Genomic DNA, 288,358 nt, shown 5'->3' with positions numbered 1-288,358 from the left:
TAGATCTACCGTCCAACATGCGTATTCATCCAGTTTTTCATGCATCACTTTTGAAGCCAGTACAACCAGGAACCCGATTGTCCAAGCCTCCAGATCCAGTTCAAATTAAAGGGGAATTAGAATTCAAGTTAAAGACATTTTAGACTCCAAGGTGGTAAAGTCGAAACTCTTCTATCTTGTTGACTGGAAGGGATATGGACCTCAGGAGAGATCGTGGGAGCCTAGTAACCATGTCCACGCACCTCGATTAGTACAAAGGTTTCACCGGAGATTTCCGAACAAGCCCAAACCCCCAGAGGGAAGAACCTTGGGAGGGGCCTTGAGGGGGGGTACTGTCATGATGCCTACCTCCAAGGAGCCAGGTCCGACCCAGCAACCCCAGAGGCAGGCATCATTTCCCCCAGGGGAGTGCCAGCGAGCCCAAGCTGGGGCCCTTTGGACTCAGTCCTGGCGCCTTAGGCGCCAGGCTCATGTTGAACCATTGTCCTGGCGCCTTAGGCGCCAGGCTCATAAAGCTCAACATGTGTTCAAGTGTTTAATGTGCACTTACCTGATGCAGACCATGCTGCCACATCCAGGCCCTCTTGAGGCCTGAATAGGAACTACTTTACCTGTGGGACTACTTTCCACCCGGGTGTGGTCGGGGAAGGATACATACCTGATCGGAGGAAGGATACACACTTGGAACTTCTTCCAAAGCTATTTAAACCACACCCAATCAGCAACTCACACTTCGCGTTGTTCTGCTCGTCGCAGCTGGACGCTCACCATGTCAGCTCCTTCATCTGGACTTCAGCCACGCCTGTCAGCATCCTGGGTCACCTGCAAAGGGAGACAAGAGACCTACTAGCTAATCTGCACCACGGAGACATCACCGACGATCCTGAAAGGGAAGACATAATTTTTAAAAGCATTTCGTTACGATCGCTGCAGCGCTGCATTTCACTCACCTTTCCTGGGTTCCTCCATCTTCAGCAGCGATCTTCCGGATACACAGCCACTTTCCAGAGCCTAGAGAAAAAGACAAGAATAAGAGGTGAGAGAAGGAAGGGAATAGGAAAAGCTCAGTTTCCTTCTAAGACTTACCTGTTGGGTCATTCCCATTTCATTTCGGGTCTTGCTGCTTCCAAGCAGGACCCCGGCCCCTATGGGGAAAAAAGACAAAGACATTAGATGAGCGAATGCAAAAACATTACCTGAGCGCTCATCTAGGACTTACCAGATCTTTACTGGAACTGCACGTTTCACTTCTGGTAGGCACCGTATCTCCAGCATTCAGCACCCCGCCCCTTATTGGGAAAAGACATCAACATCAGCGCTTTGTTGCAAGAAGTCTCCAAAGGAATCTTCATTCATCACCTGAAAAAAGACAATGAACATTATTATTTAAAGCTTGAACTTTTGAACTTGCAACAGAACTTTTACAGCGCCTTACCAGTATAATCAAGCTTACCTGAACTTCCATCCAACCTCAATCCAGTGAAGTAACTGGGTTCAACGCGCCCCTGCGTCAGAAGCAGGATGGAGAGCTTGTCCTTTCAGACCCTAAGGTGAGACTTCACGGGGAATCGTGGAAGGGTATCGTGGAGGGTTGGAAGAGAGTGGGAGGCTTGAGCATAACCCAGTCAGTAGGTAATACTCCCTTTTCACGCACAGGGGAATATTCCTGCGAGCCAGAGAAGCCAGAGTAGAGGGCCCTTCCTGTCCATCTTCAGAGTCCTGCGCTTCACCATTGAAGAAGCATCAGCACTCGAAGCCAGACCTGCGCCTCCGTGGGAATCAGGTGAGCGTTACAGCCATCTTGTTTCCATCAGGAATCTACTGATTCCAATGACAGGGCCTGGTCATCCCAAAATGGAGGACGCTCAGGGCACCTGTCAATTCATCACAGAGCTGTCACCAGCCCATATCCTGCTCTGTGGGCCACACACAGGTGCCCAAAAACATACACTAGGGTCACATGATTGTACCCCCACCCATGGGTGCCATAAGGGTATCCCATGGGCCTGTACACCAAACCAAAGGGGAGAGCTGTACCACCAGGATTCCCACATGAACTCCTGTGTGGAGCACACGACAGAACACACGATAAAAACAGTAAAGGACAAGGATAGAGGCCCTGTCCCTCTGATGAATTTCCAGCATCACAGACATCCACACATTACCACAACCTTACCCGTATGTACATCATCACACACACAACAGGAGCTTCCACACCAACCACACTGACACACTGATGCCAAACACGCAGTGATACTGCACACAGAATGGAATATGAGAAACATCCAGTGCTGCCTCAAATCACCTGATGGCCTCATCCCTACATCCCAGGTCCATGTGCACCCATCCACCCACAAACATCACATCATCAACATGACACTCACAGCCACGCCACAATACACATGACCTGCAATGAACAGATGCACCGGGCTAAATTCAAACAATCAAATGCGTAGACAGACGAATGAACTGCATAAAGCATGGAATTCACTCATTAAAACCATGAACTAAACATAACTATATACGTGAACAACAAGGAAGGTGTGTCTTTGAAGTCCGGCGGAAAAGAAGATATCAGAAATTAAACCTATTCCTAAAGAACCATATACAAAGGTAGTGGGCTAGGCCTCTCCAATTTCTGACAACATGTCCCCTAGGGCTGAGTCACAGAACAGGTCCTCCTCCCTGAAGCGGGCCTCCATTTTTGCCTGGAGGGCTTGCAGCGTAGCCACCTACTGATGCTCTGCCTCCTGTGCTGACCTTCTTGTCACCTGCAGGGTGGCAGCCTGCCTCTGGGCCTGCCACAGTGCCACCTCAGCCCTGGCCACCATCACCTGTGCCTCCCAGGCCCACTGCCTCTCTGTATGCAGCTGCCTCTGATATTGCCGGAACATGCAAACCATGGCCTACAAGGCCCTCCTTTCTCCCTCCTGCCTCATTAGTGCCTCCTCGGGGTGGTTTGCTCTGTTACAGTCTGCCTCCTCATAGTTGCCATCTGCTGCCGCCATACCCAGTGCACGCTGTGTTAGTACGCCCTCTGACTTGATGACATTTGTCAGGGGCATACGTCACCTGCACTACTCTGAGGTGCCTGATTACCTTCCATTGCCTGTGGCTGTATCGGTGCCTGGGTAGGCACAGTGACCACTTCTTCCGATATTGATGGGACTCCCACCTCACTCAGGGATGTTAGCTCCACCAGATGGGGCCCCAGTGGTAGAACTGGTGCACAGGATGCCATGCTGGAATGTGGCCTGGAAGGCACCCTGGAGGATGACTGTTGCACAGAGGAGGAAGCAGAGGACAGGGGTGGGGGCGGGGGGTTGCAACTTGAAACAGCCCACAGAATCCACCAGAGAACATAGCAGTTGCCAGCAAGGACATGAGGCAACCCAGATCATTGTGATGATAAGCCTGTGCATCATCACGTATGAATGTGGTGCGCCTCATCAGACCAGCCATCAGGGCAGCACATGATCTCTGATGGACACATCAGCTGGCAAGGGGATGCTGGTCTGGGTGGAGGCATACCAGAAGGTGAGCATTGCTGCTTTTGATGGCCCAGGGACAGGATTTTGTTCAGGCACCACCACGGTGGCCTGCACAGCCTTGTTCCCCTAGGACAGGGTTGGAACATGAACACCCTCTTCGACACCCTCACCTGACCCCATGGGCTGGGCTGCAACAGCCATCTCCTCCGCCTCCACATCCATCAGCCTGGTTGAAGCAAGACTGTCTTCCACTGTGGATGGCCCTTGTGTGCCATCACTCTGCCCCACCGCTGCTGAGGAGTTCCTTGCCCCTTCACGTCGTGGGACTTACCCCCAGCAACTATGCCCAATCATCCTTGCTCTGAGGAATTTAACCATCCGCACAGTGGGTGTGCGCTCACTTGGGCTTTTTCAAATTTTAAATGAAATTGAAAGATGGTAGAGCAACCTCAGGAAAATGTGTGGGGCTAATCTGCACACATCTTCCTATGCTCACAGACCTGTATACGGGCGCAGTCCTCCCTGTCATAATTAGTTGGGATTTGACAGGTGGAGTACATGATGCATCTTAGAAGGGTGGGGGGCAAAACCTTCCTCCTGCAATGGCCAGCCTAATTAACTATCAAAATCTCCATGGATCTGCCCTGTCCAGTTGTTTATCCTCTGCAGATGGTGGCAGCAATAATCATAATTAACATACTAACAGGATTCAAACAGACTCACATGGGGCCTGGCTGCTAGAGGTAACAAAGGAGACAAGAAACCCATACAACATTTCATATGCACTGTGTCAACCTGAAGCCAGCTTCCGCCTCTCAGTATCAAGGTCAATGACCAGTCATGTGTGGGACTATGTATCTACAGTGGTCATCCCCGCAGGGGGACGCCATTCAGAAGGTACGAGTATGTGATTTGGCGGCGACCAAAAGTCTGGTCTCGCCACAGCTTCAAGGGAGACTTGCCGCTTTAACCAGGAACCTCAGAGAGCACAATTAACAAGAGAGACCCTTTTATCCACAACAGACAGGAAGATGGGTGGAAATTAGTATTACATGTTTTTACCCCTTTACCTTTTGTGTTTCAAATCACTCTGGTTATGATCTCATGGATACAGGAGATCATTGGTGGGGACCCAGGATTGGTTCATTAACATAGGCTTAGCCAATCCCTGTGGCCCATTTGGCTTTAATAGAGGTTTGAGCTCCTCTTTTGGACAAATAACAAGAAAAACTCAGCATTGGACCCTGACTGGAGGTACAGTCTGCCTTGTAGCTTCCGCCAGTGTTGGAAGACCAGGATTTCCAAAGAGGGAAGCAAGATCCCTCCCTAAACATCTCCCATGGGGCAGAGGGAGATACTGAATCCAGAGGACACGCCAGCAGCTCCAGAACCAGTACCCAGCCAGCACATACACCGTGCCCTACTAGGCTCTGCAACAAACTTCCTAGGTGGGAAGTACCACAGAGTTCCTGAACCAAACCACGGACAAAGCATTTGCCTGCAACACTCTCCTCAGCTTTGGTCTGTCCACCTTAAGGGACGACACAAGCCAGGTGAAGAAGCAATGATGAGTGCATCAACAAGCATCCACTGACGTCCACCGTAAAGGACATTTTTGAGCCAATCGAGCCCATTGAGCTGCAGCCATCCCAGATGTCTTGACCAGTGCTCCAGATCCACCGACCAGCACTGAGACAATTCCTGAGCCATTGTGTAGGCCAGCCTTCAGGCATCCGTCCAGCCTTGCTCGACGAACTGCCTGCCACCTGATACCCGCAGCTGTCTCCTGTCTTGAAATCTGTCGCAGAAGCTTCAAGGTGCCCTGAAACCAACTCGCCCCTGTCAAGCACCAAGAACCTCTAGAAGCACAAGGTACATTGTGGTTCTGTCCCCCTGGTCCTTCCCCAAAGGTCCCTAGTGACATTTTACAACCCTTTGTGCTAAATCAAAGTATCCTTGAACTACTGTGATTAAATACTTTACTGACTACCCTCCTGTCAATATCCAAAGTGCATCCGGTTTCCTTCTTGAAACGGTCTGTTTTCTGCATTTCTTTACAGGGTGTGTTGTATTTTGTAGTGTGCTAGAACTGTCTGTAGTGATAATAATAAAGTAGATATGTGTATACAACCTTGACTGGACAGTCCCTTTTATCATTGGGTAATAATTGTATTTGTGCTGTGTTGCAACTAAGCAGCGATCCACGACCTTGAGGAGATAAGCCGGCCATTCTGTCCACATTACCAAAATTGGACAAGGAGATTTATAATTTGCTTGTGTTTCCAATCTGTTCAGATCCCTTCTGGTGTACTAGAGGCATGGGGCTGAATGATGGTTTAGAAACCGATATTCATCGCTGGACCACTAGTGCTCTGGAAGATGATTCGTCACACTAGCGTCCCCTCAGCCACATCGCTCCCTGAAGATAAGCTGTCACAGGGGAGTGGCTAGGGTCTGTGCCTTGGTCTGGTAGATTTGTCCCTGTGTCCATGCTCCACAGCACAGCTTCTGGCCTCATCTCCAGCTGCAGCAACTGTGGGAAAGAAGACAGCAGGTAGGAATACCCTCTGGTGTTGAGTCTGTCGGTAAGATCATTGCTGTGTTTATTGAATTCTTCATTAATGAAGCAATTCCGTCTAACTCTTAAAAATTCTCCAAAGGGAAAATTTTGTTTGAGGGCCAGTGGATGGAAACTACAGCAGTTTCACTAAACAACACCAAGTTGTGAACACAGACACAATTGCATGCGTCACCAAATACAGCCCCATTAGTAACGGCCTCAGACGAGTGGGAACTAAAGGAATTTACAAATTGAAAAACCATGTTGGCCATTTATGGCATAAAATGGCCGTTCAATTTGATCTACAAAGGGAAGACTAAGAGACAGACAAGACAAAAAATACTTGAACACCTCTATTGTTTCAAAACAGAGTACCTGACAAACCCATGATAGAACACTTCACACAAAAACATCATAAATATACAGACTTTACCTGGTTTATCATACAAATGGTGAAAGCACACCAAAGACGATGTGACAGAGACAAGTGTCTAAGGCAGATGGAACAGAAATGGATCCAAAAATTGGACACAGTTCAAAATGGCCTTAACACAAGCATTGCCTGGTTGCTGTTCCTATAACTTTGTTCCTCAACCACCAACATATCCATCACCAACTGCCATTTTAGACACATGGTAACTATTACCGTAGCAAGTGACAGCCGATGCCTTCGGCAAACGGACTGCAGTCACTCGTCCAAAGCAGAGGAGCGGGAGCATACTGTAAACACTTTGGAAAGCAGGGCTGGAAAATGGGCTGGCTTTCGCAAGATCCGAGATCTGGCTTCAGATGTGTAGCCGGATCTCGGGATCCGGCCAGCCTCAGCCAAAACAACCCATTTTCTTTTTGGACACAAAAAATGTCGCTCTACAGCTGCAATGGAGAAACGTCATATCTTTTTTAGGAATCAACTGAATATATATCGCGATTTGTCTGAAAATGAAATATGGCAGCTAATATTTACCAGTGTGAGAATCGCTTTAAAGATTGCAATAGTTCACTTTTTGGATGCCATCCTATCTCCAATTTCCGAATAGAATGAAGAGTTCATCTTGGCAACATTTTTAACATCATGGCTAATGTAATGAAAAATTTATTGTGTATATACATAGAATGATGAGCTAAATTTGGTAACATGAAAACAACATTTCTAATGGGAAGAAAAACTCGGGGAATTTTTTTTTTTTAAGTGCCCTTTAATAAATATATTGTTATTTATTATTGTGTGAGAAATGCGACCCATATACAAAAGTCACATATATTTTACTGCATTGTATTATATGCAAAGACTTTATGGTTTGTAATTTATATATTTTACTTTTATTTAAAAGTTGTAATTGTAATAAGATTTGAAAGGTTGATATATTCAGCCAACCAAATGAAAACAAAATAAAGAAAAAAAACAACAAATTAAAAAAACCAAAGCACACGATTGTTAAAAAAGAAAAAAACAACATCACGCTCGCTATGCTACGGTATGCAGCTAATCTGCTCTGTGTGAGCACAGTGGGCGCACACAGAGCAGATTACATTACTGAGCTTGCGACCGACGGTGGTGGCTCGGCTTGGAGATCATCTGTATGTGTGCGCCATATTATCGTCAAACAAAGTGCACATTTTACTTCCTGCAGGTGAATTCCCTTGATTCTGTCCCTTCCAGCAATTTTGATTTTGGCGTAAATGTGAAGTTAACGTTTTGTGAAGTGAAAGTATTGTGAATTTCACCCGTTTACGGTTGTGGAATTTAAACTTTACATAGTCTGATGAGGAGGATAATATGTAGTACAACTGACAACTCAGTTGATCTGTGCAGTCATATCTATCTGGGGGCTAAAAATGACCCTTACGTTTTTTTATTTTGTCGGGAATATTGACTACTAGATTGTCATTAGTTAAAGAATGTTGTTTTAACTTTTTGGGGTGGGGGGGAATTGGTACTAATAATGCACTGGTCAGATTTAGAGGTATGTATGCTCAATCAACTTGATTCCATCTAAGATTCATTTGAAGATAAAATAGAGCTTAGTTCAATATTGTTTTAAGTGTTATCGCTCGAGAGCTTGACATAGAGATGGGTGTTGTCTGCATAGAAAACTCAGGTGTAAGATAAGTAGGAGATCATGAAGGGCTTTACAGAAACATTAACCACAATTGTAGAAAGAGACAATCCCTGGAGTACGCCATAGTGAGCTGAAATCTGTACTGATGACATGTTATTTAAGAGAATGACGAGAACCACTTGAGGGCTTCATCCAACATTGTTGCCACAGAGACCAAGCAATCCAAAATGATTTGGTGGTCAAATGCAGCTTACAGTTCCAGCATGATCCAGAGGTTACCTTGATGATCATCTTTGTTCCATAAGAGGATCTCTCAAATATCAAGTAAGGCAGTTTCAATGCCACATCTAGATTTAAAAAACAGATTGGCCTGATTCACAGAAGCGTTTTATAATGGTGCAATCCCATGGGAAAACGTTCTGCGAATCAGGCCCACTGTCTGTCTCCCAGAAGATGACATTATTTGAGATGGTCTTGTATTTGGAGTGTGGCACACTTTTCAAATATCTCATCCAGAAAAGGAGTTTTTGGAAACAGTGACAACTAGAGAAAGTGTTTGATTCAAGAGAGGATTTATTTCAGGAGATGGAAAATTGCTGATGAATGCAAAATATCTGGAACTTAACTTCTACGAAAAGAAATATGAACAAAATACATGAGAAACGGCAGAAGTTCTTCCAGCCGGCACAACGTAAGGAAAGTGGGACAGGGATTGTCAGGACCAGAGAAGGGTTTCATAGTATGAACAGTATTGCCAATTTCATTTATCGAAACTGGTTTAAAATTAAAAGCTGACGATTGCTGAAGTATTCTTGGATGAAGGATGAGTAGAGCACAGGGGGAAATTACATTTCTGAAGGTTAATACTGTTTTCAATTTGTAGATAGATATTAATAATTGAAGAATAGAAAAAACTATGCAAAGATTAAAGTCTTCTTGGTGTTATCGTAAATGAAGGGAGGGACAAGATATATTTTAAAGAATATGAAGCGTGGAAAAAAATCTGTTTTGATGAGTTTGGCACAGACTCGATAGTAGAAGTGAATAAATGTTTGCTTGAGTGTTTTATTTGCAGTCCTTTCTTATTAAATTAAGGTGTTATTTAGTACTGGGGTGGGGGTTATTTTTAGAACAAGCTCATTGAACTTTCTTCAGGAGCTGTGAAATGGTCATAAGAGCAGGTTTATTTGGATTTTTTCAACTATTTGGATACATTTTAGAAGCTAGAACATCAGTAACTTTAATCACGAATCTATTGTATTCCACAGCTATTACTGGAAGGATTTGACAGAATGCCAACTGTATGGTGGGATAGCCTGATCTTATGTGATTTTTATTGGAAAAATATACTGGTATTTCAGACTCTCAAAGTGAGATCTGCTAGTCAGAGCCTACTTTCACAATCCCCCTGCTAAATAATATAGTACATTCATCTATATCTACAAAGACCATCCACCGAAAACCTACCGCAGCTGCCTGTCAAGTGCTTGTTACCTCTCCATTATTGGGAATAAGAATTAACAGGTCTCCTTTTCAGGGAGACTTATCTCCTGAGAGCGCAGTCCGTGGTGTTGACAATAGAGCCACCAGGCTAGCGTCTCAGGCAAAAAGGCAGGGGGAATGGGTGCCCAGCTAAAAGGGAAGAAGATATGATATGATATGGCATTTGTAACGCGCCTATACACAAGTGTTTCAAGGCATGACGAGGCAGAGAGGGGGGAACAAGGGGAGACAGACAACGATCCTACTAGGCCAGGTGTCATTCAGATTGTGCAAGTGCAAGGGTAGGGGGGACTGGAAAAGTGCAAGGGGGAAAGGGAGAGGGGAAAGTGCAGTACAGGGTTAGTAATGAACAAGATAAATAATAAGGGCCAGCTGGTGGCAAGTGCAAGATAAGTGCAGACAAGTGCTGGGAAGGGGTGCTGTAGGGATACAGAGACAGTCCCGTAGTGCAGGGGTTGCCAGGAAGGCAGTGCAGGGGAGAGTGGCTGGGCCAAGGACCGAGATTGGTGAGTGGCCCAGTTGCTGATTCAGTACAGTTTCAGTGATTTAGCAGGGGAGAGGGAGAGAGAAAGCAGAAGCAAAGAGGAAGGTTTTGAGGTGCTTCCGGAACCGGAGATGGTTCTCCTCAAGAGAAAGGTAGATACTGTTAACTATATATAAAGGAAACACTCACCTCCCCTCCTTCCCAAGTCCCCTTCCTACCTGTGATACTCTGCTTTGATGTTTCACCTAGATGAAATAAACAACCTCCTACCAAGGTACTGGCCAGGGACACTGCACTACACTAGTAGCTTTCAGACACAGAAAGTCAAGGGATGTAGGGTCCTGTATCCGGGGGACAAGTGGACGCAAACTGAGGAAAAAGTACTAAAGTTAGAATACAACAGATCCAATCAGCAACAGGAGAAACAAAAATAAGTTCAAAAGAAAGTATCGAGGTGTAATCCAGCAGCAATCCAAAGAGGCAAAAAAGGTCAAAAACACCAGGAAATTCCAGTCATCCAAGACGACCAAGCTGGCAAGGGTAAATCCAGAGGCAGTCCAAAAGCACAGGTGAAAACAGCAAAACAAGATCCAACAATCACGCCAGCACAGCTACTCACTACAGGTTAGAATGCAGTTGAGGAAAGCCGCACCAATCTTTCCTGCTTCATTTATGGCATGGGGAAGTGGTGGTTCCAGGTCGCGTTCTGGTCGCGTTGACATGATGATGTCATTACATGCTGTACGCCAATGCGTGGCACTCCAGAAATTGTAGTTCTTCCAGAGACCTGTCGCGCTAGCCACAAGGGGATGCGCCAGTCCCTGTTTGTTGTGGCACTTCGATGGAGAGTACAGATCAGGGAACGGACCCAGGGCCTGACACTGCCATGTAGTTGGAAACATATGAGTTACAGAGTAAACTTTTAATTCCTGTAGACAGCCTGCTGGGACCCAAAATTCCAACAGCCAGGGATTGCCCTTTTTAACCGTGGGAACCCTTTAAATTATACATAATTGTGTACTCGCAGGGCCTGGTCGCTGTAGATTAGTAATTAAATAAGACACATTTCGTTTGACATGGTGGCTCCTGGACAAATTCTATTGTACTGGTTAAAATCTATTGATGTCATATTATTGTCATCTTGGTTGCTTGTGACTGATTCATTGGCAGGGGCTTGTGTGATTTAGTATCTGGGAAAGGGGTTCCACCCAAACAACCATTTGGAAACTATCTTTTGATCTCTCTGAGTAGGTCTGGCACCTTCAGCCGAGGACAGGAAGTCTCCCCAGGGGGTTAGCTAGGAACCACTGCTTCAAAGGCAAGCACTGCCACTACAATGAACAGCTCACACCAGGCTGGTAATTAACATAGACTTTTTATTTTTATTCATTCATTCATTTATATTGCGCCAAAGCCCGTAGGCATCAGAGCGCATATATTTAGATATGGACGACTTACTAATAGACGGGACAACGGAGTGCTATTTATTATCCTAAGGATCTACTATAGCTATCTAAAAATAGCTGCCTTCACAGCCTTCACAGCTTTCCTAAAGACTAGGTAATTTCTCTCTAGTATGATTGCCTTTGGTAATCCATTCCATATATGGGCAGCTTTTACTGGAGATGATCTGCCTAGCCCGTTTGAGCGCTTGAAGGATGGGCAGACAATATGTCCCAGCGATTCAGATCTTAACGAGCGGCCAGGTGTGTAGTGGGATATCTGTTCCCTCAGGTAGGCAGGGGGCCGACCATAGAGGCATCGATGGACTATGCTCATGACTTTGAACGTGATCCGTTCATTGAGCAGCCAGTGTAGGGCTTTTCTGTCTGAGGTAACATGGTCCCTTCTAGTTTTCTTCTTGACAGTTCTTACTGCACTGTTTTGAATAGCCTGACATCTAGCAATGCACCCCTTATTTGCTCTCAACATTAGAGCGTTCTGTAGTGCAGCCTAGATAGAATCATGGCCTGGCTATAGTAGCACTGTTATTTTCATTAAAAAAGGTCTAATGTGGTTTATCAATCGTAAGTAGTATTGGCAGCTTCTGTTCATGTTACTTACATGGGCTTCTGCGCTCAGTGATGCCCCCAGAAAGACGCCCAGGGTCTTAACCTTTTCTAAGACCCATGTGGGAGAATTTCTGATCTGAAAAGTCTCATATTCCTTGCCTATTTTGGCATGTGCCTGTCATGATCCAAATATCACTAACTCTGTCTTACTCCCATTTAGACACATCCAATTGGCTGTCATCCAGGCCTCTATGATGTTATAAACTGTCTCGATTTTATGGGCACCTGTCTCGTAGTTAACACTCAGCTCCATCACCAGCTGAGTGTCATCAGCAGAGTTCGTAAAGAATGCTCCGGTGTTATCAAGCACTGTGCAGAGAAATCTAAGGTATAGATTGAAAAGCAAGGGGGACAAGCTAGCCCCCTGAGGGACTTTGCAGTTAATGGTTGCCAGAGGTGAAAACATTTCCCCCAGTGTATTATTGATCTTCAGTTGGCCAAGAAAGAGAGTACCCATCTAGTTGCCTTTGCCGAACAACCACCCATGTGTTCCAGGGACCAAAGGATTTGATCATTATCTAATAAATCAAAGGGCTCCCAAACGTGCTCTACCCCTCGCCACTTGCTTCAAACAAAGCACTCTGAGTATGTCATGATGTCACCAGACAGAAGACTAAAACAGAAGTTGGGTTTGGATCCCTTACAGAAGGCTAATAGGGAACCAATCTGCTGTGCAAGGTTGCTCTTTTTAGGGGGTAAGACCACCCCCCTGTTGAATCATCTTTGGACATCTGAAGAAGCAGGAGCTTTTTTGGGGTGCAGTCTGTTCAAAGTCTTCTTCCACAGAGATGAACATGAAGACAAGTAACCATTTTTCCCTCAACCAACCCAGAGGAACATTTGGGGTGATCTGCTGGCTTGACAAGGCCTACATGAAGCTGCGAGCACTACTACCCAATAACCTGCTCTCTGCAGGTCACCAATCCTACAAGTGCTCTCTTGAAGGCTTCCACGCTGGGAAGTGCAGAACAAGCCTTGCCCCTGGACTGTGGGCAGGGTCCCCAAGCAACCAAGGAACCAAGGTAGTAACCCCTGGATCTCCATACAGGCTCTTCCTGCATTTCCAAATTGCTTTAACAGTGGTTTGGACACCTTCGTTGCGATCCAAACTGCTTCAGTGCAACCGCATGATCACTTTAAACCTCGACTTTCAACCTCTTCACACATCTTGGAGAATTGCTTAATGCTGATGCTCTACTGTCTCTGCATCTGAAGCCAACTGACCTCCCCAACTCTTCACTGTCAGCCTAGTTACACACTTCTTTGAGCCCCAAGCAATTACAGTTGCATTACCTCAACACCATATTAAGTCAGCTGAATCTGCTCACTGCCAAAAGCAAATCTTCACTTATCTGCATCAAAGGCCACCAAGTCTTCCAGTGCCACTGATCTGATACTGGATGACATTTACCAGCATCTTCAACCCATACACCGTTGCTGGTACCAACGGAACTGTGTCTTTGGATTCTGTCGATGCCACTCCCGTCCACCAACTTGATCCCAGCTTGGCTCTGAAAGCATCCTGACTTATGTTTTGATGCAGAAAAGCAAGAATAAAGGCACTGATAGGGTTTCTGTATCCCTGGGGGGGCATAGTGATATTTAAGACACAATTTATTACCTTTGTAAGCTAATACGTGCTTCCTCACTGACCGTCCCTACCAGGTTACCATGGGTTCTTTCTCCTCACCCAGCTCTATCTCCACCTGTGGCATTCTCCAGGGCTCTGTTCTCTTACCCTGTTTTTTTAACATCTATCTCGCTCCCCTTGCTCACCTTATCTCAACTTTTTCTCCACTCGTCCACTGTCACGCAGACAACACCCAACTCTTCTTCAGACTACCCTCTGCATCTCTTCTGACCTCCTCTGTCATTTCTGACTGCCTGTCCGCTATTCAGTCCAGGTGTACCTCCAATCAACTCTGTCTCAATGCCAGCAAGACTGAGATTATTCCTATCGTGACTCCTGTGTCTTCTTTTCTACCTTCTCTCTGGCCGTCCTTTATGAGCTCTCCCGCTATCCTCCCTCTGTGGCCAGAAACCTGGGAGTAATCTTCGACTCCTCTCTCTCTTTCATTCCTCACTTCTTGGAATTTGCTAAGAAGGTGCTTTTCCAACTGTACCTACTCAGGGGCATCCTCCCCTTCCCCCAGAAGCTCATTGTCACCAGAGCTCTGGTACTCTCCAGGCTGGACTACTGCAACAGGGTATTTCTTAATTTACCTTCTTCTATCCCCCCCTCCAGCTAATCCAGAAGAAGGCTGCAAGACTTATCTTTGGCCTAAGCCCAGGGAATGTATCTCTCCACTGGCTCCTGGTTGCTGCAAGGATCAAATTTAAATCCCTCTGCATAATCCATAAGGCCGTCTGGGGCCAGGATCAGGCTATCCTCAACTTGCTCACCAAGTACTCTCCTTCCAGATCCCCCTGATCCTTAGGCTCCATCTCTCTGCTTGTCAAGTGTTTCTCTAAGCAGAGAGCTGGCGGGCGTTCCCTCTCTTCAGCTGGCTCCCTCTTCTGGAGAAGCCTCCTCCTCTCTCTCCATCTTGAGCCAGATCTCCTCAAGTTCCACAAACACCTCAAGACTATTTTTTCTCTGCCTTTTCTCTCTCTGTCCCATGTTAACCCATACAGTAGCTGTTAATTGGTGGCCAGGGTCGTTATGTGTTTATGTGTCCTTCTGGGCCCTGGCCCTCTGTGAGATCGCCTGCAGCACCTACTCTACGCCTGCACTTGTCTTGGGCACCACTTGGCCTGTTGCCTCACAGGTCTCGACTTATTGTGGGGCTGGTGACCCCTCCTACATCTTGTGGTCACTACTTGGCACTTACTTGTTGCCTTTGCAACCGACTCTTGCCCTTACCTCTCGCCTATCCCCCTGGCACTGATCCCCTTCTCCTGCACTTCTCTCTCCCGCCACTTGCACGATCCAAATGTTCACATGGCCTAGTAGGACCGCTTCCTGTATTTTGCATTTTGTGCTGTCTGCTGTCTCCTTTGTTCCCTTCTCTTGCCCTGTGGGCGCTTTGAGACACACTTTTCTTGATGTGTAAGTGCCTTACAAATGCCCATTAAATAAATAAATACCTGGAACTAGAATATGGCTTGGTTTTTTTATTAGTTGTGTATGTGTGTGTGTGAACTGTGGATGGATTTCCCTTTTAGTTTGATACCAATGTGATATGGTTGCTTGATCTGTTTCTCTGCTACCTCACTGATATAAATAAAATGCCATTTTCATCTCAGTAATGATTTCTTTATTTAGGTTCTCTTGCATGATGTCCGCCCACATTCACCTTAATCCCTCTCAACCATCTCCCTCCCCATTCCTCATTCTATCCTTCTCACCCCTCAAGGGGTTCTATTCCTTCATACACTGTCATAGCATCAATCCTAACACCTCCCTTCCTTCCACTACACACTCTAACCTCCCTTCTTCACCAGAGTCACCCTCTCCTTGCTCCAAACTCCACCTGCTTTGACCATAATGGGGACTCCCATATCCATTATTTGGAAAACCTCAACTCACCTTTCTTCACTCTCCGCGGCAACTTTAGCTTAACCATATAATCAGGAGAATCTTCTCTCTTACCCCATCCACCACCTTGGTACTTTTATCACTTAATTTACCCATCCATCCCAGACACAGATGTGTATTAGGCTTCCTACCCCCACCAATGTGAAGGGTGACACCTGAGTTACTGAGTGCAGAGCGAATCTATATTGGAATACACTTTCCATGAGGGCCCTGATCCAATCACCTCTTGTGACTACCATAATTCTTATGATATCCATGAGTATGCGGTTGAACCTTTCCACACACCCATTTCCTTGTGAGTGGTATAATGTTGTGGTTACCTGTTCTATACCATAGCCTTCCAAAAACTCTATAAACTCTCTGGACACCAACTGCGGCCCACTGTTTGTTAAACATGTCAGCCCGAATCTTCCCTCCAAAACAATGGTTCGAGGAATTTGCGTTACTGCTAGAACTCATATCCTTTAACACACAAAAAACCTGCCTTTTCGACGACATATCCATCACAACCAGCGCATAGACATCTTTCTACCCCTGATGTTGAACGGACCGAGTAGATCCAAAGCTATCTCGTCCCAAGGAACTTTGGGTATATCACAGACCTTCATCGGTGGAGTGCATGTCGTAGACTTTTGTCACTCTCTACGCACTCCTTGCACTCCTTGATTTTCTTCTCCACTTCTCCATTGAGCCCGACCTCCTGAAATACGCCCTAATCAATGCTTTAGTTCTACCAATCCCCAAATATCTGTTGTGCCCCAAACTCATGACTTTGTTCTTCATTTCCTCAAGAGCTGACAACTGTCGTCCTCAGCACAAATATCCTCCACTCTCACACAACTCTTTACAAACTCTTCTAAATGCCATTACCTCTTCATTCTCCACCTCTCCAACCCATTTGGATCGCACTAGTCCTATTACCATTTGCTAAACGTCATAATCCGCAAATGCCTCATCCCATTCTCCACGCTTCACAATTTCATGAACTTGGACTATGCCTTAAACTGCCCGATGTTCCACATCTGCATCATCGGCTTCCACCACCATCGTAACAGCTGCTTTGGACAAAGCATTGGCAATCACATTGGCCTTCCCTTGTACATGTTCTACCATAGCTTGCAACATCATGTGTTACTACTGAATTCTGCAATTGTATTCGCTCTCCCCTCTTACTTCTCCACTCTTTTTGACTGCTTACTCTCTGTTCTCTCCTCCCCTCTCACTTTTCCTATCTCCTCCCCTCCTCCCCTTACTTACTTCTATAAACTTACTCATCAGAATTGTCCCTGGACCTAGTATGATGGCAACCTCGTCTGTCGTTCCCCCATCCCCTTACTGTCCACACCTCCTCCCTCCAGCAATATCTGAAACGTTGTCATGCCTAGTACGATAGTCACTTGTTTTGTTCCTCCCCTCCCTTTCTGCACCCCTCTCCCTCACCTTTTGTTTTCCTCGGGCTCTACCAGAAATGTTGTCAGGCCTAGTATGGTAGTCACCTGTCTGTTTCCATTTCCTTCCCACTCCCTCCTCCCCCTCCCTTCCTTATCTATGTCTTAGCACTTGCACTATCTGAAAGGTCACCTAGGCCGAGTATGATAGTTAATTTCACATCATTAATGTTCATGGCCTGTAAGAATGTCGTTATATTTTCCCTTGTTCCCTCCCTTGCCTTGAAGTGCTTTGAAACACATTGTGTATAGGCGCTATATAAATAAGCTATCATATCATATCAAATGAAAACCTTGCATGCTGATCACCCACTTCATAATTCTCCTGGACACAGCTTCCAGACCTCCTTTGTTAAAAATGCTCAACAGCAGTTTATGATCTGTCCTTACCACAAAACATCTTCCCCACAAATAAGTTGTAAACTTGGTGATTGCCCACACACACGCAAGTGCCTCATGCTCCATCGCTGAGTATCCCCTCTCTACATCCCTAATTGTCCTGGAGGAAAACGCATCTGCATGTATTTCACATGCCTCCTGTTGCATTAGCATAGCCCCCAAACCTGAATGACTTGCATCCGTATACACCACAGTCTTCTGCCCGCTCCTGAAATTCTGTGCACAATGTTGCTTGCAACACACAATGCTTCACCTCTATAAACCTATCTGCATACATGTCAGACCACTAAAACATGACTCCCTTCCTTGTAAGCCATCTCATGTTCTTGGTCTTGTTTGCTAAACCTCTCATGAACTTGCTATAAAACTCTAACAAACCAAGAAAAGTTGCCACTTCCATCTTATTCTTTGGTCCAGGCATCTACTTGATTTCCACCACAGTTTCATGCTTCAGTTTGATACCATCTCTGGTGATCTCATGGCCCAGGTAGATAACCTTGTTCTTCCTGAAACCACATTTCTCTAAGGCTATGGTAAGGGCTGCCACTTTCAAAATATCGAGCCCTCTTCTCAATCTCACATCATGCGCACTCACGGACACCCCCTATGTTAGCACAACATCCTGATAAAATATCACGCCAGACACATCCCCCAACAATGTATAGATGACTTTTTGAAAAACACTAGCTGCAGACACTATGCCAAACAGAACCTTTTGTTTGTTTGTTTGTTTGTTTGTTTATTATTTGTAATGCGCATCATACCCAGGAGTAACAGTGCGCAGCAGATACAAGAATATGCAAGACTTGGTTACACACAGGATTATACAATGGTATACACCAAAAATTATACATAGAGTAATACAAGACTTATATACACAACAATATACATAATGCAGGCAAGGGGGGTTAATTACAAGGAGACAAGTTTTCAGCATAATATACAGAGGACCAAAGCAAGGGATACAGAGTAAAGGCTAGTGGCAGGCTAGCATGGTCATATAGGTAGGTCTCATTGCTAGGTTAGGAGAGTTGGTTGTTAGTTTTTAGCCATATAGTAGTGTTAGCTCTGAATTTGTGGTAAGTTTGGTTCAGTCTTTAGCTATGAGGCAGGTTATTCCATAGTTTAGAGGCTTTCACCGGGAAGCTGTTGCCTCCGATTGTGGCCCGTTTGAAGTTGGGTACGACAAGACAGGCTTTGTTGGCTGATATGGTAGGTCTGGAGGATGTGTACTTGTGGAATCTCTCTATTAGATAAATGGGAGCAGCATTGCTGAGGGATTTATAGGTCAGAGATAGAGTCTTTAGGAGTACTTTCCCGTGAGTTGAGAGCCAGTTATGTTGTCGACTGATCTGGGAGATGTGATCTTTTCGGGACATTCCTAGGGCCGCTCTCAGGGCATTGTTTTGAAGGATTTGGATACGTTTGATAATGGCTTTGGGTGATCCTAGGTAGAGTGCATTACAGTAGTCCAGGCATGAGAGGATGAGAGCTCTGGCCAAAGTAGTGCAGCTGTTATCTGAGAGGAATGGTTTACCTGTGCGTATCAATTTGCATGTGTAGGCTGTAGACGATGCAAGGGAGTTAACCTGTTTTGTGAATGATAATTGAGAGTCAAGGTAGAAGCCGAGTGTTTTAACCTCATGCTCTACTTTTATGATGTTGCCATCAATTATGAAAGATGAGTAATTGGGTCCTAGTTTTGTAGGTTGGATTGGTTGCCAAGGATGATGAGTTCAGTTTTATCATCATTCAGGCATAGGCCATTAGTGGCCATCCATGCCTGAATGATGATATACACTCTATTCACCAAGGCCAATCCCCAGAAAGCGGGAGGAGGATCTGGGTATCATCTGCATAGTTAGTGTAGGTGGCACCAAGATGATCCAGATCATCGAAAAGGGGCTTAGTGAAAGATGTTATAGAGTGTTGGCGAGACACAGGATCCCTGAGGCACACCGCAGGTAATAGGTAAGGGGTCAGCGGCCGCTAACGGCGAGAAGACCCTCATTGTTCTGCGATTTAAGAAGGATCTAATCCAGGTGATGGCTTGGTCGGAGAAGTGTGCTGCTGTGTTAAGGTGGATACATAAGATGGAATGGTCGACAAGATTGAAGGCAGCTGAGAGATCTAGGAGGAGGAGTAGTGCTGCTTTCCCCTTGTCTCTAAGCTCGTCAATTTGTGTCTTTAGATCAATGAGGGCAGTTTCCGTGCCATGCTGGGGGCGGAATCTGGATTGTCTAGCTCCTAACAGGTGATGTTGTTCCAGGTGTTTTTGAATTTGAGTATAAGCTACCTCGTCCAAAATTTTTAGGAGAAAAGGCCCCGTGGTGATGGGCCTATAGTTGGTGGGTATGGATGGGTCGAGAGTTGGTTTTTTTATCAAGGGGAGTACCCATGACTGTTTCAGGTTGGTAGGAACAATGCCGATGGTGAAGGATGCGTTAATGAGTTTGGTAATGAAAGGCGATAAGTCGCGGGCTGCATCCTTGATAAGTAGGGCCGGACATAGATCCCCTTGACAGTTTGACGGTTTGATGGATAGAATTATTCTTTCCACTTCAATAATGGAGACCTTGGTGAAGTTGAATAGCGTGGCATCGCCTCTACTGGCTTTGCCTATGGAATTGGAGGCAGAGGGATCAGGTAGGCTGATTCGTTTGCGGGAGATTTTATTTTGAAGAGTGGCTATTTTGTTAGAAAGGGTGAATTGGACGTCCTCGCACCATTTTTTGTCTTTTATGCAAGTATCAGGTGGTGCTATTGGGGTCTCTACTTCTTTAAGAATGGTGAACAATTCCTTTATGTTGGACTTGGCATTAGATATGCGTGTGTCAAAGGAAGTGCGTTTTGCAAGGTAAATTTCTTTTTTGTATAGAGAGGACAGTTTAGCAAATTTGCGTTTATTGGCTTCAGATGGATGTTTGCTCCATATGGCATCGAATTTTCTTTTTTGTTGTCGTAGGCCTTTTAGGAATGGTGTGAACCAATTATTCAAATGAGTTTTTTGTTTGCTTGGTCTTAGTTTCGCTGGGGCAGTCTGGTTCAGGGAGGTCGTCATGATTTTATTAAATTCTTCTACTAAGCTCTCAGGGTCTGAGTTATCATGAAGAGAGTTAAGAGTAAGGAGTAGTATTGGTAGGAGCCTGTCCGCAGTAATGTTTTTTTTGTTTCTGGTTAGAGTGGGAGGCGCCCTGATGGCCACAGGGGGTGGAGGCTTGTTGGTCGAAAGCAGGAAGGACACTAGATGGTGGTCTGTCCAAGCTAGAGGCAAGATGGAGAGGATGTTAGCCTGACAGTTATAGTCTGCGACCCAATCAAGGATCCTGCCTTTCTCATGGGTAGCAGTGTTACTTCTTTGGGTGAATTCCAGGACTGACAAGGTGTTAGCTACAGTTGTGGCAAGCTGGTCTGAGTGGTCATTAAAACCCATGTTCAAGTCTCCAAGAAGAAGTACTTGTGAGGTACTTTTAAGGTTATTAGTTAAAATGGAGTTAATATCATCCATGAATGTTCCAGGAGGGCCAGGTGGGCGGTATATTAGGTGGATATTTAAGGTCTGGTCATTGGAGAGGGGAACTTCAATTGAGAGTGATTCACAGGAATGGAGGTTAGACTGGGTAGCCAGTCTCATGTTAAGGCTGCATCTATAGATAAAAGCGATACCTCCGCCTCTTGCATTTTGTCTGTCCTGTCTTAGGATGGAGAATCCCTATGGGACTGCTAGCATGATCATAGGGCCAGCCGCGGGGTGTAGCCATGTTTCGGTGATGGCGAGAAAGTCTAGATCCTCATTCACGATCAGATCGGCTACATCAGTGGCATGTGCTACCAATGATCTGGCGTTGATTAAGGCGCCTTTTATTTGTGGACTCTTAGAATTAAGAGTAGTGGGCAGAGGAGTATGTGAGGTTTTAGGTTTACTATGTTTTATTAACCTTTTTTTGGAGGGATTGGGGCTGCGCAGAGGTGCCGAGGGCATGCTCTGGGTCCTGGAGGCATATGATATGCTAAGCGACCGAGTAGGAGGCTCATATATCTTAGCTAGTCTGGCTCTGAGGCGTAGATTTCTGTCAGTAGTTGGACATGGCTTGCAAGGTAGGAGATTTAAGGCATCTGTTGGGCAAGAGAAGGGCGTGGTAATTGCGTGGGGTGAGGTGGTAGGTGTTGTAGATGGCATTGTCTTATTGGTGGTGGTGAGTACCATAGTGTAGAGTGTGATGGTTAGGGCAAGGGGTGTCGAGAAGAGTGTCTGGTTGATAGTAGATGTGGGCATGCTGATACTGATACCGTCAGGTAAGGTGGTCTGTATGAGACAAGGTGATAGTATGGTTAGGTGATCTAGGCAGGTGTAGTACGTTATCTCAGTGTTGAGGTCAAGAGCTTTCAGGTTCAGTATACAATAGTCATAATCAATGTAACACTTGGTATTGAACGAGTAGCGATATATGTACCAATATGCAATAGGCACAGTTGGCAAGCTCCTAGGAACAGGGGTAACAGTGCAGGCTACTAGGCAAGGCAACTAAGGTAAGATACAGTATAAGTATGCAGTGATGCCTCTAAAATTGAGAGTTTGCCATCCGCCCTACGGGATAGTCATTAAGCATGTTCTATGCAGTGAAGAAATATGCACCATAGATAGAGGCAAGTTGTGCCGTGCATGCAGCAGTGGGCATTTAAACTAAGGTCGTCCCCGGTGCCTGCGTCACAGGTGTGCATTACAATCTTGACGAACTGTAGGATCAGGTCAGGCAAAGGGTACACAGTTAATGCTGAGCAGCTAGTGTAAGAGTAGCTACTGGACACAAAGGCAAGGAGAGTACCGTGGACAATCCTAACAAGATAGACTACTCGGAGGATACAGTACTGAGAATGCAGTGCTAGTCCAGTTGAGATGGGGACATGAACTAGTGTGGGCATTCGGTAAGCCTAAACCTGAAAAGACCAAACAGCGTGATGCCGTCCATTCTATCCATAGAGTCTTCATGGAGTTCCACCCGATGGTTGGCAGATCTTAGATCCAGAAGCGAAAACACTTGTTCTCCCAACACATTCATTAATAGATCATTAATATTTGACAGCAGAAACCTCTCAGCTGCCACATTCCTGTTGAGATTCCTGAGATATGTACACAGTCTCACTGCCCCTTTGGTATTTCAGATTACCATAATTGGGCTCACCCTCTTTGAGCCCTCAATACTCTCAATGACTCCTTCATCTTCCACACTCTTCAGCTCCAATTCCAATTCATTCCTCAGGGCTTAAGGACCAGTCCACGGCTGGCAATGGAACAGCGCCAGACTTGAGTTTTATCCGATGAACAAAACCCTTCGGACACGCTATCTCTTTGACATAAACCTCAGGAAACCATGATGATACATCATCACTTCTGCTGAATCCTCTGTCACTTTCTATTAAGGCATCTTCGACCATAGGCTTTATCTGGACGACTTGGATCCAACCTGATGGCCAGTACAGCTCGGTCATCCTATGAGAGTAATTCACCACCGTTCCTTGCAACATATACACTGTATGCATTTGCTTTTATTCTTGGTTCCTCCAATGTACAACATCCAATTTTGTCTCTCCACACTTGTAGATTTATTAGTGTGTAGTCTGATCTGCTGTCACCCAACATGGAAATCTGCACGTTATTTACTCATCTGAACTGTCATCATAAACCCCCCTTATAATTGCCAGGGGGTTCCTGAAGATCCTGCAACACCTTGCTGTTAGGAAAGTTTCCCATGTATGTGTAGTTTCCCCTCCACTTGTGTACCCCCAACTTGTTCCTGTTGTCTGACAAGTCTAGCCTGACTTTTGCCAGTGGAGCACATCCTTCTGCTGCACTTTGCTGGGGTTCCGCTTACTTTGTTATGGGGAAACTGAGATGCCTTTAAAGACAGTCAGTACTGGGAGACTTTTACCCCTGTGCCGTTAACCCCCTCCTGCCACATTCCGAGGTCCCTTAGCGGGTCCCACCAGGAACAGCTGGTCTGACCAGCCGTTCTTAGCAGGACCCATTAAGGGACCTTGGAGCTAATAACGGGCCCGCAATTTGCAGGCCCGTTATTAGCTTCTTCCCCATTCTCTTCTTCCCCTATGTGGGCTCAAATGAGAATGGGGAATGGTTTTCTGAATGGGGATTTACCGGGTCCTCCAAGGTTGGAATGACCCGGTAAGACCCCATTCAGAGACACCGGACCCGGGTTTGGAGGCCGCCATGGTGCTAATAGCAGCATGGCTACCACCAAACTCGGAATGACCCCCTTTGTTTCCCTTAGTCCTTTCCAATGTTGCAACTTTTCAGCAACATGTTACCAGTGCACAATGTACCTTACAGTACAGTGCACAGGGGTCTTTTTTTCGTTTCCGAAAGCCCTAGACTCCCTCAAAGGATTTTTTGGTAGAATTATAGATGTGCCTTGGACAGGGCTGGTAGTAGCTTATCTTTTCTTATATTTTTAACCCTTTCTTGCCATGTAAACCGCGTTTACTGTGGTTGGCAAGGATCTTTGTCCTGTCCTTTGGTCATCGTGTCCCTTTGCCTTTCCCAGGTCGAGCAGACCCGGGTCAGTACTTATTTGGCCAGGCATTCTCCTGCGAAATGCCAAGCTTTTGCAGACTTCTGCATGCCTTGTGTGTTTGCCTCCAGGATGTAGGGTGGACTGTCTAACTCCAATACACATCCTGGGTGCCAGAGAGTCTGGTGTGCTGGGAATGACTGGGACCACCGTGGACTGTGATTGGTCCACGTCTGGTGTGCCTGTATGTGAACAGATCTCCTATTGGTTCCTCTTTGTTTTGGTGCGAAGAAGATTCTGGATAAGAGAAGGCTCCTAACACCCATACGAGGTCGATCTCTTGAGTTCTCACTGAACCTAGGATAGGCTCCAAGCATCCTGAATCTAAGAAGCCGAGTCGAGGAACCGCTGGTGACCCCCTGGAAGGTTTGGCACCCTGAGCCCGCTGTTGTCCTGCAGGACCCCTCTGCATCTGATCGAACTAGAAGGTCTGCAAAGGTGCTTTGACCCATTTGAATAGTGGTAACAACTACTCACGGAACCTTCATCTTAACCTGCAAGCAAGCCTCTTTGGAAGTTTTCCTGGACTAACCAGTGAACTGACGAGCACTGTGTCCATTGCACTATCCTGCCAAGTTTTGTACACCTAGGCACCCTAGGTCTGGAATAAGGAGAGTACACCTGAACCCGAGTGCACACAGTCACTGTGTTGCCCAGCCGTGGTGACGAACTTTGCAGGTGCCTTGCTGCAGTTCCCCTCTGTGCCCTGAATCCTGCTGCAGTGCAATTTGCATGATCCCTTCATCAGGAGCTGATAAATTGCCACTGTTCTGAATCATCGCTGTAACTCAGTCTCTGAAAGCCACAGAACTGCATAATTGTCACATTTGAACCTATAACCGAAGTGGACTCGACTGCCGAAGTTTGGTCCAGAGTGCGCCTGGGGTCAGTGAGTACTTGCAACCCTTACCGGTGGGCCCTAGCGCATCCATCCATTTTTACACACAAGTCTCTTGAGGGCCACTCACCTTTCCACAGGTAGCCTGTGCTACCGTCCTATTCCCAACTCCTGGAACTTGTTCTGCCCTCCTGGGGAGACCCTCCTTGAATAGTGGGAATATATTCTTCATCACCTCACTCACCTTTTGAGTCGCTACAGCCCCTGCAAGAGACCTCATTTTTGCTCTACCACACCATTGCGTGCACCTGCATCCAAAAGTACTTTTGAGGGATAGGCTCCACTCTTCGTAGGGACTGGACCGCCTCTTAGTTAGGGATTGGTTGATGAAGAACTGCTTTAAGTCTATTTGCAGTTTGCTCCCTTTCTTCATAGGTTGTGGACCCATTCTGTGCACTACTCCTTTAGGCCACTTAGTAACTGTATATATGTTTCATAGTAGTGTTGTGTTGGTTTGATGTTTACTGTTTTGCTTTGTGCTTGATTTCAAAGCCCTTGAATAAATGTATATGAATTTTTGCTATATCCACATGACTGGGAGTGATTTGTAGTGTCCTTTACTGTGTGTGCTCATTGTGGGCTTTCAGTCAACCTCACGCATCCTGAAACCTAGTCTTGACAGCCACCAATGCTACCTTGATTCTGGCTTGTATAGAAGGTTACCCTGTTCCAAGAAACTAGGCTGGCCTTCTGAACCTCTGCCCACCAGGTCGTAGTTCAGAAATCCATCTTAACACTTGCAAGATATTTCTGCACTCTCAACTTATGATATGTATCGCCACACACTCTGTCATTTGAATAATGATCACCACTTCCACACCGATAGCGTCTCTTCCAACCCAGATTCCTACTACCAGTCCTGGGCGATGCACTCCATCATCATGTCTCTCCTTTGGTTTTGTGATTAAATCCTACCCCTTCTTTGGCACTACTTTCAGTTTTTTGGTCACCTCTTTCACTGCTTACAGTGATCTGCTTGTTCTCAGTGTGCTTATCTATCTCGTTGAATGAGCATTCCTATACCACCTATTTGTGCACCTGATCACTCTCATCTGTATGATGTTTCTTAATGCAGGACTCCATATGTGCAATATATTTAGCAATTTCATTGGCTCTATCAAGATGTGTGTCTCTTTCTCTCCATAGGATCCCTCAAACCTTATTGTTGATACATTTGATCATCAGATGATCTCTTATGTGCTCCTCCTGACAATAATCAAAACAACATTTTATGGCCAGACCTCTAGGGGCTGTAGCAAACTCCTCAATAGATTTGCCACTTCTCTGTTCCCTGGTGGTGAAATGATAGCAAGACAATATTGTATTTTCCTTTACCTCGTGGTGTCTATCCAACTTGGCTATGCTCACATCAATGTGTCCAATATCACCAATGCCAACTGATTCTGGCCATCTTTTGAGTACCTCCTGTCCAGCTGCACCTAGACAGTGAAAAAACAAAGACTCCTTCCTTTAATCGGAATACTTTGCTCCAAAAACTGCTAACAAGTATTTCATAAACCCCTCCTTCCAATCAGCCCATTCAACACTTGGTCCTCCAGGAGACGGCAAGAACAGCAAAGGACCAGATATATTTGGCATGGTCCTTTTGTCAACTTTAACCAGTGATGCAATCACATTTTATTATCAGTTTGTCACCAAGATGTTAATATGATACTTAATTGTACATTTAATAATTGTACACAGTCCCTTCACAACCTAAGTTGCACAGTTTGTTCATTCAAAGTTGCACAGTCTCACAGGTGCTTTCCTCGTAATATTAGCCTGGCCTTACAGTGGCCTCCCATGGACCCAGGATCACCGTGTGCCAGACGTTCCTGACCTTAAAATGGCCACCTCAGATCTTGGAGCATCCAATTAGCATAATGGGGTGTGCCTCACTTAAAGATGGCTGCCACCACGAAAGGACATAGCTCATGCCCTCACAGAGCCTCCCTGATCACCTCTTCCAAGGCCCTCCATGCCCTACAACCTCCACTCCCTACCAATCGTGAGTCTCCTGTGGCACTCACCGGTTCCTCAGAGGTACAGTGCACCGCGCTTCACAACGGCAGTGAGGAGCTCGTACGTCCACCCACGCGCGATCCAGAGGTTGTTGTTCCTGTAAAGCCCATCGCCAGTATATATAAGTAAGACACCATTGTCATCTCAGTATTGATTTCTTTATTTAGGTTCTCTTGGATGACGACCTCCCATGTTCAACTTCATCCCTCTCAACCGTCCTTCTCCCCCTCAAGGTCCCGAGGTTCCATTCCTTCATACACTCTCACAGCATCAATCCTAACACCGACATCCCCCCTGAAGAGTATAGCCTGCCTTCTGCCCATGCTACCTTAAAGAGATGATTACATTTTAAAAGTGCAGATGAGTTCTACAAGAGGTCTATTAATAGCCATGTTGTATTATAGAAGAATTAAAATTTCACGTCAAATTACATGTACATGGAAATGATCAGGAATATGGGACAGCTTATTTGTCTCAATCAGCATTAAAGTGCAAAAGGCCTCCATAATAGCCCGTCAAACTGGGTTAAACATGCTTTGGGTCAGCGCTGATGCAGCCTGTTTAAGCCATGCTAGCTATGCGTGTATGAGAGGCGCATGAAGGGAGGTCTGTGAAATGTAGTACATAAAGTAAATGAACGTCAACTTTAAAACTCAAATATGCGCCAATATACTAAAAGTGGCAGCTAACCAACCACAAGTACGACTTTCAGCGCAACCCTAGAAAGTGTTTAAGCATAAATGCACCGACCTCTAAAACATGATGTCAGAGGAGTCATAGCTTACAAATGGAAGACATATACGTTAAGACAGTGCAAGGTGATGAGATTGAACCATGCCTTCTACCTATGACAAAACAACCCCCAACCCTAGCAAGTGGCATTAGAGATACCTCAGAACGTAGGCATGACTTTATCACCTGCAAACACGACGTCAGGCTCTATCACGGTCTCATGTCTACGAACTAGGAGACATGACTGAGGCAGGTGAAGACAACCAAGAAAATTTACTCTGAAGTGCTCTTTAATATCTAATTTGGGGAGGGATGTGATGGTTAAGTTTGACACTAGAGACCAACACTACCTGGTGTCACTGCAATCCAGTCTAAATTGGTCTCAGAGGTATTCTTCCTTTCCTTCCCCCAGAAGCTCAATGTCTCCAGAGCTCTGGTTCTCTCTAGGCTAGACTATTGTAACAGCCTCTATCTAAATCTGCCTGCTTCTACTCTACGCCTGCTGCAACTTATCCAAAACAGAACTTCGAGACTTGTCCTTGGCCTCAAGCCCAGGGATCTATCTCTCCAGGACTGAAATCTCTGCACTGGCTCCCAGTGGCTGCGAGGATTAAGTTCAAAACCCTCTGCATCGTTCACAAGGCCTTCTAGGTCCTGGGGCCTCAATACCTTCAACTCTCTTCCTAAATACCTTCTTACTCGAGCTCTTTGCTCATCCGCCTCCAACTCCCTCACGGTCAGTCGCTTCTCCAAGCAACAAGTTGGTGGTAGATCTCTTTGTTGGGCTGCTGGCGCCTCCCTCTGGAACAGCCTCCCTGCCTCCCTTAAACTTGAGGAGAACCATCTCTGGTCCCTGAAGCACCTCAAAACCTTTCTCTTTGCTTCTGCTTTTTCTCCTCCTCCCCTCTGCTGACCTCCTGGCTGTAACCGGAAATGCACTGGCTACCTGGACACCCTCTGATTCTCGGGCCCAGGTCCTTCCCCCGCCAGCGTCGCACACCTGCACTGCCCACCTGTCAACCCCTGCACTTGGCGACTGCTTCTGTATCCCTACAGTCCCCCTACCAGCCCTTGACTCCTGATGCCTGCACTTACCCATGCACTTGCCACATGCTGGCCGTTTACTTATGTATTATCATGTTTTCCCCTTGTACTGCACTGTCCCTGCGCCCTTCCCATGCACTTGTGCGAACTGAATGACACCTGGCCTAGTAGGAATGTTGTCCGTCCTCCCTGTTTGTGTATAGGCGCATTATAAATGCCATATCATATCATATCATATTATCAATTCCCCCTTAATAACATTTAAACTGACTGAGGTAATTAATCGCACTCTACATCTGGCAGGACCTAGACTCTATTTTCATTGGTTGCACTCTACCTCATAGTTTCTCTGCTAGGACCTAGACTCTGTTTTCATTGGTTGCACTCTGCCTCATAGTTTCTCTGCCAGGACCTTGACTCCATGTTGTGGTTGCTAAACTAAAGACCCAGAAGTTGTCTTTGGAATATAGCACCAATAAGGGGACAATGCAAAATTCTGGGCATGTCCCATACACTTGCTTTTCCAAGCCGGAATGCGGCCCTGGCTGCGATGTGAGCGTTGTATCCTTTAGAGACTGGGACAAGGTTCTTGCGTGTACCTGACCAGCAGTACCCTATGTTGGGACTAACATCTGCGTCACTATGCGTTTAAGGAGCAAGCACCAGATGCGTTCAACCCACTTTTCGCAGGCTAAACCCCGGAAGAGTCACTTCCCCAAATTGGACAGCTGTCTATGGGAAAAGGGTGCACTCCTTTTGAAAAAGAATTTAACAAACCTTTATTCTGATCAATATGTCTACAGCCACAGTGGGCAAACACAGTTTGTTCCACCGTCCTTTATAATAATAATAAATAATTTCCCTTATAAATAATTTACCAAATGTTTTATTGTTTTGTTTTTAATGCATATCTACAAATGTTATGATGTCCATAAAATCCTCTAGGTTAGAGTGACTGTGTTTGGCCTCACTGACCGTTAGCAGCACGTCTTCAACCTACGCCTCTCCGGATGATATGAATTACAACTCCTAGCAGCCCATCCAAGACAGCCAATGCGAGGGATCATGGGAATTGGAGTACAAAACACCTGGAGATATGCAGGTTATATAGCCCTTCTCTTGATTAACAGCAAAGTTGTTGGGTTGTCAGGGAACAAAAGTAAGCCCCTGATTCCGAGTGCACTGACAGTTCATGATCACAACAGGCATGTTCCAGTTTTACATCCTCGTTTGTTGAGTGCACCGGGGAATTTGTATTAGCCCCCTGGAAGAAACAGTAGCACCCTTGCCTAGCACCCCATATCTATCAAATTTGTCAGAACCCTGCCTTACAGAGAAGAACACATTCAAAATGAGTGACACTAGAGTTTATTGAGCAGCACCCTGGCACATTAAGTAACACCACTGGCATATTGAACTGCAACATGGATTAGTAAACAGCGCTCGGGTGGCACCCCAAATATATTGAGAATAGCCAAATATATAGAGAGCAGCTCTCAAGGCATCTTGGCAAAATGGCAGCAATTGTACACATTGGACACAGCCTATGGTATATTGAAAGGTATTCCGACTAAGGGGGGTGTACCCAGCTTATTAATCACCACCCCTTCCATTTGGAGTAGAAAGAAGCATGACATATTTAGTAGGACAAGGGCAGACGAAGAAGCACCGCAAAATAAATGGTATTGCCATGGCATATTAACTAGCTTGCTGATATTGAACAGTGTCCGATTACATCACCAGCATTCTCGAATATCAAAGTCGCAGCCCAATATTGCTAGCAGTAGCCAATAACATTACAATAGGAATAATATTATCACTATTCTAGTATACGAGAGTAGTGCCCCAAAATGTGCAGTCCAAGACTATTAAAATGCTCTACATTCGGACTCAGCAATTCCGGTGGTGCATTCCTAGATGGAGGAAAAGTGATGGACATTGTGATGCTGGAAATGCCTTATGGAGGGACAGGGACTCCCGCCCTGTCCTACCACTTCTCTGTGTGTGTTTTCTATATGTTTTTTGCCACTGAGGTCCAGCCTGGACCTCTGGGAGCACAGCTCGTTGTTTTATCTTTTGGTGAGAAACACCCATGGGATACCCTTATGGCACTCAAGGGTAGGGGTACACCCTTGTACCCCTTATGTGTGTTTTAGGCACCTATGTGTTGCCCACAGAGCAGGTTATGGGCTAGTAGCAGCTACTTGCTGACTTGGCAGAGCTTTCAGTGTCCTCCATTTTTGGGACACCCAGGCCCTGCCATAAGAATACATGGATTCCTACACAAAGGCAAGATGGCCACTGTGGCCTCTTGGTTTCTATTGCCCTTAACATTGTTTCCCAAAGGCCTGGGAAGCCCTGACTCTCTCCCTTCTCCTGAGTGAATGTTGGGTGGACACACCATATAGGTCCCTGTTCCCTTTCCTATTGACTGGCTGTTGGGTGGAAAGACCAAATATGGCTCTTGGGCTGCCTCCTGTCAGATTGACCTGAGCCTCACCAGGGGCTGTGTGTTGTGGGTACAATTTAGGGGTGGTACCTGTGTGAATGGATTTGGGAGTCAACTCACATTCTCTGTTGTGGGTGTCTGGTTTCTGTGTGTGTGTGAGAGACACAATGATTGAGACAGCCTTGACTGAAACTGCCATGAATGCAGTGTAGTGTGCTGAAAGGCTTGGTGCTTAGCCCAATCCACATTCTTTGTTATGGGGGTCTGGGTGGAGTGAATGGCCTGAATGCCTGAGCCTGATTGGCTGCCTGCCTGCATGAATGCCCTTCTGCTTGATTGGCCGACTGATCCTGGCTCAGCCAGAGTGAATGAGGAACAAATGTGTACATCTGGTGACCTCTCACTTACCAATTTGTTCAGAAGCTGAAGTTGAAGCTGAAGCAAGAAGAAGCTGTTCCTTGAAGCCCAGCTGAAGGAGAAGTCTGCTGCTGCATTTTCTTCATGTAATCCAAAAGCTGCTGTATTCTTCCAAGGACTGATCCAGAGAGGACCTGCGTAGGAGACCTCTCCCCGAGCTACTAGGGACCACTGTGCAACCTGCTACTCTTCATCAAAGTATCCTGGAAGCCAGTCCTGTGTGCCTGCCGTCCCAAGAAGAGGTATCTGTGTGTCCTGAAGAGAAGTGTCCGGATATCTTGAGTCAAATAAGTCCATTGGTGTCCCCCAGAGTCTGCAGGTGCATTTTATGACCACTGGAAGCCGTTGAATTCTACCACCCAGAAGAGGGGGTACACTGGCATATTGGCATAGTGCTGCTGAACACCTGTAGCTGCGAAAATTCTAAACTGCCTAAGAACATTTCAAAAGACATCCTTGCCATCATCACTGACCACATTTTCCCGGTGGAGAGAGTCCAGATTCGTTGAGTACAGAGGAAGATCTGTTGGTGGGTTTACTACCACCAGAGGCTAACAAAGATATCCTGAGGGACCAGACATGGTGAGGACCCGAGGTACAGTCCAGTGGTCGAGTCGAGGTCACCAGAAGCTGTCCAGACATCTGAGCTGCGACTGCAGCACCGAAGAGCCAAAAGTTGGAAAACCGCGTAAATCCGAAACCAAAAGTGAGCTATGCACCCGTCGCCATCAGAAGTCATCGAAGGTGTCTTACTCTCATCTACCACGCCTTTAAGGAGCCCATAGCAAGTTTCATCTTCCCAAGACTTTGACAGAGAAATCATAGATCAAAGGAGAGCCACGCGATGAGCCAAATTGCTTCACTTCAGAAAGACGTTGATTCCATTCTTCTCGCAGACTCAACATCCCAGTGGCTCCATCTAGCAAGGGAGGTCCATCCTCAGAGGGAATTGCTGAGTGAAATCGAGAAACTCTGCCACTTCGCCTGCCAAGGTACAAAAGGTACTGTGATGAGGAAGAGCATCTTCTCGCCTCAGGAGTTATCCAGGGTCACAGATTCTTCTTGGAGCCTGTTCACCTGTGGCCTCTCAGGTACTTTGGGGTAGTAGAACCTTTTAAATGAAAGCAGAAGGCTATTGAACTGTATTGGAGTGGTCTGTAAAAGACAAGATATGATACTCCCTAACCTTTCCATTACAGGTTACCCAAGGGGGGGGTCTTGACACAGAATTGTATATCTAGTCTAAAGAAAGCATTCTGCAACTGTTCACAACTAACATGACTTTCTTCCCTATGCTATGCTGATACACCTCACTTAAGAATTCACATGCCTATGTAAAACTGTCTGCAGTTAGTGCATTGATTACTGAATTTAAGTATTGTGTGGTACTACATAGAGTGTATATATTTGCCTTTCTTTAAATAAGTATTTCCAAGTACAAAGTATTATTATTTAAATGTATATATATCACTAAATCTTATTTTATACAAAGAAGCTGTGTTATCACCTAACATAGTGTGTGGAGATTCCTTTGTGGGCGCTTTGGAGATTCACTGTACTTAAGATCCAGCCTGCATCACCTCCTGAAAGCTTAAGCCTTGCTGCTCATTCATTGCTACCAAACAGTATTCTGTGCCTTTACCCCACCATATAGAGGGCAGAAGTACAGATATCCCCCTCCAGTCTTTACAGAGATTAGATGTCCCGGGCATGACTCATCATGGGCTATTTTTCCCCTGGAGGATATTGTGTCATAGATGTGCTAATTCCCCCAGCGGCACAAGTGCCTGTCATACCTGGCAGGGAAACCCAGCATATATAAATTCATTCCTTTTGTGACAGACTCTTTGCGTAGCACCCAATGGGTGCTTTTTGTGCATTTTAAATCATATTTGTTCAGTACTAAGTGCATAGTGAAGTAACTCATCATACTGGCCCACTTTTGCCAAATAACTGTCCCACTTTGACCAACATATATCGTCCATACTAGCATGCCGGTCCTCCACTTCGGGCATAGCTCTATTGCCCGATAGACCAGTCCGACCCTGCACCAATGTAACTTCCTAAACCAATGTGGGGGGACAAAAAAGAAAGGCCAGAAACTACATGCACAGGAAGAGACAAAATACAAGTGTGAGAAGTGGGAGCAGTGACACTTAATATATAAGCAGAACTCCTCAAACAGCCCACTGTAGCACTGTGTCCCTTTTATCTTTCCATCTTCCTTGTGCCCTAAGTGCCCTGTCCCGTTCCAGGGGCTTGGCATGAGTGAGAGTGCACATGCAAGGAAGGTGGGATAAGGGGCACAGCTTTCCGCCATCCCCAGATTGAACTGAGTATCCCTACCCCTGCGTGCAGGGCCCTGCTGATGTTCGTTGCTCCTTCACATCTTAAGAGAAATAAAGCAGAGTAAGAAGCAAAGGTTGTTGCTGTGATTTCAATATACCAACACGGAACACATAAGAGCAGAGCCAGGCACAGATTCTTCTGCAGACTTTGTGCAGGGAGCACCGGGATCATGCCAATGTGACATCCTACTGTGGTGCTACCACTACACACGGCACCAGAGGTGTTGCTAGGGGGGATGAGGGGGCTATAGCCCCGGGTTATTTGGATGTAGCCCCGGATGGATGCTCAGGGGCCACAACTAAAAGGCTAGCTAGCCCTGAGTCCAGACATTAGTTTAGACCCAGATCTTTTCCAGACCTAGCAACACCCCTGCATAGCACCTACAACCATGCAAGGTGTTAAGCCACTGCCAGGATTTCTTCATACACTTGGAAAACTTACAGATCCATAGAGACAATTGAGCCATACATACCTTATAATCCCTTGTCCCACCAGCCAGAATAAATGGTAGGTTACTATACTGACTGGGAGTGTACGGACAACAGATATTTACCAGTCTCCCACGATGGTAACGCCAGACCCCAATGAAGAGAAAATATACTTAGGAAAATGATTTCCCTCAAAGGAGAATTTGCTAATGGTTAGACACACATTTCATATAATTTTACTTTACATCTTTTTGTTATTCCATAGACTACCATTTCTTCTTTTATATCAGAGTGAAGAAGAAATCCTACATAGGTGTGGTAAGACGAGGTGAAACACAATGCAGCTGGAGCAAATGCAGAACGTGGCCCCATAGAAACTCGGCTAGTATTGAAACAAAACACATTAAGCGAGATACCACAGAAAAATAGCAAACCAAATTGAACACCTAAAACCAAAGGGCACACTATAGATGTGGAGTAGGACGTAACCAACCAGCCACAGCAAATAGCCCAATAAAAGTTAGAAAGCACAGCATGCAACAAAATAGGCCACTTTACCTAACAGTGTAAATCATGAGAGCAGAACTGCGGTCAAAGAGCCCAGCAAAGAATGAGAAGGTATTGTACAAAGGAAACAACAATGAAACAAGCAAAGCTACTGTAAAGGTAACATAGGTGGCTATCCAACCGAAATTCTGGCAGAATGAGGACAAAATATACAATAAGTGCTGAAGTTTTGACAAAACCCTGGGATACCCAGGAAGTGCTGTAGTGCCTAAATGTCCACCCTACCATGGCATCAACATTAGCTGGACTGGCTGCATGGAAGTTGACCTGGGATTCAGGAAATGATGTGCAGCAGCTTCAATGACTTTAGGGAGTTCCCATAGTAGAGTGCACAGACTAGAGAGGAGTGCCCTTAAATCTAGAGCACAGCCAAGAAGAACCCAGTTCTGTGAGTGAAGACACCCCGTTGCAATGACATCAGTGAATGCCATGCTGCCATGATGCACTGAGAGTTGGGTTGTGCAAATGGGAATGTCATGTCCACAAACCTCATGGTAATAGTAAAGAAAGAGATTGCCTGGTTCTGCTCAGAGCTGCCAAGGCCTAAAAGATTTGCAAGAGGACTCACCAGAGAACAGGTGGGAGCCACAGATTGGCTCATCAAAATAGTTATTATGCGCAAGCAAAAACTAAGCTTCTGCTTCAGCATTAACACAGGAGTCCTAATTGACAGCCATCCATTACACAGCATAAAAGAACACATCCTAATGCTAAGTAAAGCAAGATTTTAGAAATGTCTATCATCAGATCAGGATTCCTGAAAAATCATGCAAAAAAGAAAAACGTCATCATGCCCTTTGACGCAGTGCAGCATCTCCTAGGCAGCATTAGAGTTCCAGAGGCCGATTAACAATTTGTGGCAGGACCTACAAAAGGTCATTTGTTTCCAAGATGTCATTGCAGTCAACATAGGCGCAGAAGAAGGAGCAGATGGCACTTAATAATATATGCAGAACTCACACTGGAACAAGGGAAATGCAAGTTCCTCCAGAACCAGGTGAATTGCCTAGGAGGCATTGATTTGGAAGAAGGTGTCCAACCAAAACAAGGTCTGTTGAGTGCCATGGCAGAAGCACCACTTTGTCCACAATGAAAGACAATCTCTGGTCATTTATAGGTCAGATGGAACATCACACCACGGTTATGCATAACTTCTTAACCCATAGAGAAACCTTGCAAAGGTCTTCTCTACAAGTAGGTAGTGTGTCCATGGCTGTCTATTGTAGTGAAGCATTCCAGGACTTTAGTGCAGACGTAGGGATCCACCTTGTCTACCTCTGTTTGACACAGAACTGAACTCATCCAAAACCATAAACACCAGTGTATATGGGCTCTGTGCTACACAGATACAAGAAGAATCTGGAGAAGAGCACATGGCAGCATTTGGGTCAAAGACATTGACAGAATCAGAACAAAACTACTCTGTCATAGATAAAGGAATGCAGGCATATGCTTGCCTACATTGTTTTATTTATGATAGAATTGTGTTGTGCATATTCATGGGTCACTGCTTTTTTCCAGACTCACATATGAGGATGAACCTTCAAAATGAGGACTGGCCTCCAACATTGGCTCCACATACGGTTAGCACTATGTCCAGGACAGGAGATCAGTAGCAATGCTTCAAGAGTTCTGGTATGAAGATCATCCTGTACCTGGGATAACAAACTGTGTGACTGCCTGTCCGGATTGCCTGCAAAAACCTGCTTGTAATACAAACCTGTGAGCAACATCCAAATATTCAGCTAGCGGCATCAAGAAATAAGTGGAAGAAGTGGAAAAGATATGCAAAAAAAGGGTACAATCAAAGGATAGCCACGAAGATTACTCAGTGTTGCCAAGGGCTTTTTATGTGATGTTACCTGATATTTGTAGAGCGCCTTGCTGCCATTGTTGGCGACGGTCCTGTAACTGAGAACAAGAGGGATCATAGAATCCAAGGAAAAAGAAGAAGGAGATCTGAACTTAACTCCAGCGACCGCCAGTGATTGCTGAGTGACCACTGCTGCTCCAACCTCTTCTTCTGATCGATAGGAAAAATCCAGACTGGATGACTTTCTCTCCTGGACTGGTAAGTCTAACTGGTCTTGAGAATACCTGCATTTTGAGCCATCCCTCGAAGGGCTGCGACTGTTGTGGACTGTAATTCCCCAATAACCTGGGACCTGGACCAATCTACTGTGAATCATCTTCTGAAGTGTGATTTTGTCTAGAACTTTGTGGGCATCCAGCTGGACCTACAGTGACTCTTTCCGGTCTGAGGCATCTCCCCTTTCAAGTCAGGGACCAAAAATAGAGAGACGTCTGCCGTATGATAACCATCGCTGAACCAAATCCTGTGTCGACTCCCAATGAACCAGTATCGTGAAGATTGTCTGCTGGGTATCCCATCAAAAGAAAATGACCATCTGCTCCTGCCAAAAGTTCCTTCTTCAGCCTCCAGGCCAAGGATTCAGACAGGAGCTGTTGTCGCCTCACCTAGGGAACCACCAGTGACACATCTTCTTTCCTCATGAGAAGGTACTGCCCCACTCCTAGGTATTCACCTGGGTGCTTGCTGTGTTAAATTAGACTCCTTCTGAGCTTTCTGGGACACATTGAGGTGGACAACCCAACTGTGTTCTCCCAGGTGTACGGACACTGGTCCTTTGGTCTACAATCCTCCAGGAGGTCTGGCTGACCTTCCTGAACCATTGAAAAACAATTAGTTACACAAAGGAAGGAGACATGCCTCCACTGTTGCTGAACCTGGAGGATTTGGACAGACCCCTCCCCTAAGGAACAGAGGAATAGGCGATAGAGAAGGTAGGGAAGAACTCACAATGGCAGGAACATGGAAGCACCCAGGTGGACAATGGGTGGCACACACGTAAAATGAATGCGAAGAGTGGGGTGTGAGCTATTAAGGGGAGGTACGGTTAATGGAAGAAGAAAGGGGAGGGCAGTCATCACAATGCCAGAAACTCTAATGTACCGAGGTGCATACAACAACTATCACACAAACTGATAAACAGGTGATCATGAGCAATCTTAATATCACAGAAAGTGTAACACAAGCAACTAAATAAAACAAATCGAGAAACAGCCAATCACACAAACGAAATCACAGGCAAACACAGCCATTCAAAGGAAAATAGACAGAGCCTCAATAAGCCACATTGAGACACGTGTAACTATGAGACACACTGAGTCATTGCCAAACACAAGCAGACATGCAGAGGCAAAAGCAACTAGAGTCACACAGACACAAATAAAGGCAAATAAAGTGAGGGAAGAATAGCAACAATTAGATAGAGACACCAAAACTCTGTCACAGAATAAAGATGCAATCTACTAAAACTGAACAAATTAATACAGAAAATGACTGACAGGTATTAAAAATCATGTAAGAGATGCCTGGTAGCAAGTACTTACAAGCATACAAACTAAGCGAAAAGACATGTAATAACCCAAATGGACATCTGTGACCATAATTGCACAAATGGAAACACAGACAGACAGAAATAACACAAAATGAGCCACAGGAATAGACAATATAGCAAACAGCAACACATGCAGTCAGATTTACCAAATGCAGTTATAACAAGGCAAAGCATAGGCAACTGCAGTCATACAAATTGAGACACAAGCAATCACAGTTGCACCAAATGAGAAATGGACAACCACAGTTGCACAAACCTGGAGACAGGCAATCTGTAACATGATCAAACACTGTTGCGTGAAGTGAAGATAGACACTCCAAAATAGACAAACTGAGATATAAACAAGCACAATTTCACAGAGGCAGACACAAAAATAGTTTCCAAATGCTGGCATAGATAAGTGAAAATACACTATGAAATCCAAAGGCAATCAAACACAGTCACCAAACAATGGACCTCATTACAGTTTCCCTGGTACAGTAAAAATGCTGGTAAAATTACTGGTGGGGCCCATGGATCTGCCTCTAGTCCTGACCTGCCGGTAAATCAGGGTCCCATTGGCAAAATAAAAGCCACAATTACCGGCACTGGTATTGCTGGTGCTGGTAATTGCAGCAATCCCCTCCACGGAGTCCTATGGGAATCCATGGAATGGGGATTTCCCACCATTCCCATCATCTGGAATATCCCTGTAATACCAGGATATCCGGCGCCGGTAACGGTAGGGGCTCTTTGTGGGTATCCTGCCAGAATGAATGACGGGATACCCGCAAACTCGTCTAAGGGCTATTGACTAGATTTAAGCTCACATCAACAAACATCAAACTGAGAAACAAACATCCAATATCAGATAAACTGAAACAAACACAATAATGGAAACAGAGAGACAGAAAATTACAAATATACATTGAGACAGAGACAACCATAATTACACAAACAGAATCACAAACAACCCCCCCCCCGAAAAAGAAGTGCTATATTTATGAACAATTGCACAAATATAAATAGGTAACCAAGGACACAGAAATTGTTGACCTTCTGTACAATTGACTGGATCTAAAAGGTCAATTAGGTTATATATGGTTGGGGGAAACCCAAACCCCCCGCAACCCCTCACCAGATCCAACCCCTCCCGCAACACCCCATCCAATCCCCTTAAATTATTATAAACCCGAACAAACCCACTATTTATATAATAATAACTAAACAGTCAATTGTACACAAGGTCAATTAGGACCACTGAAATGCTGTCAATTGTGTCAAAAGGTCAATTGTGATCGGTCAATTTGGGTAATACCCAGAAATTGAGTAACAAGCAATCACAATTGAAAAAAAAAATCGAAAAAGCCAACGATAAATAGTTACAGAGACAAAGTTATCGACAATCACAAAAAATGAAACTCAGTCAATCAGATTTACATAACCAGAGAACCACAACCATCATAGGCTAATACAATGGCACAACGAGAAAGATCATTCCATCAACCAACTGTGACATATGTTGCTTTTATAAAGAGAACAGAAACATAAGAAACACTGTCTGCCAAACAAGTACACAGACAATATGAATCCCCAAAACAATGCACGAGTCTGTCAAAGTAACCAGGATCCAGGCTTAAATCACCACATTTTACAGCAGGCAGCCACAAAGATACAAACTGAAACCAAACAAAGGCAACCACATTCATACAGCATATACATAAGTAATTACAACCACACAGAGACATGGAAAACACAATTGCACAAACTGAGATTCAAACATTGTCAATCATAATAACCAAGACACAGGGCCTCATCATGAGTTGGGCGGGAGTCCCGACTGGGATACCGGCCAACTTTATTTGTGTTAGCGGCCACCCATCCGGTGGTATTACTGCCGGATAACAGGTTGGGTGCTAAACATTACTCCCCATTGCTAAACATTACTCCCCATTCTCCAATCCCCATTGGGTCCATTGGACCCAATGGGGAATTTCTGGTGCAATTACTGCACAGTATTACCGCAGGCGGTAATTGCACCAAAAATTGGCATTTTCTGGCGTGTTTACCTCCAGCTCAGAGCCCGGGGTAAATACGCCAAACTCGATATTGGGAAGAGTGCTAAATGCGGCGGTAACACTATTAGCACCACATTTAAGGGATACCTTGTGATGAAGGCCACAGATTCCGGAAACAACAGTTCCAAACTGTTCATCACAAGCAAATGAACTCTGTTTTTTGCTATATCACTTACTGGTTCACCTATCCATTTCCCTGAGTACTAATCTGACGCTTAACAAGACATAAAGCGTCCTCATTCCCGTCCCCTGCACAACCTCTAAACTGAGCACAGGGCCAATCAAAACCTATGAATTTAATGAGTGATACCTGATGATGGATCTATTTTTCTAAGGAAGAATATATTTTCTCAGTAATGAGATTTCATTCAGTGCATTCAAAACAGTACACTTTAATGCAACATTGATTATATACAAAGTGTATAGTTTAAACAACAAGAAAAGTATAATTCTCACAACATAAAGTTTACAAATTCAGATCTAAAAGAGCTTAAGGGTTTCAAAACTCCTCATGTGAAATGTGCTTTGGCTGTACTATCACTGCAACATTAGCACAGTCTGATGGGAGCTGAGGCTTCATTAGTTTGAGAGCAGACTTCCCTGGGTGCTGAACACAGTGCAGGAGAGGGTCTCCCCAACACAGACAACTATAGTCAGGCGAAATGAGACACAGGCAGGCACAGCTACGCATAAACTGAGACACAGAGTCTACCACAAGCAGACAAAGAGAGAGATGGGAAGCAGCCATCAGCAAACTCTCAATCAGGTAACCACAGTGAGATGAACTGGGAAACAGGAAATGGCGACATAAGAAACTAATATTCGAAAAACCATGTTCACCAAAATCTAACACAGATAATCACAAAGACATAAAGAGACATAGCGTCACAAGTGCAACACAGATCAGAACCAGACCAAGACTCATTCTTTGGGAACTAAACCGTTTATTTAGGCTTTATGCAAAGGAGGGGCTAAAATAACAAAATGGGGTATGATTTAGAGATTACACTTATTCCGAACAATCACTGCATTCAGCTTAAAAGGGGTTTGGTCATTTTACTATGTTGTCATTAAAACATCTTTTTGACTATCTGAGCTCAGGCTTAAGCAATTCCCAAACCCTTTGTCAGTCTTCCAATCTCTCGGCTTAAGGGTTTCCTGCACATTTTCTTATTGCACATGTCCCTTTTAGGCTTACTGCACAAAAATTCCCAGACTCGTTTCAAGGGGAAAAGGTTGCTTTAATGTGGCAGGCCACAGCTAGCAAAACACGCTAACCTGGCTCCCTGCCTTACAGATTAAGAGATCAATTAAACAATTGCCAACATAAATAAACAATTTAAATTCATTACTTCGTGTCCTTTGCTCCCTCCCCTCCCCTTCAATTCCCCTCAACCTTCATTCCTGCTTTCTCCCATCTTCTCGCTGAGGCCATGCCCCCCCTTCTTCAATACCTCTTTCACCTTTTTGTTCCCCTGGGGTAGCCCATTCGTGCAAACAGCACCACCCCCCTCCGTTACCACGCTAGTACCCCTTCATGCTTCCCCCAACCCTCATTCAAAGAGCCATGTCCCCAGTAATTCTGTAACCCCCTTTTCCTCCACCAAGCTCCCCTCCACACCAATCTCCTCCAAACCTATTTTATGACCTGAAGCCAGGCTGACCTGTCAGATCAGCAACAAATGAACTCCTTAACAATATATTGTCCCACTCTACTGCCTCAGCCTGTCACACAAAACCACCATCCTCCTCTAATAGACCACACCTCACCCATTTCAAGACCGAAAAAATTAAAATAGGCTGAGCCAAAACAAAACCAAGCCCCCTAAAATTAAACCCCATTGTGCTTCCCCCAACCCTCCTCCAAAGGGCCAGGTCCCTGGCACCAGAAAAACCTTCCCCTGAGGTGTTCTTTCTTCCCCGCCCCTTCCCCACCCTACATCTCATCTACCTCCAACTCTTTATGATATCCTCTACTGCCAACCTAACATCCATAAGTAGTACATGTTTCCCATGATTGACAACTGCACCTCACCCTCCCGAAATAATGCAAAATCCTCATAAATTATCTGGTGCGCCAGCGTTCGCACCCCCCAAGACCTGCAAAACTTCACCATCTCCCTATTGATCTTTTTCCTCATCCTTTCTACCGCACCTTCATTCACAGCCCCCCTCCATACTCTTCTCGGCAACAACTTGGTCCAAACCAACCCCACCACACCATAGGCCATATCTCGCTCAACCAACTCAGATTGCTCTTCATCTTTTTCAACAGTGCCACTTCTTTATCCCTAACCAGATCGTTCTCCCTTGCATGTAAAATATGTGCCGCCGGACCATCTCAACAAAGCAATATTATAACTACATCCCAACTGGCTCCCAAAAACTCTTTTTGCCTCATCTTTCCCTGCCCATTTCACTATGGAATGTCCACAAATCCAGATCTGCGGCAACTCACCACTCCTCCGTGCCACATCTGAAAAAGAAAAGATTTCATGAGCCTTATTTCCACCAACCGCATCGCCCCCCACGCCTTTCTTCTTTCTTTACTAACAGACCTCATTTCCACAGCTCTCTAATGTATTCCTTGTATTTTGTCGATTTCCATCGCCCCAAACTGTTAACATTTTCTTCAGATAGATCCATCCTACTACCTTCAGATGCCACCCCATCCTAAAAGAATAAGTACCCAACTCTTCAGCCTTATCCCCCAAAGCTAACCGTGCTCTCCTCATAGCCCCCAAAACCTGCGCTGCAGTCACCACAGCCCCATTTTTATGCTGGAAAACCAAAACCTCTCTTCCTTTATATCTTTCCTGCCACAATACTCCTGCCCTGACTGGATACAAATCTTTATTACCTCTATCCAGAGGCACTCAAAAGCCCTTTCCTTTCTGATCCATTTTTGATCTGCAAATCTTTAAATCTACGCTGTTTTCTCATAAATGGACACCCCTCCACAGTAGACCTCCTTCACCTCTCCTCCCCGCTACCAGTTCTGACACCTGAAATGACAAACCAAATAAAATAGGTCGAAAACATGTCACTCTCCCATGATGATCTGCACACTCCCTCCAAAACCTTGGACAACCTCAATAACAGGGTCGCTGAAACTGGTCTCCAGCTATCCTTACCCTTCCTTTTTTCCCTTGCCCATCCTTCCAACATCCTACGTGCCATTTCACCCCCACTGGGCTAAACACCCCAAAACCATTTTCCATAAAAGGCAATGACCGCCAATGTCCCTGCTTTCGAGCAACCCTTTTCCATACACCCCAATATAAATTCAACCACTTCATCCCTTCTTTTCTCCTCCGCATCCTCCATACCCTTCCAACTGCGCGCTGCCTCTTTTAGAAAGTCCAATCATGCCCTTTTGTATGCAGCCTTAGATGCAGGGGCTAGAGAACACTCTACTAAACGCAGTGCTCTCAGTTTCCTAGCCGCCACAGCTCCTCCGGGATCCGATGCCCGCTCACGTCCTCTTCTGGTGCCATTACACAGAATTTCTGCCACTGAAAACAAGATAATACATCAGTGATGCCATTATCCTTCCATGGCACGCGAGTTGCTTTAAACACCACATTCAACGTCAGACATCGCAGTACAAATTCTCCCATTAGCCTGGCTACCCTCTGGTCTCTAGGTGACTTCCTGTTCACAATATTGAGCATGCCTCATTGTCGATGTTAAAATTCACTTTTTTACTCTGCAACTCTTCACCCCACAACTCCAGTGCCACTAGCAACGTGAAAAACTCCAAAAATGCTATTCGCCTCCCTCCCCTCTGCCACTGCTCAGGCCAGTTCTCGGCACACCACTTACCCCTCCAGTACACTCCCAAACCTCCTGAACCTGCCGTATCCAAAGCAACTTGAACTTCCCATGCAACTTGGTCCCACTGCAGCCACATTGACACTCTATTGAATTCTTTCAGAAATCGTAGCCAAATCTTGCAAACCTGCCTGACCACTCCTGAAACCCACACCCTGTGATGTGGATACTTAGCCCCGCCATAGAACGTGCCATGTTCCTACAAAAAGTGTGAAACAGGCCACCACCCGACACACAAAATTGAGATGCCTCACTAACCTTGGCACATCCACCAGCTTCATTTTTTGTGCCACTTTCGCCTTCTCCAGCAACCTTACAAGCCTCTTCATCTTGTCGTACTGCAAGTGTGGGGTCATGGCCACAGAATCCAGCTCTATAACTAAAAGGTCAACGCCACTGCCGGCCCTTCCATTTTATCCTCTGCTAATGGCACTCCCAAATCTCACATCAATGTCTGTAAAACCTCTAGCATCCGCCGACATTCTTGTTCTTTGCCCGCCCCACTGATGAAAAGAATATCATCCAAGTAATGCAAAACTCCCTCACAACCAGAACTGTAAGTAAAAACCCACTGCAAAAAAAAGAGCTAAAATGCTCAAACAATGGACATGAAATTGCATAGCCCATTGGCAATGCTTTGGCAACATAAACATGGCCTTTGAATTGCATCCCCAGCAGCTAAAAATCTTCTGGATGCACCAGTAACAAACACAACGCCACCTTGATATTGCACTTGGCCATGAACGCACCACACCATTCCTTCCTCACAAAGCCTACTGCCTGATCTACACTGGCATAGGACACCCTGCAGTCATCCAGTGCAATGAAGTCATTCACTGACATGCCCTCCGGCTATGATAAATGATGAATTAATCACCTACCACTCTCCCCGCTGCCACATCCTTGTGCAGCTTTACTCTCACCACTTGCAAATTCTCCTGAGCAGACTTCAAATTTTCCACCCACCGCTGCATCCTCGTACCCCGATAACCCAACTTCAAACCTTCGCAAAACCTTCCCCCAAAATCCTGGCTCCTTCCTTATCTAGGTGAAAACAGAGCCATTCCTCCTAAACCTCAACCTTAACTGGAGTATAGGCCTTTCCCTACATCTCCTTGCCCCGCCCCATGCCCCCTCCATCTGTCACTTGTTTGAAAACATTGTGTAACAGGATGCCCACTTTCACTCTGGCCAGCCTCCCTTGGCCCCGCACCCACCCCCACCCCCACCTGCGATGCCAAAAACATTGGCGCCATCTTCAGCTCCACTCTCTCCTTCTCCTCTCACATTTCTGACATCTCAAAAAAGTCTATCAGCTACATCTCCTCAGAGGCACTCTACCTTTTCTCATTTTCCCCGAGCGTCTCACTGTCACCAGAGCCCTGGTTCTCTCTAGGCTGGACTACTGCAACATCGTCTTCCTCAACCTCAATGCTTCTGCCTTGCGCCCTCTGCAACTCATCCAGAAAAAGAACTGTGAGAGTTATCCTTGGCCTCAAGGCCAGGGACCACAATTCTCCGGTGCTTAAATCCCTTCACTGCCTCCCCGTGGCTGCAAGGATCATGTTCAAGACCCTCTGCATTGTCCACAAGGTTTTCTGTGGCATGGGACCTACTTACCTCAGCTGCTGCCAACCTAAATACTGTCCCTCTCAAGCCTTCCACTCATCAACCTCCAACCTTCTGTGAGTGAGCCTGTTCTCCAAGCAGAGATTTGGAGGGAGATCCTTATCCTCAGCAGGTGTCTCCCTCTGGAATAGCCTCCCTGCCACCCGACGTCTTGAGCCTGATCTCCTTAAGTTCTGGAAACTTCTCAAGACCTGCCTCTCCTCCTCCTCCTTCTCCCTCCCCCTAACCTGCTAACCTAGCTCTCTGTTCTTTCCATCTCTCCTTCCTCTCCCAAACAGCTTGCTGACTGGATGCCTGGTGTTCCTCAGAGTCTCATAGGTCCCAGGCATTCTCGCCAGTCCTCACTGTACTTGCCTCTTGGCCCTGCGCCCCACCCCGATTGCACTTGAGAATTAACCCAAGAGAGCTGCTCTCTCTGCACTTGCCCCAGCCTCCACCGACTGGGTGCACTTGGACTCCCCCACCCCTTCCCTTGACCGTTCTGTGCACTTGCACGATCCGAATGCACCTTGGCTAATGTTCACTTGTAAAAAAACGCAGATTCGCTGTCAGGCCTATTTGCTGTATCTCACATGTTAAATGTATCTTTTCAACTGACTCTGCCTGTGCAGACTATTATCGCCTCAGAATTCCAAGGGCTCTGAGAGACTGTTGTTTCTCCCCATGTTCCCACCATCCTTCAGTGCTTTGAAACACTTGTCTGTGTATAGGCACTTTATAAATAAACATTACCATACCATGCCGTACCGCACATAGGCTACACTCGTGCCTACATTTGCACACTGTTCTAGTGCAGCTTTCCTTATTGAAAGCCCAGCATGCTGCTGATGGCTGACCCCTGCCTCCTCCCCCAACCCCATCTGAGGCGGGGTGACCATGAACGGGCCGGTAAGGCACTGGTAAACTACTTGCTGTATGCAGCGTCGGTGCTGGACGCGTAGGTGCCATCCACTGTAACTATAGGTCCATGCCGATCTCTCTCGATACCGCTTAATGGTCCTGACCCACCCTTGCACTAAATTCTTCATCATATCTCACCCATGCAAATCCCTCAAAACTCGTAAAGGCTTTCCTGATTACGTACATATTTTTAGCATCGCAACACACCTCTCAGGGAACTTTTCGCAATAAACACTAGCATATATTATAAATGCTGATGTCCAATTTTTAACTGTAACCGGTATCCCTGGTCTTTTCGCCAACTCCTGCTCTTCTTCCTTGGAACCTTATTTTGCTCTCACCTCCCTGTGTAAGAGTTTAAAACTATCCACAAACACCCCCATATTCCTTCTTTTGTCACCACCATCAGATGCGCGCGCAGTGGCTTTGTAATGCCCATATAAGGCATCTTCTTGGTCTTCTGTGAACTTTCACCTGTCCTCTCCGTAAGAATCTCTACCAACCCTTGGGCCACTGGCTCTGCGACCTTGTCCGTCCGTACTTCAACTGAGGATATACTTCTCCTATTCGCCCTCACCAATGCCCTTGCAGACTCTCGCTCCATCTCCCCCCAACGCCTTCACACCAACCCCTCCACTGTGTGTCCCCCACCTAGTACCCAGCCTGACCCATGCCGCTGACCACTTCCTTTCTTCCTCACCTATTTCTGCCTCGCCGTCACCTAGACATGTCACCCTGGTCCCCACACTGACACTCTTCCTCTCTTTCCTCAACGGGCTCCTGCTGCAGGGACAAAAAACATCAACAGAGTCTCCAGGCCAATTTCCCTGCCATCTTCTTGCACTCCTGCTACTCCCAGCGAGGGGCCATACTGTGCCCTCTAGGCTTTCCTCTTCCATCTGCCAGAGGGGCTGCTTTGAAACACTCTCCATCCACCTCCTCTGAAACTATGGGGGCATGCAATTCCCTCTGCATACCACCGTACTTTGCGGGGAGGTTATTCCATGCATTCCCCTTTCTTCGTTATCTACCGGGAATAGTGTCCACCTCCTCCCACCTGCACTCTTCGGCAGACATTTCCCTCCTCGGCCGCTCTGCACCGCCACACCTCTTGGGTCCAAACCGATCCTATTATCATCACTAACTTGTCCTGTGCTCCTCTGCACCCCAGCTCCTCCTCCGCTAGCAGCCTCGCATGGTCCATGAGCTCCCGGCCCGCTACATACCCCCCACCATCTGCTCCCACACTCCTGGTTACCCTACTGGATATATCCCTTCTACTCTTTCTGGCCATTTTGTCCCATACCTCCCCCTCCCTGCTGATGGGCTGCAAACAACCACCGCTGCGATGGCCCCATCCGAAGCCGCTGTGAACTGTGGCCAACCTTCCCCCAGGCACCCTGTCCCCTGTAACTTCTTGTACTGCCCCTTCCAGCTGGGCATTTGATGCCGTGTTAATAATGCAAAGCACCTCCCGCAAACACTGGGAATCCACCAAACCCCTTGACCCAGCCCCCTGTCTCGCTATCTTGCCCCCGCCAAGAAATTGAGCCCTACTGATCCTGACACACCGACCCTCAGGACGAACCTCAAACTTGTCTTCTTAGGCACCGTTTCTGTTAAAACTCCTTACTCTGGGCTTATTACCTGTATATTTTCTTGATTTGCCAGTATCCCCAATATTATTCCCAATCTACATCTCCTTTATCTCTAACTACCCCTGCCGGGATCCCTAAGCCCCTTGACATTCCTGAATACTAGCCACCTAACCATGGACCAAGTGTGATAACCCCCTAACCCCACTGGTAACACCCGCCATCCCAGGACCCTAAATAGCCCACTGGGTAAAAAATTATCCACCCATCTTTTCTTCTTTTTGTTTTTGTTTTTTAATAACCCTTCACCAAGCCTGCACCAAAATATCCTAAGGTAAAATAAATTTGATTCCTCCTTGTTTGTTATCTGTTATTCTTAACTTATATTTAGGCCCCCACCGCAGCTCACACCTCTTCCTTAACTATAAAGAATGCTACAACCGACTTCCCGCACTGCCACCTGGAGGCCAAACTGCAAACCACACTCCCTTCCTACTGTTGGTTCAGACGTGAGGATCCTGCCCCAATTGGTGAACCTTTGCCCTATTTATATCTTAATTCCTAAAACCAAATATTTCTAAATCTTGTCCTTCCTCCCTACACCAGCCTAGCTCTGCTAAAATGCTCCTACACAGCAAAAGGAAAATGTAGCAATGACTCCAGTGTTTGTGAAGCAATATCGTTTGCCTCTCGTATCCATGGAGTCCCTTACTGAAATAATTAAGAACCTTGAGTCCCGGGGGATAATCCGTCCAGTACACAGCACCTTCAATAATCCGGTGCTGGGAATATTGAAGCCAAACGGCCAGTGGAGACTCTGCGCCGACCTTAGGGAGCTCAACAAACGGGTCCATACTTCCCGATGGCCTCTGCCCTACATTGACCAAGGGCTAGCCCAGATTCAGGGGTCACAGGTATTCACTGCAATAGACCTGACCAATGGATACTGGACCGTACCTGTCAGTAGGGAGGACCAATACAAACTGGCTTTTACCTTTGGGGGCCAGCAGTACACATGGACCCGAACTCCCTTCGGATACCTCAACTCCGGCAATGAATTCAACATTTTCCTACATAAGGCCATGCCCGACCTGGGTGCGAGGGGTAACCTGGTTTATGTAGATGATGTCCTCATCAAAAGTTCTTCTGTGGAAGAACACATAGCGGAGATCCGTTATGTTCTGACCCAGTTGAGGGCCGCCGGAGCAAAACTTTCCTTTCAGAAAGCACAGTGGTGTAGAACCCATGTTAATTTCTTGGGGCATGAGATTACTCCTCAGGGTCTCTGTCCTCAAGAAAAGAAAGTGAAAGCACTTCAGAAACTGAAGGATCCCACAACTCTGCGGGAACTAAGGAGCCTCCTTGGACTGACTAATTACAGCAGAAAGTTCATTGAGGGCTACGCAGAGATCACTAGACTCCTGATTCATCTTTTGAAGGGGGGGGTCAAGTGGGAATGGGGTCCAGAACAATCCGAGGCAGTAAGACAACTCAAAAGAAGCCTCTCACAAGCGCCTTGCCTAGCTTACCCTGTCAGAAACAAGGAGGTCTTCCTGGAGACAGGGTTCTCTAATACGTGCTTGACTGCAGTATTATACCAAAAGCATGACAAGGTCAATAAAGTAATCTCCTATGCGAGCAAAACTTTATCCTCTGTGAAGGAAAAATTCAACGATTGTGAGAAGGCACTCCAGGCAACGGTGTGGGCATTGAAGAATTACCGCCCGTTCATCCAGGGGGAACACATCATAGTGGAGACTCCAAACCAGCCTCTGCAATATCTCCAAAGTGACAGAATCCGGGCCGGAAATGTGAGTAATTCCCAAATTACTTCCTGGATTCTGTCAATGCAAGGCTTTCCTGTGGAGGTCAGATAGGGCCAAAACAAGAAGAGTCCCCTCGCGCAAGGTCTGACTGACTTGCATGATTGTGCCAGAGAAAACTGTCTCGAGGACGAAAGTCTAAAAATCAAGGACAACATGGAGGCATACCTTAATTCCCCACACAAAGTCTTTGAAGAAGACAAGTGTGAGGGGATGCCCACTGTCTATGTGGATGGATGCTCCTACCATGTTGACAACAATGGGGAGAGAGAACTGGTGGCCGGCGTAGGGAATGCATGGGTGAATGAGTCCCCAGAACCCTCCGCTGGGTACAAAATTGGTCCCCGAAGTAGTCAGGTGGCAGAATTGATGGGTGTACATCAAGCCATCCTCACTGCTGTCCAACATCAACTCCACAAACTGGTCATAATCACAGATTCAGATTATGTACGGAACGGGTTCGTGGAGCACCTGGTTAATTGGAAAACCAGAGGCATGTTATGGGCTAATAACAAACCCCTGAAACATGTGAAGTTAATCCAAAATATTGATGATCTTGTCACATCGAATGGGATGACCATCTACTGGAAAAAGATCAAGGGTCATTCCAAAGTAGAGGGACCAGACAAAACTGGAAATGACTTAGCTGATCAGCTGGCTAAAACTGGGGCCATCCAAGGGGATCTAATAGAAATAGAGTCCCTGTTGGGGGAAATCCAGGTCACTGCTATCACTAGGTCCCAGACAAATGTTCACAACGATCTTTCAACTGCACAATGGAGTAAGGAGACCCCTGATGCGGATTTAATTACGGCTCAGAAGGCTATCCAATAATTGGCAAGTTTTACCAACACATTGAGGACCCTGAGAACTTTCCCCTGATGGATACCGATTACATTGGGAAGGAGGACCTTAGAGTGTTGATAAAATATCCAAAAATGTTCCGAATCCAAGACGGTTTGTTGGTAAGGAAACCCAAGCTGGCCATGATCAGTGGGTGGTCCCTACCTCATTCCGAAGCCTGATGTTAAGTCACGCCCATGATGCAGTCACCGCCGGTCATAGGGGGTTTCATACAACACTTGAGATCTCAAGAGAGGTTGCTTACTGGCCACACATGGGGCAGGATCTCGCCCAATACTTGAAGGGGTGTCTGGTGTGTGCACAATTTCAGCCATCATCCCTCACACACCGTGCGCCTCTCCAGAAGAGGGGGATGACACTGCCATGGTCAGATTTGCAAATCAACTTCGTAGGCCCTGTGATTCGCTCGTCTAGGGGAAACAAGTACATGTTGACGGTCACATGCTTGTTTACCAAGTGGGTGGAATGTCTCCCTGCCCCAAACTGCAAGGCAGAAACAGCAGCTGCCCTGATGATCAACCACATCTTTTCGCGTTTTGGTCTACCCCAAAGGATTGAGTCAGACAGAGGTAGCCATTTTACCAGCGAAGTAATGACTAAGATGTGGGAGATACTGGGGGTCAAAATGAAGCTACACATTGCTTACCAACCAGCTTCTTCTGGGGCAGTAGAACGCTATAACCAAACCATTGTGAGCATCTTAAAAAAGTTTGTGGCAGATTCTGGACCAAGTTGGGATGTCCGATTACCTCTGGTCCTAATGGCCATCAGATCTACCCCTTCATCTGCAACCAAAATGTCACCATTTGACTTGATGACTGGACCCAAGATGGTGCTTCCCCAGCATTTGCTCTACAGGACCCAAGAGCAGATGTTGATCAATGCCTCCACAACTCATGAGTATGTGGAGAATTTGAGGAAACACCTCCAACATGCTTTTGCCTATGCTCAGCGGAATCTAGAAAGATCAGCTGATAGCATGAAAACTCACTATGATTTGAAAACCACCAGGAAGGAATATAAGGTGGGGGACCGGGTCTATCTATACAATTTCCAAGGGAACCAGGCCAAACAGCGAAAAATGTTGCCTACAGGGAAGGTACCCTTTGAAATTATAGACAAGATCTCCCCAGTTGCATACAAGATCCGCATCCCCAAAGGTAGTTTGGCGGAAGTGGAAGACAAGTGGGTTCATATAAATCAGTTAAAGTGTTGCCATCCCAGGCACACCCTGCAGCAATTGGAGGAGTCCTCTGCAATACCAGAGGGGGCCACTCCAGAGTAATTCAGTTCCAACCCTAAACTATTCCACATATCAAAAATAAAGTAACATGATGTAAATGTCTCCTAATTATATCCTGTTCTTAAAATAAGACTGCCAAATGTATCATGATGTATAAAATGTACCTGTTCGCCACACCATTAATAGTGGTGGAAAAATGTCTAGGAATGTGTATTGCCGCTTTGCTTTGTCATCCTAGGAGAAAGAAAACCCGGAGACTGACCACGGAAAACGACCTGGAGACCGGGAGCAAAGATCAGAGGGGCCCGGGGTACCGCCCAATACTCCCATCAGGACCGGCAAGGAGAACCGATCGATCCATCCTGATAGAGGAAAAGATGCTGAACTTTGTCATCTGTGGAATCGAAAGAAGATGAGGCGGACATCCCAGATCTTGCGAGTTCCATCAGTGAAAGATCAGAATGGCCATCGCAAGAGGGGGGGCTTGTGGTATGTTTTTACCCATGCATCCAAGCCCTACCACAAAACTATGCATTACTGGCATTGAAAACACCATGATGGCCAGAACTCCCCAGAAAGTGCACAGGGAAACATGAAGAATAGCCTGCCACCCATTTTTGCCTATGTTTGTGAACACAGGAGGGCACTGCCTAAAACCACCATTGGGCTACACACACAGTAGCCTGAAACCATTGGGAATGGCAATGCTGATTGCCAAAAGCAACCCAGAGCTGTTGGGAATTCATTTTCTTGATGTCAAAAATTTGCTAAAATCATGGCTCACAAGACCACTCTAAAGATTCAACCTTCTTGTGGGGTAAGGATTCCCATCAAAATAATGTTAAGCAAGGATCATATACTATCAAGTAAAATCCCCTTTTTGAAATGGAATTAATTCAAGACAGATCCCAAAAATGGGTGCAATACCGGCACTGGACACAAACCGGCGCTAGCGGTCTAAACTCTGACTGGGGACCTGTATTGCAGAAGCTAAACAGCATCTTGAGCTAGCTGGGACTTCAAAGGTTTGTTCCCAGGAGGCAGTTTGATTCAATTAAAACAGTTCAAAGGGCCTCTGTCCATGGGAAGCATTCACACCAGCCCTTACCAGCAACAGCCCAGGAGATTACATGGTCATGCTAACTAAATGCAGAGTGGCCCCCTGGTCTGCTGACCTCAGTCAACACATTAGACTCTTTCCATTGAATAGGGTATGCAGATTTTAGGTGTTTACTGTCAACACACTGCTCTGGGAGAAGCCAGACATGTGATCTCTGACTCACCAAGCTTCTGGGGGCAGACCCAAACACTGAAGTGAAGTGAATTGAAGGCAAATATATCTTTTATAAGAATACTGATAACTAATTGTAACCAGATGACAGAAATGTACAACTTTGGGATCTTTAAAATGACACATTCACTCCCAGTTCAAGACTAGGCTGGTCGCTCTGTGATGTTCTGAGGCAAAACCCCGGGAATTATGAATGCTGCAAACACTGTATTTATGCTAGAGACACGATAACTTAGATTAATATGCTCAGGAAGAGGGTACAGGTCTGGGTAAAGATTTGATGAAAAACCAATGTTGCAAAAGCTACCGAAAACGAAAATAAGTTGTCATTTTTTAATGCAAGCTCTTAGAAACATCAGAGTTGGGCCAGAATGTACCATAAGTAATCTGTAATACTTACATGTAATGTCAACCACTTGGGTATCTGGGAAATATGTTTAGTTATGTAAATGATTTTCTAAAGCAAAAGCAAAAGGGCGTTTCTTCAATAGACTGTAAGACTCTGACTCACTCTGACACACTATCCCTTCTCAAATCAGGTCACAGAGAATCTTTGACCTATCAGATCACGAGAGGGATGGGCATGCAGAATGAGCCGACCCACCCACTTTCTAAAGACATAAAAAGAGCCACTGGAAGCTAGACAGGGACATTCATTTTCCAACCTTCAACTGAATTCCTGCGCAGCACGCTGACGGAGAACTCCAGATCCAGAACTCCAGAGATCCAGACTGACTCCAGAACAAAAACTCCAAAGAGCTGAACTCTTCAGCAGGCCTCAAAATCTTTTGCAAACTATTAAACCGCCGGGCTGTGCGGTTTGCTGCTTGCTAAGAGTCCTGTGTATCCAGAACAGAACCAGTACCCAGAAAGCAGTGCGGTATCCAGAATCCACTTGATCCAGACCAGCAGAACCAGAGACCCAGACCAGATCGCTGTGAACAGAACCGGTGCCTGAGCAGAGCGAACCACAGCTAAACTTGTTGACCAGATCCGTGACAAGGCCATTCCTTTCAAATTTATAGTGTGAGTACCCAGCTAGAACTGTGCAGAACCCATCCCTTAGCTTAAAATAATCTGATTCAAAACATTTGAACCTGTCCAGAACTGCATCATAGAAATCGGGTGTTCCTTCTCCGATTTAAACCTGTAAAGTGTAATTTTGCCATTTTGAATCATTATTTCATTTCTGAAAAACTACCTTCACGAAACCATCCGTATCTCTTGAACCGTTTGTGCTAGGAGCGAGTTTTAACTTTCATCTTAAAGCTGAGATTCTAGGCTTTCCAACGAACCCAGAACCGACTTTCTACTCATTATACTTTTTCCGTAATTGCACTCGACGCACTCGGAAAAAGTGCTACGATTTGCGATTTGGCTCAAATTTCTTCACTTGTCAAAATAGCAGCGTCTTGCTTTCCTTTGCTGAAATTCGTTTGCAACCTGACAATTATTCATAGAGCATTGCTAAAGTGATCCTGAACTAATTTAAAGTAGCTATCACCCACTCTGAATCCCTTATAGGGAATTAAAAACCATTTTTAGCATATTTTTCCCTTCTTTGCAAACCACATTTAAAGTATTTTGCCTGTGTTTCAAAATCATCCCTGGTGCTATAAGCTTGCTAGGGGGAACTGAATTCGTATTGTACTGTGATTGTATTCCTGAAGACTGTGTGCGTTACTTCCATCTCCTTACATTGCATGGGGGGGGTGAACTGTCAGAGAAAAAGTGATCATATTATCTTTTGCTATAATCATATCAAGTTTATTTCTGTACTGACTTTTATTCATCTTTGCATCTCCTTGAAACCATAAACCATTCTCAGCTACCTTATCCTCTATACTACTCCTAAGTAATTAAACCGGTGCACTAGTATAACATCATCCATTGTTGATCACTGTCATATGTCTAAGTGTGATGTCAAATATTAATTTATTATAAAAGTGTGATATATATCTATTATTAAACTTTTCGATTAAACCTTTTTAATTTGCAAAACAAACCTACTTCTTGGCTCAGTGGGGTCAGGGGGATTCTAAGAGAGGGGCGTTATACAAGGGTTCATCATCCAGATTATAACTTGTCAAAAAAATATATAAATAAGGGCTTCCCTTGAGCAATCCCAGACAAGGCACTGACTTAGTGGGAATGCTTGATTGGAGTCAGTAACAATTCAAATATTCATGTAGGTGGCAGTGCTGCCTTCAACCTTAGTAGAATCTCAAAGACCTTCTCCAGGCGCTATAGGTAGAGCCGCACAGCATGGAGTCCTCCTTGGCTCTATGCAGAGCCAGGTGGCATCTTTAACGCTCCTAAAAAGGCGAGGACCATTGTGACCATTAATGTTACTGTCCTCTGCCCAATGGACGAGGCTCAGTGGGGGTGACCAGAGTATCCTCCCCATACCACTGCCAAGCCCATCATTCTCTAGCTTGAGGAGGTAACAGGCCCCCTTGGCCATCACACTACAAGTCCCCATAATCAAGCAGGGAACTGCATTAAAATACGAAACCACTATTGGAAAATAGAGGCCCAGTTAACCACAATCATGCAATGCAAAGATAACCAGAAACAGTAAAACAGAGACAGGGACATACAAAATCACCATAATTGAGACAACCACAGTTACACATACAAAGACACCGGCCATCAAACTCACCAAATTGTGACACATGTAACACAATCACACAAATTGAGACAAGATAAACACGTTCACAAAATATGAGACATGTGCAACTGCAACAATACAAACTGAGAAAAAGCCTAAACAAATTAAATAATGCGACAATCTCAGTTGCACAAAGTGAAACAAAGGCAACTGCGATTGCTGAAACAGACAAAAAGATTTATAGACAACTGCAATCAAAACAAATGGAAAAACAGGGAACTTCAATTAAGAAAACAGAGAAAGAAACTGCCACGATTATATATACTGGTAAACCGACAACTACAATTACACAAAGTGTGGTCGGGATAACACCAATTAAAAAATGGACACACTTGAAATCACAATAAACCAACCTGGGCAATAGTCAACCTTAATTACACATGTAGAGAAAAAGATGAACTGCGCCTCCTCCTACAGTGAGTTTTTCCTTAAGTACACATTCTGGCACAAGTGCGTGGACACAGGGAGAGACCACAATAAAATAAGGATCCACCTTTGAAAGATGGAAAGGGTGGAATGGGTAAGGGAGACAGGAAGATACCTGTGTTTCAGCAAAGCAAAGCATAGCAACATATTCAAACAATGTGTGAGTGTCCACCCATAGCAGGTCTCCCAGCAGGAGCTGTGATAAATATCTAAGTGACTTGAAGATGCAGACCTATGACTTCCACTAAATGCAGGAGTGTTGCAGATCATTTGCATATGCAGAGGTTTTGTTGCTTTTAGCCTGCAATGCTCTGTAAAGATGAACATGGCTGCTTCACTGCGGGGCATTGCTCCAGATGCATCCATCGATGGAGCAATCTATCTTATTGAGTGGACGCAGCTCATCCAGGTGCACTCTATTCAGGATCCGTAGGGATCCCAGGACCAACTTCCTTCTGAAGTCACAATATTGCTTCATCTTTTGGGTCATGCCTCCATTCACTGCTTCTTCCTTCTGAAGTCACAATATTGCTTCACCTTTTGGGTCATGCCTCCATTCACTGCTTCTTCCTTCTGAAGTCACAATATTGCTTCACCTTTTGGGTCATGCCTCCATTCACTGCTTCTTCCTTCTGAAGTCACAATATTGCTTCACCTTTTGGGTCATGCCTCCATTCACTGCTTCTTCCTTCTGAAGTCACCATATTGCTTCATCTTTTGGGTCATGCCTCCATTCACTGCTTCTTCCTTCTGAAGTCACAATATTGCTTCATCTTTTGGGTCATGACTCCATTCACTGCTTCTTCCTTCTGAAGCCACAATATTGCTTCATCTTTTGGGTCATGCCTCTATTCACTGCTTCTTCCTTCTGAAGTCACAATATTGCTTCACCTTTTGGGTCATGCCTCCATTCACTGCTTCTTCCTTCTGAAGTCACAATATTGCTTCACCTTTTGGGTCATGCCTCCATTCACTGCTTCTTCATTCTGAAGTCACAATATTGCTTCACCTTTTGGGTCATGCCTCCTCCATTCACTGCTGAATGTATTTTGAGCATTATCTATAGCAAGGTTCCTTTCGTCCTGTGATATGGTGCATAATGTATTGCCTTTGTAGAGGCTGGGAAGGGGCTTTTGCGTATAAGGATTCTGCCTGCCGAAATGTTTGCTCTTTTGCTCATCCGTTACTGGCATTGTTTATGGAAGCGTCTAGGAGGATTCTTCTCATGATATCTTTACCCCCTATAAATTCTCATGTTTACTACCTATAATTGTGTGCAGTCAGACTATACAAGCATTACATTTTATAGTTTTTCTTTTATCTAATTTTGTACATGATCCCATCCCCTCTAATTGGTCTACTCAGTCTGTGCAGTTGGCTCTTCCTAGGATCTGTCCTTATCATAGTTGATTGGGATCTGGTGGAAGCCAGGGGTTCCGTCCACTGATCCGGTCAGTCTGATTGGTGCAGGGTTTCTCTGATTGCTCCATCTAGAAGATTATCCAGGACGGATAGCTGCTCTTGAGCAAAGGATGTATCATGTACAGAGTGTAAAGATAGCGTCGTATTGTGGGACTCGCACTGGTCACATGGTATGGTATTTCTTTGGGGTAATGATTTTGTATTTGTTCTACCCGATGCAAGCTAGGGACACTCTTAATAGGCATGCTTTATTTCTGAATGCTGACTTTGCAAAGTAAACACTGATCTTGACAAAGGTTTACTGCTACTGTGGTACTTTGCAAACACCCTCAAAGCACCTAATGTTTCAAGTTAGGCAAGTGACGGAACTGATGCTGGGTTTTCCACAGGAGGTTTTAGAGATGGAATGGCAACCTTCCACAGCACCGCAATCACACCCACGGACGTGGCGGAGTCCATGCTGCGCTATTGAGCACACAGACATTAAGAGACGAGCGCCAACGAGTATACAGTCTCCACTCTGGCAAGCACGACACTGGTCCTTTTAAGCCAGCTACTCACAAAATAGTGGCACGAAGGTCACGGGATGGCTGCCAGATCTTGAATCATGGATCACAGTGAATAACACCTCTGCCTAACCTACTGGTCCTGAAGATGATGATCTAAATAACCCTAGTCATCGCAACCGGCCGACCCTTTTCTGTCTCGATATCCTTTGAGCAGTAGAGATAGCTTTTTTTTTAAATTAGTACCTTGGCCCCTGCCTGGTACAGGGAGCACTTTAGCAAAACGAAAAGGTGATGGCTGGAAGGTTTTGAATAAATCATAACCACGAACAAAGCTCTGGGCAACCCTCCAGACCATCGTTTTTCAGTCTGCCAAGCCATTACAGAAGGGGAAAAACCATATGCAAATCAGGCTTGGTCCTACCCCAAAAGGGGCAGTCCAGCCCGAACTGCTTGGTCACATCCCTTCTGCACAAGACCACAAGCATCCCCAGACATGTTTCAGCCTTGTTGGACGTCATCAGTGAGGAGTAGCTTGGGTCTCTAGGCCCGGCAGACTCCGCACCCATGTCTGGGCATACCCGTCCCACTCGGGGCGACTTTAGCAAAACGAAAAGGTGATGGCTGGAAGGTTTTGAATAAATCATAACCACGGGCAAAGCTCTGGGCAACCCTCCAGACCATTGTTTTTCAGTCTGCCAAGCCATTACAGAAGGGGAAAAACCATATGCAAATCAGGCATGGTCCTACCCCAAAAGGGGCAGTCCAGCCCGAACTGCTAGGACCCATCCCTTCTGCATGAGACCACAAGCATCCCCAGACATGTTTCAGCCTTGTTGGACGTCATCAGTGAGGAGTAGCTTGGGTCTCTAGGCCCGGTAGACTCGGGACCCACGTCTCGGCATACCTGCCCTCATTCTCCCCTGAGCACCCAGGTTTCACACCCATTCCACTGAGCCCCCAAGACTCTCACCAACCTCTACTCCCACAGGCTCAGGGAGCCCCCCATATTCAAGCGAGCCCACCCCTTATGCGATATGAAAAGCATGCAAATAGCCGAATGTATGCAGGGACTATCTTGTGTTAGAGGGATAGCAGTTCCCATTTTGTATTCTCATATAGCACCCAACACAATGCCCCCCTCACCCAAGTGCTACAGTTGTCATGAGAATGTCTACTAGAAGGTCCTCTCTTCGTTTCATAGCAGTGTTAATGTGTGTTCTCAAACAGCGTCCCACACAGAGGTCTCCGCGATTCCACATGCTGCAACAACAAATGTCAGCCAACACACTGTCTAGTCGTTTTTTGGTAGTAGCAGCAGATCAGTGTTCTGTTTCCTTGTGGTTTCCAGAAAGAATGATGCACTTGTGCATGTTGAATTAGACCTTCATACAGAGTTTTATGACAGATAACTCCCTCTACAAAGCAATATTTTGATATTTATTTATTTAACATATGTACTGCGCGCCAAATCATGAGGCATCAGGGCGCTGGTTGCATGAATAGTACACAGAGATAGAAGATTACAGAGAAACATTGTTGCAGCGATACAGGTACAGAGATACAGAGATATAGGAGCTGGGAGAGAAACAGATACATAGAAATAGGTGCTGGAAGAGAGAGGGTGGTGGTGGAGAGAATGGGAGGCCAGGGCGGGAGCTAGTGTCTAGGTTTCACTCAGCTATGGTGTCCTGAGAGAACAGGACACCATAGCCGGGAAGTAGTAGCCACACCAAGTTAGTAGTATAGGAGAGTCCAAATAAATATGCATATGGATGGTCTAGTCATCAAGTGTTTAAGGCTGTGACAATATTTAAATTAGATGTAAAGACAGGACAAGATGGGGTTCCTTTGCCATTGTTTAAAGCAATTCTTTATCTGTGTACGGTGAACATACAACGCAAAACACGGGAGATAATGATGGCCGTTACAGACTTGGTCTGAGAGCATTTCATTCGCCATGTCCCTGCCTCCTTCATAAAGAGGTTGTGCATGTTGGCATTTGCCAGGACCTCTTTGAATTCCCACCTGGATTTGGCATGCTTGTGCATGTTGGCATTCGCCAGGACCTCTTTGAATTCCCACCTGGATTTGGCACGCTTATTGCCCCCTTCATAAAGAGGTCGTGCATGTTGGCTTTCGCCAGGACCTCTTTGAGTTCCCATCTGGATTTGGCACGCTTATTGCCCCCTTCATAAAGAGGTCGTGCATGTTGGCTTTCGCCAGGACCTCTTTGAGTTCCCACCTGGATTTGGCACGCTTATTGCCCCCTTCATAAAGAGGTCGTGCATGTTGGCTTTCACCAGGACCTCTTTGAGTTCCCACCTGGATTTGGCATGCTTATTGCCCCCTTCATAAAGAGGTCGTGCATGTTGGCTTTCGCCAGGACCTCTTTGAGTTCCCACCTGGATTTGGCATGCTTATTGCCCCCTTCATAAAGAGGTCGTGCATGTTGGCTTTCGCCAGGACCTCTTTGAGTTCCCACCTGGATTTGGCATGCTTATTGCCCCCTTCGAATCGTCAGCGAAGCATCAGAGTCACTGCAATGACATTTCACGTGCAAGAGCAAGCAGACAATTAACACATGTCAGTATGCTTTTATAAATACTTCATTTCATGTCAGATATGGCACTTACTTCTCAGTGCAGTAATAAACAATTTGATTTTCCAATATAATGAACGAATGAAAGATTGAGTTACCCCAGCCAAGACCTGGACCTACCTGCTGTGACCAGAAATCTGCCTAAGCACTCAACTTGCCGCGCTATTACGCCAAGGACGACCGCTCCCCAGTGACCCTCTGGGTGCATAACTGAGGGGCGGCCCTATTCTGAACAACAGATAAACGCAGGGTCTGCCAGGCTTCAGCTTCGGAACGACTGGTGGTGGGGACTCACTGTCCTCGTCTCTCTGCAATTAAAAAGGAGGGCGAGGTGGGTGGGTTGTGGTGGAAGCCAGCAGTCAAAAATTAACATTATCTTCGTCCTGGGTGTTTAGTTAACTCTCCCCCTCCCCCACCAAAATGACAGTTTTGAAAAGAAAACAACTTATGGAGTAGCGGCAATCACAAGGCACAGGGAACTTGCAACATTTCACTGTCCTGAAGCTACCTGCTGAATGAGGCACACGGTCCCAAAAACATGACATTTAAATGCACTCAAATCTCGGTCGTCACTTATTCAGTCTCACATCTTGCAGTTATGCAGTCTCACTCGCACACAGCCTCTGTTGTTTATTACACACACACACACACACATTTTAGCTCACATGGATCACTTAAATGGATCACCCTCCTTTTTGCGACGAGATCACTGTGGGATCGGCCTTGCCTTGGAAGATCCGAAGCTCCTCCATGTCCTCCTTCCAGTTGTTTGCTTCTCTGATGGTGAAGTCCTCTCCTTCCTGTTGTTCAAAGATGAGCAGGTGCTCTTGTTAGTTGGGGCTCCCAGCACTGCTGTATTCAGCGCCCCAGAAGTCCATTCAGGGGCGTGGGAGAGACTAAAGATCCGGGGGGATAAGGGACACTTTCGGGACTTTGCTACAGATGTAAGCCACACTGCCCTAGGGCTAAGGGCTGAAGGGTAAAAACCCCTATAAACATAAGTGTTGTTAGAGGAAAGAAGACCAAACAATGGCAGTTTTAAAAACACAGATACACTTCAAATAAGTTCTAGATTTCTCATTTAAGGCACAACATGTGAAGATGATTGTAATTTTTATCAAAACAGAAGTAAAGTATGTGTGCATTGCTAAAACAAATATTAAAACATTTGAAATCTAATAACAGGGATTTTAAGGAAACACAGTTTTCTAAATCTCTTTGAAGATCTCAATGCAGTTGTCGTGAGGGGGATTTGATATTGTTATATTGTTCACCTGATGTGTTGGGCTTGAGGAATTCCTTATCGAGGGTCACAATAAGTGGTTGTCTTTTATGAAAAAAGATAACCATCAATATTTGAACGAGGTTCCTCCAAATGAGGAAAAAAAGTTCAAAGATATGTTTCTGCACGGCTAGACTCCTGTGAAATTGGACACAGGAGGAAGAAGCTTAAATCAATTTTAGATTCGACAATCAAATAATCCAGACACGCTCTTTTAAAATGTACCTTCGGAGCTATTGCTACCCAAACTACTTTGGAGCCTTATAGCACTGTCGATACATTGGAGAAGAAAGCCACACTGCCTGTGTCCTATAGCACTAAGGAGGCCTACTTTGCAAGGAACCCACATAGTTTCATTTCTGCTGCATGTGGTGCAACCTCTGGGGGGCGCTCAGAGTCCTAGGGCCCCAGAGCACTAACAGGACACTACTGATGGATGCTCACTCAGAATGGTGGCAATAACACATGGTGAGAGGAGATCAAGGCAGACCCACCCTCACACCATTCACATGTATACACCATTGACGTTGTCACCAACATTCACAGGCAGCATTAAGTGTGTGGTGATCTGCTTACTGATAAAACATCTCACCTATCCATAAGCAACAACCTGAGCCACAAAATAGGTTACATTCTACAATCTATGCACTACATAACACACACTGGTTCATTTAAAATGGTATAAAGAAACATAAGTCAGAAGTGCAATTACATAAAATACATTAAATCTGACAAATGGGATAAACATGAAATTCCATCTAGACTGATCAGCCCCTTCTCCTTGACTGCTGTTTGCCTTCTCCTTCACCATCTCTCTTTGGAAGAATAGCCACATAGTAAACAGGACCCATTATTTCATAGTCAGGGAGGATCATGAACATTTATTACTTTTTGTGGCATTCAGTGTTCATGACAAAGTCTTTTGCTATTGCTTAGATTTCTTCCAGATCCCTGCTATCTTTATGTATATTGCACGCAGCAGCATGAGACCATCTTTTCTGAGATATTGCTGAATGTAGCAACAGTTTCAGTCATTACAAAGCACTGAAGCTTTTATAAGCCTTGCAGGAAAAAGCTGGAACAGTTAATAAAATCCGCAGTGGCTTCACCTCTGTAAAGAAAGCTCTTTCAATGGGAAGGATCCTTCCAGAAAATGTCTACCAGTTCTGAGACTGAAGAATACTTGTTGGTGCTGATAAGCTTGTTAATTGTCCAGAGAGAAGGAAATATATTATTTCTGGGTATTTAACAATAATTTCAGAGCCTCTCACTGGTTGGCAGAGGATGGAAGAGAATGGAAGGTGAGCAGAGTGAAAGAAGGGGGTAAACAGGAGGAGAGTTGTTAACAAATTAGAGTGAGAGCGGTGGTAAAAGAAGAGGATCTGGGTGGAGGAGCATTTGAGAGAGGGAGAGGAGTCGCAGATACGAGCGTTGGGAGATAGCTCAGGGGCAGCGCGCTGTTTTGGACGGAAGACAACGCTGAGCAACACAGGTTCAAAACCCAGTCCCTTGCTCAGAGACTGGAGTCCGACATGAAGCATGATAAAATAACACATTTTTTTTATAATGAGCATAATAAAGGTCGGCAAATCCAAGTAATCATTTGCATATGACCATGCCTGCTGTAACACTTTAGACACCACTTAGAGCAAGTATTGATGAAGACAAGGGTTTTGGCTCATCTTTCAGCATTTAATATGCATTGTCATCATAACTCTAGGCACTAATGCTAATTAACTGCTATTTCCATCAGGAGCCCAGAGAGTACAACTATTTGTCAGGTATTGTCATGACGTATTTATATTTTGTATTTGTATTTTCTTTATTTATCTTTATTTATATAGCGCGCCGGGCCCGTGGGCATCTCGGTGCATATCATAGGAAGCAAAGTTACGATTACATACATGGAATAGAAGACTACCAGCTTACAGTGAACATGCGGGTAGAACTCAGATATGACACAAATATATACAAAGTAAAGAATAGTATGCAGAAAGTACAGGCACGAGGGGCATGCAAACTATTCCTCGGTGGAACATAAGAATATAGGCAGTTCAAACAAGAAAATATGCACCGGAAGGTGAATTATTTACATGCAAGAGATATGTGCAGAGATGAATACACGCTTTATATATGTGTGGATTGTACAGCAACCAGACCTTGTTACCCTATACCAGGTAATGACATCAAAAGCCCTGGCACTCGCCATTGCAAGGTTTTCTTATCAAAATTAAAACTATGCATACCATTACCAGGTACTGCCTTCAATTAATAAGGTTCTTATACCATTGCCATTCAATACCCAGGTACCCACACCATTGTCAAGGCTGTGCACAATTATTGTAACAATGCCAATCACCATGATTCAAATTAGGAGGCAGTGCCAAGTTCCCAAATATCTATATAGGAAAGCAGTGAAAGATTCCATTGCACCCAACTTGGACATCAATGGCAGCTTCCATTATGCCCACTTTGCACAGAAAGGCCAGATACCAACATGGCAAGTTATCAAAAGCGTTGGCGGATTTAAATATACCACGTTAACACAGTGAGGCCAAATTCCAATATTTGCATGTATCACAATAAAGCAAGATACCCTTATGACCACCTGCTCAGTAAGCCCAGACCTCAGTATGTCAGTTAGCCCCCAAAGACATATCATGTAGATGTGCAAGTGGTGCAGTGGGATGAAAATGTGCTGTGCTGGGGCAGAGTGTGCTGCAGGGAGATATGGGTGGAATGCACTTCTGGAATGTTTTGTGTGTGCACAATGCTGTTCTGAGGGTGGTGTGTGCACAGATCCTTGGGGGGTGAGTGGTGTTAGTGCGTGTGTGTGAGTGCTGGGCTGGTGGTATTTGCATGCTGGTTTGTGCTGAGGCCATGTTTGAAGCAGTTCTGTGTGTGCAATCAGTGCTGGGGCAGTTTGTGTGTACAGTGTTGGGGCAGTTTGTGTGCAGTGGTGGGGAAGTATGTGTGCGCTGTGCTGGGACAGTATATCTTTGTACACTACAATGAAGTGCTGGGGACAATGTGTGTGGTGGCATGGTTGATTTGTGTTTACAGTACAATACTGTGGGCAGTGTGTGAACATGTGTGCAGTGACAGAGCCTGTATGTGAGTGCTGGAGACAGTGTGTCAATGTGTGCAGAGCAGGTTTGGGGCTGTAAAACAGCATGCAGTTTGGGGATGGTGTGGGTGCAGGGCAGGAGGAAGTGTGTGAAGAGCAGGGTGTGAAGGTGTACATTCATTCATTGTGTGGATGATGCAAATGTAGAGCAGTGTTGGGGCTGTGTGCAGTGCAGTGGATGGTGTGAGTGTAGAACAGTGTGGGTGTGCAGTGCAGTGGGGTGGTGTGTATGAACTGTGCCTGGCAGTGAAGTGTGCAGTGCAGTTGAGAGGTGTGTATGCACAGTGCTAGGTGGTGCTGGTGTACCATGGAGTTGGGTGTATGTGGAGGGCGATGTTGGTGTGCAGTGCATTGGTGTATACACAATGCTGGGGAGGTGTGTGTGTGTATGTGGCTAGGGGCTTGTGTTGTTGTTAGCGAATGTGCAGTGCTATGATCTCCCTGGTCAGTTCTGGCATGTTTATTGCAAAAGCACACTTGGGCAAAGGTTGTACCTGCTTCATGCTTTATAATTAAAGGAGGTCCTTAATCGTGAACACATCTCAGAACACATTTCCTTTCAATGTACCTAATAAATCGAAAAGAAAAGCCTTTCTCACACTTTTTAAAGAAGTTTCGATTTGCCAACTTTTTGCCAAAATTAAAAATAAATGTATGTATATTCAAACAGTTACATTGTTTTTATCACTTCCTGACACAATCATGCAGCTTCTTAGCACTCTTGATCAAAATTATGAGTTGGTTCTGATGCATCAAACCACTAAGCTTATTTTAACACCTACATCATGTCAATGTTGTAAATGTCCAGCACAATTGCACAATCACACATTTGCTGAGTGTATTTACATGCGTTTATCAGCAAAGTAGCAAATCTGGGTTCTTTAGAAGTTGGTTCAATCTGGCAGTTGGCTCTGGGGTAGTGGCAGCTGAAGATGTATCAAGGCTGGTGGCGATTTTTAGCATGATGTTTGGTTGCCCCCTTTGTCTTACAACTGGTAGAAACAGTCAGAGGCACAAGTGGGGAGTTTAAATGATAAAACATGTAAAGGAATGCAGTGACGTGGTTAACTGCTGCATATTATAACGGGTAAGGCAGCCAGCAGGGAGCTGAAACACTAAATGTCACCTGAAAGGCTATTGATTGCTCTTTGGCAGCAGGATGTGAATGATAGGAAATAAAAAGGCAACGCGGTGGTAAGAATATTCCTAGAGACTGTCAGAAGAGGTAGTGGTCTGTAAGGTGCACGCTGCACAAGTTTAATTTAATGTCCCAAATTAAAGGGTTTTGCTTCTGTTTCATAAGACCAACCCTGGGCACCTACTCCCGGCCCCCAAAGATCCATGGCACATTTCAACTGTAAAAGATGTAAAGACTCTGATGCCATCCCTGCTGTGGGGTGAGTAGCGAAGTAAGCAGACAGCAGCTGCTCTGCTCCAGGGCCAAGCAAGTAGGTCCAGTAGGAAATGGGACCAAGAAGAAGCGTTTCCAGGGCTGGGGCTGAAAAGCTCCTTCAGGCCAGGTTGGTTCTTTCATTCTGTCCTGGGTTGTGAGTTGCAGAGGAAGTGTTGCCCTCCCAACCAAAATGGTTAGGAAATGTGAACCCTCTTATAAAAAATGTGTCTTCCGGTAACAATTGTCACATCTTCTCTCTGTGGCAAACTGTGAAATATCGGTTTTGCAACAGATTTCAGGTCCTCGGCTTGAACTGTTAATAAAGCACCCTCTTTCTTACAGTGTACGTTTTAGTATCCTGCTGGTACAAAAGCACAGGTCTCCTCTCAAACCCATCACATACAAAAAATAACCAGTATGCATGTGTTCATCAGGAGAGCAATTCTCACCTTGCTAAATCTAAATAAAGCAATTTAATAGTAAATGGGGGCAGGCCAGTCTGAAATTACTTGGCACTCCAAAGTTGCCCCCACATGTGCTTTTGTCACAGACCAGAGGAGCTTGTATTTGCTTTTAATACATTACAAAATTATAGTCATTCTATTTGAATTTTAATATCGTTTAAACTGTGAATCATACACAAAGTATATTACTTAGTGGCTTTGTGGGCTTGACATTAAAATCTTTTCACTAGTTTGAATAGATGATCTGAAGAATGCCTTTGATTTCTCGGATTTGCCCTCCATCCTCTGACAGGAAGGTTGTTGGGGGTTCAACAGCATCCGGCTATGTGCCCACTCAACCCCTAATCCACAGAATAGTGACCTTGATGGGCAATTCAAAGGAAGGAAAGCATGGTCTGTTTAAATGTTTAGCCCTTGGGAAAAGAAAGGCAGGTTTCTGAACAGAAGGCCATGCTTCCCAATTGGAAAATTAAACAGCCTTTCCTTTCACTTGCTCCAGATTCTGAGGGGGGGGGGATAAATCATATTGTATCCCCCCTGCTTAAAATTGTGGAGGGGATTTATCCCCCCCTGACCTTTCCATTTCCTACGCCCAGGAGTCCATTTATATCCTGGGCTGTTTCACTAAACTCAGACGACACTGTTCACTCAGCACATGTGTTCTAGGGGCGCACTGACTGTGTGCCCCTGCACATGTGCATAGTACACTCTGCCATACAAAACAGTATACATTTCACTAAAGGGGGGGCGTGACCCCAATGCCCTAAATGAACGAGCTGCAAATGGATTGCACTGCGTCGACCTGGGGGTGCTATGTTTGTTGCCCATTAACATACCTAGGTTCTTGATCATTTTAGATGGTTTAGGTCAGTTACCCATTTCGAAAGGCCATGGTATCAGGTGAAGCGTGAGGTGAGACTCGCTTGATTTCCTTTTCGTCTGGGTTTTAGATAGTTACACATCATTCATTTGCTTATTCACGTGAAGCAGTTGCTGAGGGTGGTGCAGGAGTGCCCGTCATCAGTCATTTTGTATATGATTTGTGTGTCATCCGCATAGTTGTAACAGATAAGCCAATAGGATTTTATGTTGTTCATCAAAGGTGTCACATAGATGTTGAAGAGGAGTGGTGAGAAGTTAGAAGCCTCGTGAGCTCCACAGGTAATGGGCTGTGGGTTCAAACTGGTGGTTTCTGCGATGTCCATTATAGAGTTGTTTTATGGAGTACAATTGTTTCAAGATTTCACAGTTAGTGTACTGTGGTTAACAGGGTGGAGCACCACTGGGATGTCGAGGAGTATGAGTGCGCAGGTGCTATTGTCACCCACCAAGACTTTGAGGTAGTTCGAAATGGAAAATAATTTCGAATTCGGTGCCTCTCGTAGGTCTGAGTGATCCAGTAAATTATTATACCTAACATGCTTTCTTGGAAGTGGTTGGATGTGAGCTGCCTTAAAAGCTTTTGGAACTATGAGTGCTGTGAGTGAGCATTTAATTAATGTGCGTAAGTAGAACCTTGGTGTTTCCTGGTTAACAATCTCTTTGTAGATGTTCAGGTGTCAGGGTTTAATCGGAAAGCTGACTTTTGTGCCAATTTCTTTTTAAGGCTGATTCTGACATTGATTTAAAACTGTTCATCGATGGGATTGTAAACTGTCGTTGCCTGGGGTTTGAATGTTGTTTCCAATTCCATCCCTTATTGCAGCGTTAATGCCTTGCTCCATGGTTAGTACCTTGCTTCAGAACTGGTTATGGATATCCGCACATAGTTTTGGGGTAGGCGAGGGTTCTTTGATGCAGGAAGCAGGGTTTCTCATCTCATTAATGATTTGTGTTATGGTGGCAAATCTGTCTTTGGTGGGCAACCTTGTCTTGTGGGATGTAGTGTTTCCTCCACGTTTTATCAAGCATTTGTTTTTTTTTTCCAGTGTGAACGACCTTGTGGAAGTTGCTTATTTGGCATGTTAGGGTGAAATGACTTATGCGGTGATGGTGTCCAGGGCTTTGGTCATCAGGTTTTTGTAGTGTCGGCAACATTTCCTTTAGGTAGTAAGAATTCAGGTTCATTGGTGTTTGTTGGGCTTGGTCTCTTCCATAATATTTCTAAACTCCTCCAGGTTTAGAGTGTGTCATCTTCTCCTGGCAGTGGTTATTTGTCCTTTTTGAGTCAGGAGTTGACGTATTGTCATGTTGATGGTAAAATGAATCATTAGATGCTCTCTCCATAGTGCCTGAAGGGGATGGAAGGTCGTAATTCCGTTTTCTTCACAAAAGATAGTGTTGAGGTTGTGGCCTGCGATGTGTCTTGCACCTTTCAATATTCATTTATTTGAGCTGTAAACTGACTGTGTAGAAGCTTAAGCCTTTAGGTGCTGAATAAGTCGTTGAGGATCATTAGACGTTTGAGTTGTAGCGTTAGGATAGAAAACACATCTGTAAAATGTTTTGTGAAGGTTGAGTTGTATGATGGTGGTCTGTAAGTATGTAGGAAATGGGGATTGGTGTTAAGTGTCAGGTAAGTGCATGCCTTGTGAAGTTGAGATTTTAAGGTGTGGCTTGTGTGTCATGGTGATACCCCCACCTATTTTGATGATCCAGTTTACTTGAATGGGTTTTGCGTTGGTGGGGATGGATTTGTGTGCTATCACCTTGTAGTAATCTGACAACCAGGTTTCAGTCGTAAAGAGCAAGTCAATTCCTCCTTTGTTAAGAATTTAGTCAACATTTGCTCTGTGTTTTGGGATGGAGCGGACATGGATCAGGCTGCAATGACTCCTGTCTCTGGATTATGTATCAGTGTCATTAAATATCATCTGTTGGTTCTATGTTTTGTGTGTGAGCTAGGGTCCAAGTTGCCATAATGTTGATTTGTTGTGGGGGTGGGAGTCTGATGGTTCTTTGTTTTACTGATCCAGTAGGTTATAGGTTGGGTTGTTTATTCAATCTGATTCTGGCAAGAATGTGGCTGTTGGGCGATCTGTGGCGAGGAAAGGATTCTGTAAATTGAGGGTTCTTCTTAAGATCATGTCGTCTCGGGCATCTGTGCCATGATGAGTGGGCCAAGATTCCAAAGCTGGAGCCCTACGATTGCATTCATGAGTTGGCTGCATGTAACTTTGACTGTGAGGGGCAATCCAAGGTTATGGTTCTTGTCCTCTTGTATCCATTTACCAGAGTTGTTTCTCGTGGTGTGGTCTGTGGAGGGCATGGAGCGTGCTGGTAGCTGGAGAGGTAGTGGGAAACAAAGCAGGTTTTGGATCTGGCCTGCTGTCTTTCCCCCACAGGGGCCAGAGGGTTACTGTTTCTCTGTGTCGTATATGCGAGCCACGATGGTTGGGCGGTGTTTGTAATATTGGTTGTGCATCTGTAGGTCAGTTCCCTGCTGACTCAGCTGTACTTCCTTGGGCATACCATTGTCATGGCACAATATTGTATGCGTAGGTCTTGAAACGTAACAATGCTGATAATATGTGCTTCTATTTTGGGGAACCTCTTACCTGCGATCCCCTGGATGCATGGAACGAGATAATATACAACAGCATGCTTTTACTGTAAGGAAGTCTCAATGTTGAATGTGGAATTGTGGTGTAGTCTGATTTACTCTGGGTATTTAGCGATACCTAGATGTGACACACAAGAGGGCACAATATACACCAGGGCAATGGTGCTTTTTAGTGATGCCTGTAGGTCCCAAACAAAAAGCAACATGCCTACTCAGAGGCATTTTGATGTAGAACACAGGTTAAACAATGCAAGGCCTTCAGCTAGATATACCTAGGTGTGGGCAAGGCATACTGCAGCATGTGGCAAAGTACTCTCAAAGTGGCACCCAGTTATGAACCGCAACAAGATGCAAAATGGAACAACTCAATGTGCCATCTAAAGGGCACCTAGTAGAGAGTACAGGGCATGTAACCACGATTACTCCGCCAACAATATTCTCTAAAACTGAGACACAATCTTCCAAACACAGACAAGGCACACTCAGACAGAGACAACAACAATCAAACTAGTAAATCACAGATGAGCAGCCCATGCATGTTCATCCAAGGGAACCACCGTTAGGCACACACACAGACATTGTGATGCTAGCAACCACCATCAGAACAACTGAGAGACAGGTCAAAATCCGAGAGATTGGGACCAACACAATTACAAAACCGAGAGACAGGCTAAAGTAATCAGAAAAATTAAGACAAAGGCAAGCAAAAATATGTGAATTCAAACACAGAAAACCTCAACCGCACACACGAAAACAGTCAGAAAAACAGAGAAAACACTTTCAGGTAAATTGCAACAAGCAAAATCGCAATCTGCTGAACAGACAACTAGAATCCAACAAAAATAAAACACCGAGGACATGGGCACCAACAATCCCTCAAACTGCATCAAAGGCAAACCAAATCTTAAACAACGAGACACACACACACTCACAAACACACTAGATATAGGAAACAACATTTACAGAAACGAGAATTGAATTCGTTTTTTTTGCTAGCCTCAGCCTTTATATGCATCCATTTCAAACAAATAAAATGCAAACTGAATTTTACTCTGATACATAATAAAAAAACGGAAAGAGCATTTCAATACAATCAATCTAAATTATGTAGCCATTTCGTCTCATCTTCAAAATGAGTTTACTACCTCCAATTATGTTTTTACCAAGCACGGAGTTTACTCTGTTTGGCTGCTGTTAGACAGAGTGCCAGAGCCGTGAAAGCGTCTGAGAGAAAAAAGAAAGCCTCATTAACTGTTCATGTGCTTGCGTGCGATAATAGCAATTTTGTTCCCAAGAACTGCGTCACCGGCTACTTCCGCGCCTTAAAGAAGGCGCCAGACCCTGGCTGCATCGTATTGTGTGTATAATGTAAGCATTAGTTGAAAATACAGAATGGCTTTAATGTAATTCTGATTCCTATCTTTGTCGCATATGAAAGAGTAATAGAAAATATTGGCAAATTATAATGGGGCGATGGTAATAGAGAGTGCAAGGAGAGAATCCAAGGCCAACACTTTGCAATTGCAACCTCTTTGCAGGTAAAACATATTTATCCTTTCTCCTGTTCACAGGTTTTGACCTGAGATGGACTTCAATAGCTGGTGGAGATGGCAGATTAGCCAAGCAGCATTCCTGCTCTGGGGTGAATCTGATCTCAGAATATATTTCCATTCACCAACCCTTCATCTTGTATCCAACTAAAGTCGATTACCTTCTTGAAGAGGCCAGATCAGTGTCCCAATGCTGTTCTACACATGAACCCACAATGAGAGCACATGCCTTGAACCATAAAGGTCTCATGCAATCATAGCTGCCTTTGAGGTCACAAAATATGTTTGTGTTTCATCTGCATATGTGCTAAATCACTGTGCCTCAAAATGAGGGTCAGGATTACTTGGAGGCCCGTAGCAAACTGTGTTCCCCATGTTGTCCCAATCTGTCACGATATCAAAGCAACAGTCAATGCAAAGTACTCACCATGCAGAGTAATAGGTATGCAGAGTACTCACCAAGGTAATTGCGAGGCTCAAGGGCTGCTAGGGTTGTGCAGAGAGCCTGAGCTCCTATGAGCCCAGGTCTCCTCTATCAGAGAAGACCTTCGCTATGATACACCTCACTAGTTGTATGAACAGAACAAACTAGAGGAGTAAATCATTTGAATGGGTGATGGTGAAAGACCACAGGTACACCAGGCTGAAAGCAAGTAAGGAGCTACAGATCAGTACGGTCCTAGGAGAGGGTATTGCAGTCCCCGTAAAGAGAATACACTGACCTGGGTGTGGTTGAATCTGCTATGTTGGTAAAACGTTCAAAACGTAGTGTGAGGGGTCTTCCCTGATGAGACAAGGTAGATGTTAGAAAGGATTTGGACAGGGAAATACCCTTACCCTTCCCACACCCCTAATTCCTAAATAATAGAACCAAGACTGGTGGGTATTTTACCACGACAACAGCTAGTAGTTCCGATGAGGAGTCCAGGATGAAAAGTGGAAATGGAAAGGAGGGAAGGTTAGTGAGGAACTACACCCGGACGGCATGGGGGACGCACTAGAGGGTTGGTGCACACTGGTGTTTACTGCCGAGCATCCGAAAAGTCAACGGCTTGGTAACGGTAAACACGATCAAGAGTCAATGAACGTAACTCTAATTAGGAGCCCCCGATCGCGGTATGCGCAGTGCTTAATGGGTGACAGCGCAGCGATGCTGGATAGGCGACGCTGCATTCCATGACATGTGACCACAAGAAGCGCTGGAACGCAGCGTCATCACAGAGCTCTCACGGATGCAGGACGCTGCCATGGCAACATGCCAAACAGCTTCCACCATGCATAGAAGGGGCTAGCAGTGACCCGATCGAACAATGAACGGTGCAATGACCGCAACGGACATGGAACACTGGTTCTGGGAGGGGCTGAGGCGAGATATGACACATGTGGGAGGTTTACAGCTGGTTGGAGAGAGAAGGTGCACAGCAGTTCATCACCAGACAGGACAGATCCAGGAGGTTTTCAGAGGGAAGGGACCATATACAACTCCTGATAGGGGGCCTCCATTTTAAGGAGTGTCCTGGTGCCCCCCTCTGCTATGCAAAGGGGTGGGAGGTTCCCTCGCCATGCTTCGACACCAAGGAGGAAGCTCTGCATCAGGGGAGTCTGGTGACTAAATGACTTGACTAGAGAATGTTTGCAAGAAATCGCTCCTGTTCAGGAAGACGGTTCTTGATGAGGCAAACCAAAAAAACAAGAGGGTATGCCTCATCTTTCCTTTGGCAATGTGGGCAAAGGTCAAGACTTTCTCATCACAGGTGTGGGAGGTGCAACCAGTTCACAAGCTCAAGAAGAAACTGCAGTCAAAGGCATCACTGTATAAACACGTTTATAAAACATTTCCAAACATCTAATTACCATAACAAATAAGAGGGGAAAACAATACAAATGTGACCCGGGTGAAATAGACTCGACTGTTTCCAGTGAAGTTAACAGGATTGCAGTTAATACGCGTTCTTATGTGTCATAATGTCATTGATGGTGAACATGTCACGGCAGAGGAAAAACAACCATGTCTCTGGCATGCAGCAGAAATCTTGCCAGAAGGGCAAATCCACAGTCTGCGTCCATTCTGGGTGCCAGTAAGTATGGCTGCCCTGCAGATTTCTAAGGCATTAGCACCATTGAAGGGGGCGCCATCCAACAAGGAAGTTCAGAACATGGACTGTTTTCACTCGTGGTTTCAGCCAACGTCCCAAGAAGGCTCCCTCCTTCCACTCTCCTTCCACTCTCCTTCCACTCTCCTTTTTCAAACCTTAGCACACGCGGGTGTCAAGGGTGTGTTTCAATCAAAAAGAAGAACACATAAATCTGACCTTGCTGCCCGATGCAGCGCTGTATTTTCAACATCTCTTTCCTTGTTGATAACCTCACTGTGATCAACAATGAAAACGGACTTCAGAAATACTTTGCTGCACCCGCCAGCAAGATCAGATTTCTTTTTTTTTTTTTTAATTGAAACCGACCCATTGAACAAGCGTATGAGCTATGTGGGTGCTAATGGCGATATAAACCTCATCAGGGTATATATCACCTCATTAGTTCATTCATTGGTGATGAAGCTCTCAACAGTCCCAAGCTGGGTCGGCATCCAGTGAGCACTCCCCTTCACTGGGTAGGCAACACAAGGGCTGAGCTTTCATCGTGTTGCTTGCTCTAGATTGCCTTGGCTTTCTACAAAGGTTCATGTGCATCTGGAATCCCTTCCTGACCAGAGGAACATCTTGACAAGATACGAAGCATCCTTCAAGTTGCAACCTATGCCTTTCAACCATTAAGCATGTTGGAAGCTAACATGATCTCCCTCAGAAATCCGAAATATAGTGCAGTGTCTAAAGAGGAGAAAGAGCAGCCTGTATTAGAGTGGTGGGTAGTTATATGCCCACAGAATAAACTAAAGGTGGATGAAATAAATTCCAACCCAGGCATTAAGGGTTTAACGGCGCCGTCGGCGCCGTTAACCCTCAACGCCTGATTTCCATCTTAACGCCTGCTTTTAGCAATCGTTAAGTACCAAGGCGCTAAGCGTCCTTGGCGCTAATTACGGCACCGTAAAATGGGAATGGGGAAGGGTAAATGGGGATTGGGGATTTACCGCCCCACTCACCTTGGAATGGGGCGGTAAATCCGCCATCCACCATGGTGTAAACGGAGTTTTCACCATGGTGGTAAAGTAGGGAACTTACCACCTGGGTTGAAATGAGGGCCTTTGTGTGATACAGTTAGTGCGTGAGAATTTCTTTGGTCCATTGCTGAGTTTTATGTAGTTGGTGTAGTTAACACAAGTGTCCTTTATAATGCAGGAAAGCCAGCACACCTAGGCATGTCTATAACGGTGCATGTACACCACGTAGGACAGATGGTGGTAGTATAGCACATAGAGGGTTGTCCAACTGTAGGCCTCGAGGGCCGGATCAATGTTGGATTTCCAAGATACCCCTCAGGAATATTAATGAATAACATTTGCATACAATGATTCTAAATATATGCAAATTTTTTCGGGAGTTGGACAGCCCTGACATAGACGATTGAGCAAGGTACACTTCAGGTATAGCCAAACTGGGCTGTTCAAGATGGACAAAGACAACAGGGTAAATTATGGCTCAAAGAGCCAGGTTAGCAACTGCCTTCCCAAACCGTAGGGAATAGCTGATACACAGGAAACAGTATGCTGGGGAAAAATTCATCAACTTGCCGGTAAGGGCAAGACCAAACAATTAATGATATTTCTGTGGACCGTGGTCCTGTCCTCTTGGACACAGGGTGTGAAGCTGGTCTGGTGCGGGGATGAAAGTGAGGGCAACCAGCACAAATATGCAAAAGTGCGAGAGGGGAATTCAATCTCGCATTTTTAAATCTAGGCAGCTGGCAATCAAAACTGCGAAGATTGAGACATTGGATTTGTCATGTAACTTTATTTTAACAATAATGACTAGAGAGTTCCTTGCAAAAAGGGTGGTTGTCCAAGGGGGTGATTACCAAAGTACCGAATAATCACTAAAAAAAGCACTGTCCCACTTGGTGTGGGATGGGAAAACCAATACTTTTTGGGTTTTCTCTCAATTTTATGCAGTAACCCCTATTGGTCTTGGGGGTATCATAAAATGTTGTGGTGGAGCCACAACAGGTAAGGTCGACCGGTTTCGATGGTTCATGACTGATTAACGACCATCTTCTTCAGGACAAGATCAATCTTCATGTTCTATTGAATAGTGTCTGTCCTCTTACTAGGGCAGCGATAACAGGCTGCAAAGTGGATCCTGGAGGGGATAGCTGTGCTATCCAGGAGGTCAGTTGAGAGCCGAAAATGATCTCTCTCCAATGGCGTACCTGAGGAAAACCGAGGCGAGCACTGAAGAGCTGCAGCCTGCTCGGTCCCAAGGCTGTGAGTGTGCTGTGGAACAGTAAGTTGCACGCAGAAACTCAGGAGGGTATTAACCTGAAACACATGTCCTGCTTAACCACGCAGGTATTGCCTAGGACACCTGAAGCAGGTGCACCACCCATTGTGGGCTTGAGTTAATATAATGGAGTGGAAAGTGGGCGAAAGTGATCTGCAGTACCTGCGAGCTAGATTCTACCTACAGACGTGCTGAAGTCTGTTTTCTATTGTAAGCATTGGAGGCAGGCTTTTGATTGCTGGCTGTTGCAAAAACATTCAAGAAGCCCATTCCGCCGCGGAATGCGGAGCGGAAAGTGGGCAAAAGTGATCTGCAGTGATCTCGGGAGTCGAGGAAGTCGGGTAGTCGCAGGCTTCTTAACCTCTGACGGGCGGTGACTGCAGGAAGTATTTCCTTTGAACTGCCAGAACTGCCCTACGCCTCCTCCTGACACCTTAAGTGTCCAGCAGACCGGCTTGACTAATTTCCCCTCGAATTAAAGAAGGATGTAAGCGGAGAGGATAACCGAGGCAAAGGAGCCCATTACAGTCGGCGCTCCCATGTAGCCGGCTGTAGCCTACAAACAGCGAAAATGGAAGCAGCCAGCACAGACTTTCCCCGTAGCCCGAGTAATCAGCAGCAGAACAACATTGCAGGAGCCGACCTCAGCGGCCCGAAGTGGAAAGACGGAGAGGTAAGAACAATAACCACTGAGCTGGACTATCCGAATCAAAAGGAATTAGATGTTGAGCCAGAATTACAAATTGATGATTTTCCAGAAATTGTGGATGTTAGCAGTAATGCTAAATTAAGTGCTATACCACATAACTCTCGTACTAAAGTGTCCATTCCTCCACATTTATAGCGTCAGCTTCTCCCGCTACCCCCTTTCAATGTGGAAGTGGAGATTGCAGCATGTACAGACTCACACATAACACCCTGTAAGAAGTCCAGCTGACAATAATATGTGAAGGATTTCCAGCGCCTAATAGTGGGCAAACAGGAAGAAATGGAGAGTCAAATCATAGCATTGGAGATATTGATGAAATAGAACATCAAAGGGGAATGGAAATGACAAAAAGTGCTAACGATCAGCCAAGTGACTGGAAACAAGTTAATACGGACTCCCCTATGCAAATGGTGCTGCGTTTGGAACACCATAGTGGCCTGGTAGGTGCAGCCCCAGGCCAGCTTCCAGATCAAGACATGAGGGAAGAAACAATGCTAGCAAATATAAATCCAACGAAAAATAAACCAAGTTGTGCCCACCACATGGCAACTGGAGGGTAACCTCCAGTCGGCAACGAAATGATAGAATAATCACAACAGGACAACTGTTGTCCACTGTTACAATCAAAGCTGTTAGAAACACCAACCTTTGACACGAACATCAGAGAGGTGCAACATACGTTTCTGCACCATAAAAGAAAATACGAATTAACACAACATGATCAACGGATTGGAAACTTACAAATAAAGGGACCAAACATATGGAGACCATTAAGCCCAAGACCACAATGTATGACACACGTAGGAATGTGTGACCCTCACCCAACAAGGAGACGAGACTCTGTACAATGATAATAAAGCAGAAGTGGGACAGATCTACAGAAAACAACAACCCACTATGAAAAGGATCACGTTACCCAATCAGAAATACCAGATGAACTACTACTTGAAACATCGTTGACAATGGAGTCGGCGGGAAATACACATCAGATTGAATCAAATGAAAGTAGGACTAAAATCAACAAGAGACCTGCAGAATCTGCAGTAAAATGGAATAGGACAATTCTGCTGCATTTGAGAAAGACCCCAAATAAATACTTCAGGATCCAGAATGATGCAATGGCAAATGCAAAAACACCAATGGCAGATCTCCAAGAACGAGCAAATGTAAAAATCCCATCTCCAAGTGAGAGTGACAGGTTTGCTGTGGAAATCCTAAAAAGGTATGAGACATCGGAAACACAAACCGACAAACAAAACCAAATAGAACAGACTGTTGGAAGCCATGAAAAATAACTAACAAGGAAACCGACATTGCACTAATTTCAATGTTGACAGCCATTTTAGCACCCTTCATGAAGCTCTCTGAGCATATTGAACACCAGATAAAGGATGAGACAACAGTGCTGGCAATGCTACACACAAATATATTGTAGGTGGAAGGTATTGTTTCGGGAGTGCAAAAGAAGATGGATAATAGCTCTGCTAAAGAAGCCGCCCTTCTGCATAACATATTGGATCCGATAATAAAAGAGAAGGCAACGCAAGGACAATCGCAAACATTTGAGCCAGTAGAAGTAAACCCATATATCCCCAATATGGCAGAAAAGGTTTATGCCTAATCAACATCCCAAACAGAAATGATGGGACAAAATTCAAAAATCACAAAAGTAAGTTGCGGCTCGATGATAACAGAAAGCTACCTATGTGACTTGGAACAACAATCTGACTTGATAACGATGACTAGAAGCCTCAATGACCAATCAACTATTAAAGGAATACCTGTAGTAGACCTAGCCAAAGGTAGAAAAGTAAGTAGGGAACAGGACAAAGACACCTCCGACAATAACCAAGAAAGGGATAAACAACAGATGCTAGGGTCCAGGAAAAACGGAATAAATCAAAGTGACCCAATGGTCAAGATGTGCTCGATCTTCCACCAGTCTTCAAAAACGAACTCAGAAAAGACACATCATCCACAGGTGGATCAGGGCAATAGAACTATCAGACAATCAACGATCAAATGTGGAACTAAAAAGAAACCAAATCAAGAATTTGGCAGTGGCCGGGAAACCTAGATGGAGTGGAAGTAAGACTTTCATTAAAAGCATAACCCTGCCACCACAAACTCAAACTGAAGTAACCAAAGAAAGAAGAACGAGAACAGTGGAGAAAGTAAAGGAAATAATAGCATGCAAAGACAATACATCAATCATAGATTCTTTGTGAAATTACATAATGGATCTATCAACATAGACAGTCTCATTGTCAGAACAATCTAATGTTCCAGCGGTGGTGGAGGAAGATTCTTTGTGCAAGCCCGCCTCGTCACAAAGTGAAGGTACACAAAAGCCTGGTGTGGGCCGGACGGCCGTAGGGTCCAATGGTCCTAAAGCAAAAACGACAGGACTACATAACTAAAAACCCAGAGCAAAGACACCCAAGAAGTAAAAAAAGAATGGAAGCAGGGATTCAACTATCACAAAGAGTGAAGACAAAAGAGCTGATTAACGACAACCCGAGACTAATGATTAAAATTGTAGAGCATGATGAAAATATAAGAAACCAAAAGAGCAACAAGGATGTACATAAGAAGGAGAATAGTAATCCCATAATGATATCACCAAAAATACAAGATAAATGAAACACAAGACATCTACATCATATCAGCGTTAAGGATCACTAAAAGGAAAAAAACTATATAATCACCCCGAGAGATAGCTAGAGGAGAGCACAGAAGAACTGGGCAAAACTGATCACCAGCTATTGCTAGAAAGATTGATTCCTACAGACGACGGATTAATTTTAAATAGAGCAAATGTCCTGAGACTGTTTCACCACCTACCAGCCTTGAGATTATTAACTAATGACATAAGAACTATAGAATTTCCAAAGGATGAAAGAGTGGATAGAGTGATCATCCATATATCAAGTTAATTAATAAAACATCTTTTGCTGGGGGAAGCCCGAAACGTGAGCCCAATGGGCTTTGACCTGGCACAATTGAAAAAAGAAGAACTCAAGACCAAACACTGAAGACAAAAGTATATCCTGAAAAACAGAGATCTAGAAAAAGGAGCCATGATGACTGAAAAGAAATGGAACAGCAGTGTAGCCACGGATCACATGCTAAAAAGGAGCAGGAGCCAGTTAAGAAGAGTGTAATTCCAGCAACTACAATGAAGATTGCTGAAGAAGGGACGGAAGACAATTGGAGAAGGTTGGCCGGGGCCCTAGCCACAAAAATGATGAAGTCATGGAGCCAACACAACTGATAAGGTCCCCATAACGCTGGAAAGTTGGAATACAAGGGGGTTTTTACACCTCTTCCCGAGACAAGATCAAGCAGAAATGAAACATGACTTCATATGTATGCAAGAGACCTGGTTAAGAGCCCCCCCCACATATGGAGGGTACACGCTACACCTCAATCCAGCTGTTAAGGGGCAGAAAGGAAGGCCTATGTCCGGACTACTCACAGCGATTAAAAACACCACGCAGTTTGTGATAGTTGAAACAACTAATCCAAATTCCTTCATACAACAGGTGGTAGGAAAATTAACTAGCATTTCAAATAAAGAATCAATTAAATTAATAATATTAAATGTACATTGGAATCTTTCCAAAAAGAAATTAGCCAACTTCCCAGACCAAGTAGCGGGACAGATAGATAAACAGAGACGACTTGAACACCGACTGTTGGACCTCTGATGGATATGATACCGACGATGACCCTGTTGAGTCAACTACATTAAAACAACGTAAAATGACATGGAAAAGAGCCATGAACTCAAGAAATGTGTACCTCCTGACGGATAACATCCTAGAAAATAAACCGGGAATGATAACAAGAAGAGGAAAAAAGAAAGGCAGAATTTTAGATTACATCTATGTGTCAGAAAATATCTCGAGACACCAAATTACGATGTCTGTAGAAGAAAAATTGCAAAAGGACCATCTCTTAAAAATGAGTTGGTTTTGTGAAACTGAACAGATAACACAGACATACAAGACAGATCCGCAAGTAATCCCAAGGCGAAACAGACTAAGAATAAGCACAGCACAGATACAAAATATACAAATAAATCTGGAATCCTTAATAAATCAGAATGTAAATATGAAAATCCCACGAACAGTAGACTATACAGCACTGCTAACAACATTTGAGACTAAAAAAGGAAGATTAAAAAACCACGATTTAGTCACAAACACTGCTTGGACTATGTAACATGGGAACAGAAGAGGAAAAAAGGCAAGGAATTTACGAGCCTTAAAAAATGTAACAGGTGATCAACAAATACGAGAAGCCAGGAACATAAAACAATAGTATAGAAATTGGCAGAAAAATCATAAAAAGGTGATATTACAAGGAGATGCAGAAACCATGTTGTATAACATCAAAATGAAAAACACTGCAGAAATGTGGACACTTATGAATAACATGGACACAACACAAGAGGCTCTGTTAGCAAAGCAAATAACAGCTGAAATGTGGATTGCACGCATTGCAAACATTTGTGATCCAAACGCACAGGAACTGCAAAAAGTACAAACAAGAAAGGTAACTGGAATTCGCTAAAACCTAAGTATCAGACCCTATACGAAGCAATAATGAAATTAAATAAGTGAAGAGCGCCAGGGCCTGATGGCCTGACAAATGCCCAATTAAAAGAAAATCCAGAACAATGGGCTAAGATTCTATTGACATTATTTACACATATCATCCAAAAAAAAGAAATACAGAGAAGTTGGAGGTCTGCAAATGTTATCGCAATTTTCAAAAAAGGTCGAAGAACAGACTTCAGTAATTACCGACCCATAATATTATCGGATGTGGTGGGTTAGGTATTTGCAACACTAGTGCTGAAAATATTTAACATGTGGAGCAAAGACCAGCGGGATAAGTGGCAGAGCGAGTTTATTAGTGAGTTGGAACCTCCCTTAAAATGTTTATAATCAACATTCTGAAAGCACAAACAGAAAGTGAAAAAGGGAAACAAATATACATGGCTTTCTTCGACCTTACTGAAGCGTTCGATAGTATAGACCGACCCAAACTGTGGAATACGCTGAAACAATGGAGCTGTCCAACTCCAATTCTAAAGGTGATGAAAGACCTATACTCTGAAACAACTGTGCAGATCAGAATGGATAGAGCTGGCACACTAACACAAACCATCAAAACAAATAAGGGATTAAAACAAGGCTGCCCCCTCGCAGAAAGCCTATTTAATATGTTTATTTCAGACATAGAACAAGCATTCAACAACATCAGGTGTTTCCCACCTAACATCGGAGGAACACAAATTTGACGCTTACTTTACGCCGATGATGTGCTCCTACTGGACCAAACGCCAGTAGGATGGCAACGGCAACTTGAAACCCTACAAAAATATACACACGCAAATGGCCTAAAGATCAACCTGCAGAAGTCAAGGGTAAGAGCGTTTGGAGAAAACATCAAGACCACCCAGAAAAAAAACTATACCTAGCAGTTAGATGGAAAAAAAGATCCCACAAGTGGCGGCATTTACATACCTGGGAGTCCACTTCAATACTTCTAAAACAGATAAACCAAAAATAATAACATTGAATGGAAAAACAGAGAACCTGGCAAGCCAGGGTAGAAACTTGATGAAAAAATACTGAGGATTTACAATAAGACCCTTGATCCAGTTCTACAGTCTAAAGTTGTTGCCGTCCTAACATATGGGGCAGAAACTGTATTTTTTACATTTCAACAAGAACAGTGGACGGTTATTGAAGGGGCATTCTGGAAAAGAGTAATGAGAGTCCCACTAAGCACACCGATGCAAGCATTGTGCATGGAACTCGGCTTGACAGCCCTTAAGACAATAGTGACATGGAAATCACTAACCCTCTACCGCAAATGTCTAGATCCTCTGGAAAAAGGAGGCTTTGTAGCACTCAAATAAGCAATAAGGCAACAATCAGATATATAACTCTTACAGATTGGAAGATGATCTGCTATGCGATAATCAGTGATCTAGGAGAAACAGTTCAAACACTAATGAAAAACCTGGAGAAAATCTAAGTCAAACTGTACAGAGCAGGCTGGATTAAAACACTAGAAGAAAGGCAGGAGCTAAAATACTATGGAAAACTATTTGTAGAATGTTGAAAACTAAACACCTTACCAAGGTATCTGGACCAGTTTCCAAATTGTTTTTTCAGAGATCAGTACTTACGATTCAGATTGAACTTATTTCCCACAGGAGAGATTTTAAACGTAAGGACAAGCCGAAAACAAAGAATCGCCTGCAGACTGTGCAATAACCCACGCAAGGTGGAAACTTTAAAACATTTAGTCATGTTCTGTCCAGGGATAGAAAACAAGCTTATTCGACACATGGCTGAAATGACTAAGAAATTTTGTTAAGAGGTCAAAGAATCACTATGACCCTAGCACTAGTGCATCTGCTACATGAAGTATTTGGCAAACTGAATGGTGCAAATTAAAATACATGTGACGTTACTCCAGTTGGAAAGAAAAGCGTTATGAATGGTTGTATGTTGCTTCGTAATCTGAATGTTATCGATGGAAAAATAATTGTAGCAAGTGGCAAAAGGTTTTTGCTTTAAATAAAAAATAATAATAATAATAAAGTTAAAAAAATTATTAAAACAAATATACAATTGGGTGCTATTTGGGCAGCTGAGTCAATGTTGCAGCACTGCATTGTCAGTGCACATGTCGGAAATGCATGCACAGATTTATGTTTTGAGGCCATCATGTTTGAATTCCTTTGGCGAGATTAACAAGACCTGATCTACTTTTCCAAATTAAGCAATATCATCCAGTGCAACCAATGACCAAACGGTTGGGTCAGATGGACATATGTGTGGATATATGACATATGCAGAGAGAGACGCATTATGCTGACCGGGGCAGGGCCTACTTGAGTCGTCCTTGAGTCTGTGGCTAAATTGGTTAATATATCAAGCACAGGGATCTGTGTCAATGTCGTGAAGTAACAATGGAAACTGAGCTTCCAATCTTTGAACCCCCGGGAAAGATAAGCCGGAGAAAAGGAATGATCACTTTATGCCACCCCAGTTCTCTGCCCTGCGGGGTCATCGCCACTAGGTTTGCACCCTCTCTCCAGTTGTAAATTGCAACAACACTCATTTAAAAAAGTTTTTTTGAAAAGATGTTCACAGAGGATCCTGGCAGAGAATAAAATCTAAATGACCTTCATGACAGTGATGGTATTTGCTAAATGACATTTCGCCACCTGGGTTCCATTTTTAAAAATGGTTACCACAGTAGTAACAATCCATGTCTCTGGAGCCATTATTTCTAAAATTGTTGTTGACAATATTGAAAACAAAACTTTTTTCACCATAGAGGGATGTGCCTGATAGCAATATTTGAAATGCCCTCTGGGGCGCGGGCCTTTTGAGAGCTGACGTCCTATTATTTGTGTGAAGTAGCAATATAGAGCTAGTCATTAGATTCATGAGGCCTCAGGCCTGCAAATATGCAGTCTGCCACTTATCAGAAAAGATCCAAATGGACTTCTTGTACAAATTGTGTCATGCATTCCAATGATCCTCCATCAAACACAGAATTATGTCTGCAATGTTGAGTCCCTAATTCCCATCAAATCAAATATCCAGCTCTTGTTTATGGTTCCAGAATCCATTTAACCATCCACTTAGTAGGTATGAAAGCTTTATATTTTTTACCAAGGGCTTCATTGTAATCTTTGTGATTTGAAGCATAGTTCCCTACAAGTGTTTTTTGTGAAGACATGGTTCCTCAGTTTGTTGTCCTGTGTGCTGCTTTGAAAATGAATATACTAATACACCTGCCTCTGTCCCCTATGTGCCTTCCTTTGCCTCGCTGGACACCCTCATTCACTGCACAATTAATTTGAGCTCTTATCTTGCCCCATGCCAGTCAACTTTGAGTCCATTTAGGTCTTTTTTGAACAATTGCATATTTTTAAGTGTAGTTTTGCTTTTCCTTACACATTCAGGACTACACGTCCTAGAATGCAAAACGGTAGCAAGGGTTGAATCTGCATATTCAGTTAGGTTTTTTGTTGCTTCCAAAGAATAATGCATAAGATAAAAGCAGCACTAAAATATATGTTTTTGTCTACACTGGAAAAGCAGAGTTGTCAGGGATTTGTTGAGGGAAACAATGGGTAAGCACAGATAAACACAGACTTTGTAAAAATTATGATAATCCTGGAAAAACACCACACGACTTGGAAAAAACATTAACACTGAAAACAAGAAACTCTAAATACACTTGCCATGCTATTAATACCTATGATACTAATATTTTAAAAAGTGCTTTTGATGGAATCAATCATAAGAAGAATTATTTTGGAATGATCCTGTCTGTCTCAACAGATTTATATTGGCTATTGGCTAGAATTCGCCCTTGTTTGAACGATGGAAGCCATTTTAGTTTTGCTTGTTTGGCAATATTCACCCTAACTATAGATCAACAACTGTTGTCATGGGTTACAATAAATACGTCATTTATGTGTATATTTTGTAGTAGTTTGCACTCTTGCCATCAAGTGCATTTGTGCCCAAGCGTGAAGGCATTCCACCTGGTTTCTCTATGTGGCAATTATTTCTTCTTCTGGAATTTTTTCCACATCAGTGGTGCTTGGAACTTTGGTTGTCACAGAGAGAAAAAAAGTATTACATCTTATAGGGAAGTGATGCCTTCCCCCAGTGTAGAGAATGCACAATGCCAATGTGAAGAGCCCGAGAGTTGCCATAGCCAGCAGTTGCACTACTCTCCGTGCATTGCAGACCCTCACCAGAGCCACCTGAGATAATATGAGGAGATGTGGTAGCGCCTCATAACATCTCTGCATTCTGTGTACAATGCCCAAAGCATGCACACGTCAGGGAGGTCAAGTATGATATGATATGATATGATATGATATGATGGTTTATTTATATAGCGCCTATACACAATGTGTTTCAAAGCGCTTCATGACAAGGGAGGGAACAAGGGAAAATACAAAACATTCTAACAGGCCATGAACAACAAGAATGTGAAAAAAAAAGCTAATATACTCGACCTAGCGACATTTCAGATAGTGCAAGAGCTAAGACACAGATAGGAAGGAATTGGGAAACAGACAGGCGACTACCGTACTAGGCCTGAATACATTTCTGGTACAGCGGGAGAATTACACAAGGTGAGGGAGAAGGGGGAGAGGAACAAAACAAGCAACCACCGTACTAGGCCTGATAACATTTCAGATAGTGCTAGGGGCGGGGGGGTTAAAGAAGTAATGGGGGGTAGACGAACAAAGTTACTATCATACTAGATCCAGTGACCATTCAGATAGAGTAAGTGCATAGAAAAAAGTAAGAGGGGGAGGAGAGCGACAGGAGGGGGGAAGGGAGAGGGGAAGAGAACAGAGAATAAAACAGTGAAAAGAGCAGAAGCATAGGGGAGAGCGAAAACAGTTGCAGAGGTCAGTCAGGCACATAATGATGCAAGGGAACAAAAAAAAAGGTAGCATACACCAGTGTAACACCTCCTTGGTCAATGTGAATTGTCAAGTTACACCATGACTGAGATAATGGCGGTACTGGCCAACAGATTAGAGATTGCAATGCACTCAGAAACTGCATGAATAACCAGAGGTGAATCAGCAGAGGATGGGCAAGCCCATTTGAACATTATTCTTTGGGACCCGTTTGCATGGGTCTAGGAAAACGTGCCTGCATTTTTTAATAACAGTAATTCATTCATCTTGTATAGATTATGGTTTATCAAATGCAAAATGGGACTGGAAAATAGTAAATGCATTTGTTTTTGGGGCACAGGAAGATACAGTTGGTTCGGTTTTGTATTCCTGGAGTAAATACATGACCACACAAGCAATATACACAGATTCAGAGGAGTATATTCAGTGCAACCTAGGTGAAGGACTTTGGTGTGGGGAAGCTGTGTGCACATCTATCTATGTATATATATTTGTGAAAGTCTGTTTGTATGTTTGGGGTTAGCTCCAGCCCCATAACAGTTGGGCTGAAATGTTGGCCCAAGGTCGGAATACCAGTCTGGGGTGTACTGGCAATGTTAAAATCTGACCAACCCTACCCATTCGCCCTGCACAGGGCGGGGCTGGCCCTGTGCAATCAGTATAGGCGATTTTGGGAGATTGACAATTTTTGCGACTTTTGCAAGAATAGGAAGTTAGGACACAAGGTTGGCATAACAGTATGGGGTGTACTGGCAATAGTGAAATATGACCAAACTCACCCATTCGCCCTGCACAGGGGTGGAGCGCGTTCCCGCCCTGTGCCATCAGTATAGGCGGTTTCAGGAGATTGCCGATATAGCGACTTTTCCAAAAATAGCAAGTTATGTCACAGTGAAACATACACAAGGCTATAGCAGAACCCCACGTGCATGGCCGCTACAGACCCGTGCGACGCTGGATGGTACCGCTAGTAGATAATGACAGTGAAAAATTGTCCTGGTTTGCATAACATGAGCCACACCCTGTACTCCATTAATCTTCAAGAATATCCAGAGCCCCCCACCCAAAGATCTACAATCAGGGAAAGAAATGTCTGTGATAATTGAACACCTCTTGAAGGGCCTGTTTTGGCCAGCAAATGCACATTTAAAGTGGCACAGTGCTTAGTTTGTGACGGCTGGTGCTTCCTTGGGGAATATGTGCATGCCAGGAGTGCCACTGTGTGGCTCCCTTCTGTGGCCAAATCCTTGATATATTAATATTGCTGCACACCAGAACAAGTAAAGGCAGCCTGTGGAGGAGCTAGGACCCTAAATGAGAACTTGAGAGAAGATTTTAAAACTATTAAGCTTTTCTCTGATAGTCACATAAGCCCCACTGTTGTATTGTGCCTGTCTGTGGTGATGTAGCTGGTGATGTCATCTGGAATGTTTGTGTGTGGATGATAGAATCTTCTCAGAGAGTGTTCTATTCAGTGACAGTTACAGCTGCCTGGCCCTGGGTGATGGGAGCCGGTGTTTGTCTATGCTGATGTCCTTTATGTCCTTAATGTCTTCATGTGGAACTGTGATCAGCAAGATGGAAATAAACTTACATGAGGTTAATCTGAAGTGCCTGGAATTTGCTTTTTAACAATGGCGACGAGGCGGTCTCTGGTAACACGCATGCCACAAGCTGGAGGACTGAAGACCCTGCTACGGGGGGTGCAGGAAGGACAAGCTGCCGGAGAAGGACAACACCGTCCCCAGAAACTGTAAGTCTCATCACCCAAGGCAGGGCACAGGGGGAGCCGAAGGGAGAAGGTCCCATTGTCGTGGGACCAGCGCTTTTGAACTGTGGGCATGCTGGGCCCCCCAGGGTGTCTTCAGGGAGAAGCCCAGGCATCCCTCCCCAGTGTGCCTGGAAAGGAACAGGGACGGTGCCCCATAGCAAGTGGGATTACCAGCTCTACAGGTGCTGTTAGAGCTAGGTCCCGGGGGATGGGGTCGCAGCTGGGAAAGGAACAGATAAAGAAACCTCCCGTGAAAGTGCCCCAGTGGAGTGAGGGGCCAGCTGCTCATTTAAATTGGAGGCCCTTGCTGTGTTAAAAAGAAGGGTGAAGCTGCGCTCTCTAGAAACGAAATGGATGAACGTGATGTGCGGACTCGCCTGATGGTGTCTTTACGAGTGTCAGTTGGTTGCCGGAGATATGACACTTATGGCGTTCTGCAGCGGCCAACGATCGCCGAACATTAAGAGTGTAATGGCCTCGTAGTGTGTGAGGCCACAGCCCCGGGGTTCGCTGTATGGAATTTGCCAAAGTTAGCCAGTGAATGCCAGTGAACATTTAACCTGTTAGGGAATTAACATGTTTAGCGAGTATTGGCAAGTATAGATGTAAGGTGTTAGGGAAATGACACTTTGAGCATTTTTAGGATTATGGACATATTAGTTTCTATGGCACATGGACTTTAGATTGCAGAAGTTATTTTTAAGTTAAGAGTGCGCTGATGGATGAGTGTGCATGAGTGGATAAAAACTAATGTCTTAAAGTAACATTGACACTGCACTGTTCTAACAATGTTTGTACATGAGCTTATTGCTGCAAATATGTGCTAGATTAATTGTTTGAGGATTTTTAGGAAGTGTTTTGTGTTTAAAACACAACACTTTTAGGTCTTTTAGACTTTTAGGTTTCTTTTACAGCCTTCAAATGGCTATGGACTTTTAGATCGCAGAAGTTTTTTTTGAGTGCAGAAAAATATGTGCTATTGGCATTTAATGCATAGGTTTTCAATCTGATGATGATTGTATATAATATGAAATTATTTACACAGAGATGGTTAATGTCAGTGAGAGCTTGCTAATGGTCAAGATTCACTGTGAGCATGGAAAGTGCGTGAATGTCATTTTGGATATGCCTATGTCAGTATGGTGTGATGACTATTATGCGATGTGCGATGTGGAAGGATGGTGCGCCCTGCATGGTCGATGTGGTTTTTGGGAGGTAGTGTTTTTCTGCTGTGTTTTTAGTCTGGTTTTCCACATAGTTTATGTGGTGGTGAAAGCTTATCAGCCATGTTGTTGTTTTAGAGCGAGGTAGCGCCTCGGCTCGTCTTTAGCAATTGGAGCCTTGGTTTGGTTTGGTTTGCTTAAGTATAAGCATTGGTTTGGTTATGAAGCTAATTGGATTTAGTAAAAGTTTGGTACCCTGTATAGGTTAGAGCGAGGTAGCGCCTTGGCTCATGTAGTGGTTGAGTTCGGTTTGTCCAAGCTGTATTTGGGTATTGGTCAGGTTAAGAAGTTTGCTCTTTTACGGGTGAAATTTGTAACTGCAAGGGCATTGTTCTTAAGGGAGGTAGCGCCTCTTCTAGGGTCTGTTAGCCCTCTCATCATAGGGGACAGTGGGTAGTTGGTGGTCAAGGGGTAGCTGGGGACGCCTGGTAATGACCCATTAGTATGGAGAGTAGTATGTCCCAAGTTGATGAGTAAATTGTTATTCTATGTTATTTGTTGCTTTCATTGTTGATTTTGTTGTATCCATGGCTTCCACAGCCCGTTTTGGTTTAGGATGTTTTCTTTCCTAATAAAATCATCCAGTTTTTCTCCAGTCATTGAGGTTGGCATTGAGAGTGTGTGGCCACCGCTCCCATGTGTTTGGAAGGAGTGTACATCCTGGTCTGGTGTGATGGTATGGTATTGAGACCAAGGGTATATTGTGATCTCTGTGATGTCGTATGTTTCCACTCTGTTAATCCCTGTTTTGGTGTGTGTCTGTGGTTGTTTTTCTGGGAGACTTTGAGGTCTCAGTTCTCTAGAGTGGCAGTCTAGAGGCCTGCTGGAGATTCCAGGGTGGCAGCCTGGGCACCCGCGTTATTGTAGGCGGGGGCAGGTGGTAGGAGTTGAAGCAGTTCTATGGTGAGTTACGAATGTAGGCGAAGCTGCCCTAGTTTAGGTTTGGTCGGTCCTGGGGTGAGAGCCCAGTTGCTTGTTTGTGGCAGGAACAGGCAGATGGATGATAGTATTTTTGTGAGGGTATTTGGTTTGCGGTTTGTCAGGGTGTGATGTTTTTGTTGGTTGGGTTTCGGTCGTGGAAGTGTCCGTTTGTTAGTTGAGTGTCATGTGTGTGGTTGTCTTGGGAGGAGGTAGTTGGTGTTCTGGTATGTGACTTGTGTTGTGGGTTAGGTTTTGTAACGGAGGGAGGTGTGTTGTATTGTGCCTGTCTGTGGTGATGTAGCTGGTGATGTCGTCTGGAATGTGTGTGTGTGGATGATTGCATCTTCTCAGTGAGTGTTCTATTCAGTGACAGTTACAGCTGCCTGGGCCTGGGTGATGGGAGCCGGTGTTTGTCTATGCTGATGTCCTTTATGTCCTTGATGTCTTCATGTGGAACTGTGATCAGCAAGATGGAAATAAACTTACATGAGGTTAATCTGAAGTGTCTGGAATTTGCTTTTTAACACCCACCCCCAAACTTTGGAGAACCGTTTCAATTGAAAAAGATGAAATGCCCTGGGTCAACGGGCCTGCCAAATGCAGAGTATGTGTCCACCCTCACGTGCACAGTGATGACGTGTACACCAGGGTTAGAAACTGAGGGGAGATGGGAGCTATTTAGCTCCTGCTTACAGCCTAGAAGAGCCTGGTTAGCTTAAGACTAACTATTACCTGGAACTACTTTTGACTCCCCATGCCGACTGATGCCAAACAAGCAGAATTGAACTTGAGTTGTTGTGCCCATCAAAGGCTCTGCAGCATCAATTCCATCAGTGTCGTGTCTGGGCCTGCAGATTCTGGAAAGAATGGGAGTTCACCTTGCAAAGTCATATCAGCTCTGCAGAATAAATGAGGGCGCATTCAGGTGCTGATGTCCCCAGACCCTCGAACAAAGCAGTGATGCTCTCTAAAGTGCAAGAAAGACCCTAATCCTGGCCAGCCTAGCCTCTCGGTCGGCCCACCCTTTCTATAGGAAAAGTAAGGTAAGGTGAGTATTCTCATATAGTCTGCTTCTGCCGATAATGCTGGCCTTGCAGAACGTGGCACTGTAACGCAGGTGGGTGGGGTAAGGGTTGTTAGTCCTACAGTAGGGAAGGCAGATGCTGGGGAATCAGTGGTGTTGATTAGTGCAGGTCAGAAGTACCCATCACCCGTGTGCCAGCATAGCTGTTGCAATAATGCATGGGGGGGGCAGGGTATTGGGAATACACTGGTATAGATTAGCCATAAAGGTGGTCGACCCAGGGTTGAGAGAGTAGCAACGAGGCGTTGGATATTCCTAGTAACTGCACATGGTAGGAGTTTGTCTTTAGTATGTTTAGTATGCTAGACGAGGAACGAATGTGGTGCTGGGTTGAAAGATTTTAGTATTTGACATTTAAACATTCGAATACACATTGATGTGCACATTCATTACAAATAACCTATATGGGGTGCACTGCTCTGCGGGAATAATCCCAATGTCTGTGGCCAAGATCTGTCACTGACTGGGACGTCAAGATACGTTAGTACTTTAATACTGCAATCCAGGCAGGGCATGCTTTTAAGAAGATTGCTAGACTTCTAAGAAGCCTTCGTTTTACAGCCGGAGCTGCGGTTTGGGCGGGCGTCCGTGTGTTGGAACAGTACCAGGTTGTATTACATTATTAAATGTTTTCGGTCCCTCGTGAGGTACACATACTGCGCCTGAGCAGTGTCATCACGTTCGTGCTGCTGTAAAATGACAGGCCTGCTGCAAAGTGATGTGTAAGGATAGCTGTTCCGCTGCCAACAGATACACAATGAAAGAGGGCCATAAACCTGCACATAAGACTTCATGCAAGAAATGCTTCTCTTTTTATATATTTAAGAGACAGAAGGAGAGTGAGAGAGTCAAAGATAGAGAGAGGGAGAGAGAGAGGGATAGAGAGAGACAGAGAGAGAGAGACAGAGAGAGAGAGAGGGATAGAGAGAGAGGGAGAGAGAGAGAGAGAGAGAGAGAGAGAGAGAGAGGGATAGAGAGAGAGAGCAAGAGATAGAGGGATAGAGAGAGAGAGAGAGAGAGAGAGAGAGGGAGAGAGAGAGATAGAGGGATAGAGAGAGAGAGAGAGAGCAAGAGATAGAGGGAGAGAGAGAGAGAGAGAGAGAGGGATAGAGAGAGAGAGAGAGAGAGAGAGAGAGCAAGAGATAGAGGGATAGAGAGAGAGAGAGAGAGAGAGAGGGATAGAGAGAGAGAGGGGGATAGAGAGAGAGTGATAGAGAGAGACAGAGAGAGAGAGAGAGAGAGGGATAGAGAGAGAGGGAGAGAGAGAGAGAGAGAGAGGGATAGAGAGAGAGAGCAAGAGATAGAGGGATAGAGAGAGAGTGAGAGAGAGAGAGAGAGAGAGAGAGAGAGGGAGAGAGAGAGATAGAGGGATAGAGAGAGAGAGAGCAAGAGATAGAGGGAGAGAGAGAGAGAGAGGGATAGAGAGAGAGAGAGAGAGAGAGAGAGAGAGAGCAAGAGATAGAGGGATCGAGAGAGAGAGAGAGAGGGATAGAGAGAGAGAGGGGGATAGAGAGAGAGAGAGAGAGATAGGGGATAGAGAGAGAGAGAGAGAGAGAGCAAGAGATAGAGGGATAGAGAGTGAGAGATAGAGGGAGAGAGAGAGAGAGAGAGAGAGGGATAGAGAGAGAGAGAGCAAGAGATAGAGGGAGAGACAGAGAGAGAGAGAGAGAGAGAGAGAGAGAGAGAGAGAGAGAGAGAGAGAGAGAGAGGTTTGTGTACTTGTGCCTGAATCCCCACATGTTTACTCTGCTTATTACCTACATCGCCTGGTGACGTTCACTGCCCATCGCGCCCAGAACCTTTCGCTTTGCTCATGCACTACATAGTCTATTCCTAACTCCCACAATTGTGGATCTTCCAAATGTTTTGAAAGTCCTGCCTTGTCCCAAAATTAATACAAGTATCATTAGGGGGTTCCAGACTTGGAAACTTGCCCTGCTACACACCCAGAACCCATCACTGTGCGTTTAGTGATCTTGCAGTCAACACCTTTTATGGATGGGGCATGCTCATGGTTCAGGAGCTCGTGTGGTATTGTACTGTCCTCTGGTCATCACACGTTTTCTGGGATCCCAAGCACCTAATCCCAGAACCCTCTCAAAGGAACGACCTGGGACAGAACCATTTCAGACCCTTAGCATGAGTCCTTGGCCACATGCACAGCACAGCAGCTAGATGAAATACCTGGATGTCATTGAAAGGTTGGGAGAATGAAAGCTTTAAAAAGCTCTTCCTTGTAAAGATTGCAATTTTACACAGTGAATTCAGTGTCATCACGTGGTCTCATGTTTGATGGGGCCACCATGATTGAGTAGGGAAACTCTGTGTAGATAAGTATTACGAAGCTAAGTTGGGTCAATGCGAGACAGACACAGAGATGCATTGTGAGAAAGGCGTGTTAAGGACATTCACAGGGCTGAGCCGAAGTAAGGAGGAATATTGAAAAAACAACAAGCAGATGGCTTCTCATTCTGATCCGTTTAATATTCAAGTCTCTCAAATCTGTGTCCACGTTTGCTCCTCGGAACGGTTTAACGCTTCTCGGTCACTCACAGTCTTGTGGCTATAAAGTGTACCCACACTTCCTTCTGGTCTCCTTAGTCTATAGATCCAGGTCCCCTACGTTTCAGCCTCCAATTTGGGAAAGGCCTCTTCTCCAGGGTCCCTGGGCACATCCTGACCTCGCAAGCTAGGCCACACCATCGCAGAAGCTGGGGTTGGGTGGATAAAATCCCAGAGCTTCTACCAAAAGGCGGCCCACGTGAGCTTTTTTACAGGCTGGGCTATTCTATTCTGACCACATATTCTCGGGGGCCTGGCCTTACTCCCCAATAGCTCGTCCTCACTTCCCTCCTCAAGGGGTCACGGTGGGCTCGTACTTAAGGGAATGTGTCCTGCACCTCTTCTCCTCTGCGGTCTGACTCTTCTCTCTTGCACCTCCTGGATGCCTCTCCACATGATTATACCTCCACGCTTCGGAGTCTCACTATTCTCATGCTTTGTAGATGCACACTAGTTTATAAAATGCAAACATCTCGCTGCTAATGGGGATTTATAGCACTGAAAACACCTCACAGGTCCCAGCAGACAGACACAATCTTGCTATTACCTCGGATCAAATAAAGATTTCAATCCTTTGCTAAATTCAGCATGTTCTTCCAGGAGGTAGAGTTAAGTTGGCAAAGTATTCCATAAAGATTGTAGAACAAAAGGCTCAGAGAGGAGCCATGATGATCTCCACAGAAAATGGGTCTCTATGAGGAGAAGAAATGGGTGACAGAGTTTGGTCACTTACATCTTTCTTCTCCTTCACCTACATCTACATCTACACTTTCTCTGACCTCGTAACGCTCTCTTCCATCTTCCCTTAATTTCCTTCTCAACCTCCCCCTTGAAGTTGTACCCAGCCGTCCTGTCAATGTCCCCTCCAGCCTCCATCGTGATGTCTTTCTCAATCTCCTCCTGCATGGGCTTTCCTCTTCCTTTTCTACTTGCTCCTCCATCTCCTTCCACCCAACCTTCTTCAGATGTTACTGCCTACCACCTTCACAATGTTCCTTCCTTCCTGCCCGCTCCTGATCCACCCATCTCCCCCGTGTCACTCGCCAGTTCCTTCACCTGCTCCACCCCAATCACCAGTCTCTCTGTCTCCAAGAACTTTCACTACTCACTCACCAACCCTTTGCTCACACAACTTAGCCAAACTGCCCGCTCCTTTTATAGAGAGTGAACCTCTCCCCTTTGTTTGTCTTGTTCGTCAGCATGTACACCTGTGTATGCTGATTAGCCTAGTAACATGATTGGAGCTGCAATTTAGCTTTGTCAGTCACACCTGAATGTAATGAGGTCTGAATGTGAGACGAAGTAACAGAAGCCAAACTCATTTCAAGCTGGGCCTTAATTTGGAATTGTATCTGCAAGCTACAGACACCACTAAGCAGTTGCTCATGCGTTCTCCATTCATCCTCATTAAGAGTGAAGGCCACGCTGCCTTCAACGCTGTTGGCGATGTTGGGGCAGCATTCATTCTCTACTGGTAGTGTGTCTCTTACTTCTGTCACTGTGGGTCAGTCCTGAATCCGTTTACCATACCAAGGGCTCCTGACTCTAGGGCGAGGGTTGCAAATATAAGGATCACTTTAAAGAGCTGCAGTGCCAACACTATGCCACCAATCACAATCCAATGCCTTAGACACAGGGCAAGGACGGGTTGTCCAGGGGTTCACCGATGGCGTCACCTGGTCCCGTGATCACCTCAAACTCTACCCCAAGGCACAGGCGGGGTACTTCATTACACAAGATAGTCATCTATTGCTGACTCCGCAGAGTGTCCTAAGTGAAGAATGCGCTGGGCATCACCTGCATACATACCACCCGCATACATACATAAAGTTAATCCTGCGCCGCAGATTAGCTCAGCCAATGGTTTCATGAAGGGATTGAAGAGCAGGCCCCATTTTGGATTTCACACTATAAGACAAGCACAGAACTACACTTACAAAACACTCAAGCCACTATCACACCAGCAAATTCCAGTCATCAAATTGTGGCAGGGGTAACCACAACAACACTAATATGATATGATATGATGTGGCATTTATTACACGCCTATACACATCATATCACATCATATCCTTTAGTGTCATTGTGGTTACCTGTGCTACTGTTTGCTGACTGCAATGCGCTGGTGTGATAGGGGCTTGAGACACAAGAAACTAACACAGAGAAAGCCACTAAAACCAAACTAGCAAACATGTAACATTAGTTAGACAGATTAAACGTTGATCACACCAATTGAGAAACAAGAACCTAAGTAACACAAATGTAAATGCAGGCGACCCCAATTACACAACTAGAGACATAGGCAGCCACAATCAGGCACTGAACCGACAGCCAAACAACCACATTCACATTAATGAACTGGGGAACAGAAAAAAAAAATCATATTCACCAAGAAACATACGAACAAAAGAACACCAAAAAATACTATTAGGCAGACAGTCACAGTCATACAACCTCAGTCACAAGAACCTCAAAAGCACACTTTGAGACAAGCAAAGACAATCAGACAACAGCTACAGGCTACCAGAGTCACTCGAAAACTGAGAAACAAGGAGCCACAGGCATTACAACTAAGAACTGTGAAACCATGATCAGATAAACTGAGGCACAGACCAAACAAAACAGACAAAGTGGCACAATGCAACTACAATCCGGCAACTAGACACAGCACTCAAACAGACGGACATAGACCAGCACAATCAAAAACAGAGACGACCAGAATGGCTGAAACTGAAATATCGACAAACACAATCACAGAAACTGGAGCATGTGGCTCAGACAAACGCCACCCCAAGGTGTTAATGGGGAAGTGGCATTACACACAGGCCTTCTGGCAGCTTCGAGGGGAAGCCTTAACACTGACTGAAATCGCATTGCGTTGACAACACAGCTTACATGTGTGGCAATAAAGGCTGTTCCAGTAAACGGGGCCCTTAGGAAACAGAGGACCCAGGGCAACAGAAACCTTTGATGGAAACTATAATGAAGAGAGCATCGGGGGCGGGGGCGGGGGATACTAAGGAAAATAAACAGATCCCTTCAAAGACTTTCACACCCTCCTTAAAATCTCATTTTGAAATGTGACGTATTTGGAAATGCATACTGTTAGGCAGAATCCTGTGCAGTGCCCTTAGGGACCACTACACACAATTAAGACCACAGGTGGCAATACAAGTTTTACCTTTGGTACAAGCCTGTACTACACTGTTAAAGTGGTAGCAGTAGCGGAGCAGCCAGACTTATCTCAAGAGCAAATGAGCAGTAGTAGAGATTACACAAAGGAACCACAATTACTGTAACTCAAGCAAACACTGACTCAAGGTTTTTGGTTCAAAAGTAAAAGTACATTTATTTTTGACCATCTGTTTGCAAGACACTTCACCTCTATTAAAATTAAATGTTACCGGGGTAAAACCACACTTAGCACCTAAGTTACCAAAAGAGAGTTGGGGGCAAAAATCATCAGCAATACTTTTGTCAAGGCAGACCGAATCAGAGAACACTTTCTAACCCAAAGATAAAAGTCAATAGGCCTGCGCCAGTGTTAGGTGGAACAGGGTTCCTGTTGTCGAGGATCACACAGTCAGATAGTTCAAGATTCAAGGATGTCAGGAGTACTTGGATATTGTCAAAAGAGGAAGCAAAAGTTATAAGAAGGAGAAAAGACAAGGACGAGCCTTGGATGAGGAGAAAAGGGGTTCACACTAGTTCCTCGAAGTCGGACACAGTACCTTATTCTCGGATGAAGCTGGTGCCACGGCAGTTGTTGCTGGTAGTTTCCTGCAGACTCACAGTTCCTGGCTCTTCAGTCATGGGGAGAAGAAAGAGGACGTCTGGAGTGAGCTGCACTACCCAGGGATGAGGCCAGCAGCAGCGACGGTGAATAAAAGGTGCGCTCCTTTAAAACAGGAGAGGTTCTTCAGATGGCTATCCGGACCACTACAGCGGTGTGCAGCGATTTCGACCATGAAGAGGACCTCTGGCTGTGGAAGATGAGCTGGTTGACCCCACCAGGCTCAAGGGAAGAAGACTCCGGACTGGATCTTCTCTGGTGGTCGAAGGGTAGATAGCTCAGGACTGCAGCAGGGCTTCACGGGACTTGGTAGTTGCAGCAGCCATCTTCTTCTCCGCTTCTCTTCGGTTCCTTGTAATTCCACGGGCGACTCTGACTTCCAGCCCAAGAGCCCTGCCTTTTATGCGAAAATCCCCCATTCACACAGCCTGGCTGTCAATCACGCAGCAGGGGGGTTGTCAGGCCCGGACAACCACCCCAGCCAATCATGGCAAAGTGCGATTTGGGTTTCCTAGGATACCCTGTGCAGAGGGTGACTACATCCCTCCCTCACATTCAGACCACTTAGACACCCAGGCGCGAAGAGGAGGGCGTCTCTGCTGAAGCCCGCCAAAGACAGTGAACAAAGAAGGCAAACCTGGTTTGCCGCGCAAAGTAAAACACAAGAAGGACTTTAACAAAAAGAAATGGCGAATAAACCCGACCGGAGCCAAAAGAAAGAGTATTTGGTCAAGCGGGTTTATGTTCAAGGCTAATATAATAGCCTGGCACAATACCACGTTTATATAGTATAATCGCGGTAGAAATGTTAGGATAGATACCACTGCCACCAGCCAAGTCTAAATGTTAAAAGAGCAAAACAAAGCTCTGAGAGGCATAGACGAAAAGGGATAGGAATTAACCCTTTCCAGTACTCCATGTAAAATGGGGTGTACTGGGTCTGTAGTTTTAAATGTGACTATGTAAAATTAATGGCAACTTTACCTATTTCTGGGGAACGGTAGTAAGCCCCAGAAAATCGAGTCAGAGGGAAGTCTCAAAGACAACCCTGTGTTACTGCACTGAAGGTGTTGTGTAACACACACAAAACTGGGGCTCATGAAGTGGTGTGCTCCAGAGCCCAAGAACACACAAGCAGTAGAAATACACATGGTAAAACACTGGTAAGAGTGGGCAAAAGGCTCACTTCACACTCTTACCAAGTGGAAAAAAAAAAACTCCAGAAATCCAGCAAAGCTGCTGAGGAACGTCACTAGGTGAGGGAAATTAGCCATAGAATGAGAATTCTCCCTAACACATACCCATATGTAATGGTGGTTTTTGCGATGGGTCTGCGGGTGATTGATTGATGGCGCTAATGCATAGGTGTTTCAGTGCACTTTTTGGTGCAGTAGAAACGTGAAATGTATTTTCAGATGTAATCATTTGATATTGATTTCTTATTTATATAACGCTTGCGTGTAGAGCGTATTTACATACATCAATCATCCCAATCGAGGTTGGTACTCATTTATCAAACACGGAAGGATGAACGGCTGAGTTGACCTTGCCGGAATTCAAACCTGCGACCTGCACATCACACCTAGATCGCAGCAGCGAGCGCTCAACCGGCTTAGTTATCTCACCGCCATTTCCCCATGAATACATACAGTGCATACACTCCTCATAATAATACACTAACCATGTATCCCATATACTCCGAAACCATCATTAGAGCCAACAGGCAGTTCAAATACATTCTATAAATCCCAGCACATCCACGGCAAAGACTCCAAAGTGACCACATCTATGGCGAGATCCCATTCACGACACCATTAGAGGGGTTCATTGTGACCTCTTGGCCCTAAAATAACACCGGCATTAGAAGTATCCATTGGTGTCAGTGCAAGGTTGCGAGTAGATAAATACATATTTTTTAACCATACTGTAGTTGTGTGTACCCTCAGCAAGTTTCGCGCTCAGGCTAGATTGGTCATGCCCACTAGATTATCCTGGCGATATTTCTCTTTTTTAATTGATGATGAAGCTGAAGGTGTGCTTCCAAATCTATTCTCTGTAGAGCCCCTGAACTGCTCAAGTAGCCATCTGTATTTGTAGTTGTGATTTATATAGCACACACTTAGATCATGAGCAACAGAACCCCGTGCAAGGGTTCAAGGGACAGGCAGGAAGTTTACAATGGGACTGGAGATGTGGTGGAACCTGGGACAGAGTTACCTATGTCACACCTAGGAATTCCCAGAAGAGCAGGGTGTTTAGGTCTTTTCTGAACTCCAGAAGCAATGGTGCGGTCTTCATTGCTACTGGGATGGTGTTCCAGTATGCCGGGGCACAGCAGGAGAAAGACTGGTTCCTGAACTTTTACCTGTGGGCTCGTTCAGTTTCCAGCCTAAGAATAGTCTGGCTCCTAGAAGAGCTTATACTGCCCGAGCTGTCATGTTTGTCCGTGACGTAGGCAGGTATTTGGGTGATGGTTGCCTTCGAGGTCATACAGGCAAAAAAGAATCCCGGCAGGAGTCGGGAGCCAGTGAGGATTGTGCAGAATGGGGATGATGTAGCCAATGGGTGTGATCGGAGTTGAATTGTTTAGAACCAGTGATCTGGCAAGCTGCAGCGTGATGGACTGCTGGCAGGGCTCCAGGTGTACTGCGTAGAACCTGATGAGGAGGGCCTTGTCCCCATTAGCATGTGCAGTCACGAGAGCCTGTGCCACGGTCTGGAAGGACTAGGTTGGTAGGAAGGGCTCCATATTGCACAGCTGAGTGATCCTGTACCCCATGAGCTGGGAGTTTTTTTTTTTTTGATGTGCTGCATAAAGTCGATGGTGGCGGATGAGGCAAGTTAGCGCATGAATCCATCCAGGTGCATCTTGGGGACAGGACCGAGGAACACACATTCCATATTGGTTGGGTAGCATTTTAGGTAAGCGCTTGTTATGCACATCTGAATGGTGGCAAGGCATTTCCGTAGGCGAGTGATACCATGGGAGCAGTTTGCCACCGCTGGGTGTCTTCTGCGTACTAGTGTAGTGATGTGTCTGATTCTTAGAGGAGTGATTCCAGTGGTTTCAATTAAAGATTAAAGATCACTGAGGGGAGGCTTGAGCCCTGTGCTACTCCGCAGGTAACTGGGCGGCAGTAAGATCTGAAGGCGCTCATCTGGACAGCCTGGTATTTGTCTGAGGGGTAGGAGGAGGAACCAGTTAAAACTGTTCTCACAAAGGCCATTCCTTATGCCAGGAGGGTGATCCTATTCAGGGAGTCCACCATATCAGGCAGGAGGTGCTGGAGCAGTGATCACGTGATCAAAGCAACCTGGACTCAAGCACAACCTGGTGGAGCTGGTCTTTGAATGCCAGAGCGGTGTGGGCAAAAAGCCTGAAGCCATAACGAGCCAATAGGTTTGCGATCTAGATCCACTTGCACTTTGGCATACAGTGAGCAGCAATGCCAGCCCTTTTCAGGCCCTCTTCAGGCCCTAACAGGACCAAGCAGAAATGGTCCCTTACATGCTGCAGTGCACTGGGGTCGCATATGTCATGCATCATACTGGAGTGCCTTACTTGCTGTAGCACACTGGGGTCCATGACTTGCTACAGTACATTATGGCCCCTAAATACTGTTGCAAGCTGGAATTCCTGACTTGGGGCAATACACTGGGGTCTAATACTTGCTCTTGAACACTGGGCTCCCTAACCTGCTGCAGGACACTGGGGTCCCTCATGTGCTAAAGTACACTGAGGTCCATTACTCACTACAGCTCTCTTGTGTCCCTTATCTGCAGCAGTGCACTGGGGTTTCTGACCCGCTACTGTAGTCTGGGGTTCCACACTTGCTATTGAACACTGGGGTCCCTGACCTGCTGCAGTATATTGGGGTCCCAGACGTGCTGAGATCCCAGATCTGCTGTAATACGCTTGGGTCCCTTACTTCCTTTTGTACGCTGCGGCACCTTACTTTCTGCGGTACCGTGGGATTCCTCACATGCTTTAGCACACTGGGGTCCCTTACTTGCTGCTGAACACTGGGGTCCATGACATTCTGTAGCACACAGGGGTACCTGACTTGCTACAGTGCACTGGGATCCGTTGCTTTCTATTGCACTCTGGAATCCCTGACTTCCAGTTGAACGCTTGGATCCTTGACTTGCAGTACTACCCTGGAGTCCCTAAATTGGTGCAGTACACTGGGGACCCACACCTGCAGCTGCACACTGGGGTCCCTGACCTGCTGTGGTAGAATGGGACCCCTTAATTGCTGTCGCACATGGGAGTCCCTAACATTCTCTCGCATAATGGGGTACCTGACTTGCTACAGTCCACTGGGATCCTTTGCTTTCTATTGCACTCTGGTATTCCTGACTTCCTGTTGCACACTGGGGTCCTTGGCTTGCAGTTCCACCCTGGAGTCCCTGAATAATTGCAGTAAACTGGGGACCCACACCTGTAGCTGCACACCTTGGGTCCCTGACTTGCTGTGGTAGAATGGGATCCCTTATTTGCTGTTGCACACTGGAGTCCCTGGCATTATGTAGCATAATGGGGTACCTGACTTGCTACAGTGCACTGGGATCCCTGTTTTATTTTACCATACAGGGGTACAGTAAAATGGAATCCTTTGCTTGCTATTGCACTCTGGTATCCCTGACTTCCTGTTGCACACTGGGGTTCTTGACTTGCTGTGCTACCCCAGAGTCCCTGAATTGTTGCAGTACACTGGCGACCCTTACTTGCTGCTGTAAACTGGGGCTCCTGATTTGCTGTGGCATAATGGGGTACCTGACTTCCTGCAGAAAACTGCAATCCTTTGCTTTCTATTGCACTCTGGTATCCCTGACTTCCTGTTGCACACTGGGGTCATTGACTTGTAGTACTACTCCAGAGTCCCTGAATTGTTGCAGTACACTGGCGTCCCTTACTTGATGTAGCATATTGGAATCCCTGACTTGCTGGGGTACACTAGGGTACCTGACTCGTTGTAGCACACTGGGACCCTAATGTGCTGCAGTGGGCTGGTGGTCCAGAGTCAGAAATAACTCACACTCCATTACACGAGTGTCCTAGCTTCCATTGTTCTGATATAACATATCATTTATTTATTTAGTTATGTATTCATATTTGTAGAGCGCGCAACAGCTCGGAGGCATCGTGGTGCTTGTTACAGTGAGTGATCGAAGCTTAGTTACAAATAACAATAGACATTCATATCATATGATACTGATAGAACCCCATCTCAATTTAATCCAGTGTAAGGGGACCCCATTCACTCTTACTTCCAATGTGAGAGGGGGTAAAACCTGCCCTGTTTAGTAGGATGTCATTGCTATCTCGCACTCATGTGAGAGGATAATATTCCAGCTCAACCCCTTCACCAAGTGATTTCATCTCGTCCTGTTACAGTCCCATCATGAGGGCTCCATCTCCATTCGTAACAATGTACCTCCACTTCTGCACTCTTCCTCCCACTGTGAAAGGACCTCATCTCTTGTTGTCTTCCAGTGTGAGAGGCTTCATATCTACAGGTCCCTACAAAGTCAAAGAACCTCATCACCTTGCACTGAAAGAGGATCTAGTCTCTATTTGAGACCCTGTATCCTCTGATCTCCATGGCGAGGAGAAAGCATCCTGATTCCTCTGGACCAGTATGAAAGGCCAGGAGCATCTATGAGCAAGAGTACCAACAGCCACCCCAGACCCTTGTCTCCGCCGTGTGGCAGATCAACACTGAGGCACAACTGAGAATTGCCTCTGGAGACACAGAGATCAAGCTGTCAATATCTGGACTCCCATTCTCACTTAAGGTCAAAGTAAATGGGCCAACATAGTGAAACATTTGATCACAGTGAAAGTAATCAAAAGCTGAATAGCTTGATCTCTGGGTGATAACCCACCTCAGAGAATCCCAAACATGTCTCTCTGCCCAAGCATGTGAGACATATCAATGTGCACATCATTATGCCACCCCTAAGGTCAGTCCAAACTGAAATGCCAGCCAAGTCTCCTCTGAGCAAGAGTAGAAACAGCAACCCCTGACATGGGCGCCTGCCATTCTGGCAGCAAAGAGTTCCTAATGGGCTCATCACCCTTTGGGAAAGGACCCCATCTCTGCTCATAATCAAGTGAAGGAGGACCCCATAATGTCTGCTCATTGTGTATTCAGTGTGGACAGCATGTCCCCTTGTACCCTTTGAAAGTGGACACCATCTCTTCTCTTAGCTCAGGGATAGTGTGCGCCATTTCAGAACAGTTAAAGTCCCTTATAGTCTAGTTTGAGAGAGTCCCATCTCTGCTCTTAGCCCGGTGTGAGTGTGCAACATACCCAATTAGAGCCCAGTGTTAGTGCACTCCATCTCCACATATAGTCCCATTTGAGTGGGACCGTTGTCCAACGCCAGGACTCGAGGGCCGGGCCCTCATTATTATTCATGAGCACAAATGTGCATACATTTAGAATCGCTGTATGCAAATTCATCACATGAATATTAATGAGGGGTATCCTGAAAATCCAACATGGATCCGGCCCTCTAGGCCTGGAGTTGGACAACCCACAGCCCCAGGGCCCGGTTTGAGTGGACTCAATGTTCACTTATAATCAATTTGAGTGGTAACCATCTCTATTCGTATCCCAGTGAGCAAGGGCCCCATAATATACACTCTTCATGCATTGGGTGTTGACGCATGTCCACTCATACCCAGAAAACATGGACCCCCCCATCTCTACTCTTAGCCAAATCAGAGAGTGCACCATAACTGTATAGAGCCCTGTGTGAGTAGACTCCATGTCACTTATAGTCCAGTTCGAGTGGACTAAACCTCTGTTCCTAGCCCAATGAGATAGAGCTCTTTCACCCACTCTTTGCACATTGAGTGTGGACAACATGTCCACTCATATACTCAGTAAAAGTGGACCCATCTCTGCTACTAGCCTAAGGAGAGAATGCATCATAGGCTCTGAAAGCTCAGTGTAGGTGGACTCCTTGTCTATTTATAGTGCAGAGTGAGTGGACCCCCTTTCTGTTCCTATCCCGAACCCACAGTACCTGCTCAACAGACATTAAGTGTGGACTGCTTTTCCACTCATTAACAGTGAAAGCTGACCCATCTCGGCTATTAGCCAGTGAAAAAGTGCACCACAAATGCTCAGAGCCTTGTGATTGGACTCCATGTCCACTTGTGACGAATCAACTTCCGGGGCACCAGTGGTCCAGGAATGGATATTGTTTTCTAAACCATCAATCAGCCTCACACCTCTAGTACACCAGAAGGGATCCAAAACTGATTGGAAACAAAAGTCAATTATAAACCTCAATGTCCAATTTTGGTAATGTGGATGCAATGGCAGGCTTATCTCCGAAAGGTTGCGGATCGTTGGTTAGTTTCAACACAGCGAAATATAATTATTACCCAATGATAAAAGGGACTGTCCAGACAGTTTCAAAGAAGAATAAGGGGTGGACTGTGGATACTGACAGAAGGGTAGTCGATATAATAAATAATCGCAATAGTTCAAGGATACTTGGTTTCAATACAAAGGGAGCAATGGGTCGCAAAATGTCACTAGGGGCCTTCGGAAAAGGACCAGGGGGCAAAACAAAATGTACAATGTGCTGTAGGAGTTATTGGTGCTCGACAGGGTTGAGACGGTTTCAGGGTGCTTTGCTGCTTCTGCAATAGAGTTCAAGACAGGAGACAGCTGTGGGTAGCAGGCAAAGGCAGTTCAGCGAGCAGAGCTGGAAGGACAACTACAGGCTGGCCTACATGGCGGCTCGGATTCAGGAATCCTTGTCACAGTGCTGCCTGCGATTCTGAAGCACTGGACGGGGCGTCTCGAACGGCTTTAGTGACTGCAGCGTAACAGCAGTCAGTGGTGCAGTCGGTTGCAGATCAAGGGGCTTCACTGGGCTTATGTCATACTTTAAGGTGGATGGCCCAATGCTGAGGAGAGTGTTGCAGGCCTTGGTTTGGTTCAGAGACTCTCTGGCGTCTCCCACCTAGGAAGCTTGCTGCAGATCCTAGCAGGGCTCGCTGTGTGCTGACTAGGTACCTGTTCTGGAGCTGCTGGAGGGTCCTCTAGATTCCGTATCTCCCTCTGTTCCCCAGGAGATGTTTAGAGGAGGGATCCTGCTTCCCTCTTGGAGGTCCTGGCCTTACTTCACTGGAGGAAGATGTAAGGCAGAATGTACCTTCAACCAGGGTCCAATGATGAGTTCTTCCTTCTGCTTCTGATGAAACCTTCAGAAGATCTTCCAAAAGCTCAGCCCTCTTTTAAAGCCAAATGGACAACAGGGATTGGTATAGGCTAAGTGTACCTTAATGAAAGAATCTGAGGTCCAAACTAACAATCTCCTATATGCATGAGGTCATAGCCAGAGTGCTTTGCAAAACAAAACCTAAAGGGGTGAAAACATATAATACTAAGTCCCACCCATCCTCCTGTATGTTGTGGATCAAAGGGTCCCTTTGATTAATGGAGCTCTCCAGTGGTTCCTGATTAAAGCGGCCCGTCTCCCTTGTAGCTGCTGCGAGATCAGATTTTCTGGCTCTGTCATTCCACATACTCATACCTTCTGAACAGGGTTCCCCAGCAGGGATGACTACTGTAAACACGCAGTCCCAGACATGACATTTCACTGTCAATCGATACTGAGGGTGGGTGCTGGCATCAGGTTGACACAGTGCACACGAAAGGCTGTTGTGGGGTTTCCTGTCTCCTTTGTAAGCCTCTGCAGCAAGGCCCCATGTGTAATCAGAGCCAGGCACTCTGATTAGTATGTGAATGCTGCCACCAGCTAGCATGACCACACACCCACCATCAGAATGTTCGAATTACTCACATGCCCCTCAGCCTCAACATGTGCACCACCAGCCTACTGAGTGTCTGGTTCATCATCAAGGCGAAAGTACCGGCTGAGGCCATCTGCATTTCAATGCTGGGAGCCTAGCTTCTGCTGGATGTGCATATCTAATCCCTGTAGGGATATGACTCAACGCAAAAGCTTAGGGTTCTCCCCTTGCATGGCCTTTAACCATATAAGAGGCCAATGGTCTGTCTGGATCGTAAAGTACGACTCAAAGATGTAGCGTGTCAGCTTCTGTACCGTCCACACGACCATGTAAGCCTCTTTTTTAATGATGGCGCAGTTCCTTTCCCTTTTTGTCAATCGCCTGCTAATGTAGGTGACAGGTTGCTCTACCCCTTGAGAGTTCAGCTGAGCTAACACTGCTCCAATCCCAAAATCGCAGGCGTCTGACTGGATAATGAACTCCTGAGCATAGTGTGGCACTTTCAGAACGGGGGCACTGCACAATTCCTCCATTAAATCCTGAAAGTAGGTTTGGCGGGTGGGGTTACATTCTTTGGAATTTTCTTGTAACGTACATCATTCAGGGGCACTGTAATTGTTCCACACCCCTTGATGAACGACCGGTAGTACCCGGTGAGACCTAGAAAGACTCTCACCTGCATCTGTGCAGTGGGGATGTCTGAATCCTTCACAGCCTGTAACTTTGCTTCAAGAGTTTTTTTTTTACTTCCAACGACCAAGTGGCTTAGGTAAGTCACCGTGCCCTCCGCTATCTGAAACTTTGTGGCCTTGATAGTCGGACCTGCATTCTGCAGTGCATAGAGCACTTGTATCAGGTGGGATAAGTAATACTCCCCGGTGTGGCTGTACACAGTATTGTCATCTAAATAGGCAACACTAATCCGATAGGCATCACAGTGAACTGATAATGTCCTTCTAGGGTTGAGAATTCTGACCTCTCTCTCGCTCCATCTGTCAAACCGACCTGCCAGTACCTTGCCGTGAGGTCAAAGATACTCATGTATTTGGCAACGCCGAACTTGTCAATGAGATCATCTCACCGCGGAACGGGGGGAGCATCTGTCTTCATGACAGAATTGAGCCCCCTGTTGTCCACACAAAAGCAAACTTCACTCTTCCCAACACTGGTCTTTTTAGAGACCAGTACCGCTGGGCTAGCCCAGGGGCTCTGGGATGGCTCTATCACTCCTATGGACAAAATCTTGGAAACTTCCTCCTTGATGGTGTCCCTTAACTAATCGGACATCCAATGAATCCTACTCTTCCCCGGCTTACTGTCACTAGTGTCCACATCATGGGTGCATCAATCTGTGCAACCTGGAGTCAGGGAAAACAGACCATCAAACTGTCCCAGGAAACGGTGACAGTCTGTCAGTTACTGTTCTGACAGGTCTGTTGCAAGGTTGACATCTTCAACTGACCCATCTGTGGCTTCAGTGTGCAGGAGGTCTGGAAGGGGATCAGTCTCCTCCTCAGTCTCTCGGTCAGTCACTAATGCCACGACCAAGTCGTCCCAGCTATAATGGGGATTTAGCCAGTTGACGTGAAAGACCCTGCACATCAGCTTAGGTCCTTTCGCATCAATGAGATAATTTACCTCACTGACTTTTTCCAGCATACAGTAAGACCGAGTCAACTTGCCCTGATGGGCACTGGGTTTGACAGGCCGCACCCACTGGCCTGTAGAATAGACTGTCACTGTGGTCTTCTGGTCATGCCAGTGCTTCATCAGCTCCTGACTGGCCTTTAGGTTTTTCGTCGACTGTTCCATGTACTTTGCCATTGTATACTGAAGGCCAAGGACATAGTAGACCACATCTCACGTAGGGGATGAAGAGTTGCCCTCACATCCCTCTTTCACTAGACTGAGGGGACCCTGTACAGAGTGTTCAAACAGAAGCTCAGAGGGGCTAAACCCTATACTGTTCTGTGGCACCTCCCTGTAGGCGAACAGAAGGCATGGCAGGAGACTATCCCATTCTGTCCTCAGGTGCTCTTCCAAGCCATATATCATGCCTTTCAGGGTCTTGTTGAACTGCTCAACAAGCCCATTTGTTTATAGATGGAAGGCTGTAAAGAACAGGTAGGTGACTCCACACTCTTCCCATATAGCCTTCATATACGCGGATATGAATTTTGATCCCCTGTCAGAAACAACATCTTTGGGGAATCCAACATGGGAGAATAACCAAATTAGAACCTTCACAACCACGGGGGCTTTGATGCTCCTCAGTAGGGACAGCCTCAGGGTACCTTGTGGCATGGTCTACCACAACCAAAAGGTATCTGTTCCCTGAGCTGGTTTGAGGATCCAGAGGACCCACAATATCCATGCCTATTCTCTCAAAAGGCAGCCCAACCACGAGTAGTGGAATTAAGGGGTCTTTTGTGGCACCAGCTGACTTGACAGAAGCTTGAAAAGTCGGGCAGGACTGGACAAATTCATTAACTTTTACGCTAGTAAAAGTGCGTTGACAACCGGTCCAATGTCATAGTCATTCCCAATTTCAACAGGAACTTTCTTTGGCATTGGGGAAGCACCAACCATCTGGTGCTCTCACCCTCAAAGTCTTCTGGCTCTGTGAGAACCCTGAGGTCGTCCTCACTTCTTTTCCCCATGTATCCTCCTCTCGTGTGCTCAGGCAAAAGGCCATCGCTCTTGGATCCTGACCCTGGGGTTAATATGCGAGGGAGGATCACCCTGGTTGAGGAGACTTGGGAAGTGGGGAGAGGACGTCCTTAGATGAGACCTGAGTGCAAGCAGACCTCTCTGGAACAGGTGTGTAGCAAGCGGACATTCCAGGGATGTCATTTGTGGGTTGCTAGGGGTCGCAACTGCGACCTCTGCATTCCCAGGTGCTATTCTTGTGGTCTCACTTGCGTCCCCTATAAAAACGTTTTATTTTTCTTTTTTTTAAAGGAAGCCCCCGGGGTGCGACTGGTATAGCGGAGGTCCCTGCAGCCCCCGCGGTTCAGGGTGGGCCCTACTACACCAGGTCTGTGGGAGCCTGGCGCAGTCCTCAGTTCATCAGGTGATGTGTCGGACTGGGCTGGGGGGGCAAAGGGGCTTTTGCCTCCCAGGTTGGCTGAGCTTTTGGTCCCTGGGACGGCAGGGCTGAATAATGTTGGAAAATAACAAAAAAAACAATCTTCGCTCAGCCCGAGCCTGGAACTGAAAGGAATGGAAATGGGGGCGTTTTGCAAGGTTTACCTGGCTTCTGTGAAGTACATCACGACAATGTAACGACTTTACCCTGGCAAAGCCGTGCTCATTCATGCATCCGCCTTGATATCAGAGAGAAGAGCAGCCCAGATGGCAGGAAGGCTCCCTCCCGGTCAACACCCTTTGCTCCACGCATCAAAGAGAATGAAATCAGAGGCTGCAGGGTTCAGATGACTTTCAGGTGCCCTCCACCCCACATGACAAAACTAAAGATTTCCATTCAGCTGTCAACAAGGTGCCTGTTGCTATTTCATTAAACGTAAATACTTGCCCTACCCTTATTGCATGTCTGCTGATATCCAAATTACATGCATGTATATCACTCCATGATATTACCCGTCCAAAAGGTAAATGTGCACATTTCAGCATGGAATGAATGCACCAAGCCCGAATTTCGCAAATAGGAACAATGCATATTTATTGTTTCATGAAGTAACATTTGTGTATTTCCTTTGTGTGAAAACATAATCACTTGGAACTCATTTGTAGACAGATTCTACCACAAAATGTGTTTTGTGGATAATTTACCTCACAAAATAGGCTTCACCGTAATGTGCTGTTTTCTGTAACTGAAAAAAAAAAAAAATTTCCACAAAGAAGTAAGACAGCAACATAGCACTATTTTGTGTGCTCAACTAAAATTGTGCACACCATTAATGAAAAACGGGGTAGTCAAGTTGCAGCCAATGAGGACTAATGCTGTTTGTACTCTTCAGTGAGTTATGTTGATATGTTATGTTACTTGGCATTTATATAGTGCTTTATATATCATTGGTATGACCTCAAAGCGCTGGTAGGTTGAACGCCCTAGGGAATCGCGTAGTTCAGGTCAGTAGAGAGAGAGAGATAGTGTTGTATGGTGTGTGGGTGCACCGGATATGTGTGCAGCTGGTGTAGTTGGCGGATGATAGCTGCTTCCTAGCCATAGGTGCAGGGCTAAAGATATCCGTTGGATTTGTGCAGTCTGGTGGGTGGACACCCAGACTGGGTTCTGGTTGTGTTAGGCCTGAGGAACGCTTATGTAAGCAGCTAGGCCGGAGTGAGGGGTGGACCAAGTAATGTAAGGAAGTGCCATACTAATGATAACAATTTAATATCATTTTAATTAGTTACTTTTCTCTTAAGGAAGCCATCATGGGTATACACGTGGCAGGCAGTTCATCGAGTGAAAAAAAGACTGTCAATAACTTGTTCCTTTTAACAGAGGCATTTGATGCGTGTCTAAAATTGTAATTTGCACACTAGTAAGAGTTGCCACACTAGACCTGCGAACAGGGGCGTTGCTAGGGGGGGGCTAAGGGGGCTGTAGCCCCTGATCTTTTGGTTGTAGCCCCGGATAGAATCTCAGGAGCTACAGCCAAAAGACTAGCTAGCCCCCAGACCCGACAGTCCTGACATTAGCGTAGCCCCGGGTCTTTTCCAGACCTAGCAACTCCCCTGCCTGTGAATCGTGACTCTAGAAGTATTGGCAGTATTGAAGTTCGCAATTTTATATTACGGTTGCAAATAAATCAGTTGCCATTATTGGACACTCAGGGGTCTTAGACCAAAATGCTTATAGAGAGCAGAACCTGTCGTATATGTAGGCTGCAGGATAGGTTGGAAACATCTCGATGCATCTTTACTGAATGTAGAGAGCTGGTCCCAATTTATATGTGTTTGCGGAGCAGATTTGTGAGTCGAAGTAATTCTATTAAGGCAACCGAGTTTTGGAATGACTGCTTGAATACAGACTCCGAGTCTATGCACCTAGCATTTTATTGCTTGTGGAAACACATTTCCAAATGTCTTAGAGAATGAAATGTATGGATAAGTGTGTGTGTGTCTGTTTTTTTCTAAATATTAATGCTGCTATATTGTATGGGTGATATTATTTTAAATATAAATATCTGATTGATTGTTTTGATTGTGGATCATTGAAAGGATATGAATTGGCTGGTAGCTTTCTGGTAATATGTGTTTCAGAGGTTTAGATAAGGTTTTAGAGGTGTTGATGTCCTGATTATGTATTGGATTGTTTAATTGTGATAAACTGTCAAAATTGTTTGTAAAAGTTCTTATGAACTATTTGCAAATAAATAATAAAAAAAACAGGCAACGAAGTTACATAGAGGCAGCAAGTTGGATATGCGAGCCCAGGTTCAGCATTCCAGCAGCCTTCATGCTTCTTCAAAAAGTCATCTGTCGGTGGCTGTAATTGCAGGCTCTGCTGCACATCCCCCTGAACTTTGTCACATGAAATATCATCCCACTGGACATGGCCACCAATGACTCCCTTAGCAAAATGGAGGGCCAGTCTTTAACAGCTCGAAAAGATGAGGCATTTTGACTGGGTTATCGTTAATGGCATATATGGTTGCTCTTTGTAACAGTGTGAGCTCACATAGCGTTTTGCCTGCACCCAGGATGGAGCAGCCTGAAGTATCGTCAATAGTGTGTTAAGATGTCGAAGTGTATTGTAAATCCTTGGTACATCTTATAAATATTAGTTTATTTTCTCCAAATTTGCACCAATTTATTTATTTATTTATTTATGTTGTTGCTTATAATACGTCAAAAATGCGTAGGCCTCAGGGCGCACTAAAAGGACATACACACTCCAAATACAACACGAAGAAGGAGAAGGCCTTATCAGTGAATAGCCGACTTAGACAAGCAGCAGTTTAGTCTGGAGTTTAGTTTGTTTATATTCTACTAAAAACGTCCCCCTTTCATCTTTTATCTGCATAGTGCGAACTTCCCAGTGCTGGACTGGGAACCAAAAGAGGCCCTAGATATAATTTTCAAAGTAGGTCCATAATGCACGTTTTGAGCAAGCTCAACCCCTTTCCCATAAGAAAATGAGGAAATAAAATAGGTAACCACACAAAAGAGGATCATGATTCAGAGGTCCTCTGGAAAATCTCCAGACTGTAGGCCAGTCCATCCCTGGACTTGCTGGGAGTAAACTTTGCCAATGCAGAGCATCTGGCATGCACCTCAGCCTTAACCACTGTTAGGTATCCTCACAACTCTGAGCTACGGCTGGGCAATTCCTTTCTTATCTAGGATGCAATCTCAATCAGGCCTGTCCTATCACAAGTATTGCACTGAGAGGGGGAAATTGGAGGTACCTACTAACTTCTGCAATGTTCCAAAAATTAAATCTGTGGTCACCTGTCAAGCATGCAAAGAGATGTAACTCTGTATAGATAACAGAGCCTCTACTGTTTATTCTGAACTGAGGTGCAGGCACAACATGGAAAATAAAAGTCTTTGAAATAATCAATGAATGCAGCAGTCAAAGAGGCAATAAAATGCAGTTAAACACACGTGGTTAATAATGTAGTTATTACTGAAAAGCACACAATTAGGTAGGTATTGTGCTCTTATGATGCTGCTCGCATAAGGAGTTAAAGGAGAGTTCCGGGACTTTTTTTTTATTGTCCCTACGGTTCGGCCATGTGTTTTTAAGCATAACTCGGTAGATCGTGGAAAACTTTCCTATGGACCTTACCCGACTTTTCGTCCATTAACGCACTCGAAATCAGCCGCCATTTTATGATAATCCTATCACTTGCCGCATCGCCCTGGCTCACCTGCTTTTGCGGCACTAAATCAAATCCCCCGCCCCCGAGGCTGACATCAGCAGACGCGTACCGCCCATTTCCCAACGCCAAAGCACGTTTCGTGTCAACAATCGCTGCGCCTCAGCTAATGAAGTGTCGCCATGGAAACGGCAGGACGCCTCTTTCCTCAATAAGTATAAACACACCGTTTCACAACACACAGCAGCAGATTTTCGATTCCATTACTCTCGCTGTGTTACTTTGAGTATTCTGTGACTCGTTTCTGTGCTCTGGTCAGCTACCTTCGTTGATTGTAGCCCGTGTGAACAGATACCAGTACCACCGCTATAAATTATTTTACTTTCTTTACCACACAATGGCTACAATAATGCCGTATATGTACGAGCCCGAGTACACCGAGGAAGAACTACTGGAAAGGCAAGCACGCGAAAACGATGGGGATTCGGACGGCAGTTGGGAGGACCAGTCAACGGATGAAGAGCCTGGACCATGTCGCATGGACGGCGTCTCCACCTGGTGCACGTGCAATCGGTGCGAGCTAATGCCAACTGAGGAGGAGAACTGCTGCTGCCGTGAAAATTCCGGGTGCTTGGCCTACATTTCGGAAGGCGAGCCAAGTCCGCAATGCATCACCGAGCTGCCAGAGTTCAGGGAAGCCTGCCTCTCACGGACCGTGTTGAGGATGATGATGGTGCTTATGCACGAACTTTGCGGCACTGTTCGGCCGCGTAATCCGAGTAACGAGTAAGTATACTCTGGTTGTGATGTCAGTGATGCCACTACTATTTCATGGTCGTCTCCCACATATAAAACTACATCTACATATCATTCGAATGCATGTAAATTGGTTCCATGTTGTGCATTTTTTTCAAAGCAGAATGACATTTTTTACCTGAATCGACAGTGATAAGAAAGTTGTCATTTTAATACAGTTTGCATCTTTCATTTTCACAGGTGGAACAGGCTGGTGGCCTATCGTTGCTTCACTTGGTGGCTTCACGGGCGGCTCGGACACCGCGTTCGGAGAGTAATACCTGCCTGTGCGGTACTTGCCATTAGACAACATTTCCCCAGCGACAGTGGACAATACCGCGGCTTTTCCCGGGATGTGCTGCAACCGCAACTTTACAATGTGTAATGTTTATTATTTATGTTCAATTGAAATTAAGATCTAAAATAAAACCCAACATATATTTTAACAAGGGTTGTTTTGATTTTTTAAATGAATCTAGTGTGTCTCCATTGAATAGTCTTCCTGTGCCTTGTCTTGTCACACCACATGTCTCCGGCCAGCATCCTCCCTCACGCTGGCCGCCCACCTTCAATCCACATAACCGTTGAACCCATATGCAGCAGACATACATATGTTATTTTGCGGGTTGGCATCAAGCCTCCCGGCCTTGCCTCCTCCCCCAAAAATACTTACCACACCACTTTGTTCAGGGTCTCCAGGGTGAACTGCACCCATATATTCTCCTGGGAGGCTGAGGTATTTATAAACTCACCCCCCTGCCTTCCATGTACTAGATCCTGCAGCCTGCCTCTTACATGCAGTTAGATGGCCTCTCCTTGGTGAGGCCCTACGGCAAACGAGTCTTGTCTGCACGACCACCGCCCCAATCCACCCCCCGCCCTATCAAAGGCAGTTCGCACCGGGGTACTTGCGCTGGCAAGTGGAGCTGTCAGGGAGCGATAAAGGCCAAGAGGTGCCAAAGACCATGTACACTTCAAAGTGGTCTATAGAGCATGGGTTGTTGTTCCCATGTCTACCGCCAGACCCCGTGTCTCCTGCCAAGCATCTCCCCTCACGCTGGACGGCCCCCTGCAATCCACATAAGTGTGTCTCCATTCACGAGTCTTCCTGTGTCTTGTCTGCACGACCACCGCCCCAATCCACCCCCCGCCCTATCAAAGGCAGTTCGCACCGGGGTACTTGCGCTGGCAAGTGGAGCTGTCAGGGAGCGATAAAGGCCAAGAGGTGCCAAAGACCATGTACACTTCAAAGTGGTCTATAGAGCATGGGTTGTTGTTCCCATGTCTACCGCCAGACCCCGTGTCTCCTGCCAAGCATCTCCCCTCACGCTGGACGGCCCCCTGCAATCCACATAAGTGTGTCTCCATTCACGAGTCTTCCTGTGTCTTGTATGCACGACCACCGCCCCAATCCACCCCCCGCCCTATCAAAGGCAGTTCGCACCGGGGTACTTGCGCTGGTAAGTGGAGCTGTCAGGGAGCGATAAAGGCCAAGAGGTGCCAAAGACCATGTACACTTCAAAGTGGTCTATAGAGCATGGGTTGTTGTTCCCATGTCTACCGCCAGACCCCGTGTCTCCTGCCAAGCATCTCCCCTCACGCTGGACGGCCCCCTGCAATCCACATAAGTGTGTCTCCATTCACGAGTCTTCCTGTGTCTTGTCTGCACGACCACCGCCCCAATCCACCCCCCGCCCTATCAAAGGCAGTTCGCACCGGGGTACTTGCGCTGGCAAGTGGAGCTGTCAGGGAGCGATAAAGGCCAAGAGGTGCCAAAGACCATGTACACTTCAAAGTGGTCTATAGAGCATGGGTTGTTGTTCCCATGTCTACCGCCAGACCCCGTGTCTCCTGCCAAGCATCTCCCCTCACGCTGGACGGCCCCCTGCAATCCACATAAGTGTGTCTCCATTCACGAGTCTTCCTGTGTCTTGTCTGCACGACCACCGCCCCAATCCACCCCCCGCCCTATCAAAGGCAGTTCGCACCGGGGTACTTGCGCTGGCAAGTGGAGCTGTCAGGGAGCGATAAAGGCCAAGAGGTGCCAAAGACCATGTACACTTCAAAGTGGTCTATAGAGCATGGGTTGTTGTTCCCATGTCTACCGCCAGACCCCGTGTCTCCTGCCAAGCATCTCCCCTCACGCTGGACGGCCCCCTGCAATCCACATAAGTGTGTCTCCATTCACGAGTCTTCCTGTGTCTTGTCTGCACGACCACCGCCCCAATCCACCCCCCGCCCTATCAAAGGCAGTTCGCACCGGGGTACTTGCGCTGGCAAGTGGAGCTGTCAGGGAGCGATAAAGGCCAAGAGGTGCCAAAGACCATGTACACTTCAAAGTGGTCTATAGAGCATGGGTTGTTGTTCCCATGTCTACCGCCAGACCCCGTGTCTCCTGCCAAGCATCTCCCCTCACGCGGGACGCCCCCCTGCAAACCGCATAATGCCACGACATATACACGTCATTCATTCACAAACACACCCCTGTTTCGAATTCTTTATAACCCACTTCATATTTCTAATGAGAACTTCTTTGCGCTTTGCTAGTCAACCCGTGAAGGTGCTGGTTGTCTGCTCTTCGTCTCTGTGAACTTCCGTGACCACTTTGAGCAAACTCATCAGTTTGCAACCTGTGAACTGCTCCCTGTTCTACGACAAGAAACTACTCTGATCCCTGCATCTAACTGTTTGCTCGTCAAGGTAAGGCCATGTACCATACTCATTTTGCGTCCAATTTCTTTTCGTTCAAGACAGTACATGCAAGGAACTAGTCACATGTTCTGAGTTTAGTCAAATTATTTTTGTATTTTTTTAAAGTTATTCAAATACTTATCCGCATGTGAATAACGTGTATAGTTCCAAGAACCAAAACATACCTTGCATTGAACCTTTTATGTATTTAATTTTTTAACACATTGGTATTCATAGAGAATTGTTGATCTTTACTTTTCAGAACTTTCCACAATGCCTGCCTGTTCCATTGGCGGTTGTCCTTCGAAGACCCATAATAAATCTGAAGGTACTATAATGCATGTTTTCCCTAAGACAATAGATCAGATAAGAGAATGGGTCCGATATTGCGGATATCCACCCTCTGAGCTTGAAAGTAGAGTCCTAGAAGTCTTTGCGGACAAGAGGGGTGATCGATACCGCATCTGCAGCAGGCACTTTACCTCTGACATGTACTCCACATCATTGCTAATAAAGAAGAACACACCGCGAGCGAGGCGAAAATTGCTCTCAACCGCTATTCCCACTCTATTCGTCCACATCCCTCCACTGGTGAGTCAAGTTTACGTATTTATCTCTCGGCCTTGCGGTAGTGTGTAGCATTAGCTAACAATAATTTCCCCATTTATGTATCCACTCAATATGAAGGCGGAAGATTCTCCATCCGTGTCGTTATTGCAGTCATCAGCCACTTCAAGCGCCTATCGGGTAATCTTACTTGGCTATTCTGCCACTGACTTGTTTTAGGCATGTAAATCAATAGTTTTAATTTATCGTGTAATTATTTTACCTAATGGTACACCCTTGTACTCGTCCTCTAGTCTTTGTTTTCAGTTATAATTATTGTTATCCAAAATAATTCAAGTACTGTCTTTCAGGGAGATGCTGAGGAGTCCAACGTATTGACGACTACCGTTGATGTCACTCAGATGCTCGAGGTACGTTTCAGGACAGTTCCATCGATGGAGATCATCAGATCTTGCATTCTTGTAGCGTGATTGTTACACACAATGTTTCTTTCGTTTTTAGCCATTGATATGTCCTTCTGTCGTCGCCCTCCTATGTGTCTTCTTTTTTCAATATTGTGTTCATTACTAATGAAAGTCCTATGTTTCAGGGAGTCGATGGAGCATTAGTCCAAGAAGAAGGGGGAGCGTGCAGTTACGGGTCGGCGCAACAGCTTGCAGAAGTGTGCACCGCAGTTACATCGTCCCTTGATGTTCTTATGCATTTCGAGGTATGGATACTGACAGTTCGATCAAGCGAAATCATATGACGTGATTACATCCGCTATACTTCCTTCTTTATTAACGCAAGTACTATGTTTCAGGGAGATGACGGAGCTTCTTCTACAAGAACATCACCCCTAGTAGTTGATGCAGATCTCTGGGTGGTGACACTTCCAACGATAGAGCAAATCGAATCATATTTACATATCCATTATTTATTTTAGACAACTGATCATTTGTGCAGGTCTATTTAGATGAGCCGTTCACGCCTGCACAAACTTTCTGTTCTTTTCATCAAAATAGAAAACCATACTAATGCAATTACTGTGTTTCAGGGAGTCACTGAAGCATCATCTTCAATAATATCATCAATGGAAGTCTATGAGGAGCCCGAGGTATGGATCTTGACAGTTCCATCTAACTAGATCAACAATGCGTGAATAATTGTCGTTTGAATGTTCTACACAAAGCGTTCATTCGTGTTTTGCTATTGAGAAGTACGTGGGTATTGGTCCCCAAGTACATTTTGTGTTTTCGATATTATTATACATACTAATGAAAGTTCTATGTTTCAGGGAGTCCATGGAGCGTCAGTGCGTGATGGATGTGCTTATCAGGAAAACATAGTCGTTGCAGCGCAAGAGGAAGTGGAGACATATACACACGAGTCGGAGCAACAGCGTCCTGATGTTGAAGTTCGAGGCAAGAAAGTTTCAAAGAAAAGAAAGCAAAAGAAGGTTAGTGTCCTGGTCACTATATTATGTTGTTTTTCACTGTTAATAGTTCAATACTGTAAGTTGTGTTTAAACTGAACAACCCTTTTCCAATCTGTCCTCTAGTTGCGAGTGGGTGTACGAACTAGATCTACACAGACAGTGAAGCGAACGAGAGATGTTGCTTGTCAAACCTTTTGGCAGGGACTTGAGACTGGAGAAGCATCGTGCCAATGGGAAGAATATGAAGTGATTGACAACGGAGCTATACCACCACCAGCCATTGATAGTGAATGTCCTCCTGGTAGTTCGGATGCAGTCGGAGATCAATTCACAGAATCCACACCCGCAAAAACTAAGACGGCGAGAAAGTTGAAGAAATTGTTTTATTCACCCATCGCCGGAGAAGGAACAGATGTTGCAATGGAAGAGAATGAAGTAGACGACAATGAAACACCATCAATATCACTGAACATAGCGGAAGACGATATCAGAGATTCTACCTTTCATGTGAGTGACATGTCCTCAACGTTACAGGCCGAACCAGCTGGGATGCAGAGTGACAGTATAAGGAAAGAGGCCAAATTCATTGTATTCGATAGTTGTTTGATTGATATTATTATTCGGATTAAATGTGGGCATTTGGTAGGTGGGGAAGTATGTGGGGAGCCGTTGATTAATGTGACTCGTGCAATTCGAGGCACTAACCTTAAAATACATGCCACCTGTACAAAATATCATCCTTTCACATGGTCTGCACAACCTATGCTGGGACAACTGCCAGCAGGCAATCTACTTTGTGCAGCTGCTGCACTTTTTAGTGGTTCAAGTTTTAAAAAATTAGAGTCTTTCTTTCAGTTTGTGGGAATCCGTTTCATTGCGAAAACTCAGTTCTACAAATACCAAACCGATTATCTATTTCCAGCCATTAGCAAAGCTTGGAGAATGGAAAAAATGTCTATTGATAGTACATTCGCGGGCAAACGGTTCAGGCTAGCCGGTGATGGACAGTGCGACAGCCCAGGATTTTCAGCCAAGTACTGCACCTACCACTTTAAGGACATGGAAAGTAAGAAAATTGTGAGTTCGGTGGTCGTGCAGGTGTCACAAAGTACATCCTCAGTGGCCATGGAGAAAGTTGGCTTTGTAGCATCATTGCAAGAACTACAATCGCGGGAATGGTGATCGACCTGATAGCCACGGACAGACACGTTTCAATTGCCAAGACAATGAGAGAACAGTACAAAAATATAAATCACCAATTTGACGTTTGGCATCTTGCAAAATCAATCAATAAAAAATTGTCGGCTGCAGGTAAAAAAAAAGAATTGCAAGGTATTTCACAGTGGTCCAAGTCAATCAGCAACCATCTTTGGTGGAGCTCAAAAACATGTGGAGGGTCGTTGGAAATTCTACTGGAAAAATGGCGGTCAGTAATGCCACACTGTACGAACGTTCACCGATGGAACACGAACCAACATTTCCACAATTGTGAACATGGCCATTTGTCCACAGAGGAGGCACGGAAGAAGAAGTGGTTGATTCCTTCATCACCCACTCACAAAGCCATTGAAAAGATTGTATTCGACAAAACTCTATCAAGAGATTTGAGAGGACTGACGGAATTCTGTCACACAGGAGATTTGGAGGTGTTCCACAATATGTGCCTAAAGTACAGGCCAAAACGATTGCATAGGACGACCGGAACTTTAGGGACGCTTCGCTACAATAAGGCCTTCACTAAAAGAAGTAAACAATGGGTGATCAAACCAGTGTTTGAGGATATGCAATATGAGTTTATTGAGAAACTTATTGTTGACGTCCTAGATAGGCACATAAATGGAGTTGTGAACGAACCTGTGCAGGGGACAACTGCATTGCCACCCAACATTGCATCTGTTCCATGTCCACCTAAAGAAGAACTCATTGAGAAATACACATCACGGTTTGAATGATTGTAATTTGATTGTCTGTTCTCTCAAGTCTCCTCATGTCGCAGGCCCATTGAATATGTGTATCTAGCCAACCTTGTTCATTTGCGCATTAAATTAAACCAAACAGTAACATAAATCATTTTTCAATAAATATAGAATCTCTCCGTATTTATGGTTCTGTGTGGCTGCAAAGCACGCAGACAAAATGCAAAGATGGAGTGTAAATTTCAAGTCCTGTGAGAATGCCTTACACTGAATGTAGCTAACTTGGAATGTGTGCTCGTTCGAAGTGAAGGTCAGCTGCTTTGATTTTTTCTCGGGTGCCAGAATGGCCCACGACTCAGAATAAGGTTCTATTGTATTTTGACCTTGACAGGCCTGGACCACGTAAGAAACGATAATGAATATAATTTCAGAAACGAAAGCCATTTCATGTTCGTTCATTAGAAGAAATAACGTCGGCATAGAAGGAGTGGTATTTCGGGGCTGCCCTACGCACAGACGCAATGGAAAATGCAAATATAATGTAAGTAACTCTTTAGATGAGTTTATACCGCAATTTAATTACTATACAGTTGCTTTAAAGACGGGTTAAGTTGTACTTGTTCGTTCTATGTGGCATGTTGTTTTGTACCGCGCACTATCTTGGGGAGAACCGTCTACTTGGCCCCCTTCCCGCCCCTACCTGCAAGGCTAAAAACCTCGGGGTCATCTTCGACTCCACACTCTCCTTCTCTCCTCATATATCTGACGTCTCTAAGAAGTCACACTACCAGCTGCACCTCCTCAGAGGTATTCTTCCCTTCCTCTCCTTCCCCCAGAAGCTCACTGTCTCCCGAGCCCTGGTTCTCTCTAGGCTGGACTACTGTAACAGCCTCTATCTTAATCTGCCTGCCTCCACTCTCCGCCCTCTGCAACTTATCCAGAACAGAACTGCGAGACTTGTCCTTGGCCTCAAGCGGGCCCTTTTTATTTATTATTTATTATTTATTATTTTATTACGCTACTTACCTTGTACTGCACTTCCCCCCCACCTCCTCTCCTTGCACTTTCTCCTTTTCCCCTTACCTCTGCACTTGCGCGATCTGAATGACACCTGGCCTAGTAGGATCGTTTGTCTGTCTTCCCCTTGTTCCCCTCCCTCCCTGCCTCGTCGCGCCTTGAAACACTTGTGTATAGGCGCGTTACAAATACCATATCATATCATATCATATCATACATTTACGGAAGCACCTCAAAACCTTTGATTCTGCTTTCTCTCTCCCTCTCCCCTGCTACAACTGGTCCACTGTCTGCGATCTTGGTCCTGGGCCCTTCCACTCTCCACCTGCACTCCCTGTCAACCCCTGCACTGGGGGACTGTCTCAGTATCCTACAGCCCCCCCTTGACGTTTAAAACCCAGTTGCACTGTCCTAGCTATGAAATAATTTCCAGACCTAATATATAAAATGAATAATTTTAATAAAGATCTGATGGTGAGACTAATTTCCTTTTTTTATGTTTTTCAAATAGATACATCGTCCATTATTGTCTGTGTCACGAGTACCAGACACCGGCGGATGGCTTCTATAATCGCCAGTTGCTTCTCCGCGTGAACAACGTTAGCACCCTGACCATTTTGTGGGACGATCGCCAAGTACAAGTATGTCCTTACGCGGTACTAACGGCTAGATGCAACATACAGACCGTTGTGGTGCCCTAGTGCCTCGTTGTTGGAATAGCCATGCGATTATCAGTGCGACCGAAGAGCTTATTTTATCGTAAACCAACACCATGTCTACTGCACACGAACATCGCTTGCCTCAAGACGAAATATTTTGGATCGAGAGCAAATAAAAATTCATTTATCTAAGACCCTGTGTACAGCAAAGGAACATCGTGTGCCTCGAAACGAACTTTTCGGAACGTGAACAAATAAAAATGCAAATCGCTGAATATTCTCAAAACATTTGATGTCAAATAAATGTACTTTGCCAAATGTACAATCTTGCCGTTTGCTTTTAAACCACTGTTTCATATTCCGAATTGTGGCGCTGTATTGTGAGATGATCTAAGACCCTGTGTACAGCAAAGGAACATCGTGTGCCTCGAAACGAACTTTTCGGAACGTGAACAAATAAAAATGCAAATCGCTGAATATTCTCAAAACATTTGATGTCAAATAAATGTACTTTGCCAAATGTACAATCTTGCCGTTTGCTTTTAAACCACTGTTTCATATTCCGAATTGTGGCGCTGTATTGTGAGATGATCTAAGACCCTGTGTACAGCAAAGGAACATCGTGTGCCTCGAAACAAACTTTTTGGAACATGTGCAAATAAAAATGCTAATCGCTGAATATTCTCAAAACATTTGATGTCAAATAAATGTACTTTACCAAATTTACAATCTTGCGGTTTAATTTAAAAGTACAGTTTCATATTCCCAATTGTGGCGCGCTGTGTTGTTTGAGCTCATCTGTGTTGATTTGCTGGTTCTGTGTGGAGTCGCGTAGAAGACGCCTGGGCGCGTTTGCCTACGCAGCACAGTCACGTCACGGATAGAGGCGGGGAATATGAATGTTTTGATCAAGTCTGTTTCAGGGGCGGGGGATTTGATTTAGTGCCGCAAAAGCAGGTGAGCCAGGGCGATGCGGCAAGTGATAGGATTATCATAAAATGGCGGCTGATTTCGAGTGCGTTAATGGACGAAAAGTCGGGTAAGGTCCATAGGAAAGTTTTCCACGATCTACCGAGTTATGCTTAAAAACACATGGCCGAACCGTAGGGACAATAAAAAAAAAGTCCCGGAACTCTCCTTTAATGATCCAAATCATAGACTCCTGTGTCTAGTTGGAGAAATTGCGCAATTCAACCTCATAACTAACTTTTGATGAATTATGGGGTGTCGCAAATCCAGTTTGGTTATACTCACCAGCTATGGCTGCCCCCATTGTGTTATGTTTTGCTTTGGACTTTTTGTAGAGAGTGATACACACCACAAGTGGCTTCTTGGCACTACCAAGCTAACAGGAAAAGGCCAGATGATTCTGCCTCTTGCACTAAACTGAAAAATGCGAGAGGTCTCTGCCTCTTGCATTTCATTTAAGCAAGTGGTTAAGGAAGGCTGATGCAGAGGCTCCACTCATTCAGGGTAGAAAGACAAAGGTCCAGAAGTGCAGCCACAAGTGCTGTGGGTCTCACGAGGAGAGGGGGTGAAGAATACACATGATAAATCTCCGTAACACAGTCCAATGACCTGCTGCCCCAGATATAACTGAGGGCATAAAACAGTTGTAATATGTGGTCTCACCCAGTTGCTTTCTTCATTTACATGAAATGTCCTTTATATCAGATGAGAGAGTACTGAAACTTCTTGTTAAGCACTTGCTTCAGAGATCTGTGAGAAACCTGCAGTCTCAGGCGTGCGTCTTGTTGCAACTAATAGAGTAAAATTACATTGAATTATGATATCACACATTTTTAAAGCACTTAGACGTGGGAGTGATTTGGCATGAAGCACTATACAAAAATACATTCTAATGAATTATTATCAATGCGTTATTAAACCTATGTAAGGCGCTTTGGATAAAAGCGCTATATAAATGAAAATTATGATTATAAATTATTATAACTTAAAAAATGACTGAAGCTTCTGTTTGTACGGTGGGTGCAAGACATCCTTTTGGCCTCCCTGTCGCCACTCTCTACAAGTAAATCCCTCATCAATTAGTTCCTGTGCTTTGAAGCTGGAGGAGGCTGGCATTAAGCTAGATCTAAAGGACCAAAGAAAATAATAAAATGCGCCTTTTCTAGGGGTGATGTCATGCAGCTACTGCTGTGTACACTTTAAAATAACAAACACCTGCAATTACGTTGACCTGCAACACATGCTTCCCCTCTATCACCCATCTAAAAAAAAAAACTGTGAGTTACTCAATAAACAAGCAACAGAAAGGTGATGGCTGGAAGGTTTCAAATCATTCATAACCACTAGTACAACTCTGTACAACCCTCCAGACCATTGTTTTTCTGGTTGGAGTTGTGTTGGTCAGTTGCTGTTTCCAGTCTGTGGCCAGACACTGGGCATGCACTGGATGTCTGGACTTTTGGATTTAGGCCCCTGTTTACAGTTTTGCCAGAGTGATGTCCAATAGTCCAGGTTGCTCCGGTGGACATCTGCTTACGTTAACAGTAATTTGGTAATATGAGCTTATACACACTGATATCAATGCTACATATAGTGATCCATTCCTGTATGAAATGTATATTTCCTAAGGCTTCGAGGTCTATGTGCAATTTTGCGTGATACAAAAATTATAAATAAATAAATATAATACCTGATATCGTGACCATATGTTTCTCAGGTACAATACTAAGAGATGCCACGTCTTGTTTTGTCAAGGGGTGAAAGGTCATGTGTCATCACTTCCTGTGATGTAACATGGTTGTGGGGTCAAACGACATCACTTACTGTGATGTCATCAGAAGTCAAGGGTCATGGGATTTCACTTCAGCGACCCCTGGCATTTTGGTGAAATGGCATCCCTTTGGAAGATGCTGAGTTTATGCAGCGGGAAGAAAAGCTGACAGATGCTGGAGACCGGTGGCAGACTGCGAGAGGGAGATCGGTGTGACCGAGCAAAGCAGTAATGTGAGTCCCGAGCTTCAGGAGGAGCACCTTTAGCTGAGCGGAGCCACAGAGAGCCGCTGGGGGAATAAGCAAGGTGTTGCACGGGTAGGAGATAAATCCTGGCGGCAGATGACCTCACAGGAAAGACGTAAGCTCCAACCAGTCCATGTGCCAAGAGGAGGGAACACCAGGCTGGCAGGTGAATATGCAAAGCAAGCAATAAATTGAACAGAAGCAAGCATTGCTATGAATACCGAGTTGAGCAAAAGCAAATATAAGCACTTGTGAATACCGATCAGAGTGAAAGCAAGTTTGAGCACTTTTTAATATTGACCGAAGTGAAAGCAGGTTTGCGAATCTGCCTGTTTCAAAGAACTGTGTTATAAGGGAAACCAAACACGGTCAAAAGCCAAGAGAGTACAAAGAAATGTTTCTATGAGAAAAAAAGCATTGGCAACAAGGAACTGTATGTTATGAGGAAACACTCATTGGCTCTTTGAGGAAAAACTCATTGGCAAGAGCCAACAGATTACAAGGAACTGTAACTTTGATTACAAGAAACTGTAACTATAACAAGTGCATGGTGGCCAACCAAGCCACGGTACAGTGTCAGGAGAGTGTGACACAGTTGAATAAAATCAGTATGTTATGAAGAAACATGCATTGGCAAGAGCCAAGAGAATACAAGGAAGTGTAACAAGCGCATGGTACGCCAACCAAGCCACGGTACAGTGTCAGGAGACTGTGACACAGGTGAATAAATCAATCCTCACTGTCACATTGAAGCAGTGGCTTAGTGTTGATGGAAACACAGCAAGGAGGGGGTATTGGTTGCATGACCTGTAATAGGTGGACCGTGTGGTCCGAAAACTGCGCCTAAAACGAGGCACCCCTGTATGGAAAAGCCACTAAAAGCACCCACAACGAGGCTTGTATTTGAACTGCAGAAAAATTGAATGTCATTTTGAAGTCATGAAAGCAAACTAATTGTGTGAACTAGTGAAAAGTAGCAATATCAGAGCTGGGAAGTGTCCCAAGGAATTGTGTAGTTTTGAAAAGCTGGAAGATATGAACTCTTTGGGGAAGGGAACCCCTATGTCTTACAAACTATTTTTGAACTTGGGGAAGAAAAGCTGATTACAAGCAAAGAGCTGGAAGAAACTCTGAACTTTATTTGATGCTGATATCCCTACACATTGTATACATTTAGATGTGAGGGCGCAAGTATAGGTTTTGGACACAGACATACATTTACTTTGGATTTCTGGAAATAGACTATCCTTAGTTTTCTTTAGGTAGGGAATTCCCACCTTAGCATAGAGCAGGTTAGGCCTCACTTCATCCTGCATTTTGAGTTAATAAAAGTTTGTGGACCAAACCTGAACCTTTTGTTTGTGTCTACTTTTTAATGCCTTCACGGCTCACTGTACAAGAGTCCATCCTCCCAGTACACCTTGAACAGGCCAGGGTTCTCAAACTTAACCTGCTCCTTTGCCTGCTTCTTCAGAACCGCCATAGTGGAACACTCTTTCTAGGATTTAAAGAAGTCAGTCGGATCAGGGCTCCCAGCTGATGCAAACTCATCCAGCTTGGGCAGACTCTTCATATATGTGTTCACCTGGTCCTCCACCACAGGATGCTGTGCTTCGCCAGGCGACTCTGAAGTCACTGAGTCCCCTGCTACCAAAGTAGGGTCCTCAGTTGCTACTGGAACCGCTGCCACAGGAGTAGGCAACTCAATAATCTATGGAACTGGACATAGGGCTACTGGCCACGCTGGTCCCTCCAACAAGCCCTCCGGAAGCACTCCAGGCCCTAAGTCTATGAGAGTTTTCAATCTGGCAATCTCTTTGGTCCTCGATTAGGTAGCTGCTGCGGCTATGTTGGGATCAGGAAGATCATTACAGACATGGGACAGGGATGGAGTCTTTCACCGCTACACGGTGCTGGGTCATTTAACCTCACCAGCTGAACTCTACTATCGCCAAGGGGCACTTACTCTTTCGGTCAAATCCACTGATGCTACAATCAGGCCCATCAATATGCTGGCCTGGGTGAAAGCAGTGAGGCTAGCTTCAGAGTCTCGGACTGCAGGAGTTTTGTGGCCATTGATATACACATGCTATAAGTAGAGTTGAGTATTATTGGGAAATGGGATCTTTTCTGGAGACTCGGTACCATTCCCACTCAGTGCAACCAATACACATTCGGCCACTCCTTGGTTTAGTGGGAAGTCCTCCTCTAGGAGGCCCACACTAATGATGGCCTCATCCACAAGTCCAGACATTTGCTGTGGCTTGCTTGGGTAGGCCAAACAACCTTGGGATGGTGAGAACGTAGGTGTCCCAGTGTTAGTGGTGCCTGCACTCTTCTTTTCAGTGTGTATGGCTAAACTAAACTTTTGGGATTTCCCTTCATTCTTTTGAGGACGTGATTGCGAAGAGGATTAGGTTGGACCTTTGTCCTTCCCATCCTTGTTAACTTTTTTGCCCGAAGATTTCTCTTCTGGTTTGGGTGTGCTTGCCTGATCCTTTTTCTGGACTTGAGTACTCACAAACCTGTCAGCAGTCTTTGCAAGCTCCCCAGGGTCTGTGATAATCTTGTCCACAAGATGCTAGTGTAGGTCAACCTCACAATTATTCATTACATGCTCACATGCAATCAAATTGTACATCCCTTAAAATGTGTCAACTTTGTTACCAGCCACCCACCCGCTCAGATATTCAATGACAAGTGTGTGAATGCTTCAAATGTCTGCCTGCTTTTCTTTCCAAGCACTTTGCAGCTCTTGAGATACTGTTCTGGGGTTTTATAGAACTTCCTGAGGAGGGCTGCCTTCATGCTCTCATAAACAGGCCTTCCCTCTGGAGTTAACTGAAGAATTGCACTAGTCCCTGGGGTCGGTAAATGATTCATCAGGGCTGCAACCCACAGTACCTTGTCCACTTCCTGTAGATGAAAAGCAAGCTTGAGCGCTTCAAACCTAAAATATCCTTTCCCACCTCATACGTCTGCACTAAGTCTTTGGGGATGTGATGCCATGGTTTATCCCAAGCACCCTGGTTTGAGTAGCTACCACTGCCTTAGCTAGAGGCGGATCTGTTGGCATGCTCTGGAGTGGCAAACTGCGTAGCTCTATGGCAGCCCTGTCCCGCTATATTGCGACCTTGTCCCACTCCATTGCGACTTTGTCCCACTGTTTTTGTTCCTCCAGCGATAGTCTCCCCTAATCAAATAGGATCTTTCTAGCCGCTATATCATTAACAGCAGGGACAATTACTGAGCCAATTAGAGACTGTGCCGAGGCCTGGAACCTGCAGGATGCCACACTAGCCCCTGACCTCTGTGACACTCTAGAGTGCTGAGAAGCATGCTTGCCTCCCAATGGGATGGGTGGTGAGAAACACTGTTCATGCTGTCTTCCTCATCCTCTTCCACTACCCTTCTTCATTTGGGCACACAGGGTCTAACCCATCCCCTGGTGTCTTCTCCCAACCACCTCTGCTTCTACCCAAGCTTGGAGGCCGGTCAGCAACTCAGGTTTATCAACCTTAGTGATGTGGGGAAGTCTCCTCTCTTGACATAGAACGTGCAGGACATCCTTGCTCATGCCTTTCACAGTCTCTATATCAAGATTCATGTTTATTTAACAATACCTAGCAGTGTCTAAATGTTGACTGCAACAGTACTTTTATCGTTGGGTGACTAAGCTGTGAGCAAGGCTCCAACTCGATCCGACCATCTGCCACCAATGTGACGAAACAACTTCCAAGGCAACAGTGGTCCAGGGGGAAATTTTGGTTTCTAAACCGTCAATCGGCCCCACACCTCTTGTACCCCAGAAGGTATCCGAACAGATTGGCAGCACAAGTCATTTATAAACCTTGTTGTCCAAATTTGGTAATGTGTATGGAACGACAGGCTTATCTCCGAAAGGTCGTGGATCATTGGTTAGTTGCAACATAGCAAAAATACAATTATTACCCAATGATAAATGGGACTGTCCAGTCAAGTTTGTATACAAATATTTACTTTGTTATTATCACAACAGACAGTTCTAGCACATTAAGAAATACCACCTACTCTTTAAAGGAATGCAGAGGACAGACAGTTTCAAAGAAGGAAAAGGGATGCATTCTGGATGCTGACAGGAGGGTAGTCGATATAGTAAATAATAACACCAGTTCAAGGGTACTTGTTTTCAGAATAAAGTGAGCAATGGGTTGTAGAATGTCTCTAGGGACCTTTGGAGAAGGTCCAGGGGACAGAACCACAATGTACCTTGTGCAGTAGGAGTTCTTGGTGCTCGACAGGGTCGAGTCAGTTTCTTCTGCGACAGAGTTCAAGATATGAAACAGCTGCAGGTATCAGGTGGCATGCAGTTCGGTGAACTAAGCAGGACGGACCGCTGCAGGTGGGCCTACACGGTGGCTCAGGGCCAGGAATCGTTGTCTCAGTGTTGGTCGGCGGTTCTGAAGCACTGGTCGAGGCGTCTCAGACAGCTTTAGCCACTGCGGCATGAGAACATTCAGCGGTGCAGTCGGTTGTAGCTGCAGGGGCTCGACTGGCTCAAAAATGTCCTTTAAGGTGGACGTTGGCAGGTACTTGTTAATGCATTCCTCCTAGCTTCTTCACTGGGCTTATGTGGTCCTTTAAGGCAGACGGCCCAAAGCTGCGCAGAGTGTTGCAGGCAGCTTCCTTGTCCAAGGTTTCGTTCAGAAACTCTCTGGCACTTCCTACCTAGGAAGCTTTCTGCAGAGCCTATCAGCGCATGCTGTTTAATGGCCTTGTACTGGTTATGGAGCTGTTGGAGGGTCCTCTGGATTTGGTATCTCCCTCTGTTCCCTGGGAGATGTTTCGGGAAGGGATCTTGCTTCCCTTTTGAAGGTCCTGGCCTTCCTTCACTAGCGGAAGATATTAGGCAGACTGTACCTTCAGCCAGGTTCCAACGATGAGTTCTTCTTTCTGCTTCTGGTGAAGCCTTCAGATGATCTACCAAAACAGGTACTCAGCCCTCTTTTAAAGCCAAATGGACCACAGGGATTGGTGTAGGCTAAGCCTATGTGAATGGGACCAATCCTGGGTCCCCACCAATAATCTCCTGTATAGATGAGGTCATAACCAGAGTGCTAGGCAAACGAAAAGGTAAAGGAGTGAAAACAAGTAATATTAAGTCCCACCCATCTTACTGTCTGTTATGTATCAAAGGGTCCCTCTGGTTAATGGAGCTCCCTGTGCTTTTGGATTAAAGTGGCTGGTCTCCCTTGAAGCTGCGTTGAGACCAGACTTTTTGGCTCTGTCAATCCACACACTCGCACATTCTGAACGGTGTCTCCCTGTAGAGATGACTACAGTAAACACGCAGTTCCAGATATGACATTTCACTGTAAATGGATACATCAGGTTGACATAGTGCATATGAAAGGGTGTTGGGGTTTCCTGTCTCCTTTATTAGCCTTTGCAGCCAGGGCCCATGTGGGCCTGTTTGAATTAAACTCTGATTAGTATGTGAATGCTAACAGCAGCTATGGGGCTCAACAAAAGAGCAGGGCGGATCCATGTAGCCTCTGTTATTTAATCAAGTTGGCCATGGCAGGGGGACGGTTTGGCCCTCTTCCTTTTGAGATGACATGGTGTACTCCTGGCTGTCATATCCCAACAAAGGCCCTGATTCATGGAAATATGTGCGTGTACAACAGGGATGTGCGTGCCATTCTGTCTGCAAATCCGGGCAGAATGGCACGCAAATTCCCATTTTACATGCAAATAATTCCATGAATCAGGGCCTAAATATGTCAGGGAGGGCAGCACCTGTATGCAGTGTATGTTGTGCAGTGAGCATAAGAAACTGTGTGCGTATTAGCCCCACACATTTGTCCGGAGTTGATCTACCATCATTCAATTTCATTTAAACGTTCAACAAAAAAAAAACAGGCGAGCACCCACCCACCGTGCGGATGGTCGAAATCCTCACACCACTTATATTCCATTTTGAGTGGCGCCATCTCTGCATTTAGCCCCATGTGAGTACGCGCCATAACCACTCAGAGTGGCCTCCATGTCCACTTATATTCCATTTTGAGTGCCACCATCTCTGCACTTAGCCCCATGTGAGTGCACACCAAACTCAGGTCCCAGTGTGAGCGGCCTTCATGTCCACTTATATTCCATTTTGAGTGGCACCATCTCTGCACTTAGCCCCATGTGAGTGCACACCACACTCAGATCACAGTGTGAGTGGCCTCCATGTCCACTTATATTCCATTTTGAGTGGCACCATCTGCACTTAGCCCCATGCGAGTGCACACCACACTCAGATCACAGTGTGAGTGGCCTCCATGTCCACTTATATTCCATTTTGAGTGGCACCATCTCTGCACTTAGCCCCATGTGAGTGCACACCACACTCAGATCACGGTGTGAGTGGCCTCCATGTCCACTTATATTCCATTTTGAGTGGCACCATCCCTGCACTTAGCCCCATGTGAGTGCACACCACACTCAGATCACAGTGTGAGTGGCCTCCATGTCCACTTATATTCCATTTTGAGTGGCACCATCTCTGCACTTAGCCCCATGTGAGTGCACACCACACTCAGATCACAGTGTGAGTGGCCTCCATGTCCACTTATATTCCATTTTGAGTGGCACCATCTCTGCACTTAGCCCCATGTGAGTGCACACCAAACTCAGGTCCCAGTGTGAGTGGCCTCCATGTAAATTTATAGTCCATTTTGAGTGGTACCATCTCTGCACTTAGCCCCATGTGAGTGCACACCACACTCAGATCACAGTGTGAGTGGCCTCCATGTCCACTTATATTCCATTTTGAGTGGCGCCATCTCTGCATTTAGCCCCATGTCAGTACGTGCCATAACCACTCAGAGTGGTCTCCATGTCCACTTATATTCCATTTTGAGTGGCACCATCTCTGCACTTAGCCCCATGTGAGTGCACACCACACTCAGATCACAGTGTGAGCGGCCTCCATGTCCACTTATATTCCATTTTGAGTGGCACCATCTCTGCACTTAGCCCCATGTGAGTGCACACCACACTCAGATCACAGTGTGAGTGGCCTCCATGTCCACTTATATTCCATTTTGAGTGGCACCATCTCTGCATTTAGCCCCATTTGAGTACGTGCCATAACCACTCAGAGTGGCCTCCATGTCCACTTATATTCCATTTTGAGTGGCACCATCTCTGCACTTAGCCCCACGTGAGTGCACACCAAACTCAGGTCCCAGTGTGAGTGGCCTCCATGTCCACTTATAGTCCATTTTGAGTGGCACCATCTCTGCACTTAGCCCCATGTGAGTGCACACCAAACTCAGGTCCCAGTGTGAGTGGCCTCCATGTCCACTTATATTCCATTTTGAGTGGCACCATCTCTGCACTTAGCTCCATGTGAGTGCACACCACACTCAGAGCCCAGTGTGAGTGGACTTCACGTCCACTTATAGTCCACTTTGAATGGACCCCACCCCTGTTCAAAGCCCAGATGGCCCGATCTCCCCTCCCCCATCGCTAGTGGCATTTTACGAAGGGGCGATATGCAAAGGCCTGTGCCATCAGCTGCCCCTCCATATGTTGCACGCCAGATAGGCTGCGCCTCTCAGTGCCGCCCCTGATAACCAATCTGGGGAGCGCCCAAGGGCGCCGCCAGCAGTGCATGAGTCATCCTCGCTTTAGAATTCAGGCATGGCCACGTTACTCAAAGGGAAGATGTCATTTGTGAAATGAGTTTGAATTAATTTGATGATTTCATTAAAACAAATTGCGTTCAGACCATCTCCTCCAGTGCTGGTTACCCGCCCTCCATCCTCCAGGCGCTCCCTCCCTGTTCCAGGATGTAATGCTAGCCTCCCATTAGCCGCTTATTACACAGTGCAATCACTGCAGAGTTATTTTATCTTTAGGGTGACATGATACCATTAACATGGCGGGAAAAGAGAAAATAAACCCTCCGCCGCCTTCACATTTCAATTGCGAGTACATGAGTGAGAAGCACTTTCGATCGAACAATGCAATGAGCACGCCCTGACGGTTTTACAATGTGCCTTGCTCCCCTTCCAGCACAGTACACCGTGCATCTCTTTCTGCATCTCCAAATGCACAGTACCACGTGCGGAACCGACATACCCTGCATCTCTTTCTCCGACTATGCTGTGCTGGCATACTGTGCATCTATTTCTGCATAATTACCGTGTACCGTGTATCTCGTTCTGCATCGTCCAGTGCACAGTGTACCACGTGCTGCAACGACATGCTGTGCATATCTTTCTGCATCGTCCAGTGCACAGTGTACCGCGTGCAGCAACGACATACTGTGCATATCTTTCTGCATCTTCAAATGCACAGTGCACCACTCGCAGCGCTGGCATATGGTGCATCTCTTTCTCCATCTACCAATGCACAGTGTACGACTGGCAGCATTGAGATAACGTGCATTCATTTCTGCGTCTTCCATTGCACAATGTACCACATGCATTGGAATATGCACGTGGTACACAAGCTCAAACGGCATACTGTGCTCCGCATTCCGCCTCTTCAAATGCAGAATGCGCCACTTGCGGCACCGACATACCGTGCATCTCATCCCGCATCTTCCCATGAACAGTGTAGAACTTACAGCATGGATATAACCTGCATTTCTCGCTGTGTCTTGCAATGCACAGTATACCACATACTGAACCGACATACTGTGCATCTCTGTCTGTATCTTTAAATGCACAATGTATGACTAGCAGCACTGACATACCATGCATATTTGTCTACATCTTTCAATGCACAGTGCACCACGTACTGAACCCACATACCATGCATCTCTGTCTGCATCCTCCAATGCACAGTGTAACATGTGCTCAATCGACAAAATCTTCTGGTGCACAGTGCACCACTTGTGGCACAGTGCACCACTTGTGGCACCGACATACCATGCATCTCCTTCTCCATCTTCCAATGTGCAGTGTACGACTTGCAGCACCGACCTCCCGTGCATCTTTCTGCATCTTCCAATGCACAGTGTATCACGTGCTGAACTGACATACAGTGCATCTCTTTCTGCATATTTCAATGCAGAGTGACACTTGCAGCACAAACAAATCATGCTCCTCTTTCTGCATCTCCCAATGCACAGTGTACCACGTGCTCAACTGACAAACCATGCACCTCCCTCTGCATCTTCCAATGCACAGTGTACCAGTTGCAGCAACGCTATACAATGCATCTCTTTCTGCATCTTTAAATGCAGGTTACCACGTGCTGAATCCACATACCATGCACGTCTTTCTACATCTTCCAATGCACAGGGCACCACTTGTAGCACCAATATAATGTGCACTCGTTCTGCATTTTCCAATGCACTGTGCACCACTTGCAGCACTGATATAACGTGCATCTCTTTCTGCATCTTCCAATGCATAGTGTACCACTTCCAGCACTGACATACCGTGCATCTCGTTCTGCATCTTCCAATGCACAGTGCACCACTTGCAGCACTGATATACCGTGCATCTCTTTCTACATCTTCCAATTCATAGTACACCACTTGCAGCACTGATATACCTTGCATCTCTTTCTGCATCTTCCAATGCACAGTGCAGCACTTGCAGCACCAACATAATGTGCATCTCTTTCTGCATCTTCCAATGCACAGTGCAGCACTGATATACCGTGCATCTCTTTCTGCATCTTCCAATGCACAGTGCACAACTTGCAGCTCCAACATAGTGTGCATCTCTTTTTGCATCTTGAAAAACACTGTGTTCTCCTGTTGTTATTGTATAACACCAGGCAAGAATCTCTTACTGTATCTTACAATGCACCATACCAGCCCTTCGAGCACCAAAACACCATGTACTTTCCTGCATCAGCACAAAATGCGCCTTTTCCTGCAACTAGCTACAAACAATAAGCTCCTTCCTGCCACTTATAATACAACACAGACCTCTGCCCGTATTTAACAATGCAGTGTGCATCTCATCTAGCATGAACTCACTTTGCATCTCTTCTTGCATCTTGCAATAAATCACATATCTTTACCTGCGGTTCATGAGGCGCCCTTAATCCCTTCCATCATTTTAGAACACAATCTTCATTCAGTGATGTATCTTACAACACACTGTGAATCACTTTACAATGCACCACGCTCCACTTGCTGCATCTTACAACACACTGTGCATCCATTAACTCCAGTTCCCTCTTCCTCATCCCAGTACTTGTCTATGAGGAGCCAGCCCTCATGATCTGATACTTTTCCAAATGTGTTCAGTCACGTCCCTCCACTCCCTAAGGAGGTATATAACCTTCCACATTCTCCCAGTGAAACAATAACAGGCTGCCTACTACTGGGGTTTTGGGAATACTAGCCCCTTATGGACACTGCCTGTGCTTGTGGTGGTGCAGGAGAAGTGGGTGGTCCACTCTGATTCCTGCAGGGAGAGGAAGATGGGTAGTATAAAGGAGCAGGCTGCTGCAGCCCTGGTGAATGACACATGGGAGGTTGGGGGGCACATTTGCCTGTGGTTGGGCACAGGTGGTAAGGTACGGGCAGGCGTTGGTAAAGGAGGCGCAGGTCTGATATGCGAAGCCTGCTTGGTCATTATGGTGGCCCGCTCACCAGAGAAGGACACACCAGAGACCCGGATCATCCGGACAGGCAGCACGGCTGCGATCACGCAGCAGACAGTATCGCAGGGGTGCTCCAGGCCTGCTGAGGTCTGGAGCACCAGACCATTCACCAGCGCTGGGAGCACCCAGCAAACGTTAGCCTCGGCTCTGTGGGCACATAGGCCAGGGCTTCAATATAGGTCGTGGTCACATGGCAGGCGCACATCAAATAAAGGCACAGACACTGAGTTGCCGCTTCCTGGGTCTCTGCTGCAGTGCCTGCACGTGCACGCACAGCCCCCTTTTAATGGCATCAGTCATGACAAAGTCATGACTCGTATCCTTAAAGGGGCAGCACACCCTAGTTAAAGGGGCGATACACCAGAGTCATCTGGCATGGAGCGGCTCGGGTTCCTAGGTTAGGGCACTGAGGACCCGGGAGAGCAGTGGGTGCTTTCTGTGGGTAGCCTTACTGGTACAGCACCGGCAAGATGCAAGCACAGGGCTGGAGTGAAAACCCTGTGAGGGCTGAGCATGCACCCTCCCATCGGGTGAGGGCTTGTGGGCATGCGTGGTGTCCTATTTTCCGAGGTGGCGGACTTCTCGAGATTTTCAGGCGAGAGACGTTGGCAGCCGTGTTGGTTCGGGTGCTCAGCAGGGAGCTGTTGAGCATGCACACGGACAGTGTGTAAACTCATCTGGGAATCTGGAAGAGTTACTTTGTAGTAGGTTCTTGGAGCTGCCGTGTGCTGCCTGTGTGCTGTCTTTAAAGCGGAGTTCTCTCAAGCATAATTTGAAGAGAAAGCATACACGTGAAGCATATGTAGAAGTCACTTTAGAGAAACACACTGAAGAAAAGGTAGGAAGGCCAATCAAATGCTAAGGCAACAGAACATAAAAAGCATGAGCATACCGTGCCAAGGAAGGAGGTCGGACAGAGAGTGAAACTGACACTGCAGTAGCAGAACTCCAGCAGAAAGTAAAATATTCCAAGGTCCTCTACTCTACTTCCTCATCCACCACCTCTTCGCCTGTAGACGTGTCCTCCGTCTCCTCTACATCGTCTTCTAGTTCTAAAGAAGACAGTGACCCCAGAGGAAACTATTGGAAAGGGGTGAAGTAGAGAAGGCCCTTATGTAGGTTCTGAATGTATGGGGTTTTCTGATACTGCAGGTATTACCTTCTCCCTAAACCCTCACATCAGGCAATATAAGATTATTCTGATGTCTGTGTGAGGATGTTGTCATTCAGACCACACAGTGGGCGTGATCCTTGTGATAGTCAAGGTGGTCTGCAAAGCCATTGGAGATGGTGTGGTCTGTGGTCCGCTCCTTGAAGACACGCTGAAGCAGGTGGGATTGGTGTCAGATCTATCCTTCAGTGGATTCAGGGGAGAAGCAATGGCAATGGGCGAATCAGTCCCAAGCAGGAGCCATGGGCACCTTCGAAAGCAATTGTGTGAAAAAAAAGCCTGGTTCAAGGAAGGAGGATGTTTGGTGAAACCTTAGCGGGGACAGTTCACATGAAACTCAAAGCAGACACATGCAGACGGATTATGAAAGGACAATCCTTGCACAAGATCTAGATCCTCGGGTGGTCAGAAGCACTGGCAAGTCTCCAGGCAAATCTCAGAAGCACTGGCAATCAACGGCGGCCAGAAGGGGAGCAGAACCAGGCCCTTTTTCAAGGTTGGGGACAGTTTCTCATCAGATTTGTAGGACAACAGAACTGTATGGCTTGGATACTCCATAGAAGTCTGCTCTTGAACCTCGACTCCAACACTCCGTGTGTTCTCATTCTGCTCGATCTCTCTTCTGCCTTTGACACTGTCAACCATGCCATCCTGCTCAACCGTATCCGTGATAACCTGGGTATCACTGGTCAGGCTCTGGCGTGGCGGACCTCTTTCCTTTCCAATCGACCCTCCCAGGTCAAACTTGGGTCCTTCCTCTCTGACATCTTTTTCTCCACCTGTGGTGTTCCGCAGGGATCTAATCTCTCTCCCTGGCTGTTCAACCAGTATCTGGCACTACTTGCCCACCGCATCGCCGGCCTCTGCCCCAACTTTCAGTGCTATGCGGACGATACCCAGCTCATTTTCAGGCTACCCTCGGCCTCCTCCTCTCCTTCCCTCATCTCTTACTGTCTGTCTGCTATCCAGGAATGGTGTGCCGCCAATGACCTCTGCCTTAATGCCAGTAAGACTGAGATTCTACTCATCGGCACACCCACTCTCACCTTCCCTGCAGCTCTCTGGCCAGCCTCTCTTGGCCCTCTTCCTGCTCCTACCTGCAAGGCAAAAAACCTCGGGGTCATCTTCGACTCCACACTCTCCTTCTCTCCTCATATATCTGACGTCTCTAAGAAGTCACACTACCAGCTGCACCTCCTCAGAGGTATTCTTCCCTTCCTCTCCTTCCCCCAGAAGCTCACTGTCTCCCGAGCCCTGGTTCTCTCGAAGCTGGACTACTGTAACAGCCTCTATCTAAATCTGCCTGCCTCCACTCTCCGCCCTCTGCAACTCATCCAGAACAGAACTGCGAGACTTGTCCTCCTTGGCCTCAAGCCCAGGGACCGTATCTCTCCAGGACTGAAATCTCTACATTGGCTCCCAGTGGCTGCGAGGATTAAGTTCAAAACCCTCTGCACTGTCCACAAGGCCTTCTGGGGCCTGGGGCCTAAATACCTTCAACTCTCTCTTCCTAAATATCTTCCTTCCCGAGCCCTTCGCTCATCCGTCTCCAACTCCCTCAGGGTCAGCCGCTTCTCGAAGCAACAAGCTGGGGGTAGATCTCTCTCTGCGGCAGGGGCCTCCTTCTGGAACAGCCTTCCTGCCTCCCTGAAACTTGAGGAGAACCATCTCCGGTTCCGGAAGCACCTCAAAACCTTCCTCTTTGCTTCTGCTTTCTCTCTACCTCTCCCCTGCTAAATTCTTCACTGAAACTGCACTGAATCTGCAGCTGGGCCACCCTCACCAACCTCGGTCCTGGGCCCAGCCACTTTCCACTTGCACTGCCCCCCTGGCAACCCCTGCACTGTGGGACTGTCTCTGTATCCCTACAGCCCCTCCTTCCCAGCACTTGTCTGCACTTACCTTGCACTTGCCACCAGCTGGCCCTATTTATTTATTTTTTATTCTACTTACTTTGTACTGCACTTCCCCTTGCACTTTTTCCCTTCCCCTACCCCTGCACTTGCGCGGTCTGAATTTCACCTGGCCTAGTAGGATCGTTGTCTGTCTTCCCCTTGTTCCCCCCTCCCTGCCTCGTCGCGCCTTGAAACACTTGTGTATAGGCGCGTTACAAATGCCATATCATATCATATCATATCATAACCTAAGCTATCCCAATCGGATTGGTTCTGGCTCAAGGAATAAGGTCAAGAAAGTAGTGATGTCACTAGCTGGTGATTCAGGAATTGCTGGAAAAGAATGCAATCGCAAAGGTGCTTAGATCAGGAAAAGAGACTAGGCTTTTGCTCTATAATCTTTAGAGTACTCCTGCCTTGGGAAAATGTAGGTTGGCGCTGGACCTCAAGGTTTGGAAGGAATTCATAATAGTCTGTCATTTTGGATATTGTTCTTACCTGGTGAAGCTGTACGTTGGATTCCTGAAACCAGAATCCTTGCTGGCGGTGACTTCGGGCTACTTCCCATCGAGCCACCCATTTGCACCACTACAAAAGCAAAGGAAGCGCTGAAGTGGCGCTGTCGTTTTTGATATTGTTCTTACCTGGTGAAGCTGCACGTTGGACTGTGGGATGTTTTACCCATGCAACCAAGCCCTACCACAAAAAAAAACTGTGCATTACTGGCATTGAAAACATCATGATTGTCATGATCACTGCTTCCAAGGAGTCAGGAACGGAGTCAGGAACAACCCAACATCCTTGGAAGCAGGCCCCTAACCGTTATCTTAGGCACCAGCCGGTCCTCACTGGGACCTTTTGGGCCTCGTCCTGGCGCCGGTGGCACCAGGCTCATCACAGTCATCGGTCCCGGCACTGGAAGCGCCGGGCTCATATTATGGATAAAGATGCTTGGGTGGACTTACCTGCGCTGCTTACTTACCAGCCACTTAGAAGCCCTCTGTGAACAGGAACTACTTTCTTACTTGGGTGGGGCAAGCTCCACTCCCTGGATACAGCACTGGAACACTTCTGGAACTGGAACTCTTTTCTTACCTAGGCGGGGCCGTGGAGGAAGACGCCTCATCACTCCAAGGCTATTTAAACCACACCCGATAGATGAAACGTGCTTCGCGTTATTCTGCATCTGCAGCAGAACGCTCACCGAGTCTGTTCCGGCCTTTCTTCTTTCGATCCTGAACCTGCAAGAATTATACTTAGCATTCCTGTATCCAGTCGACAACAGCACCTGCAAGGACAAGAAACAACAGGTTAGCAAAGCAACCTTTACATGCAGTGCTTACTTAACTGATCCATCGGCTGCGGCCAGTTCTTCACGCTGCATCTCTGCCTGTGAAGACAAAAGCATTGTTATTACTTACCGGCACTCCGCGAATTCCTGATTTCTTCACGCTGCACCACCGCCTGTGAAGACAAAAGCATTGTTATCACTCACCCGCACTCCGCGAATTCCGGATTTCTTCAAGCTGCACCGCCGCGTGTGAAAACAAAAGAAGAGACATTAGACAGGTATTTACTTACGCCCATCGCGCTCGCCACAATAAGAACGCATGCAAATACTCCAGCGTCTCTTCAGCACGGACTAAGCAGCAAGGGAAAAAGACAGTTAGAGCGCTTGCATTTACTTACTCATTTCCAGGCGCTCCATTTCCATTCTCACTCCATCTTCCGTCTCCAGAGTCCTGCAAAACAAAAGGGAAAGCATTATACAGAGTCCTGTTCAATATTAACGTGCCACGCACCTAAAGACTATAAAGACTAAAAAGGTGCCCAGAAACTCACCGCTCGTGCAGTTAACGACGGTAACGATCCTCTGAGTTCAAGAGGCCTATGTTTCACCAGTGAAGGAACTGGCAACGGCACCCTGCACCAGACGCAGATGGAGAGTCCAGCATTCACCTATCTAAGGTGAGCACGTGACCTGGGGGGGCTCTACAGAGAAGCTAGGAAGAGAGGGAGAGGGAGAGGAACATTCAACAGCCCAGACCCTTAACCCCCATATTCTTAATTTGACTTTATAATTACTTATCGACCTGGCAGTAAAAATGGAAAAGCAGATGCCCTTTCCCGGATGGAAATAGATGAACATTTGACCAATCCAGAGCCAATACCCATAATCCCTGAACAAAGGATTTTGGGTTTGGTCAGCGCTCAATCCTTTTAAGACATCAAGACCACAGTCAAATCACTTCTAACTCCGGCCGACTTACAGAACTGGCAATTAAAGGGAAAAGAATTTTCAGTGGATCAAGATCTACCTTTTTTCCGAGGACGATTATACTTGCCCAGTGAGAAGATACAAAGACAGGTAATCTCCTGTTATCACGATTCACTAATGGAGGGTCACCCTGGCATAACCAAAACCATGGAAAAGGTCAAAAGACATTTCTGGTGGGCATCATGGAAAAAGGATATTAGAGACTTTGTAATCTCTTGCGGTGTATGCGCCCAAAATAAAAGTCTGAAGGAGAAACCAGCCGGCCTCTTACACCCACTAGACATCCCTCCCTGTCCATGGCATACCCTGTCCATGGATTTCATCACAGACTTACCTCCATGCTCAGGGTATAATACCATTTTAGTAGTCGTGGATCTATTCTCCAAGATGGCTCACTTCATTCCCCTCAAGGGCCTACCTTCAGCTTCAATATTGGCCCGAGAATTCTTAGAAAACATCGTTCGGTTACACGGGTTTCCTTTGGTTTCCGATAGGGGAAGTCAATTCATCTCCCACTTTTGGCGAAGTTGCTGTCGTTTAGCCCAAATAGATGTGAGACTTTCTACCAGTCATCATCCCCAGACTGACGGACAAACCGAGAGGACAAATCAAACTCTAGAGCAATATCTACGTTGCATGCTCCAAGAAACTGAAAACCCTTCAAAGGACATTCTTTGGATTGCTGAATACGCTTATAACAATTCGACTCATTCTGGAACCGGAAAGACTCCCTTCTTCTTATTATACGGACACCATCCTAGAACCTCTAACCTGGATCCTCCCCAAGAATTCGAGGCACCTGCTGTGGATCACTTGCACTCGGAGATCACTCGTGCTTTTAAGGAAGCCACTGACCATCTGCAAAGAGCTAAAGCTCAATTCAAGAAAGGAGCAGATCAGCACCGTAAAGAGGCCCCTCACTACGCAGTGGGAGAGCAGGTCTGGTTATCCACTAAGCACCTACCTCTAAAAGGACCCCGCACTTTTAACCCGAGATACCTTGGACCCTATCTTATCTCTGCCATAATTAATCCAGTGGCTGTTAAATTGGAATTGCCTTCGCATATGAAAATACATCCAGTATTCCACGTCTCATTACTAAAACCAGTACAACCAGGAACCCGATTGACCGAACTCCCAAAACCTGTTTTAGTAGATGGAGAAATTGAGTTCGAAGTAAAGAACATCCTAGACTCCAAAATCTCCAAATCTAAATTATATTACCTGGTTGATTGGAAAGGATACGGCCCCCAGGAAAGGTCTTGGGAACCCTCAGAACATGTCCACGCACCTCGTCTGGTCAAGAAATTCCATTTGAATCACCCCGACAAGCCAAAACCCCCAGAGAAGACACGCTTGGGAGGGGCCTTGAGGGGGGGTGCTGTCATGATCACTGCTTCCAAGGAGTCAGGAACAGAGTCAGGAACAACCCAACATCCTTGGAAGCAGGCCCCTAACCGTTATCTTAGGCACCAGCCGGTCCTCACTGGGACCTTTTGGGCCTCGTCCTGGCGCCGGTGGCACCAGGCTCATCACAGTCATCGGTCCCGGCACTGGAAGCGCCGGGCTCATATTATGGATAAAGATGCTTGGGTGGACTTACCTGCGCTGCTTACTTACCAGCCACTTAGAAGTCCTCTGTGAACAGGAACTACTTTCTTACCTGGGTGGGGCAAGCTCCACTCAATGGATACAGCACTGGAACACTTCTGGAACTGGAACTCTTTTCTTACCTAGGCGGGGCCGTGGAGGAAGACGCCTCATCACTCCAAGGCTATTTAAACCACACCCGATAGATGAAACGTGCTTCGCGTTATTCTGCATCTGCAGCAGAACGCTCACCGAGTCTGTTCCGGCCTTTCTTCTTTCGATCCTGAACCTGCAAGAATTATACTTACCATTCCTGTATCCAGTCGACAACAGCACCTGCAAGGACAAGAAACAACAGGTTAGCAAAGCAACCTTTACACGCAGTGCTTACTTACCTGATCCATCGGCTGCGGCCAGTTCTTCATGCTGCATCTCCGCCTGTGAAGACAAAAGCATTGTTATTACTTACCGGCACTCTGCGAATTCCGGATTTCTTCACGCTGCACCACCGCCTGTGAAGACAAAAGCATTGTTATCACTCACCGGCACTCCGCGAATTCCGGATTTCTTCAAGCTGCACAGCCGCCTGTGAAAACAAAAGAAGAGACATTAGACAGGTATTTACGTACGCCCATCGCGCTCGCCACAATAAGAACGCATGCAAATACTCCAGCGTCTCTTCAGCACGGACTAAGCAGCAAGGGAAAAAGACAGTTAGAGCGCTTGCATTTACTTAATCATTTCCAGGCGCTTCACTCCATCTTCCGTCTCCAGAGTCCTGCAAGACAAAAGGGAAAGCATTATACAGAGTCCTGTTCAATATTAACGTGCCACGCACCTAAAGACTATAAAGACTAAAAAGGTGCCCAGAAACTCACCGCTCGTGCAGTTAACGACGGTAACGATCCTCTGAGTTCAAGAGGCCTATGTTTCACCAGTGAAGGAACTGGCAACGGCACCCTGCACCAGACGCAGATGGAGAGTCCAGCATTCACCTATCTAAGGTGAGCACGTGACCTGGGGGGGCTCTACAGAGAAGCTAGGAAGAGAGGGAGAGGGAGAGGAACATTCAACAGCCCAGACCCTTAACCCCCATATTCTTTCACCTACAGAAACCTCACCCTTCGGGTTCGACACACAGTGAGAAGAGGTTTGACCCCAGAAGCCAATCGAGTCCTGCACATCACTTTTCGAGTCACAGACACCTTCCTGCCAAGACCAGCGCCTCCGTGGGAATCAGGTGAGCGATACAGAACGCGAAGCCCACCGCAAAACCCCTACCCAGGCGCAATGGAAACCTCAGACACTGATCAATTAGCCCAGTTGCTCGGGGAATTAAGAGCAGAAGTACATGCTGCTCGTCAGGAAACAAACTCTCTAAGAAGAGAGCTGATAATTTCCAAGGAGCGAACAGAGGACCTCGCTAGGCAAGTGCTACAAACGCAGGCAGGACAGACACCTTTGCCCGCTCCAGGAGGAAGTTATCCTTCTGCATCATCTTTAAATCCAGTGCAAATCAATCTACCCGGTAATGTGCCATTGGCTCCGCCCGAGCGCTTTTCTGGTGACCCAAAGAAATTTGCAGTGTTCATCAACCAGTGCCGCCTACACTTCTTATGTCGACCAGCTGCATTCCCAACAGATCAGACCAAGGTGGCTTTCGTGCTTTCTTATCTCAGTGGCAGCGCAGCAGATTGGTCGATCCCGTTAGTCACCCAGGATGATCCGGTTTTACATGATTTCCAGGCCTTCCAGTCCAGCATGGAGAAACTGTTCGCAAGACATACACAAGGGCAGGCCTTGGACAATGAACTTCTTTCATTACGACAGGGTAATCAAGACCTCTTGACTTATATAGCCTCATTTAACAGACTTTTAGTGGAAACTCAATGGCCCGAGGATAAGAGAATAACGCTTTTCTACCGAGGCTTGCGTGGAGAGCTCAAGGATGTGTTAGCTCAAGTTGTGAATCCTCCACAAGAATGCTCAGACTATATTGACTTAGTTGTCCAATTGGACCACAGATTGCAGAACAGGAAGGCTGATCGTTCCAAATTTGATACCCGAGTGTTTTCTAAACCACAGACCTCTACTAGGGGAGCTGACACTGTGGAACCCATGCAAATAGGGGGCATGAAAGGACCTTTAAACCAAAAGGAGCGGGAAAGAAGAAGACAGCTGCAATTATGCCTCTATTGCGGAAACTCAGGGCACTTTCTTCGAGACTGTCCAGTGAAACCAGCTAAGAAGGCTGTAGGAGCCGCAGATACCTGTACCACAAATTCTGAGCAGGGAAACAACCTAGCCCGACAAGTGTAGAGGTCCTCTTGCCGAGCGTTAAGATCTGTCCCGTGACCTCGCATTTCGTGGTGCCCATGGTCCTCATTAGTCCTGATCGTCCGGATCGTTTGCATGCAATTGAAGCTTACATCGACAGCGGAGCAATCGGTAATTATGTGGACCGTGAAATGGTATCAAGGATGAACCTACCCCTTGTCCCTAAGGCAGTAAAAGACGTCATTACTACAGTGGATGGCACGGAAATAGCCTCCGGACCAGTAACGCACGCCACCCAAGAAGTGACGCTAGTGAGCCAAGATGGACACCGGGAGAAAATCGTGTTCGATGTGATCAAGGCCCCTCAGTTCCAGATCATTCTGGGAATTCCTTGGTTAGAGAAGCACAATCCTCAGATCGATTGGCGAGCAAAGACGGTTCAGTTTCCAGAATGTTTTACCACTTGTTATCCTCGGCCTGATGTTTCACTGGCGCCAATCTCTTCAGAGGTTCCCAAATTACTTCCCGAATACCAGGAATTCCAAGACGTCTTTCGGAAGGATCAAGCTAACACCCTGCCTCCTCATAGGTCGTACGACTGTCAAATAGATCTGACACCCGGAACAACTCCTCCTTGCAGTAGGATTTATGCCCTCACCGAGCCAGAGAATCTTCACCTCAGACAATATCTGGACCAATACCTAGCCAACGGGTTTATCCGTCCTTCAAAATCTCCAGCTTCCTCGGCTTTGTTCTTCGTTCCGAAAAAGGAAGGAGACCTTAGGACTTGTATAGATTACCGCGCCCTGAATCAAATCACCGTTAAAAACAGATACCCGTTACCTTTGATCCCTGAACTCCTGGATCAAGTCAAAGACGCATGTATATATACAAAGTTGGATCTCAGAGGAGCCTACCACTTGGTACGAATAAAAGAGGGCGATGAATGGAAGACGGCCTTCCGCACCAAGTATGGGCTGTTTGAATATCAAGTTATGCCCTTTGGACTTTGCAACGCTCCTGCCGCCTTCCAGTATTTAATGAATGATGTCCTTAGAGAACTCATAGATGTGTGTGTTGTTGTCTACATTGATGACATCCTCCTCTATTCATCATCTAAAGAAGAACATCGGAAACATGTTAGAGAGGTCCTCAAGAGATTACGTCAACATAACCTTTTTGCTAAACTCGAAAAATGCGTTTTTAACGTAACTGAAGTTGAGTTCCTGGGATTCATATTGTCACCCAATGGAGTCCATATGGACTCAAAGAAAGTCGATGCAATTATCAAGTGGCCTTCACCAACCTCTATAAAGGGAGTCCAAAGCATGTTAGGCTTCGCTAATTTTTACCGCAGATTAATTCCTGAATTCTCTCGAATAGTCCAGCCCATCACTGCTCTGTTAAAGAAAAACAAACGTTTTGAATGGTCTACTGAGGCGGAACAAGCTTTTCGGGACTTAAAAACTAAATTCATTTCTGCACCTGTTCTAAAACATCCTCGTCCAGAACTCCCCTACATCCTAGTAACAGATGCTTCCAGTCTTGCTATGGGGGCAGTTTTATCACAAAGAGATCCGGTCACACATCAATTACATCCTATAGCCTTTTGGTCCCGCAAATTCTCGGCTCCCGAGATCAACTATTCAATTACAGACAAGGAACTTTTAGCTATCAGATCGGCCTTTAAAGCCTGGCGGCATTATCTTTTGGGAGCCAGACACACAGTCACCGTAATGACTGATCACCGCAACTTACAGTATCTGAAGACGGCCAAAGCTCAGTCTTCCAGGCAGCTTCGCTGGGCTCTGTTTTTGGCGGAATTTGACTTTATAATTACTTATCGACCTGGCAGTAAAAATGGAAAAGCAGATGCCCTTTCCCGGATGGGAATAGATGAACATTTGACCAATCCAGAACCAATACCCATAATCCCTGAACAAAGGATTTTGGGTTTGGTCAGCGCTCAATCCTTTGAAGACATCAAGACCACAGTCAAATCACTTCTAACTCCGGCCGACTTACAGAACTGGCAATTAAAGGGAAAAGAATTTTCAGTGGATCAAGATCTACCTTTTTTCCGAGGACGATTATACTTGCCCAGTGAGAAGATACAAAGACAGGTAATCTCCTGTTATCACGATTCACTAATGGAGGGTCACCCTGGCATAACCAAAACCATGGAAAAGGTCAAAAGACATTTCTGGTGGCCATCATGGAAAAAGGATATTAGAGACTTTGTAATCTCTTGCGGTGTATGCGCCCAAAATAAAAGTCTGAAGGAGAAACCAGCTGGCCTCTTACACCCACTAGACATCCCTTCCTGTCCATGGCATACCCTGTCCATGGATTTCATCACGGACTTACCTCCATGCTCAGGGTATAATACCATTTTAGTAGTCGTGGATCTATTCTCCAAGATGGCTCACTTCATTCCCCTGAAGGGCCTACCTTCACCTTCAATATTGGCCCGAGAATTCTTAGAAAACATCGTTTGGTTACACGGGTTTCCCTCGGTTTTGGTTTCCGATAGGGGAAGTCAATTCATCTCCCACTTTTGGCGAAGTTGCTGTCGTTTAGCCCAAATAGATGTGAGACTTTCTACCAGTCATCATCCCCAGACTGACGGACAAACCGAGAGGACAAATCAAACTCTAGAGCAATATCTACGTTGCATGCTCCAAGAAACTGAAAACCCTTGGAAGGACATTCTTTGGATTGCTGAATACGCTTATAACAATTCGACTCATTCTGGAACCGGAAAGACTCCCTTCTTCTTATTATACGGACACCATCCTAGAACCTCTAACCTGGATCCTCCCCAAGAATTCGAGGCACCTGCTGTGGATCACTTGCACTCGGAGATCACTCGTGCTTTTAAGGAAGCCACTGACCATCTGCAAAGAGCTAAAGCTCAATTCAAGAAAGGAGCAGATCAGCACCGTAAAGAGGCCCCTCACTACGCAGTGGGAGAGCAGGTCTGGTTATCCACTAAGCACCTACCTCTAAAAGGACCCCGCACTTTTAACCCGAGATACCTTGGACCCTATCTTATCTCTGCCATAATTAATCCAGTGGCTGTTAAATTGGAATTGCCTTCGCATATGAAAATACATCCAGTATTCCACGTCTCATTACTAAAACCAGTACAACCAGGAACCCGATTGACCGAACTCCCAAAACCTGTTTTAGTAGATGGAGAAATTGAGTTCGAAGTAAAGAACATCCTAGACTCCAAAATCTCCAAATCTAAATTATATTACCTGGTTGATTGGAAAGGATACGGCCCCCAGGAAAGGTCTTGGGAACCCTCAGAACATGTCCACGCACCTCGTCTGGTCAAGAAATTCCATTTGAATCACCCCGACAAGCCAAAACCCCCAGAGAAGACACGCTTGGGAGGGGCCTTGAGGGGGGGTGCTGTCATGATCACTGCTTCCAAGGAGTCAGGAACAGAGTCAGGAACAACCCAACATCCTTGGAAGCAGGCCCCTAACCGTTATCTTAGGCACCAGCCGGTCCTCACTGGGACCTTTTGGGCCTCGTCCTGGCGCCGGTGGCACCAGGCTCATCACAGTCATCGGTCCCGGCACTGGAAGCGCCGGGCTCATATTATGGATAAAGATGCTTGGGTGGACTTACCTGCGCTGCTTACTTACCAGCCACTTAGAAGTCCTCTGTGAACAGGAACTACTTTCTTACCTGGGTGGGGCAAGCTCCACTCAATGGATACAGCACTGGAACACTTCTGGAACTGGAACTCTTTTCTTACCTAGGCGGGGCCGTGGAGGAAGACGCCTCATCACTCCAAGGCTATTTAAACCACACCCGATAGATGAAACGTGCTTCGCGTTATTCTGCATCTGCAGCAGAACGCTCACCGAGTCTGTTCCGGCCTTTCTTCTTTCGATCCTGAACCTGCAAGAATTATACTTACCATTCCTGTATCCAGTCGACAACAGCACCTGCAAGGACAAGAAACAACAGGTTAGCAAAGCAACCTTTACACGCAGTGCTTACTTACCTGATCCATCGGCTGCGGCCAGTTCTTCATGCTGCATCTCCGCCTGTGAAGACAAAAGCATTGTTATTACTTACCGGCACTCTGCGAATTCCGGATTTCTTCACGCTGCACCACCGCCTGTGAAGACAAAAGCATTGTTATCACTCACCGGCACTCCGCGAATTCCGGATTTCTTCAAGCTGCACAGCCGCCTGTGAAAACAAAAGAAGAGACATTAGACAGGTATTTACGTACGCCCATCGCGCTCGCCACAATAAGAACGCATGCAAATACTCCAGCGTCTCTTCAGCACGGACTAAGCAGCAAGGGAAAAAGACAGTTAGAGCGCTTGCATTTACTTAATCATTTCCAGGCGCTTCACTCCATCTTCCGTCTCCAGAGTCCTGCAAGACAAAAGGGAAAGCATTATACAGAGTCCTGTTCAATATTAACGTGCCACGCACCTAAAGACTATAAAGACTAAAAAGGTGCCCAGAAACTCACCGCTCGTGCAGTTAACGACGGTAACGATCCTCTGAGTTCAAGAGGCCTATGTTTCACCAGTGAAGGAACTGGCAACGGCACCCTGCACCAGACGCAGATGGAGAGTCCAGCATTCACCTATCTAAGGTGAGCACGTGACCTGGGGGGGCTCTACAGAGAAGCTAGGAAGAGAGGGAGAGGGAGAGGAACATTCAACAGCCCAGACCCTTAACCCCCATATTCTTTCACCTACAGAAACCTCACCCTTCGGGTTCGACACACAGTGAGAAGAGGTTTGACCCCAGAAGCCAATCGAGTCCTGCACATCACTTTTCGAGTCACAGACACCTTCCTGCCAAGACCAGCGCCTCCGTGGGAATCAGGTGAGCGTTACAGAACGTGAAGCCCACCGCAAAACCCCTACCCAGGCGCAATGGAAACCTCAGACACTGATCAATTAGCCCAGTTGCTCGGGGAATTAAGAGCAGAAGTACATGCTGCTCGTCAGGAAACAAACTCTCTAAGAAGAGAGCTGATAATTTCCAAGGAGCGAACAGAGGACCTCGCTAGGCAAGTGCTACAAACGCAGGCAGGACAGACACCTTTGCCCGCTCCAGGAGGAAGTTATCCTTCTGCATCATCTTTAAATCCAGTGCAAATCAATCTACCCGGTAATGTGCCATTGGCTCCGCCCGAGCGCTTTTCTGGTGACCCAAAGAAATTTGCAGTGTTCATCAACCAGTGCCGCCTACACTTCTTATGTCGACCAGCTGCATTCCCAACAGATCAGACCAAGGTGGCTTTCGTGCTTTCTTATCTCAGTGGCAGCGCAGCAGATTGGTCGATCCCGTTAGTCACCCAGGATGATCCGGTTTTACATGATTTCCAGGCCTTCCAGTCCAGCATGGAGAAACTGTTCGCAAGACATACACAAGGGCAGGCCTTGGACAATGAACTTCTTTCATTACGACAGGGTAATCAAGACCTCTTGACTTATATAGCCTCATTTAACAGACTTTTAGTGGAAACTCAATGGCCCGAGGATAAGAGAATAACGCTTTTCTACCGAGGCTTGCGTGGAGAGCTCAAGGATGTGTTAGCTCAAGTTGTGAATCCTCCACAAGAATGCTCAGACTATATTGACTTAGTTGTCCAATTGGACCACAGATTACAGAACAGGAAGGCTGATCGTTCCAAATTTGATACCCGAGTGTTTTCTAAACCACAGACCTCTACTAGGGGAGCTGACACTGTGGAACCCATGCAAATAGGGGGCATGAAAGGACCTTTAAACCAAAAGGAGCGGGAAAGAAGAAGACAGCTCCAATTATGCCTCTATTGCGGAAACTCAGGGCACTTTCTTCGAGACTGTCCAGTGAAACCAGCTAAGAAGGCTGTAGGAGCCGCAGATACCTGTACCACAAATTCTGAGCAGGGAAACAACCTAGCCCGACAAGTGTAGAGGTCCTCTTGCCGAGCGTTAAGATCTGTCCCGTGACCTCGCATTTCGTGGTGCCCATGGTCCTCATTAGTCCTGATCGTCCGGATCGTTTGCATGCAATTGAAGCTTACATCGACAGCGGAGCAATCGGTAATTATGTGGACCGTGAAATGGTATCAAGGATGAACCTACCCCTTGTCCCTAAGGCAGTAAAAGACGTCATTACTACAGTGGATGGCACGGAAATAGCCTCCGGACCAGTAACGCACGCCACCCAAGAAGTGACGCTAGTGAGCCAAGATGGACACCGGGAGAAAATCGTGTTCGATGTGATCAAGGCCCCTCAGTTCCAGATCATTCTGGGAATTCCTTGGTTAGAGAAGCACAATCCTCAGATCGATTGGCGAGCAAAGACGGTTCAGTTTCCAGAATGTTTTACCACTTGTTATCCTCGGCCTGATGTTTCACTGGCGCCAATCTCTTCAGAGGTTCCCAAATTACCTCCCGAATACCAGGAATTCCAAGACGTCTTTCGGAAGGATCAAGCTAACACCCTGCCTCCTCATAGGTCGTACGACTGTCAAATAGATCTGACACCCGGAACAACTCCTCCTTGCAGTAGGATTTATGCCCTCACCGAGCCAGAGAATCTTCACCTCAGACAATATCTGGACCAATACCTAGCCAACGGGTTTATCCGTCCTTCAAAATCTCCAGCTTCCTCGGCTTTGTTCTTCGTTCCGAAAAAGGAAGGAGACCTTAGGACTTGTATAGATTACCGCGCCCTGAATCAAATCACCGTTAAAAACAGATACCCGTTACCTTTGATCCCTGAACTCCTGGATCAAGTCAAAGACGCATGTATATATACAAAGTTGGATCTCAGAGGAGCCTACCACTTGGTACGAATAAAAGAGGGCGATGAATGGAAGACGGCCTTCCGCACCAAGTATGGGCTGTTTGAATATCAAGTTATGCCCTTTGGACTTTGCAACGCTCCTGCCGCCTTCCAGTATTTAATGAATGATGTCCTTAGAGAACTCATAGATGTGTGTGTTGTTGTCTACATTGATGACATCCTCCTCTATTCATCATCTAAAGAAGAACATCGGAAACATGTTAGAGAGGTCCTCAAGAGATTACGTCAACATAACCTTTTTGCTAAACTCGAAAAATGCGTTTTTAACGTAACTGAAGTTGAGTTCCTGGGATTCATATTGTCACCCAATGGAGTCCATATGGACTCAAAGAAAGTCGATGCAATTATCAAGTGGCCTTCACCAACCTCTATAAAGGGAGACCAAAGCATGTTAGGCTTTGCTAATTTTTACCGCAGATTCATTCCTGAATTCTCTCGAATAGTCCAGCCCATCACTGCTCTGTTAAAGAAAAACAAACGTTTTGAATGGTCTACTGAGGCGGAACAAGCTTTTCGGGACTTAAAAACTAAATTCATTTCTGCACCTGTTCTAAAACATCCTCGTCCAGAACTCCCCTACATCCTAGTAACAGATGCTTCCAGTCTTGCTATGGGGGCAGTTTTATCACAAAGAGATCCGGTCACACATCAATTACATCCTATAGCCTTTTGGTCCCGCAAATTCTCGGCTCCTGAGATCAACTATTCAATTACAGACAAGGAACTTTTAGCTATCAGATCGGCCTTTAAAGCCTGGCGGCATTATCTTTTGGGAGCCAGACACACAGTCACCGTAATGACTGATCACCGCAACTTACAGTATCTGAAGACGGCCAAAGCTCAGTCTTCCAGGCAGCTTCGCTGGGCTCTGTTTTTGGCGGAATTTGACTTTATAATTACTTATCGACCTGGCAGTAAAAATGGAAAAGCAGATGCCCTTTCCCGGATGGGAATAGATGAACATTTGACCAATCCAGAACCAATACCCATAATCCCTGAACAAAGGATTTTGGGTTTGGTCAGCGCTCAATCCTTTGAAGACATCAAGACCACAGTCAAATCACTTCTAACTCCGGCCGACTTACAGAACTGGCAATTAAAGGGAAAAGAATTTTCAGTGGATCAAGATCTACCTTTTTTCCGAGGACGATTATACTTGCCCAGTGAGAAGATACAAAGACAGGTAATCTCCTGTTATCACGATTCACTAATGGAGGGTCACCCTGGCATAACCAAAACCATGGAAAAGGTCAAAAGACATTTCTGGTGGCCATCATGGAAAAAGGATATTAGAGACTTTGTAATCTCTTGCGGCGTATGCGCCCAAAATAAAAGTCTGAAGGAGAAACCAGCTGGCCTCTTACACCCACTAGACATCCCTCCCTGTCCATGGCATACCCTGTCCATGGATTTCATCACGGACTTACCTCCATGCTCAGGGTATAATACCATTTTAGTAGTCGTGGATCTATTCTCCAAGATGGCTCACTTCATTCCCCTGAAGGGCCTACCTTCACCTTCAATATTGGCCCGAGAATTCTTAGAAAACATCGTTTGGTTACACGGGTTTCCCTTGGTTTTGGTTTCCGATAGGGGAAGTCAATTCATCTCCCACTTTTGGCGAAGTTGCTGTCGTTTAGCCCAAATAGATGTGAGACTTTCTACCAGTCATCATCCCCAGACTGACGGACAAACCGAGAGGACAAATCAAACTCTAGAGCAATATCTACGTTGCATGCTCCAAGAAACTGAAAACCCTTGGAAGGACATTCTTTGGATTGCTGAATACGCTTATAACAATTCGACTCATTCTGGAACCGGAAAGACTCCCTTCTTCTTATTATACGGACACCATCCTAGAACCTCTAACCTGGATCCTCCCCAAGAATTCGAGGCACCTGCTGTGGATCACTTGCACTCGGAGATCACTCGTGCTTTTAAGGAAGCCACTGACCATCTGCAAAGAGCTAAAGCTCAATTCAAGAAAGGAGCAGATCAGCACCGTAAAGAGGCCCCTCACTACGCAGTGGGAGAGCAGGTCTGGTTATCCACTAAGCACCTACCTCTAAAAGGACCCCGCACTTTTAACCCGAGATACCTTGGACCCTATCTTATCTCTGCCATAATTAATCCAGTGGCTGTTAAATTGGAATTGCCTTCGCATATGAAAATACATCCAGTATTCCACGTCTCATTACTAAAACCAGTACAACCAGGAACCCGATTGACCGAACTCCCAGAACCTGTTTTAGTAGATGGAGAAATTGAGTTCGAAGTAAAGAACATCCTAGACTCCAAAATCTCCAAATCTAAATTATATTACCTGGTTGATTGGAAAGGATACGGCCCCCAGGAAAGGTCTTGGGAACCCTCAGAACATGTCCACGCACCTCGTCTGGTCAGGAAATTCCATTTGAATCACCCCGACAAGCCAAAACCCCCGGAGAAGACACGCTTGGGAGGGGCCTTGAGGGGGGGTGCTGTCATGATCACTGCTTCCAAGGAGTCAAGAACGGAGTCAGGAACAACCCAACATCCTTGGAAGCAGGCCCCTAACCGTTATCTTAGGCACCAGCCGGTCCTCACTGGGACCTTTTGGGCCTCGTCCTGGCGCCGGTGGCACCAGGCTCATCACAGTCATCGGTCCCGGCACTGGAAGCGCCGGGCTCATATTATGGATAAAGATGCTTGGGTGGACTTACCTGCAGCAGACCATGCTGCTTACTTACCAGCCACTTAGAAGTCCTCTGTGAACAGGAACTACTTTCTTACCAGGGTGGGGCAAGCTCCACTCCCTGGATACAGCACTGGAACACTTCTGGAACTGGAACTCTTTTCTTACCTAGGCGGGGCCGTGGAGGAAGACGCCTCATCACTCCAAGGCTATTTAAACCACACCCGATAGATGAAACGTGCTTCGCGTTATTCTGCATCTGCAGCAGAACGCTCACCGAGTCTGTTCCGGCCTTTCTTCTTTCGATCCTGAACCTGCAAGAATTATACTTACCATTCCTGTATCCAGTCGACAACAGCACCTGCAAGGACAAGAAACAACAGGTTAGCAAAGCAACCTTTACACGCAGTGCTTACTTACCTGATCCATCGGCTGCGGCCAGTTCTTCACGCTGCATCTCCGCCTGTGAAGACAAAAGCATTGTTATTACTTACCGGCACTCCGCGAATTCCGGATTTCTTCACGCTGCACCACCGCCTGTGAAGACAAAAGCATTGTTATCACTCACCGGCACTCCGCAAATTCCGGATTTCTTCAAGCTGCACCGCCGCCTGTGAAAACAAAAGAAGAGACATTAGACAGGTATTGACTTACGCCCATCGCGCTCGCCACAATAAGAACGCATGCAAATACTCCAGCGTCTCTTCAGCACGGACTAAGCAGCAAGGGAAAAAGACAGTTAGAGCGCTTGCATTTACTTACTCATTTCCAGGCGCTTCACTCCATCTTCCGTCTCCAGAGTCCTGCAAGACAAAAGGGAAAGCATTATACAGAGTCCTGTTCAATATTAACGTGCCACGCACCTAAAGACTATAAAGACTAAAAAGGTGCCCAGAAACTCACCGCTCGTGCAGTTAACGACGGTAACGATCCTCTGAGTTCAAGAGGCCTATGTTTCACCAGTGAAGGAACTGGCAACGGCACCCTGCACCAGACGCAGATGGAGAGTCCAGCATTCACCTATCTAAGGTGAGCACGTGACCTGGGGGGGCTCTACAGAGAAGCTAGGAAGAGAGGGAGAGGGAGAGGAACATTCAACAGCCCAGACCCTTAACCCCCATATTCTTTCACCTACAGAAACCTCACCCTTCGGGTTCGACACACAGTGAGAAGAGGTTTGACCCCAGAAGCCAATCGAGTCCTGCACATCACTTTTCGAGTCACAGCCACCTTCCTGCCAAGACCAGCGCCTCCGTGGGAATCAGGTGAGCGTTACAGAACGCGAAGCCCACCGCAAAACCCCTACCCAGGCGCAATGGAAACCTCAGACACTGATCAATTAGCCCAGTTGCTCGGGGAATTAAGAGCAGAAGTACATGCTGCTCGTCAGGAAACAAACTCTCTAAGAAGAGAGCTGATAATTTCCAAGGAGCGAACAGAGGACCTCGCTAGGCAAGTGCTACAAACGCAGGCAGGACAGACACCTTTGCCCGCTCCAGGAGGAAGTTATCCTTCTGCATCATCTTTAAATCCAGTGCAAATCAATCTACCCGGTAATGTGCCATTGGCTCCGCCCGAGCGCTTTTCTGGTGACCCAAAGAAATTTGCAGTGTTCATCAACCAGTGCCGCCTACACTTCTTATGTCGACCAGCTGCATTCCCAACAGATCAGACCAAGGTGGCTTTCGTGCTTTCTTATCTCAGTGGCAGCGCAGCAGATTGGTCGATCCCGTTAGTCACCCAGGATGATCCGGTTTTACATGATTTCCAGGCCTTCCAGTCCAGCATGGAGAAACTGTTCGCAAGACATACACAAGGGCAGGCCTTGGACAATGAACTTCTTTCATTACGACAGGGTAATCAAGACCTCTTGACTTATATAGCCTCATTTAACAGACTTTTAGTGGAAACTCAATGGCCCGAGGATAAGAGAATAACGCTTTTCTACCGAGGCTTGCCTGGAGAGCTCAAGGATGTGTTAGCTCAAGTTGTGAATCCTCCACAAGAATGCTCAGACTATATTGACTTAGTTGTCCAATTGGACCACAGATTGCAGAACAGGAAGGCTGATCGTTCCAAATTTGATACCCGAGTGTTTTCTAAACCACAGACCTCTACTAGGGGAGCTGACACTGTGGAACCCATGCAAATAGGGGGCATGAAAGGACCTTTAAACCAAAAGGAGCGGGAAAGAAGAAGACAGCTGCAATTATGCCTCTATTGCGGAAACTCAGGGCACTTTCTTCGAGACTGTCCAGTGAAACCAGCTAAGAAGGCTGTAGGAGCCGCAGATACCTGTACCACAAATTCTGAGCAGGGAAACAACCTAGCCCGACAAGTGTAGAGGTCCTCTTGCCGAGCGTTAAGATCTGTCCCGTGACCTCGCATTTCGTGGTGCCCATGGTCCTCATTAGTCCTGATCGTCCGGATCGTTTGCATGCAATTGAAGCTTACATCGACAGCGGAGCAATCGGTAATTATGTGGACCGTGAAATGGTATCAAGGATGAACCTACCCCTTGTCCCTAAGGCAGTAAAAGACGTCATTACTACAGTGGATGGCACGGAAATAGCCTCCGGACCAGTAACGCACGCCACCCAAGAAGTGACGCTAGTGAGCCAAGATGGACACCGGGAGAAAATCGTGTTCGATGTGATCAAGGCCCCTCAGTTCCAGATCATTCTGGGAATTCCTTGGTTAGAGAAGCACAATCCTCAGATCGATTGGCGAGCAAAGACGGTTCAGTTTCCAGAATGTTTTACCACTTGTTATCCTCGGCCTGATGTTTCACTGGCGCCAATCTCTTCAGAGGTTCCCAAATTACCTCCCGAATACCAGGAATTCCAAGACAACTTTCGGAAGGATCAAGCTAACACCCTGCCTCCTCATAGGTCGTACGACTGTCAAATAGATCTGACACCCGGAACAACTCCTCCTTGCAGTTGGATTTATGCCCTCACCGAGCCAGAGAATCTTCACCTCAGACAATATCTGGACCAATACCTAGCCAACGGGTTTATCCGTCCTTCAAAATCTCCAGCTTCCTCGGCTTTGTTCTTCGTTCCGAAAAAGGAAGGAGACCTTAGGACTTGTATAGATTACCGCGCCCTGAATCAAATCACCGTTAAAAACAGATACCCGTTACCTTTGATCCCTGAACTCCTGGATCAAGTCAAAGACGCATGTATATATACAAAGTTGGATCTCAGAGGAGCCTACCACTTGGTACGAATAAAAGAGGGCAATGAATGGAAGACGGCCTTCCGCACCAAGTATGGGCTGTTTGAATATCAAGTTATGCCCTTTGGACTTTGCAACGCTCCTGCCGCCTTCCAGTATTTAATGAATGATGTCCTTAGAGAACTCATAGATGTGTGTGTTGTTGTCTACATTGATGACATCCTCGTCTATTCATCATCTAAAGAAGAACATCGGAAACATGTTAGAGAGGTCCTCAAGAGATTACGTCAACATAACCTTTTTGCTAAACTCGAAAAATGCGTTTTTAACGTAACTGAAGTTGAGTTCCTGGGATTCATATTGTCACCCAATGGAGTCCATATGGACTCAAAGAAAGTCGATGCAATTATCAAGTGGCCTTCACCAACCTCTATAAAGGGAGTCCAAAGCATGTTAGGCTTCGCTAATTTTTACCGCAGATTCATTCCTGAATTCTCTCGAATAGTCCAGCCCATCACTGCTCTGTTAAAGAAAAACAAACGTTTTGAATGGTCTACTGAGGCGGAACAAGCTTTTCGGGACTTAAAAACTAAATTAATTTCTGCACCTGTTCTAAAACATCCTCGTCCAGAACTCCCCTACATCCTAGTAACAGATGCTTCCAGTCTTGCTATGGGGGCAGTTTTATCACAAAGAGATCCGGTCACACATCAATTACATCCTATAGCCTTTTGGTCCCGCAAATTCTCGGCTCCCGAGATCAACTATTCAATTACAGACAAGGAACTTTTAGCTATCAGATCGGCCTTTAAAGCCTGGCGGCATTATCTTTTGGGAGCCAGACACACAGTCACCGTAATGACTGATCACCGCAACTTACAGTATCTGAAGACGGCCAAAGCTCAGTCTTCCAGGCAGCTTCGCTGGGCTCTGTTTTTGGCGGAATTTGACTTTATAATTACTTATCGACCTGGCAGTAAAAATGGAAAAGCAGATGCCCTTTCCCGGATGGGAATAGATGAACATTTGACCAATCCAGAACCAATACCCATAATCCCTGAACAAAGGATTTTGGGTTTGGTCAGCGCTCAATCCTTTGAAGACATCAAGACCACAGTCAAATCACTTCTAACTCCGGCCGACTTACAGAACTGGCAATTAAAGGGAAAAGAATTTTCAGTGGATCAAGATCTACCTTTTTTCCGAGGACGATTATACTTGCCCAGTGAGAAGATACAAAGACAGGTAATCTCCTGTTATCACGATTCACTAATGGAGGGTCACCCTGGCATAACCAAAACCATGGAAAAGGTCAAAAGACATTTCTGGTGGCCATCATGGAAAAAGGATATTAGAGACTTTGTAATCTCTTGCGGTGTATGCGCCCAAAATAAAAGTCTGAAGGAGAAACCAGCTGGCCTCTTACACCCACTAGACATCCCTCCCTGTCCATGGCATACCCTGTCCATGGATTTCATCACGGACTTACCTCCATGCTCAGGGTATAATACCATTTTAGTAGTCGTGGATCTATTCTCCAAGATGGCTCACTTCATTCCCCTGAAGGGCCTACCTTCACCTTCAATATTGGCCCGAGAATTCTTAGAAAACATCGTTTGGTTACACGGGTTTCCCTCGGTTTTGGTTTCCGATAGGGGAAGTCAATTCATCTCCCACTTTTGGCGAAGTTGCTGTCGTTTAGCCCAAATAGATGTGAGACTTTCTACCAGTCATCATCCCCAGACTGACGGACAAACCGAGAGGACAAATCAAACTCTAGAGCAATATCTACGTTGCATGCTCCAAGAAACTGAAAACCCTTGGAAGGACATTCTTTGGATTGCTGAATACGCTCATAACAATTCGACTCATTCTGGAACCGGAAAGACTCCCTTCTTCTTATTATACGGACACCATCCTAGAACCTCTAACCTGGATCCTCCCCAAGAATTCGAGGCACCTGCTGTGGATCACTTGCACTCGGAGATCACTCGTGCTTTTAAGGAAGCCACTGACCATCTGCAAAGAGCTAAAGCTCAATTCAAGAAAGGAGCAGATCAGCACCGTAAAGAGGCCCCTCACTACGCAGTGGGAGAGCAGGTCTGGTTATCCACTAAGCACCTACCTCTAAAAGGACCCCGCACTTTTAACCCGAGATACCTTGGACCCTATCTTATCTCTGCCATAATTAATCCAGTGGCTGTTAAATTGGAATTGCCTTCGCATATGAAAATACATCCAGTATTCCACGTCTCATTACTAAAACCAGTACAACCAGGAACCCGATTGACCGAACTCCCAGAACCTGTTTTAGTAGATGGAGAAATTGAGTTCGAAGTAAAGAACATCCTAGACTCCAAAATCTCCAAATCTAAATTATATTACCTGGTTGATTGGAAAGGATACGGCCCCCAGGAAAGGTCTTGGGAACCCTCAGAACATGTCCACGCACCTCGTCTGGTCAAGAAATTCCATTTGAATCACCCCGACAAGCCAAAACCCCCGGAGAAGACACGCTTGGGAGGGGCCTTGAGGGGGGGTGCTGTCATGATCACTGCTTCCAAGGAGTCAAGAACGGAGTCAGGAACAACCCAACATCCTTGGAAGCAGGCCCCTAACCGTTATCTTAGGCACCAGCCGGTCCTCACTGGGACCTTTTGGGCCTCGTCCTGGCGCCGGTGGCACCAGGCTCATCACAGTCATCGGTCCCGGCACTGGAAGCGCCGGGCTCATATTATGGATAAAGATGCTTGGGTGGACTTACCTGCAGCAGACCATGCTGCTTACTTACCAGCCACTTAGAAGTCCTCTGTGAACAGGAACTACTTTCTTACCAGGGTGGGGCAAGCTCCACTCCCTGGATACAGCACTGGAACACTTCTGGAACTGGAACTCTTTTCTTACCTAGGCGGGGCCGTGGAGGAAGACGCCTCAGCACTCCAAGGCTATTTAAACCACACCCGATAGATGAAACGTGCTTCGCGTTATTCTGCATCTGCAGCAGAACGCTCACCGAGTCTGTTCCGGCCTTTCTTCTTTCGATCCTGAACCTGCAAGAATTATACTTACCATTCCTGTATCCAGTCGACAACAGCACCTGCAAGGACAAGAAACAACAGGTTAGCAAAGCAACCTTTACACGCAGTGCTTACTTACCTGATCCATCGGCTGCGGCCAGTTCTTCACGCTGCATCTCCGCCTGTGAAGACAAAAGCATTGTTATTACTTACCGGCACTCCGCGAATTCCGGATTTCTTCACGCTGCACCACCGCCTGTGAAGACAAAAGCATTGTTATCACTCACCGGCACTCCGCGAATTCCGGATTTCTTCAAGCTGCACCGCCGCCTGTGAAAACAAAAGAAGAGACATTAGACAGGTATTGACTTACGCCCATCGCGCTCGCCACAATAAGAACGCATGCAAATACTCCAGCGTCTCTTCAGCACGGACTAAGCAGCAAGGGAAAAAGACAGTTAGAGCGCTTGCATTTACTTACTCATTTCCAGGCGCTTCACTCCATCTTCCGTCTCCAGAGTCCTGCAAGACAAAAGGGAAAGCATTATACAGAGTCCTGTTCAATATTAACGTGCCACGCACCTAAAGACTATAAAGACTAAAAAGGTACCCAGAAACTCACCGCTCGTGCAGTTAACGACGGTAACGATCCTTTGAGTTCAAGAGGCCTATGTTTCACCAGTGAAGGAACTGGCAACGGCACCCTGCACCAGACGCAGATGGAGAGTCCAGCATTCACCTATCTAAGGTGAGCACGTGACCTGGGGGGGCTCTACGGAGAAGCTAGGAAGAGAGGGAGAGGGAGAGGAACATTCAACAGCCCAGACCCTTAACCCCCATATTCTTTCACCTACAGAAACCTCACCCTTCGGGTTCGACACACAGTGAGAAGAGGTTCGACCCCAGAAGCCAATCAAGTCCTGCGCATCACTTTTCGAGTCACAGACACCTTCCTGCCAAGACCAGCGCCTCCGTGGGAATCAGGTGAGCATTACAATGATGGCCAGAACTCCCCAGAAAATGCACAGGGAAAATATGAAGAATAGGCTGCCACCCATTTTTGCCTATGTTGTGAGCACAGGAGGGCACTGCCTAAAACCACCATTGGGCTACAGACACAGTAGCCTGAAACCATTGGGAATGGCAAGGCTGATTGCCAAAAGCAACCCAGAGCTGTTGGGAATTCATTTTCTTGATGTCAAAAAGTTGCTAAAATCATGGGGGTGCAGTACCAGCTTTGTCCACAAACCGGCGCTAGCGGTCTAAACTCTGACAGGAGAACTGCTACTTCAGAAGCTAATCAGCCTCCTGAGACAGCTGGAAACTTCAAAGGCCCGCTGGTTAATTACAACTCTTAACCACCTGCTGTTCCCAGAGACAATCTAATTGCATTAACAGGCCAAGAGGCTGGGAAACCTTCTCACCTCAGAGACCCACACAACAGCCCAGGGAATCACAGGTTTCTTTTAATCAAATGCAGATTGGCCCCCTGGTCTGTTGACCTCAGCCTGCTGGACCCAACACAATAGGCCCTTGCAATTGAATGGGGTATGTTGATGTTCAGTGTGGACTGTAAACAGAGCCCTGCCTGGAAGGAGAGGCATGTGTTTCCTGACTCCCAAGTTTCTGGGGGCGGACCCAGACACTTTTGTGCAATCATATTGCAGCAAATATATGTTTAAGCTCACAAAAATGTGCAATTTGGAGAACCTTAATCTAAGAAATGTACCCACAATTCAAGACTTGATTCAACTTTGTACCATGTTCTGAGGCAAAACCCTGCTATTTATTGATATTACAGACACTGGGTTTATGCTAGAGACCTAGTAAATTACTGGAATGTGTGTAGAAGGAGGGTGTACATTTGTGTAATTTTTTATACAGATTTATCATTGGTAAACCAACTAAAAACGAAAATAAGTTGTCATTTTTGAATGCAAACCCCCAGGAAGATCAGAGTTGGGCCAGCATGTACCTGAAGTAATCTGTAATATGTACATGTAATGTCAAAAAACTGTGTATCTGGGAAATATGTGTAGTTATGAAAAATGATTTCTAAAGCAAAAGTAAAGGGGCGTTCTTCAATAGATCATAAATGGCTGACATCACTCTGACACTCCATTTCCTTCCCCCAATCAAGGAAGAGAGGAGGAACTGGCCAATGATAAGTTGAGAGGGTTGGGCATGCAGAATTAGCCGACCCACCCACTTTCTAAACACATAAAAAGAGCCACTGGAAGCCAGATAGGACTTTTCTTTTTCACTTTCTGCGGAGCATTTTGACAGACAACTCCACATCCTGATTTCAGACTTCACATCCAGAAACTCCAAGAACTCTAGAACCCAACAGCTGAACTCCTATCAGCAGGCCTTCAAAACCTAGCAACCAAACCAAACTATTCAGACAGCCGGGCTGAGCTGTCTGATTCTGGCTAAAACCCTGTGCCAGAAACACCCAGAAAGCAGAGCTGTACCCAGAACCAGAGACCAGACCGCCGTGCAGTGCCAAGAACTTTTGTCAGAACCAGTGATCCAGACCGCTGTGCAGCGCCGCTAGCAGAGCTGACCAAGTTCGCTGTGAGCAGAACCAGGCAGAGATCGTCCGTGGCGAGAGAACCGCCAGGAGTCTAGTCCAACTGGTTGACCCGATCCGTGACAAAGTCGCATTCCTGTCCAAAATCTAGTGTGAGTACCCAGCTAGCACTGTGCCAAAACCAATCTCTTAGTTTAAAATAATCTAATCCAAACTATTTTAACCTATTAGAACTGCCTCCTAGAATCGTGTCATTCTGTCATCTTTAAAACCGAAAACTGTCATCTGTCATCTGTCATTCTGAAACTGTGATTTCATTTCTGAAAAACTACCTTCACAAAATCGTCCGTATCTCCGGAACCGTTTGTGCTAGGAGCGAGTTTTAAATGTCATCTTAAAGCTAAGATTCTAAGCTACCCCTTATATTGCCTCCGTAATTACGCTCGACGCACGTGACTAAATTGCCGCGATTTGACATTTTGCTTCATTTCAGCCACATGTAAAAATATTTGTCCTTGCTTTCCTTTGCTGAAATTCGTTTACAACCTGACAATCATTCATAGAGCATTGCTAAAGTGATCCTGAATTAATTTAAAGTATCTCCTACTCACCCTGAACCTCCTATAGGGAATTAAAAGCAATTTGAGTATATTTTTCACTTCATTGCCACCACATTTAAAAGGATTTTGCCTGTGTTTAAAACTCCTACCTGTTTTCCTCTAAGCTTGCTAGGGGGGAACTGAATTATATTTGATTGCATTCCTGAGAACTGTGTGCTTTCCTTCCATCTCTTTACATTGCATAAAGGGGGGTGGGGGTGAATTGCTACCAGGGGGAAAAGTGATTACATTGTTTTGGTTGAAATCATATCAAGTTTATTTTCTGTACTGCATTTCATTCATCATTGCATTGTCTTTGAAGCCATAAAAGCATTCTCAGCTACTTTATCCTCTCTATATCACTTCTAAGCCATTAAAAATAGTGTACCACTATAACATTATCCATTGTTGATCAACATCATATTCTCAAGTGTGATATCAAATATTAATTTATTATAAAAGTGTGATATATATATATTGTTTAATTTTCAAATAAACCTTTTGATTTGCAAAACAAACCTACTTCTTGGCTCAGTGGGGTCAGGAGGATTCTAAGAGAGGGGTGTTATATTAGGGTTGTCATCCAGAGTAAACGAACTGGACATAAAAATATATCAATAAGGGTTTCCCTCAGCATCCCAGACTAGGCATTGACTTAGCTGTAGTGTTGAATTGAATCCGCTTACAGGACTTCTGGGACCAGAATCCTTGCTGGCGGTGACTGTGGGCTAATTGCCTTTGAGCCGCCCATTTGCATCACTACAAAAACAAAGGAAGCGCTTCAGCAGCACTACAGCGACGCGCATGAAGTGTATAAAGCACGTCGCTGTCACGCTGTCAGGCGAGAAGGTGATAGAAGGAGGAAGAGGAACCACTGAGAGTGAGGAACCAGGAAGCAGTGGATCCTTACCAACCATGGACGTGGGGGAAGCAGCTCTGGTAAGTGCTGTACAACTCTCCCTGGATTCAGTCTGCAATTACCCTTTTATGCATCTGCGAACTTGCGAAGAAAAAGTAATTAAGGGGCCTGGAAAGACGCATATGGACGCATATGTAGAGTGGGACAGGCATGACCACAAATAAAATTAAGAATTATTTCTTTGCAGATGGAAAAGGCAGCTAGACAATAAGGCAGCTGAACATATTGGATTCTTCTACACCACTGGCCTGTCTGGGTACCAAGAGGAAAGAGAGCTTTGAAAATGCTGAAGGTTTACCTGATGACTCCATTGTTGAAAAGGTGTCCAAGCAAAATACAAATACAGTACCTTTAGGTATAATTACATTGGGGGGTGGCCCAAACAGATGGATGAGTGAAGAATTGGAACACCTGGTAGTAAATAGCGAATCTAACATCTATGGCGAACAGATAGTAGCTACTTAGTTCAAAATTGAAGTGTATAGGACACAAGGGACAATATTGCCTGACAGTATATTAGAAGATGTTCCTAGAACATCACAAGAATCTACGTTGTAGGCCCATAATTCAGAAGAAAAATTGATAGAACAGAATCAAATTCAAGATCCTATCCATCACTCAACGCTGTCTGACCAATAACACCCCACCCTACCTGGTACAAAAACTCAAAAAACACACCCCGGCAAGACCATTGAGGGCACCCTACAAACATTGCCTCATCACTCCTAGATTCAACCTCAAAAGAGCCGGGGGGCAGCTTCCCGGTCTATGCCTCCACTCTCTGGAGCAACCTACCCCCCCACCTTTGAGATGAACCATCCTACAACAGCTTCAGGAACAAGCACAAAACCCACCTCTTTATCTGACCTCGTTCCTCTACTTCGTATTTACTGTATGTAGTTGTTATCCGTTTCTGACTGTAACCAGCGCCTAAATGCCCAAGGGCTTGGTGCGCTTTCGAAATGCTTAAATAAATAAATAAATAAATAGCACAATGACATACTATGATGAAGGACACGTGGTGCTTCAGAAAAACCATTAACTGTACCACACAAGGAAGACAAGAAGAACATAAAAGATAGTAGAATGGGGAAGAGACACATATCATAAATGAGTTCTTGTGTAGCACACAATATTTGGCTCTTGAGCAGCTACTAACGGTGGTTTTAGAGAAATGTGAAAATATTGAAACAAAGCTTAATACACAAGCTGAGAAAATAAAAGATTGATATGTACATTAGGTAATAAGATCATCATTTGCAGACAATTGTCAGCAATAGGCTCATAACTGTTTTCCTCGCACCAATAGCTCTATTGTAGACCTGTTTCAGATATAAACACTTTTTGATTCATGATTTTATTGTATTATGCATTTCTATTTGACACCACAGGTAGCTGCATTTCTATCCCATAACATGTAAATCTGAAGCCAACTACCCACATCTTGTAATCACATTGAGTCTCCATTAATCTTTAATTATTGTGCTTCTTACTTCGGATCATTTTTTTCACCTGACCAACCCTAGTTTTCATCATAGTCCATATTTCACCACTGATAGAGGAATATTCGCTCAACAGCATGACTAATCCAACATGGCCGCCACAGCGGCATACATCCTCTGTCAAGGTCTGATTACAACCCAGCCCTTCCTCTATGTTGACTCTTCAGAGCCACTTCACTTTCCTTACGAGGGGCACTTCCCAGGTTTCTCACGCTGGCGTCCTGGTTACGGTTGCCATTAGTCACCTAAACGCGCAGCCCACCCCACATAGGACATTCCGTATGGATGGTCGTCCATACGCCAGGAACTCCGTTCACTGACTGTAGCAATCATAGATGCCACAGTAAGTCATTAACTCTGCAGACCTAAATATACTTGGATACTTCAGTTTGTTTTACCGTGGTTCCGTGTTTTATTCACAGTAATTGACGGAAGCTCTGTAACAGACGAATTAGTGACTGATGTTGAACACTGCATCGCGGCCAGTCACTGATGTTGAACGGCGCATCGCGGCCAGACATTTGACTCAGCATATTTAACCGCATACATCTTTTAAACCCACACCTTGGTGAGTTTGAAACTTTGATTACTCCACTCTATTTTTCTATTCCTCTTGCTTTTAAGGACTTTCCATGTTACCTTGATTGGTGCTTATTCATTAATTGGACCAGCATTTGGACACTTTACAAGTCAGGATCTATACTCTAAGGAACCGCGCTTCACATCGATGCCCGGATACAGTTTCTCTGTTTAGTAACCAAGCATCAAGACTAAGCTCACAAGTTTAACCCCGGTGAGTGCCTGCCCTGAGTGTGAACTTCCTTGTACATATAAATAGGGGTATCTAAACTTTATTATGCCATATCACTTAATCAGTATACTTGCAACTATTGCATGATCATTTTAATTACACACAGTGATTTAGGCATTCTATTCACTTTTTGTCCAGAAAGTACAGGACCACCTTCAAACGTGGAGGTTGCTGGCTTCAGATATAGACTCAAAACTGTCAATTGTTTAAATCAACAAGTTATGAATTTGTAAATAATGTTGTGTTTTGCAATCATGTGACAAGTGCCAGCTATTTGCAGGTCGAATGGATTTAGCCTCATTATCTCTCCTCTCTGATTTACAGTTCAGAAATTTCATCCGGCTCTGGAAGACGAGAATGTTTTTCTCGAAACGCGTCAGCCATTTTGTGTAAACTGAACTGTACCACTCTTTCTGACCAAATAGTTTTTTTTCCACTTAATTATTAAACACATTTTTTGGTAACACAGTTATGTTTATAGCTGTTCCATTTGAATTTAAAGACAAACGAAGTATGGACTATCCTATTGCTATGAATGAATGATTTAACTGTCAAATGACAGGATTGTAAGCTGTGCAGGGGACGGGAGCGTTCCATCTATGGATGCTCTTTTCTTTGTGTAATTTGAGTGTGGTGGCTCTGTGCCAGGGCCGCTTTTCCTCCCCCGCACCTAAAAGTATTGAATACTTGATCCATTTACAATAACAATATAAACTTAGCAAACCCCAGGTGTGCTCCACCTAATTCTTTGTTTTGCAGCAATCTATCATTGCAGTAGCCAATAAACGATTAAAAGGGAGGCCCAAAAGTGTCTTGCAGATATCAGTATACAACGCATGGACCATATGCATACATTCTTTCTTTAAGTACTGGATTTGTATTGGGAAGAATCATGGAAAGATTTGGGGAGGGAACGCTTGTGTCTGGGCGCGTTATAAATGCCATATCATATCATATCATATCATAATGCAGAAAATATTACTAATTAACGTGTATGATCCACCAGATATGCCAAAACATAATATAAACCTGCAGATAGTAAAACAAAAGTTGGATACATTGTATGAGAATGTAATGGTGATAATATTGTAACACCAGCATTCCCACCGTATTAGAGGAATGCAGGACTATTGAAAGATCTACTCCAATTGAACCAAAAAGATGCATTAAAAAGGGTCTCTCCTGGTCTAATTTGTGAAATGTGTATGGATTTAGAATGATTAATGGATATTGTATGGTAGACAGACATAGAGGATATATGCAAATGGATGGGAGAAGTACCTCCACTACAGATTATCTGTTGGCAAACCATCCTTATTTAGACATGGTCATTGATATAGCGATCGGTACAAGGGAGGCAAGTGACCATCCACCTCTGTGTGCCATACTCCAATATGAAAATCCCAAGCTAGATGTAATTCAATGTGGTGAGTTGGAGGTGAATGGTGGCCTAAATCGAATCTCCTGGAATCCAGGGCGCAAGAACAAGGCCAGTACAATTGTAGAGTTAAATAAATATGCAACACAGCAAGAAGATAAGGTTAGTGAAGATAATGGAGAAAATGTCCTCTAAGCTTTTGAAGACAATCTAAATATAATTCAAACAAAGGTGCATTGGTCTAATATGATAGGTTATTTTTAACGTGCTTAATAGCCAGAGATTTCCAAGTGTGGACCCAGGGATCAAACCTGTGGGGCTTCATGTCGTGTTGCTTCCAAGGCGAGCACGTTGCCCCTGAGCTATCCTCCCGAGACAATAGAGAGGGGATGGTGAAAATACAGAATAGAGTTTAACCATTGCAATCCAGACAGGAATCTAATAAAACAGTGCAGCAAGAAAAGAAAACTATTAGGAAAGGATATTCATGTGCTTGCGCACAGTTAAAAAAAAAGGTAATTTAGATGGAGTTTTAACTGTAATAAAAGCGCTTATAGCACGGAAGTATATATTTAAGAGGTGGTTTCAAGCCCACCAAAAGAAAAAGAAAAGGGAATTGTGGATGGGAATTGTGAATGTGTTGACTGAATGAAATGACTGCCTGTTTTGGAAATACATCAACAATAACAGTCAAAGAGGGGGGGGGGTTGATAAATGGCGCTTCGGGTGTAGTTTGGTAACAGTGTATTAGTAAAACGCTAGGACAACAGTTAGATGAACTTTCATCAGCTCCTGCAGAAGCAATCCCCGGCCTCCTTGAGACCACGAGGCATTTCTCACTCCATAAGTCTGCAAGCAATGCAGGTAAGCTTAGCTAGACTTTATCAGATTTAAATAGTGCTCCCCGTGCAACATTGACATTTTGTGCAGCACTTCAAGACTAACCTTGTGGGTGCCGTCTGCAGTGTCCTTTTTGCTTTAGCTGCCTTTCCACAAATCCTGCTTTTCTTTTCATTGTGGCAACCCAGTGGGGCTGTTCCGTTCCATATGAAGTAACAGCTCCAAAATGGCTGAAGCCATTCCGCACAATGGAATGTCTCACCTGCCCGCCTTGCCTCCTCTGTGATTGGCCATCCCTGTAGCCTTAAAGGAATAGTGTGCTCAAAAATATTATAGTCCCGAGCGTTCGGGAATGTGTTTTTAAGCATACGTTGGTCGATCGTATAAACATTTCCTATGCACCTTACTGTAGTTTTCCTCACTTTTACGCATGCAAAATCAGGCAGCAGGGTGCGGCGATCTTGTGCTAATCTTATTCGTTTCCGCATCGCCCTAAGGTGAACTGCCCTGGCGGCACTAAATCACATCACCTGCCCCTGAAGCTGACATCACTAGACGTGTACGGCCTATTTCACAACGCCAATGCACGTCTTGTCTCAACGTTCTCTACGCTCCAGCTAATGACGTGTCTTCATGGAAATGGCAGGACGCCTCTTTCCTCAATAAGTATAAACAGACCGCTTCTCATCAGACAACATCAGAGTTACTTTTTCAATTGTTTCACTGTCTTTTTTTGTGTATCTTGTGGCTCGTTTCTGCTCTATTCAGTTATCTGTGTTGCTCGCAGCCCGTGCGATCAGATACTAGTTCTATCATTACTATCCATTTTAATTTTGAAGCATAATGGCAACAATACAGCCCTACCAGTATGAGCCGGAGTATACCGAGGTGGAATTACTAGGAAGAGAAAGATGCAGAAACGATGGGGCTTCGACGACAGTTGGGAGAATGAATCACCAAATCAAGAGCCTGAGCCTAGTCGCATGGATGACGTCTCCACCTGGTGTACCTGCAATCGGTGTGAGGTAATGCCAATCGAGGAGGAGAACTTCTGTTGCAGAGACAACTCTGGATGCTTGTCCTACATATCGGAAGACGAGACATGGCTGCAATGCGTTAGCTGCATGATTTCAGGGCAGCCTGCCTCACACGGTCCGTGTTGAGGATTATGATGGTGCTTATGCACAAACTTCACGTAGCAGTTCATCATCGCAATCCAAGTAATGAGTACGTTTACACTAGATGTGATGTCACTTAGGCCACTAACATTACATGTTTGTCTCCTTTATTGCCGTAACTTTGATCTATCACTTCCAAATGAATGTAGTCTTGCAATTCTATACATCACTCGCGATTTGGGGAAATCATAGTGGTCATCTTATGTGTCTTTCACGTACAACCAAGAAACAATATTTCTCTGTGTCCCATGGAATGCATAGTTGTTCACTTTTGTAATGTGTCTACACTTTAAAGCCCAAGTTGATTGATCCGTGAAGTAACATTTGTACTGGCAACAATGCCATAGGATACAAGAATGCATTTTCAATTAAATGCAGTTTGTATCTTTCTCTTCCACAGGTGGTACAGGCTGGTGGCCTATTGTGCGTTTACATGGTGGCTTTATGGGAGGTTTTGACACCACGTTCAACGAGTAATACCTGCCTGTGTCATTGGTGCCATTAGAGACACATTCCCCCGTGACAATGGTCAGTACAGGGGATTTTCCCACACTGTGCTGCAACCTAAAATATACAATTTGTAGTACATTTGTGCCATCAACATCAGCAACAAAATAAAATACAACTGAACTTTTATGAATGGTTTTTCAATTTTTCAGTGAATCAAGGACACGCTCACTTGTCCTGGCAGGGCTGACTTGGTGGGAACGGCCGAGGTGCCAAACACGATCTACACCTAAAATGTATGTTACGCGCAGGGGCCACTGTTCACATGGCCTCCCCAGACCCAGTGTCTCAAGGCAGACACCCCTGAAGCAGAACGAGCCCCTGCAATCCACATAAGTGTGTCTCCATTCAGCAGTGTTCCAGCCCTTTTCTGAATGCCTCTTGGCCATCCATCCCCCCTACCTATCAATAGCAATTCGCACCTGTGTCCGTGCCCTCCCAAGAGGGCTCCCAGGGTGGGAACAGCCAAGGTGCCAAACACCATGTACACTTCAACGGTATCTTCCATGCAGGGGCCATTGTACACATGGCCTAGCCAGACCCATTGTCGCCAGGCAGGCTCCCCTGAAGCAGACCATGCCCCTGCAGTCCACATAAGTATGTCTCTCCCTTCAGCGGTGTTCCGGGCCTTGTCTGCATGCATCATGCTCATCCATCCCCCCTCCATTATCAATGGCAGTTTGCACCTGTGGATGTGCACTGCCAAGTGAGCAGGCAGGGATGGGAATGGCCAAGGTATCTTCAGCGCAGGGGCCATTGTTCACATGGCCTCCCCAGACCTAGTGTCCCCAGGCAGGCTCCCCTGAAGCAGACCGCACCCCTGCCATCCACATAAGTGTGTCTCCATTCAGCAGTGTTGCGGCCCTTTCCTGCATGCTTCTTGGCCATCCATCCCCCCTACTCTATCAATGGCTGTTTGTACCGGTGTCCGTGCCCTCACAAGGGTGCTCTCAGGGTGGGAACGGCGAGGTGCCAAACACCATGTACACTCCAAAGGTTTCTTCCACGCAGGGGCCATTGTACACATGGCCTAGCCAGAGCTAGTGTCTCCAGGTAGGCTCCCCTGAAGTAGGCCGCACCACTGCTATCCACATAAAACCACGCCATATACACGTCACTCATTCACATACACAACCACTTTTCAATTTTTTTATAAACCCCTTGATAATTATCATGAGAACATCTGTGAGCACTGCTAGTCAACTCGTAATCGTGCTACCTGTGAACATCTTTGAGCACTGGAAGTCAACTTGTGATTGTGCTACCTGTTCTCCTGCTACTAACTACACTGCTTGCTGAATGTAACTGTTTGTTGGTCAAGGTAAGGGCAGGTCACCTAATCATCTCTTATTGATCTCTAAATTTCTATCTATTTTGAAAGAATGTACCCAGTAGTGTAATGTTCATTCATCTCATTGCCATTACCATTGACTTCTGTGTAATTTGTTCTGTTCTTGATATATAGCAATTGTCATCAGTGTCAATTGGGATAGAAGTACATCCTTCGTGGACCGTGTCTATAAGCATGTTTCCTTTTGATGCATGATAGTACATTCAAGGGACGAGTTACATGTTACGATTTGCATCACATCAATCAATTGTGTATGAAAGTTATCCTAGTGTACAGTCGGCTACGCTACACAGGTTTTGGTTCTGTGACCAAAACAAACATTGCATTGAAAAATGTATGATATAATTCCATCTTTCTCACGTATTCATGCAAAATAATATTTTAACGATGTGGACTTTGTTTAAACAGATTTTTCAACAATGCCTGCTTGTATGGTTTATGGTTGTCTTTCTAAGACCCATACCAAACGTAAGGGCACAATAATGCATATATTCCCAAGAAATATAGATCTAATAAGAGAATGGGTCAGATATTGCGGATTTGCACGGGACGAGCTTGAAAGTAGAGCCCAGGATGTCTTGGGGGACTTGAGAGGCGATCGATTCCGCATCTGCAGCCTGCACTTTACCACGAATATGTACGAACAATCGTAGTACACAAAGAAACATCGACTCAGAACGTCTCATAAATTGCTTCCAAATGCAATTCCAACTCTATTCATGCACACGCTGCCTCAGGTGAGTCACGGTTCATGAATTAGCTGTAGGCCTTTGGATACTGAACAGGTAACTACATGGACGGATTGGTGCTTTTGGTGTAAATGTTTCTTACTAAACTTTGCATAATTACCAGATTGTATTGCTTTATAATGATATCACATTTTGCTAGACATCTGTCCCTGGTTTTAGGACCATCATAGAAAATTATTTATGAACACAGAAAACTATGCTATAGTGCCCTTCGAAATAAGCAAAATCTTTTCGTAATCGGTTGCTTCACATGTCAATTTTTTTAGGTGAGTTTATTTACTGAAGCACAGACTATCGGTAGTGATGACATCACCGACATGTCCACTATACCAATGGTGACCCATACAGACTTGCTGAAGTTCATATTCTTGAGAGTTGGATCTTCCCACATATCTAATGCAAATCTAATTTTCCCTTTACCACTCCATGACAATGCACTGAAAATGAAGGAGCAAGTTATCGGTTTCGCCTGAGCTGATAAAATCTTCACTTTCCGTCTCAGGTCAGCTTCTCTGGGTGCATCATTGCAGCTGACATTTATTGATGTATGTCATTTGGGTAATTTCTGGTATTCTTGCTGCATTTATGTACCAACCCTTGGACTTTGCTGCTTTGTCCAATGGCTTGCCAAATGTTAACACAGTGGATTTAGATGTATTAATCCGGAGATCATTGGCAGTTAAGTAGGAAGCCAGGGCATCTAATTGAAGCTGAAGACCGGATTGGTGTTTCATCTAATATCACTATGTCGTCCGCATACAATAGTCTGCTTACGGGCGTTCCAGTTATAGAAGGTGGGAAACACCTTGTCTCTTTGAAGGCCTCTTCCATATCTGATGTGTACAAGTTAAAGATCGCAAGGCAAGGCGACAGCCTTATTTAAGGCCAGTTGTTGTCTTTATAGGATGTGCCAAGTCACCCAATTTCTTCTGCCTTATTTGAATCGTTGTGTCAGAGTGCAGTGCTTCTATTGCTTCTCGCAGGTTTATGGGGCATCCCCAGGCTTTTAGCTTGGACCATAGAATATGTCTGTTCAGTGAGTCAAAGGGCCTCATTACACGGTAGGCGGTAACCATGGCGCGATTAGCACCATGGTTGCCGCCGGTATTTTACCGTGTCCGCCTTGGTGGATGGCGGAATTACCGCCCTACTCCATGGTGAGCGGGGGCGGTAATTCCCCAATCACCAAGGCTCTTCCCCATTCCCATTTTTGCCCCCATAGGGCATAATGGGAGTGGGGAAGGTGCTAATTACGGTAGCGCAAATTGCGGTACCGTAATTAGCTCCGAGGTCCCGCAAAGGGAACTCGTAGTAAGACGGTAGGGGTTTACCAGTACCGGTGCCCTTACCAGTACCCCTAAACGCCTACCGCCTACCGTGTAATGAGGCCCAAAGGCTTGTGACAGATCCACAGAGGCTAAGTATAGCTTTTTACTGTTCCTCTGTGTAGTTCTCAATTTCATTAAGTTAATTATAAATAAGTTCAGGGCGGTGCCAATGCCTTTTTTAAATCCTGCTTGCCATCGATCTCAGTGGGAGAGAACAAACAAAACAGAAACAAAAGTCCCCCTCCCATTTTCCTTTCCCCCTTCCTCCCCCCCTCCCTCTCCCCAAAGGCTGCCGCAGTATGTTCGTGGTCCGTTGCCGCCTCGGGGCCGGCGCCGGCCGTTGTCAAGTTCGTAGCGGAGGGGCCAGTCTCCCGGTGGCCTCCCTCCTTTCCCTGGGAATTTCCCTTGGTCTTGTCTTTGCATGTGTTTGCTGGTCTTTCCCAGTTGGAGTTGTACTGTTCAGAGTCCGCGCTGGTCACGACCTCGTCTCTCTCCTCCCGTTAGTTCTCTTCTTCTGAATTATGTAGTGCCTCCCGACGTGGGCGGTTCAATTTCATCGTTTCCTGAGTCACCTGGATCGGTGATGTCAGTCGTATCGTCCTCGCCTCCGCTGCCAAACAGGTCTTGCACCAGGGAGTTCCATGCTTGTAGTCTGGCTCCTCTGTCGCTCTCTCCCCCTTGTGTAGCTCTCGCCCAGACTGCCGTCTCTGCTATTGCCCATTTTTGTAGGTCGGCCCACCATCCTTCCTTCGAGGGGCCTTCGCTCTTGTTCCATGCCATCGCTATGCGGCGTTTCGCTAGTATTGTCATTAAATCCTTCATTTTTGCCACGTGTGTCATCTGCCGGTGTCCCCTTGGGAACAGGCCCAATAGGTATGTTGCTGGCGTTCTTGCTGGCATCTGTATGTCTGCTGTCAACGCCTTTTCTCTCACCGTGTTCCAGAAGTCTGCTATTTGCGGGCACGACCAGAACATGTGCACCATATCGGCCTGTTCGTCTCCGCACCGCGGGCAGCTCCGGGGTTGTCCTTCTCCCATCTTTGACATTCTCTTGGGGGTTAGATATGCTCTATGTACTATGTATATCTGCAGTTGTCTGAACCTGGCGTTTCTGGACACCTTTTTTGTGTACATGAGGACTTTGTTCCATTCCTCGTCTTCGAAGGGTTGTTGCAGTTCCTCTTCCCACTTCATCCGTGCTGTTAGTGTTTTTTTGTTGGTGTGTCCCAGTATTTGCTCATAGAGTCTGGACACCGTATGACCTCCTTCGGATATATCGTACCATGCCTCTAGTTCCCCTTCGGTGTCCTCTGGCTCTGGCATAGTGCTCCACCTCTTCTTTATTGTCTGAACTAGGCTATTGTGCAGGATGAATTGGCCCCTGTGTACATCTTGTTCGTCCATCAGGGTCTGGAATTCAACCCACTGTCCGTCACGCCACAGGTCCCCAATTTGGGCCACACCTTTGTCTTCCCATTGTGCCCTGTACGTGGTCAGGCTGGCCACTCGGGTGTCCACCAGCCCCGCCAGTGTGATATGTCTTGAGCAGGGGTCTCGTATGCCCTGCGTCTTCCAGGCTCTTTTCCATAGTGTTCGGCCTAGTTGGGCTATTTTGGGTAGGTCTTTGGCTTGGGCGGCATTGACCCATAATAATTCTCTCAGGTGATACCTCCGGAGTGCTGGCCCAATAATTATTGCATCTATTGAGGTCTCCTCGCCCAGCCATCGCACCACGAATTGGAGTTGTGCTGCCAAATAGTAATATTCAAAATCTGGGAGTTTGATGCCCCCCCCACTCATAGCTTCTCTGTAGTGTGCTTAGTGCCACCCTGTTTCGTCCCCCTCCCCATAGGAAGGTTCTCGCCATAGTGTGTAGGCGCTTAAAGAAGGGCCTTGGTATGTTGTATGGGATGTTCGTGAAGTAATACAAGAGTCGGGGTAGGACTGTCATTTTTAGTAGTGCCGCCCGGCCTATCATGCCCAACGGTAGCGTCTGCCAGAATTTCATAGCCTTTTCAATTTTGTCTAAAGCTATTTGTGTGTTACCTGCGTGTGTTTCCCTGGTGTCGTGATAGATCTCCACTCCTAGGTATTTGAAGGTGTTCGGGGCCCACGTGATGCCCAGAGGGGGTAATTGATCTGACGGCACTGCGCGTAGGCCTGCCAGGGGAAACAGCACGGATTTTTCTCTGTTGACCACTATTCCGGATAACCTACCAAACGCGCGCAGCGCCTCTAGTAAGTCCTGCAGGTGGGTGCGTGGGTTCTGTATGTAAAGGAGTATATCGTCTGCGTATATGGATATCTGGTGTGTTTCCCCGTCTATCTCTATGCCCGTGTCTTTGTAATCTGTTCTTAGAAATACTGCGAACGGCTCCAGGGCCAGGATATATAACATTGGGGACAGGGGGCAGCCCTGCTTTGTGCCTCGCTCCATGCCCCATTCCCTAGATACTTGTCTACCCGTCTTGACTCTCGCTCTCGGGTCTTTGTATAGTAGTTCTATCCATCTTGTAAACCCTTGTCCAATCCCATAGTGGGTGAGCGTTCCCAGGAGCCAGTCCCATCCCACCGAATCGAATGCTTTGATTGCATCCAGTGAGGCTACAGCACACTCCCCTCCCTCCTGGTTTGTCCTTTCTATAACATAGTGGAGTCTGCGCAGGTTCCAGGACGTGTTCCGTTCTGGCACGTACCCTGTCTGGTCCGTGTGGATCAGGGTGGGTAGCACTCTTTTCAGGCGGTTGGCTAGTGCCGCCGTCAGGATCTTGGAGTCCTGGTTTATTAGGGAAATCGGTCTATAGGAACCGCATTCGAGGGGGGGCTTGTCCGGTTTAAGGATCGGGATTATTATAGATTCTGACATACTACTCGGGAGTCTTCCTTTCTCGTATGCTTCCTCTAGTGTTTCTAGCAGTCTCGGGGCTATGTCATTTTTATATTGTTTGTAAAATTCCCCCGGGAGCCCATCTGGCCCCGGAGATTTCCCTTTCGGGAGCTGGGCGATTACCTCCGTTAGTTCCTCTACAGTGAGAGGGGCGTCTAATATTTGGGCCTGTTCCTCCGTCAATTGTGGGAGTCTAATTTCCGCGAGGGCTTCCTTCAGGTCCCCCTCCTCTGCCTCCTGGACCCTGGAGTATAAGTCCTCATAAAACTGCGAGAACACCTCGTTTATTCCCTCTTGGGACCTTATCACCTCTCCTTTGCTGTTCTGAATTTCATTAATTGGCTCCCGCTTAGTCTCCTGCTTGGTTAGCCAGGCCAGGAGTCTGCTAGGCTTGTCCCCCTCAGCATGTAGTTTCTGTATATATTTCCCGTAGTCTAGTCGTCCCAATCTTTCCCAGGTCTCCACGCACTGTTGTCGCAGGGTGGTGAGGTTCTCTTGTTCCGCCCCCTTCTCCCCCGCTTGTCTCTCAGCCTTCTCGATTTTCCTTTCTAACTCGTCTAGTTGTGCTAGGGTTTCTCGTCTGAGACCTCCCATTTTCCCCATCGCCTCCCCTCTGACTACCACCTTGAAGGCCTCCCAGACCGTTCCTGTGCTTTCCACACTACCCTCATTATGTTCAAAATAGTCTTCTATTACGCTTTGGATGTGTTCCTGGAAGCCCGCGTCCAATAATGCCTCTGCCCTCAACCTCCATGTTGGTATAGGGGCTCTCCTGTGTGTGTGCGCCCATGTGATCGTCTGGGGGGCGTGGTCAGATAGGGTTCGCGCATGTATGTATGCCTCAGTGAATTCCCCCAGTGTCTCCTTGCCCGTAAACAGGTAGTCTATCCGTGTGAATGTCTTGTGTGGGGCACTACAATGCGTATATCCTCTCTCTTCCCCATGTACCTTCCTCCAGACGTCCTCGAGTCCGAGCTGGTCTAGTATCTGTTGTAGTGCTCTCGCTGGCGGCGCCGTTCTCTTGTGCTTATTGTCCGACCTGTCCAGCCGGGGGTCCAGTGTGCAATTATGGTCGCCTGCCCAGATCATCGTTGCGTTCCTGTACGGGGCCAGCCGGGGCGGGAGCGTTCTGAAGAAGGCCGTAGCATCGTGATTAGGGGCATAGGTGTTCACGAGGCATATCTCCCGATTTTCTAGCATCCCATGGACTACCAGGATTCTCCCTTCCGTGTCTTTCTCTTGGTTGATGAGCTGGAATGGGACGCCCGGGGCGACCCAGGTTATGACTCCTCTGGCGTAGTTGGAGTATGTTGCACTATACATCTGGCCTCCCCATTTTTTATTTATTTTGGCCTGTTTTTCCGCCGTCAGGTGCGTCTCTTGCAACAGTGCAATGTGGGTCCTTGTTTTGTTTAACCAGGTATAAATCCTTAGCCTCTTGACATATGCGTTCATCCCCCTGACATTCCACGTGACAATTCTTAAGACATCTCGGTCCTTGTGGGGACTAGCGCTTGCGGCCTGTTCTTTCCCATGGGCTCGCTCGGTGTCTTATTCTCTCGGTGTGTTCCTGCCGGGGATCTGTGTCCCTTCTTCTGGCTGTTGAGTTTTGAATCGTCCGTTCGTTTTCTCTCTCGGGTCGGTTCTCTCTCTGTTGGCCGCTCTTTGTTGTGGGCGGTCTTGCCTCGTGCTTCCCGCCAGCTTTTTGTTTGTGGGTACTGTCCCCTGAATTTGTTTTCCTTGCCGATTCTTTGTGTGTGACAACTGTTATTTCCTCTTCCGCTCTCCTCCTCTCTTTGCGGGCTTTGCCTTAACTTCCCAACTGTTATAACTGTTAACCCAAATAACGTCAACAAACGCCCAGCCTCCCCTCCTCTGCTCGGGCTCCACCGCTTTCCAGGTGCCGCTTTTCCCTCCTCGGCCTTGCCTGTCGCGGCGTAGTGTCTTGAAACTGACACTATAAACATTGTTTTTACTGGGGCTTCTCTGTGGGTCTTGGCGGTTCCCCCTCCCCGAGTCTTGTGCTCCCTTTATAAGTCTCTTTACTGTGGGCTTTTCAACTTGGTGGCTGTCGGTTGCTCCTTTTCGTTACTTCCCGGTAGGGCATCTTTACCGTCTTGTTCTTGCTCCTGTAGCGTTGGGTATACTTGTCGTGCCCGGTTCTAGTCTCTATTTTGCTGGGGGTTGTTTCTGTTTCGCTCGTTCCTCTCTGCCGACTGTGGAATCCCTCGCTGGTCCATCCACTCCTGGGCGTCAGTCGTTGACTCGAAGATCTGTGTTTTTCCGTCATGCAGTATTTTTAGTTTGGCTGGATACAGCAGCATGAATTTCACCCCTGCCGCTCGAAGGCGCTCTTTGGTCTGCCAGAACTGGGCTCTCTGCTTTTGCACAAGTACCGTATAGTCTGGATATATCGTTATCCTGGCCCCGTTCCTTGTGATGTTCCCTCCTTCTCTCGAGAAAGTCAGGATTTTTTCCCTATCCTTAAAGTTCATAATTTTTGCGATCATTGGTCTTGGTGGTGCTCCTGGGCGCGGTCTTCTAGTCAGCGCCCGGTGTGCCCTTTCTACCACGAAGCCTTGGGATAGGGTCTCTGCTCCCACTTCTTGGATCAGGAGGTTCTCTATGTAGTTCGTGGGGTCCCTTCCTTCCTCCCCCTCTGGCAGCCCCACTATTCGTACGTTGTTGCGCCGGGCCCTGCCTTCTGCGTCTTCAGCTCTGCGTTCTAGTATATTAATTCTTTCCAGTGCTTCCGACATTTGTGTTCGCGAGGCGGACACTTCCACTGAGTTACTCTGTGCTTGTTGTTCCACTGTTGTCATCCTCTCCGCCAGGTTTCTCGTATCTTGTCTAAGAAGTCCCACATCTACCATCACTGCGTCTAACTTGCCTTCTATCGACGTCTTTAACGCCCCTATGGCTTCCAGTATGCTGCTTTCCACTTGCCTGATCTCTCCTTGCGTGGCGTATGACTCCGGCGTGTCTTTCTCCCCAGCCCCTGGCTGCTGGTCGTCATTCTTCCGGGTGAATGTCTCCATGATTGTTTGTCTCCCTCTGCCGCTTTTAGGCTTGTCTGGCATGTTAGTACCCACTGCTCTTGGCCTGTAGTTGGGCCCTATTCAGTCTGGTTTCGTTTGTGCTTCAGTGGGTCCTTGCTCAATTCCCACACTCGCTTCCACTCTTCCTGCGTGTGTTACCTTTTTATTAAGCGATTTCTCTCTGTGTCTTTACCCTCTTTGTCCGTTTGCCGTGTCTCTCTCCGATGTTCTCTTCCCTCTCGCTTTTGGGTGGTTGGAGTCTGTGCCTTGCGTGAGGCGGCTCTTCCCCCAGCTTCTGCCTGTGTGGGGGGGGTCTGTTTGTGCTGGGTGGATTTGTGGTTTGTAGTGACTGTTACGTTCTCTCCCCCGCTTGCTGGTTATCTGTGAGGCAGCTGGTTGGGGTGGTGTCCGGGTCTATTTGTAATTCTTTTGCTCTCCTCGTTACTACAGCGGCTACCTTCTTCTCTTATGTCGTCTCTGTTAGGTCTCGGGTTTCCTGACCCGCCCCGCGGTATGTCTCTTGTTCCCTGGGCCTGGTTCCTGTGTCTCGGCGTTACCTCCCTGCTCGGGATCTCCCGCTGCTTTGCCGGCTCTGCTAGTCACCTCTGCGGCAGGGAAGGGCTCTTCTTCGGTTCAATCTGTGGGCCGCTTCCTGTCCGTGGGTCTCGGTGCCTTCTTCCTTCCCCGTTTGGTGTCGCGCTGTTTCTGTAGTGCTGTCTCGGGCTTCTCTTCCTGTTGCTGCCGTCGGTGCCTTGTCTCGCTGCCGGTCGGGTGATGCTCCGATCCTGCTGGGCTGGGCGATGATCTGCTGTCTCCCTCGGTTCCGCTCCGGACTGGCAGGTAAGGGCTCTTCTTCAACGATCCGATCTGTGGGCTGCCTCGTATTCTTCCCTGCTTCTCCTATCGGGTTCTGCTGCTGCTGCTACGCACCTCCGCGTTGGCAGGGGGAGGGTTGTTCTGGGTCTAGTCCGTGGGCCGCCTCTCGTTCTCCGCTGTCTCTCCTCTCGAGGTCCCTCGTTGCACTGCTGGGTCTCCGTCGTTGCTGCTCACTTCCGTGTCGGTCGGGAGAGGCTCTTCTGCGGCCCGGCCTATGGATCGCTCTTCGCTCTCCGTTTCTTCTCGTTGTGGGATCCCTCGTTGCTCTGCTGCTGCTCACCTCCGCTTCGACGCGAGGGAATCTGCCTCGGTTCAGTCTGTAGGCCGCTTTCGATCCGTTCTGCCTCGCCTTCCGGGTTCTCCGGTTGTTCTGCTGGGCCTCCGCCGCTTCTACACTCCTCCGCGTCAGGGGAGGGCTCTCTTGGTCCGGTCCACGGGTCGTCTCCCAGTCTCCGCCGCCTCGTCTCTCGGGGTCCCGCGTCGCCCTGTTGGCTCTCCGCCGTTGACGCTCACCTCCGCTCTTCTGGGGCTCGGTCTGTGGGTCTCCCCTCGCCTCCGCTGCCTCACCGCTCAGGTTCTTTCGTTGTTCCGCTAGGCCCCCGCTGCCGCTGCTCGTCTCCGCATCGGCTGGGGAAAGCTGTTCTCCAGCTCCGGTCCGTGGGCCGCTTCCTGTTCTTGAGCCGCGCCGTCTTCACCTTCTCCGGGTCGGTGTCGCGCGGCTATCTCTGCAGTTGGCGTCTCGGATTTCTGCCACTCTGTTGGTATTTCGGTCCTGCCTGCGCTGGATGTTAATCAGCTATCTCGCCCGGTTCTACTCCTTCCCTTCGGCCTTCTTCGTGTGTTGAGCCGCGGGTCTCTTTTTCAGCGCTGCGCGCCCGCCATTTTGTTGGTGGTGCCACGCGTCTCTGTCTCTTCTCGTTTTCGCTCTTCTGGCCTCCGTTTTTCCTCGGGTCTTCTCCCGTGTGTGCCTTGGGTCTTCCGACGCCTTTCCCTGGCGTTTGTTTGGGTTTTTTTTTCCTAATATACGCCTTTCTCAGGATCTTTGGTCGGATCTGATGGGAGCCTCTCGGAGTCTGCTCACTCTCGCATGGCCGCCAAGCCACGCCCCCCCTATCACCCTTCTTAATAATCGGGACGACAATTGAGGTAGTCCAAGAGGCTGGTATTTTTCTCCTCAATTTCACTAATTTTAGGAAACCGTGCATGAAGGATGCCCATTCCTCCGGATTCCTCTTGAGAATCATGTTGGTCAGGCCATCTGGGCTGGCGGCTCTCGAGTTGCTAGAGTTTTTAATTAGGTTGAGGATGTCTTCCCAATTAGTTACAAATAACCATTTTTGTGAGTTAGTGTCTAGTTTGTTTACTTGATTCTCTGTCAGACTAGAAAAGAGAGCCATAAAGTATACTGTCCACTCTCCCGCTGGGATTGAATTCATTAGTATGCACTGCTGCAGAGCGTCCATTGAACTAAAGATTTGCCACATCTCCCTGGAGTTTTTGGTGGCAACAAGCTTGTATCTGTGCTGTTTCAACCAGTTTCTGTAGGTTGACTTACCTTTCTTGACTGCGTCTTGGGATAGTAATGAAAGTTGTTTCTTGTGAACTCTTATTAAGAGGTTCAATTCTTATTTCCTCAAACAGACTGCTGAGTCAAATTTGTGTCTGTAAATTAATTTTTTTTTTCCCTCCCGATGCTGTCCTTTCTGTATATATGGACAGATATTTAGTGTAATTTAAGTCAACATGTTTTCGGGAGCCACACAGGATTGTTGCCAGGGCAGTTATTTCGAGTGCTCTGTACCGCATCACAGCACTGAATAACCACCCTGCCTTTGCGATGTATGGACGGGTCTATGATACTACTGGGGAAAACAACTGTGGGTTTATGGTATCCTGGAAGTTGTATACAATCTTCAGAGGAAAGGGGATGGACTAAATACATTTGGAAATGGGTCCTGCCATGGCAGCTGGTGACACGTAGTTAATGTGAGAAACCTGAGGGTATTCTCAGTCCTACTCCCCTCGGATCCTCTGCGTAGGTGTATTTGTATTTGTATTTTATTTATTTATAATGCGCAACAAACCCAGGGGTAGCCAGGCGCAAAGGCAGCAAGAGTGTTGCAAAACTTAGTTACATACAGTAGGGTGAGGTCCAGCTGCGGTTACAGTGCCGGACGTATCACGCCAAATAGGAAGAGTAGGACATAAACACTATAGGCATTACTATATACATATTTACATTCAATGAGGTAAGGAGCCACATGGTAGTGGCGCATCTGGGCATCGGAAGGTCATTATGAGTCGAGAGATTTGAGCCAGTGGATAGTCCTGGCTCTGAACTGGTGGTAGGGTAGGTCCTCCCTGCAGGTAGGAGGAAGGGAGTTCCAGAATTGCGCTGCTTTTACTGGGAAGCTATTGCCTCCAGACATTGTACGTTTGAACCTGGGCACTAGAAGAAGGTTGGAATTGGCCGTTCTCGAAAGGCGAGAGAGGGTGGGTCTAGTAAATCTGACGATGAGGTATTGAGGGGCCGCTTGGTGGAGGCATTTATGAATCAAAGAGACCGATTTAAGGAATATCTTGTCCTTGGTGGATAGCCAGTTGACAGATCTTCTGGAATCTGAGATATGGGCTTTCTTCGGGATACTGAGGGCCGCTCTAAGGGCATTATTTTGGAGGATTTGGATTTTATTTGAGATATATTTGTTACAACCTACATATAGAGTGTTGCAGTAGTCCAACTTGGACAGGATCAGCGCCCTGGCCAAGGTGGTACACTTGGTGGGGGAGAGAAAGGGTTTGGCTGCCCTAATGAGTTTGCAAGTGTAGGAGGTGGCGGAGGCCATTGCATTCACTTGTTTGTTGAAGGTAAGGGTGGAATCTAGATAGAAGCCGAGGGTTTTAACCTCCTTAGCAACCTTGATCTTGTTATCGTCAATTATGAACGATGAGTATTTGTGGCCCAGTTTGTTGAGGTAGTGTGTAGAGCCTAGAATAAGGAGTTCCGTCTTGTCATCATTCAGGCATAGACCGTGTGAGGCCATCCATGCCTGGATGATGAGGTACACTTTATTAACGAAGGCCAAATCCTTGTCGTAATCCCCTGACAACGGGATGAGGATATGGGTATCATCGGCGTAATTAGTGTAGGTGATACCACAGATCATCGAAAAGGGGCTTCGTGAAAATGTTATAAAGTGTAGGGGAGACGCAACATCCTTGAGGCACGCCGCAAGTGATAGGTGTAGGGTCCGCTGCTGCTGACAATGAGAAGACTCTCATCGTGCGGTTATTGAGGAAGGATTGGATCCAATTGGTTGCTTCTTGAGAGAAGTGGGCAGCTTTTTGTAGGTGGTTGCACAAGATCTCATGGTCGACCAGATCAAAGGCCGCAGAGAGATCAAGGAGTAGCAATAGTGCTGTCTTACCCTGGTCTCTCAGCTCGTCTATCTGTGCCTTGAGATCTATAAGTGCAGTTTCGGTTCCATGCTGTGGCCTGAAGCCCGATTGTCGGACGCCTAGGAAGTGCTCAAGGTAGTGTTGGATCTGGTGGTATGCTATTTTGTCGATGATTTTAAGAAGGAAAGGTACTGTGGTAATGGGCGCTAGTTGGTTGGAGTGGATGGGTCAAAATTCGTTTTTTTAAGCAGAGGGAGGACCCAGGACTGTTTTAAATTATTAGGTACGGTGCCTGATGTGAAAGACGCATTTATTAGTTTGGTAATAAATGGTGCAAGATCACGGGCTGCATCCTTGATCAGTTGAGCGGGGCATAGGTCTATGTGGCAATTTGAGGGTTTGAGGGTGAGAATAGTATTTTCTACCTCTTTGGTGGATACTTTATGGAAGTTAAAGGGGGGGTTGTGCGCTGGGGGGGATGATTGAGTTAGGTGAGCCTTTTTATGGGAGGCGGTACTCGGCTTAGTAGAGGAGAGCAGAGATTCTTTTTTAATGCTTATCTTAGTCTTAAGGGAGGAGATTTTGTTCGCTAGGGCATTTTGTATGCCCGTGCACCAGTTTCTATCTTTGATACACGAGTCGGGCACTTGGATCAGGGATTCAACCTCTTTAAGTATTGTGAAAAGCTCTCTATTGTTAGATTTAGCTTGTGAGATTCGCGTACTATAAGACGTTTGTTTGGCCAATATAATTTCTTTTCTATATTGGGAAGCTAGACTGCTCAAGTTTTTTTTGTTATTTTCTGAGGGGTAAGCTCGCCAGATTTTTTCACAGTGTCGCTTTTCCTGTCTGAGGGCTTTAAGATGCGGCGAAAACCAGGAGTTGATATGTTTCCGGGGCTTCCTCTTTTTTAGCTTCAAAGGGGCTATGGCATCAAGGGATGAGAGCATGATTTTATTATAGATGTCCAGCATCGTGAATGGATCTGTATGATCCGGGATGGCATTCAAGGTTGGTGTGATTAGCGGGATCAAGTTTTCGGGGGTGATGTTTTTTTATTTCGGGATTGGACAGCTGGAGCTTTGCTGTTAGCTTGTGCTGGGGTTGCCTCTAGGGTGAACGAGATCAAGTAATGGTCTGTCCAAGGCTGCAGGAGTATGGTAGAGACTAAGACTGGGCAGTTGTGCACAGCTAGCCAGTCCAGAGTTCTCCCTTTGATATGAGTGGGCTCAGTGATCTTCTGGGTGAAGCCCAGTTCCTCTAGGGTGTTATTGATTGTACTGGCATTGGCGTCTGCGGGGTCGCTAAATCCTAGGTTTAAGTCTCCTAGTAAGATGCGTTGTGAGGAATTTTTAAGATTGTTTGATAAGATGTCTGTGAGGTCTTCTTCGAATGACCCTAGAGGGCCCGGTGGTCGGTAGATAAGGTGAATGGAGATGGATTGAGTATTAGATAGTGTTAACTTGGCGGTTAGAGATTCACAGGAAGTAACATTAGTGGGTGATTCAATTGTAATAGGGAATTTAGTTTTGGCTATGATGGCAAGACCTCCGCCTCTAGAGGTGGTACGATCAAGTCTGCTGCTGACAATGAGAAGTCATCTGGTACCGCTAGCATAATTGCAGGGCCTGCCGTCGGGTGGAGCCAAGATTCGGTCACCGCTAAGAAGTTCAGGTCTTCGTTGTGTAGCAGGTCGGCAATGTCTAATGCATGGGCTACCATGGAGCGGGCATTTATTAGTGCACCCTTAGTCCCGAGATCTCCTGGGTTTAGGGGTGGTGGCACAGATTCATGCGTACTTTTCTGGTCACGGATGGGCTCACGGTGGAGTCTACTGTTCAATTGAAGAGGGTGTAGGGATGGATTCCTAGTCACCTTATTGTGGGCTGGTTTAGATAGAGGGTCATAGAGCCTTGGGAGCCTGGCACGTACTCTAAGGTTCCTCATGAGAGCAGGGCAGGGTGTGGAGGTCATTTCAGTTAATGTGTATGGGTTATATGCAGGCTCAAGTGCTGGTAAATTGGGTAGCATGGTTAGGTATTGGCTGTTCAGGATGTGCAGTATTGATCTCAGTAACACTGTATAAAGCGCATGGAGATACATTGTGATATTGGGCAAGATAAGGCTAGTACAGTGTAGTTGTTGTCCGGTAGCGTAAGGTCTAGTCTAATGGGTCACTTAAATTCGATTGTATCAATCAAGGCACAAAGGCATAGGTCACTAGCAAGGTGCATAGGCAGAGGGTCATCTGAATTCGATTTTAGCAATCAGGACACAAAAGCATAGGTCACTAAGTAACCTAAATTCGATTTTAGCAATCAAGGCACAAAGGCATAGGTCACTAGCAGGGTGCATAGGCAAAGGGTCACCTAAATTCGATTTTGGCAATCAAGGCACAAAAGCATAGGTCACTAGCAGGGTGCATAGGCAAAGGGTCATCTAAATTCGATTTTAGCAATCAAGGCACAAAGGCATAGGTCACTAGCAGGGTGCATAGGCAAAGGGTCACCTAAATTCGATTTTAGCAATCAAGGCACAAAGGCATAGGTCACTAGCAGGGTGCATAGGCAAAGGGTCATCTGAATTCGATTTTAGCAATCAGGGCACAAAAGGAGTGTCATGTATGAGGCAAATGTAAGGCACAGGCAAGTAGGTACAAAATTAGGCAATACATATGTGCTAAGGCTGGTAGCAATTGAGGGCGAACAGACTCAAGTTCAAGTTGTGAGGCACAACAGAGTTCGGCTATACAGATATCCTAATGTTAGCGTCAGATGTGGGCCTAATAGGTAATGGACAGTGCAGCATATACAGGCATAGTTCAAGTGTAATTGCATAGTGATCATTAGTGGGCAGAGCAGTAGTTAGTTAGCGGGGCTGGAATGCATTGAACAGTAGGACAAGCATTACAGGTTATCAGTGAAAGCTGGTTTTGGGCATAGCGTCAACAGCAACTGACTTTGAATGGCAGATGCAATATTACAAGAGTTGCGGGTCAGGTACAGTATAGTGATACGAGTCCTGCAGTAAAAGGGAAAGGCAATTGCTGTCAGATTCAGCCCCTGTGGGCAGAGAAGCGAAGGAAGATCACTTAGGTGGAGGGTCCTTGAGGATTGGGAGTGGGGTGCCCTCAGGTGAGACATGGTATCCCCAACCTTCATGGGCTACTATAAGTCAGTTCCCCTCAATTTTCCACAAGTAACACTTGACTGTACTGGGAGGAAGAAGAGACCACTAAAAGCAGTGAAGATTACACCTTTTCACCATTTTGGTACTTGGACTAGGAAGATGCCTACTAGGAGTTGTGAGGGTCAGGCATGTCGCTTTCATTGTGGTCAGGTAGGGCTAATTGTATATCCACAGATGCAGCTTGTCAACGGGCTGCAGGTATACCAATGGAGATCAGCCAGACAGAGAAAGGAAGACGGAGCGCGACACGTGGAGCAATGTCTGAGGAGGCAGCCGTGGTGGAACTGGAGCTGCTCGAGCCAGGATGCAGGCAACAACACCAGTGGACTTGTGGGACCTGATGTAGGAGGGCTCTGTGATTTCCCCAAGCCTGAGAGCCTTCCTACCCCAGAGCAAGCATCAGGAGCTGCCATGGTGCAAGAGCAGTGCGGAGGCTGCCAGCATGCCGACAGAGGCACCAAAGCTGCCAATGTGCTGAGAAAGGCACAAGGCAGATGGGCTGGGCTTGCGACGCTAAAGCACAGAAGACCAGTGAGTGTCGGGAGGGTAGAGAGGCTCAGGGGCACTCCAACAAGATCGAGAGGGAATACCGGTCCATAATATGTAAACAACTATGTGTTCATTGAATACCAAACTAAAGAGAAACTTAACTGTGAACAATTAAATGCTTATTGAATACCGAACAAAAGGGAAACCTAAAGATTGAAACCAAAAAGGTGTAAATTGAATATTAGTACCCGGTGAGGGACAATGAGCTTGTGAGCTTGTTGCAAGTTAGTTCATTGGCCCTCACCGGGGCCTTACCCGACCGGGGAACCCAGTCCTCACAACGTTCTTTCCTTCTGTCCACAGCGGGAGGGGGGGTGGCAGCCACTCAGCCAATGAGGAGGCTCAGAACGGAATAATCCCTGCTTGGAGCCACCACACAGCTGGAGGCTGCCATCTTCCCCCAGCGGGCATCGAGGTAAGTGTTACCCCCCCTCCAACTCTCCCAATCCAAAGAATTCCCTCCCTGCCCTCCCAATAACAATTACCTTCCTTTCTGTCCAATTCAGGAGCAGACGGGCTAGGACCACTTCTGTCCCCAGCACGTCCGCTCCACATCCGCGACAGGCTGTCATGGAAAGGAAGAGGGGACTACACGTAGTGCCTTCTCTCCTTTCCATGGCGGCCTTTTTTTTGTTTACATTTTTCCATAATTTTTGAATGGCCGCCAAGGAAAGGGAGAAGGGACTACCTCTAGGCCATTTTAATTGTTTACTTTTTGACACTGATTTACTTTTTTTTTCTCAGAAAGTTTAAAGTCTGAAGTATTAAAGAAAGAGTAGTTATAGACATGTAAGTGCAAGAGCGGGTTAATAAATTATCGATAACCCAACTAATGAAGATTCAAGGAAGTGCACTGCAGGAAGGGCAGGAATTACGGAATTGAAGGGGGTGTTCTTTATTCCCCACAGAAGCATTATGGAGAGAATATAGCACTGGAAAGACGGTGATGCCAATAGCGTTATTGGAGATCACGCTTGAAGAGCTGCAATATCCTGCACATGTAACTAGGGAGTGTCTTGCTGCTACGATTGTAGAAGACTGGTTCCTTCCAAATTTGTTGAAGCATGTTGCACGATTTATAGTAAACTGCATCGTGTGTCAAATCTTTACTGCTGGGCATACACTGAGAACAATTAGAGGAGTAATACCTCGACTGAATGGTCCATTTCAGCATTTACATATTGACTATGTCGATATGCTGCAGGTGTGTAATGGATATAGGTATCTATTGGTGGTGTGTCCCTTCTCCTTGTGGATAGAGGCAGGTCTCTGTACATACTCTGATGCCACCTGCAGAGTGAAGTTTTTAGTGCATGCAGTCTTCCCGAGATGGAGTGTGTGTGAAGTGCTGAGATCCGACAATGGGCCACATTTTGTTAATGAGGTGTTTGAAGAAATACAGTTTCTATTGAACATTAAACACACGTTTTCTTCTGCTTATCACCCGCAAGCAAATGGTTTATGTGAGAGACTCAACGGCCTCCTTAAAGAAAGAATTGCCAATATCAAATTGACATTGAAGAAGGGATGGCTACACTGCCTACCCCTAGCGTTATATGCCCTTCGGAATCAGCCTGGTTCAGACCATCATCTCACCCCTCAGGAGATAGTGACAGGGCAGTGAATGAGAATACCGCTTATACCTCCGTCTAGGAGTATAAGTGATGCCCAGAGCGTAGCCAAAACGTTAGGTGATGAATTCAATGACTATTTGACATGTATGACCTCTAGCATCTCTCTCATTTCAGATCAACACAAGCATCAGGGGGGTCAGTCTCAGAACACAGATGAAGACAATTCAACAACTAGCTCAAGTGAAGTTCTATCAGCACCCAAGTTATATGTTGGTGATTTAGTCCTAGTAAAAAACTTTACGTGAAAGTGGCATGAGCCATGTTTTAACGGTCCCCTTTGTGTTGAAATTATAACCCCTTCAGCTGTGAAAGTCCAAGGCAGGTGAGCTTGGCTTCACTTAGGAGATGTGAAAGTCTACAAAGGTGAAAACCTCTCTCCCTCCCACTCACTGTTGACGATCCAGAAGCAAGACAAGAAGAAGGATTTCAGTGTGTGCAGACTCGATTGATGACAAAGAAGAAGGACAACAAAGCAACGGCCAGTGGATGTAGCAGGAGTACAAAGGCTTGCAGCAAGTTTAGTAGGCCAAAATTGGACCTTAGAACAATCCCAGGGAAGTTGAGCTCTTCTACGATGGAGATCAAAATGGTTGTTTCCGTTCCAGGATAAATATGCTTGTGTAACCTTCAGAAGGACAGGGCGAGGTAGGTTTGAAAGACATGAAGAGAATGGAATGCCCTAATATAACAGAAATAGCTGTATAGCCTGGATGTTGGGAGCAAACTCAAGTCTTAGTCTATGGATGAGTAAAGCCAAGGAAGAATTGAGAGCCATATGATTGATGACTATGCAGAACAGATATGTCCTTGTCATGATCACAGTGATAGACGAAGGAGTTTGCGCCAAAATCGGGCCATCATGTTGCACCTTCCCACCTTCTCAGGATGAGGAGAATGGGACCTTGACAGAGGCTGAAGAATCAGAAGAAGTATGTAGGACGATGGGTCTATTGCAATCCGAATGGACAGTGTAGCTACATGACCTGGGGTGCAAATGACCATGGTAAATCACCTGGCACCTGGGGGGTGATGAAGATCTGTAGTCCGAAAAAGCATTTCTTCAAAAAAAAGTATCAAGATCTGCAAGCTGGTGAAGGTGTGGTTGATGACTCGACCAGAGGGATAACGTAGAGGCAAGCTACTTGCCTCTGCAGGAAATCCCAACCCCCTACCAGCTATATGTTGTAAGCCTAAGATTGTGTCATGCTTAAAACCAACAGTTTTGCCAATTCTGCAGCTATATTCGAAAGAAGGTATCCTTTGAGAAAACCTTATCAAATGTATCCCCTAAGAGATGACCATCTGAGGGAGAAACTTGCCCAAGGCATATGAAAATGAGAAGAGGAGCTGGTGACGTCACGAAAGACAAACGTGGTGCCCTGAGAATACTGGCTGAAGAAAACATATGGACCATATAGAAACTGATGACGAAGTTGAGAATCGAGTAAACTTTCATATGCGAATGGAAGATTGCACGTGTGAAGAGCACTGCAGAAAAATGCAACTGTTCAATAAATGTACAAATGCTGCAACGCAAGTATATTATGTAATCATAGGAGCTGGCTATAAGTAGTGAATAGACTGCAGGCGAAACCGCCATTATATAGAAGCTGGACATTGGTGTCATACATTTAGTAAACTCAGACCCATTGAGAGAAGAGCCAAAAGCTGTGTCGCTGAGATCGTGCAAAAGTCTGGAAGGGCTGTCTGGCCTGGTGTCAAAACTAAAGCAGCCAATGCCAGTTATCTATTCTGTAAATCGGTGAAATTGAGATGCTGAAAGTCGGTGAAATTGAGATGCTGAATCATTCCTTCTTAATGTGCAAAGAACGAACACCATGTGTGCCAAATTTTATTCATTTAAGACATTTAAATGAAGCAAAATGGATCAAATCATAGTCTCCTGTCATGTGAGCCAAGGATGGAAATAGAGTTGAGCTTGGAGTTCCAGAATAACGATAGTGCATGCTTGCACTCCCTTATTTTTCCAGAGACAAGGATACTTTGCAAGGCCAAGTTCAAAGACAATCTGCATGGGAGAAGGCATGGGTGATGAGAGATGATGATCTGCATGGGAGAAGGCATAGGTGATGAAAGATGATGGGCTAATTGGGTGGGGAGGTAAGGTCAAGTCCATCTCCTGGCACCTGGGGTTGAGCTTACATGCTGCTAAGTGAGCCAAATGTTCTGGAAGGGCAACGAGCGTGCCAACCAATTGTAGAGAACCATATAACAAAGGGTCTTATAGTTTGAGAGCCAATGATATACTGTGTAGTTCATAGTGTTGAAGATGACTTGCTTTAGAGGTGGGCATAAGTTGTCCATCTGACAGTAGATATCCAATCACAACCCAACCCATTTTAGAAAGTATACTTAGATGTTCCCCTTGAGTGTATCACAACCCCTTGAAGGTTTTTATTATTTTCCAGGTAGAATGACATCACCTATGATGAATTTTTAGTATATAAAATGAGTTTTTGATGTGATTTGCTGAGAGTCTCGAGTGAACGCCCGTTGATCTCTGTTGTAACTCTGTTTTAGATAATTGTTAATAAAACAGTAAAATTTGCCATCTTCCTGAGTTGGTTCGATTATTCGGTTTCAGAGTTATTCTGCATCCCATCCATTGCATGCACACTACCCAAAAGGGCCCCACGCCCATATGACTATCAACTCCAATCTCACAGCTAATAACCTAGCTGGATACTTTGCTGCAAACATTACCAAATTTACAGACTGCCTCCTGACTTTCCTCACACTCCCTCCTCCATTTTACACTCCACCTACTCTACCATCATCCTCTGCGTCTATCTTCTACTTTAGTTACACTAATACCGACAATGTGCTATCTCTACTGATGAAGACTAACCCCTCTTGTGCCCAATCAGACCCTCTTGCGCCTGAGCTAGTTAAGCTTTTTGCCTCTAGTGGCCTCTCACCTCACTGAAATCTTGAACCAGTCATCGACTCGTAGTGCTTTACCTCTATTTTCAAAACGGGCCACTGTCATCCCTCTCCTAATAAAGCAAGGGACTCACCCCAACATACCAGCTAACTTTCGCCATGTGCCTCTTCTTCCGCACTACTCTAAAGTGCTCAAAGGGTTTGTGTTCAATAGTTTTACCATTTTCTTTGACATCGACAACCTTCGAGGCCCCCTACAAGCAGGTTTCTGCTCCTGTCACTCCATAGGAACTGCTCTCATGAATGTGTCCAACATAATTGCCTCTGATAAGCACTCCAACCTATCCTCTATCCTAATTCTCCTTGACCTGTCTGCTGCCTTTGACACTGTTGATCACTCTGATCCTCTTAATACTATCTTTCTTCTTGGGATTTGTCATCAAGCCCTTTCCTGGATTTAATCCTACCTTGCACCTCACCAATTCTCTGTCTCCTGGAGCACCTCTCAACTCACTCATCCAACTGTTGGTGTTTCACAAGGCTCTGTCTTAGGTCCGCTCCTCTTTACACTCTACACCTTGGCGTTTGCACTAATCCCCTCCTTTGGGTACTCGTACCAACTCTTTGTGGACAACACCCAAATCTTCTTCTCTTTTCCTAAACTCTCCTCTGATCTCTCTATCAACATTTCCAACTGTCTCTCTGCCATTAAATATTGGATGGCTTTGCACTCTCTCATGTGTTAAACTCTACCAAGCAGAGGTACTCTTCTTCCCTGCCAAAAGCTTTCCCTAATCTCTTCCACTTCCTATCCATTTCCCACCTGACACTCTCCCTTACTCTTCTTCAGCTAGAAACCTAAGCGTTATCTATGATCCTTCTCACACCATGTCTACAATCATCCCCAAAACTGGAACAGCAGCTGGCCTTAACCTCCTAAATATTAGGAACATCATGTACCTCCTTCCTTCCAACACTGCCAAGTATCTCTTAACCACTTTTGCCTTCTCTAAACTGGACTACTTTGCCAGAATCCTCTTTGGTCTACCCAACTATGCTTTCTGTCCTCTCGACTCATTATCGTTTCTACCAGGACTCTCTTTGAACTCCCTCACATCATATCTATTTTCTTGTACCGTCACCAGGCTGGGTGGCTGATGATGCCAAACAGGCCCTTATTTAAATTACTTCTCCTTGTTTACAAATCTATCCACAGTAAGGCACCACTGTATCTATCCTCCTCTCTCCAACTCTACAAGCTGTCTTGTTATCTCTGTTCTGCCTCTTTCAACTTCCATTGTGGCTTCTTGCCCTCCCTGTGCTTCCTCTTGCTTCTGCTCTTTCTCCCTTCTTGCTTCACTTGCATGGAATTGTCTTCCTCCGGACATCTGAGAAACAGTCCACATGGATTTGTTCAAAACCAAACTAAAAGCCTCTATCCTTGCCTCTGAGTTACTCTCTTAACCTACCTCTCATCTGCCTGCTAGCTAACATGTTTCCCTCGACTCTAACCTGCCTCTGTCCCTCACTTTCTCTGCCTCTCCTCTAGCACTTCACCCAGCATGGTCACATCCTAAGCACATCTGGCCATACTGCCCACCTGCACTTAAAAATTACCAATGTTGGCTGTCCTTAATATATGTATGTCCACTTATTTAGTGTCCCCGGTGACTGTTCTGTTTACTCCCCTCCAAAACCTGCTAAAATATCCATAAAACTTACCCCACTGTAAGAAGCTTGCTGCTTCCCGTCAAATCTGATTTCTGATCTATGGCACATTCTTTTGGGATCAAAAGAGCATTGATCCTCCTATATACGTGTCATACTGGTGTTCTCTCTTTTGTATTTTTTAAATGGTGTAATTATGGAATAAACTGGATATTATGAGGAACTGATCGAGTCAGGTTGGTTTTTGCACTGGGCGTAGCCCGCAATTCTGTGCAGATCGGTTGGAGTGCAAACCTCTTTAGTGTGCTAAAGGCTTGGCTTCCCCCTTTTTGAAATATATATATATGTATATATATATATATATATACATATATATATATATATATATACAAATAAATAAATAAATACATATGCCAAAAGCCAAAAGCTACTTCAGATCCCCTAATAATGCCAACTAAAGATCCTAAAGGCTGTATATGTATGGTAAAAGTCACAATATGCATTGTACAGCTTTACATATCTAATTGCTGCCATCATATGCCAGATAGAGGTACAACTAACTTAATAGCATTCAATGCCAATGAATGCCTCATATAGATGGTATAAGGCACTATATACAGTGTTCAACCTCCCATGTGTAAATTGCTTTTATAATAAGCCATGGGAAGCCTTCAATGCCACAAAATGTCCTTATGGCCTCAAGTCACCATATGTATTGTTCTGCCTCAAATATCTAATTGCTATCATCATATGGCAAATGCAGACTCAAATACCTAGTATTGGCATTCCTTGCCAAATAATGACTCAAGTGGATGGTATTGTGTCTAATTGCTGGCATCATAATCCCATCAACATAGTTTCAAATTCCCCAAATATGCCACCCAGTGCGCGTAAGGCCTAACATGTGTGGTAATGGTTACCACAGGCTTTGATCCACCCTGTAGGTCTAAATGATTTCATCATATGCCAAAAGCAACTTGAAGTGTCTCAAAGATGCCTTTTAATGTTTGTGAGTGTCTCCTATACCTGCATAAGCACCACATGCAATTTTCAGTTTGCGTTCTTTGAAGACATCTTATAGAAGTGGTGGGGCAGAGAATTCTTGGCCAGAGCTCTGATAGTCAAAAGCAAGCCGAGTCAGGAAGGGAATGGTTGTGTACATAGTGAATGAAATAGTGTGCAAATCAGATATGTGGCATAATTCTAGTTGTGAGATGTTGATGGGACAGAACCAGCCACCAATTTTTGGGCGGCTTAGAAAAGACCTTAAAAGGATGAATGACCCATTGGAGTGCCACAAACAAAGTGAAAACATATTTTATTTGATCAGGAGACTCGGGGTAGGGAGAGGCCTGACTGAACTAAAATCAGAGCAGTGTTGTCCAAAACACAGTCTGAACCATAAGGAGGGATGCAGTGGCAGAAGACAAGGTAAGAGTAATGCAACAAGCTGCTGAATTTTGTGGGGGGGTCTACAGAGAAAATAGGAGTGCGATTTGGCTACCAGTCTGAAGAAATGCATGAGTTTAATTACATGCAGCAGCGGCAGCTGCTGAATTGTCTAATATGGTAGGGCACAAAGGCTTCCTCCCAAGTGGTCCTAGTCAGTGCAGCAAGAGAGCCCACCCGTAATAGCTCTTCTCTTGCAAAGCAAGTTACAGCATTATTGGGGCATTTCACACTTTGGGCTCGATTCATAGAATGAAATAGCTCTGAAAAATGGGCGCATGCGTGCAAAACGCGTGCAAACGCCCGTTTGTTGATTTATGGGACACGATGAATCTGCGCGGGTCCAACACATCACTGCGACACCACGAACGCCTTGCACGAGTAAGGGGGCAGAACGCTTGGAATGGGGAACAACAAGCATAAATGTGGCCGTTACGTGGGAAGTACCACAGTAAAATACTTGTAACGCCCACATTCGCTAACAACATGTATTCATGGAATTGAACAGGGCTCCCTGCGTGCGGAAAAGACGCGCTAATCCAGAATCACGTGCGCCAAGGGAAAGCAGGTTTAAGCGTCACTGCGCATCAAAAACAATGCATAAAAAGAGCGCACAAACACAAACGCATGTATACAGCTACAATGAATGTCCCATTCTTCGCAGCAGTGATCGCGGGACACCGCAGGAGGAGGAGGAGGAGGAGGATAGCCAGGGCACGCATTTTTCTACCCAGGACCAGCCTTTTTGGGATGCCTGATGACTAGGTCTATTGCAGGTATAGGTTCTCTCCACATATATTAGACCTGGACACGGAGTGGGAAGATGACCTCACATCACCCCCTCTGCTCCCAAGCACTGAGTCCCTTGGAAAAGGTGCTTAATGTACTGCATTTTTTGGCCACTGGGTCATTTCAGCGGACAACTGCCATTGTCGAGGGCATTTCACAGGCCACGCAGTCACGCTGCCTACACCAGGTGTTGGTATTCATGACTGCACGCCCCTCAGTCCACAGCCACATATACATGCCCAGAACACCAGCAGAAAGGCAGGCCGTGGTCCAGGTCTTTTATGGGGTGGTGCACTTCCCTAAAGTGCTTGGTGCCATTGATTGCACCCATGTGGCCCTACATCCACCTAGGGCCACATAGCACATCTATCGCAATCACAAGCACCGGCATTCCATCAACATGCAGGTTGTATGTGATGCCAAGGGAATCATCACCTCTGTATATGCCAACTGTCCGGGGTCCACCCATGATAGTTTCATATTCAGAATGTCACCCCTACAGCGGGCCCTGGAAGCAGGGAGGCATGGTAACACAGGGCTCATTGGTGAGCACAAATGGCCCTGCAAATGCATGCATCTCTCACACAGGCAAAACAACACCACTGACAACCCATCTCGCCTCTACAGGGGACAGTGCCTACACTCTGAGCACCTACATGATGACACCAATACGGAACCCCACCACACCACCCCAGGTAAGATACAACACAGGCCATATTGCAACTAGGGCTATAGTGGAGCACACATTCAGAGCACTAATGTCATGCTTCCGCTTCCTTGATCACTCAGGTGGTGAGCTACTATATGCGCCACCAGCAGTGTGCAGGATCATTGTGGCAGCATGTGTCCTGCACACTGTTACAACACGGCGTACCGGTGGACATGGTGGTGCCCCTACATCCCCAACCACATGCACGGTGGCTGCACATGGGAGAGGAAAGGGCATGTGGTGAGGTTGCCCGTACCCAGCTTGTGGCACAATTATTCACCTAAAATCCAACCCCTGCAGAGTGCACACAGGCCTGGCACATTCCAGGTGACAATCGATGATGACAAAGGGGCAATCATCTGTCCCAACATTAACACCCTGAGATTGTGTCCTCAGAAGTGCTACATTGTGTGCATCCCTTAGTACTAAAAGTATTTCAATCCGGTGTGCACAAAAGGAACACATGGAAGATGGAGTATGCCAGAAACAGCATGACAAAGTACGCATCTAAATGCCGGTATGTCACCTAAACCCTCCCACACTTCATGTTACCTGCTGGACACACCAGGCCATGGCATGCAATGTCTAAACAGATAAATAAATGGCCAACACATATCACTACTGTCACAAAGCGTGCAACTAATAACCTAAAAAGTCCACAAATAGCTCACCCATCAATATAACCATGTACACAGGAACATCAATTGGCCAGTACAACAAACCAGAAACACAGGACCCAAGATTTAATCTGACCGTGACCATACCCAAATGCACATGTGCCTCAATGTGTGTTGATTTACACATGCCACCCTTCTAAATTCCACCCTTCCAAATTTGTGTGGCACTGCTAACCAAAGGGGGCCAGGGAAAGGCATACAGCATGAAGGCTAACAACAATGGAGACAGTCAAGGCAATGCATGAAGATGGAACATGAACAAAGGATGCATCTCAATGTACAAACATAAAATGATGGCAACCTTGTACTGGAGAAACAATCATGAATCCCAATAGGGGTGTATACACAGGTCGGACTTGAGACTGCCCACAGATAGAATGGAAGCCCAATGCCACTGTGTAAGTCAGTTTCACACGCTGCACTCTGAGAAAGCCCATGGAAAGGGGACACAGGAGTGACATATGTGTCTGGACCCAAGGCACAAACACCAACACAAGACAAGCCTCTATGGGACCAGCTGGAACCTACAGTGGATGCCCTTGGCTGCCACACAAAGCAACACATGTCACATAAATGCACAATAGACAAAACACAAATACACAAAATACAAAAATGCCCATAGGGGATCTGGGGGGGGGGGCACACAGAAGGGAGGAGGTGCAGGTTACACGTCAACAACCATGTGTGGATGTCAAAAAATAACCCTCCGTGGGTTAAAGGGCCTCCCAGCTACGATGGAGTGGGAGACCCGTCGCTGCTGTCGCCATCCTCTGGTTCTGCATCAGAATGTGGTAGTGGAAAGGGAGAAAAACCACGCATAGACCTGGTCTGGTCCTCCATGGCAGTGGCCATGCGGGAGTGAAATGCTTGCATCTGCAACATGATTGCCCGGAGGTGTCCATGCAGCAGCTCACGGGATGCACACAGTTCCTCCGTGATGGTACGAATCATCAGTTGTATCTGCTGTTCAGACTGTCTACTGCTGGATGCCTCGAGTGCAGCCAGTATTGTCCTGAAGGACATATACTCTGATCTCAGGACTTCCCTGTTGGCCCGACCCTCTGCAGCCAAGGATGCACTCAGAGCCCTCAGTTCCACCCGCCGGCTCCTGTTGCTGGCCACAATGTTCAACCTGTGTGAGCGGAATGTGGACCGCAATGCCTGCTGCTGGTGCTCCACCTGTCTTGCTGGGGGTATCATGGAATTGGCCACCCTATCCATGCCCTGAGCCAACATCTCATGTGAAGCAGACTGTTGTTGTGCAACAGCATACATGGACTGCTCCCACACAGTATCATCAGCTAACACACGGCCACCGTGTTGGCGGACCCCACACCTGCCTAGGCCAAGGGTACCTGGCCCTTGATGTGATGATGCCGTCTGTGGCTGCAGGACTGCACCCCTCCCTTGATCTGCTGCCCCAGGACCAGGAGTCAATACTGTGGACTGTGACCCTACAACCGTAACCACCACAGACAGACATCCCGACACTGACTGGCCCTGTGAGGGGTCATCCCCCTCCTGACGTTTGGGATGCAACAGCACACACAGTCGATGCACTCACCTACGACACCACAGAGGTATCAATGTCTGATTCACCGCCAGAGCCTAAGGCTTCCTCAGAGGTGGACTCAGACTGAGTCTGGGCCAGGATGGCCTGCAGCACCAGTGGAACTTCATGGGCTACCACACCACATCCTCCACTGGTGGTTGGTCGTGACACACTATCCTGTCCCTCCTCCACCTCCTCCTCTGCATCCAGTGCCTCATCACCTGCACATGGACAGGAAGAAAATGAAGAGCCATGTAGACCACACACATAGGCATCACAATATCGTCATGTAACACATCAACCTGCCATGTCACAAACTCCCGCACCTGCGCAGTGTCAATGCAAGGGAAGGCTAGCATGAAAGAAGCCATGGACCTGTGTGGAAGGGCTAAATACAACCTGTAGTGCATGGTGCATAGCACCTGCAACACACATGAGCACCTGCCTGGCATAGTTCATCCACCAACATCACAGATGCGAAAACACATATGCCACGTACCATAGCCATGTCTGATCTGTAATACTGCATTAGATGTGACTTGCTTACTACTGTCCCAGAGCCATGTACAATGGATTTGACATGACATAAATCACAAACTCAATACACACAGGTGTCACATGGTGCTACGATGTAAAGGTGGTGGAATGGAGTGAAGCCAGACACACCCATCCCATGAGGCCAGCACACATTGACATCACACGAGTGAATAGGCATGGTGAAGGTGAGACCTGGGGTTGGAAGTGGGAGTGGGCAGTACAGTACATGGGAATGGCATACCAAATAAATACAACCACATTATCATCAATGAAAATGTGGTGTGCTGGTGGAAGTCTATGTGCAGACATCAGCTGTCAATAGCTGCTAGAGGGTTGTAGGGATACAATTAACAGCCACCGAGTGTGGAGTATGTCAGAGAGGCAGTGCATGGGTACAACTGGTGGCTCAGAGGCCCGTGTCAGAGATCATAGTGTGGGCAGGTGACTAGTGCATTCTCCCAGTCATCCAGGACTCCAGCAGGGGAGAGGAGGCAGAGAAAGCAGAACACATGAGAAAGGAACATAAGACCCCCAGACCCAGAGAAGGTTCACTTCCAATGTCATTGTTGCAGGGAGGCTGTAGCAGAGGGAGGCCCGAGCCGAAGATAGACATTAACCACCAACTAATTGCTCTGAGACGTAACTGATCCTGAGGGAGTAGGAAAGGGATGATCAACTACCATGAGAAGGAAGCAAATCGGAAAGATGGAATTGAAGGAACTGCGGCACCAGGAGCCATAAGGCCCTGTGGAAAATGCAGAGCGATTGACAATGAACAGTCATAGCTACTGTGATCCAGTGCCATCATCACAGTCCTAGGGAGACACAATACCTGGCACCAAGACAAAATGACAATCCGCACTGCACAGGTCAGGATGAGTTGCAGAGAGAAGAGAGTAGAGGCACAGAAACTGGCCATAGGCCGTTGAGGTATCCCACCATAAGTATGACCAGTCCTCTGGAAACACTGAGCTACTGGGGGAATCAGAGGAAAGGAGGAATCTCCCTGAGGAGGTGCAGTTGGCAGGGTGACCCGTCAGAGATGTGCGGAGAGAAGGCCAGTGTGGAGTGCAAGATTGTGACAGGCTATCCGTTATCACAGGTTGGAGCAGGAAGAGGGCCAAGAGAGCCTGGACAGAGTGACATGGAAGGAGGGAGCAGGTGTGGTGATGGGGTTCGTCACAGTGTGCAGCACATTGTGCGTATGCAGTCTGCAGGTCAACGAGCATGTGTTAGTCCACCATGACATGGTTCACCCATTGCAGTCATGCTTATGCAGCCAGAACTACCGTACAACCAACAAACTTCATCCAAGCAACATACACATGACCTGGACACACATGCATCACCACTTACCAGAAATTGCCTCATATATTGGCAGGTCTCCCATGCCTCGGACCTGCTCCACATCAATTATAGCACCTATGATCTCCTCTTGAGTTCATCATCCTCTTCTGGTAATAATAATAATAATCATAATCATAATAATAATAATAAAAATAATTTGGCATTTATATAGCGCTACGAACCCTCAGGTATCTGAGCGTTGCATATTATTACCCACGATGTGTGGTGCTCATTTATCGACCTCGGAAGGATGAAAGGCTAAGTTTGGCCTCGCCGGGATTCGAACCTGCGTTAGCAAGCTCTGCACGGATATCAAAGCGAGCGCTCTACTCGCTGTGCCACTTGACTGGCTTGAGGTGACCCACCTCCAGTGACCAGAGTAGAGGCGTAGTTGGCACCCATCTTACCTTTGGCTTGGTGCCTCAGGTCAAACCAACACTTCATTGCGTCAGCAGCTGAGTGCCTCTCATGGCCCAAGGCGTTAATAAGGTCAGCGACACACTGCCAGTGGGCCATACGCTGGGCAGGCGTATGTGTGCTCCCTGCCTGCACAAGCATTTCGCGTTGGTGTAGTTGCACGTAGTCCACAAGGACCTGGAGCTCCTCATCACTAAAGCTCCTCTTCCTCAACGTGCAGGTCTCCTGTGCGTGCCTTTGGACTGAGCCTGTTTGCCTACTGCACGCTATGCCTTCTTACAAGGCTGTGCACACCCTGAGTGGCTGGGACCACTTGGGTCAGTATGAGCTGGAGCACTGGTGGCCTGGGCTGTGGCATCACACACTGATGGTATGACTGTAGGTGCCCTTGCAGGTGGCTGTACCTGGGTGCCGGTGCCATGACGCTGCACAGCAGTCCCCTTCTTCCTCGATGCATGGATGCATCACCGTGGACCAGGCAGGGAGCATCACAGGCATGGAAGTGACCCTGAGGCACGGGGTGGCATGGCTCTCCACCACCTTGGGCGCCACTGCCACTTCGCACATCTCCGCCACCTTGGGTGCCTCCGCCACCTGGGGTGCCTCTGCCACCCTGGCCACCTTTGCATCCCTTTCCACTAGCTGCCCTCCCAGTCATGGCACAGATGGAATGGTGCAATGGGAGGTGCAGCTATCGTTTGTCCTGGGCAATCTGAGTCAGGGTGATGTCAAACGTACCAGTGTCCCCAGCAAGGCTCAATGTAACCCCTGGGGAAAAAATAAATAGGCCATGTAACGCACAGGCACCCCAAATATGAAAGAATTGTGTACGCGACCCCTCTGCAGCCCATGTGTAAAGTTAAAACCTAACACAGTACGCTGTGGCACCCAGCAACACAAAAAATACATTCGCGAAGGACACGTAAGCTACAGTGAGATTAAAAAAGGGGTTACGCGACACACAGGGGCACCTACAGATTGCGAAATGCGTACACAACTCACCATCAGCCTCAAAAGTACCCACGCGTGTGCATGGAGGCAATCCCCCACCAAAAGAAGAGGCTTGCACTCAGTGAAGAGATCGCGTGGAAACGAAGTCCACACCTCTGTCCGCTATAACTCATCAAGCGTGTGATGCTCTCATACGATCTACTTCATCCCGATCCTGAACACCACACCCATTGTTCAGCGTGTGTCATGTAAGTTACGCGCTTAGGGCCTTTCCTCTGATTTCATGCTTACGCGCTGTTTCTGTACGTGCGGAGTCACTCTGTTTCCGACTGGCCACGCGAGCAACACGGAAGGCCCACACTCCTGAACACCAGCCATTTTACCTGCCTCCAACTGCTCCGAGCTGCCTCATATGAGCCATCTGCTGCCTGCTGCCCACGTGCCCTGCATTTTGGTGCCTGCTCTGAAGCCATTGCCAGTGAGCCTGTCGTTGTGACCGCCTCTGCTGATCCTGAAGACTCCCGACTGCCATACCGCCGCTCCACGGTCCAGGACCACCTTGCCCACCCATACCTGCCTCGGGGGTTGCCATGTCTGACACAACAGCATCTAAGGCAAGTGGCAACCCCCGGCAGAGAGGCAGCCCTCTTCCCCAGACCATCGCAAGTCAGCAATGAAGGATGGAAGAAGATCTGGGCAGACATCGTGGGTGCCATCAATGTGGGCGTGGTGGCACCCCGTGACTACCATTATGTCCACAAGCACTGGGAAGACTTCAAGTCCAGGACCCTCACCAAGACCCGGCGCCTCCTCAAGGCTACTGATGATCGAGTGGGGCGCCAGGGCCAGTTGACTATCAATAAGATGAGGACCCCGGAGTGCTTCTACCCAACGCTGTATGCCCACGTCTTGGATTTGGTGTTCTTGTCCACCATAGTGCATGTGCATGTTGACGTGTGGCTGGAGTATGCACCTTGGCCTTATGTCTGGCATGCCTCCTGTACAGATGTCTGTGTGCATGTCCCTGACAGTGCTGCCTGTGAGTCCATTCAAGCATGTGCCACATCAATGGTGTCTGTGTTGCAATGCGGCAATCTGTGATGCGCACCGGCATGTAACGACGCGCACATGTTTGCATACCTCTGTATGGACTGGGGCATGTGAGAGGTGTGACACATGGATGCTTATGTCAACATCATGGGCATGCATGGTGTACATGTGAGTGTGTGAATTGCCAATACTTCGGGATGTATGTTACTTGAGTTCTTGATTTGTGATTGTCTGACGCTGCCAATTTGGCCTTGAGTGCACCGTGACATGATATCTCCATGGCCTGCTTCATGATTGTCAGGTGATGTATGTGAATGGGACGTGTATGGCCCATGATGCTTGTGAGCTGGAGGCACAATTCTGAGGTGCTGCTAGTGCCTTGTCCAAGGATGTGATTGTCTGTTGTGAATGAGAGACATGATTGTGTATGTGTGTAAATAGAACTTCCCTGTGTGTAGTGGACCGTGATGATGTTTGTGACCTCTGACATTGCCACTAATGTACATTAGCATTGTGACAAACACACATGTGTTCAGTACCCTGATGTTTGTGTTCTATGTCTCCCTATCCAGAGCAATGATGGGAAAAGAGGGTGGAGAAGGCACTGTGGAGCACGGCAGCAGGGATGCCTCCACCAGGCGTAGACGCAAGGCCCAGTCTGCCTCCCAGGTACTGTCATCTTCTGGGAGCGAGGAGACTGGTGCTGCGTCCAAGTCAATGGCCGCAGCTGCTGAGGGTACGTCCAAGAGGGTGAAGGTGGTGGAGGACTCCTCAGCAATGGGAGGGACAAGTGAGTCCGCACAGGGGCAAGACACTGCGGAAGACAGTGGGGAGGCATCCAGGTTGGCAGGGGAGGGAGAGGAGGAGGAGGCCACATCAGCACAGCCCATGGACCACTTTTTGGATTTTTTTATTTTTTCCATCTCATTTATTTCCGTTTTCAAGTTCTTTTGTTTTTTGATTTGATTAATGAAGGTTTTATTGCTTTTTTCTTTGAGTGTGACTTTCATGCATGTTTTATAATGTATTTTTTACCCATTGAAATCACAGTGGTGTCTCGTCTCAATGGTTTAGTGCATGTTTCACTCTTCCTTGACTCTGTTGCGTGTCTCTGCTGTTGACCAATGTTGTACATGTGTGTGCACACATGCATGCATGTGTGGTTTTAGGATTCCCATGACATGGGACATGTACCGGGGAGCATGACCAATGGATGGGTGTTGAGGTGCACCAGGGGTGTGCAGCGTGTTGTGGCATTTTGGTTGACATGTGCTGCATGATTGTATGTTGGTCCAAGGTGTTTTGGGGTGGGGGGTGTCCCATAAAACAGGGCCTACCTGTAGGTTGCCGTCACTGGTGGGGTGGTGGGACATGAGGCGGGGCCTGCCTGCAGGTTGCCGTCACTGGTGGGGTGGGGAGACATGAGACGGGGCCTGCATGCAGGTTTCCATCACTGGCGGGGTTGGGGGACATGAATAAGGGCTGCCTGCGGGTATGGTCATGGGTGTTGGGGGGCCCATGTGGTGTGGGCTGCCTGCGGAGTATGATCACGGGTGTTGGGGGGGCCCATGTGGTGTGGGCTGCCTGCACGGTATGGTCATGGGTTTTGGGGGTGGCCATGTGTTGTGGGCTGCCTGTGGGGTATGGTCACGGGTGATGCGGGGGGCCATGTGGTGTGGGCTGCCTGCACGGTATGGTCATGGGTTTTGGGGGTGGCCATGTGTTGTGGGCTGCCTGTGGGGTATGGTCACAGGTGATGCGGGGGCCCATGTGGTGTGGGCTGCCTGCAGGGTATGGTCACAGGTATTGTGGGGCCCATGTGGTGTGGGCTGCCTGAGGGGTATGGTCACGGGTGTTGGGGGGGCCCATGTGGTGTGGGCTGCCTGCGGGGTATGGTCATGGGTGATGGGGGACCCATGTGGTGTGGGCTGCCTGCGGGGTATGGTCACGGGTGATGGGGGGGTCCATGTGGTGTGGTCTACCTGCGGGGTATGGTCATGGGTGTTGGGGGCCCATGTGGTGTGGGCTGCCTGCGGGGTATGGTCACGGGTGTGGGGGGCCCATTTGGTGTAGGCTGCCTGCGGGGTATGGTCACAGGTGTTGGGGGGTCCATGTGGTGTGGGCTGTATGCAGGGTATGGTCACGGGTGATGGGGGCCCATGTGGTGTGGGCTGCCTGTGGGGTATGGTCACAGGTGTTGGGGGGCCCTTGTGGTGTGGGCTGCCTGCGGGGTATGGTCACAGGTGTTGGGGGGGCCCATGTGGTGTGGGATGCCTGTGGGGTATGGTCACTGGTGTTGGGCGGCAATGTCGTGTGGGCTGCCTGTGAGGTATGTTATGTTATGTTACTTTGCATTTATATAGCGCCTTATGTACCACTGGTATGGTCTGAAGGCGCTGGTAGGTTGAACGCCCTTGGGTACCGAAGTTTGAGTCAGTAGAGAGAGTAGAGAGAGACAAAGGTGTGTGTGAGCACCGGATATGTGTGCAGCTGGTGTGGTATTCGTGTAATAGCTGCTTCTTAGCGGTAGGTGTGGTGGTTGAGAGATCAAGAGTATGTGTTCGTTCTGGCAGGATTTATCCAGACCGATTGTGGCTGCGTTAGGCCTGAGGAGAATGCAGTGTTTAGTTAGAGTGATGGGGAGTATGAGGCAGATGTTGGTATGAGAACAGTTATACCGAATGGTGTCATAGTATCTCTGTGTTCTAGTTGAATGGTGGTGTAAAGAAGAGAGTAAGCGTGGTGATGTGATATGGTGGGTTACATGCTCTTCAAACGTTCCATGCATTCTAAACCATTCCATGTAAGTCGTGAAATTCTATGCGCTCAGTCCGCTACATGCACTCAGTCTGCTCCATGCACTCCAGTCCGCTCCATGCACTCAAGTCCGCTCCATGCACTCCGTCCGTTCCATGCACTCTGTCTGTTCCATGCACTCCAGTCCGCTCCACGCACTCCAGTCCGCTCCACGCACTCCAGTCTGCTCCAAGCACTGCAGTCCGCTCCACGCACCCCAGTCCGCTCCACGCACTCCAATCCGTTCCACGCACTCCAATCCGTTCCACGCACTTCAATCCGTTCCATGCACTCCAATCCGTTCCATGTACTCCGATCCATTCAGTGTATTTCTAAGTTGTTTTATGCACTCGATCCATGTATTTCACCCGTACCATCCACATACTTCCCCGTACCTTTCACATATTACACCAATACCTTCCACATACTTGATCCGTTCCATCCATATATTTCACTCGTTCCATCCACATATTTCACCCGTTTCATCCACATATGTCACCCGTTTCATCCACATACGGCACCCGTTCCATCCACATACGTCACCCGTTCCATCCACATATGGCACCCGTTCCATCAACATACGTCACCCGTTCCATCCACATACATCACTTGTTCTATCTACATACATCACCCATTCCATCCACATACTTCACCCGTTCCGTCCGCTCTACGCACTCAACAGCTCTACGTAGTCATCCGCTCTACGCACTCATCTGCTCTTCGCACTCATCCACTCTATGCACTCATCTGCTCTAGGCACTCATCCACCCTAGGCACTCATCCGCTCTACATGCTCTACACACTCATCTGCTCTACGCACTCATCCGCTCTACGCACTCATCCGCTCTACACACTCATCCGTTCTACGCACTTGTCTGCACTATGCACTTGTCCGCTCACGGCACTCGTCCGCTTTATGCCCTCTCACGCTCTACGCATTCACCCGCTCTACACACTCACCCGCTCTACGCACTCAACTGCTCTACGCACTCACCCGCTCTACGCACTCACCCGCTCTCATGCACCCCTGCGCTCAAACGCACCCCTCCACTCTCACGCACTCATTCGCTCTTACGCACTCGTCTGCTCCATACACTCGTCTGCTCTACCCACTAATTTGTTCTACTCATTCATCCACTCTACACACTCCTTCGTTCTTCGATACTCCTCCGTTCTACACACTCCTCCGCTTTGTGCCCTCTTCCGCTCTGCGTACTCTTACGCTCTGCGCACTCTTACGCTCTGCGCAACTATCACACTCTGCGCACTCATCCGCTCTATGCACTCGTTCTTTTCACACACTCATCTGCTATATGCACTCATCTGCTCTACAAAGTCGTTCGCTCATACGCACTCATCCACTCTATACACTCATCCGCTCTAAACACTCATCTGCTCTATACACTTATGCGTTCTACACTCATCCCCTCTGCACATTCATCTGCTCTATGCACTCCTGCGTTCTACACACTCCTTCGCACTTACGCACTCATCCGATCTACACACTCGTCCACTCTACACATTCCTCCATTCTACACGTCATCCGCTCAAGACACTCATCTGCACAACACACTCATGCATTCTATACACTCATCCGATCAACACTCTCATCTGCTCAATGCATTCATCCGCTCAGCGCACTCATCCGATTACACGCGCTTCATTCATTCTAACGATTTAATCCGCTCCATTCACTTTGCTCATTCATCATGCATTATCGATTTCAGGCCACGTCACTTGTCATACGCACTGGATCCGTTCCATGCTCTCTATCTGTTTCATGCACTACACTCGTCTCATGTACTTGAATCGTCTATTCTGTATTTTCCATTTATGCCAAGCACTCATACAGTCGGTGTCATCTGTCTGTCTACTCATTGGTCTCTTGTATTCATCTTTCCATCCTCTCCTCTTTATTCATTTTGCCATTTTGTTCATTTTGTCCATTGCACTCATTACAGTCTCTTGTATTCATCTTTCTATCCTCCTCTCTTCATTCATTTCGCCCATTTTGTTCATTTTGTCCATTGCACTCATTATATCCATTTCATTAATTTAAACCTCATTACTGTTTTCGTACGCTTTGTTCTTTTTATCCACTTCACTGCTTTGATCTACTTTACTCGTTCTATTCTGTTTGTCCTTTTGGTTTACATTAGCAGTTATTAGTTGTCGCTTTCTCGCTTGGATCTTGATGTTGTATTGTTATTTGTCTTATTGTTATTCAAGATCTAGTAGTTTGTTGGGTTGGTGTCATTGAGATGCTGTTATTCAGTTTGGGTTAGTTTGTGTACGGGTTGGTTTTAGGGGAAGAGCCAAGTTTTCAGTAGTTTGTGGAAAGACATCAGATCTTCAGTTAGGCGGATGTGGGGTGGGAGTGCGTTCCACAGCGTGGGGGCCAGGGCTGAGAATGATGATCCGCCTAACCTGACTGAGTTTGTTTTAGGTATGACTAGGAGGCCGGCTGAGCTTGATCTTAGAGTATGTGGAGGGTGATAGGGTTTTAGCCTGTCTTGAAGATATTGTGGTCCGGTTTTATGCACTGCTCCATGAGAAATGCATAAGGTTTTGAAAGTCACCCTTCAGGCCACTGGAAGCCAGTGCAGAGTTTTAAGGGCTGGGGAGATGTGGTCTCTCGGGCCGAGCGGTAGTACCAGTTTGGCTGCAGCATTTTGTGCTCTTTGAAGTTTATTCAGTTGGTAAGCGTGGACTCCGAGGTAGAGGGGGTTAGCGTAGTCCAGTCTTGATATAACAATTGATTGGACCACGGAGAGTCTGTTGGGAAAGGAGAGATATGGAAAGATGCGCCTAAGAGTTTTAAGGTGGTAGTGGCAGGACTTTGAGACGTTGTTGACTTGACGCGACAGTGTTAGGTCAGAGTCAAAGGTGCATCCAAGGTTTTTTACTGAGTTAGAGGGAGTCGGTGAGTTGCCCATGGCAGATGGCCAGGGTAGTGGGTGTGGAAGAAGTTCGGAGTTGCCACATACCATGATTTCGGTTTTGGAGGGATTTAACAAGAGGTGGCTTTGGGTCATCCAGAGCTCTATGTCGAGGAGGCAGGAGGCGAGGTCAGGTCGGCGGTTGGGTTTTGAGTTCAAGAGTTTTAGAATTAGTTGAGTGTCATCAGCGTAGTTGTAACACAGGATGTTGTGTGAACGAATTATTGGTGGGAGGGTGATCAAGTAGAGATTGAACAGGAGGGCAGATAGGCATGCTCCTTGTGGAACTCCTGTGTCGACTGTTCGGGCTTGGGAGGAATAGGTGGAGAGGATCGTTATTTGGTACCTATCTTTGAGGAATGAAGCTATCCATTTGGGAGCGGTTCCACGAATTCCTAGGGAGTGGAGGCGGTCAAGGAGGATTGAGTGATTGATTTTGTAGAAGGCGGCGGATCGATTTTGTAGAAGGCGGCGGATAGGTCGAGAAGGATTAATGCGGCGCATCCCACGGAGTTTGCCGTGATTTTAAGGTCATCCCAGATTGAGGTTAGGGTGGTTTCATTTCCGTGCCGGGCTCTGAAACCTGATTGTGCATGGTCTAGGAGATTGTTGGCTTCGACAAAGGCATTTAGTTGGGTGTAGGCGGTCCGGTCAATGAGTTTGGCAAGGAACCTGGTGTTTGAGATGGGGCGGTAGTTTTTGGGCTCAAGAGGGTCGAGGAAAGGTTTATTTATTAGAGGTTTGACATGAACCGTTTTGAATGCATCGGGAAAAATACCTGAGGAAAGGGAGTCATTTATGATGGATCTTGCGTGTTCTCCTGCACAGGTAGAAGCAAAATTTCTTTGAGGGTTGTGGCTGGGCAAGGGTCTAGCGGAGAGCCGGATGATTTGCGGGCAGAGAGAAGTTTGAGAAATTGGTCAGGTGATATTGGACTAAAGAACGTTGGTTGCGCAGTGGTCGCAGGCGGTGGGTTGGATGGTATGGGGGAGAGTTGCCTGGTGGATGTAAGAGAGCCAGTTTAGTGGTTAGCGCATTTGTTCTTTTGAGAGCCGTGGCGTAAAAGTGGAGAGAGAGTGAGTTGCACAGTGATTGTGAGGGGGTCGGGACGGTGGTAGTGGATGCCGGTTTGGTGAATTTGTTGAGGATTTTGTGAAGTTCTTTGCTGGGGTTTTTGCAGTTTAGGATTCGGGAGTTGTAGTGGGCTTGTTTTGCTTTCCGGATTTCGGCCTTGTACTGATGAAGGTGTCGGGCCAAGGTGGCTCTGCTCTGTTGGGTTTTGTCTTTCTGCCATTTACATTCTAGGTATTTATATAGTTGTTTATTGGTCTTCAAATCAGGTGTGAACAAGCTAGGGAAGAGGCCACAGCGGGTTGATGGTTTGCAAGAGGGTGTGAGCCGCATTAGTGAGGCGTTGAGCCATGAGTCGAAGGTGTCGGGGTTAGTTGTTTATTGAGTTGGCAGGTAGGTGGAGGAGACTTGAGGTGTGCGTCGGCTAGGTCAGGAACGATTATTAGTTTTTTCCAGCATTTGCGTAGATTCAGAGGTTCAGGTTTGAGTACGGGAAACGGGTCGGGTGAGTGAAGGGTGAAAGAAACAATGAAGTGATCGGACCAGATGATGGGGGTGGGGGGGTATAGATGTATCCGGTTGTGGGAGCTAAAGATGGCATCAAGAGTGTGTCCTTTATAGTGAGTCGGGCCGTTTATGTGGGGTTGGAGGTTAATCGGGTCTAGACCGTCAACCAGAGAGTGTGTCATAGGGTTGGTGGGGATGTCGAGCCATATGTTGAAATCTCCAAGAAGGGTGAGGTTGGGATGGTTTAGTTGAAGGGTGGCAATAGAGTCGCAGAGGTTGTTTGAGAATTGTCTATCATAGCCAGGGGGTCTGTAGATCATTAGGAAACTGTGTGAGAATGACAGGGAGAGGGATAGTTTAACAAGGAGTGATTCGCAGGAAGGATTGGAAGGTTGATTGTCGATGATTGAGGCGTGGAAGTGAGACTTGAAGACAAATGCTATTCGCCCTCCTCTAGAGGGTCGGTTCAGTGGGATGAGGGAGTAGTCAGGGGGAAGGCTTCATTGGCGATTGGGGCGAAGTCGTCAGAGAACCAAGTTTCGGTGATGAAAACCAGGTCTGGTTTGTCAGAGACGAGGAGGTCAAAGATGCTGTGCCTGTTTTTTGCTATCGATCGGGCATTAAATAGGATGCAAGTCACTTTGGTATGCTCACGGGTGATGGCGGTGGGCCCATGTGGTGTGGGCTGTCTGCAGGGTATGGTCACGGGTGTTGGGGGTGCTCATGAGGTGTGGGCTGCCTGCGGGGTATGGTCACGGATGTTGGGGGGTCCTTGTGATGTGGGATGCCTGTTTGGTGTGTTCGTGGCTGATGGCTGCATGCGCCGGCCTTTCCGCAGGATTTGGCTGGTGCGACCGGGGTACGTGATTACGCTGGGGTGCATTAGGCATACGCACAGGCCTTTCCATGCGATTTGGCTGGAGTGACCGGGGTACGCGATTACGCTGGGGTGTGGTAGGGGTACACGGAGGCCTTTCCACGCGATTTGGCTGGTGCGACCAGGGTCCGCAATTACGCCAGAGTGCGGCAGGGGTACGCACTGGCCTTTCCACACGGTTTGGCTGGTGCTACCTGGGTACGCAATTACACTGGGTGCAGCAGGGGTTAGCGCAGGCCTTTCCACATGATTTGGCTGGTGCGACCGGGGTACGCGATTACGCTGGGGTGTGGCAGGGGTACGCGCTGGCCTTTCCACGCGATTTGGCTGGTGCGACCTGGGTACTGAATTACACTGGGTGCAGCAGGGGTTCGCACAGGCCTTTCCACGTGATTTGGCTGGTGCGAGCAGGGTACGCGATTACCCTGCGGTGTGGCAGGGGTACGCGCAGACCTTTCCACACGATTTGGCTGGTGCGACCGGGGTACGCGTTTATGCTGGGGTGCGGATGGGGTGCATGCGGGCCTTTACACACGATTTGGCTGGTGCGCACACAGATTTTTCACGCGAGTACGAAGGGGGGGGCTGTGTGCTGGCGCACGGATGGCTCAGGGCCATGCACGGTATTAGGCAGTTCACTGGCTTTTTCCTGCGCATGAGGGCATGTTGAGGGTGTTACTGGTGCTGCTTGATGTTCATTGCGCCACCGCTACTGGTGCCTCGGAAAATTCATGAATACGCATGGCGCACAATTGCTAGTTTGCGCCACGGTTGGTGCACGCGTGACACACGCTCCTTCTCGGCGCTTGCGCTTGTGCTGCTTCTGCTCTGGATTCTATGAATCGGGCCCTTTATGTTGTGTATCAAAGCACCAGCTGGTTATAGTTTACACATGATGACTATGCAGGCATACGATGCCATTATTGGTACATTTGGCCTGGACTTGGAAAATTAAAAGAAGCGTATGCAAGAGTATGCAACACTGTATATGCACCCTCATCTGCCAATGCAAGCTTACACTGCACATACAACCACAACACACACCCAGAGCCTCGGATTATGCATCTACATTCACCAAAAGATAATAATACAATGCCTTTACCCAAACCAAATGCAGTGGCTTTGTCAATGTTTGTTTTGAATAGAGTACACTATGCATTGCATAACATCCAGGGACTCCCACTTTTTGCATAGAAGTTACAGTGAGATTGAAAGATTTGACCAAATCACACACTTTGGTTAAACGGCCAAGATGCGATTTTAGCCCAGTTTGCAATTTACGCACATTTGCTACATGTATTTTCTAATGTGTATCTTTTAAGAGCTACAATGATATTGTGTTTTAGAAATGACTTGTAAACTTCAAAAGAACACAAATCACATGATAATAATATAATCTGACAATATATCATACATACACACATTTCTTTGAATGTCTGTGCTTTGGAAATTATCATGTGCACAACCATTGTTACATTTAAAACCTGTTAAAATGTTATGTGAGGAAATTAAGCATTGCATTATGTTATGTTGTGTTAATATGCTTTTATACCACGCCAAAGCACCACCATAGTAGTATCAAATTGCCTTAGTCGGCTGAAAGAAAGAAACTGCACAAGGGGAAGATAAGAAAATGGGAACACCGGACATAGTTGCTATTAACACAGTGAGTGAAAGATGCAGGGTAGGGGGTGTTTTGGGATTGCCTGTATGAATGTCAGTCCTGTTAGGTGCACAAGAGTTCTGCAAAAGCAGGGAAGTTGATGTGATCATGCCTAAAGTGATGCGATAATTGGTTTGTGTTTCCAAGTCAGGTTTGGTTTAGTACGCAATGTAATGTTGGATGCATGAGGGGCTCGAGTGTGTGCTCTGGCAATCGTGGAGGTTTGGTACCCTATTTTCCTTGACGTATCTATGGACCTCAAATTTCATAATGTTAGTTGTGTGATTACCACGCGAGAGACGAGAGTGGAATAGTCAATAATAGACTGTGTATAAAGGTGAAGGTTAATGGTGGCAGGAGGAAAGGGAATGGAGTGGTCAATTTAAAAAGGCATGTCACCCTGATGTCAAATATGTTATCGTTTAGAGTTTATTCCATGTCATGCTAGACTTTATTTTAGTTCACAGTGAGACAGGGTCGTGCATTTCTTTGAAGTTGGCTATCCAATTATAGTAATAATTAGCCTTCCATAGTGAGAAAATATAGCCTGAGCTCCCTATGCAGGATGTGTTCATTAAACTATGTGAAAGGTGGGGGTAGATGTGCAACCAAACTGCGTAGGCAGGGAGAGCAAGGCCAGATGTCTGTTCTTCTCTATGCAATGACAGACAGACACCCTTCTCTTTTTTACGTCACAATGATTTGACTGTTACCAGAATGTTACGGCATGTACTATATAGCACTTTACATCACAATTAGGCCACCCCACAGAACTGTGGAGCAGGGAAGGAATCTTTCAGTGCACCTGGTGTTCATGTTTGTTGACATGTGAACTGAAGCTTCCCTCCCTGCTCCACAGTTCTGTGAGGTGGCCTTTCAAACACGCCAACAAACCTGAACACCAGGTGCACCCAAAGATCATCGAAGAGGGGCCCATCAGCAGTCTGCCAGCCAGTCAGCCAGCCAAAGTGGAGAGAATGAACGTTAAATAGAAGCAAATGTACCACAAATCAGACTCAAAGGCAAGATAAATTATGATATCATAAGTTTCTACACTTGGAAATCCTTTTAATAACAACATTCAGGAGGGGTTTATAAAATATTCACAGCTACCCTTAAATATATCTATTTCTTTAATCCGGTCACACAGTTGTCAGCAACGGCTGGGATGGCTCTTGCAAATACACACCTGACTATACTACTCTGCTCCTCATAGAAAGAGGCGGAGATATAAAGTGAGACACAGAAATAAATAAAGAGAAACAGAGGGAAAGAATAAGGGAGAGATTGCAAGATCAGCGTTTGCTATTGTGGGTCCAGCTAGTTAATATATAAAGTCCTCATAGAAGGATGGCATGCAAACAATGTACGTGGCTGTATTTTCTCCATTTTGAATGAAGTGCTACTAGTATCAGAATACAAATCAATGTGAGCCTTAAACATGTCCTGAGAATGTTGCAAATCTATGCAAATCTACTTCAAAGCCTTAGGCACACAAGATAATCATCTGAGATAAGGTAACCTACTCATAGTCATTGTTTGACCAACAATGTCCCTTATTATTATGCATGAATAGCAGGAAATTGAAGGCACATAAAAAGCAAACACTTGCATGGCAAGCAGGCAGACCCATGGCAATAAGTGGGGTTAATTTTTTGAGAAGGGCTGCACACAACCACGAGAGGGGCGGAAGGGGTTTCTTGGCAAGCCAGCCACTTTACTCAAGATGAGAGCGGGGAGCCTATCAGTTTCCTTATCTATTGTTCAAATCAGCCAGGCACAAAAACCAAAATCAGCTTACCTTCATACCAGAAAGCATATTTACATACAAAATACCTCTTTCGGCGAGTGAAAGCAGAAAGCACACAAAGTTTGAAACTGCCGGACAAGTAGGGGATAAAGGACCTCAGAATAATCACATTGTAGAACCGTTTACAATGGTTAGCATTGTGGGCCAATCTGTGAGATGTATACACATTTCAACAACATGATTTTAAAGAAACTAAAGCAGCAAGTCCCATATAGTTTATAATGATGAATTGAATCATCCAAGCGAAACCAGACGGCCTAGGCTCTACCTAGAACACTGCTAAATTCGTATGGCAGTAAATGGAACATATCAACCTGAGATACTGATAGAGCACTGCTGTACATGCCAACATGCCCCCATTCAAGTGAGGAGATGCTACTCAGCCCTGGTGTTAACTTTGCGTTCTGGAACTTGTAGTCCAAGGTTTATAATGGTGAGGTGTGGGACCACAAACCCCAGAAAACATCATTAAAACCAGGACTGGACTCGTATCTCCCAAATGGAATGGACCATGCTACCATGTATGCCCCTAATCTCTGGTGCAGACCAGGCTAGAAAGGGAAAGAATCCTGAAATGCTGCAGAACTGCCTCTCTGAGATTCCCAGGTAAGGCCATCCCTAACCACATGCCAATTGCCCTCAAGAACAGACGGCGCCAACCTGCAGGGTGTTCTTCTGGTAGTGCCACTCCTCTCCCTCCCACAAAGTTTGCATTCTGCTCTGCCTTGACTTCACCCCGCAGTATTATACCCAAGTAGTACTTCAGCAAGCGCAAAGAAGAAAGCAGGAATTGGACTGCAGAAAAATGAAAGCCCCAAAAGATAGTGTGTTCGCTGGTTTAGCCTCGGTCATTTGGCCTCTCACTGTAGCTCATTGTGAAAAGCTACCTAGGATGCTGATTACGCTCAACCTGGCCACGGCCCCAAGATCCTGAGGAGCCAAACTCAGAAGTACCTGGGGACAAGGCCCGGACTCGAATAATAAACCATGCAGCCTGGATAATGACTGCGGCCTGCTCGTGTTTTACATGGCCAGGCCAGTATTTAAATGTGATATGATATGATAGGTTATTTATAACGCGCTTAATACCCAGAGGTTTCAAAGAGCGGACCCGGAGATCAAACGTGGTGCTCCGTGTCGTCTTGCTTCCAAGGCAAGTGCGTTGCCCCTGAGTTATCCTCCTGAGACATGTGCCTCTGTCCATCCCCAGCCAGCACAGTGTTTGGCTTGGGTCCTGCTTGTTGCATGAGCCAATGAGCCATTAGTGCCAGGTGCAACAGGAGCACAGAAAAATAATCTAAACTCGTTCTCTTGTGAAAGCTCAGAGCAGTGAAACCTGTTCCTTCGCTCTTGGGAGCCAGGGTCGAAAGCACCAAACCACCCTTTTTGCTGGCTGAACTTCTCACCCTTCTCTCCCCCATCCACCTGACACTCACCTTCACAGCATCTGGAGCTCGGGCTCTAAGTGGCCCTGACACCCTTGCTTCACTTCCCGGCCCTGGGTAACCTCATCAGGATTGCGTTCCTGCTTTTCCTTGGCTACTTTCTGCGTGCTGTACCGAACAGGAAGTCCCACCCCCTGTCCATCAGAAAACACCAGCAGCCTGTTCCGCTCAGGCTCTGGGGGAGGGAGAAGGGATGGGAATTAGAGCCGAAAATAAACAGGGTCTGAAAGATCCCTCTCTACTTTTGGTTTGGCATTACTTCCGTGATCCCTGCTACAGGGGTCGCAGAGGCAGTGCCAAGGGTCATAAGGGAGTCGCTAGGGGCCGCAGCAGTGACCCTTGGCGTCCCCCACGTGACGCCCCCCAGCATCTCTCAAGCATGTGCCCACATGTATATTGCTGCCCACAGCCATTTCACCCACTCTTCTCAACACTGTGCTGTCACACATGGCAGGTTATGCTCCAAAGATAGCCCTGACTGCGAGCTCTGCGCGCAACCGACACCTACGCCCAGGGGTGTTGCCAGGTATGGAAAAGATCTGGGGCTACGCTAATGTTGGGACTGTCGGGACTCGGAGCTAGGTAGCCTTTTGGTTGTACCCCCTGAGATTCTATCCGGAGCTACAACCAAAAGACCCCCCTAAAACCGCCTAAACCCCCCGTAGAAACGCCTCTGCCCACGCCACTTTAACAACACCCTGCCATACATGTAGCACGGGGCAATAGGGTGCACCTTCCCATACCATTGCAAAGTTCATGTGCCATTACAATATCACCAAGTGTCCCACAGCCAAGTGTGTAGCTTCTAAGCTGGAGCAGGATCATTATCCGTGCTGTTGATGATCAGAGGCATGTGAGAAACAATTCCAAGAGCAACAGCTTAAAAATGATGAAGCATCTGCGGGACAGGTAGTTGGAAACATGTGGGCTCAATTTCATCGCTTTTTCAGTAAAGAATGAATTTATTTCAGCCACTCGAACTGTGGCTTGAAACAGTCTGGTAGCTGAAAGAGCTCCCCGCATTGATTTGAAGAAGATGGGGTTTAATCTTTAGACTAAGAGGATTTAAATGACCCCAGAGGGTATGGACATTGATTTCGCGAGGTGACAAGCTAATGTGAAAAATTGGCATTTTATCCCGCGGTTTTCAGTTTGACAAACTGCCCGTGCTCGCTCTGAAACATGTCCGTATAATGAGGTGTTGATGGTTCTGCCCGACGTCAATTGGCTTTTGAAAGACCAACTTCATCAGGACCCATACAAACTGCAAATTAAAAAGATTCCGCCAGGAAACTGGTATCAGAGGAAGAAGAGTGGAGATTAATTGAATGATAAAGTTAAGATGAAGGACACAGATGGCACTATCTGCATTGCTTGACAAAACTTGGATTACAGGAAACATCTGCCTGAATGCCAGTCACACCCCTCGATGCCCATCGCGTTGCCCCCTCAGTCCAAGTCATGATTTAAAACAGCCAGTGCTTCCATGTGTCTGAGATGGGCAGGCAAGGCCCCTAGGGTGTTGGTGTCCCTCAGAAACCTTCCCCTCAACATTACAGTATTAATTAGGAAATATATAAGTGATTAAGTTACAAGCACCAATGGTGGTAGTGATGGCAGTTTTACAAAACTGGTTCCTCGAACAGTTTGTCTTGTATTGGCTTCGCAATCCTTATTTTACACAGAATGTGTTCTTCAGCAGAACTCTGGTTATATGTGATTTTACCGACCCAAATTTCAGAGTGGTACATTTCATCACGACCATAATACTTAAAAACACCTATTTTTTTGTTTTTTTATTGGGCTGCCGCCCCCCAAATCCCTGTTTTTTCACCATTATAACATCACCTCAACACCATCCCAACTCATTTTAACTCCTTACCCCACGACCCCATATATATTTAATTAATATTTTTGGTATTATGTACTTCAGTGAAATGTTCCACTCTGTTTTTTTTTTTTCGGTGAAATGACTGGGTACCCACAACTACTTATCATATGCGCACCTGTTTACACATTTTGTCTCATTCTGTTCTTTTCACTGATTTCATATGAAAACAAGGGCAGAGCAAGTTTCACAAGTAGTCTCCATCCTGAACACCATCTGGCCTTACACCCCCTTTCTTCCCCCCTAAGGGGGCGTTGTTGTTGAGGTTCTGTCTGTCATGGTCAGGTCCTGAGTAGGAGACTGGAGGCAGAATCCATCCCCAGTATGCTGATCTAGTACAGTTTCTCTCTTGGGAGGCTCATCGCGATCCTGGGAGCCCTGAATTCTGAATGAAGTGTGTGTGGACCACGCCATGCACTCGTCAAGATGTGGCTGTCCGCCAGGGGCCTTACCTCATCTAGACAGTGGCGTCCCCAGACATTTTTCATAAGGGTGGCCTGATGACGTCACTGGGGTGGCACACCAAAACAAACATATAACTGAATTTCAAGGTGGTGGGGGTCCAGCGTTTTTATAACCCCTTGCTGGTGCCTCTGCATCTAGACCAATGTGTTCCTCATTGAGCAAGTCTGCAGCTGGATTCACAGAAAAAGGACATCCTCTCTTCTGGGAGAAGGTTTAACTCTCTTTGTTCATTATTTTCCTGATCATGCCATTGTCATTATCCTCGCTGTGCATCTAGCCTCACACAGCTTCCAGAATCAAGTCTGCGAGTGGGCAGCAACCATTCTCTAGGACGGACTCATCTCAGTCTTCTGCGGGTTGCTAGGGGAAATATATCCTGGCTATGCTTCCAGCACCTTGAGTATAGGGAACAAACCTATTTGCTTTCAACTCTTGTACCATAGGCCCAGTGGATGATGGAAATACAAGGATCTTACCCTATAAATGTTTAGTGGCTATTTATTTATTTATTTGATTTTTGAGTTTTATAATGCACTAGCTCGCAGGGGTACTTTTTAAAAACACACAAGAAAAACAAAACAAGACATCCAGGCCAATACAGAGGTGTGACATATACACCAGTAATGGGAAGTGTGGAGTGAGTCTGCTTAGTTACAGACAGTATCCAAGATCTGAGCTCACAGATGGATTACATAATGTGGGTGAAACATTTACAAAGCACCATGGGTTACAGAAATTCTGGTGCTCACAATTTTTTTAAATGTATATGTATATTTGTTTTATAACTCACCCAATACCATGCCTGAGTTCTGTTTCGAAATGCAGAACCAGGATTCGAACCTCTCTTGCTCTGCATGGGCTTTTTTCTTAGACCAGTGAGTTGCCCCTGTGCTATCTTCTGTTCACAACAAACATGGAACAAGTCAGGCAACCTTTCAGCGGGCAAAGGCAGGAAAATTCAAGAATATCTGTTAATGGCTGTATACGCCCTGTGATGGAATCATAATCCATAAGGTATAAGTGCAGTGGATTCAAGTATAGGCGTCATGGGGGAGGGGGGATTGTGCAGGCTAATTTGATTAATCTCTTCAGGCATATCTGTTCATGGAACCAGAATTTCACATTCCTTTTGAACCTCATGAGTGTATATTTTATTTTCAGGGTTGTGTGAAGGTTTTTCCAGAGGAATGGACTTAATACTGAGAGTTACCTTGGGATGATCTTGGCATCTTGGAGGTATGTATTTGTTCATTTAAGATTCAAGGTATTCAGAGCAAAACTATGGAGCATTCGAAAACAAATACTGTTGTTTTTATGTGTTATTCTCTTTTCAATGTGCATCCAGTTAAGGTTTTCCAGGCCTGGTAAGATATAGCTCCATGGCTTGGGATGAAAATAGGTGTTGCTGCTTTATCTTGGATAATTCCTATGTAGCCCCTGTTTTTACGGCCCCACCCTGGGCCAGGGACTGCGCTTTTCATACCACACGCCAGGAATACAAAACAGGGGCTACATTGGAGCCACAGCTGCGGTGGCCATGGCCCATGAGGGCCCAGGGCAATCCTAATAGCGACATCTCCCAGCATCACTGTGAGAGGCATTCCCGGGGAGCCGGAAATTTCTCAAAGGGTGGGGGGTAATGTGGCCCGCGGCCCGCATAGGGCCCAGCTATAAGGGGCTGCATGCTTGTCCCCTAAGGGAGAACCTAGAAATAATGATGCAGACAACGGTGTTGAATAAAGTGTTTTGTTCTACGTAGTGTCTGTGTGTGTGGGTGTTTATTTATGTGTGTGTATTGGTGCAGTGGACTAACCCATGCAGCCCACCATGGGGGTGGTTGGAATGTTTAAAGGCGTAAAAAAAAAAGGAGAAAGGGACAGAACTCCTCTGCCTGCCCGGCTGGGCAAGAGAAAAAAGAATCTAAAGAAGATTTGAATAGAAAAGACCATTAGAGTCAGCTGAAGACAATATGAAGAGCTGCCCAGTGCAGGCAGCGGATGGAGGGCGGCCTGAACCGGACAACCCGTCCTTACCCCTGTGTCAGCCCAGTTTGTGGTGGCGAGGTGGGCCATCATGGCTGCGGCTGATAGACGGGTCAGGAGGTGAAGAGGGAGAAGTCTGCTGTGGGCACAGTGGTGAACAGAAGCCCCAGGCAGCCTCTTAAGGGAGCCCGGGTGGAGCAGGACATGGAAAGCTGTCCCGGACTGCCTTGTCGTGAAAACCTGGGTGAAGATATGCCCGGGGTTGGTACAGTGAGGCAGCCTGGGTGAAACTCCAGTGGCCCGCCCCCTGACTCCCTTTGACGGAATGCAGAGGGCGCAGGCTGGGAAGAATCCGGCGGTGATACATACAGCATCCACTGCAACAGGGAATGCCACCTGGACTAAAAATGGCACTACAATGAGAACTGTGGCATACTCACGCCAACAGAGATATAGGCTGTACCAAATATGGCTGCTGCAACAATGTGATCAAAGGAGACATCTTCACCCACTCAAGAACTGGAGAAAAGGTGAAACTAAGAGACTATGCTACTTGTGAGACCCAGAATGTTATATATGCGATCAAATACCCCTGCGGATTAACCTACATTGGACAAACCAGCTGAAAAGCACACATGAGATGGAACAAACACAAGTTGAACATCAGAACGAATGATCAACAGTCTCCTTTAGCAAGACACTTTAATCTGCATAAACACCAACTAACCCAAATTAGATTCCATATACTGGAAGTGATTGACACAAACGATCTGAGAACAAGTTTAACCAAAAGACTTGAGCAAAGAGAAGCATTTTGGATCGAGAGACTGGACACAGTCTTTCCATCTGGCCTTAACAAAGAACTGGATTTACATTGTTACTGTGACCACTCCCATTGGTCTGCACTTACACATACAAAGCTATATGTAAGTGCTTTGCTTCTCCCAACTGTACGAATAATGAGGTAACTGTCATTACTGCCCAGACTCTCTGACATAATAGCCAACTAAGGAAATTCCCAAGAAAGAGCATACATGTGTGGGAAGGACATCATCTATGGCTGATGCACCTATAAGGTTAAGAAGCATCCACGAAGCTGAGAGGCAACAGCTTCACCATACGCCAGACAACATAGGCTTGGGAGAACACTATAACAGAAGCTGTGTCATGATTACAACCAGATTAATATTCATGTTGGTTAAGTATATTCATAAATGGGACAAAACAGGCACTTTTTCTTTCACAAAGACTGTGCAGTGAGTAGAACTGTGAAACTACTAAGAAAATATGTTTCTGTTACAATTATTGCTAAAGATGTATTTAGGTATTATGTTATTCCACTCGTTATTGTTCCATATTCCGGATATACTTGCTTTCTCTTGGCGCACCTCCCAACATCAAATACCAGAACCCTCATTGTGATTATACAGTAATAATGCAACTGAAGTAGATACATTCACGCATATAATTATTACATATCTTCATGTCAGATTCTGGCATTACATGCTTAATCTGAATGCTCAACACAACATCTAGAACTTACACTACTGTCTTGAGAGATTAGAGACTACAATACCCATGATTCCCTAAATGAGCGACAGATGCAGTGTCAGCACACTGACGACATCACGTTCCCACGTGATTACGTAGACAATAATAACCTTGTGGGGGGGCCCTGCGTCGCTTCTCCCATGGCAATGCCTGCGTTTGACCACACAGAGACATGCCAGGAACACCTGCAATGGAATACCAGTACTGCGACTAAACCATTACGCACCCAGTACGTTCTTAGACATTCTATACATCTCTTTTTAGCATGGCCAACTATCTGTGGCATTATCATAATCAGTGTGTGCATTTTCCCGCTAGGTACTAAATTGTTTCAGCATTGCGCAAACCATCTTTAGTATCCCCTTGAACTCATCAAGCATCTACTACTGAGTATCAAGGTAAGCCAGCACACCATTACCATATTTTCTATATGTATTCATACAACATTTTGCCCAGACATCTTAGGCCCTTTTTCTGTATATTAAACCCGCAATAGGTACCGGGGACATGGACACACCGCAATAGCTTGGTCCAAGAACCAATCAGTACAGAACGATTGGATTATCGCAAAGGTAACCTCCTTTACACATTAAGTAGAGTTCAATATCTCTAACACACAGAACATTATAGTTAACACTCAGAATTATGGTATGATTCCCCACATATAGAATGATGGCATGTTCTCTTTCACTCGGAAATGTGTACCGATGAATACTAGACAAACCAACTGCGATAACATACTAAAGAGTGAAGATCATTGCATTCACTCGATATTCTGTATTGAACAGGTATGTTCTATGAAGATAAGAAGGTGACTCTATTTATGATGTATTTATTGTAAATGGTTCTGTTGTAAGATTCTGTCTCTAGAAGACTGGATTTATTATTTTCTTCTATAGCCCGCCCCGAAGAAGGACCTTAATTCCAAAATGTATCAGCCAGGGCTTCTGTAAACAATTATATGAACAAATAAAATAGAAATGTTTCTGACTACAGACAACTAAAGGATTTCTGCAGTTTATTTCTACAAAGACTATAATTTCAAACATTCAATCATTATTTGAAGTAGTTTTTACTACACAACAGGTGTTTAAGGCTCAGTGAATTTTTCACTGAGCATTTTCTCCCTTAGGAATAGCCAGGTGCTAATTTATGAGGTAAAAGTAGGCTAGTGATAGGGAGAAAAGGCGTAGGGTGGAAACAATCTTTGCAATGGTCTGTATAAGGGTACCAGATCTGCCCTCAAACTGAGTACAGATAACATGATAGGCTGATTTATGATTCTAGTATTGCAAACATCAGAATTATAGTGCTTTTTGAAGGTAAAGAGTACATGTGAGGCAACATATTATTTTGGGGTCAGAATGACCGAGGAAGTGAAGGGTGCCTCTGGTATTACACGCCCATCTTGAATATGTAAAAAATGTATTCTGGAAATTGGATAGAAAATGAGTTATGCTCAAAAGTAAATGAGGACTCACAGTTTGGTAGCAAGGCTGAACAGGCTGATATTTTCTAAAATGAATGCCAAATACAAAATGGTGTCGTGAGACCAGATGTTAGAGTCCTGACTCATGCAGATAGCAAATATTCTTTACCAGCAGTTCACTGCAAGATAAGCACGCCTGGGATGATATATTTTGAAACTTGGCCGGGGAAAAGCAGACATGATTGATGGTAAATCAGATAAAGGCAAGAAAGTTACCAATTAGTACATATCAGCAGCGTTAGTTGGCAGCAAACAAATGAGCTCATGGGGTTTTCCATGGTATGAGCTGCCAATTAAATTTGGCAGGACCCCGAGAAGCAGATAAGGACTGTTTCTTGGCAGGAGTTAAAGGATGTGTAATTGTGTCCGGTTGGGGTTAAAATTAGCTTATCAGTCTATGTGTCAGTCAACCAGGGCTTCCCAAGAGTGACTAATGTGGACTTTGTGAGTGAAAGATAAGCCAACCAATCCAAGATAAGGAGGATATTTATTCTGGCTAAAAGGACCAATCAGATATGTATAATGAATTTGCATGAAAGTATTGCATCAATGAAAATACCTATATAGGCAAAGTGATTGCAGCTGTGTGTCTTTCCATTGTATTTTATGAACTTGTATTAAAGTTGACTGTGAACCTGGGCGTATGTTCTTCCTTTGGTCCAGTCCCAGTGTTAGAGTCCACAGATGCCAGAGTGCTTGAGGAGATGCAGAAGGGCCTTCTTTACAGGTTCACGGTGGTATTTGGATGACCCAAAAGCGAGACAGAGACAGGACTGTCCAGAGAAGAAGTAGGATGGGCAGAAGCCTGGTGTGCAGATAGGGGCCAGTTTGAAGAGAGAAGGTTTGAGGTGTTGGAGCAGACCTGAGGGTGCATGCATGGGGGAGGGCAATGCATGCCATGTCAGGGTGTAGAGAAGCACAGTAGGAAAATGAGATGTATGTGTGTACTAAAGAGCAAAACCCCTAGACATGGGAACTAGGGTGAAGACCAATGGAGGTATACAGAAATGTTCCTATTTAGAGATTGATAATGCATAATTCACAATTATTCTATACTCCAATGGATCAAAAGATACATTTGGCAGTTGTGACGAATCTGAGGATAGGGGAGACCTTTCCCATGGGTCTAGGGCAGTAGTACAAAGGTCACCCTGGGTGTGGTGCCCCGAGGGAGGATCACATGGGGAAGGAATCCCTCTATGGAATTGGGGACGACCATTATCAGAGAATGTCGTATGACCCTGCTTTAAAATGTGGAAGAATTGAAGAAGTGGGCACCACAATCCTTTAAATATTGTTTCTTCTAGATTAAACCAAAAAGTATTTCATTTAGTAATGTTCATAGGAGCTATCAAGCTATATACGATCCTGTGACACAAGGATCCGTAATAAACTCAAAACCCAAGAACCAGGTGAAACCACCCAGTAATACTCAATGCTCTCTCAATGCTCCAAAAGTGAGATGGTAATTTGTGCAATATTGAACTGAATGATACGCTTCAACCCTTTAAGACAAGGTATCTTACAGTGAGATGAATGGGGATGTAGAATTTAATCAAACTTCAATGATCGAAATGACTCAAGTAGTTGGCAAAAAGTTAACTGTTTTAATATCAATTATCTAAAACAGGGAGTTACACAGGCCATCATTTTACGTCGCACAGCAATTTCTCAATTGACTTCAGAAAAAACAATCATTATATAGCAAAACCTCATCACGAATGACGTGAGCCTTCGTGGCAAACTTCTAAAACCTAATTGCAGGTGTGATAGGCTAAAACGGAACATCTACATATACTTTATATGGGCTACAGAGATGTGATTGGGTTTCTAAGGTCAGGTGGGCAACTAAGCCTCACCCTAAAACTGGTCACTATGAACGTCACCAAATATACAATGTCCCATTGGATCTACAACTGTAGGGCTCACAATCATGCGGCCCCCTATCATTGGTTAACACTCTTGCATTCGTCATTACTTTTCCACCCATGTTTAGCAGCACGCAGGCTAGACTTCCAGGTGTTGGTGGGCTGGTCATAACCATAGCTTTCCACCAACTTAGCATATCATCCGTCATCACCTCAGTGGTCTGCTGTCAATGAAGGATTTGAACTTGGCCTTGGAAATGTTCTTTTGCTATGTAGAATACAGAGGAGTGAAGGCACACTCTGCCCTCATTCATAAGTGTGACCCACGTGTTTGTTCAATTTCATACATTCCTGTGACTGAAGACCACAAAATCAAGCTCTAGAGCATTTAAAATACTATTCTTTAATAGGCCTCTGACGTCTTCCTTGTTTTTTCTGTGCCCTCTGAACAAGAGTTTTGTTCTTGCACACGATTTGTAACTGCTTTCTGCTCATCTACGTCTGGTACGACTTTGGCTTCTTAGTCTTCATCCAAACTCGCCTTGCTGAGATCTACTTCTGTAATTCAATAGCTTTTTCAGCTGTGACACTCCGAAAAAACAGGCCTCCGGTCTTTTAAGTCTAGCTCTGCTATGCACGTTGTGGAAAACATCCATACTTCACTTGATTCCTATATGTATACGTTGATGTTTGCCGCAATCTATACACTACGTAGCCAGCCTTAACAATACTTCATCTGCTTGCGTTTTATTTGCGTATTTACACATATAAAATGACTTAATATCTTCATTGTTTCTATAGCATATGTTTCTGCATCTTCAGCCCAAGATGTCACTTATCTTTGATACTTTCTTGATGCCTTATAGAATGTTTTCATTCTCTTGACTCTGCATCTCTTCCATATTTGTCAGTTCAGCTTCATTTCTGTCATCACCAGTCAGCTCTTTCACTCATTGGTTCAGCTTCTTCTGAGATTTCATTCAAGTGGCCATCATACTGTCGTTTATGCAGGTATAGTTTTCTCAGTAGGAACCTTGCCTCCAAGATTCTCCTAGGTATTGGTATTTTTACTGGTACTGCACGTGTCTCACATTCTGGTACCCAGCCTTCACAATGTCCTCTTTCTGTAATTCGATACGTTCATACTTTTCTGTAGTATCTTCAAATTTCAGTGAATTATAGGTGCAGTTGACAACAAAATAAAACAAAAAAGAAAACATTTATTCCAAGTTTAAACCAATGGTTAGATTGGCTATCTTAGGGCAGAGCCGACTCCTAAGTCAAAATGTGACTCCAAGCCAATGCATTTTGAAGTTTTACTCCATCGTCAGGGCTATGTTCACACAAAAGCCACATTTATAGATTAAACAAAACATGCAATATTACATTCGATGTTATATACGTACCATTGTCCGCCATATACATTCATAACGTGAAGAGAGAATTAAATGAAAGAAATATCAAAGTGAACATCATTTGTCTTACTTCCATCGCTTTGTGCTTCAACTATGCCATGTATAGCTAAATATTATTAATAAGTATGTGAATTAAGATATTCATGCCTTAACGTATGAGTCTTCTCACTGTGAATCAAAATCATATGCAAATAAAGTTTCTATTAGTTTCGTTGTTGCCTACCAAAACATTTGCATTCCAATTACCTTTGGTCTCCGACTGGCCTCATCGGAATCACTCCATAAACTGTAAAGTTAACTGTAATATGTATCTCAGTTAGATCACTTGCCTCCCATGTATAAATAACTGCAGAGTAATTTGTTTTATTTCGCGTGTTACTCACCAAAGGCAGCTGTAGAATGTTCCAAGCCGCTGATGCTACCCGCGTGGGCACGCATCTCACAGAGCATTTTAACAGTTACTATGAAGACCTGGCTCTGCGTCGCGTCAGCGTGGTGCTGTCGCACCGGCACCTCGCGTCCCACCCTTCTATGGCAACGGGAGGTCGGGGCTTGGTCTCAACGCTTATGTAAATGTATCTATGGTAACCTGTCTATTGTGTACAGGTAAACAGGTCGAAGGTTATCAGTAAGTGAACATTAGAAAACTGATTTTAAAATTAGCGGCAACATCTGGCACAGTTCAGTAAAGTAATAGCCCTACATACGTTTCATTTTTATAACCGCTCAATGGTCATATACTTTGCTGTTGCGTACTTACATGGCTTACGGCTATCAGTGAACATACATTTGTACATAGGTTCATCACCTACTTACTGATGATAAACTATTAGACTCAGAAAGAAAGCAACCTGATTCTGGCTACTATAGTGAAACCTGTTGTATAACCTGTTGGGAACAAGGCACATAACGTACTCAAATTATAATACTCCTGTGTAACTTATGGTGTTCTATGGCATAGTCCACAATTGACCCTGCTTTAATACACTCAACATCTTCTCCAACCCTAAATCCCCCTTCCCCTCTCTAGATAGGGCCACTGTGTTTCGTTGTCAAGTCAGTCACACTGATATACATGAGAATACTGAAAGACCAGAAAGTACAAAATTCCATGCATATAGTTTTGAAATTAGTACTCTGACTAAGAAGATGAACAGGAGTCCAAGGGTCGCTCTAGAGAAGAAATGTGAGTGGTCTATCTTCTCAATTCACGTAATTTGCCCAAAGCAGTACAGCAAACCCACACAGGAGTTTGAAAGCAACTCAGCAGGGACACGAATGAGAGAGAGCGATCCTCCTCTGAGGAATAGCGGGAGCCGTTCACTCAACATCTTCTCCAACCCTAAATCCCCCTTCCCCTCTCTAGATAGGGCCACTGTGTTTCGTTGTCAAGTCAGTCACACTGATATGCATGAGAAGACTGAAAGATTGAAAGACCAAAAAGTACAAAATATCATGCAAATAGTTTTGAAATTAGTACTCTGACTAAGAAGATGAACAGGAGTCCAAGGGTCACTCTAGAGAAGAAGAGTGAGTGGTCTGTCTTCTCAATTCACGTAATTTGTCCAAAGCATTACAGCAAACACACGCAGGAGTTTGAAAGCAACTCAGCAGGGACACGAATGAGAGAGAGCGATCCTCCTCCGAGGAATAGCGGGAGCCGTTCACAGGAGCAGCTGACGCGAGCCACAAAGGATGCAGTAACCAGAGGAAAAGGAGAACCAACACGTTGGTCACCACTAGAGGACTCCCTGGGTTGCTGCCAAGTGAATCCTCTGAGCTCCCCAGCTCAACAGAATGCGAACACGCATTCCAAAAGTGTCAGAATACTGAAGATCCGCTGCAGACCGTTCTGGATACCCAAACGCTATCGCAGACTCATGAAGGGATGCAGTTCCCCGGGAACTGCTGATACCTCCGAAGAAGAAACAGGCACTTGGGGTGCCTGGGAAGTGTTAGAGGCCCAGGGAAACCATTGGGAGAACCCAGAGGCTGGGCAAAGAGGGTCTGTGATCCTGAAATAAAGCAGGACAAGTTTCATAAGTCATAGGAGAGTGATCCAAGCAGGTACAATGCAACAGTGCATGTCTGGGTTCCACACCTAAACAAGAGATAAAGAATAAGAGGGTCTGGGGCCTGGTTTTATATGAAGCAAAGCAGAAAGGGTTGTATGCTTGGCAGGAGAGTGAACCAAGCAGCTACAACCTGACAGTTTGAGTCTGGGACATGCACCCAAATAAGGAATCAGGAATAAGAGGGTATGGGAACCTGATGGTAGGGGAAGCAAACAAGAAAGAGTTTTATGCTTGGGTGGAGAGTGAACCAAACGGATACAATGCAACAGTGCAAGTCTGGGACCCACACCCATATGGGAAACCAAATTTTAAAATGACAAAAAACAACAGGGTCTGGGTCCCTGTGAGAGACAGACAGACAGTCCATGAGAAAACCCTTACTTGACAGGAGAGTGAACCAAGCCCTGCAATACATTGCGAGTCTGGCACCCGCACCCATATGAGAGGTTGTGAATAGGAGTGTCAAGGACCCTGGAACTGACAGAAGGAATCCTATGCTTGATAGTGTACTGTGCCAAGTTGGTAGGATAAAGACGCATGAGCACAAGATACATCCCCTTGTGAATTTCACTATACCAAAAAGGGATAAAGGCGCTCAGTAGCCCTGAAGGATTGGGCATATGATATGAAGTCTAGGAGGAAGGAGCACAATCATAGCATTGGAATCTTGTATTTTGGAACATTATTTTGTGTCGCGTTTTCTTACCAGACAGACTGGAAATGTTCTGTTAATTGAGAACGCAACAAACACTTTTTCATTTGAGAATAGATCATCCTTGCAGAGTTACTTTAGATAGTTAGCGTTAAGGACAGAGGTCGGTTTTGGAGACATTAAAGTGACTGACTTTTTAGTTTTGGACTTCCTGACAATTTCTCTAGTTTCCTTTGAGGTAGGGAAACCACTCTTAGTTTTTGGGATACTGCAGCATTTTCCAACGCCTTTTTTAATTAATAAAAGTCTATATAAATAAATATGCCACCATTGTGTCTGCGCCTTACTTCTGCACACTTACAATGCTCGGTTATCACAATCAATGAAGATTACCCAGACGTATAGCGCCAGGTAGTATTGATTCTATTAAAGACACAGGGGCAAGCATATGCTTTAACTCTTTAATGCCACTCTGCAGTCCTTGTGCTCCTTGTGTGGGAGCGAGGTGTCATTTAGGCCCCCTCATACATTCAGCACGATGTAAACCACTTGCTCGTACAATAATGGGGGACGCTTCCATTTGCCCGCATGCACACTAGCAGTTTTATTGGCAGTGGCGAGGTTATTGTGCGGCACACTTGGCTTCCATTTTGTACACCCTCGACTCCATCTTTGGACTAGGCCTCACTGCGACAATACGAAAAGGCTTCTCTCCCCTCTGCTGCGCCGCGCACACCGCACTCATTGACCCCACCTTTTCTCACTGTGTCTGAAGGCTTCGCAGCTCCATTCTCACGGCTTAGCCAGAGATAATTGCAACAAATACACCAATCTAACATCTCACTCTTCCTCTGAGATCACTGTCCTGCGTGTGAACCGGCTCGAACCATGCCCTGTAGCTCATCCATCTCCACAAACCTGCCTGTGCCCTCGTACCGCCGCTGTTGGAAAATTACTGCCACTATAACCATGTGTCCCCAGAAGGTATTCTCTTGATGTACCAGACGTGTGACCCGACTGTAAAGCCCACCCCAGTGTGCCCCCAACTAACATGAAACCTCTGTCATGGTATATTGCACCCTAGAACTAACAAATGTCAGAATGTCATATAGCCTCTTTTGATGCACCTGGACCCACCCCACAGCCAATGTTATCTTACTGACCACGACCCTAAACCCGGTACACCATATAAGTCCCAATGAATAATGCTGTAATTATATGTGTTCGATTTATATCTGTATGATGATATAATCAAAGGAACTGTAGTGACCATTATTTAGTGCATGTCTAATGGCAGTATCTCACGCTAGCTTAGTTAGGGCCTGACCTACTTCACCGCGACCTGACCCTCACCCCGCTTGGACACAGACAGATGGACCTTGTGACGCTCACCCTCCCTCCAACCCAGCAGCCAACCACGGAGGTGCAGTGCCTATATGCCCATATGCAACGCAAGCTTGTGTCCAATCATAACGAACTTTGTAACCTTCATGTCTGACCTCCCTGATGACGATTTCTGCTCTTATAATCAATTGTACGTGTATTGTGTGCCAGAGCGCTCTCGGGCAGCAGAGTTCTCTGGATGCCAATTTTACATAAAAGAAAACTAACTCTTGCAGCCTGTTCTCTTAGTCTCATTCCCCATTGGGGTGTGTCTTATTCCTTTGCATTGCACGTGTAAGACGGGGAGTGGGCCTTTACATCCTCTAGTTTTGTGTCCTGTGAAAAAACAGCCAGTCTTGGCTCAGCATTCCTCTCATGTCATGTCCTGTTCACAACTCCCCTTTTTTCTTTGATCATCCAACGATAAACAGTCCAACCAATTACACAACTGAGCGGAACATCCATGTGAAACCACTCAGACACAGGAACTCGCACCGCCTTGCACCATGACTTCTCAAACCGACCTGCTCCAGCTACAGATGGACACCCCGCTCAACTGTTCTTATGGTCATCACCTAATAATCACTATTAGGGGGGAGGAATACACAGACAAACGCACACGTGTGCCTACATTTTCCTTTAACTTCATACATCTGCTGCATCAGTCCTTCTACTGACTGCCCCACCTGCGTATTCTGGGTGGGATAATGCTCGCTTCTGTGTCTTTAATACAATCAAGACTACCTGTCACTGTGAGCCTGGGTAATATTCATTCTAGGTCAAGACCGGAGGCGAGCATTATGCTTGTTCAAAGTTATCTAATACCACTGCTACCACCGATGACACAGGCTTAAAATAAAACGCCTTAAAGGTTCTTCTGAAGACCAATCAGCGGACCTCATTATATCCTGCCGAGAAGCACCGACAGTAAATGCCTTGGGTGCCATTGACACTCTACCAGAATATGCTCCAAATTTACGCCCACCATATGCATGACTTCTCTAACCCACCTCGCAATGGTGGATGGCGCTACTGCATGGAAAGTCTTCCTATGCTCTATTAATAGCTGATGCACTCCACAAAGGCCTTATATCCTCAATCGCCTTCCCATAGTCCTTAATACACTGAGCCACGCATAGTTTGGGTTCCTCTGGGAAATATAGGAACGAGATAACGAAGACCCACTCTTAGTCCTCTTCACAATGTAAAAGGATACCCCCTCCAGATAAAACACTTTGCTATTGATCTCCAGAGCCTCAAAATCAGAAACCCTCCTACATGATACCAAACACAAAAGCATGGCTAATTTACTGGACAGACGATGGATAGACAATTGTTAATTTACCGGCCACTCTTTAAAGAGGCAGAATACAACTTCCGCATCCCAGAGCATGGAGTACTTGGCCAGCTGCGGCTTGCGCATCTTTACTCCCTGCCAGAGTCTAACCACAGTTGGTTGCTTTCCAATCGTCACGCTGTCTCATTTCTCACATCCCGCCGAAATGGCCGATCTATACACCCCTATAGTTGGAAAGCTCTTCCATCTTGTGCTAGCCCCGCTAACAAATGTAGAACGTGGACTACAGAGGCAGAAATGGGCTGAACATGCTGACGCACGGATCACTCTTCACACTTGGTCCAATCGGTGTTATAGCTCCTGAAGGTGGAAGTCTCTGATACAATTCATAGCGACTTCCGAAAGGCCTGGCAACACCTAGCATTGCCTGAAATTCTGCATGCCAGAAGCTGCAGGGTCCCTGCCAGCACTACCGGGTGCTCCTGACCTCCTGGGTTGCACAATAGATTCGGCTGGAGTGGAATCACTCTCAGGAAATCCAAAGAAAGTTCCATCAGAATTGGAAATCAAGCTTGCAAATTCCACAGCCGACTCACAACACACAATTCCGCTTTCTACCTACGCACTTTCACTAATGTCCTCACCAGCATGATAAAAGGAGGGAAGGTGTAGTGTAGCGCCCACGCCCAACTGTGCAGAAACGCATCTGTCCCTAATGCCCTGGGTCCAGGCTCTAGCTGAAATACTTGGGTGCCTGAGCGTTCAACCTGGAGGCAAAAGGATCGATGTCTATCAGCCCCCAGAGCTCCTGTAATTGTAAGAATACTGACCTCTGCAACCTCCAAATGCTGGTGTCCTCCAGGTCTCTGGAGTTCCACTCCGTCAGCACATTCTGCTTCCTGGGCAGATATTTCGCTGCAATCACTATTTTCCTCTCTAGGCAATAATGCCAGAAATCCTTTGCGAGCTCCACCAACATTCTCGACTGTGTTCCCCCGAATCGATTTATATACCTCACTGCTGATATTTTGTCCATCTTCAACAGTATGCAGCAGTTCTCTCTCTCACTTGTGAACACTTTCACTGCGAAGGAGCCCGCCAGTAGCTCTAAGCAGTTTATGTGCATCTGCAACTCTTCTGTAGACCACTTTTCTCCTGTCTGGAAATGCTCACACCTTGTTCCCCAGCCAGACCTGCTGGCGTCTGACTCTGGCACTGGCATGTCTCTGAAAATGTCCCTGCAGTTCCAGACCTCCATATTCTGCAACCACCATTCTAGCTCTATCTTCCTGTCTTTGTCTAATGGGAATAGTTGGTGATATTGGACACTTTTCTGCAAGTGCCTGATCTTGAGCCTCTGAAGTGCTCTGTAATGCATAGGGCTGGGAAATATGAATTGAAGATGCTAAAAGTCCCACTATCCTGGCTTGCTTCCAAAGCAAAATATGCGTCTTCATATTCTTCTGCTAAGGCAGATCTAAGGTCGCCTTTCTGGTGTCTATATTGAACCCTAGAAACTCCATCTGTTGTCTCTGAGTCAACTCCGCCTTCTCCACATTCACTAGGAAACCTACTGATGTCAGAAGAGAACACACCCAGTGTACCTGATTCGCTAGCACTAATTTATCTTGAGCTAAAATCAGAATGTCGTCCTGATAGACGATGATCTGATACCTCTGTCTCTGATGGCTTCTGCCACCGGCCGCATGACTTTGGTGAATGCCTGGGGGGCTGATGCTAGTCCGAAGGGTAGGCAAGTAAATTGCCAACTCTATCCCTTCCACAACAATCTGAGGAATTGCCTGTGCTGTAATGCTATTGCGGTGGTCAGATAGGCGTCCTTAAAGTCTAGTCTCGCTTGCTAGTCCAATTTGCGTAGTATATCTCTGAAGAGGTGAATACCCTCCACCCTGAAGTGTCTGCAGACAAGCTATCCATTTAGCTCCTTCAGGTTTATCACTGGTCTCACTTTCCCCTTCCTTTGTACAAGAAACATATTGCTGTAGAACCCTGCTCGATCCCCCAAGCATTTCTCTATTGCCCCTTTTTCTACTAAGCTGTCCAATTCTTTGTCAAGGAAGACTTCCTCCTCCTTTGCCATACTGAGTCTCGTGAGAAGTTGCCTCTGGTGTGGTCGACTCACAAACTCCAGCCTGAATCCTTCTAAGGCTTGCAAGACCCAAGCATTGCCTGATAGTTCCTGCCATTTGGCTAAACATTGCAATGTTCTGCCCCCCACTTTGGGGTAGTACTCGTGCTGTGCACTTACGGCTGGGGACGTTCTGCTGTCTATAGCCTCCATGTCCTCTCCATCCCCATGGGCCTCTCCCTCTGGATGGGAAGAAGGTGTCTTGTTGGCGACTCTCCCAGTACTGATCCCTTAGGCCTTTTAGATGCGAAACGGCTGGTCGATTGGCCCCTGTGTTGACCGGTCCCTTTGAAAACCCAGCCGGGGGACATTTTGCGGATTAATGACTGCGATTTCTCTAGAGCAGTGTAAGTTCCCACGAAACGGGACATCTGTTTAGCAAAGAATTCACCAAATAGCAGTCCTTGAGTCGCTTCACCTGCCTCGTAGTTAGCAAGGTCCCCCAGCTTGCTGTCTATTTTTTGCAAAAGACTTCTCCATCTCTCCGAAGACAGAGCGCAGCTGGCACTGCCAAGCAGGCTTACAGCTCTTTGTGCCCAACTAGACAGGGTGAGAGCATCCATGGGTTCACATGTGTCCCTGGCTCTTTCCACCAAGTCCATTATCTTTGCCAGGGGTCCGGCTAGGGCAAGGAACTTGACCTAGCAATTCTTCCAGGGGCGGTCCACACCTCGCCTGACTTCTTTGTTAGATTTGGTAAAACATGTTACCATTTTGGCATCAAGTTTTGGTGTGCCCATTGCCTTGCCAGGCAACTCTAGTCTTGGGCACTTAGCTCTCACCCGGAAGTGCACTTCCTTGTCCAGCGGCTTCCTAATACATGGTGCCATATATTGAGCTACCCTTGGTGATGGTAGCCACTCGGTTGATTTTGGGTGCCTTATGCCATCGAGGTCAAACGTGTCACCAATGTCGCCCTTTTTTCCCACCGCAGCTTTGGGTAATGGTGCTGCTATGTTGGTCTGGCCAGCTTATCTGCTACAGTGGTCCACTATACTGCCATCGTCTTGATGGTTTCGGTCAAAATGTCCGAATAAAAATTACCGACCCCACCAAAAGACCTAAAACACACACCACGAAAAGTTCTAACTACCAAATGTTGGAACCTTTCGTGGTATGTGTTTAGGTGTTTTGGTGGGGTCGGTATGGGGCTGGTGGGGGTGTCCTCCGCAACACCCCACTCACTTAAGTGAGTGGGGCTTGTGGGGGAAACCCCCCCAGCCACCTGCCAAAAGAAAAAAAAAATCTGGGGGCTTAGGGGGTGTCCCCCGCAACACCACGCTCACTATGCTGTTTAGCATAGTGAGTAGGGTGTTGCGGGGGACACCCCCGCAGCTCACCCAAGCAACAAAAAAAAAACCTGGGGGCTGCGGGGTGTTTCGAGGTACACACCTGCAGCTGCCTGAAAAAAAAAAGAAAAAAAAAAGAACAGGACCCTGCAGCTCCGGTTCCTGATCACGGAAGTGAAAGTGAACCGGCGCTGCAGGGACACAGCACGAAGGAAGGAAAGGTAAGTAGGGTGGTGGGGGTATGTTGGGGGTGTGAGTGCGGGTGTGTTGTGGGTGTGTTGTGAATGGGGTGTATGTATGGTTTTCTGTAGGATGTTCGCATGGGAAATGTATGAACATTTGTAGTGCGTACATTTCCCATGCGAACATCACGAGGCTATAAAGAGAAGGAGGTCTGCAGTTAGAGAATCCCAGATAGAGCTACCCGGCCTTGATGGGTCCTTTGAAAGTAGTCTGTGATTTTGCCAAACGTGATGTGATTTGCCACCATGTCGGAAAGTACGCCAGGCTCTGGTGGTTGGGCTGAGAGGATTTCATTATCATCCCTAGGGGAATCCTGCGAGGGATTTTCAATAGTAACCCGTTGTCAAGGCGGCTCCTTAGATTGCACTTATTTATTTGGCCAAAAGAATGATAAAAGCAAGATCCAATGACACATCCTTATCGTCACAGTCAGTGATACAAAAAGAAAATCACAAGTTCATTTCACCAGATCACTTGGGACCTTCCTGCACCCGAACTACTGCACATTCAACTAAGCATGTTGAATGTGGCATATATAACCTCTCTGTTGCGGGGTGAAATGAAAGGTCTGATACTCAGGTAAGGGCAGTGAACTTCTTTACTAAGTTCCATTGAAAAGGTATGTACATCAGGTAAGTCCAAGGGTAAATAAGTAGGAAGGTACACAGGAGACATCCACCGGCCAACTCTCTCACATGCTGCTTCAATCCAACTGACCTTCTTGGAGTTTACAGGGGCACTCACACCACAACATTCCACAGGCATAACATTCCATCAGGCATATTCTCTCAGGCAAGCATTCATGCAGGACCAAAGCAGGGAACAGAAGACACAACACTCTCCTTTCCAATCAAGTGGCGACAATCAGCCAGCGCTACATGCAGGAAAACACAGCCAGGCTCCTGTAGTGCAGATGCGGCCTCAGACCTGCACTTAGCTTGCCGCAAGTCACTCGGGTGCTTCATGCGAAGCAAACATAGCCCCTCTTTTCCAATCAGGTGGCAACAGTGAACCTGCATTACTTACAGAGTAACACAGCCGCGATACTGGTACTGCAGACTGCTGCACTGAGCTTGCCACACTTTGGAAAGAAGGATTTTTGAAATATGTCCATGACCAAATTGTTGTTTTTTATTTTATCGTTTTTTTTATAATGCACTTAATACCTGAGTTGGGTTTCTAAGCGTGGGTCTGGGATTCCACACTTTGTTGCTCGCCGGTGTTCCTTCCAAGACCTGCACGTTGCCCCTGTACTACCCTCCGTTCACGTGAGAGTAAAGAGGCTTTAATCTCTAGTCCGTGCAGGCGAAGAAACTACTAGAGCTCATGGTACAAAGTGGTGAATAAACTTTGCACCATTGAATTCCATTGAAGTCAATTCAGCAAAACTGTATAAGTATAATGAGGCTTAAGAAAACAAAATACTTGCATAGTGTCATTTTGCCACACGTGAGCAAAGGAAAAGGGAAAGCATAGAAGAGTGTGTGACTCTATTGATAGGCCTGGCTGTAAAGTGTGCATGTATTCTCTGCCTGGAGGGATACCTCAGAGGCCAGTTGATGATCAAGGGCATCAATGACAAAATGAGGGATCAATTGTGAAGGAAGAGCGAGCTCTCATTGGACAGAGCTAAAGAGGGTGCCAAACCTGTAGACCATACAGAACGTCGCATGAAAGCATTAGGCACTGACAGCCGAAAATACACAGAAGAAGCCAGTCTGATCATAAGGAAGGGAGGTCTTGGAAAGAAACCTGGATAAGTGAGATATAATCAAATGAGTGGAACAATACATCTATCAAGGAGCGAGGCATCCCGCATGTACACCGCTCACCACCATCAGCATCAAACTCAAGAGATGTTTTCAGTGTGGCAGCAGGCGCCACATGGCACTGACAGAGTGGCTGACCCACTGACAGTTTTTGCTTCAATAACCGAAGGACATGGATATAGAATTGGACAGAACACACAGATTGTTCTCCTTTGGCCATATGGGGAAACAAGAGGATTCTGCATGTGCTGACCAGGCTACATTATTTTTGTGTGAAATAGGACACTATGACTGCTGCAAAGGCGTCTCCAGAGGCAGTACCTTGCTCCCTCGTCATTGGCCAAAAGAAGAGCACTCCGTTACTTTACTTCCAGGATGCATGAGAAATATATAAGAGATCGCTGGGGATTTCCTTGTTCAGTAATCTTTACTCTAGACCGTGAGTGGAACACTGTTGCATCAACGCAGGAAGCCATAGTTCTGATGAATCCTACTCCACGACCCATCTTGCTCACGGAATTGACTACAGACAACACCGAAGCTCGCCCAACCCGTAGAGGTGTCTGGTGTATTGTTGGAAGATTACACGGCCATAGAAAGTTAAGCGGACTTGGTACAACACCTCATGCTTCAGGGTTGTTACTCCCCTAATGCTCAATCCCACCTACTTCAGCAATGTGTGCCTCGGGGAGCCGATGCAGATGTTCATCAGCGTTCAGTTGGGGTGCCCTGTCTTTAATTTTTCAATCCTTGTGTGGGTGTCGGGGTAGGGAGCAGCCAGTCCTCAATCATTCAAAGAGGGACTGAGGATGGAGGCTCTGATGATCTTGGCAGCGGTAAGGTGAGGAGCGCGAGCAGGCCATACCCATCCTACCCTGGAAGCCTAACATGGTGTTGGGAGATGGCTCGGTTATTACAATGGGAATTGAGAATGGGAGGAAGCGGGCATGTGGGACAGTATTTTGGGGTTTGTTGTTTAGTTTGTTTTTTCCAGGTTTTGGGGGTGAACATACACAGCATGAACACTGTATTGGGAACACTGGCGAGGGAGTCCTCGGTGGGGGAGATCTTGTTTTTCAAATTGGTGTATTTTGATCTGCTTCATTCTTGCTCCATCTCCTAGACCCTGATAGCAGGAGTTGAAATGTATAAGATAGCGACCCTGAATGCTCATGGCTTGAATTTTCCAGTTAAGAGGAGGTCGATGTTGAGAAGACTCTAGGCATCTGAAATTGATATTATCATGATTTAAACTCTTTTGCTACCAGTAGACGAACACAGGCTGAGGAACACAGGTATGTCATCCCATGCAATACTTCACCTCGGCCGTGAAGAAAAAGTGAGGCACTGATATCCTGATGGCTAGAGGTGTATTTTGAAAGATCCTGTGGCTAGGTATCTCCTATTGAAAGGTACCCTCCTTGGCCAACCAATGACATATATGCGCCAAAGGATAATCAACACAAATTGTGGACAACATTTTTCACAATCGCTGAGGGTGATTTGATTATTGGGGGAGATTTTAAACTGGTTCCAGTTCCTGGGTTGGATAAGACGCTTCCACCCACTCATGCAGACTAGAGAAATGCACTCGCCTTGTTGAGAACCTTGCAAGAGTTGTGTGTGGTCCCCATCTGTAGACTTCTTCATGGGGTTGACAGGGATTATACTCACTGTTCGCATGTTCACTCTGATTCCTCCTGGATCGACCTCCTCTTGCTGTCTGCCTCGCTGCTTCCTTTTGTCTCATGCTCTAACATTAGTCCTAGATTTTTTTTCGGATTATTCAATGGTCCTGGCTGAAAGGTATATTAACAGGATCCATCCTAATGAAGCATGACTGGAGGTTATATGACCCGCTACGCCAAGACCAGGTAATTTGCAGTGAAATTGCCATGGCCACTGACAATTACATTAATGATAATGACAAACAGCGGACCCCGGATGGGGTGTTGTGAGATGCCATGAAGGCTGTTATAAGAGGCGAACAATTTAATAGTTGCTTAGCAGCCTATTTCAAATCAAAAAAGCAAGTTAGGGAATATCTGGAGGCCCAACTGATATGATATGATCGTTTATTTATATAGCGCCTATACACAATGTGTTTCAAAGCGCTTCAAGGCAAGGGAGGGAACAAGGGAAAATACAACCACATTCTTACAGGCCATGAACAGTAAGGATGTGAAATTAACTATCGTACTCGGCCGACGACATTTCAGATGTGCAAGAGCTAAGACATAGATAAGGAAGGGAGGGGAAGAGTGGGAAGGAAATGGAAACAGACAGGCGACTACCGTACTAGGCCTGACGACATTTCTGGTAGAGCCAGAGAAAAACAAAAGGTGAGGGAGAGGGGTGCAGAAAGGGATGGGAGGAACAAAAAAAGCGACTATTATACTAGGCCTGACGACGGGGAAGAGTGGGAAGGAAATGGAAACAGACAGGCGACTACCGTACTAGGCCTGACGACATTTCTGGTAGAGCCAGAGAAAAACAAAAGGTGAGGGAGAGGGGTGCAGAAAGGGAGGGGAGGAACAAAAAAAGCGACTATTATACTAGGCCTGACGACATTTCAGATAGTGCTGGAGGGATGCGTGGCAGTGAGATAGTCCATACTGAACGAAGTCCCCAAAGGCTTATGGGGAGTTGGATATGTCAAATGTGGAAGCGCTGATGGCAACTGACACGTCTATGTCTCTGCTGCATTCAAAACAATTGTATTATATGCACAGAAACAAGGCCAACCAACTGTTGACATACAAACTGAAAAAACAGAGACTTACAAATCATCTAACAGGCATCAGGGATGCTCATGGTGTCCCACGGTTCGCAGAGACAGAGAAACTTGAACCGTTCTCGAGTCCCTATGAACATACAATGACCGCCAAGAATCTAAACCTTGAAAGTCAGAATGCTTACCATACCTCTGCTTCACTTCCCAAGCTCTCCCAAATGATCTAGGACCAATTGCAGCTTTTATTACAAAGGTGGAAACAGAAAAGGCGATTAACTCACTTCTTAGTGAGAAGGCTCTGAGCACAGATGGGTTCACGCTGTTCTTTTACAAAACTTTCAAGGCACAGTTAATTGAACCTCTAACTGCTTGCTCTATTTAATTCCACTTTGGAGTGAGAGGCGGTGTTAGAAACAATGGTGAAATCACCACTATCCTTAATACTGAAGCTGGGCAGAGACGCCATATGGTGTGATTTCTACTGACCGATCTCCATCCTTAGCACGGAAGCCAAGATGTATTTGAAGCTATTAACTTCTAGATTAATGGATGCTCTCCCATCCTTATACATTTGGATCAGACCGGGTTTATCACCAATCAGACGATGTACAACAACATCAGGAGAGCTATAAATGTGGTAGAGCTTGGTCGCAGGCATAAAATCCTGATGACTGTTGGCGCTTGATGCCAACGAGGCCTTTGATACAGTCGAATGAAGATTTATATCCTTGATGCTTCAGAGGGTTAGGTTTAGCCCCAATTTCATTGCTCGAATAATGGAATGCTACAAGCTCACAAAAACAATACTATGTATTAATGGACACTACTCACGCTATATACCTATTTACAGAGGGACGCAACAGGATTGCCCTTTGTCCCCCTAATGTTTTTCCCCGATTATGGAGCCCTTGGACAATCGAATCAGGTCTGACATGGGAATCAGGTGTATCCCAACCAAGCAGGCTGAACATAAAATGTCCCTGTATGCCGAAAACAACTTGCTTATGACGGCACACATTCATTCAACGTTATCAGCTGTGAGGGAAGAACTTGAGAAGTTCAAGCAAGCCTCAGGTTACTTGGTACATCTGGGTAAATCTATGGGTCTGAACTTGTTGGAGTCCCCAGACAAGATGGCCAGGACTGAAAGTCAGTTTCCATTCCACTGGAGTGACAGCAAATTGAACTACCCGGGGGTCGAATTGACACTATCTTTCGCAACATTATACCGGGCTAATATTCCTTTATTTAGAGATTCTGGGTGAGGACCTGCTGAGATGGTAGACCCAAGAGATCTCCTGGCTGGGCCAAATTATAGCTGTTAAAATTAGTATTGTCTCCAGACTTTTATATCATGCGTTTTCCCTTCCGGTTGTGATTCCTCACTCCCCAATCAAAGCCCTTCTCCATATGATGATGGCATGCATTTGGTCAAATCGTAGGACAAGTATGAACAGACAGGCTCTCCATGCTGACAAATGTACTAGCAGTGTGGGCCTTCACATCCACCAAAATTATGTGATGGCGGCTAATTTATTTCATATTTTTGGCTGGCTCCGTGGAATTGGCAGGACAAGTTGGGTAGCGACTGAGCATTCGGTCACTAAGCTGGCATTACATGACCTACTTTACCTTGGCAATGCCCTCAGATCTAACAATGGTTTGTTCCTGCTGTCCATGTTAGCGTTGCTTTCATATTGTGATAAGGCTGTTAGGTTTGGAATGACTGGTAGGGGCATTGAGGAATGGAATAGAGGGGGATTCACTAATTTAAGTAAATTATACAGCGGGGATACTCCTCTTACTTTTCTTGAATATGAGACTTAATTTCGCATTCCCGACGTTCAGCGTTTCCGATACTGTCAACAAACAGGCAACAACAGTGGCATGGAACAGTGCATGTATAAAAGCCAGCACCTTACGCAGGGACCTGAGTTTGAAGTAATCAGAAAGACAAACTGAGGCAACCTGGGCTTCCAATGAGAGAGAAGAAGAAAGCTTAACTCCTAGATCCTTCACTACAGGAACTGGTACAGGAAATGGGCTCGGAGAAAATGGCCAGAAAGAGGGAGTCCATAGAGCGGTGACAGAATGGGGGCAACCACCAGGACCTCATTCTTTTCCCGATTCAATTTCAGCCAGTTGTTGCCCATCCAACATCTCACAGGCTCGAGGCAATCCCTCAGCTGATACGCAGGATTGGACTGAGAATGATCAAACTGCATTATGACCTGAGTGTCATCCACGTAGGAATAGCACTGAAGGCTGTGGGAGTGGATCAGCTCAACCAACGGCTGGATTTAGACATTGAAAAGAGTGGGAGACAAGGTGGAGCCCTTTGGGACCCCACAGCACAAAGGAACAGGAGAAGAACAAAATGCATGGAGAGAAAGAGATAGAGAGTGACCAGATAGCAAAGATGCAAACCAAGGTAATACCTGTCCAGCTATACCCGCCCTAGCCATGCAATCAAGCATGTTCAAGTGGTCAATGGTATGAAAGGGAGATGAAAGATCTAACAATATAAGCGCCCCAGTGTACCCTGGTCCGAGAGTCAGGCTGGGTCATCAACAACAGAGACCAGCATGCTCTCATTGCTACAGCCAGGGCGGAAGCTGTACTGGAAAGGATAAAACAAACACGACGATTGAAGAAATGAACTCAAAAGAGGAGAGATTAGAGATTCAAGAAGCTTCCCGAGGAAAGGAAGTAATGATATTGGATGGGAATTAGCAAAGACAGACAGGAATGATTAACTGCCAGATGAGATAGATGGCATGATGTCGTTGAGAGTTGCCAAAGTAATACAGTCGGAGGGAGTTGCCGATTTATGCTTAAAAATAGCTGACACTATATCCTCAGGAGGGAATAACAGGAAGGTAGACCAAGTGCAAGCTGACTCACAGACAGGCAGGACATAATTGAACTTACCTGTCTGTAGACCACATTTCACAATTGTATCCAGAATATAAAGAATTGTATGAGTAAAAGAATGAGATGAAGAATCACACAGCTGCTGAAAAGGAGAAATTCCATCCTGAGAAGGAGGTGAAGACAAGGTGTGAAAAAGCTCATACATTTCCCTGGGTTGGGTAATGGCAGATTCCACTCTGGCAGAGAAAAATCTACATTTAGCTGTCATAATGGCTGTACGGTATGGTGGTATAACTTTCTCAGTTTGAGGGGGGCAAGACAGTCGGCTGTGGTAGAAAGCACTTGGGCTATAGAGGAAAGACCAACAAGCTGCAAAGCAGCGCAGTCTTCGTTAACTTTGACACAACAGCAGTAGCGACAGACCGCAAGTTACGTTTCCATGTAGTAGGCTTAGGAGACAATGTGAGAGCACTATCAACGCCAATAATAAAAGGGATTAGAAAGTGGCCCGACCAGTGTACCTGTAAAGCTGGAGAAAAAGTGTCTAATGTTTTGCAGGAAGGCCCAAAAATACTGGAAGAAAGTCCTGGCTTTAATAAAAGAAATTGCTGGACCTATGGACCCTTTGGTGATTTTGTTTGGGAAGGTGTTTGAAACTGTCTAACCCCGGAAGGGACCTGTGGCAACATTAATTAGCCACCTACTTTTTTATTTTTTTATTTATTTATTGTTGTTTTAATCAAGAAAAACTTGATTTTTCAACATTACAACACAAAATAGAAAATATAAAACATACACAATATTTGATATTATTACAAGAACAAACATCTATGAATACACATATTATGAGTTACAAAATACACATATCATTTATAAATAAAATCTAAAATTTCATCCAGATCAAATCTGACATACTATTTTGGGGAAGAATTTGTGCTACGCTAGCTCATGCGTGTAGCCACAAAAGTTACAATTTACTTTGTGCAGACTTTTGTTCTTTTTTTCCAATCAGTTTTAGGCCATATAAAAAAATCAGAATGGCGTATCTGACTGATTTCCTTGTGTGTGAAATAATAAATGCCATAATTCAGTACTAGTTACGATACATGATCCTTGAAATAAGGGCTTAAAGATTAGGACCCTCTGTGGAAGTAATTTCACACAATCAGTGCACAAGTGTCTCAGCGTTTCAGGAGAAGACTTACAAAATCGACAAGGTAAGGCATTCAGTGGTAGAATTTTTCGTCTGCACAGTATCTCATGTGTTGGCCATATGTTTAAATGGAAGCGCAGGAAATCATCTCTTTGGCGGGAGTTTGGAAAGAGAGCTAAGTAAGACTCCATCATGCCATATCATTTTAAATTAAATGGATTATCTTTAAATGTCTGATATGTAAGGCAGACACACCTTGTTTGAATCCAATCATTTTTCCATAGTTGTTTTTTAACACTATTTGGATTTTCAATTAGAGTGATTACAGAAAGATTCAATTCTACGAGAATTCCCTGCGCCTTGGTCCTCCATGCTATGGAGAATGCATCTTCTGATTTTAATAGATAATGTGCTATAATACACAAGATACCAGTACCATTGATTGCCATTAGATATTTTCTATAAAGAGAGCAAAGCTTCCATTTATAGAATGCATATATTGATAATAAGCCTAACTCATGCCTTACTATACTTGTGGGTTCGGACATAGGAAGATTCAAAACACGTTTCCAATAGTAACCCTCGATTACTGTCCAATACTCATAGGTTTTAATTTTAAAAGCTTCTGTACCATATGTGACTATGGAATACATTTCTGTTTGTAATAGATAATGATAGGCTTTAACGAAAATGTACAATACTTGGCTTTGATCAAACGTGCTTGAGACACTATCATTATCGCTTTTTGTTTCAAATGATGTTCTTGTTCTGCTATATTCACTTGTTGTGTTATCAATGTTCCCAAGTATATGTATGAGGAAACTGAATCCAGGTTTGCAGTCTGCAGGGGCCAACGATGGAGTTTAGATCTCTGTTTACACGTGCCAAATTGAATAACCTTAGTTTTTGTAACATTGACTGAGACATAATTTTCTAGACAGTATGTTTCTAAGGATTTCAATAAGGCATGTAGGCCATTTGGTGTTTTAGAAAACAAAACCATGTCATCTGCATACAATAGATGTTGAATTGGAATACCATTGATTCTTGGCGAATCTGTCACAATGGATTTAAATCGTAAATTCATATCTGCAATAAAGAAGTTAAGCAATGCAGATGCCGATAGGCATCCTTGTTTCAGACCTTGTGCAGTATTGATAAAATCAGAAAGTAGGCCATTACTATTTAACCTAATTTGGATAGTGGTGTCCGTGTGAAATTCTATGATCCATTTTAAAATTGACCACGGGCAACCACTATTCATACATTTTTTGTATAGCAATTCGCGCGGAACCGCGTCAAAAGCCATACGGAAATCAATGAAGGCCATGTATAAGGCTTCTTTCCGTTCGAGAGCCCAGTAGATGACACTATTCAAAGTAATGATATTTATTCCTGTGCCTACTTCTGGTATAAAACCAGACTGAAATGTATCATGAAGGCAATGTGTGTTCAGCCACGTATTGAATTGTTTCAGAACTGGACATCTGAAGATCTTACCCAGACAATCTAGAAGGGCAATTGGACGGTAGGCCTTCGGGTCGGCCCTATTGCCTTTCTTAAATATAGGCACTATAATCGATTGCTTCCATTTCTGTGGTATTCGGCTGGTGGCAAAGACATTCTCAAAGATTTGCATCAAAATTGATGCCCATTCATAAGGGTGATCCTTAAGCATGCCATTATGTAGCCCATCATGCCCATTAGCTCGCGATCGACTTAGAGTCTTAATACAACCCAAAATGTCATCAATATCTATTGGAAAGGGGCAAGGCATTGTGATGGACTGTAGAGACCAAATCATATCAGGAAACAGAGATTGGAATGGGTCTCTAAGATATACTTCCCAGTCCTCATTTGGTATTGGATTTATCAGTACTGCTGCGTGGGTTCTCAAGGTGGCTCCATTTATACATGCCCAAATGCCACTTGTCGATTTTCTTGACTAATTGATTTAATATTTGCTCACTGTTTTCTCGTTGCAAACCTATTTTCCGCTCTTTCAACTATTGCGTATAGCCCAATTTTAATTGCTTTTTCATATTGGCCCGCATACTGATAGGATAATGTCTTAGGTCAGCTTTAGCTTGTTGAATGTTAAAATCAAATGAATGTTGATGTTTGATTTTTGTGGTCAGATTGGGTATGATGGTCTGCTTAAATATCTGCATTTTTTCAACATAACAGTCCTGGGTATTAAAAGGAATAGAATTAAACATTTTATTAAGACTATTTCCAAATTGGATGAGCTTTTGGGAATTCCATCTCAGGCGATTGCCATAATTATTTACGGTAATGTATGACAAATTCGCATTCCCCTGCTGGCTCTGCCATCCAGCAGGAGATTCGAAGCGCATGATCAACTTGTTATGGTCACTGGCACCGGATGGAACGACATCCATAGATTCAACCTGGGGAAGAAATTCATTATTTACATAAATGTAATTCAATGTGGCACGTGATGTGCCTCTTTGCCAGGTGATACCAACGGGGGCATTCCCATTACACACATTTTTCAACATGATAAAGCCCCTATCTTTCATGATTCTGATCCAAATACTCTTGTCATTTGTCTGAGAGGAATACGTATCAGAGAGCAAATGCAGGTTTAGATCACCTACTATTAATACATTTACAGCACTGTTGATCAAGGCTATATTATCCAAATGCCATAATAAATGTGTAAATAATGATTGTGAGGTCAGATTTAACTTACTCCAATATATGTTTGCAATGATAATGTCAACTTTAGCTCTAGTAAGTCTCACAACTTGGAAATATGGCGAGGGGGAGTAATATTCCTTTCCTATGAAGCCACAAGTTTTTTTGACTGCTAATAGGAGTCCACCCGATGGTCGGCCCTTTAATTTTTTCACAGCCATGGTATTGAAAATAATGTGAGAGTCCCATATGGGAGACTCCATAAGCCACGTCTCCTGAAGTGCAACAAGGTCATATTCTGCAAGGTCACTCCTACTAGAGTTTATGAAATGGCTATGACCTCTGGTGTTCCAAGAAACTAGGATGGTAGAAGCTCGGATGAGTATCTATTACGAGCTCACCCCATAGCTCTGCACAGTTGGCATCAAGACTTGCTTTGATTTAACACCTCTGGGTTGATATATTTTTACTTGGGATTTTTCAACCTGACCACTAATTGGGGGATTAACCTGTAGCAATATGAAACCCAAATCAAATAAATTCAAACTGGCCTGTCGTAACATGTTATAAATTAAGCCAGATCTCACATATATGTTAGCCTCAGAGGAGTCTTCATGATTTACTAACTCAACTAAATCGAGGTCAGTTGTGGTTAAATCTTTTAAGATTGGGATGTCTGCACATATGTTGAGAATGCTTGTTCGATTAAGCGCATAGCTTTGAAAGGGCAATGCTCTGCACTTCAAATTAAGACAATAGGAGCCCGATTGTTTGGGTAAAGTAGATCTACTTATGCTTGATAGTGCCTGCAATGATTGCTGTACCTGAGTCGGAGCACAGGAATTAATGTCCGGTTGTTGGATCTGTTGACTAATTGTTGTACAAGGTCCTTGAATCAAAGGTCCAACATTCAGAAATGTGGTGGTAGATTGCAATGTTGGATTTGAATTTTGAGTTTGGGTGTCCACTATATAAGAGTCAATCGATAACTTGATTAATTCTCTTAGATCTTGTTTGCAAATGATAGCTGGAGTAAATGACTCTGTATTCTTCACTTGAGTATTCGGAATTTTACAGAACTTTTGTGCTTGATCTTGTAGGGTTTTTGTACAATTATGTCTCATTGGCACTAAACAACCTTCACTCTGTTCAGACACCATCGGTCCGACTGCCCTCAAGGGAGCCAGCTCAGTCAGCTTTTTAGATACAGTTACTTCTACCGGGTCAATAGCTTTAATGCAGGGCTTCAAAGGGAGATCACTTAGTGAGATGCTTGATATCTGTTGTGACTGGTATGCCTTGATAGACTCTCTGATTTCTTCTCGTAGGCTTTCAATGGTTATTTGAACCGATGAAGTCCCGGCATTAGATGGACTAGTTAGGTCAACAGAATTCATCTGATTATTATCAATGATCTTACTCATGTTCATCAGAGGGGCTATAATTTAATTTGCAGATTGGTTAGATGATACAACATTCTGGGAAGTAATTTGTCTGGAAAGTGTCACTGGATCATCTATATCTGATATATTTATGTGATGGTGCTGTTCGAAGTACTGGGATTGGTGTATTAGGTAGTAACATCTTTTTTGCAAGTCTCGAATGGCCTTTTATATATTTACGCCCTTTCGCTTTTGCCTTTTTTAAATCGTTTTTGATGTTTGACTTTATTGGCCTCTTCCTGCCATCTTTCGATGGTTGTGGATGGCAAGTTTCAGTTGCTTGTACATTGGTACTCGATCCAAACAACTCAAACATATTCTTCGACTTTAACAGGACAGTCTCGTCGGTTGATTCCGGCAATATTATTCCAGATTGAGTTTTATTCAATGGTTGTTGATTTTCAGTCAACTGGCTGTCTGTCTTGGTAACGTCTAGTACTATGATTAATGACAGATGTACTTTTAATACAGCATTATAAATTACTGGCTCCTTTAAAGATTGCAAAAAACCTTTAGTTTGTATTTACTCATTTTTCTTAGTGGCCTCAGTTAAGCTATCATGTTCTATTTGTCTAGCTTCCTTCATTACATAGGTGTTGCCTTTAACATCTTGAAGAGTGGTTCTCTCTTCAAGAAGTTTTTCAAGTACCTTTGTTTGATGATTTATTTTATTATCTAGAACTTCATACAATGTATCTATTGACAATAGAGCAGTGTTCATTTCATTCAGCGTATTGTTGAGTGTTGGGGCCTCAGGAAACGTGAAGCGCTTGGATTGCGCTTTTTGGATAAAGAAATCAGAGGCACGAGTTGTTTCTTGGAATCTTGTACGCCGTGGGGTTGGTGCTATGAATAATAGCGACTCTTCAACTACTTGAGCATACGATTGTTCTAAGGCATTCGGCTGTTGCAGCTCAGTCTCATGGGTTCGGGTATGATATGATATGATATGGCATTTGTAACGCGCCTATACACAAGTGTTTCAAGGCGCGACGAGGCAGGGAGGGGGGAACAAGGGGAAGACAGACAACGATCCTACTAGGCCAGGTGTCATTCAGACCGCGCAAGTGCAGGGGTAGGGGGAAGGGAAAAAGTGCAAGGGGAAGGGGAGGGGGAAGTGCAGTACAAAGTAAGTAGAATAAAAAATAAATAAATAGGGCCAGCTGGTGGCAAGTGCAAGGTAAGTGCAGACAAGTGCTGGGAGGGGGGGGGCTGTAGGGATAAAGAGACAGTCCCACAGTGCAGGGGTTGCCAGGGAGGCAGTGCAAGTGGAGAGTGGCTGGGCCCAGGACCGAGGTCGGTGAGGGTGGCCCAGTTGCAGATTCTGTGCAGTTTCAGTGAAGAATTTAGCAGGGGAGAGGGAGAGAGAAAGCAGAAGCAAAGAGGAAGGTTTTGTGGTGCTTCCGGAACCGGAGATGGTTCTTCTCAAGTTTCAGGGAGGCAGGAAGGCTGTACCAGAGGGAGGCCCCTGCCGCGGAGAGAGATCTACCCCCAGCTCGTTGCTTCGAGAAGTGGCTGACCCTGAGGGAGTTGGAGACGGATGAGCGAAGGGCTCGGGAAGGAAGATATTTAGGAAGAGAGAGTTGAAGGTATTTAGGTCCCAGGCCCCAGAAGGCCTTGTGGACAATGCAGAGGGTTTTGAACGTAATCCTCGCAGCCACTGGGAGCCAGTGTAGAGATTTCAGTCCTGGAGAGATACGGTCCCTGGGCTTGAGGCCAAGGACAAGTCTCGCAGTTCTGTTCTGGATGAGTTGCAGAGGGCAGAGAGTGGAGGCAGGCAGATTAAGATAGAGGCTGCTACAGTAGTCGAGCTTCGAGAAAACCAGGGCTCGGGAGACAGTGAGCTTCTGGGGGAAGGAGAGGAAGGGAAGAATACCTCTGAGGAGGTGCAGCTGGTAGTGTGACTTCTTAGAGACGTCAGATATATGAGGAGAGAAGGGGAGTGTGGAGTCGAAGATGACCCTGAGGTTTTTTGCCTTGCAGGTAGGAGCAGGAAGAGGGCCAAGAGAGGCTGGCCAGAGAGCTGCAGGGAAGGTGGGAGTGGGTGTGCCGATGAGTAGAATCTCAGTCTTACTGGCATTAAGGCAGAGGTCATTGGCGGCACACCATTCCTGGATAGCAGACAGACAGTCAGAGATGAGGGAAGGAGAGGAGGAGGCCGAGGGTAGCCTGAAAATGAGCTGGGTATCGTCCGCATAGCACTGAAAGTTGGGGCAGAGGCCGGCGATGCGGTGGGCAAGGAGTGCCAGATACTGGTTGAACAGCCAGGGAGAGAGATTAGATCCCTGGGGAACACCACAGTTGGAGAAAAAGTAGCCAGAGAGGAAGGACCCAAGTTTGACCTGGGAGGGTCGATTGGAAAGGAAAGAGGTCAGCCACGCCAGAGCCTGACCAGTGATACCCAGGTTATCACGGAGACGGTTGAGCAGGATGGCATGGTTGACAGTGTCAAAGGCAGAAGAGAGATCGAGCAGAATGAGAACACACGGAGTGTTGGAGTCGAGGTTCAAGAGCAGGTCCTCACGGATGTTCAGGAGAGCAGTTTCCGTGCTTCTGGCCGCTCTGAAGCTAGATTGATGGTCATGAAGACTACCAACAGATTCAGCATGGAGGATAAACTGGGAGATGGCCAGTTTCTCCAGGAGCTTGCCCAGGAAGGGAGTGATGGAGATTTGGCGATAGTTAACCGGGCAGGAGGGGTAGGAATAGGGTTTCTTGAGAAGAGGGTGCACAAGGGAGTGCTTGAGCGGGGATGGGAAGACTCCAGAGGCGAAGGAGTGGTTGCAAAAGTCAGCCAGGGCAGGGAGTCAATGTGGTCCTTGATAGTTTTGGAGGAACAGGGGTGAACCTGTTTAGACAAGACTTTCATAGATCGGACTTGTCTGGAAACCTCGTCAGCAGAAAAAAGGGGAAAGGCAGAGAAGGAGAGAGGCGGGGTGGCTGCAGAAGGGCCAGAGGAAGAGCCGGGAAGAGAGGGAGGGAGGTGATAGGAGGAGAGTGAGGACAGGATGTCCTGAGTTTTAGAGATGAAGTGAGAGGCCAGTGCAGTGCAGAGGGTCTGGGAGGGGACAGGAGGGGTAGAGAAGCTTGTAGGACCGTAGCAAGTTGGCTTGTTTTCTCGATGTGACTATGTGTATGATCTTCATGCAGCTGTATTAAATCCCCTGAATAGGAACAAATGTATAAAATATCTGCTTGAGGAATTTCGAAGCTGCTTGTCATGTCCATAAAGTCATGGGCTTCTTTGTCAATCTCACCCGCCAAAGTTAGACATTCATGTGCTCTGCGAAGCTTTATTTGTGCTTCTAGAGAGCATCTGATGGGTTCCATGATCCGGGGAATCGTTTCAACAGGCACTGGTATCTCGCAAGTGCTGGGATCATCTTTTTTATTTGTGAGCTCTACTTCAGAACTGCGCGGATATACAGACACCTGTTGCATTTCTACAGGAAGCAACTCGCCTGCAATGAATGCTGACTCTAATATCGTATCAGTCACTTTACTCGATATCACGATATCGCTAATTTCCAGCGCATTAGATTTTGGAGCCAAACCAAGCATGGGCATTTACTTTTCTGACATTTTTATGACGGTGGCAGGAGCACTACACAATATCGGAATTTGTTTTTCAGACATTTCTGTATCGATAACCGATGTTTCAGTTACGATTGGGATCGGCTGAGGCATTAATTGAAGAACCGCTTCTGTTAGAGTGTTCAAAACAGTCAAACTTGGTTGTCCTGCCGGCAGCATATCCGTGGTCGCATCGCATGGCTTGACTCAGCCACAGTACCCGCTCCTGCTTGTGTGTCAATGTCATAGTAGGAACGAATGTCTGCTGATAAAGAAAGGGCACGCCGCCGTTTGGCACTCAATGAACCTATTAATTGAAATACCGATTTGTTTGCTATGCATTTGGGGGCAGCCGATTGTACATTAGCTGGTGAAGATGGTAATCCAACTACCTGAGGCATACCTGACTTCAGGGTGAACTTCCGGGCTACCATTATCTCTCGTACGTTAACAAAAAATAGTTGAAACAATCATTAGGTAACAATGGGATATTGGGGCGCAAGGGTCATTAAGAGCCAAAAGCAACTGGAACTGGCCGTTAATGTTCGTAATGCTGTCTGCGCTGTAAGCTAGTACGCTAGACAGCCAGACAGTACCACCACACTTGACCACCGCATTTGCTCCAATGCGCACGCGCCACTGCGCAGGTGCGTGTGATATATAGGAGGCGGGTCTGAAATTCTGCAGTAAACAGGGATGGGAAAGGGGGTCTGTTACCAGTCTGTTAACATTTCACTACAGTTCCTTTGTTAAAAGACGCTTGTCGTCGGTTGATTCAATCGTACCCAGCGCCAGTAGCCAATAAGGAGCTTAGAAAACAGCACATCAGACGGCAGGCGCAGCCAAACAGTTCCACGTAGCAGCAAACGATCAGGGACAGCCAGACAGTACCACCACACTTGAACACCGCACTTGCTCCACTGCTCGCCACCTACTACTGGTGACCTGAATTACACTGGTCAGCTGCTGGAAATCGGAGGTAGGCCCACAAATTAACATTTGGTGGTACAAGATTTCGGAGACAGCCTCGGCGGAGAAGATATGTGCCACCTGCTGGGGTCGCTTGTCCATCTACACCAAAGTGTGGCTCCCTCTCCATCAGTTCTGTGAACGTTATCCCCTCAGGTCTGCCAGGCCACAGATGCTTATCTTGGGACGATATGCCTTTCCCTGTCATCCTTGTGTTTGTAACCATTTGTCGGCTTCCACATGTTCCAATGTCTGATCCGCTTGCGTGATAACATGCGTTGGTGTTTGCTGAGGCACCCTGTTCGTATTTCTTGTGATTCATAATGCTGTTACCGCTTGCTTTTGTTCTGTTTTGTTAATGTCTATTTCTATTATGTATCCCCTTTTTGGAAAACAATTTAAAAAAGTATTTAAACAAAGATAGGGGGGATAAGTGGCAGTTGCCATCTGGTACCACTTGCTATTCCAGAGCTCACTGCCATTAGCACCGAGTGCAATGTCTGGGCTGACAAAGGTTTCATCAATTATTGGTGATAAAAAGAATTGCTGTTTTATTTCAGAAAATAAAGTACAACCATGAAGGCTACCAGGAAAATAGGAAAGGGATTTCTTGGAAGAGTGCAGTCTTCTTCCTGGCAGATGGCGGCTGATGGTAGCAGCTGGGTGGATAGTGGTGGAAAGGAGTTGGCAGATAAGTGTCAAGATGTGTTGTGTGAGTTTAGGGTAGTGCGGAAGGAGGGCAACAGAAGGGTGCATATGGAGAAAGCTGAGCCAGCCAGAGCAGCCTCTGTACAAATCAGGCTTTTATTGTTCATTTCAGCCCTCATTCCGAGTAATCTGATTGGCTACTCACAACAAAGCCAGTGCTAATTTAAACATATGCCAGTTACATTCCAGTACGATATTCTAGGATATTATAGCTGCTGTCAAGTATGGTCACCCCTTGAGCGACAGGAGCTCTTCTAAGGTCTCCCTCTCAAAGGTCAGCACAGGTCCAAGCAAGTTTTGGAGCCGGCTTGGAACTGGGAAGGAGCAGTGACAGTGTCAGGTCAAAAGAAACCAAAGTAAGTCATTCCTATTTTCTGCTGCACTTGGGTGGCCCAGGTTCATGTGCAGCTTGATGCTGGTGGCAAGAAATGAGTCTGAGGGCCTCAGAGATGAGTGCAAGGAGTGGTGGCCTGACCAGAGCAGTGGTCACAGTGGTGTGCCCCGAACATGCACTGTAGTTCCAGACGGATCCCCAGCTCTGCCAGCTGGAAGCCAGCTTTGTGACTAAGAGCCCAGAATTGCCAGAGATGTGGGCAGGCTTAATGCTAAGGTGCGGAGCCAAGATAAGGCAGTGGCCGCAGGCTCTATTGCACGCAGAAATTACGCCAGTGAGTATGAGGGACTGGAGTAAGCTTAGAAACCGGGGAGCAGGGAACGAGAGTGGGAGATTGTTGGAGAGGGACTTAGAGTCAGGGAGAGGGGTTGGGTGAGGGGTAGAGAGAGTACAGTGAATGACTCAGGGCTGTTAATGAGGCAAATAGTGCAACACTAGGGCCCCAGTAAGGGTGTACAGAAAGCCAAAGTGAGGGCCTGGAGTGGGGGGTGAGTGTCAGCACGAGGAGGTGGGGAGCCACGGTGAGAGACTGGAGTGGCTGAGAACCAAGGTAAATGACTGAGCCAGAGTGGGGGGTGACAGGATATGGGCCGGGGGGGGGGGAGTTGAGGAATTGGGAAGGGCAAGGAGGAAACTAATCTAAGGAAGTAGAGGAGAGGGGGCTGAGAGTGCCAGAATGAATGAATGGAGGGGCAGCAGAAGCCTAGTGTGTGGGACTAAATATCCGAGAGTGAGAGGGTGGGCTCAGGGAGACATTTAGAGGGATCGAGGGTGATGAGAACTAGGGAGAGCACGGCGTGTCTGAATGTTATGCAACGTGTGTGTGTGTGTGTGGGAGTTTAAAAGAGTATTGAAGTGGGAGAATGGAAAACCAGGCTCCCGTCCTTCACCTCTCGCGCTTGGCCTAGAGGGTCACGACCCAAACACCCGCCACGAGAAGAGTTTGCCCATTTACCAGACGACCAGGTACCCTGGTACAGGAACATACGGATGTGTCCATCTGCTTGCCCAGCAGCCCGCACTGGCCATGCCGACACCTGCGGCACGGATCAACTAGACTAAAATCTACACGTCGTTAGAGATGCCATGACGACCTAGACAACGGGAAGCACATCTGTACAAATATACACACTGGACATTCCCACACCAACCTACACGAAGAATATACTCAGTGCTATGACGTAGGCGACAGGCATATTCACGGACGTGCATCTTTATTATTTTTATGTAGGCTTTCAGAATGCAGAAACGCAAGACGCGTCATGAACTTTTATTAGCCTGCTCACGCTTCTCTTTGAAACCAGGTACAACGATGAGAAATATAATAAAGACAATACCGATTATGGAATTATGTGCTCCTATAACCTAAAGCACCTGTGCACCAAACGAACAACTTATGCACCGGGCCAAAGTAGGCCTCAAACAAGAGCTCCCGTGGACATCAACAAGACAAAAGTCAGTTGCTGATCCTACAGAATGAGCTTGGCAAAGCAACCAGCCAAGGTCGCAATGTTGCAAACCCACGTTCCAAGAGCAAATCATCAAAGGCACGATGTTGCAATCTCGCACTCCGCGCACCAACGTTAAAGTCACACCGACAAATTAAACCAGACGCACAGTAGAAAAACAATATTAATTGTGCAGAATTATGCCTCTTTCACGGTCCCTCCCCACGTGATCAAGCCGAACCTGACGAGATGCCAAACCCTGGAGAACAGAGGCGTCTGGATCCCTCGCTACGAGACACTGGCAGATACACTTGAAAGGCTCAATGGACATCTGCAACAGTGGGAACGGTACCCCGTCTAGCTATGAATAAGTCCTCACATTGTCTGCATGTACCCATAGTGAAACATTGTTGCAACTTACAGGTACACCGAGAGCTGGGAACGACGGTGGTCCCAGGCTGGGAAGCTCACGGGTGCACCAATCAGAACTTGGGGCTCTTATCACTGACGCCAGCACATTTAGCCAATCCTCAGGAGCCTTCATGTAACAATTTTCATGTATCTTATTGTAGGGACAACCCAGATATACCACCTGACTACACCTTATCCACTAATATCTTTCTCTATATGTGTGCTATACTAACCCTACCACTCGAACATCCAATTAAGAGTGGCGATAGGTTTTTTGTTAACTTTCTGAAGTGACGCAAGTAGCGCGTCATAATACAGTAAAAAGGGCCTGCGAGCCCCACAATTGTGTGTGTGTCAGGACGAACGCGTGCGCTCCTTGACCCATCCCTGCCGTTTTGTCTAATAAACAGCAGAGTCACCTTGCTCCTTGTGTGCGTCTCATACTCTATCTCATCTTATCTGGGATACACACGGGAGGAGTTGGGGCCTCCCTGCCTGGAGGTCTGCGGACGGCCCGGCCGACCCCGGCAGAATTTCCCCCCGACAAGTTGGAGGCACTGCTGAGATCTGTTTAAGATCGACTTTTATTTTTACTTTTTCCAGGCACTCCCGTTGCGAGGAGGCCCGGCGGCGCGGCCCCCTCTGCCGTTGCCCCCTTCTGAGGACTACAGGACCATCGCGGAGCTGCGAGAAGACCGGACAGCGCAATCCGGATATTGGCCCTCGGGAGCCGGTTGAGAAGTATCCCGCCCGCGGTTGGCGAGTGTCCAGACGTGGTCCAGACGAGGGGAGGTGGCGAGCCGCTTGGAGGGGTGCACGCAGTCGAGCGGCCCTGCATCGAGAGAACTTGGTGAGCATGGCACACACAACGAGCAATGCGAAATTGTGAGGGAGGGGGGAGGAATTAAATAAGGGAGGAGGGAGGTGTTGCACAGGTGCGCGGCGAAGGGTTGACAATATAGTGTTGGCAATGGAATGAAAGGGAGTGAAAAGAGTGCGAGAGCAGTGACGTGAAAGAGGGGGGCGGAGCACGAAAACATCACGTGTGGTCGCTCGTAGACACTGATTGGCCTAAATCGCGACTAACGTGTAGGGGTGGGCGTGTGTGGTTTCCTACGATTTGGCATTTATTGATCAATGAGTAGATGAGGTTCCCTATTGTTCGAGCAAGAAACTCGATAGGTAGATGAGGTTTCCTATTGATCGAGCAAGAACTCGATAGGTAGATGAGGTTTCCTATTGTTCGAGCAAGAAACTCGATAGGTAGATGACGTTTCCCTGTAGGGGGTAGCTAGTTGCATAGTTGCCAAATACGGAAGATAATTGGCTGGTTAAGCCCTCCTGTTGAGGGGCGTATCACACGCGAGGCGACGCAGCGTGTGCAGTCCAATTATATTATTGATGAGATTACCTTGTTCCAGGAGAGACAGGAAGACAGCTGTAGGGTTAGCGGGGATAAATTGCAAGTGTATTTTGAAACTAATAATGAGACTGTACTAGTAGCGTAGAGACATCGGTGACGTCACCAGTAGGGATTTTATAGGATATCACGAGCACAAGGAACATTGAGTTTTGAAGGTGGTGGGGAAGAGAAAAATGATGAGGGAGCGGATAAGAAGATAAACAATAAACGAGTGGATTGGAAGAGGAGAAGGGGAGAGGGGCGTGGCTGAGCACGGAGAACGCCAGCCACGGCAAATGTAAAAGGGGGAGGAGAACGAGGAATAAGGACGACTGTATAAGATCGTCGTAAGGGGTACGCAGCCACAGGGGGCTGCGTGCGCTTCGGCCGCAGGGGGCCGTAGGGGAAGGAATATACAATACAAAATTATACATATATATATATATTTGTGTTTTATTATTTCTTGTTTTTTTTTATTATTATTGCATACTTTGTAAAGGATTGTCGTAAGTCCCCACACTTACGGGGCCAGGTAAACAATATAAGGTTGTAAACTGTAAACTGATAACGAAGGGAGGAGTAACAAGTAGGGCACAAATATGTCATCTGGGAAAGGGTCAGGAGGGTGGGGGAACACCCTCACTACCCCACTACAACACATATGCACAACACTGCCACCCCATAGGGAGAAATTAATTAAGTACAGCATAGAGTGGACCCAGGGGACGGATAACAAAATGTTAACACCATGGCCGCCTAATGGTAGTTTCGATCCATATGCCCAACATTCATTGCTAAACCATCTGCATAATACATACAAGGGGAAGAAGTTGGCGAGCCATATGGAGGTGTTTAACTTATGGAGGATGTTCCAGGGATCCCGACCAGGACCAAATGGAATGTTCTCTGTGGGAGAAACACCGGAAGTAAAGGAGATTATAAAGGAGGGAACGGATGGGGGAAAGGGGTGTGAAAGGAAAAAGAATGCGGAAAATGAAGGAGAGGGAAGAGAAAAGATTGACACTTTAAAAGACATAAAAAGGAACCGAGCAACGAGATACCCATAACACCGGGAGTGAAAACTGAGAGAGAAGGGTTGTACCCTTTAAGAGAACTAGGAGAAATGGAAGGACAGTTAAGGGCGGCTGAAGGATACTCGAACCCGGCTTACAGCCCTCCACCATATGTGGCTCACAGGAAGATAGTGGGGGAGGGGAGGATTGGAGAAGAACAGATTGTAGAGATAGGACATGATGAGTGGGTAGCTGCACAGATATTATTAAAATTACGGGGTTCACTAACGGGAGAAGAAAGGGAGGCTGTAAAGAGAACAGGCGAGGATAGTAGAAGGGAGAGTGAGATGAAGGGGGAGGAGCTACTAACACAAAGAGAAGAGATTTTGGAGGAAAAATTGGCAAAACTAAGGGATGAGCAGAATGAATTACTAACACAGCTTGAGAAGGGGGAAAAAGAGAGAGTGAGGAAAAGGAAAGAGGGTAAAAACGAATTGGACAAATTAAGGGAACAAAATGAGGAGCAAAGGATAGAAGATGGAAGGGTAAGAGCAGCAGCAGAAAGGGTGTCAAGAGTAGTATTGAGAGAAAAAAAGAAGGAAGAAGAGGAAAAGGAAAGGGAATTGGAAATATGGAGGAGGAGGGTAGTATCAGAGGCAGCTAAGAAATATGAAGAAGAGAAAGCAATAGAAAGAGAAAGGGTGAAATGGGAAAGAAAGAAAGAAGATGAAAGAATATTGGAACAGATGAGCAACGAAGTGATGGAGGAATTAAAAAGGAAAAGGGAGGAAAATAGTAGGGAAATGGAGGAGAGGAGTGATGGGGAAAGAGGAGGGAGAAATAAGGAGAGTGAAAAATGGGGGGATGTATATAGAAGTAGAGAAGTAGCGACAACATCAACACCCGGGGGAACAGTTGATAACAAAGGAAGAGGAGAAATGGAGCGAATAGACTTAGAAACAGTAACAGTAAAAGGGAAAAGAACAGAGTGGGGGATAACATCTATGAATGATTTTTGCAGTGAGGAGGAAGAAGGAGTAGAAAGGGTAGGAAGAAAGAGTGAAAGGGAAAGCTTAGATAAGCTGTACCTCACTAAAACCAATATAGACTCGCCATGGATCCGTAAGAGAAGGGAGGAGCTGGAACAAAGTGAGGAGAGGGTGCAACAACTAGTGGAAAAACAAACCCATGAAACCACACCATCGCCATCTCCATCACGCCCTCCCCCATCGCACCCTACATGTTCAACAACCACACGCACGCTGCGCAAAATAAAGCTTGCGCCATTCATGGACGAAGTGACTCCCTATGCGTGCCGGCTTAGAGACCTCCCTAGCCGCAGGCAAGACAGACAGATAAGCATACCCATATTAAGCACAGAGGATGACGAAAAAAGGGGAAGGGAAGGAGAGGTAGGTAGGAGGAGGGGTAGCAAGGAAGAATTTGATGTGGTAAGGGAAATAGGGGAGGAGGAGGGGTGTGAGGACTCAATATTATGGAACATAAAGGGTGATATAGGACACAACTTAATGCCACTGTTGGAGAGAGGAGGGGTTAGACCGCAGTATGTACCATGGAAGCATACGGATAAAGAAAATATAAAATGTAGGCTCCCATCACTAAGTGGAGGTGCGGGTAAGTGGATATATGAAATGGAAAAACACACCGCAGGGCAGAAACTAGCAGTAGGAGATGTGAAAGGCCTGTTAATATCAATATTAGGAGATAGAGCGGACGACATTTGGAAGAGAGCGGGATTCCATGGGATAACAATAACAAACACATCGCATGATGGGGCGCCATTTGCAAACTGCAGACATGCGCTATGGCAGGCACTGAGAGTACAGTACCCAGACACATCAGATATAGGAGCAATCACTTCCCGTAAGATGCGTGAGAATGAAGATCCCGTTGATTATATACAGGATATTCAAGAAAAGTGGCGCATGGAAACGAGAGAACAATGGGATAAAACACCAGCCATATTTTATCATATACTAGTACAAGGGCTCCCAGAAGGAGTACAGAAACAACTAAAGAAAGTAGTGGGAATGGAAGTAAAACCATGGCCTGAAATACAGCTGACAATAGTACATCACTGCAGGATATGGCAAGGAAAAATGAAACAAAAGGAAGAGGACAGGAAAACGGAAGAGGCCAAACTAGTACAGAAAAAATTAACTAAATATACAATGGAGGGGGCACTAATAACTGCGCCCACAACAGTGGCCCAAAGCCCCACGCAAATAGTGGCTGCACAAGACCCAGCTCTAATAGCACCTCGACAAAGTATAATACAGCAAATGCCGCCACTACAATTACACGCACAAAACGTGGGAGGAGGGTACCAGATGCAAGGAGCTGGGTATTATGGGTATAACAGAGGGAGAGGTGGATTTATGAGAGGGAGAGGATACGGATATAATACCCAACAGCAGGTGGGAGGAGTTGGAAGTTCATACCCCACAGGGCAACAGGTATACCAGGACAACACAGGGAGCTTTCCATGGCAAAACAGAGAACCACCCGTCTGTTGGAGTTGTGGACTACTAGGACACATGTCACGCACGTGTAGGGTCAGGCCAGGGACACCAGCATGGAATGAGCAGGCACAACCTAGGCCATCGCAAGAACAGCAGGGCATGCAGCAACAGCAATTAACACAACAACAGCCACTGCAGCAACAGCAATTAACACAACAACAGCCACTGCAGCAACAGCAATTAACACAACAACAGCCACTGCCACAACAACAAATAGTGACAACACAACAACCCCAAAATGAACAAACACAATTGGGTAGGGTGACGGTATTGGGACACAACCCTTACACAGGAAATGGCCAATCATTGTACCCCCAATAGGACAGCCCACAGACGGCCTTGGTGTGTCCCATCCTGTCAGTAACACCTAATAGTGTGGAGGAGCCACGCATAGAGGTAACGATAGGTGACAAAAAATTATCTTTCCTTGTTGACACCGGGGCAACCCGGTCTTGCATAAGGGAAGGTAAATTTAAGATGTCAGGCGAAGCCATGAACACCCAAGGATTTTCTGGGGCTAAAGGATTGGTTCCTTTTACTGATAACGTTCCCTTATCTATCGGAGATTACGATCTGTCAGTTCCACTATTGTATTATAGTGCCTCACCAGTAAATATACTGGGGAGGGACATAATGAATAGGTTAAATATGACAATCTCCTTTACAGAGGATGGTATAATTTGCTCTACTCCAGGGATTAACATGCTAGCAGCACGACAGATTATGCAAGCATACTGTGGGCAGACAGCGATTAGGGCGGAACCAATAGATGGCGCGATATTCCAGTATGGGACAGACATGGCAATTGCATGGATGCCAGGGATAGAAGGTAAAATATGGAGGAGGCCAGCAGCTTACCTGTTCCGACCAGAAACACCTGTTAATGAACAGGAAGGAAAAGTGTTTGCAATAGACATTGAAAGCATTATTACAACAGCTGAGTATATTGCTGTGCACGCCCAAGACAAAGAAGGAAGAGCATGGAGGGCAGTGATTGCACTAGCAGAAGGATGTAGGTTGACCCAGGTGTCAGATGAGGAACCTTTTTCAGAAGAAAAAGAGGAGGGGGAAATGGTGTTCATGATGAGTGTAGAAATATGGTTATGAGTGGCTCACAAACATATAGCGCAGAAAATTGCTATGGCACTTGAGGCACCTGCATGCACCCCAGTCCCCTTCTTTAAGGAGGATATGGCAAAGGTGCCCAAATCATTATGGACCATTAGCCCTTATGACGTAGGATGCATTAAAAGCATAGGGGGTGTACGGATAAAATTGAAAAAAGGTGCAATACTACCAAGAGTAAAACAGTACCCATTGTCAAAAGAGGCAGATGAGGGCATATATGAAACTATAACGGCCCTTATAAACAATGGCATATTGGTCCCCTCAGAATCACCATGTAACACGGCTGTGTACCCAGTGCGCAAGGCTAAAGGGGGGTCTTGGCGCTTCATACAGGACCTAAGGCCCTTGAACAACATAGTGGAAGCAGAATATCCAGTAACAGCAAACCCGGCCACAATATTGTGTGGCATTCCAGCAGAGGCATCACGATTTACAGTAATAGATCTTAAAAATGCTTTTTTCTCAATACCACTACACCCCGACTCACAAGATCTAACAAGTTTCACTTACCGAAATACTAAATGGAAACATACCAGGTTACCACAAGGGTATTGTGAATCACCCTCAATTTTCAATAGAGTTATACAGATGGATTTGGGTAACGTTGAGGTGGAAAGCACAGTGTTACAATATGTGGATGACATAATAATTTGCAGTACAAATGAAAGTAAATGCAGAGAGGATTCTTTAAAAATGTTGACTATATTGGCTGAAAAAGGGTATAAAGTAGACATGGAAAAAATACAATACTGTCAGGAACAGGTACTGTACATTGGCCAACTGATATCCCAATATGGAAGAAATATTGCACCACAAAGAGCACAGGCCATATCAAGCACTCCCATGCCACAGACTGTGAGAGAACTGCAGCAATTTTTGGGGCTATGCAATTACTGTAGAGCATGGGTGTTTGATTACAGCTCATACATAGGACCCCTGCTTAAGGGGTTGAAGGAAGCAAATAAAGGGGAGAAAAGGTTGGGGTGGACTATGGAAATGAGGGAGGCATTTGACGAATTAAAGGACGTGATATCAACAGCTCCAGTACTGGCATCCCCAGACTATGAGCGACGATTTTTTATATTTTCACATTGCGACTCAGCAGTAATGAAAGCAGTATTGGCCCAAAAAACAAGCATGGGCTATAAACCAGTAGCATTTTATAGCGGTCACTTAGATCCCGTGATGTTAGGCCACTTCCCTTGCGAACAAGGCCTCGCTGCAGCTGCTTTTGCAGTAGAAAAGGCATCAGCAATAACCATGGGGTGTCCAACTACACTGTTTGTGGAACATGCATTATTTGCAATATTGAATAAACCCAAGTCCACACTAATGACACAAAGGGCATCAGGTTATGAGATCATTTTGTCTAGGGCTGAACTAGCGATTGTTAGATGTAGCACTGTTAACCCTGCAAGATTCCTAGCAGAAATAATTGAGGAGGGAGATTACGCCCACGACTGCACCCAACTAAATGAAATGTATTCATGTACTAGAAAAGTTGAAGAGAATGCACTAGAGGGAGGTGAGCTTTTGTTTATTGATGGGTCATCAACTATTGATCAAGGAGATGGGATAAGGAGAACTGGGGCAGCAGTGGTAAAAATGATGGAGGCTCCGGTGTGTGTGGCTATGAAATGTGTACAGTTACCACAGCATTACTCTGCTCAAGCCGCTGAACTAGTTGCACTAATATTGGCATTGAAAGAAAGTTTTAACAAACGTGTAACAATATATTCCGACAGTGCATATGTTACATCCACTGTCCACTCAGGGTTAACAAAATGGAGGAGAAGAGGGTTTAGGAGAGCTGACGGCACTCCAGTGCAACATGCCCTCTTGTTGGCTGAATTAATTGAAGTAATAAACGACCCACAAGAGCTAGCCCTAGTAAAATGCACCGCACACACCAATGGTGAAGACCATGTCTCAAAAGGGAATGCAGCAGCAGACGCACATGCGAAATATGCTGCATACTTTGGTGAGATATGGGACCCCACAGACTCACAGAGAGGGAGAGGGAGGGGAATGGCTAGGGAGATGTTAATAAGAGAAGGGTATACCCATCTCCCAGCCACACAGATTATGGAATTACAAGCAGCAGCACCAATGGCCGAAAAGGAAATATGGGTAAAAAGAGGATGTACAATGTCACCAACCGACGCACTATGGCGCCAGAGTGGTACTGGGAAAGTTGTAATACCATTGGCACTTTTAAATACCGCCCTGAGCCAATTACATCACCCAGCCCATACAGGCAAGGAAATAATTGCAGCACGAATTAGAGATGATTGGTTCTGTCCCGAGTTAAATTCTCATGTTTCAAATTTTATCAGCAATTGTCTCACATGCCAACAGTTTACGGCCGGTCACACCCTAAAAGTGATAAGAGGTACCATACCCCGGCCAGAAGGACCCTTTCGGCACCTCCACATTGACTATGTTGATATGATCAACATATGTCAAGGTAATAGATACATGATTGTAGTAGTATGCCCATTTTCTAGGTGGATTGAAGCAGGGCCCTGTTCACACCCAGATGCATTTAGAGCAGCCAAATTCATAGTAAGAGAGGTCTTCCCCAGGTGGGGAGTGTGCGAAGTATTAAGATCAGATAATGGCCCACATTTCGCAAACGAAATGTTCCAACATATCACAGCCCTGCTGAGCATAAAGCACAAATTTGCATGTGCATATCACCCACAGGCTAATGGCGTATGTGAACGCCTAAATGGCTTATTGAAGGAGGCAATTGCAAAGATACAACAAACAACAAAGAAAAGTTGGTTGTATTGCCTTCCGTTAGCATTGTTTGAGCTGAGGAACAGGCCAGGGTCCGACCACCACCTCACCCCACATGAGGTGGTTACTGGACGTCAAATGCGCCTTCCTCTAACGCCAACGTCAAGGGCATTCACTGACCACGAAAGTTCAGCGAATATACTAGGTGATGAAATGTATCAATATGTGTCATCTTTGATTACTAGTGTTGTGTTTGTGTCTCAACAGCTCGAGCGCACACGGGGCGGGTCCACCAGAGATAAAGAAGAAGGCGCCAGTACAGAATTAGAAAAAGAGAACTTGTGCAAAATTGCCAAAGGTGACCACGTGCTACTTCGCAATTTCAATAGAAGATGGAACGATAAAAGGTTCACCGGTCCACATCTGGTAGAAGACGTATCAACAAGAGCAGTAAAACTAAAGGATAAGCGTGCTTGGAACCACCTACATGATGTAAAGATATACAAACTGCAGACCCGCCCCAGCGCCAACGACAGGTCCATTGGAACAACAGCAACAACATCCCTGACAGCGGAAGGAAGTTCTACCACAGATAACGACCCAATTGTTCCCTTACCTTCCCACTACCCAGACACCCCAGAGACGATAACTGACGAAGAAAGGGGTGATCACTGCACTGCCCACCCCATGGTCACACGTTCAAAGAATAAAAATAATTACGCCATCCCCCCCCCAGGACAGTTGTAACATAAACTAAAAGAACTTGGTCGCACAAATACACATGTAAACACGTGAATGTTCTCTTTCTCTCTCGCACATACAGGAACTGCGTATTATTGTATTGTTAAGTAGAAAGATAACTAACAAAGTCCACTGTCCAGGCGTAGATGGTACTCCCAGACGATAACTACCCAGAAGAATTGTCACACCAATTTGTATACGAAATAAAAAGGCCAACATACCTAAAAAGAAGAAGGGTACGTGTTTACTACACAGCCTTCCTCCTGGCCATAGAATATTACATGCCCCACCTCCGCCCATACTTGCCGGTCTTAAGAGACCAATCACTTAGAGTAGCGTGGGAGCAGCTCTTCGCCTGGGCACTGAATGACTATTTGATAGGGAGAGCTTAAACAAAACAAAACTAACATTTAAAACGAGCATTTCTGAGAATTTTTAGGCGGGCAACTTTAACGTCGCAAGAATAAGCTGCCAGGACTGCAGCAAGGTAAGAGCAAAATGCCGGTGAGATTAGCAATTGTAATAAAAATAATAGGGATTTTGATAATCACCGGATTTTTGGCTACTTCTGTATGGCAGTATAGCTGTGCTATCAATTTTGTTGCTGCACCCAAACCTAATGTACCCCCGTTCCTTGCTGCAACAGGTGTTACGTCAGGTGGTAGTAGTAACATTACACCAAAGAAAAATAGAGTTAAACGCAGCACATACTCAGACAATAAAGGTATTGATAATTATGTACAAGATTCAGCACACGTCACAAACAATATATGGTACCAACACATGACCCGCATTGGTAAGCAGACAACTGAGGATAGCTGCTACGTCTGCTCATTAATACCATACGCCATGAGTGCGTCACGAACATTTGTTGCTACAGAAATAAATGAGAAGGTAGCACAGTGCATAATATACTTGGCACTGTTCCAGACGAAAGGAAGATTTCAAGGAACTGTAGTGCACATGACATGGAAAACACGAGACTCATACCCATATGAAAACAACTTCCTCAAGACCTACTTGAGTTATCACAAGACCAGTTTACATGCTGAAGCATTCAAATATATAACAAGTGGCCCTGCAAAAGGAGAAACATAGAAAGTAACACTGAAGTATCTACCATGTGATTGGTACGCCACTGAAATTCCGGGTAAACAAGGATGCTGGGAGAGGCCGCTACTGACGATAACGGGAAAGGTGTATCTGGATAACAGCTGGGAGATAGGAGTGATTGGCAGCAACATGGTAACAAAAGAAACTATCTCAACCATCGAGACACACAATCACCGATGTTGGACGACGTGGATCAAGTATGTACCAATGCTCACATGGGTAGAAGAAGATGAAGACCCAATAACGATACTACCGTTGACTGCGCCCAAGGTATGTTACCAACATAAAGGAGAGGTGGACGTAGGATATAACACCAATTGCGCAAGTGTGACGGAGTTACCTGAGGGGGGAGCAGGAACAGCAGTAATAATGGATCATTATTGGGCCTGTGGAGAAAAGGCATACCATACACTGCCTCCCCTGTGGAATGGTGTGTGCACAATGGTACACGTCAATGTACCATCACTAGTGGTACCTAAGAAGCACGTCGATGTGGCGAAATTTCCCAGAATGAATGAGGGGGATAAGAGAAGAAAGAGATCTGCACCACTCCAGGAGGAGCAAAGGAACAGGACCAACAGCAATGACACTGTCCTAAATAGAAGAAAAAGACAAGGAGAGCCACTGACAGGAAATTACCTATGGGGAAGGTCGGAAACGGCACTAACATCAATACCGCCAGAACACAGACTATTCAGCAGAGCAGCAATGTTCTTCTCCTCAATAATACACCCGGGATTACAGGCTTACGCAAACGCAAAATGGCTCCAAATAACTAGATGGGAACTAATGATGACCATCAATTCTACAGTAAATGGGTTCAACGCAATAAAAGAAGAGCTGCGAGCTGTAAGGATGGTAGCACTACAGAACAGATATGTATTGGACCTTCTCACAGCAATGGAAGGAGGAGTTTGTGCAAAGATAGGACAATCATGCTGCACGTTCATACCTGCCAATGATGCTGACAATGGTACACTGACAGAAGCAGTTTCACAATTAGCCCAAATGCACTCTAAAATGACGGATGAAAGCAATGGTGTGAACAAGGATGAGAGCTGGTTTTCACTATTATGGTCATGGATGCCATCTTGGCTGTCAGATGGACTGAAAATAATAGTGGGCTGCACCATATTGGCTGGAGCTACCCTGATCATAATTAGATTTTGGAAGGCACGAAAGGCACGCAATACTGACGAATTGCTGGAAATGGTGGGAATGCACCCCTTGATGCCAGCAGATGACGGCCAGCATACAGGTGTAATTATACAGGAAAGGGAGAAGCTGCGCACCCAAATAATTACCAACCATCTAGACCCACCGTCAGTAAAGACCGAGAACCCAAGAAACCCCAGGAGCTACATAGGAAGATGGGTATATTGTACTCCTGGGGGTACCTGTGAATATATGTATTGGTCATTTGAAGATCATGTAAACCACTATGGACATCTCGGAGGAATAACCAAGATATGGCGAGTAAGAGGAGATAACGAGAAGGATATGTTTGTGGTCGACAAGTCGACCAGAGGGGGGACTGAAGTGGGAGAATGGAAAACCAGGCTCCCGTCCTTCACCTCTCGCGCTTGGCCTAGAGGGTCACGACCCAAACACCCGCCACGAGAAGAGTTTGCCCATTTACCAGACGACCAGGTACCCTGGTACAGGAACATACGGATGTGTCCATCTGCTTGCCCAGCAGCCCGCACTGGCCATGCCGACACCTGCGGCACGGATCAACTAGACTAAAATCTACACGTCGTTAGAGATGCCATGACGACCTAGACAACGGGAAGCACATCTGTACAAATATACACACTGGACATTCCCACACCAACCTACACGAAGAATATACTCAGTGCTATGACGTAGGCGACAGGCATATTCACGGACGTGCATCTTTATTATTTTTATATAGGCTTTCAGAATGCAGAAACGCAAGACGCGTCATGAACTTTTATTAGCCTGCTCACGCTTCTCTTTGAAACCAGGTACAACGATGAGAAATATAATAAAGACAATACCGATTATGGAATTATGTGCTCCTATAACCTAAAGCACCTGTGCACCAAACGAACAACTTATGCACCGGGCCAAAGTAGGCCTCAAACAAGAGCTCCCGTGGACATCAACAAGACAAAAGTCAGTTGCTGATCCTACAGAATGAGCTTGGCAAAGCAACCAGCCAAGGTCGCAATGTTGCAAACCCACGTTCCAAGAGCAAATCATCAAAGGCACGATGTTGCAATCTCGCACTCCGCGCACCAACGTTAAAGTCACACCGACAAATTAAACCAGACGCACAGTAGAAAAACAATATTAATTGTGCAGAATTATGCCTCTTTCACGGTCCCTCCCCACGTGATCAAGCCGAACCTGACGAGATGCCAAACCCTGGAGAACAGAGGCGTCTGGATCCCTCGCTACGAGACACTGGCAGATACACTTGAAAGGCTCAATGGACATCTGCAACAGTGGGAACGGTACCCCGTCTAGCTATGAATAAGTCCTCACATTGTCTGCATGTACCCATAGTGAAACATTGTTGCAACTTACAGGTACACCGAGAGCTGGGAACGACGGTGGTCCCAGGCTGGGAAGCTCACGGGTGCACCAATCAGAACTTGGGGCTCTTATCACTGACGCCAGCACATTTAGCCAATCCTCAGGAGCCTTCATGTAACAATTTTCATGTATCTTATTGTAGGGACAACCCAGATATACCACCTGACTACACCTTATCCACTAATATCTTTCTCTATATGTGTGCTATACTAACCCTACCACTCGAACATCCAATTAAGAGTGGCGATAGGTTTTTTGTTAACTTTCTGAAGTGACGCAAGTAGCGCGTCATAATACAGTAAAAAGGGCCTGCGAGCCCCACAATTGTGTGTGTGTCAGGACGAACGCGTGCGCTCCTTGACCCATCCCTGCCGTTTTGTCTAATAAACAGCAGAGTCACCTTGCTCCTTGTGTGCGTCTCATACTCTATCTCATCTTATCTGGGATACACACGGGAGGAGTTGGGGCCTCCCTGCCTGGAGGTCTGCGGACGGCCCGGCCGACCCCGGCAGAATTTCCCCCCGACAGTATGCTCACGTATGAGTGAGTCTGTGCATGTGTGGATGTATGTGTATGTTTGCGCGAGTGTGACTGTGCACGCCTGTTTATGTGTGCAAAAGTGCTATGTATGGGTGTGTTTGGCAGAACACGAAATTTGTATCATGAATGTTATGTACAGTGGCACAATGCTGGCATACATTGTGAGCACACCATCAAAGTAATTTACAATGGGAGTGTGGCATATATTATTGGCAAAGCTCCAATGAACTAGTTGCAATTCTGGGACCATTCTGGGTGACTCCTCATGAAAATGATGTACAATAGCAATGCTGGCATATATTGTGGACACAGGCATCATGAACATGTTGTGAAATGCTCCTGTGTGCTGTTGGCGACCTGGAATCTACTGGAATTTTTCATGTGCTATGCCAAAGAACAAGTTGTACACTTTTTTCTCAATTTTTCTCAAAAGACTGTGTTGTAAATACATTGTTTCAAAAGTGTTCTCAGTCACTTGCACTAATTTGGGGTAGATAATACCCTTGACTGAAAATATGAACCAGCTGCCATTACCCTTAAATCATTTACAGTGTCGGTGCCTCCACTCCCCCTCCAGGAGCCACAATCCTGTCTCCCTGGTGTCAAAGGCCACCTATGCCCCTGAGTTGAGATGATGGGGGCTTGCTGAAGGTGGGAAAAAACAGACTGAGAAAATGGAGGAGGGGCAGTGGGAGCCAGGGTGAAGAACTGGAAGAAGGGAAGCATGCCAAAGTCTGGGGAGGATAGCTCAGTGACAATGTGCTCACCTTGGAAGCAAGATGACACAGAGCACCACAAGTTCGAACCCCGGGTACGCGCTTAGAAACCTCTGGGTATTAAGCGCGTTTTAAATATTATATCATAGAGTGGGTTCAGATGGCATAGAGTCAGGCTAAGCAGTTCAGAGCACGGATGATGGACCTGGGGAGGGAGGTGTGATAACCAGTGTGAGGGGTGGGAGGAGGGAGTCGGGAATCCAGTTTGAAGAACTTGTGGAGCAACAGAGAGCCAGGGTGAAGCCTTACTATGATGCCTGAGGATGGGGCAGGTAGTGACGTTGAGGCAGTACCGAAGCTGAAGGAACCTCGGATGAGGTACAGGGGAAGCGATTCAAGGTGACCGATGAAGGGCGTGGGCAGAGAGCCAGGGTGAGGTCCAGAATGTTAATGGCTTCCGACATTATTTCTGCCAATGTTGGATTAGCTCCAAGCACATACAGTAAGCATTTATATATTTTTAGAATTAAGTGAACCAACATTTGTGGTTTGATACAATGAAATTTACAAGCCACTTACAATGAAGGAAGAAATACATTTTGTGTTAACCATTCAGCTCAGTTTAGTTTCACCTGTCGCTGTGCAGCACTATCGAAATAACATTGAATGAAAAGGGCCAAGAATTTCTCCAGGGTCCACAGTGGGGTGGGGGCGGGGAACTGGGATTACAGTGCCCCCCTCTGCGGCAGCCGTGCATTCAGAAGTCTGTACAGGACTCAGGAGCCGATTTTTAATTCGTTTTACTGCGATTCCGGGAACAGCATTGGCAAAATGAATACCTCGTTGTTGTCCATTCACGCAGTGTTGGGACACATGCAGCTACACGCCAGTGGCGTGTCCAGGGAGTGGCACGTGCTACTACCCCTGGAATCTGATTGGCCACCCCAGGTGCCACCCCATTATCCTAAACTAGGATCAATATGTGGGTGTGCGCTCGTACTTCATGCCACCCCTGCATAGGTCAGTGCCCCACTTGGGCCACCCCAGTGAAAATAGACTGGGCACACCAGTCCTTCACATCACACCCGCATACGTGGACACAAGCAGCAATGAACAAACCCCATTGTAATGTCAGCAATAGAGGTACTGTGCATCGATGCCGATGTGGAAGGAAGCAGCAGAAACTGTGTAGTTGTATGCATAATAATCAGTGTTAAGTTTAACAGGTGGTGCAACAACACCCGGGAACATCCAAATGGTGGAGAAATGGAGAGGTGGACCGGGCCAGGAACTATAAAGCTGCTCCCTCTCTATTGGGCCCAATCATGTTTCGGAGACTCCTCAACTTGACAACGTATTATTAACACCACAGAAGAGGCATCACTGTATTAGGACCATCATGGCATTACCTGGGAGCTGTGCCTAGTTATCGCTCGTGCATTGCCTATTAAAAAGGATGGGGAGGAGCTGCCCCCCTGGTAGAAGTCGACTGCCATGCCAACTAGAACTGCAGTCTGTACTCTCTGGGTTGATGAGCGACAGTCACATCGCATAGTGGAGACAGCCCTTTAGCAGTCGAGACAGACATTTACCTGGATATCTGGTCATTTCATCTAAAGCATTACCATCGAATGCCATTCCATCGACAAAATTGCATCGAAAAAATATGCATTGAATGCATGTTTTTTCAAGGTAAAGGGTTTAGTGTTATTTACGAGGTGTTAAAGGGTAAAAACAGGGGGTTTTTAAAAAGGAAAAAACATGCATTCAATGGTAATTATTTCGATGTATTTTTTTTTGATGGAATGATCATTCGATGGTAGAAATTCGATGGAATGACCATTAACCCTTTACCTGTGGTCTCCCACCCAACTGTCCTGACTTTAAGCCCCCTGGTTACTAATGGTAGGCCTCTGTTCTAGGGACCGGGTGTGGACGCATTGTGTGCCTTCACGACAGTTCAGGAAGGAACCACGGTTCAGCGGCCCAACTTAGTGTCCACTGGGGTCAACATTCGGACAGTGGCTGGGAAACCACTCATAAAGGGCCGGCTCGACTTATATAGGGTTACTCCACTATATGGTGTGTGCACACGCCGTGTGCCGAAATAAAGACACCCTTGTGAGAGGGGGATTCTGCTCAAAGAGGCACTTGATGGTGTGTCTTTGAATTTACTCTGTAAGAAGGAATAACAACGCCCATGTGGCCGCTCAATGGCTCACCTCTAGAATAAAAACAAGGGTGCAGTCAGTCAAGGGTACAGGGATTCCGTGAGAAATGTGGTTCAACCCAATTTTCACTTGGTCCTGATGAGCCCACATAATATTGCTGAAACCGATCAACCTTATTACGCTTGAGTGACCATATTTGTAGGTGAAACCAAGGCCCACACCAGTTTTAGTGGTGTTCTTAACAGGCAATATGGAAACACCCTGAGGGAATAATGTGAGATATCAGAGGATGACCATTGAGTTATTTTAATATTGTTGTGTTAGTTCTTTCAGTGAAGGTGTTCGTCCAAGGTTTAGTGATGCTTGGTTGAATTTCGATGGACCAGTTCCCTCTGTCATTGGAGACAGTGAACCTTACAGTGGGGTGCCTATTGAAGTTCACTCCTCAGCAGTTAAACCAGAGAGTACATACAACCTTCAGAAATGCTTGGTAGGGCAAACGGTCGACCCGCTCTCACCTTTCATTTTTGGACGGTGATGCATCAGCAATTACTAGGGACAGGTGCTAGGTGCAGGATAAGTTGAGTTATTCTGATTCCCTGCCATATTGCTTCAAATATAGTGATGCCTCTTATCTGGTGTCTCTATCGCGCTCTGCCCTCTTGTGCAGCAAATCCACTGCCCCATAATGACCAGCGTACTCCACTGGGGATTCTCCATGGCACCTTAAAATGTTCGGGGGAACCAAGGTGCATGCACCATGCAGAGGAGCTAGGACTTAACATAATTTCCTTGTGTGGGACACCAACCTGGTTGAAGAACACACATCTTGATGACTGGCCTTCTTTTGACCTCTTTCCTCTACTGGTACAGGCCTTTAACCTTCTAAGCCTCACAGTCCTTCAGTCCTGCTTGCTGTCTTCCTCGTTCTGTCCAAACTGGCTTGGTAGGCTCTGGGGTAAGGTGTTCCTGGTCAACACTTCCCTGATGTGATGGTGGAAGAGGTAATGCCCTATGCACAGATGCTGGTGTTTTGAATATTGACCTGTGTCAGTGGCTCGTTTGCTTTCTCTAGGGGGTGGTCCCTATCACCTTAGCAACAGTGGCATAAAGCTGTGCGCTGTGCGGCACCCTTTGCAGTTTCTTTGTTACTTAAGTGCACACCAAAGGCCTTTTTCATGGAGTGACTGAGAGAGGCATGGTGAGCAATGTACAATGCTTTGATTTCATCATGCAAGAGATGTGGGGGCAGGGGCGTAGGAGACACATAAAATATGGGGGGGGGCATGGGACACCTTGTGGACTTGTAGACTGTGTTCCTGTCCCGAGTCCCACTCAGCTAATCTTGGGTAAATAAATTGGTCTTGTAGTGGTTGGTTGTTAATTGGCCAAAGGAGCAAGCTCTGCTCGCCAGTTTTTAGCAAAATTGCATTTGCTACTCAGTTGCTATGAGTGCAGCATCATCATGACACTGGGCCTCATTACAACCCTGGCGTTGGACCATGGTGCTATTAGCACCATGGTCCATGCCGGATTCCGCCATGGTGGATGGCGGATTTACCGCCCCATTCCAAGGTTGGCGGGCGGTAAATCCCCATTCACCATGGCCCCTTCCCCATTTGTGGCCCATATGGCTCAATGGGAATGGGGAAGGCGCTAATTACGGCACCGTAAATTACGGTGCCGTAATTAGCACCAAGGTCCCTTAGCGGGTTGGACTTTAATGCCGGCAAAAAGCAGGCGTTAAAGTGTGAATCTGCCGTTAAGGGTTTAACGGCGCCGCAGCCTTTTACGGCGCCGTTAACCCCTTAACGCCAGGGTTGTAATGAGGCCCACTTTGTAACGTGAGCGGCAAGCATATATATCAAAAAGCTGCACCAGGCAGCAGCCGCAGAACCGAATGTGCTACTATTACTGCACCTACATTGCCTTTACAATTTCTCTAGCTCATGATCAGGACCGAACATTAAACACAATCTGCATGGATGATGCCGAGGGTTTCACTTTTATCATAGCCCTAAAAGCCAAAGTGCTGCTAATAAAATGCATCATGCCCGGGGCAGGACATTGGTTGCTGCAGCGAAAGAGCAACACTTGTTTCGTGTGCAGCGACAGCCGGGTTCGAGTGCCGCACCATTCAGCCCATGTGAGCCACCCAGGAGCAGATAAACAATGTTTTTAACCAGGCAATGCAGTGTTAATGACTAGTGTGAAATATGCATCAGAACATGTAGATACCCAAAAGGCAAATACAAACTCTCATTGTATTCAATGGTTTTACTATGTAATAAACAATCTCTCTTTATAAAGATCAACTTCGATAATTTGTCATAACTCTTTATTTTCTTTTATAAAGTACATAAGAGCATACCAAAACAATGTGCGCAAAATTTCATACAATTTAAAAGAATATGCATAGCTCAATTTATGATATGACAATGCATATTAATCATGTCAACACACATACAGTGGTCTACCATTCTAACTCATCAACATCAAAAACATTAATTCCCATTGAACTACTTACATACTGTGCAAAACTCGCAATAAGAACAATTCATTCAAAAGAATGAGGTCACACCATTAGAATTTGAGTGCAAAATACCTTTGGTAACCATCAATGCACCAGTGATTTAGAATCATGGAATGTATCACTCTATTATATGGATACAATAACGTTGTACACAACGTTGTTTAACTTATCCAACTGTAGTTTAAACAAGTCAATTATCGACTCGAGTTTCGGCTGGACATTAAAGGTGGTTTTCATCCTCAGGACATATAAGGAATCCATTCCTGATCACATATGTGTGTGATGACCAATTGGCCGGAGCCTGTCTGCCTTTTCTGTGTTTCCTACATTGTCACCACAAAACAAAGAGAAGGGCAAAAAACATCCCAGAAAGGAAAAGATGAGAGGCAGAATTATGCAGCATATGCAACAATACTACACTTTATTCATTAATATTTGGTTGCTGACATTGAATGCATGATGTACCTTGCATTGATATCCTTTGCCCCATATGAACAAATGTGATCACACCACACCATTGGCTAATTACGCCAGATTTGTCGGTCAAGGAAAAGCATTAAAACATTTGTATAAAAAAGGAGTTGTAAAAGCCCCAACTCTGATTACCCGCGTGTCCCACAGATACTGTCCCCATTGAGAAGAGCCTCTGCACGGAGGCACACAGACCCTTTTTCCCTATTTGTCAATCGTCTCTCAACAATCAATTTGGACAACTCTCCAATCCCCTCAAGTGTCCACCGAATGTTATCAAATCTGTTCTTCTTCGGTACAAAAAAGATATCACCCAGTTGTAATTTTACAGGAAAACGGCCATGTCATTATTTACAAAAGATGCGTCTAGAGCCCCTCATTATGCGACTGCAGCAGTGATGAGGCTCAGCTTGCCTCAAAGGTTCCCATAAAAGCCTGTTCCCCCAAGGTATCAACCTACCCAATGCTCGGAAGTGCAAATGTCGGTGGGTGGAATCCCTGATGTTCCAGTTTGAAGTTAGTGGCCGCCCCGGCGAGGAGTGCAATTTATGTTTGGTAATACAGCAGTTTCCCCAAGTGTGAAATATGCACCTGTAATTGCAAGCCCATCGCTTCTGGCCACTGCTGCCAGGAAAACATTGTGATGATAAAGGATGGCCGCTCGCCAGCAGAGTGGCACTGGCAGGTAAATCAAATGCAAACCTGCTGAAGGCATCTTCAGGCTAGAACTTAACAAAACGCAGTGAGTGTACACTCAAATCAAATACCAGCCCAAAACGAATTGTTAATAAGGTTGCTTAGCTTGCCTCACAATGATCAGATACTATGATAAAGTTGTTCAAATGCAATTTCAAATGTAATGAATCGTACTTTCAAAACTGCGAGCACAGTTTTCTGCACTCCATAAAAAATCATTTATTTGGCCATCAGGGCCTCGACTGATTTAGGTATAGGTATCACCTCCAGCCTGCCCATTAAGCAAAATGCCAGTCAGATAGCACAGGGCTCGCTTTGACATCCATGCAGAGCCTGGCGATGCAAATTTTCGAATCCCGGCAGAGCCAAACTCAGCCTTTCATCCTTCTGAGGTCGATAAATGAGCACCACGCACTGTGGCTAATAATAAGCAGCGCTCAAATGCCTGAGGATTCGAAGCGCTATATAAATGCAAATTATTATTATTATTATGATCAGTCTGTATAAAGTCTCTCTTAAAGCATGCAGCATCAAAAGGACATGAACATTATATAAGAGTAAGGGATTTCACACATTGTCAATCTAGAGGTAGATTGAAGTTGGATAAAGTTGTTTAAATGCAATTTCAACAGTAATGGTTCATACTTTCAAAACTACAAAATCAGTTGTCTAAGCACCATAAAAAATCATTTATTTCGCCATCAATGCCTGGACTGCTTTAGGTATAGGTGTCACCTCCAGCCTGCCCATTAAGCAAAATGCCTGGAATTTCATCCAATCAAAGAGGTGGGAACTGTTGTGCTCACAAGCAGAAAAACTCCAGGAGCTCGAGCAGATAGAAAACAATTATGTGCGCGTTCCGGACCTGTGCACCAGGCAGCCAGGCACATACAGCCAGCCAGTGTGACTGTCTCTGAGCAAGAAACACTGTATGAGCAGAGCCGAGTGAACATCCGCTCATACATTGTCCAGCTCCAGCCCTGATTTTAAGTTAACACAGGTAGCCTTGCTAAAATTAAACTCTGCTCCTCGCCTTGCTTCTGATTGCAGGGGGCGATAAAGGGCATTATATCCATCCCGCTTAAAATTGTGGGGGGGGTTATCCCCCATGTCCTACGCCCATGTGTGGGGGATACATCTTTTCCACTTTCTATGATAGGCTGAACCACCATACTTGGTGACCGACCATACCTCATTCTGAACGTGCTCAGTCCTGTCTCAGTGTGCGCTGCCGCTGTGCATGCAGCAGCTGCTTCTGGTGCGGTAGGTAGCCACTGCATCTGTCGGAATGTGCTTTGCCCTCTGAAGGTCTTCCTTCACAAATCTGTTTTTGCTCACAATCTGCCCGTTTCCTCTGCGGTGGCACAGGAACACCCTTCGATTTACTACTGTTCCATGCCACCTTAAGTGATTAGATATAGGATTTGGAGCAAAGGGAATGCCATTGTCTGAGACCAGGTATTTTTAGCGCTCACATCCAAACAATTCTTCCTGAGACAGTGGTCATTTATTGCAAAATGGAAACCTCTAACCAATTGGAGGAATAGTCTGTTAGCCATACAAAGTGTTTGTGCGTGGAGCATGACTGTTCCAATGGTCAAATGAAGTCAACTCCAACCATCTTCCATTGGTTTCCATAACACTCCACACGTCATCTGAGATACTCTGGTTGCAGTATTTTGTTTCTGTCAGTGCCCATGGCACACTTATTTGTGTACAATGTTACTACATGGTCTGTTGCTGGCCACCAGTACTGTTCTCTTAGCCTGCACTTTTCGTGTGTCAGTGAGATGCGAGCGTTCCTGAGGAACCTCAAAGATGCAAGCACTCCATTTCTCACAGCAATATTAGACTCTACAGACAGTTCTGCTGCAATCGTCCAATGCGGCTGGAGTAAAGATTCTAAAGCTCATGTTGCACCACAAAACAATTTGACAGTGGGACGTGATCGATTTGCACTCAGGCTTAGCCAGGTCCTCGCTGCCAAATTTCCGTCATTTGCATGGGAGAGTGCAAATGTGCAGGGCAAAAGGCAGTGCACATGCCGTGCTAAATGAGTAAACGCTGCCTGGCATGCTCATACTTTTAATTGTGAATGCTGCTTACCATGCCCGCATGGCAGGCAGCATTCACAATTACAATTAAATGCTGCCCAACATGCCTGTATGTTAGACAGCATTTAATGTTACTTGTGAGCACTGCTTGCCATGCGCGCATGGTATGCAGTGTTCACAGTTACACTTAAATGCTGCACAACACGTATTTTGGGCAGAGTTTAATTGGAATTGTACAGACTGCCTGCCATGAGAGCACAGTATGCAGCTTGTACAATGGATCCCAATGGAGTCCATGGGGACCTCCAGCATTTGCGCTGGTGTGAAAATCCATGCTGGTGCAAATGTTGGAGCATTTGTATGGAGCGGAAGGAAGGAGGCCGAAGCGCAATCTCCGCCCCTCCTTTCCGCCATACAAATGATTGAAATGCGGTATGGTGTGCATGAAAGGCATATTTTAAAGGCCTTATTGTAGGCTTTTACCCCTTCCACTCACGTTACGCCACAATCCAAGAATGAGCTCTTCTGTGTTATCGGGAGGCCATCCTTCACACGGATGCATGCGAGGACTTTCTGAGGGACTGCATCAGTGTCCCGGTGAAGTAGCATTGCTCTTCTGAGATCACGCCTTCCTGACTCCTGTTGCATCAGTGACGCAGTCAATCATGCATTCCTCACGAGCCCAATTTTGGGCATCCGGGATGTTCATGGGACATATGACATGCTGCCTATTTATCCCTCCAGCCAGCAACGTGCTCCACATCCCATAGATCCAGTAGCGTGTCATCCTGCCGAGAGCTGAACGTGATCTGGCCTATTCTGGGGCCATCTGGAGACAGAGTGTAGATTGGAAGTTAATGATCAGTGCGCAGCAGGCACCGCCTTCCTCAGGTGCATGTGGACAAATGTTTGCTGACCCACGCGCAGGCCAGCATTTCCCTCACAATGGCTGAGCAGTTTCCTTCCAAGTCGTTAGGGGATTTGGCGGGAAAGACCACGACGGCTTGGCGCTCTGCACTCTTCTCCATCAGCACTGCTCGCAAGCCATACCAACCGCTGACCGCGGTGGGAACAGAGCGCCTCTGAAGTTCACATTTCTGAAGGCACGGGGACACCACTGAGAGGCATAGACAAGGTAGGGCCTGAGCGGGCATGGCCCACTCAAATTCTGTACATGCCCACTCAGCAGCGCTATGTGGGCATTTACAGATGTTAATATCACTGCAGCGTCAAGCCCCACTTGTTAGACCATCCTGGTTACGCATCTGATCACCACTCTGTCAGATGCCTCTTGCTGAAATGCAAGGGTGCAGCTATCAAGCGACACAACACGTGCACCCTACCCCGGGAGAGAATGAAGAGGATAGGCCTTTTCCGGGAAGTCTTCCCTGAACTTTGCATAGTACTCTACCATGCCCATGCATGATGAAAGTTGTTCTTTGGACGTGGGATGGGGAGCATCACGGATTGTCACCTCCAAACTCGTCTTCGGGGCTGTGCATTTTTTGCAGATCCTGCACCCATGTATTCTGCATATCGCTGCCGAAAGCTGCATTGGTCCTTTTGTGGCATCTTGCTACTTGCATTATACACTCTCAAAACATTTCCTGGGGTCTGGTTGTGTTCTTCTTGCAGGCCTCGGTGCACGAAAACATCACCTCGAAACCACATCGCACTCTGGATTCCTCTTATGCAGCTGCATCGTCATCCTCAGAAACAAGGATGCCACCAAAACAATTTGCCAAAATGCATCCTCGTGGAATGAAATGCCCCTCTGGGATCACAAACCCAGTGAAGTGTTTGGAATCTGCTGTGAGCGAATTTAGTGGTAAGAACTTCAGAGTTCCGATTGTGGCTTTCTGCAAACGTAGGATCCAGGCCGTAGTGTTCGGCACATGGAAGTGGACAGCTATCACATTGGCACGCAATTGCAGGTACTTCCCATGAGTTGTTGTGTGAGGGCAGTGGGGCTTCTACTGTCTCAGTCCCCCAGTTCTCTTGCATTTCCTGAAGCTCAGTGCGCAGTTCCAAGCCTGGCAGCGAGTGGAACCCGAGACACATTATGCTGAACAGGACATGATCCAGCAGTCAACATGATTCATCAATCCAAGCGTGAGTTGATAAAGGTTGGCATCCTTCTGCTATAAGGCTTCCAATGAAGGCAGCTGGACAGGGAGCACAGGTTGGAGGCGGCATGGGACTAGACATATCTTGCGAGAACTTTGACCCTTCCACCCTTGAATCGATGATCCCCTTTTCCCATGTAGAGATTTCCTACCATCACCCAGTCTTTGAACTCCATTTCTGGCTTTCCTATGCACCAAGCTCACAGGTGTCAGCCTGAGTGGAGCATTGCTACAGAATATTTCCTGGTACACTGCAGCTGAGATGACGGCGTCATCTGACACTGAATCCTCAATAAGGGTGGCGTGATTACCACTAGTATTTCCTGACACATGGAGCACCAACTGACTTGTCGATGCCACAAATTCATGTCTGTCCAATTTGCTTTCGAAACGTGTTACCTTCATTCTGTCCCTGGATGCAAACTCCTTGTAATAAGCAGATGCATGTCTTTATTTCTTCTGCGTTCACTTCACCATACATTCACTTTGTCACATGTACCCCGACATACCTTTACTTCTCTTGTCTTTCACTTCTTCTCACATTCACTTTGTCATGACAGGGGGAGACCCCATGTATCCCCCTTCTTTTCTAACCCATATTCTTCCCCCAAGCCCCTCCTTGATTCCCATCTCTAACATTACAGCTAACCATACCAGATCCATTGCCACCTGGACAATCTGATGACGCAGGCGAGGTAAAGGTAAGAAGAAGTAAATACACGAAGAAGTAAATGTCTGACGGACTGAATGTCGAAGAGATAAGTGCAGAAGAGTTATTTTAGGAAAAGTAATGGGGGGATGCCGCTATTACCTATGTGAGAGCAACAATCGCACCTATTGCGGCCTCTTGATCTACATGAGGAATGGATTCAGGACTTGTGTGGATTTCTTTTAATGCTGCACCCTATCTGCTTTGCATTGCTTCGTCATTACACATTCCTCCTTATATGCGTTAGGCTCAGCACTGGCACAACGCTCAGGGGAGAAACTGAGAACCGCGGCTAAATGTCTCAGGAACCTGGACTGTGAGCAAGTGCCCTTACTCCGTAACTGATCAAGTGGCTTTGGCCTGCACATGGACTGTGGAGAGTGTTTAGGTGCACCTGTGGGGCAGGAGTGGGAGGACTTTGACATTGTGCACAGACCATAAACACTTGGGGAATGTTCTCACTCAAGGAGGAGGAGGGGAGTTCTCATTCCATCCAGATTGCTGAAATTGATGGTTAAACTGCAGCAAATGATTTCTGCGTGGACTGGGATGGATATCTCAGGGACAACGCTCCGGTCTTGTAAGCAAGACTGCACTAGGCAGCAGGGGTTTGGTACTCAGTCCCGGTATTACGCATAGATGCTGGAGTCCGGCATGAAGCGCAATGTAAGTAACTGAGTTCCTTTCTTAGAGTAGATACACCGAGTAGGAGCAAGGCTTAAGCAGATTTCCTGACCAGGTTACTCATGGAAACTAGTATGAGTGAGCATTATTGTGAATGTGAGTTCCCTCAGGGGGTGGATTGGAAACATGTGCTTCCGGATGTAATGTGGGTCACCAAGTCTGGGTTTACTGGGAAAAGGAAGGGCAGGGGGGAAAAGATGTTACTCTTTGAGAATGGAACGATTTCTTTGTAAGTGGTGTCCACCAGAATGCAACCTTAGAGGTGAGTTTCAAGCCTACAGGCAGGGATCTGAGGAAGTAACGATGAGGAGTGATTTTCTAATATGGAATGAGAAGATAGTGCCGCCCCAAAAACTGAGGCAGAGGCTCCTCTCGCTTGCTCAGCGGGGCATCAGTAATGGTACTCGACATAAGTTGAGGGAAGAATTCTGGTGGCCCGGCACAAACACGGACAAAGAGATGGCAGTGCGTGCCTGACAAGTTTGGCAGACAGGTCTCCACTCTGTGTGTCTGTCCAATGGCGCCGGTTGGCCTGTCCTACAGGCCTTGGCAAAGGTTTGGTACTGACTTTGCGGGTCAGTTTCAAGCATTGCCTGATTATCATCAACCTATGGCCCCTAATGCCACTCATGGGCCATGCTACTACTTTGAATGTTCGATCATTTCTGGGGCGAGCTTTTGCCAGTGAGGGTCTGCCAGAGGCGCATGCGCAGGACAATGTTCTTAAGTTTACTAGGGACGGGTGATCCTTAAAGGCCTTGACTTGAATGCAATTCGATCCCTTAAAGAAAATGTTCGCTTGGGCTTCGACCCTCCATAGAGATGGTTTGCGGTTTGATTAGCGCTGATTCAGTAAAGGTCTGATTAGGCACGAATCAGCTCTCGCGCTTTGAAACACTTGTGTATAGGTGTGTTATAAATGCCACATCATATCATATCATATCATAACCTACTACGAGCCATAGGCACTACAGCTCGAGGTTCGTTAATAAACCTTAAAATGCACGCGGATCTAAGAAAAGATGGAGCAGATTCTCATGACTTTTTTGGCACAAGTGATGACGTGCACTTGTGCATCTCATCACTTGTGCCAAACAAAGGAGCCGCCAATTCTCAAAGGGCTTCACTGTGCAAATCACAGATAAATGCCATTCCTCGCCCCCTTGCGCATTTGCGCCAATACGGGGGAATTTCTGTGCATTTCAAAGCACATCCCAAATCCACAGTCAGAATGTGTTTTGGAATGCGCTTTTTTGGAATAGGCGCCAGATGATGTGCAATAAATGACAGGGTATTTGGCGCCCCAGTCATGCCTTCTCTCTTAAATGGAACAGCAGTTGTACGATCCAAGATGTCCCACTTGCATTTCTAGCCGTCAACCATGGACACAAATGCTTTTTTGCTTTTTAAAATGTCACAATGGAAGGCCCTTTCACGGCCCCTCACTGTGACATGTGCTCCCAGCGTCCACGTGGGTGCTGGGACCTTGTCTTACATTAGTATGCACAGGGGCTGGCCAGCACTTCATTCCCATTTGCACTACCACACAGCCCCACCCCCGCCCCCCTAAATGTACAGGTCACCTTTGTGGATGAAGTGAATTGCGCATTTCTAAAATGAACTAGAAACAGAAAACCTGATGTCTTTGCATTTTTTTAATTTGTGTTCATTTGTATATCTCTATTGCATCACTTCCTGCCACGAGTAAAACTGAATTCGAGGATACTGTCCCAGTCGAGTCGGGCCACCAGATACTCTCATCTATACAAGCGTCTCCAATTCCTGTTCAAAAGTGTCAAATGACTCGAATCTTTCATGTCGAGTCAAGGCCCCATTGTTTAGATAGGCTTTTATCCGTTTTCCTATCCCTACATTTTACATCACAGGACATGAGATTACAAAACCTAACACACAAACACAATTCCATGTATCACCCAAAAAGTGACAGCCTTGTCGAGTGATTAAATGCGAACCTGAAAAAACGTATTTGGTTGCGTGCAGAATGGATGGAACTTCAAACATTAATTTCTTAATGTCCTAGTCTCCTATAATACCACTCCACATAGCACCACCATGGTAACCACTTTTGGGGGTGATAAGGGTCACCTTCCATTCACATAAGGGTTCAGGGAGGACTTCAAGCAGAGCATGGATCATGAGTGAGAACTGAAGAAAAGGACAGAAAAGAAACAACTTGGTAGCGCCCCATACACTGATGGTAGACATGGCGGCAAATCGACCAATGTAATGTCAGGAGAGTGGGTGAGATATAGGAAGCCTGGTAAGGTGACATACTACTTGGCCAAGGGTTTCTTGCCCTCGTAGAGTACGAGAGCATAGAGGAGATTCCATTCTGCTCGGAAATGTGGACAGATGGCATGTTGTCATGCGTGTGCCTTGACCTCCGGCCATCTGACAGTGCCGCTAGTGGCCTACGGACGTATTTGGTTAGTGCCAACCCATGGGGGCAGAACAGAAAACATTCCTGCTCACTTGCGCTTTTCAGTCATATTTGATCGTCAGGGCAGCAGCACGGCTCATCTGTATGTGAAACATCGCATGCCCCTCTTACAATGTGTGCTTTTGGAGGTTAAAGGCAGCGGAGAAAGCAGTGAAGAGGCTACTGGTAGGGACTGTGGTCCCGCAAAAGGTGCAAATGGTCGGTGATTGGAGATGGAAGGGTTGCATAACGCTGCATGTTGTGTGAAATAATGACAATAGTTGTTAAATCCACTATGACCGTCTATCCGGGATGGGGTAAATAAAGCTGAAACCATACTCTTCTTTTTTATTTATTTACTTTGCTCAATGTGTTGGGCCAGAGATTGGTTTCAAGCGTATTATGCAATTCTTTACTTGTCAAATCATCATAATTAGGCATGGGAACCCCAAACTTTATCAAATATTTACATAAACTTAAGTTTTAAAAACATGTGCTCAAGTGCCTAAATCCCGATCCCTGATTGTCACCACTTAACCAAACCGTGTGATCCTTGGCAAATCATTTAACTGGTGCCTTATCTACGGTACTTGAAATGTATTCTGTCCACAGCTAATGCTATTATTATGCTGGTATAAAAAAGCCCCATTCATGTTATGTTATGTTATTTTGCATTTATATAGCGCCTTATATACCATTGGTATGGTCTGAAGGCGCTGGTAGGTTGAACGTCCTTGGGAACCGAAGCTCATATCAGTAGAGAGAGTCAAAAGGTGCGTGTGAGCACCAGGTATGTGTACAGCTTGTGCGGTATCAGTGTAATAGCTGCTTTCTAGCGGTAGGTGTGGTGGTTGAGAGGTCAGGAGTATGTGTTCGTTCTGCCAGGATTTATCCAGATCGGATGTGGCTGCGTTAGGCCTGAGGAGAACGCCTCGCTGGGGGGTGCGCAACCAGCAGTGATTACTTAGAATGATGTGGAGTGAGCGGCGAATGTTGATATGAGAACAGTTATACTGAATGGTGTCATAGTATCTCTGTGTTCTAGTTGAGTGGTGATGTAAGGAGAGAGTAAGCGTGTTGGTGAGATATGATGGGTTACATGCCCTATCAGAGACTTCTAAATTCACAGGGAGGTAATTCGCAGGGAGGCTATTGGGCACACTTCTTAATTCACAGAGAGGCTATTGGGCACACTTCTAGATTCACAGAGTGGCTACTGGGCACACTTCTAGATTCATATAGCTGTTGGGTACATTTCTAGAATCACAGAGAGGCTATTGTGCACATTTCTAAATTCAGCTTCTAAATGCACACTTCTAGAATCACTGAGAGGCTATTGGGCGCACTTCTAAATTCAACTTTCGAAATGTACTTCTAAATTCACCTTTCCACAGAGAGGATATTGGGCACACTTCTAAATGCAACTTCTAAATGCACTTCTAAATTCAACTTTTTACATGTACTTCAAAATTCAACTTTTTCACAGAGTGGGTACACTTCTAAATTCAACTTTTCACAGAGAGGCTATTGGGTACACTTCTAAATTCAACTTTCCACAGAGAGGCTATTGGGCACACTTCTAGATTCACAGAGCTATTGGGCACATTTCTAGAATCACAGAGAGGCTATTGTGCACATTTCTAAATTCAGCTTCTAAATGCACACTTCTAGAATCACCGAGAGGCTATTGGGCGCACTTCTAAATTCAACTTTCTAAATGTACTTCTAAATTCAACTTTCCACAGAGAGGTTATTGGGCACACTTCTAAATGCAACTTCTAAATCCACTTCTAAATTCAACTTTTTACATGTATTTCAAAATTCAACTTTTTCACAGAGTGGGTACACTTCTAAATTCAACTTTTCACAGAGAGGCTATTGGGTACACTTCTAAATTCAACATTCCACAGAGAGGC

This window comes from Ambystoma mexicanum, chromosome 3q (genome assembly GCF_040938575.1).
Source record: "Ambystoma mexicanum isolate Mex_15411 chromosome 3q, UKY_AmexF1_1, whole genome shotgun sequence".
NCBI lineage: Eukaryota > Metazoa > Chordata > Amphibia > Caudata > Ambystomatidae > Ambystoma > Ambystoma mexicanum.
Note: the sequence above shows the minus strand (reverse complement) of the source record.